The sequence below is a fragment of the Acartia tonsa genome, chromosome 5 (genome assembly GCF_053477335.1).
Source record: "Acartia tonsa isolate MP-2025a chromosome 5, ASM5347733v1, whole genome shotgun sequence".
Classification (NCBI taxonomy): domain Eukaryota; kingdom Metazoa; phylum Arthropoda; class Copepoda; order Calanoida; family Acartiidae; genus Acartia; species Acartia tonsa.
The window spans coordinates 47926479-48214836 of NC_137264.1; the positions used below are offsets into that span (position 1 = coordinate 47926479).

At 32.9% G+C, this 288358-nt stretch overlaps 3 protein-coding genes across 15 annotated transcripts; 2 read left to right on the forward strand and 1 right to left on the reverse strand.

Moving 5' to 3' along the window:
- The first annotated feature begins 29703 nt into the window (after positions 1 to 29703).
- On the forward strand, positions 29704 to 181961 carry LOC145319688 (protein kinase C-binding protein NELL1-like). 4 transcript variants are annotated; one of them, XM_080161974.1, is made up of 21 exons: positions 29704 to 29970; positions 44650 to 45222; positions 95408 to 95611; positions 100444 to 100497; positions 100919 to 100979; positions 101463 to 101561; positions 102005 to 102092; positions 121989 to 122098; positions 124501 to 124597; positions 125292 to 125426; positions 126712 to 126768; positions 128022 to 128111; positions 128467 to 128755; positions 130055 to 130152; positions 143729 to 143768; positions 146290 to 146350; positions 150548 to 150714; positions 168268 to 168836; positions 169762 to 169995; positions 179696 to 179741; positions 180212 to 181961. In XM_080161974.1, the coding sequence occupies exons 2-21, from the start codon at positions 44697 to 44699 to the stop codon at positions 180469 to 180471; spliced, it is 3285 nt and encodes a 1094-aa protein (XP_080018100.1). In that variant the 5' UTR covers positions 29704 to 29970; positions 44650 to 44696; the 3' UTR covers positions 180472 to 181961. The 4 variants fall into 4 exon arrangements, with proteins under 4 accessions (XP_080018100.1, XP_080018101.1, XP_080018102.1 ...); XM_080161975.1 differs by lacking the exon at positions 143729 to 143768 and adding an exon at positions 143816 to 143855; XM_080161976.1 differs by lacking the exon at positions 143729 to 143768 and adding an exon at positions 171140 to 171285 and having other exon boundaries at positions 146250 to 146350.
- A 41139-nt stretch (positions 181962 to 223100) lies between these two features.
- Positions 223101 to 249023, reverse strand: LOC145319689 (semaphorin-2A-like). 2 transcript variants are annotated; one of them, XR_013879991.1, is made up of 23 exons: positions 248955 to 249023; positions 247889 to 248005; positions 247261 to 247323; positions 246869 to 246956; positions 246511 to 246578; positions 245977 to 246149; positions 245340 to 245411; positions 244504 to 244636; positions 240414 to 240490; positions 239627 to 239695; positions 233531 to 233594; positions 232946 to 233048; positions 232213 to 232301; positions 230224 to 230363; positions 229622 to 229746; positions 229306 to 229421; positions 228289 to 228432; positions 227859 to 227967; positions 227113 to 227207; positions 226426 to 226488; positions 225855 to 225956; positions 224619 to 225325; positions 223101 to 224317 (listed from the first exon to the last, which is right to left on the reverse strand). XR_013879991.1 is itself a non-coding variant. In XM_080161978.1 (22 exons), the coding sequence occupies exons 1-22, from the start codon at positions 248960 to 248962 to the stop codon at positions 225253 to 225255; spliced, it is 2091 nt and encodes a 696-aa protein (XP_080018104.1). In that variant the 5' UTR covers positions 248963 to 249023; the 3' UTR covers positions 223101 to 225252. The 2 variants fall into 2 exon arrangements, 1 of the variants encoding a protein (XP_080018104.1); XM_080161978.1 differs by having other exon boundaries at positions 223101 to 225325.
- A 6041-nt stretch (positions 249024 to 255064) lies between these two features.
- Rab30 (RAS oncogene family member Rab30) lies at positions 255065 to 267094 on the forward strand. Of its 9 annotated transcripts, XR_013879997.1 has the most exons (9): positions 255065 to 255216; positions 255746 to 255805; positions 256206 to 256321; positions 257615 to 257747; positions 258296 to 258400; positions 258988 to 259056; positions 262315 to 263896; positions 264170 to 264190; positions 264892 to 267094. XR_013879997.1 is itself a non-coding variant. In XM_080161980.1 (8 exons), the coding sequence occupies exons 1-7, from the start codon at positions 255190 to 255192 to the stop codon at positions 262426 to 262428; spliced, it is 624 nt and encodes a 207-aa protein (XP_080018106.1). In that variant the 5' UTR covers positions 255065 to 255189; the 3' UTR covers positions 262429 to 262477; positions 262622 to 267094. The 9 variants fall into 9 exon arrangements, 3 of the variants coding, with proteins under 3 accessions (XP_080018106.1, XP_080018107.1, XP_080018105.1); XR_013879993.1 differs by having other exon boundaries at positions 262315 to 264190; positions 264866 to 267094; XR_013879994.1 differs by having other exon boundaries at positions 262315 to 264190.
- Positions 267095 to 288358: the final 21264 nt, after the last annotated feature.

Below are 288358 nucleotides of genomic sequence, written 5' to 3' on the forward strand. Positions count from 1 at the left end.
TTGATTTCTACAATGTAGGGAAGCTTCAAATAGGTCCTGGTATGGTTTTAGGCTATTTAGATTCCCCTTCGATACAGAGTCAGGGACAAGTGATTATCAACACCCTACCAAAGGATACAACTTACAAGGTGGAATGTTCCTGTATTTCCATGGAGAAGTGATATTCCATCTGTTCTTGCTGGCGGACATGTCAATTTCCCTCTACCTCCCTGCAAAATAAATAAAGACTTATGCATATTGTAAAAAAACGTTGTCTACAGGAATAGAAATATAAGATTAGAATTATATTCTGAACCCTTTTTTCGTCAAATCTATGAAGGAACATTTCTAGCAGAAAAAAGTATTGTTTACTTTCGACTCAAGTTGATGTGAATTCTTAAAAAATGATAGACTCGCTACTCGATAGTGAGGCAAAATTATTTTTGTGAAAAATCATCCAAAAGCACTTTCAAATCTACAAAAATTAAAATAAATCATATGTTTATAACCCTTTTCAGATTTGGATCATGGAAAGAAAACAAAGTCATTCCTAAATTAGGACAGAAGTCACCTTCCTAGGAAGGACATAAGTAGCCTTCCTTAAGTGAGAATTTGTTAGATGAAGGGCATAACATGCCTCCCTTAACAAAGATTTTGCAAGATTGAGGACATAAGTAGCCTTCCTTCACCTCACAAAACCTAGCTCTTTGATCCTTCACATAGCAAAATCTTGCATAAAATTGGTTTTTTGTCCATCACATAGCAAAATATTGGAAAACTTAGCTTTTCTGTCCTTCACATAGCTAATTCTTGCAAAACATAGCAAATTCTTGCAAAACATAGCAAATTCTTACAAAACATAGCAAATTCTTACAAAACATAGCAAATTCTTAGAAAACTTAGCTTTTCTGTCCTTTACATAGCAAATTCTTGCAAAACATAGCAAATTCTTGCAAAACATAGCAAATTCTTGCAAAACATAGAAAATTCTTGCAAAATATAGCAAATTCTTGCAAAACATAGCAAATTCTTGTAAAACATAGCAAATTCTTGCAAAACATAGCAAATTCTTGCAAAACATAGCAAATTCTTGCAAAACATAGCAAATTCTTGCAAAATATAGCAAATTCTTGCAAAACATAGCAAATTCTTGAAAACTTAAATTTTTTGTCCTTCACATAGCAAATTCTTGCAAAACATAGCAAATTCTTGGAAAACTTAGCTTTTCTGTCCTTCACATAGCTAATTCTTGCAAAACATAGCAAATTCTTACAAAACATAGCAAATTCTTGCAAAACATTGCAAATTCTTACAAAACATAGCAAATTCTTGCAAAACATAGCAAATTTTTGCAAAACATAGCAAATTCTTGCAAAACTTAGCTTTTCCGTCCTTCACATAGCTAATTCTTGCAAAACATAGCAAATTCTTACAAAACATAGCAAATTCTTGCAAAACATTGCAAATTCTTACAAAACATAGCAAATTCGTGCAAGACATAGCAAATTCTTGCAAAACATAGCAAATTCTTGCAAAACTTAGCTTTTCTGTCCTTCACATAGCTAATTCTTGCAAAACATAGCAAATTCTTACAAAACATAGCAAATTCTTGCAAAACATTGCAAATTCTTACAAAACATAGCAAATTCTTGCAAAACATAGCAAATTCTTACAAAACATAGCAAATTCTTGCAAAACATAGCAAATTCTTACAAAACATAGCAAATTCTTGGAAAACTTAGCTTTTCTGTCCTTCACATAGCTAATTCTTGCAAAACATAGCAAATTCTTACAAAACATAGCAAATTCTTGCAAAACATTGCAAATTCTTACAAAACATAGCAAATTCTTGCAAAACATAGCAAATTCTTGCTAACATAGCAAATTCTTGCAAAACATAGCAAATTCTAGCAAAACAAAGCAAATTCTTGCAAAACATAGCAAATTCTTGCAAAACTTAGCTTTTCTGTCCTTCACATAGCTAATTCTTGCAAAACAAAGCATATTCTTACAAAACATAGCAAATTCTTGCAAAACATAGCAAATTCTTGCAAAACATAGCAAATTCTTGCAAAACTTAGCTTTTCTGTCCTTCACATAGCTAATTCTTGCAAAACATAGCAAATTCTTACAAAACATAGCAAATTCTTGCAAAACATAGCAAATTCTTGCAAAACATAGCAAATTATTGGAAAACTTAGCTTTTTTGTCCTTCACATAGCAAATTCAGAGTTTAGTCCCCCCTTGAAGATTGGAATACCCTTAGTTGGATACCTCCAACCAACCACAGTCATTGATATCATCTAAATAAAGATTAATATTTAATATTACATTAACCTAATAAACAGAACTATAGATTGTTTGTTTAAATTATTTTATTTATAGAATTTTTTCAAATGTTAATAAAATACTACATAGCTGTGAATGAAATTTAGCTCATTTTATATTTGACAAATTCAACTCTCTAATCAAAATCTTTAAACCATTTCATATTTAGAATACTCTCCTCAAACCCTTTAATAAGATGATTATTTTTATTTTAATAACCTGTTTATCATCAAAGCTTGAAAATAGCTCAAAGAGTTCCTCTGGAGGACGCAAAAAAACGACATCTGTATCCAAATACAAAATCTAAATAAGTGTTTGTTTTTGGATATAATTAGAGCATTTGATGCACTCAAACTCTAATTTTCTTTTACAGAAGAGAATAGAGAATGCAGAAAGACAACATCTGTATAAGGTACAAAATCTAAATAGCTTCTTTTTTTTGGATAAAATCAAAGCATTTGATAAATCATTCTCTAATGATTGTTTATATAACTAATTTTAAATAGAGAACACAGCAAGACAACATCTATATTCAGGTACAAAACCTTTATTTAATCATCTTTAGATAGAAGGAGAGCATTTGATAGATTCATTTTCTAATTCACTATTTCAAATGTGATTTTTTAAGCTTTGAATATAATATTTGAACATTACGAATTTGAAACAAGACAATAACAATTCAACAAAAGTTACTAAAGTTTTAAGCCAACGAATAACATATTATAAACTGTGGGTAACTATGATTGATATAATTAATACCTTATCAACATCAGGAAGAATGAGAGGTAGGAAAATGAGCTCGGTGGCGCAGGTTCGAAACATAGCCTTGATTTCTTCTCTTTCCTAAATAATCATTTTTTATGGTTAGGATTTGATATTTTTTTATTAATCTAAAATAGTTTTCTTTGAAGAAGTTGTATCAACTTTTTTGCTTTTTATTTAAGATAGCTAGCCGGTCCTTTCAGTAAGTAGTAGATGTAAAATTTTTCATAGAATTCAGATATGCAATCGGTTTTTTTGTAGACCTCTTATTTTTTAAGTAATTTAAGTTTTTAAAAAAAATAATTAAGTCGGTTTTAAGGTACTAAAACGCAACAAAATAAAAGAAGAAAATGGCCAGTATGAACAAAAATAGTAAGATCTTTAATTTGACACCTTACTTTTAAAATTCTGTTGGGTAATTATTGAAAAAATCTATTTTTTTAACCTCGGTTTAATAAAAACTTTAGACCTAAATATTTTCTCAAACAGACATAAAAAACATGGGTTCATATATACCTTTAGAATCAGAAAAATATTACGAATCTATTCTAAGCAAAATTGAAAAAGTTTTATAAAACTATAATAAAAAAAATAAGTTTATTTTAAGAATCATAATTTTCGGCTTTAAAGGGTTAGCTTAAACCAAACCTGAAAAAAACCTAAACAAAAGACAATGCAATGTAGCAGAAATTTTTTAAACACAAGAAACAATAATGTATTTTTAACTGCATTGTTTTGAAGTTTATAAACAGACTGATGCATATTTGTTCATAATTTTTCATTCTTTACATGTTCTTTAATATCACTATATTTATTGTAGTATCTATTGTATATATTGTATGAACGTTCTCCTTTTTTTCTGGCAATTCTATAGGTTAATTTTATAGATTAAGCTTCCCGATTCGTCAATTTTTGTGATTTGTGATTGGCTAGTTTAGTAGTTACAATTCTTAAAATAACTTTTTTATTTTTTCTATTTTTTATTACAATTTTTTAAAACTTTTTCAATTTTGCTTACAATGGATTCATATTATTTTTCTCATTCTAATGGTATATATGAACCCATATTTTTTATGTCTGTATGAGAAAATATTTAGGTTTAATGTTTTGATTAAACCGAGGTTAAAAAAATAGATTTTTTCAACAATTACTCAACAGAATTTTAAAAGTAAGGTGTCAAATTAAAGATCTTACTATTTTTGTTTATACTGGCTATTTTCTTCTTTTATTTTGTTGCGTTTTAGTACCTTAAAACCGACTTAATTATTTTTTTAAAAAACTTAAATTACTTAAAAAATAAGAGGTCTACAAAAAAACCGATCGCATATCTGAATTCTATGAAAAATTTTACATCTACTACTTACTGAAAGGACCGGCTAGCTATCTTAAATAAAAAGCAAAAAAGTTGATACAACTTCTTTACATATTTTGCTTACCTATTTTTTTTTTATTTTTGAAATAATGCCATTAAAAGATAAAATTTTTGCCAGATAATAACGTCAACATAATATACATTAATAGACATTTCAGTATTGCTATTTAGCTATATTCTATCCGGATTTATAGTCTTTTCAGATGTTGTATCAAAAGAACCAAATTTCTTTCCTTCAGGTTTGACAGGTTTGACAGACCCAACAAGAATAAGTTCTAGAGTAGCAACGCAATTAAAAAGATACATACTGGAGGAAACCAAACTTGATGTTTTGTCAGGACAAATTTTTCTCCATAAATTTCATCAACTGTTGTTAGATAATTTGATAATCTAAAAGAAAAATTATTTTCAGAGATTTGAGAGTTTAATGCCTAACACACCCCTGTCCTGATAAAATGTTTATCTAAAAAAAACATGTTCATGCACATTCAGTTTTTTTTTTCATTTCCTGATGTATTTTTCCCACTCAATTCCAAAAATATCTTGGAATGTATAATCTAAGGTGTTTAAGACTCTTTTCACTGTTCACTAAAACATTGTTTTAACAAAATTTCTTATTAATTATCTGAAAAAATATTGGAAAATCAGTGAAAGTAATTTGCATTTTTGGAGATCTTATAGAACAGCCAGGATTTCAGGAAATATTTTTTTGGAATTGAAGGACAAAAATCTTTAAGGATATGAAAAAAATTGAATGTGCATGTTTTTCTTAATAAGCATTTTATACAGGACAGGGGTAAACAGGTGTTTCTTTTTGATTAATGGCATAGGTCATATTCATCACTAATTGGCTATAAATTAAACAGAGTTGAAGCATAGATGCTCTGCAACAAACTACTTACTCGTTGTACATACTGTCATCATCAATTAAGATATGGAAATGAAGCTTCCTCTAAAATAGTGAAATATTATTTGAGAAATACCAGTTGAATTGGCACTAAATTTCAATAAATTATGTACTCTGTAAATCAATGGTTCCATTGTTTTATTGGCACTGTTCAAATCTTCATAGGGTATACAATTAAAACCCAGCCTGCAAGGTTGATAATTTTCTTTTTCTTTTTCTGCCTTTATAGTTTTACAAATTTCTTTAGTTTTACTTCTCTTTTAATATGTATGTTAAATCAATATGAATTATGTCATTTAGACTCAAGAAGTTGCCAAACCAGCTTTTGTTTTCAACAAATCAATATGCTCTCTGTTAAGGTCACTTTTTCATTTCTTTAACTAATTGCTTGGTCGCTCTTCTAACCTTTATATCTGACTAGCTCTAGAGTTTAACATTCTTATTCATTCTTGTAAGTATTAAAGCTGAATTGACTAGAGCTTTTACTTGCTGAAATTGTCGATTGGCTGAGGTAAACATGTTTTCCCCTTCCTTACCCCTAGAATAAAAAAATTATGACAACATTCCTAAAGTCAGAGCTCAATAATTCAGACAGTAATACAAACAAATATTAACAAATGTATTGTAACAAACCATTATGTCTTTTGTAGCATGGTGGACAGACCAACTGGATGCTCTTTGAAAAAAGGGATCTGTACAAAAATGAGCAGTTTATCTAAAGTAGCAGCTGAGAAAATCACATTTCCTCCATAAAGCTATGGAGTGGCAGATAGACAAGGTGAAGTAAAAAGTAGCTTCGCTAATAAAAATAAACTCACAAGGATCCACAAGCAACCAAAACAACATGTAATAATCCATCCTTTGGATCAAACAATTCCTGTAATACTTCCTCTGATAACTAAAACAAGAATTATAAGAACCATAACTACATAGTATAATCTTTCTTAGGCTCTTATACTTTTAAACATTGAAAAATATAGAGTATCAGCACATTGGATATTCAGCATCATAAATATAAAGTTGATAGAGTAGAGATGCTTCGCTAATGATATGGTGCATAATACAAAAATATTTGTTTGTTTTTGGATATAATCAGAGCATTTGATTCAATTATACTCTAATTTTCTATTCCAAAAGAGAATAGAGAATGCAGGAAGACAACATCTATATACAGGTACAAAATCTAAATAGCTGCTCGTTTTTAGATCATTACTAAAAAAAAAGATTAGAGGTTAACTACCTTATATAAAAGCACAGCTCTGTAGTAATGCACTGAGTTACAGTCATAAGGGTTCGAGAGCAAACCCATTTGTAATGCGATCATGTTGTCTCGAATTCTCCTACCAATTCACGCAACCTCTCCCTATTTGTAGTGGATGCCGTGGCACAGCCATTGAAATGGACATATGATCCACGGGTACAAGACCCGCCTTAAACAAAAATTAATAAAATGATAATAAAATTAATTAAAATAAAGTAATGATTATGGAATTGCTACTCTTTCTAAGCTATACCTAACTGTCAAAGGAATCATGATGCCAAATTTAAAGTTTATGGGATAATGTATAAATCAATGATAAGAGCTTTCTTTAGGTATGGACGGGTGTACGGACCTACCATAATCATAGAAATGTTCACTGGAAAAAAATTACCTCATGTTTAGTTGTTGTTTCATCGATCAAATTTGCCTTTTCCATTGGTTCTGTGTCAGTTGGCTTGGATACTTGTTTCTTGAACTACAATATGGTTTACTAGCGGAAACGCCCATAGCATCTAGGTTATTTATATTAAAAGGCAGAGAGGGGCTAGAAAAATAGTTTATAAGCATCTCAAGACTTAAATATAAAATTAAAATTGCTTGAAAACTCTCACCGAACCTATTTGAAGATTACTTAAGATAGAGAATCCAAACGGTTCTTAAGTTATTGAGATCTTAAAGCTTCAGACAAAAGCTCACAATACTCTATATAATAGGATTAGCAAAGCTGCTGTATAATTCGAAACGTCCTTCTGTATTTCGTTGGTCTGTTTGTTGTGCTACATAAAGTATAAATATATTAAATTTTCATTGAACATCTGGTCTTTAAATTAAATATTATGAAAGAGGAAAAGTTGTTGTTAATTTAGGTTTCTAACATGGACATCATATAAAGTATAAATACATAAAAATGTATATGTTTCAAGATTTCTATTTCATATGCATACATATTTAACTTTCATTGAACATCTGGTCTTTAAATACATATGTTATCATTCATGTTAATTAATAAATTTTTTAATAAAGTCTATTTGAAAGTTTAAGTACAGAAAATCAAAAGTCAGGAAAAGAGAAAAGCTAAAATAAAGTTTTTTTTCTTCAATTAGTCAAAAATTAAATATCAGTTTTTTCAATGAATATAGAATAAACGTGGATATTATAAAAGAGGAAAAATTGTCGTTAATTTAGGTTGCTAACATGGACATCACTTATTTGTCAGTTCTTACATCCAGTAGGAGGGGAGGGGATGGTGTAAAGAAGGTGGACCAGGGGGATTGTTATTTCAGCCAGCTACAAGTTTCACTTTATTAGAGTACATTATAATCTGGTGTAAGATCCAAGAAATAATAGATCCATTACCTCAAGTTGATTTTCCATTACTCCGATTAAATTTGCGTTTTCCATGTGTGACATGTGAATTGGCTCCGGTTTCTTCAACTACAATATATATTGTTTACTAGCATATAGGGGTTCTATATATATATATTTGAAGGCACACTGGAACTAGAAAAAGAGCTATAAACCATCGCAAGACTTAAATTAGAGGATCCAATCAGTTCATAAGTTATTGAGATCTTAAGCTTTAGACAAAAGACACCCTGTTTGACCATAGTATTATCTGACCAGATCAAAAAATTTCCTATTTTTTTAACACCCTGTATTTTTTAAAAAATGGAGAAAATTTTTTTTGTATTATTTTTACAACAGTAATGTGAAATCAGTTCTTCTTCATGGAGCTGAATGTTGAAGAACTGTGAAAACTGAAACAAATCAACTTAATGCATTTTACAATAGCTGCCTAAGAAGAATCTGCAAAATATTTTGGCCAAACAAAATATCAAACATTGAACTGTATGCTAAGACCAAGTGCAATAGCATCGAAGCAGAAGTGAAATATAAAAGACTAAGATGGCTAGGACATGTGCTCAGAATGAAACATAACAGGATTCCAAAAAAGTGCTTAAAATGGAACCCCACCTGAAGGCAAAGCACTGAAAAAGACCTCATTAGTTTAAAATTAACATGGGGATAAGCTAAAAAACATGCCAAGGACAGGACATCATGGAGGAATAGGGTGGCCGTATTCTCTGGACTACAGAGTCCAAAAGAGAGACGCGCCTGAACTGATATTTTTTTTATTTTTGAGTGACTAAAAAATATCATATACATCCAGATTTTGAATAATAACAATATAGTATGTGCCTTTTTTTAAACAAAATTTCGCACTTTTGGGACACCCTGTGTATGTTAAAAAAATAGTATTTTAAGTATTTTTTTCGTGGGGGGGGGGGGGGGGAGGAGTCGTTATAGGGCCATGAGACCTGTTCTTCAATATTCTATAACTTTTTTTAAGGCGCATCTTTTTTCATGCATCAACCGCCTCTGGCGAATCGTTTTGCCGTCGTTCACCGCCAAGTAATAATAAATCCATTGTTTTGTCCCACATTACAGACGGACAAACAAAAATATCTACAGAGTAGCTTAGCTTGTAAACCTTACCTGATTACTTGGAAATTGCTGAGATATCTGTATTGCAACATAGGTTTTAATTGCAATACATATTAGTATAATTGAAATTATTACTTTACCCTAAAATCACAAACAAACATAAGATGAATACGTAAATTAATTTAGAATAGCGGTTACGCCCCTAGAAGTCTCGGTTTTCGAAGGGGGCTTAAAAAGACTAAAATCTAAAAATAAGATAGTCTAAAACCACCCTTGGACCTCTCCTAGGTGAACCTTTCCTGAAATGGAGAGCTAAAAAGGTTCAGTAGTTATTGAAATCTTAAGCTTCAGACCAAAAAAAATAAAAAGGACTTTTTCACTAAAGTAAATTTATCAACAAAAAAAAACTTACTACTTTATATATTAGGATAGGATGGCGATATCAATTAAAGCAAAGTCAATATATTTGACGGAAGAATTTGTAATCCTTATAATGAAGTAACAGGATGTGCGTTTGTCTGTCTGTGCGTCTGTACCGAAGGATCTCGCTAACCACTAAACCGATCGGGTTTTCTTTAACAGGGTAGCTTCGCATAGGTCCCGGGTAGGTTTATGACTATTTTGGGGGAGGGTACCACCACCCTCCCAAGAGAGATATAAAACAAATCGAAAAAATTTTAATATTCGTAGAGACTTGAACGCAACATAGAATTCTCACAATTTTTTCAAACTTTTTCTTTTAAAATTGGCCGTTTGGATTTCAACTCCCCTCTTCTCAAGTTCCTCCTAGAGGCCTCTAGGGGCGTAGCCGCATAGTGTTAAAGAAATAAACAAATATTTCAATATCGAAACAACAGCTTTTTTTTACAGAATCCCTAACATTTATGCTTAGCTTACTGCTGTATGCCTACATGCTGCCCAATCTTCATAGTAATCACTATTTAAGTAAACTGTAATATAAATGTCTTACCAATACAAAGAATTTTCCTTAGTTGATAGCGCACAGGTCTCCTTAACAAAACTTTAGATTTTAAAAAATCTCGAAAGAAACGGACAACAGGGCCTTCAAATAGGGTACAGTGGAGGTCAGAATCCATTGTAGATTAAATCTTAGCTGCTCCTTCTTGCCAGATATTGCAATTTGAAGTTTTGTGGTAAAAATGCCTAAAATTACAAGAATTCCAAGGATATATGCATAAGTAAACACCTTAATTCATCAAATAAAAAGGGTGAGTTTAACATTTGAGGAGTTTATATGTCTCTGCATATGTAAACTACACAGTCCCTCCCCATTTAGAAAATTTTGTTTCTTTAAAGAAATTATTTAATGAAAAAGGTACATTGTTCTGTTTACAACTTTAAGCTAGAGGCTGGAACCAGTAAAGAAAACCTCAGTTCTACTTTACATATAGCTAAAGTTAATATTTGAAATACTCTCAACCCCACCCCCCCCCCCTTCATCCCCCTCTTGCAACCCATAAATTTTAGGGGGGAGGGCAAAGTAATAGTATTATGTTTTACTCAAAACTACTTGAAGTATTGAAAGAAAACATTATATGTATGATTCTTAGGCCCAACATTTCTGGAAATATTGTTGACTACAACTCCCCCCCCCCCACCCTTAATAAAATCTAATTGGAAGGGGGTGAAGAGGCAGAAGAGTTCTTTAGATAGCACTAAAGATATATATAAGCTTTAGTACTTAAACTTTAGTAGGCATCAAAATCTCTTGCAAATATTGCTGCAACCAACCCACTCCCTCCTTCTTAGACCACAAATAATTAGGAGGGGGGCAGTGGATATGGAAAATATTCTTGTGTTACTTTGAAATAACTGAATTATATTAAGCAAACTTTGGATTTAAGTTTTTTGGGATATTAGTTACTTTTACAAATATTGCTGAATCCCCCCCCCCCCTCCATCTGTTGGAAGTAGTGGCTAGTGGCATAGGTAAATAATATTGTATATTATTTAGAAATCTCTGGAGATATTCAGGGTTAATATTTTAACTTATGTAGGCTATATTTAATTTTATAAATATCTATTTCAACTACAACCCTCCCAATCTAGTACAATTATTTTGCTATGTAATCTCCTCCAGCCTATTGGACTAATAAAAGAATTATTGTCAACCCATTGTTCCTTCCCCAAACATTGAATAGGCAATACATATAAAGCAATTTGAAATCTAAAAGTTTTATTCCAATGTTTGCTCCTTATTGCTATAGTGGTTTCTGAGTAAAACACAGGTGGTGAGGTTGTATGGAGGATAGCTGGAGAGGGAGGGGGAGGGCAAGCAATATTTTAATATTTTTTTCATGGGGGTGGAGGAAATTGAGCAGCAATATAATTTTTCTGGATGGGGTTGGTTGAGGTTGGGGAAAGGTCAGCAATATTTGTTCAATTATGAAGTAATTATGGATCTACTAAAGTTTAAATCCTAAAGCACTCTATATCTTGAGTAATCTCAAAGTAAATCACAAGGGTATTGCTATACTCCCTTCTATTACTTATTTGGAAGGGGGGGGGGGGAGAGATTGTAAAGCAATAGGGAGGGAAAGGGGGCTTGGAAGGAGGTTTCAGCAAAATTTGTTAAAATTACTTTTGACCTACCAAAGCATATTTGCTTTGCTGCTACAATTCTAGTGGTTTCTTAGTAACACACCATAGTTGTAACCTTTCAACTGCAACCCAACCATTCTCTCTTTACAAAATTTTATGTTTTTGATTTATGAGGGGAGGGGAAGAGGTCAGCAATATATGTAAAAGTGCTTTGGGTCCCACAACAATACAAATCTAAAAGCTTTATATGTATCTCTAATATTTTCTTAAACACATTGGAATGATCTTCTACCACACCCTCCCCCCCTCCAATTATGTCAGGGGGAGGGGGAGGGGGAGAGAAGGTGGTAAACATAATTTCAACAAAATTTTGGCCTAAAAACCTTACATAAAAATTTTCTCCACTATACTTCAATTAGTTCATGCAAAACACATAATAGTATTACTATGCTCCCACCCCCCCCCCCCCTCCACCCTAAAGTTTGTAGGTTGTGAGAGTATGAGGGGGGGTGAAGCAGAATTACTAAAAGTAACTTGGGCCATATGTAAACTTAAACTGAAGTTTTTTCCAGGGTAACAGCCTTTAGGATAAAGTTGTAAATTGGGCAAACCTCTTTAAGCTTATAGTACCTTATTTATTACTCTTATTGAAGTTAAAAACATCACTTATAGTAGTAAAAATTGTTCTAAACGGGGATGAAGTGTGTAGTTTACAAATGAAGAGATATCTAAACTCCTCAAATGTTAAACTTGCCCTTTTATTTTATGAATTAAGGTGTTCACTTATGCATATATCCTTGAAATTCTTGTAATTTTAGGCATTTTTACCACAAAACTTCAAATTGCAATATCTGGCAAGAAGGAGCAGCTAAGATTTAATCTCCAACGGATTCTTACCACCACTGTACCCTATTTGAAGGCCCTGTTGTCCGTTTCATTCGAGATTTTTTTTAATCTAAGGTTTTGCTAAGGAGACCTGTGAGCGGCGACCATTTTAATTTTTCATAAATATCTGAGATAAAATTTATATTAAATATCAAATATTTATTAGAGTTGTCCAATCGATTCAAAACCATGTTTAAAAATTCCTGTAATAGTGAGTTATAATCTAAAAAGTATAAGAACTTTTTACTAGAATATTCTTTAATACAAAAAAATGTTACTAGATAGTCATGAGTAGATTGATATAAAAAGTTATAATCTTATTTTAACAGGTGCTTCATTATTATAATTAAAGATTAGATGATGCCTTCAACATTTTTAGAAGCGAAGCTTTTCTATAATAAGGGTCGGTCCGTCCGACCGTCAGTCCGTCCGTACGTCTGGAACGGATAGTTTTTTCGTTAATTTAGGCATGTTAGAATTGTCCTATCGATTTCAAACTTTGCATGGTGATTCCTGTAGTAGTTACGCATATCAACTCTACATATAATCGTAACCAGAATGTCCGTACGTCCATTTTAAACATATTCATTTTTTAATTTTTAGAAACCTAATTTCTATGTTATAAAATAATCCGATTTATATAACTTTTTTAATACTGATTCCTAGGACATCAAAGTACAATATTATAAGCGAAGTATCTTTGTTATCAAGAACTAAACATGTAAGTATGTCCTTAAACAATATCCTGTATTTAAGCAGTTTTCCTAAATATTTACTTATAATTTTGCTTCGACTGTTATATATTTATATTCTGATTATTCAGTTCTAACACTCTACAAGTGTTAACATTCGCCTGTCCTACCGTTTCAAATCTTCGCTTTTATGGAGAAAAAAGTATGACAATATGCTCAAGTAGCAAAGTTCACAAAATGTAAGGCCTGTATCTTTGGAAGCAGCTGATACAAACAAATATACACACTAGAAATGTCTTTCTAGAGGATTACTAATAGACTATTGAGACACACAGAAAACTGTCCCGAATTTGTATTAATTTTGAGGAACAAGACTCCAGTGACGTCATATTTTTCTTTCCCGAAAAAGGGAAGGGGGGAAGAAAATCTCTTCAAAAGAGATGGGGAAAACCCCCTTTTCTCCAATCTCTTTTTTCTTCCCCCCTTCCCTTTTTTTTCTTTCCCCCTTCCCTTTTTCGGGAAAGAAAAATATGACGTAACTGGAGTCTTGTTCTTCAAAATCAATACAAATTCGGGACAGTTTTCTGTGTGTCGACTATTGATACTGACAGACTTGATAAGTATTTATATTGATGCTCATTGATCAGAGAGATCTTCCCAAAAATAGACGTCTATCTCTGCTAGCAGCAAAGAAAATAAAATTAACCTTTATTGCACACAAAGTTAATATCAGAACAGCTTAGCCGCATTAAGTAAAATATAAAAAAAATTGCAATTGGTTCATCTGTATACTATAAATTTCTTAAAGATTGGTAGAAGATTTAAACATTTAAAGTCAAGGTTCAAATTTTCGAATTCGTAAATTGGAAGAATAAGGGGATCGAGTAAGATTATTAAAGCACACTTTGCTTGTTAATAATATATGCTTTGACTAGGTATATATTTTGTGAAACAGATTTTGTGAATAGAACACAAATGTACAGACTGCCTGAGGCAGGGGAATATTAAAAATTCCTAAAAAAAAGTCGGACTATTTGATTTGAGCATTTAAAAAAAACAAAGACAATAGCAGCAAGTTCAGAATTTAAGCCAATTGGCAAAAAATTAACTATTCCTCAGGTCCCCTCCTGAATATTAGAATTTTTGTTTTTTGGAAGCTAGTAAAAATGGCTGACTCAGATTATGGCGTCATAAAATTAACCAATGAGAGGCCAGTATGCACTGTAATTAATTGACAAATGGTAAAATTTATAGTGGCCTTTCATTGGTTATTTTTTTTTTGACGTCATAATTTGAGTCAGCCATTTTTGCTAGCTTCGTTTTTTGGCTTTTAGTTATTGACTGTACCATTTCCTTAGTACCTAGGGATGTAATTATGTGGTAGTCGGCCAGACGGACAGACCTTTCCTAGAGTATGCTATGCTCCGTGTCTACCGCTAACACCAAGACGTTAATCCCCGGCTTATCACAATTCTAGCCAGCCCATTTTGCCATTGTTTGATCATCAGAGAAAGCGGTCAACTTATCCACCGCTGATAACGGGAGGGAGTTGCCCCTCCCCTCTACATGTTCCAGTAACCTACCCTTTTCCGGGGGACGTCTACCTTACCCCCCTACCGGAGCCTACCCCTCTACTATTCACCTGGCTGGGGCTCCCCCATCTCCTCTACACCCCTTCTCTACCTAACCCATTTGTAATCTGTTTTGTATATAAGCTATTAACTTGTTGTATGTGTATTCAGTTCATATATATCTTTCAAACAGTAACTACTTGTAGTACTTCATTGATAGAATCCTTAAGGCTAGGGCACCGTGTTCCAGAAAAGCCAAGAAATGACAAAAAATCATAGAGAGTGTATATTTTAGAATTTTGATGAAATTTTATTTAAATAGCATTAAGTATCAATATATCTTTCAATATAATGGCGAAATTTTAAATATCTCCATCCTGGCTGGCACAGGATGCCAGCAAACCTGGCAGGGTCATACAGGTAAAGGGCAAAAATATTTTGTTTGCCTTAAACTAAGCATTTTAAGTTACCAAATACTAAAATATCCTATACCAGTACATACCAATATCAAATTTAAATGTTTAAGTCAATTTCAGGGTCCAGGTATGATCCTGCAGGTCCTGATCCCCCAGAAATATTTAAACAGCTCTTGCAATTTTTGACCTATAGACTTCAAATTTTAAACATAAGCTTTTCTAACAAGTATGTATGGACTACTGAAATCATATGAAAATCTCCCGCCGTTTTCCCGCCGACCGCCGCCGCCGAAATTTATATTTTACGATTTCTAATCCAAAGTTGACATACAGATGAGCCTATTTCTTATTTATTTTCTGTGTGTATATGTAGGGAGGGAGGGGACAATGGGCTGTTTATTATAATAGTCCCCAAATTCACCAAATAGCATTTTCTTATTTGTAGGCATAACAATTTGCTGGACTTTTATTGAATTTTGATTGGTTAGTTTATTAGTTGAGTGTCCAAACGTTTTAATCACTAATTGTAATTTATAGAAGAGGCAATTTTGTGTATTAACATTGGGAATGTACATTAGTTTCTCGGCCATTGTCTAATCCCTATAATTCTTTTATATGTAATACTTTTATTTTATTTTCAATTTACTTGAAAGGAAGCATTTTCTATCTTAAACAATACAAATTCTACTTGACTTTTTTTAATAAGTATGAAAGCACCTTTGGAATAAGGTTGTTTAATGAAAGGGTTAAGGGAGTAAATAATGCTAACGAATTAAATAAGAATATATATTTGAATTAGGAAACAACATAAAAAATTTTAAACTTCTAGGTTTAATGGGTTCAGATGTGGATATAAGTGGGGCATTCTTCCCCCCCCCCCCCTCCAATAAAAAGGTAAAATGGTTCAGATAAGAGCCTAGACATTTAGGGATAATCTTTATTTAAAACTTTTCTTTACTTTTAGTTTAAATGAATATGTGTTTTAAATAAGTAGAATATAAATTACTTTTATATCTAAAAAAATTGTTAATTTTTGATAGACCCAGTATTTTTAGGGCTTAAAAAAACAAACTTTGCATACTTTCGCATACACAGGGTAAAGTTCTCTGATATTATACATACATCTAATATCACCATGTAAGAGGATTTGCTTGCGCTCTTTTGCGCTTAAGAGATCTGGAACCAAACGTAAAATTTTCATTAAAGGAAAATTGTCTATTTTACAGAAATCGGGTATGCTAAGAAAACCATCTACAATTACATCAAAAAATGGAGATTTGACTTCTTTTAAAGGCTAAACGTATAAATTATTACATACTGATTCCAAAAATATATAATACTTAATAATAGCTTTAAAAATAAAGGGTCCACACTGATTTGAAATGTAGTTTAGTTGACCTTAAAAATAGTTGTTAACAATGATGAAAAGGAACTTAATTCCATACCTCTGGTATAATTACACATGAAATTCTTATTTTTCATAGTAAAGAGCTAATTCTTTCGGCTTTATTTCCAAAAACTTGTGTATATTACTAAACAATTGTTTAAAAGTGTATTTTCCAAAATGTAAAAAACGATTATTTGTCACTCGCTGGAACATAGTGTAGGGGCTCTTTTGAATCGAACTCGCGTTGTAGGGTTGAAACGCTTCACCCTACCACAATTACACCTTAAATAAATTTTTTTACATTTTTAGGTTTGTCAAAGTTTAAATATGGTTGTATCATTTTAGTTATACCACTCCTAAATTTATACCAAAGTAGTGTTCATTCCCTTTATTTTAATTACATTTAAATGCATTAACTGTTTAATATAACAAGGATGACAACATCCATAAAAGCGAAGCACTGAAACGGTAGGACAAACGGACATTAACACTTGTATAGTCTCAGAACTGAATAATCAGAATATAAATGTATAAGAGTTAGAGCAAAATCGTAAGTAAATATATTGAAAAACTACTTGATACAGGTTAATGTTTATAGACATTTTCAGGAATTAATTATAGAGTTGCATCGCTTATTACATTATACTTTGTTGTCCAAGGAAATAATATTCCAAAAATCAGATCAATCGGATGATTAGAACACATGAAAATTTGTTGTAAAAAAAGTAAAAAAATCGACAGTACTAAACTACTAAAGGAATCACCATGCAAAGTTTAAAATAGATAGGACAATTCTAACATGCCTAAATTAATGAATAAAAGCTATCTATCTCGGACGGACGTACGGATGGACGGACGGACCGACCCTAATTATAGAAAAGCTTCGCTTTTAAAAATTGTGGGTAATATGAAGCAATCACACTCCCCTTGAAATAAATTCAAATCAATTATATTAATTGTAAAATGAAAACCTTTTAACAGGATAGCTTTTTTCGTTAATTTAGGCATGTTAGAATTGTCCTGTCGATTTCAAACTTTGCATGGTGATTCCTTTAGTAGTTAGGTACAATCTAGAAAGCATAGCAACTCTATAATCATTACAAGACCAGAGTTCTCTATCCCAGCTGACTTGGCTGTAGTACTCTGACAAAGTGAAACGTGACAGATTTTAAGATGTTCAAAACGTCAAAAATCTTGAAAATTTCTCTGTTTTCGACTTCAGGGGCCCATATGGATTCTTAAAACTCGTTCTATACTATGGGTTGCGCTGTTAAGCCTAGTTGAATCTTCATAACATTTCCAAAAAGGTGTAAAACGTTGCTCTAGCTTTAACTGAGGCCCAAATGAGAGCCACCTTTGTCAAAGATAGCTTGAAAGATTTGGACCCTGCGGTTACTCATTTTCCTTAGGAAATAAGTCTTCCCAACAGCCCCAAAGGAATATTGGACCTTCAGCTACATTGAATCATGAACCATTAGACGCGCCCATACCAAAAAGACCTCTCATTGCTCCTATCAAGGAGAACTTCTCCTGCTTGGAAGAGACATGGTGGCCAGGGTCTGCAGGCGGTTCAGGGGTTGGGTAGAGGCGGTTAATGAGGCTGGCGGCGATTTTTAAAAATAATTTAATAGTCATATACCTACCTAGTTTGCTTCCCAGTTTTTAAATTTCAATAAAATCTTTAAAATTAACGATTTTATGTTTAATTTTTTAGAAAATAGAAAAAAGTTCGGTTTTATATGGCGCACCCTATATAACATGCTATTAAGATTTTCATATTTGATAATATTTTCTTAATACATTCCTAACATTTGCAAATTAAGGGTATCTAGCAGTTGCATAGAGGCATTTAGGGAGGGAAGGGGGGTTAAATCAACCTATCCACATTCAATTATAGTTTTAGATGAAAGTTTCTTTTTAGTCGATTAAGAAGTATATTTTTCCAGGGGGAAGTATATTTCGCTTGAAAGGGTGGAGTTACCCTCTCCAAAATTAGTTATATTCATTCCCTTGACCATTATAAGTTTTAAGGGAGGTCACATATTCAAATCTTTGACCCATCAACCTTACCAAATTCATTAAAACAAGGACGACAACATCCATAAAAGCGAAGCACTGAAACGGTAGGACAAACGGACGTTAACACTTGTATAGTTTCAGAACTGAATAATCCTAATATAAATGTATAAGAGTCAAAGCAAAATTGTGAGTAAGTTTGTTAAAAAACTGCTTGATACAGGATAATGTTTATGGACATACTTACATTTTTAGGACTTGATTATAGAGTTGCTTCGTTTATTACATTATACTTTGTTGTCCCAAGAATCAATATATAAAAAATCAGATCAATCGGATAATAAGATCACATAAAAATTTGATGTTAAAAAAGTAAAAAAATCATCATGTTTAAAATGGACGTACGGACATTTTGGTAATGATTATAGAGTTGCTACGCTTTCTAAATCGTACCTAACTACTAAAGGAATCGCCATGCAAATTTTGAAATCGATAGGACAATTCTAACATGCCTAAATTAATGAAAAAAGCTATCCGTTACGGACGGACGGACGTACGGACGGACCGACCCTAATTATAGAAAAGCTTCGCTTTTAAAAAGTACTTACTGCTGCTATGTCAGATGTGCAACATTAATGGTAAGTGCAGTGGGAAAAAAATGTGTCTTGGCCCATAAACAGGTTACAAAACATTTTTAAGAAAAAATATTATTTGATTGTCTGAATTGGGCTTAATATTAAGGGATGGCCCCTAGCTGATGTTATCAAAAATTCTGAATATGTATGTATATAATCACAGGCTTAATCAGGAATAAGACAATGGCAGATAAATTGATGTACATTCCCAATGATGTTACACAAAATTTCCTCTTTCCTATATTACAATTTTGGGTTGAAACGTTTGGACAGGCAACTTAATGAATCGAAATTCATTAGATGTTAAGCCAAAGAAAAAGAAAACGTCATTTAAAACTTTGGGGACTAGTGTAATAAACAGCCCATTGTCTCCTTCTTTCCTGGGCTTAAAGCAAGTAGCACAGAATTTGCTGGTTATAAAATATCGTTAATAAATGGCTTGGTGAAGTATAGATTTTTTATTACTTGGATCTTACACCAGATTTTCATATTCTATAGTAAAGTAAACTCTGAATCAGGCTAAAATAACGCTCTCCCCTTTCCCCCTCCTTTACTCCAACCATTCCCTTCTACTGGATTAACGGCCCGACCAATAAATCAAAGGAGAAATTGCAACCTAAATTGACGACAATTTTTCTCTTGTCATAATATCCACGTATATTCTACATCCATTGGGTGTAGAAACTTATCCTAATCCTCTCATTATCACATCTTTTTTCAGGGAATAGGGGATTTGAAATTAGAACAAAGTAAGTTTTCCCTCCACATTTTAAAGCGAAGCTTATTTATAATTATGGTCGGTCTGTCCATCCGTCCATTTGTCCGTAAAGGTTAGCTCTTTTCGTAAATTTATACAGGTTAGAATTGTCCTATCGATTTCAAACTTTGCGTGATGATTCCTATGACAGTTAGGTACGACTTAGAAGGCACAGCAACTCTATAATCGTTACAAAAAAGTCCGTACTTCCATTTAAAACAAGCTGTTTTTTTTACTTTTTTGACAACAAATTAATGTATGTTAATATGTTAGTGTTCGTTTGTCCTTGCACATCAGAGCTTCGCTTTTATGGATGTTGTCATCCTTGTTTTTATATGAAACTATAGAAAATAGAGGCAAATTAATACTGGCTTAAAAGAAAAGGCAGTAGATTATTTTTTTAAAATTCATCCTATATCGCTGTTTTTGCGAGATTAAATTATGCTACAAAAATGCATTTCATAAATCATTATTTTATTGTTTACTGGACGCTTTGCCCCTAGTTGAAAAGAGCAGATTATATGACAATCTGATTTTGGCAGCCAAGGCTACCCTCAGCCATGCGGCTTAAAGAAATTTCACAGATCAGCTGTAAGGCTTATGAAGCGATCCTTATCCAATCGGCTTCTTATAAGCTACATCCGCCGCTTTAAAACACATGGATTGTCGAGCCAACTAATTGCCATGCAGCCACTCTCAGCTTAAGCAACACTTAGCTGCAGCTGATGAAAAAAATTTAGGAATTTGAAAATTAGCCATGGATTGCATCCTTTTTCTTTAATCTTATAACTATTTGATTCTACAGTACATTATGAATTAATTAATAGATAAACAAAAATATAATTAACTTATTTATTGATGAATCCTTAGTGGTATAAATTAGTTTTTGCAAATTTTAATCGGTGAATTGTATACTTCTTTATTCATCTTTGCATTTATTTACATTTGTATTTTTGCCTATTTAAATAAAAATCACTAAACCTCTGAGAAATATAAGGTTAAAGTTCTTGTAGAGTCTCACAATTAAATAATATAAATGTAAATTTTTTTTAAAAAATTGTAATTTAATGTGTTTCAAAACTGCTTAAGTAGAGGATACTGTTTATAGAGATGCTTCGCTTATAACAATTTACCTTGAAATAGGATTCAGTATTCCAAAAATCAGATAAGAAGGAAAATTATATCATAATTCAAAGTTTAAAATCGATAGGACAATTCTAACATGTCTAAAATTACGAAAGAGCTAACCGTTGCAGACGGACGAACCGATCATAATTTTAGAAAAGCTCCGCTTCTAAAAAGTTGGTTCGAGTTAAGGCTTGATGATGGTGTTTTGATAGGGATTCACGTTTTGGAGAAGTATAATTTTTTTTTTTTGGGGGGGGGGTGGGGTCTGGCATTACCTTTGGCAACCCCAAATCCGTTTACACCGCTTTACACCCCCTCCCATTGGACGTTCCTCATCCCCCTCCTTAGATTTTATATATTTAAAAATCATTTAACTTGTGTTTTTTGTCGTAGTAAAACATGAAAATTTTTAAAAACATTATTTGATATTATGAAGTTAAAAACTTTTGCAAAAAATGTAACTTTAGGCCTTTAATATTTTCAAGGTTTTTTACATAGTCTTGGTTACCTGTCCTATAAATTTTCGCATAATTATTTGATTGCATGACCCTTGCATGAACTTCCATAATTGTGCATAGTAATATGTTGAACCTGTTTGTGGTCAAGGCATTACTACTCTTTCTATTAGGTTGCAAATAAGAATATGGATTATAAAAACATCTAGCTGAAAATGTTGTAAGAATATTAAAAAGAAAACTTATAACATGTTCTGTGAATATCATGTTTTTTGCAATCAATCATTTGGATTCATTATTACTTGGAACTTACAACAGATAATCTTATACTCTATTAAAGTGAAACACGGAGCTGGCTAAAATAACGATTTACACCCACCCATACAACCCCTTTGCCCATCCCCTCCCCTCATACTGGATGAGAAACTGACAATAAAATATACCCATGTTAGTAACCTAAATTTAGGATAATGTCATAATATTCTCCTATATTCAACATCCATTCTAACTTTATAGTCTTCAAAATAAGATCTATCTAGCAAAATATTTAGCAGTATTAGATTTATTATTACTTGGATCTTACATCAGATTTGTATGTAATCCAATAAAATGAAACTTGTTTTGGGTTTAAATTAACTTTTACTTTCTATGTTTTAACTTACTAGCGGTTCGGTGACCCTAAAGGCCTCTAAAAGAACTTTGAAGAGAAAGGGAAAGTTGACCAAAAAATTTAAATTTTTAATCATTTTTTCAAAAGCGATTTCTCTTTGGAAATATAAACTTTTATGACACATATAAGATCTCCCAATAAATGAGAACCAGATCGGTCCAGTGGTTGGCGAGATATTCAGGACAGACAAATAGACAAACATCTTGTTACTTAATATAAGGCTAACGTTTTACCTTCAATGTCAAACCCTGAACATAAACACTGGGTTGGGATATTTTATCAATTATTATATTTAAAAAAAAATATTACTTCTTAACTGGGAACTTCGCTAATAGAAGCCTCTAGGGGCACGTAAGGTGATAGGGCGAACCCCTCCCCATTTTTAAGAAAGTCGGCACATTGTCCTCGGGTTGGGGACAAACAGTTATTTAATCCCTTCCCCCTCTATTATATTACTCTAATAAATATCTCTGTCTGTTAAGGCGACGCCAATTTTTTTCTCACGTAGATTTTAGTGATGTTATTTGAAATAGCAAACAAATCTATTAAACAAATTGGGAACTATATGTTTTTTATCAGTTCATCTTAACGACGAATTTCCTTCAAAATAAAAATGAATATATACTCATAAGATTATCAAACATGAATTTTTGTATAGAAGCTGATGGAAAACATAATTAGTAGCGAAGCCACTCTATAATTCAAAATGTCTGAAACGTTTTGGGGCTTCTATAAAAGATAGTTGGGTGAAACTTCTTGTCAACATTCTCATTAATATGGAGCATAATTAAGTCATAGGAATGCTTATTAGAGGATTTTTTCCCCCGGCTTTTTTTTGAAATTCAAGTAACGCAGTTGCAATTATTATGCCTTTTGGTGTAAAAACACTTGTGTAAACATTTTAACCATTTTGGACAAGTATTATGCCCGTTAATTTCACATTGTAATTTTGAGGCCCCCATTATGGGGGTTAAAGAATTATTGCATCAGAACTATGGCTTCATGGTGCTACCCTAATAGGCCTTGATGAGTAGAATCAGGAATTTTTAAAAATTTCAAAATATCTCCTTGCTGAACTTTGAATTTATACCCCCCTCCCCCCCCCCTCCCAAAAAAATGAAAAAGCTTAGACTTCCTTCAGAGGACTGGAAGTTTTTTATTTTTTTTTTATATTTTTCTCCATATCTTTGGTGTTTATAGTTCAATTGTGAAAGAGTTCTTGTAAGAAAATCAATAGTCTAATATACTTGAAAAATTCTTTCTCATTTATCTTTAATTTTTTAGTTTTCTTTTTAAAAGCGAAGCTTTTCTATAATTAGGGTCGGTCGGTCCGTGCGTCCGTACGTCCATCCGTCCGTCCGTCCGAGATAGATAGCTTTTATTCGTTAATTTAGGCATGTTAGAATTGTCCTATTGATTTCAAACTTTGCATGATGATTCCTGTAGTAGTTAGGTACGATTTAGAAAGCGTAGCAACTCTATAATCATTACCAGAATGTCCGTACGTCCATTTTAAACATGTTGATTTTTCTACTTTTTTAACAACAAATTTTTATGTGATCTAATTATCCGTTTGATCTGATTTTTTGTATATTGATTCCTGGAACAACAAAGAACAATATTATAAGCGAAGCAACTCTATAATCAAGTCCTAAAAATGTAAGTATATCCATAAAAATTATCCTGTATCAAGCAGTTTTTCAACAAATTTACTTATAATTTTCCTTCGACTCTTATACTTCTATATTCTGATTATTCAGTTCAGACACTATACAAGCGTTAATGTCCGTTTGTCCTACCGTTTCAGTGCTTCGCTTTTATGGATGTTGTCATCCTTGTTTTAATTGCAAACATTCTTGCAAAAAATTAAAATCACACATAAAATTTTATTTCTATCTAAATGGTGTTTGAGTTTGTTTCTTTACCGGGAGGGAGAGGACATTGGGTAGTTTATTACACTAGTCCCCAAAGTTTTCTTAACAACTTTGGTGACTTTTACTTTTTTTTTAATTGGTTGGTTCATTAAGTTGTGAATCCAAACGTTTCAACCAATAAGTGTAATAAACAGCGGGGGTAATTTTGTGTATCATTTGTGGGGATGTAATCAATTTATCGGTAATTGTCTTATTCCTTTAGATCTCTGGTTTCATTGCTTGAGTGAAAAAAGTATTATAAGTATTGTTATTGACTTATTTTAAAAAGATTCCAGTTCTTTCATCTTTTATAAAAGGTTGTGTGCAAAAAGTTTTTAATTAGTAAATCAAACAGAAGCGTAATAATCTGATTTTCTATAATGTTGGGCTTAACAAGGATGACAACATCCATAAAAGCGAAGCTCTGAAACGGTAGGACAATCGGACATTAACACTTGTATAGTGTCTGTACTGAATAATCAGAATATAGAAGTATAAGAGTCGAAGGAAAATTATAAGTAAATTTGTTGAAAAAATGCTTGATACAGAATACTGTTTATGGACATACTTACATTTTTAGGACTTGATTATAGAGTTGCTTCGCTTGTACTTTGTTGTCCCAGGAATCAGTATATCAAAAATCAGACCAATCGGATAATTAGGTCACATGCAAATTTGTTGTTAAAAATGTAAAAAAATCAACATGTTTAAAATGGACGTACGGACATTCTGGTAATGATTATAGAGTTGCTACGCTTTCTAACTCGTACCTAACTTCTACAGGAATCACCATGCAAAGTTTGAAATCGATAAGTCAATTCTAACATGCCTAAATTAACGAAAAAAGCTATCCGTTACGGACGGACGGACGGACCGACCCTAATTATAGAAAAGCTTCGCTTTTTAAAAAAATCTTTAAAATACTAAAGAATTAGGTTACTGATTGTGTAGTTTTACAGGGATAGATCAATATTAAAAAAATTTCATTTAAAGTTTGATTCCATGTAAATTTTGGAGGGTTGATAAATAAAAGAGAAGAATATTAGGATCATGGAAAGAAAACGAAGTAGCGGATTTCATTGTATTTTCACAGTTGCTTTTGTTAGGTTATTTTAGGTTAGGCAAATGTTAAGGCTTGTCCCCCAGGGTTATGAAATTGACCCCGACGACGAAACCCGTTTTCTTTCCATGATCCGAATATTTTTTTTATTGCTATTATCTCCCTTACTTCCTGGTCAACAACGCTTTGAATTATAAAATTAATAATGAAATTATTCTCTGGTTGTCCATTGATTGACTAGTTAAAGATCAAAAAAAAAATAATTGGCCATTGTTACCCAGGGCATGTCAGCTGCTAATTTTGGATCATGGAAAAAAAACGAAGTAGCGGGTTTTATCGTGTTTTCACAGTAGCCTTTCTCCTATTTTTAGCTTCTGTTGTGGGCTATGACCCTCCGGGGCAATCATTAGTATTTACCTAACCTTAATCTAATCTAAAATAACCTATCAGAAGCTACTGTGAAAATACGTTGACACCCTCTACTTTGTTTTCTTTTCATGATCCCTAATTTTTACTATCTGCAACCGTAGCTGCCCAGCTGTCTTGTTTAAAAAATATGCAGCTGTCTAGTCTTAGAACATTGACAACCTTCTGTCAGTATAGCAACTGTTATGCTTTACAGCCGTTAAAGCTTTTAAATTTCAGCTGTTAGCTGGCAGTCGGTTAATTGACAAAATGGTATCCAAAAAAAAACGATAAATGGTTCCATCTCACCAACTAGCCGCTTTGATTTATAAAAGCAGCTGACTGTCTCATTTGGTTCTGTTCGCACCCGCAATATAATGACTAAACGGCTAAAGTGATTGGACCATAAACGTGCGTAAGAGGCGTGTAGATGGGTCTCAACACCTACCTTAAAATAAAAAAAACGGACGTCCAAGCTTAATAAATGAGGAAAAAGGTTTTGGTGGGGGAAATCTGAACCCCTGACTTCCCCATTTTCTAATACTCCTCAGAAATACCTCCCCATCCTCTGGCAAAACCCTGTGTACGCCACTGTTTTTCTTGGATTGAATTGCTGCGCTACCTATTATTATAGACATAATTGTCTTTTTTTTAAACCTTTCTGGCGCACAAACACAGGGAAGGGGGGGGGATATTGGGCTGTTCATTACACTAGTCCCCAAAGTTTTTAAATATTGTTTCTTATTCCTTTGTTTTACAACTTTGGTGATTAATTTTGATTGGTTTGGTTATTAAGTTTAATATTCAATCGTGTCAACCTCCAAGTGTAATCTACAGAAGGGTAACTTTAAGGATGTGCATCAATTTATTAGCCATTGTCTTATCCCCTTATATCCCTGGAACAAACATGTTTTATTAATGATTATTGATAGACGATCTTGAATTAATCAGTTAGTAATTTGAATACACGGCTATTATTGTACTTTCATAATCAAGTTTATTTTTCAAGGGCCAGTACTGCCCATTATAAAAAGTAACAGAGTGTCTCTCTGTACAACTTGTGTTTTTAAAGATCTCACAACCCGCTATTTCTTTTAGACAGTGGTGGTACTTTTACTAAAACTATAAACCCTTCCTAGATCTATAAGAAGCGTTACTGTAAAGGAGAATCCCACCCGTCTATCGGTTATTACATTTACTGAACATGCCATAAGTTCTTTTCGCTTCTGTTATGTCCTTTACTACAATAAAAAATCACAGCTTATTTATATTCATGTGTGTTCTTTCTGTTCGCATATCTCCACAATGAAAACCATGGACGGATGTTTAAATTTTAAAACAACAGCGTGAAATGAAAATTGGGCCGAAAGACAGTCAAGATTGACTTTAAAGGCCATGTATTAGTTACCCTAATTTTTTCAATGTAAATAAATATATATGTAATATGTAATAATTATTTCTCGCATCGTATTATAAACGGCTTTCCGCGGATATAGAAAGTACAATTATGAGATTAAAACTGTTTTTTTTAGTCCCGAGTTGCCGAAGACACCGGCTAAAAAAACTGGTTTTAATCTTTTGATTGCACATTTCTATATTCGTAGAAAGCCGTTTATAATACGATGTTAAACATAGTTTTTTCGTATGGATGAGAACCGGTTCCTATCCACCGGATTCGAATGAATACGAGAATAGTTATTTCTCGCATCGTATTATAAACGGCTTTCCGCGGATATAGAATGTACAATTATAAGATTAAAACCAGTTTTTTAGCCCCTAGGTGCCGTAGGCACGGGCTAAAAAAAGCTGGTTTTAATCTTATGATTGTACATTTTTATATTTGTAGAAAGCTGGATATAATACGATGCTAGACATAGTTTTTTCGTATGGATGAGAACCGGTTCTTATCCACCGGATTCGAATGAATACGAGAAAATGTATTAAATTATTTGTAAAATTAATCTGTAATTTACTGCTAATAAATCATATCATATCACTTATTTTAGTTACTTTACTCATGTTAAAAAAATATCAATGTCTAACGTTACATGATGATTCTTGAAGCGCCTATTAATCACAAGCTTTATTAACATCCTATAAAATCAGCAACTTCTTGGACGACAAGGTACAATTTTAAAAAATAACCTCTTCTATAGTTCTATAAATGTTAGTATGTTCTTAAAATTAAAAAGCCCTTTATATTTTAACCAATCTAAATGCAACAAATTTAGGTAACAATTTTTATTAAGCTTCGCTTTTTTGCAGAAAATTGTGCAAAATATTGTTATTATGCAACCTGCATATATGAAATTATCAAGCAAAACCTGATTAACATCAACTATTTTGACACCATATACATATACAAATATATTTGTAATTTTTTCTTCGCAACAGGAAAATTAACCCGGGAATAACTTGTCAAAAGACGGTCAAAGAAATCTCAGATTTATCGGAAAGCTGCCTGAAAATAGAGACACCTTTCCCCTTTGAGTTGATGGTCTCAGTTGATCTCCCCCCTCTCCATAGTTGTATTTCCCCACTCCGTCCTCTCTGCTTATGCCTCTGACAAAAGCTGCCAAACTTCTCAGAAATTTCTACCATAGTTTTTAAATTTAATCACTAAAAGTCAAAATACTTTGTATGATTTTCCTCATATATGGATATATTTCATTTTGATTATAAATGGAATGTTTCAGACGCGCAGCTACCTTATATTCTTAATGCAGAATAATACCAAGGGCTTAAACACGAATTTTGTTTGTCTTAACCCTACACCCCCTGCCTATGATGAAGTACGCCCCTTTCGTGACCATTTTTGGGAGTACGATTTGGAGGAGTCGTGGCCTTTATAGTACCCAATCCACCAGGCTGCTAACGGCTCATGTTTGAACCCAGACCAGACTCGAAAATGCCGCAACAGCAACTCGCGGCTAGAACGCATGCGCCTAAGTTTTACTTGTGCAATATTATTTTTGAAATATAGAAAGTGTCATGTGTGACGTCATAAAAATATGTCTAAAGGGAAGGATGAGAGGAGAAATATGATAGGAAACCCCTGAAACAAATGGATAATAGATGTATTTTTATGACGTCACACATGACACTTCACAGCTGCTGCTTACCTTACATAATTGACCTGAAAAGATTATTTGTATGGTTCGATGAACAAGGCCTGATGCTTAGTCTTTAGCAGTCTTTACATAGTTGTTTTTCATTTACCTGGTGATATCGTCTCTAGCATCTATGGGCTCTTTTTCCGAAGGGTTAGGGAGGGGCAGCCTTTTTTCCACTGAAGAACTCTAATTAAGAAAAAAAGCCGGATTATAGAAAGAAAACAAAGTAGCAGGTTTCATTGTATTTTCACAATAGCCTTTCTTCTATTTCTAGTCCCTGCGATGGGCTCTAAACCTGCGGGGCAATCATTAACATTTACGGTAAATGATTTACCTAACCTAAAATAAAATAACCTATCAAAAGCTACTGTGAAAATACGAAACCAGCTAATTCCTTTTCTTTCAACACTCCTACAGCTATGTCAATCTTTATTAAAATTGAGAAGAGTTCAGTAGTAAGCAAAATTGTAATAGACAAATAAAACAACCTTATTACCATACCTCATTCTAGGGGCGATTTCTCTTGGTAGGGTGCAGGTACCCACCCCCAAAATAGTTATACATTTTCCCAGGACCTATGACAAGCTGTAAAGGGGAACATTGTCAATTCAGCGGTAAGCAAGATCCTTTGGTACAAACAGACAGACATCCTGTTACTTTATTGTAAGGATATTATTCTGAAACTTTTACACTTGCTTTATTTTTAAAATCTAACGACAAAAAAAGGTATGTAAAAATCTAGTTTGGTGATTTGTCCTACCACTTTTCTCTCTATGCTACTCTTTTTAACTCTCTTTCAATGTCCTTTTCTCTCTCTCTCTCTCTCTCTCTCTCTCTCTCTCTCTCTCTCTCTCTCTCTCTCTCTCTCTCTCTCTCTCTCTCTCTCTCTCTCTTTCTATCTCTCCTTCTGTCTCTCTCTCTCTCTCTTGCTCTCTCTCCTTCTCCCCTCCTTTTGCAGAATAAGATTAAAGTTTTAGTTGCTTTAAACACTTTCCATTGCAACTATCCCCACCTTACATATAAGGGCGGACTTGAGCAGTTGACAAGGCTTGCAAATATTAATAATATTGTGGTGAAAATACAAAAATGCTGTTATTGTAGTTAGAGAGGTAGAAAGAATATTGATACTAAGACTGGGTGCTGAACCTTTGTCCAGTGGGTGTGCTTATAGGTGCACATGGTCAGAGTGAGCAGTGCCTGCTAGTTGTCTACAAGGCTGTCACCAGGTTCTGGCTATGCCAGGCAAGTCAGGTAAAAAAAATTTTCAGTATGGCTTCGAAATCGATTAATGTCTGGTGTGGAATAGAACCTGTTCTAAGATACAATAAAAAATCATGTATAGCATTGTATTACAAACAATTTTCCACAAATAATAAAAAATGTCATAAAATTAATACCAATTTTGTTTGCCCGGGCTTTCGGCGTCTCGGGCTAACAATTTTTTTTATAAACAATTCCTTGTAATATTTTGGGTACTTTTGTTAAGCCTTGATTGGCTGGTGCAAACTTGCAGTGCCTAAACTTTGCCACCAGTAATTTTAATCAACTTATCATCCATTGTCTTATCCCTTAAGAACATAAATTGAAAAATTTTCTTAAGATAACCAGGGATCTAAATTATATTACAAAACATCACCCATTAAAGTGATTAAAATTACAAGGTTGAAACGTCTGATTCTTCAACTTAATGAAGCAAACAATCAAAATTCACTGAAGTCCCCAAAGTTGTTAGGCTAACGAATAAGAAAACATTATTATAAAACTTTTGGGACTAGTGTAATAAACAACTGATTGTCCCCTCTCTCTGTAAGATAACCTACATTACTTGGATATACCAACCTAGGAATGCATAAGGAAATTTAACCTCAATTTTGTTGTAAGTTGAAACATTTTCTTTTAATATCAACAAACTTCATAAGAGGTGAAAATTTGCAAATACATTTAAAAGGCATTTTATGTATTTCTTAGCTTTTTTATAATTGAAATTGTCATTACGTTCGTCCATCAGTTTGTCACTAAAAGATCGTTAGCTAAAATGACAATGACTATCCATGTTTTAAATTTGAAAGTATTTTTGTATTTATGTTTTAAAATATTTTTAAGAGGTAAAAACTATTTAGATGAAAAAGTTCCCCCCCCCCCCACCCTTTCAATTAAGTAATAAAAAGCATAATGTTTATTTTGATTAAAAATTGATTTCTTTGATGCGCTTTCAATTCCACACATTTTTACACTATTAAACCCACAAAATCGAAGAATACCACAACAGTAAAAAATGCTCCTTCCCCTTTGCTTTATTCTCAGTTTTCAACTTATAATAAAGCCCTAAAATGTAAGTATGTCCTAAAACAAAATCTGTTATTTGTGCAATTTTGCAACAAATTTATATCCAATATTTTTTTAACGTATAATTTCTCACATCGTATTGTAAACAGCTTTCCGCGGATATAGAATGTACAATTATAAGATTAAAACCGGTTTTTTAGCCCCGAGGTGCCGAAGGCGCGGGATAAAATAACTGGTTTTAATCTTATGATTGTACATTTTTAAATTCGTAGAAAGCTGGATATAATACGATGCTAGACATAGTTTTTTTTCGTATGGATGAGAACCGGTTCCTATCCACCGGATTCGGATAAATACGAGAAATAGGTATTCTTCTCATCAAGTTGCGATACTCTACAATGTCCTTTTGTCCTACAGTCTCATTTTAGAACTTCACTTTTTATGGATGTTGTTATTCTTGTTTTGCATATAGTGGATGTTATAACATGCGGAAGTGCATGCACGCCTCTGATTTCTTTACCTCAATGGATTGGACAGTATAATGTAAACAAATTTTTGCCAGGGCTCGACAGCCGCGCGTCAGCCGAGGCTAAATCTCAAATTTAACCCAATTTGGATGCTTTGATTTTTTGTTGTTGAAAAGATGGATTGCCATATTTGGGTCAGGTTTAAACTTCCGGGAGATTTTTAAAATTGTTAGGCTTACATGAGGCTGACGCGCGGCTGCCAAGCCCTGCATTTTTCTGTGCAAAAACATTCACACATTTCAATTATTTTAAGTGAACATTCTTTTATTTTATTCTGTGTGTAAATGAATTCAAAGCTTGCCCATTTTATTTTAATTTAAATATATACTCTGATTAAAGCTCTCTATTTGTATGTTCATTTGATTTTAATTTTTGAAAGGACATATAAGTGACGGAGGAAACATTTAAGAGTAAATTATACTGGTACCCAAAGTTTGCAACCATTTTTCTCTATGCTTTAGCTTAAAAACTTTGGGTACTTTTATTAAATTATTATTATTTTCCTAACTCTTAGAATTAAAACTTTCCAAACATTAGTTTTACATAAGGGGTAATTTTGTTTATCATGATCATTGGGGATATCAATTTATCGTCACTAAAAAATGCAACAAAAATAATATTATAAAATTGAACTAACATACTAACCCTAGTCTTAGATCAGCTTCGCTTTTAATAAATTTATTTTCTGTATGGACTAAAAAGAACATGGCAAAGTAGTAATGTTTCGTATTTGATAGCAATATTTCCTATTTCAACAGAACAATAGAGCCGCGTGTACATGTTTTCCATCAATTCTTACACCCCACCCTTGCCCAGAAAAAAATCAACTAAAGTGTCTAATTGAGTAAAATATAGATATTAATTTTTAACTGTTTTTGGGGGTGTCAAATGCCCCTATACCACCCCCCGCTCCCACACACATTCATTCACGCCCCTGAAACAATAGATTTACTTTTATTCCCCTTTTTATGAGCTAATTTGTGGAGAAACAATACTTTTTATATTTTTATATAAGGAAAATATAACTTTCTAGTCTAGAACATTCCAGTGCTTTTAAACCATATTTTTTCCAATTAAGTACTTTAAGTCAAAGAATAGTTTTTATTTTTTTTTGTGGCAATAATTTAACGTAAGTTAGGTTAAAAACTTTAATTATTTAACTGCTTAAAACTAAATATAGAAAATGAAATAATAACAAAGTCATGGTTAATGATTTATGGACAATATTAGTAAAAAAATATTTCTTGATGTAAAGTGTTACAATATTTTTATTGGATTAGGATTTGTTGGTTCATTTAGTTGAGTGTCCAAATGTTTTAACCCCTAAACGTAATCTACAGAAGAGGGAATTTTGTGTGTCATCATTGGGGATGTACATCAATTCATCGGCCATTGTCTTATCCCTTTAGATCCCTGGCGTTAAGACCTTGACTTGATGTCTAACTGAAGAATAGATAATATTGCAATAAATCTCAGGGAGGGAGAGGACAATGACGATTAAGTAACTTCCCTCATCATTGATCAGAACCATCAAAGACATAATTTCTAACATGTCAAGGTTAATGAAAATTAATTGATTGTCCATAGTTCTATCCCTGAATTGATCTGTAACAATATCCAAAAAGATAAATTATTTTTTCTTGCATTTAAATGCTTTTTAACATAAAGCTATTTTTTATATTTTTAATGATATTTCAATAATCTGTTAAAAGCGAAGCTTTTCTATGATTAGGGTCGGTCAGTCCGTCCGTCAGTCCGTAACGTGTTGTTTTTTTTCGTTAATTTAGGCAGAGTGTCCAAATGTTTTAACCCCTAAACGTAATCTACAGAAGAGGGAATTTTGTGTGTCATCATTGGGGATGTACATCAATTCATCGGCCATTGTCTTATCCCTTTAGATCCCTGGCGTTAAGACCTTGACTTGATGTCTGACTGAAGAATAGATAATATTGCAATAAATCTCAGGGAGGGAGAGGACAATGACGATTAAGTAACTTCCCTCATCATTGATCAGAACCATCAAAGACATAATTTCTAACATGTCAAGGTTAATGAAAATTAATTGATTGTCCATAGTTCTATCCCTGAATTGATCTGTAACAATATCCAAAAAGATAAATTATTTTTTCTTGCATTTAAATGCTTTTTAACATAAAGCTATTTTTTATATTTTTAATGATATTTCAATAATCTGTTAAAAGCGAAGCTTTTCTATGATTAGGGTCGGTCAGTCCGTCCGTCAGTCCGTAACGTGTTGTTTTTTTTCGTTAATTTAGGCAAGTTAGAATTGTCCTATCGATTTCAAACTTCGCATGATGATTCCTGTAGTAGTTAGGTACGATTTAGAAAGCGTAGCAACTCTATGATCGATACCAGAATGTCCGTATGTCCATTTTAAACATGTTGATTTTTTAACATTTTTAACAACAATTCTTTATGTGATAAAATCATCCGATTGATCTGAATTTTCGGATTATTGATTCCTATTACCATAAGGTACAATATTTTGAGCAAAGCATTTCTATAATCAAGTCCTAAAAAAGTCAGTATGTCCTTAAACAGAATTCTGTATTTAAGAAGTTTTGCAACAAATTTATGTATAATTTTGTCAAAACTTACATATTCATATTTTGTATATTCAGTTCTGACACTTTACAAGATTTCATGTTCGGTTGTCATACCGTTTCAGAGCTTCGCTTTTATGGATGTTGACATCCTGTATATTAGTTATTTATCAAGAATATTATAAATCTTCAGTACAGCTGCTATTTAAGGATGTCTGCCCGTCTGTCTTAATCTGAATCGGGTGGCTGGCATCTCTGTCCTTTCTCATATGATTTAATTAACAATAGATTTCAGAATCATGTTTTTTTTACCATTTGCAGGGATCTTAGGGGATAAGACAATGAGCGGTAACTTAATAATAATGTCCAATATTGATACACAAAATTAACCCATCTGAAGATTAAGTTATTGATTTAAAAGTTTGGGACAAACTAAATTATTAAAAAAGTAACCAAAGTTTTTAAGCCAACTTATAAGATAATAAAACTTTGGGTATTAGTTAAATTTACAGTCCAATTTCCCCTCCATCCCTGGCTATTTGATGCACTGGCCAAATAAATGGTAATCTGTCTTATTTTTTTTTTTCTGCACTAATTGATGGGAAAATTTATTGGTCAAAGGAAAACCTCTTAACGGATTAACCCATTAATCTAGAATTCAAATAAATAAAGTCATTAAAGGATTTAAAGCCGTTAAGATTTCTTCGCTTTATGCATGTTAACAGAGAGAGGAAACAATGGGCTATTTATTACAGTAGTCCCCAAAGTATTTTAGTGAAGTTTTCCTATTCGTTGGCTCAACAACTTTGGGGACTTTTAATGAATTTTGGTTGGTTGTTTCATTAAGTTGAGTGTTCAAACGTTCTAACCACTAATTTTAATCTACAGAAGCTAATTTTGTGTATCATCATTAAGAATGTATATTATACATCAATTAATCGGCCATTGTCTTATCCCTTTAAATTCCTGGCTTGTTAACCTTTCAATTTTTAACTGTCTACATACTATTATAAACTAAGGATCTACAGGGGTAAGACAATGGCCGATAAATCAATGTACATCTTTAATGATGATACACAAAATTACCCCTTCTGTAGCTTAAAATTGGTGGTTGAAAAGTTTGAGCACTCAGGTTAAAGAACCAACCCATTAAAATTCACCATTGTCCACAAAGTTGTTAACCCAACGAATAAGAAATCGGTATTATAAAACTTTGGGGACTAGTTTAATAAACAGCTCATTTTCCCTTCTCTCTCTGATAAATTATAGTTTCTAAGTATTATGTCGTGTGAATGGCTCGTTCAAATTTTTTAGAAGCCTAGCCTTTGTGTTAAGCAGGTTTTAGACCTCTTTTTGATAATCATTCAAATTTTTTTTGCAGTCAAATTAATATGAGACAAGCAGATGACTTTTATTTGTTTCTGAAATGACTCTTATTTATCCAAAAATGTAGCTATGCATTAGTATTTACATTTGCACAATGTTTTGGCTGGGTGCTGATAATTATTGCATTTTTACCGCCAATTTTTCTGCCCACTTTACAAGACATGTTCACTCCTCCGTGGAGCGCTAGTTTGAAAACATTGAAAAAACCTGATTAATACTGTTCAGTTCTTGATTCTATTTATAATTTAAGTAATATGAGTTTAAATAATTTTAAGATTATACATCTTCAATGAAAATTATTTGCTGATTTTTGTTTGTTTGAAGAAAAAAAACATTTTAGCCCCCAGATGAGGGCTTTAACCCTACAGTTTCCCGCCTTTACGTAAATTATTTTTAACCTTTTATTAGACTATAGTAACCTAAAAATAGGTTTTTTTCTTCAATAAACCGCCAAAACATACTGTGTAAGTCAGGTTTTTGATATTTTGAAACTCATTTTCCAGTGATAAGTGTTTTGTTGATTGTAACTAAATATTTTTTCATTTCTTTTTACTCTTGTGTAAGCAAAGCTAAAACATATTGCTGAAAATGCATTTTAAACAGGGATGCAGGGATAGGACAATACATTAAAAAACATGCTTTTCCTATTTGTAATAATTCTCAAAAAGAGAGGGGACAATAGGTTGTTTAATACACTAGTACCTAAAGTTTTATAATAATATTTTTTTTTCGTTGTCTTAACATTTTTGAAGAGTTCATTTGGGATGTACATAAATTTTTCGGCCATTGTCTTATCCCTTTAGATCCCTGTATTTTTTTCTTCCTTTGGATAAATCCACAGAAAGAAAGTGGTGTAGATTAATTTATTTATCATTTCTCCTACTTCCCTGAGTTTTAAGCTTTGATATTTCTATTGTTTTTGCAGAATGAACAAAATTCTACAAGAGAGAGATTATTGTTTTATATTTTTGTGGCCTAAAACTGCCTTGTTTTTTTTTCTGGCTTAGAATTTATGTTTTGTAAAAGAAAAATTAATGCTTTTACTTAAAATACAATTATATAATTGTTTGTGCAAATTTTTATCTTATATAAAAGTAACAGAATGTCCGTTTGTCTGAAGATTAAGATATTGCTAACCGCTGGACTGTCATGTACCAGACAAAGCAGCAGTGGGTATTGTTTTAACGTTTTTAGTATGAGAAACTTAACTGAGACACACAGACAAATAAACATCCTGTTATTTTTGAGTATGGAAAAGATACACTTGACATCAGGGATCTAAAGGGATAAGACAATGTCTGATAGATTGATGTACCTCCCCAATAATGAAACACAAATTCACCCCTTCTGTGAACTACAATTAGTGGTTGAAACATTTCGACACTCAACATAATTAACTAACCAATTGAAATTCAATAAAAGAATAAGAAACATCATTGTAAAACTTTGGGGACTAGTGTAATAAACTGCCCAATGTCCCCTCCCTTCCTGACTTAACATTGTAGATTACACAGTAATAGATTATTATGTGTTCCAAGCCAATGTATTTTTCGGTGCAGTGCACATAAATGTACATAAAACAAGGATGACAACAACCATAAAAAGAGAAGCACAATGAAATATGGATGGACATATGGACAATGTGATTTAGAGAGCATATGTAGCGTGGTCATAAATAATATATTTGAAACCTTTCACATATGTTTTCGTAATTTTACTTTTAAGCAAGACTGGCAATCTTATCAAAAAAATTTCAACCGTCTATCTTGCAGAGAAAAGCACTTGCTGACTGACGGACAGACGGACATTTCGAATTGTAGAGTAGCTTCGCTACTAAAAAGCATCTTTGTAGTAATCCTTTACCAGAACTTGACACTTGTAAGACCTACCACAAAAAGAGGCTCAATTTTTCAATGTCAGAAATTTGGGTTAATTTTATTGTCACTCGCACATACACTATTACAAGGCAGAGATCTAAAGGGATAAAACAAAGGCTGATAAATTAATGTACATCCCCAATGATGACACACAAAATTCCCTCTTCTATAGATAATATTTTTTTATTGAAACGTCAATAATGGTTATTTTTATCGTTAATTTAGAAATGTCAAAATTTTCCTTTGGATTTCAAACTTTGCATGATGATTCTTGTAATGTTTGGATATTTCATTTAGACCTTTACACATAAATTTTATAAATGGGAGGTTTAAAGTATAATTTTTATTGATTTTAATGTATACTTCTAACAGTTAACAACTTAACTTACATTTCTTAGTATTTCATCAATTTTCTTTAAAAGAGAAATAAATTTCAAAACTTTTTTCTTTGGCTTGTAAATATAATGTGTCATTATCTAAGGCCGAAAAAAGTGTTTTGCATTTTTGAGTCATATAGATAACCGAACATATAAAAAGTTACAGACTTTAATAATACCTTTCTCTGAATTTTGAAACAATTGGTCTAGCTGTCTACGAGATCTTATTTACATACATTCTAAAACTTTAGTGGGTTACACTGCGCCCATAGCATCCTGTAATTGTGTTTAAATGCAAACACACACACCCACACCCACACACACACATGTACTTTTCTGCAGTTAATAAATTAGTCTCAGCAATGTTTTTTTTAAATGCAGGTGATTAGTTAACCTACAAACAATAGAACTTTGTTTTAGCAGGGATCGGCAGCCGCACGTATTATTTTAAGCCGCAGACAAATTGCCGTTTTAAAATTTGTTTCTCATATTTTAATCCATCAGTTACTTAGACCTTGTTTAGATTTGCGGCAAATGCGCGTTTTGCGCGCGGCTGTCGATCCCTGTTTTTAGACAAACGGTAAATTGTTTTTGACACTAGCAACTTGTTTAAATTCTATATGGACTAAACAATTTATTAGCGAATTGAGCATAGTCGGGAATAATTATGATTTAATATGTGTTTTTACCCCACCGAAATTTTTTTAGGGGTTATTATTACCCCATCTAAATGAGGGAGCATTATACAGTAAATTATTATGGTAAATAAAGTTTTTATATAAATGCTATCTCATTCGCTGGATTAAAATGTTGGATAACTTTATTAAAGATTGGTTCAAAGTAGCGTTGTCCAAACTATTCAGATATTAATTTCTATCTAAAGATTGGGTAATTATGTTTATTATTATTGGGGATAACCATCCATTGGCTTGTACCTTAAGATGCACTGTACAACAAGCAGCTAAGATGCCTGAAATTTCAATTTAATCTTTTCAATTCAATATTTGCACAGAAGAGTTGAAATTGGAATAGAAATTGAAAATGCACCATATACCATCCCCCTCTCCACTCTTTATAGAACTTCATAAATCTACCCCCCCCCCCCCCCCCCCTCCATTTATATAGCCCCCTAAGCCATACTTCATCTGTAACTTTCCTCTTTGAATAATACAATTACTTTTCTCATCAAGGCCTTTTAATCTTTAAATCAATACTTCAAAATTTAATGCTAAAAGAATTAATTAAAAATTCATGTTGTACTTTCAAATAAAATCCTTTTATATTTTAACAAAAATGTTTTTTAGGTCATATGTGGTTTAAATTAAAATTGAAAATTCTTTTATTATGAGAGGGAAAAACGCCGTAGAGAATAGAAGGGGAAATAAAGAAAGAAATATTATAAAAAAGTCCATTTAACAAGGATGACAAAATCAACAAAAGAAAAAAGAAATGATGATCTACACACAAATCTTTTGTTGTTTAAAGGTGGTAAAATAAACATTTAAAAGATTCTTAATGTTAGCATATTTAAACTGTAATCTATTTGATAAAAAAAGATGAAACATAGACTAAATAAATCCTTATTTTCCTAGGACTCCATGCCCTATTGTTTAAGGATTCTTAATGCAAAATTCATGATCATAATCTATAATACAAAGTAGAACGATGTCTGACTGTTTGTTTGTCTGTCTGTCTGTTTGTTTGTAGCGAAGGATCTTGCTAACCGCTGAACCGATCGGGTTCTCCTTTACAGGGTAGCTTCTCATAGGTCTCGGGAAGGTTTATAACTATTTTTTGGGGGGTGGGACACCCCTAACCCCCCCAAAAAATGAAAAATACCCTCCCATCAAAAAAATAAATTTTTAAAAAAATTTTCTTTAAAGTCTAAAACACAAAAAATTAGTTTGATAAAACCTCTTGGGGCAAAGCCCCTAGAGGCTAGGGGCGAAGACGCTAGTATATATTAAAATGCTTAGATAATCGATGAGAGCTGTCTGACATAATACTGACAGAAAAAAAACTTAGATGTAGGAAAGCCTCGATTTAACAAAAAAAATGCAAAAAAATCTTATTCTATTGTACACAGGTATATCACATAAATATGGGATGTGCATTCACTCTCACACAGTTTTTCACATCCACATACAGTTGCATTTTTGGCAATCAAGACACACAAAAAATAAAAACGAGGGTGTTTTTTTTATGAATCCTGTTTAATCTATAAGTTTTCCAGGGAAGCTTCCATAGGTCCACGAATGGTTTTAGGCTTTTTTTGGGAAGGTTTTAGGTTATTTCATTACCCTCCCTTCCCGAAATGTTAATGGTTCAGTTGCTAGTAAGACTAATTTAAGAAGATTGAAGATTTTTTAGTGGATTTGGTGATTTGATATATGTATTTTATGTGCGGACACTTGATTCTAAAACGTTGAGAACATCGTTAAAAAAAGGCTTTTTTTCAAGTTGGCATTACCTCATTGGTAATACACCACATCACCATTAATACCCCACACGACCCTATATGTGGGGGAAGTGTGGGGACACTTACTAAAAGATATATGTGCATTTTGCATATTCAAAAATACATTTTATGTATGCCATAAAATTCTACCTTTGAAACAAAATTAATTGAAATATGAATTATTCTTTTTCTATTGTTTTTTTTAAAAGTTTTTTTTAACAACTAAATGACAATATTTTACTTTTTCGTTTTCGTTTGAAAATATAAAAAATTAGCCACTTTTTAAACTTGCTTGTAATCCCTAAAAGTCATTCAATAAAAACATAATTTTCAAAGATTGCTTCACGAATATAATTTTCTTATCCTATTGTATAAAGCAGTAAGCTTTTACTACCTGTAGTGATGGATCTAGCTAACCACTGATCCACTGATATGGTACTCATATACAATTTAGCTTCTCATAGCTCCTGGGAAGGTTTATAACTATTTTGGAGGAGGTTACCACCAACCCTCCCAAGATAAAAATGATCACATAAAATTGTATTTTTATTTTTACAACAAAAATTTTGTAATAGGGGGTAAATTACCCCCTCCCCCCTTTCCCATCAAGTACCTCTGACGAGCTGTTGAGGCCTAGACGCTAATTTTCTTATAAAAAAATATAAATGAATAATGGTACCCTCTGACCTAGATTTAACCCCATTTAAAGTAGATTCAATATCTATTGAATACACAGCTGTTACAAATGGACAATTATTTGGTACAAATACTTCCTCAAATTGGTTTATTGTAAGCTATCTTCTCTCTCTACACCATTTTGTAATAGGCTTAGCAACAAATTCTAAATTGGAAAAGGTAAAATTTCCGACAATATTGTGTTAATACAGAAGACCAAGAAAGTCGCTCCAAAAAAATCTGACGTCATAAAAATGAGGAATGAGGAGAAAAGGAGTGGGAAAGAAAACCCCTAAAAAAAGAGATGGATAATCCCTCATTTTATGACGTCACATTGTGGGTCTTTCTTCTTCTTCGTTAATACAGTGTTTGTACTTTAATATTGTTCAATTCTAGACATTTGTACAGCAAAGCTACTCTATAATGTACGTCCGTCCATCTAAAACTTTTTTTGTGGAAAATATACTTTCGGCAGGGGCGTCCAAGCTTTTTTATTTAGAGGGAGCAAATTTTTTTAAGGGGGGGGGGGGGCGGGGGGTAAAATGGCGCGTGCCAAAATTTTTACACCGGGGGTAAAATTAGCTTAGAATAATAAGCTTTTGAAATATTATTATTTTGTCCGTCAAATTTTTTATAATTCTATTGGAAGGGATTTTGGCTCAGTAATTTGTGTCATAAATTCACTTGTCATAAATACATTTTTCATAAAACATATGTCATAAAAGTACACTTGTCATAAAAAACATTTGGCATAGATACATATTGTCATAAAGGTACGTTTGTCTTAAAAACATTTGTCATAAAGGTACATTTGTCATATGAATAATGCATTTATGACAAGTGTACCTTTATGACAAATGTATTTATGACAAGTGTATTTATGACAAAAATTTCTGAGCCTGGATTTTGATGGATCAATGGACGACAAATTAATAAACAATAGACAATGAACTAGAAATGTTGTACGTCTCCGCTAATAATAAACAAAATTACACTACCTGTCGTGATTTTAAAACTTTAATAGTACACAAAACAGGTAAATGCAAATAGATCTCTAAAAAGGAAATGTGTATTTTTCAACTGCTATTTCAGATAGACGAATGAGAATTTTGGTCATAACTTATATTCACAGACTGACTAAAAAAAAAATCTCTGCCGCCAATTTTTTATTTAACTATTCTAAAAAAATGCTGAGTGGATGGCAGGGAGGGAGGTGACAATTGACTTGAAATTGACACTGATGACCAAAGTTTTATAACCCCATCATCTACATCGTTACATCAAAACTTTGGATACAGTTATTGAATTGTAATTGGTTGGTTTCAAACTTGTCGACCATTAATATAAATCTACTGAAGACAGAGATATTTTGTTTACCATCAATGGGGATGTACATAAATTCCTTGTTCATTGTCTTATTCCTTAAGATCCTTGGGGTGGATGGTAAAGTTGAGAGGAATCTGCAATCAAGCAGAAAGATAACAAACAAACAAGGATTTAAACATCCAGAAAAGCGAAGCTCAGAAAACTAAGAAAAAATGGAGTTATATAAACAATGATTTTCATTGAACCTATTATGAACATTAAATTTTTTTCATGATTTTTTTTTATGTTTTTAACTGCTTACAACTAGATATTTAATATTGATAATATATGATATACTAGCGGTTGCACCCTTAGCATCTAGGGGCTCTGTATTCGAAAAGGGTAATGAAGAACAAAAAACAGCCTAAAACTAGTATCAAAAAGTAAAAGCGAAACATTTTCAGTACTTATTTGAAGATTTCCTAACATGGAGAACTCAGGTTGTTCAGTAGTTATCGAAATCTTACGGTATAGACAGAAAACCTTACTACTTTTTATAATACTAGCGGCTTCGCCCCTAGCCTCTAGGGGCTTTGCCCCAAAAGGTGATAAAAAAATTAAGGTAGGTGAATTTCGTTGAAGGACCAAGGAAATCTCCTGCAAAAAAAAGGACAAAGGAAATCTTCTGCAATAATAAAAAAAAAAAAATGAGGGGGGGATATTTTTTTTTTTTGGGGGGGGGGTTGGGGGGTCCCACCCCCTAAGAAAATAGCTTAAAACCATCACAGGACCAGTAGGTATAATCCCTGAAAAGTAGAGCCCAATCGGTTCAGCGGTTACTGAGATCTTAAGCTTCAGACGGACAGACATCGTTCTACTTTGTATTATAGATGTTATAAGATTATAAAATAAATTTGATTGTCATATGAATCACCCTTTTCATTATTTTATAAACAGACAAAAGTTTTTTAAACATGAAATTTACAATAAGAGCATCCCCTAACAGGCATGTCAGGCAGACTTGCCAGAAATGTGGAATGCTTTGCCTGCAGCCAACACAAACCCAGGGAGGGAAAGGAGATTGGACTGTGTATCCATTAGAGCGGGTCGATTTGCAATCTTTTTTTGGATTTTCACATTAGTAGACATTGGCAGGGGTTACTGGGCCAATATAAATCCCTGTGAAACTTGAAAGGGTTTTTTTTAATCCAAAAACAACGGGCGCGCAGGGGGTACAAAAGTGCCTGCCCTTTATAAAACCAAAAATTGAAATTCCTTCAAACACAGGCATGTTGCATAACAAAATGACTGCATTGAAATGCTGATTACGAATCTGAAAACCGTTTTGAGAGATATTGCTCCTAGTTCGAAAAAGAGTTCATTAAGTACCTAAAAGCAGCTGATTTAGTCAAAATTGTTTATTTTGGTAGGTTATTTGAAAATCATTTCAGACTGAATCAAGAAAACAGTAAAAGTGTCGAACTATGACGTCAGAAAAAATTTACAATTAACCAATGAGAGGCCGCTATATATTTAACCATAGTGAATACGGGCTTCTCATTGGTTAATTGTTAATTTTTTCTGACGTCATAGTTCGACACTTACTGTTTTCCTGAATCAATATTTTTCAAAACGGTTTTTAGATCTGTAATCAGCATTTCAATGCAGTCATTTTGATATGCAACATGCCTGTGTTTGAAGAAATTTCAATTTTATCTTATTATCATCAGCTCGAAAACTTTTGGAAGTTGTATTGTATTTGATTGTTTTGTTCCTAACCTTTCAACCAATAATTTTAATCTACAAAAGGGATAATTGGGTTTACCATTGAGAATGTAAATCAATTTATCCTTCATTTTCTTATCCCTTACAATTCCTGACAGCCACCAAACTCAAGCTACAAACACTTGAAGTTTGCAACAAAAATATTTTCCACAAACAAGCACACAGAAAAGCATCTATTTGACATTTTGTTACAATTTTATCTCCACATCAAATATTCTTTTTGACCCACAGACTTGCTTTTCATCTTTATACTTCGTAAATTTGTTTGTTTGTATCCTAAAATAATGGACAGTAAAAATGCTTTGTTGTATAAAACCTTAACAAAAAAAGACACTCTGGGAATTCTATTATAAAGGTTTCAATTTATTAACTGCATCTAAGCTCTAATACCTATGGGTGACCTTTATATGCTATGCCCCAACTTTAATTAAAATCATGAACTAGCACATGTGTTGATTGATAAAATTTTAGATTCCCTAAAACATTTTAAAGGCTTTTTGCAGTGCCTATAAAAAATGACGCCATACTGGCCTACCATTGGTAAATTAAAATGTATACTGACCTGCCATTAGTCTGTATATAGGCATATCATTGGTCATTTGTATTGTATGACGTCATTTTTTATAGGCACTGTAAACAGCTTCCTTAATTTGTCTTTTATCAAAAATTATTTATTTTTACAAATTTCAGGTACTTCCATCTCAGTGTTGATGTCCCGAGTCAGCTGACCCCTGACAATGACCACCCAGCACACACAACAACAACAACAACCACCACATACAACAACAACACGCGGCCTTTGTGCACAATCCTCGAAGGAAGGCGACATTCGCCTGTACTCCCGCCATGAGGGCTACCAAGATGGCGGCGGGGGTGGTGGCGGGAAATCGACCAGTAACGGTTATCACACCCCAAAGGCTGATCATTCCAAAACTTGTGATACTAATAGAAACATAACAAATTACGATGCCATACTAGAGGAAGAAAGTGAATATAATTTAAGAACAAAAATAAGAAATGATATTTATGACAAAAGTCGACACCATTGCAAATCCGGGAATACATTATTAGAAAATCTACCAAAACTTTTCTCTTCAAATTTCTCTAGCATTAATACTAGTGTGGACAAGAGTGATAGTTTAGAGCAATCTGCATGTATTAATAGGGGAAGCCCAAATTTTAAAAGGTTTTCCTCTTCCAAGTTTGTTTGGACCAGTTTTTTGTTACTTGGACTTCCAGCAACTGTTCAGCCTTCTTATTCAGGTAAAAAAAAACACAGATTATGGAAACAAAATGAAGTAGCGGATTTTGTGGTATTTTCACAGTAGCTTTTCTCCTATTTCTAGGCCCTGTGGGTGGCAATCATTAACATTCACCTTACCAAAAATAACCTAAATCAAAACCTACTGTGCATATGCGTCCAAACCTACTACTTCGTTTTCTTTCACTAACAAATACTCGTACAATAAATGCAATATATGTATGAAACATTTTTTTAGTCTGTTCGGTTCATTAAACTTAAATCATAATTCGATAGAGGTTTATATTTCATCTTTCTTATAAAATATAAAGAAATAAGTTTTATTTTGTCTGAACCTAAAGGTCTTGGAAAATGCTGATCCGAATTGGTTAAACTTTACTGGTAAGCTTTATAAATGTTTTGAGGTTGTTTTCTGACCTTATCTGCCCTCCAATAGTAGTTTTAAAAGTCTTATCGCCTCATAAGGAGCATTTTTCCTATATCTAGCCCCTGCGTGGGGCTCTAACCCTGCGGGACAATCACCTAACCTAACCTATCAAAAGCAAATGTGAAAATATGACGCAACGCCCCTTAAGAGGCGATATAACGTAATGGACTATACCCAAAGGTTCTTAGATTTTTATTTATTATTAAAACGTAATCAAACATGTTTTAATAAAGATTTATGAGATGCTATACTAAACAAAAAATCCATTCATAAATATAATAATTACAAAGTCATGCTAATATTAAAATAGATTATCCAGCTATATTTGCAAGTTTGTTTAAATGAATAAATTGTATCACTTATTGATTACTGAGTAGGCACATTTTTCTAAGTGTTTTGCCAGGGATCTAAAGGGATAAGACAATGGCTGATAGATCAATGTACATCCCCAATGATGATGAAAATTCTCTTAAGTTCCCAAAGTTGTCAAGGCAACTAATAAGAAAACGAAATTATAGAACTTTGGGAACTAGTGTAATAAACATGCCATTGTCCCCTCTCTCTAGTGTTTAGCACTTGTTTCTTTCTCTGCAAGAGTTCTATTTAGGCTTCATGATGTAACAAGGATGACAACATCCATAAAAGCGAAGCTCTGAAACGGTAGGACAAACGGACATTAAGACTTGTATAATGTCAGAACTGAATAATCAGAATATAAATGTATAAGAATCGGAGCAAAATTGTAAGTAAATTTGTTGAAAAACTGCTTGATACAGAATAATACATATTTATGGACATACTTACATTTTAGGTCTTAATTATAGAGTTGCTTCGCTTATAATATTGTACTTTGTTGTCCCAGGAATCAGTATACCAAAAATCAGACCAATCGGATAATTAGGACACATACAAATTTGTTGTTAAAAATGTTAAAAAAATCAACATGTTTAAAATGAACGTACGGACATTCTGGTAATGATTACAGAGTTGCTACGCTTTCTAAATCGTACCCTACTACTAAAGGAATCACCATGCAAAATTTGAAATCGATAGAACAATTCTAACATGCCTAAATTACCGAAAAAAGCTATCCGTTACGGACGGACGTACGGACCGACCCTAATTATAGAAAAGCTTCGCTTTTAAAAATGATACTTAACAAGAGCGTTTATGTGTATAAGTATCGCAGTAACATCAAGTTTAAGCTATCCTAAAGCAGGTATTGCCAATAAGTCCAATGTCATTTTAAAGACTCTACATTCAAAATATGTTAACTATTTCTATGAATAAGATATGAGTAGCCTTTTTTTAGTTCACAATTGTTTAATTAACTTAGATATAGTGATATAAAACCTAGTTATAGAGAGGCAGTGCTACTTTTGATAATTTCATTAATGAATTTAAAACATTAAATATTAGTATGCAATATTAATTATGATGACCACATACATAGATAAGTAAAATGTACAAACTCTAAACTATTTAAAATGAATTTAGATTATTATAATTTGTTTTAAAAATTAGATGGATTTATCAATACAGTAAATAGCTTAAAACCTGCCCAAGTTATTAAAGGATCAGTCAAGAAATTTTCTAGATCATACTGGACAATCAAAACATACATACATTAACATTTCTAATCCGTTAATTACATTAAACAAAAATGAACATATGAAGAAAAAAACTTTAAAATAACGCAATTTTGTTCTTTCCATGCAATTTTGGGTAAAGTAAATTTTGAAAAGAAAAAAGTTTTTTTTGCATGAAAGTAAAATTTATTTCTAGTTTTTTTTGCAAATATTCCCTTCAATATATAAATGTATATTCTAAGTGTTTGAGAGGTGTTGGTTAAGTATTGCAAGATAGTTTCAGCTTGTTTTCTTTTAAAAATAGTAGGATAGAAAAAGATTTATTTATGAAACTAACAGGATCTATGTCTGTCTGTCTGTCTAGCTGTACCGAAGGACCGCTAAAACAAAATGTTTTTCTATTTTCCATTGAAGCTTTTTATAGGTACTGGGAAGGTTTATGACTTTTTGGGGGGGAGGAGCGGGGGTGGTAGCATCACCCTCCCCAGAGACATCGCCCCGAAATGATAATGACAACTTCAAAAATTTCTTTTTGTTTTAAAATTAAAATTGAAAGGGAGGTCGAATCCCCCCCCCCCCTCGTAATGCTTCTTGGGGCGTAAAAATCTAACTTGTCCTTTGTTATAGATATAAAATTTGCAATAAAAGTAATTTTTCGCAAAATATAAGTTCATTATTAAATATGCTAATAATAATAAACTCTAATAAACGCACACCCATTAGAACTGTAAGAAACCCAAGGCCAGTCTAAATGAAATGAAATTATACAACAATTTTTCTTTTCCCTATCATTCATTTTGCCAGCCAGCAGCATGTTAGTTCTCATAAATAATAATAATCATTATATTTTCCAGTACTTCGAAACCGGTTAATATTCGGTGAACTAGAACCGGTTTTCATCCATACTGAAAGATTATGTATAGTATTGTATTATATATACAGTTTTCTACGAATATAAAATGCACAATCATAAGTTTAAAACCAGTTTTTTAGCCCGTGCCTTCGGCATCTCGGGGTTTTAATTTTATAATTGTACATTTTTATATCCGCTGAAAGCTGTTTATAATAAGATGCGATAAATAACTATTCTGTTTCAGTATTTTAGTTTGAGTGTATGTTTTTTCTTTTATATATGTGTGCCTGTAAGTGTGTGTGTGTGTGTATTCAGGTCTGTGTGTGTGTGTGTGTGTTTATGTCTCTGTGCTTTTTGTGTGTGTTGTTAGGTGAATTTCTATTACTTTTAAAGTTCTTTACTTCCTGCTTGGAAAATATTACAATACTTACTATTTTTATACTAACACTACTACTCTTTATATAACTAGCGGATTTTAGTTTTAAAAAAAAATTGGGGGGGAGGGGGATTTTTCATTTTTTTTGGGGGGTAAAATAGTTATAATCCTTCCCGTGACCTATGAGAAGCTACCCTGTAAAGGAGAACCCGATCAGTTTAGCGGTTACCGAGATTTTTCGGAACAAACAAACAAACAGACAGACATCGTTCTACTTTGTATTATAGATGAATGTCCGTCTTATAAACCGACCAATAAATCACAGTTGAAATTCTGCGCTTCTCGGAACATATTCGTCCATGATTCTATTCATTTAATGTAGTAGTATATAATTCTATATTTTAAGTAGAAAGGTATTTTTTGTCTGAAGCTTGATATTTCAATAACAACTCAGCTGATTTTCTCCTCTCTAGGGAGGCTTTAAATATTTCCTGGGATGGTTTTAGGGTATTTAACTTTTGGACCTAAGTTCTATTAAAAACTATGTGAAGAATATATTGTCAAATGCTACATTAAAGTCAAACTACTCAAAAATACAAAATAGATTTGCAGCTACATAAAAATTATTGCATATATGCGTTCATTATTGTATTTGTTAACTGCAAATATTCATGTTTTTCATTAATTATATTATTGCATTTGATTAATTATAAAAAAAAATATTTGGAAAACCCATGTTGCTTTACACTAATACATATGAAAAAAGAAATGAAAAAAATTCTGTAAAACATATTTAAAGATTTTTAGTATAAATTATAATTAACGATGATAAAAATAATCCGTATTTAGTCGTATTTTCACGGTAGCTTTTGATGATTGCCCCGAATGGTTAGAGCCCCCCCCCCCCCCCCCCACAGGGGCTAGAAATATACTACGTTTTCTTTCCATGATCCAAAATCAATATAAATGAAATATCTATCTTATTATTATGAAAAGTAAATTATTGTAAAGTAAGCGTATAAAAACTAGCAGCCAGGGATCTTAAGTGATAAGACAATAGTGTTCCCAAAACGAAATCACTTCATCTGTAGATCAAAATTATCGGTGGAAAATTTAGAACACTGTTAGATTGAATAAACCAATTGAGATTTGATATATGTACCCAAAGTTTTTATTAAAACAAAAAAAGATAATGTGCAAATAAAACTTTGGGTACCAGTATTATATAAAGTGCCGCCTTGTTAGTTGTTCCTTGCTGTTTTTTTATCTTTATAATTGTCTCTTTGGATGTTATACTGTACAATTAATAAGTTAAGTATGTTTGCCTAATGCAAAAAAAACTCAATGATGACAATTACAATTATTATAAAAACTTCTTAACCTTGGTTTCATTAATTACAGGGAGGGAGGGGACTTTGGGATGTTTTTAACAACAGTCCCCAAAGTTATTCGTTGCCTTAACAACTTTGGGGACTTCAATGGAATTTTTATTGGTTGGTTAATTAAGTTGAACGTCAAAACGATTCAATCACTAATTTCAATCTACAGAAAGGTAATTTTGTGTATCATCATTTGGGATGTACATAAATTTATGGGCCAATGCCTTATCCCTTATCCCTGTATTAATTCTATTCCTATAGCAGATAGTAGAGGGGTGGGGGGGGGCTGTGTTTGTTTTTATTCATTCTTTTTCAATACTTTTATAATAGACATGGATTAGGAATATAAAAATCAATACAGATTTGGGGTATAATCCCTTTCGTGACAACCCCTCTTAAGGGGCATTTCGTCGTATTTTAACAGTAGTTTTCTCTTATTTCTAGCACCTGCGGGGAGCTCTATCATAACTTGACCTTACCTAACCTAAAATAAACTATGAAAGCTACTGTGAAAATATTACGAAACGCCCCTCAGGAGGCGTTTCCACGAAAGGGACTATACCACAATTTTAGATTATTTTTGTTAAGAGAATTTTTAATAAAAATAAAGTATAAGAGTAGCTGCGCTACAAAAAAAGTTCTTCAGAACACTTGTTCCAAACTTTGATGGCAATTGATTTTATAAATACTTTACTGTAAATAAAGTAAAGTCTGGAAAATATTTTTTGTGTGGAAATATTTTAAAGCTGGCTTTTTGCTTATGGTCTTAATTATATGATAAGAAAATAATTAGTGTAGCATTAAAATAAATTGTAATCCTATTATATAAAGTAGTAAGCTTTTTTGTATAAAGTTTAAAATCTCGGAAGTTACTGGTCTGAATTTAATGTACTTTTCATTGATTGGTATTGTTTTAGGCTATTTTTAAAGCCTCCTCACCCTCTCCTAAAGGCTTGGGGCGTATCTACTAATACAGTAATAATACAATTACGACAGAAATTGCTTAAGAAAACCCTTAATTGCTTATTTAAACAACCTTATCTCATAATGATTTCATCTACAAAAGGCATAAAAAAGCAAGTTTGAGAGGAATCAAAAAACGAATTAAAATATTGAAGCTACCTTTCGGAAATAGTATAAAAAAATATGTGTATCTGCATAATCAATAACTAAACGTCACACCCCGTGCTAATGCTATTATTATTATAATAAATACAACTTTTACTTTCTTTTTAAACATTTAACACTGCATTATATTAGTGGCTGCGCCTCTAGTCTATAGAAGATCACCCCAACAATTAAAATAATGGTCAGTTTTGAACATTTTTTGTAAAAACTGAAAAATAATATTTTTATAGGTTGATTTTTTTTACAATTGCTGTCTTTTTGGCCTCTTGAAAGGGTTTACCTACCTAAAAATAGGAATTGCCCATGATTTATATGATGTTGCCTGCAAAGGAATACATAACCGATCCTTTCGACTAGCAAGGTCTCAAGGGACAAACCGACAAATATTAAACTAGTTATTACACAAGATGATTATGTACTCTGATAAAGTGAAACCTACAGCTGACTAAAATTAGGACCATCGCCCCATCTACCCCTTTTCACCCCTCCCCTCCTACTGGATGAAAGAACTGACCAATAAGTAATGTCCATGTTAGCTAACTAAATTGATGACAATTTTTTCCCTGTCATAATATCCACGTATATTCTTTATCCACTTCTCTAGTGGAGAAGGGAAGGTCAACATTACCCCCCCCCCCTTGAATCATGGACGGAATTACCGAAGGACGGTCATCAAGACAAAGTGAATTATAGAGTATCTTTTCTACCAAAAAAAAAACTGGAAAAAAATTGTCCTATTTCCTATCCGTTGCACTTTTAAATCAGGGTTAAGGGATTAGTTAGCAAAAAATATCCAAAACTACAAAACTTTTAATTCTTCGATTTGTCTTAGATTAAACCACTTCATAGCATAACATGTTAAAATGTTTCTTATTGCTGCAATGTCAATATTAAGTAAAATAACATATGGGTAGATTATTATGTTTAAGTTTTGGTTTATTTGACAAAGGTTTTCTAACCAAATTGCTAGATTATTAAGGAATAAGAAGTTACACGGAGAGAATATAATAATTGCATCTAATAGTATAATTATTTTCATATTATTAATTAATTTTCTCGTATTCATTCGAATCCGGTGGATAGGAACCGGTTCTCATCCATACGAAAAAAATATGTCTAGCATCGTATTACATCCAGCTTTCTACGAATATAAAAATGTACAATAATAAGATTAAAATCAGTTCTATTAGCCGGCGCCTTCGGCACCTCGGGGCTAAAAAAACTGGTTTTAATCTTATAATTGTACATTCTATATCCGTGGAAAGCTGTTTATAATACGATGCGAGAAATAACTATTCTTAGTTTCAAATGTCCTTTCAATTCTGTTTCAAATTGATTTCATTGACTAACTGTGCAAGGGATTATAAAATGCAAATTTTGTTTTTATTTATGTTTTTAAAAAACAAGGCTTACAACGTCCATAAAAACGAGGACAATTGTAAAATAAAACATTTAAAATAAACAAGAAATGGGGTACTAATAGATAAGATGTTTAAATTATGTCTAATGTTTATTTCAAATATAACCCAATTTTACCAAGTTAAAATTCTTAGATCATTACATTTTCAAGTCTATAAAACAATTCTATTGTACAATCTTGAATTTGGCTGTCCGTTACGTCATACGGTAGAACGTACGGAAAGTCATAAATGTAGAAAAGCTACGCTTTCAGAAAAAACAAGGGCACTGCATGCACAATGTTTGTATTTCTACAACTTCATTCTACCTACCTTTCAATCTAAAACAAAACTTTTTTTGTTTTTTACACAATTGCATCGATACCAGTTTCCAGTTAAACTTTGGTGTTGTTATTATATCAACATAATAGTAATAATGCCATTATTAGAATAGTGTTACTTTGTATAAATGGTCTATTCTATGACTAATTTATGTCTAATTTTAAAAGAAATGCTTTTTTACAGTTAGTGCAGGTTCATCCTTGACGGATAGCTCCTATAATTGATTTAGGCATGTTAGAATTGTTCCGACAATTTCAAACTTGACATTATAATTCAAGAAATTCATATAAATTGTTAGATTCAATTTAGAAAGATAAGCAAATCTACAATATTAACCATAAAGTTCTAATATACCTTTTAACATAATAACTCATTTTCTTTTTTTGAGGAAAACAACATTACCCTATAATAAAAAGTAGTAAGGTTTTTTGTCTGAAGCTTAGGATTTTTATAATTATTGAACCAATTGAGTTACCATTTTAGGTAAGCTTCACATAGGGCCCGAGATGTTTTTTTTTCTTCAGATTTATGTCTTTTAATGGTTTTAAGCTATTTTTCTAGCCGACCCTTTCTGCCTCTTTGAATATATAGCCCCTAGATGCTAGGGGCGTTGCCGCTAGTATTTTATATTTTATCATTTTTCAAATGGTGGTTCCAAGGACGATTTGGTACAATGTTTACAGCGAAGTATCTTTATAATCAATATTTTTTTTTTTCTAATGTCCAATTTATTTTTGTCTAATCCCATTTTTTCTTCAAAATTGGCATTTTTGTGACCTATAACACGCTGTGAAAAAATATCATGTTTAAACAATTTAAACTAATCTGCTAATGAAAGACGAGGCTCTACAATTTTCAGGGATCTTAAGGGATAAGACAATGAGCGATAAATTATTTTATGACACGAATAGCGAAAGACAAAATAACCCCTTCTGCAGAATAAAACATATGAACACTCAACTTAATGAAACAATCAATCAAAATTAAATCAAAGTTCCCAAAGTTCTAAAGAAAACGTTTGGGAACTAATGTGTTTAACAGTCCAAAGTACCGCACCTCCCCGGCAATTTTGCATTAGGTGCAAGAATTTAACGGCTCCAATTTCGCGACAAATTAATGAAGGCATCAAATAAAGTACTTTATGAAAGAGTTGACATTGTTTAATAAATAAATATTTTTAAAAAATAAATGATTTCTCTAACACAGTATTACTTAAAAGCGGCTACGAACATAGAGTACTTCCCCCCCCCCCCCTTACTTTAAATCTTAGTTTTTAAAATAAATGAAAATATTGTAACGGAGAACCATATCAGATCAGTAGATAGATAGATCTTCCGCAAAACACATAGAGACAGGCCCCCTGTTACTTTTATATAAGGATAATACAGTTTAGTAACATCTTTTTTAAAGAGGTCAAGGACAAACCAAAATATGTACACTTGAAATCAATAAAGTAGGTGCGCTACTAAGAAAATTAGTTTGATTCTGCCCATAGTTACTCTATGTGAGCGTATAATATTTCTTACTTTAGGAATGTACGTCACGTATAAATATTTAGTACCCTCACAAAGTTAGTTTATCCAAGTATACAATTCTTTATGAATTAAAAGTATTGAAACTAAATTATGTAGCATAGAATATATCTATTTAGGGGCAAGAAAATAGCCTAAACCCAACCATAGACTGAATAGAGCTTTCTTGATAAGCAAACCCATTTGGTCTTGCCTTTGCATAATCTTTTTCATAAAAATTGTATGATAGTCTAACCCCACCCAATAAAACTCTTCAAGCCTGTTCAGAAGCTTATAAAGCTTCCCTGAAATCTTTTTATGGTCTCTCAATCCGTTTCAGAGATAATACTGGAAACACACAATAACTGGATTTTGGTATCTTGCAATTTTTGTTTTGATAACTTTGGCATGCAGAAATAGTTGTGAATAGACATAAAGCATGAGCTGCAGGGAGGGAGAGGACACTGGCAGTAAAATTAATCTACACCACTTTTTTCTCTTCCCGTTAGTCATTTAGGAAAATTTCTCATATGAGTAATAAAACTTGCCATATTCCCTAGTTCCTGATGAGCAGAAACATTTCTGCAAATTCCATACAAACTTTGATAATAAAATTATTTCTTTATTTCTGTTTCCTAGCTGCTATATAATATCAGGTATCTAAAGGGATAAGACAATGGCAAATATATTGATGCACATCCCCAATGAAAATACACAAAATTACCTCTTCTGTAGATTAAAATTAGTGGTTGAAACGTTTGAACACTTAACATAATTAACCAACTAATCAAAATTCACTTAAAGTTGTCAAGACAACGAATAAAAAAAACATTATCATTATACTTTGGGGACTAGTGTAATAAACAGCCCATTGTCCCCTCTTCCTCTAATATGATTTGAACCAAAAAAAAATGTTGTTTCTCTTTTGTTGTAAGACAAGAACATTCCAACACCTTTTCATGAAAAAGCAAGACATATTTAAGTTTTTGACAAGCAGAGTCAATTAGAAAATGGGTATTTATAAAAAATATTTTAGAGTACCTGCGCTAATTTAAATAAAAAAGACTTACACGTAAAAAATCTAAACTTTTTATCTTTTTTTTTACATGATCTAATATTTATAAATAGTTTTTAGGTTAAATTGCCGAGAGTTTATTTTTATTTACACTTTTTGCTTTTGGGTGTAAACAACCAGAGGCGATCATGTCTAGTGTCTACGATTTAACAATTTTGAATAACCCCCAGGGAGGTAGAGGAAAATGGGCTGCTTATTACTCTGGTCCCTAAAGTTTTATAATAATGTTTTCATATTCGTTGATATTCGTTGGCCAAACTACCTTGGGGACTTTTATATATTTTGATTGGTTGGTTAATTTAGTTAAGTGTCCAAACATTTCAACCACTAATTGTAATCTAAAGAAGGGGTATTTTTTATATCATCATTGGGGATATTGTACATAAATTTATCGGCAGTTGTCTTATCCCTTTTGATCCCTTAAAAATTCCTCCTATCTACAAATATACATTGGATAACCTCCTTCCCCCTTTTTTTCTAATCGGAGTTATATGGCTCGTCTTGAATTTAGGTAGCCCTAACTAAATGATATCTATAGCTGAAAAAAAGTATTACTTTACTAATACCTAAATATGATCCAAAAACGTTAAAAACAAGAAAAAGCCTAGTTTAAGTTATAAAGGAACAATTTTAGAGAGAGCAGGGTTCTTATAAAAAAGGCTTTCTCCCATGAAAAAAATCTAAAAATATCTAATATATTAGACTATTAGTTATAGGAATAAACTAATGATGATATTTATTTGAAAAGCTTAACTATTTGTTATGAGCTAGAAGTCCGTTTAATCCATTTGTAAATATCCAACTATTAACCCCACAGGGATCTAAAGGGATAAGACAATGTTCAAATTGTTGTGCATACCCAATGATAATACACAAATGTTCCCCCTCTGTAGATTACAATAAGTAGTTGAAATGGTTGGACACTCAACTTAATGAACCAACCAATTACAATTTAACAAAAGTCCCAAACGTTTTTAAGCCAAGAAATAAGAAAACGTTATTATAAGACTTTGGGTACTAGTGTAATAAACAGCCCTTCCTCCCTGATTAAGCCCTCATCCCATTTTATACCCCCCACCCCCCCCCCCTCCATTAGATTTCCATCATATTTTTCCTTCACCTTTTCTCTGATGTGAAGTATGACGCCCTCCGGCTTTAACATGTTTGCCTATGTTTATTTTTGTTCAACTCTGGGAGAATTGAGGCGGCTCTCAGAGCCATTTGTTTAAATCTAATCACAAAATGCTTATATTCAATTTAAGGCCCATAAAGTAATATTATTCTATTAAGCAAAACAACTTTAAAACCCACCTTTTCACTTTATAGGCAGTTTGTAATTTGAGAGTCATGTTTTAGCTTTTGAGAAAAAGAAAACTGGATCCTGGCAATTATGCAATTTACTTAATATTACTAATTCAAATTATGACAAAAGGTCATCACTTCTTTTTATCAATTTCAAACTAAAGGATAGGAAAGCATTAAAATAACTTAGAATTAAATTAAGATCCCAATCAAATTAATAGTAAGCGATATAAAAAAAACTTACTACTTTATAAAATTTTAGATTCAAACATGTTATATTATTTAATAAAATAAAAGTAAGGTTGTTTTAATCACATCTTTGCTTGGGCTTTAGATTTCTTATTATTTAAGTAGTAAATTTTAGTTTCCAAACACTCAAATTACGCTAATAACCAAGGAATTCAACGGACACATTTGCTTACCCTAATGATAGAGTAGCTCCGCTTCTTAAAATAAGATAAATTAGATAAGAATAGTGTTTATACAAACTTAGACACTACTTTAGAATAAAGATACTGATTCAAGTTCTAAAAGTTGATACATAACACCCACATAATTTAACAATGCTCAAACTTCTTTTGCTATTGTGTCTGTTGTGAAACTTATGCGAATGTTATAGAACACTGTAATAAAGATGTATGCAGATCAACTGAAAATGGATTGCCTGTTTCTTCCCTAACTTCCGAAGTTGTACAGCAGATAACCCAACTATTGCAAACGCTATTTTCAGCTACATCTTCAGCAATTTAAAAAAAAATATTAAGACGATTTATTATACATTATACATTCAAAATTTTAATTTATCAAATTTTGGTTTTTTTTTGGAAGTTTGAAGCTTTTTTAGCTAGAAGTAATTATTGAGATAGGATGAGGGTGCTAGGTACACAATCGGAAACTCAAATTAAGCTGACCTGCATGCAATCAAAACTGGTGTGCTTTCAGTTCCGCATATGTATTATGTATCACATTATAAAATTTTCCAGACCGCATATAATTTTTACAGAACTTTGCCCCACTCTCATGGTTAAATACCCTGCTTTATTTTTCAAAAGGAAAGCTTTACTATAATTGTCTACAAGTGTTTATGTTTGTTTGTCCTACTGTTTTAGTGTTTCGCTATTATGGATCTTGTCATCCTTGTTATGCTATTAATCACGATGATTTACAAGAATGCAACACTATAATGCTCATTATCAGAAGTGTATAGCAGGGAGGGGGGACATTGGGCTGTGCCCAAAGCCTTTTAATAACGCTTTCCCTGGCTTTAGTCGGCTTAATATCATTGGGGACTTTAATTGAATTATGATTAGTTCATTAGTTAAGTGTCTAAACGTTTCAACCACTAATTGTAATTTACAGAAGGGGCAATTTTGTGTATCATAATTTGAAATGTGCATTAATTTATTTGTCATTGTCTTATCCTTTTAGATCCCTAAGTGTATGTCCGCCAAGCCAATTATGTTTACTCACCAGACAGATAGCAAACAACAAACCATTTTTATGCTAAATAATTCCTTTATGCTTTCCCTTAAATAGTAAGTCGAGCAATCAACCCCACCCCCTCTTCAAATACCTGTTTTACTTGTAAGCATTGGTAGTATATAAAAACGAGATTATAAGGAAAACAAACATTGGAAAAGATATACAATATACATCTATGACACTGATAACAAAATTAGCTTGGTATTGGCTTTAATCAAATGTCAAGTTAAATATCCGATCAAGTAGGCAAGTAAGTAATATGATAGCCATGAATGCTTTACTTTGCTTTTGTGGATAGAAAAGAAATGAAAATGGCTGTATGTTATTACAAACTACCCAGTATAGACTGAGAATATTATAATATTGTTTATTTATACCATCTTATAAACTGTTTACATTGTAATCTTATCCAGGAATCTAAAGGGATAAGACAATAGCCGATAAATTAATGCTCATTGACAATGATGATTCACAAAATTATCCCTTCTGTAGATTAAAATTAGTGGTTGAAACATTTGGACACTCAACTAAATGAACCAGCTAATTGAAATTTAATAAAAGTCTCGAAGGTTGTTAAGCCAACGAATAGGAAACGTTACTGTGGGTATTAGTGTAATAAACAGCCCAATGTCCAATCCCTCCAATCCCAATGTCTAATCTTGATAACATAAGTATTCTTCAGTTCAACTTTAAAAGGCAAACTTTCTAGAATTTTAGCACCAGAAGTTAAATTTCTACCAAATTTTAGAATTTCTTTTTACTTGAAGTTTGAAGTTGTATGTTGTGTTTATATGTGCTGAGGGGTCACTCTATGCTACATGGCAAAATAATTGCCTCGACCCTAGTCCTCTACGGGAGGGCTTGGGAGTTCAGGAAAATAGCTTAAAACCATCACTTGTTATTTAAAAAGCTTAACGGTACAGCCCTTTAAGACCGGCAGTTTCTAAGGTCTTAAGCTTCAGACAAGAAAAAATCTTGCTATTTTATATTTTAGAATTTATAAAAGTCTACAGTCATAAAATACATTATATATTTTTTTTAAAGACCTCACTGAACTCTGACATGATTGAGTTTTTTTATTTAAGGAAGCTTCACATAGGTCCCTGAATTGTGATTTTTTTCTTTGATTTAAGGTTTCTTGGGATAGTTTTAGGCTATTTTAATGCTCTTCATTCTCTAGAAGCTATGGGCGCAGCTATAAGTGTAATAACTTTTCTGTATATGGGGCTTTTAAGTTAAGGGTGAATATTTTTAAATTACTTTTTTACTTTATATAATAGGATATAAAAATTTTTTCTGTTGCAAGGAAAAAATACTTAAGTTTGATTTCTACGATAAGGGAATTTTCAGATTTTATGGACTATTATATTGAACTATACTTCAAATCATACTGTTGTTTTTTTCTCATTTTTTTCTTACCTTTAACTTTTGTTCCACTCTGGCACATTGTGCGAGTAAAGAATTTGCTGATATTGCAGTGTGTTTTTAAATCACAAAAGAAATGTTTGCATTTTTAACTACTTTTTATTCGGCATCGACTTAATTTACAGCTAAAAAAATATGTATGTAAAGATAGATAGATAGATATGTGTATTAAATAAATAAATAGATAGATAGACAGTAGTGTGTTTTGTCATTAGATGTCAAAGTGTTTTAATACCTAAATTAAAAACTAGGCCGATAAAGTTAAAAACGTGGAATGGTAAAATAAAAGTTAATAGATATGTTAGAATTATTCTATCGATTTCAAACTTTATGATTCCGGTAACACTTAGGTATAATTTTGAAAGCGTAGCAACTCTAAAACCTTTATTAGTATCGCATCGTCTGTAAAATACTAAATATTAAGGAAGGAGTAAACATTGGACTAGAAATTTTACTGTTTCATAACACGTTTTCTAATTCCTTGGTTTAAAACTTTGGATACTGTCAATAAAATTGATGGATTGGTTCAATCATAGAATAGTGACAAAACTATTCAACCAATAAGTTTAATCTTCGTTTAGAAAGGGCGATTTTGTTTATCAAAATTAAGGATATCTCCAACAGTTTATCGTCTATTGTCTTATCTCTCATCAGCATCCCACAAATTACAGGTTGCGCCACATAAAACCGGACTTTTTCTAAATTGTAAACAAATTAACATAAAATCGTCAATTTTAAAGATTTTATTAAATTTTAAAAACTGGGAAGCAAACTAGGTATATGGCTATTAGATCATTGAATAAAATCGCCGCCAGCATCAATCACCGCCTCTACCCGCCTCCTCAACCGCCGGTCAAAATGTACCTGGCCAAGCTGGCAAAGTTCTCCTTGATTGTGGCAATGGAGGGAGGTCTTTGTGGTATGAGCATGTCTATTGGTGCATACTTCAAAGTAGCTCCAGGCCCAAAAGTCCATTGAATTAAGATCGGACTGCTGGGAGGCCACATTTCCTTAGGATTGTGAGTAACTGCAGGATCCAAATTCACCCAACTTTCAAGCTACCCTTTGACACGGAGGCCTTTATTTGGACCAGAGTTGAGCTAGAAAGACGTTCTATACCTTTTTAGAAATTGCATGAAGATTCAGCTAGGGTTGTTAGCGCAATCCATAGTCTAAAATGAGTTTTAAAGTTCAATATGGGTCTTTAACGTCGAGAACCGAGAAATTTTCACTTTTTTACACGATTTTTGACGTTTTTGACATCTCCAAATCTGCCACGTTTCACTTTGCCGGAGTACTACAGCCAAGCCATTTTAGATAGAGAGCTCTAGTCTTTTCTAGTGTCTTACTTATGTATCTAACAGTATCCCCAGCAAGTTCCATAACTCTACCTCATCTACAGATGGGCTGATGTCCGATTTAGTCGGCCCTAGTCGAGAATCCAGATTATATTTCCAGCGCATTTCGAATCTGCCTTGTTGAATATAAGCGCGGCCAGCTCGGAGTACGAGCCCATCTTCGTCCAATGATTTTTTTTGTGCTAAAAGGTCATAACCTAAGCTTTTTATAGTGGGGTCAAACGTCCTGATTGGTCAAGAAGTTTTGTCGCTATGACCGTTTAAAAAAAAGTCCGGTTTTATGTGGTGCACCCTGTATATTCAAAGACTCTCCATTTATGTTTGGTAACAAACATAAAAGTTATGGATCTTATCATCCTTGTTATTTCAACCCATTTTTTTCTATGAAAATATTTTGAGCCGCGGCTTTGCAAGTCAAAATAAGCAAGTTTGTCATCTCTGTTTATGTTTTGGATATTTTATATTATTTTTCTATCAGATCAGACTTCCACTGGCTGCTTAGACATACTTTCAAAATATATGAGAATAAGAGGATAAGTTATTGGATTAAAAATAGTATTTCCATTGTATTTCAAAAGATTTACCTTCGAACCCGCTGGTGAGTGAAGAAAATCGCTCAAAAAAATTATGACGTCATAAAAAGGAGGGATGAGGAGAGGAGGAGGGGGAAAGAAAACCCCTAAAAAAAGAGATGGATATTCCCTCATTTTTATGACGTCACATGCTGATTTTTTGAGCGACTTTCTTCACTCACGATTCGAAGCTTTACTGGAAGAATGATTCTTCTGCAATTTTTTTTTAAGAATCCACCTCTGGTCATTCAAAATTATCAGGGGCCATAGTGGATATGACAATGGACGATAAATTCGAATCACAGCAAACAAAATTAACCCTGATGTAGATTAAATTATTGGTTGAAAAGTTTATTGATACCAATTATTGTTTTAAAAAGTACATAATAAACAGGGAGACACTGCTTTTAAAATTTGGGTACCATTAAAATTTACTTTCCAATGAATATAATTATCATTTATTTTGCATATTTACTTTTCTTTTTATCCAATGAAAAGATACATTTAATAAAAACATTGCCCTTTCACCTTCTCTTTGACCCTTTGTTTTATTTCCCCCACCATCCCCCTCCCTGCAACTTTTATATTGACCGATAGAGTTTAACTTAAAGTCGAGAAGATAAAACATTATGATAACCGGTTCTACCCCATCCCTTATTCGCTTTCCCACTTTCAGATTGTAAGAGTGACGCAAATTTCAGACCCAAGATTTGGCGATTTGAGAAAAATTTATCCTTATATTATAGCGAATTAGATAATCTAGCAAGCATTGCTTTTATCTTATAGAGAAAAATAGTAAATCAAACTGCGAAAACTGAGATCTGAAATTTGCGTCACCCTGCCAATATGAACCTAGACGCATGGCCGCTACGACCGTGGCATTATTTTAAATCCAATCATATTGACCATGTCTGTCTACCAAAGTCTATCACTTTTATAAATATTTTTTCTTTCAGTGTCTTTTCACTGCCGCAATATCAAACTTTATTAATACCGCAGCAATCATCAGCAATCGCCTCACTATATTTAGTTGCGAAGCTCTTTATAATACCAATCAAAAATGACGTCATACAATACAAATGATCAATGATCGGCAGGCCAGTATACATTTTAATTGACCAATGGTAGGCAAGTATGACGTCTTTTTTTAGAGGCACTATAAAAAGCTTCTTAAGTTGCTATTGTTTTTTTTGCAAAAATGAAACATTATGCGGATGTGATAATATGTAGCGGAAGTGAAAACACAACCTTTCTTGCAGAATTATTTTGATAGCCGAGCTCGGAGACAAATTGATTTTTTTCTATTCTTGGCAAAGTAAAGGCATAGAGCAACTCTGGTGTGAATTCAATTCCGCAAAATTTTACATCTTAATAGTGTTTTATATTTGCCAAAAGATATAATAGCAAAGAAATCAGAGGTGTTTTTTTATACTATGGCATTATAATGGGGATGAGACACAGCGAGAGAAGACACTAGTCCCCAAAATTTTATAATAACGTTTCTTATTGGTTGGGTTAACAATTTTGGGGACTTTTAACAAATTTTGATTGGTTGCTTCATTAAGTTGAATGTCCAAACGTTTCATCCACTTATTGTAATCTATAGATGGGTTAATTTTGTGTATTAACATTGGGGATGTACAATGTACATCAGTTTATCGGTCATTGTCTTATCCATGCATTTTATCTATTGTAATAATTTGCGGTTATGGTTATTTGAAAATGCAATACAAGTGGTGAAGTGTTACCACACCAGAGACACCATATTTGCCAGTGGTCCAGCAAATCTTTACACAAAGGTCAAAAATATTTTCTGATTTATTGACTATTGGGAATCAGAGAGAGAGAGAGGTGACAATGAACTGTTTATTCATTGGTCCCCAAAGTTTTATGATAAAGTTTTCTTATTCTTTGGCTTAACAACCTTGGGGTCTTAAGTGAATTTTGATTGGTCCGTTCATTAGGTTGAGTGTTCAAAAGTTTCAACCACTAATTTTAATCTACAGAAGAAATAATTTTATGTATTATCCTTGGGGATGTAAATCAAAAAAACAAGGACTATTATGTTTATACGTAGCTCAGTAGTATAAAAGTAAAACAGTTAAGGAATAAACATGCATAAGGAATAGATATAAAAAATACATTTCCTTTAAGTAATACCACTTGCTGCGCCCCTAGCATCTAGTGGTTCTATATTTAAAGGGGCAGAAAGGTGCTAAGAAATAGCTTGAAACCATCCCAAAAATCTGTAAATTAAACAGCCTAACGCAATCATGGGACCTTTGTGAAGCTTACCTAGAATAGAGAACTCATTGAGTTCATTAGTTATTGAGATCTTAAGCTTCAGACAAGTAACCCTTTCTACTTTATATGATAGGTTATGCTTATTTGAGTTTCTAATAATTTGGCATTTTTCGCATCACGTATTTTACTGTCACTTATATAAAGATTAATAGATTAAGCATTTTCTTTTAAAGAATATTCAAATCTTTTAAAAATTTTCAGAAATTGTAAATTCGTAAATTGACTTAAAAATTAGTATATTTTGTTTATTTGCTGTCATTATTTTTCCAGTAAGGCATATAATTAGAACCGGTTCTCGGCCATACTGAAAAATTATGTATAGCATCTTATTACAGACAATTTTTTACGCAAATAAGAAAAAAAAATATATAATTAATACCATTTTTGATAGCCTGGGTCTTCAGTCGGTCAGGGTTAACAAAACTGGTTTTAACCTTATGATTTTTTATTTTAATATCCGAGAAAAGTTGTCCATAATACTATGAGATAAAAAAGATATTACATTTGACTAAAAAACCCTTTTTTGAAACTTTGAAACACTTTACCCTTAATTTTCATGATCATGTTGTTAGTTAGTTTGAGAACAATTATTATTCATTATTACTATAACTGTTTCTTTGGTAAGTTATTGTATATTTTTCCTTATGTATACATTATTTGGTGTGTTATCATTTCTGCAATCACATTACCAAAGTATCAGAGTCGCAAATTGTTTCAACATCACAAACTCTTCCTTTTCTACTTTTAAAAAGAGAGGGAGTTGACATTATAATGTAAATTATACTAGTATTCAAAGTTTTAAATCGTCCTATACGTTGGCTTAAAAACTTCAGATACTTTTAATTAAACCATGATTGGTTGGTTGGTGTGCAAATTTTCAACCAATAATTTTAATCTACACAATAGATAACGTTGTTTATTATCATTGAGGATGCACATCAACTTATAGTTCATTGTCTTAAGACCTTATGAAAAACACTAAGGTAATTGGGGAAGTGTATGCACCTCCCATTATATCTTAGACAAGCTGTAAAATAAATTGTTTCCAAGATTATTAATTTACTTTATCTCTTTAGGAAAACAGACTATTTCTCTTTTCAATAAAAGGCATGTTTAAAAGTATTCCTTACTTGTTTATTGGTGGATTTAAAAAAATAATGTCTTAAACAGGGAGAGGACAATGAAAGAAAACTTAATCTTCCTCTAAATATAGGATAAATAATATTATTTTGTGTTCTATTGTGCAAATTTCATTGTTTTCAATTTAAAGCCACCAAAAACAGAATCTTGTCTTTACAAAGCTTTTCATAGTGCCTATAAAAAATGACGTCATACTGGCCTTACTTAAGTCAATAAGAATGTATGCTGGCCTGTCATTGGTCATTTAGTCTGTGTATTGGCCTAACATTGTTCATTTGTATTGTATAACATCATTATTTATCGGTACTTTAATGAGCTTATGTTTTTACAGATTCGGTTTCCTCACTTTTTTACTTTACAGACCATATTTTTTAAATTTTTTTCCTATTATTGTTTTTTGCTTCGATTGTTTGTCACTGTTACAATGTGTTTTATATTTATAGATAAATCTTTGAATAGTATATCAATCTAGGCGCCACATTCAGGATACATTCATATATTTTCCAGTATGGCGGCAAAACCGAATAATATCCGTTGGATTAGAACCGGTTCTAAGCCATGCTTAAAAATCGTGTATGTCATCGTATTTCATACAATTTTCTACGAATAATAAAATAAGAACCAGAAAATTATTATCAGTTTTGTTGACCCGAGGGGCCGAAGGCTCGGGATATCTGATAATTTAAGCTGTTTATAATACGATGCGATAAATAAGTATTCTATCAAGACTCAGAATCTGCTTCTAACATTTTTATTTATCTATCCGCGGAAAACTGTCTATAAAATAAAATTAGAACTTAACCTAATATAATACTTTCTTCTCTCATTCATAGTTGGGTAGGATGAAATTGATAAAAAATGTACATGAATAAAATGTCAAAAAATACAAGAATGTCCAAAAACCTTTTATAAAGATACCTTACAATGAACTTGTAAAGTTTTTTTTGTCCTTTCCTTATTTTAATTTTATGCAAAAATTAAGGAAATGTGGGGGGGGGGGTATATCGATCTCAACAACTAAGATAAAGCATAGTAAATTTTAAAAGCTAATATTATGTATTAAGCAATTAATTAAAGCAAAGACCACCAAGTTCATAAATAGCGCAGTAACAATAAGCTGCCAATTTAAATAAAAGAAAGCTCTTTATGATGTCTATAAAAACTTTTGGCCGAAGTATCCCCAATTACATCATATTAGAATAATTTATTAATCTAAAAAGTGACGTTATTCGGGATACCTTGGCCAAAAGTTTAAATTAAATTAAATATATAAATAGCTTTGAAAAAGAGGGAAGCAACTAAGACAATTATTTTAATTAACTTGAGAAAATTTTCAGACAAATATGCAATAGCTATATAGTTGCTGTTCTAACATAATAACATAAGTTAATTGTTGAAACTAATGTAATAGATTTTATTTAGTCAGATGCCAGACGCAGGCAATTAAATAAATTAACATTTAGAAATAGGAAAGAAAACAAAGTCATTCCTAATTAGGACAGAAGTCACTGGAAATTGATCTAATTGATCTAAGGAAGGCTACTTATGTCCTTCATCTAACAAAATCTAACTTAAGGGAGGTGACTTATGTGCTTTGTCTGACAAATTCTTACATTAGGAAGGCTGCTTATGTCCTTCATCTTGCAAAACTTAGCTTTTCTGTCCTTCACATAGCAAAACCTCACAAAACATAGCTTTTCTGTCCTTCACATGGCAAATTCTTGCAAAACATAGCAAATTCTTGCAAAACATAGCAAATTCTAGCAACACATAGCAAATTCTTGCAAAACCTAGCAAATTCTTGCAAAACCTTGCAAATTATTGGAAAACTTAGCTTTTCTGTCCTTCACATAGCAAATTCTTGCAAAATATAGCAAATTCTTACAAAACATAGCAAATTCTTGCAAAACATAGCAAATTCTTACAAAACTTAGCAAATTCTTGCAAAACATAGCAAATTCTTGCAAAACATAGCAAATTCTTGGAAAACTTAGCTTTTCTGTCCTTCAAATAGCTAATTCTTGCAAAACATAGCAAACTCTTACAAAACATAGCAAATTCTTACAAAACATAGCAAATTCTTACAAAACATAGCAATTTCTTGCAAAATATAGCAAATTCTTGCAATAAGGGTCCCAAACTCAAAAACGAAATTTCAGCGCGATCCAACCACCGGTTCTTGAGATACGGTGACCTGGTGTCCTTGGTACTGATGGTAAGATTTGGGAAAGGGTTCAAATCTTTAGTAAATTTGGCTAAGTCCAAAAATATTTTGACACATTTTTTGAAGAAAAAATACCCAGGTGACACCAAGCGTACCTACTGAGAGGACACCAGGTCGAAAATATTCTAAGTGTCAAAAAATTTACTAAGGATTCGAACCATTTCCCAAATCTTACTGTCGGTACCAAGGACACCATGTCACCGTATCTTGAGAACCAGTGGTCAGATCACGCTGAAACTTCGTTTTTGAGTTTGGGACCCTTAATGCAAGAATTTGCTATGTTTTGCAAGAATCTGCTATGTTTTGCAAGAATTTGCTATGTTTTGTAAGAATTTGCTATGTTTTGTAAGAATTTGCTATGTTTTGTAAGAATTTGCTATGTTTTGCAAGAATTAGCTATGTGAAGGACAGAAAAGCTAAGTTTTCCAAGAATTTGCTATGTTTTGTAAGAATTTGCTATGTTTTGCAAGAATTTGCTATGTTTTGTAAGAATTTGCTTTGTTTTGCAAGAATTTGCTATGTTTTGTAAGAATTTGCTATGTTTTGCAAGAATTAGCTATGTGAAGGACAGAAAAGCTATGTTTTGCAAGAATTTGCTATGTTTTGCAAGAATTTGCTATGTTTTGTAAGAATTTGCTATGTTCTGCAAGAATTTGCTATGTTTTGCAAGAATTAGCTATGTGAAGGACAGAAAAGCTAAGTTTTCCAATATTTTGCTATGTGATGGACCAAAAACCAATTTTATGCAAGATTTTGCTATGTGAAGGATCAAAAAGCTAGGTTTTGTGAGGTGAAGGGTGGCTACTTATGTCCTCAATCTTGCAAAATCTTTGTTAAGGGAGGCATGTTATGCCCTTCATCTAACAAATTCTCACATAAGGAAGGCTATTTATGTCCTTCCTAGGAAGGTGACTTCTGTCCTAATTTAGGAATGACTTTGTTTTCTTTCCATGATCCTAGAAATATTATCAATTTGTCTACAAAGGGTTAAAAACAAAATCAAAATATACAAATCTAATTATTAAAAACATCAAGATGATCTTTTCCATCCTATTACATATTATCTTTCTTATTTTCCTTTTCAAATGCAAGATGTATTTTCTAAATTTAACTGTTGATAGAAAGATTCTGGATCATTGACAGAAAACGAAGTTGCCGGTGATTCTTTTGTGCTAGTATGCATAAAATGACTTTAGAAATGTCTTCTGATTTTAGTTGAAAGGTGGATACAATAAGTGAAGGACCTATTTTTATAGTATCTAACAAAAAAAAAGTTTATAATCAGTGATAATGAGAAAAATTGTGTCTATGGTTGTCTTTATATAAACTTTTGTAAAATATTTAATATTGATATAGTGTAAAAAATAATTGTAGTAATATTACCATTCTCCCCTTCAAGGACGTCCAATGTGTTTATTAGGTGGGGGGAAGGGGAAGGATATTTTATTTAGGGGGGATAACAGGATATCTGTTTTTATGTCTCTCTGTACTGAAGGATCTCACTAACTGCTGAACTGATATGGTTCACCATAACAGGGTAGCTTCTCTTAGGTCCTGGGAAGGTTTATAACTAATTTTGGGGAGGGTAACACCACCTTCCCAAGAACTTGAAAATCTAGGAATCAATCTGATTTGACACACAAAAAGTGTAGAAAAGTATGAATAAATATATATGATTGATCACTTGGTACATTCTGAATAAATTTTGACAAATAAAATAAAAATGAGGGACAACAAAACTTATGTAGTACAATAAAAAAATATGGATTTTTTTGGTATAAAAATAATAGTTCGTCATAAAATTTGGTTTTCTTAGATAAAAATATTAATTAGCGCCGCCAACCGCCATTTTACTGCCAAAATTGGCAGTTTCCGTTATTTGTCGTTTTTTGGCGATGGTCAGAAAAGGTATTTTTTTGTTATAAAAAATAATAGTTTGTCGTAAAATTTGGTTTTCTTAGCTTTAAAATTGGCTGCTCTACAGCAGTTTTAATACTTAGCGGCTGGCTGCTAAAAAGCGGATAAGGAGCGGTCTGACCGCTATAACTAGAAAAAGTAATTTTCTCTAAAAATAAACATGAACCACCAGAAAAAAGTATTACGTCATTATCTGTAACAGGAGCCGAGATAGAGGGGGGGGGTTCTGTTAGGGAGTTAAGTAGGGGTACAGAATTTTAACTGCCTATTTTTGCCGGTTTTGGTGCTGGAAGTGCCAATTTTTTTTTAACTGAGAATAATATCTTAATAAATTGTAACTATAAACAGATAAAAATATTATTTAGCGCCGCCAACCGCCATTTTACCGCCAAATTTGGCGGTTTCCGTTATTTGTCGTTTTTCGGCAATGGTCAGAAAAGGTATTTTTTTGTTATAAAAAATAATAGTTCGTCATAAAATTTGGTTTTCTTAACTTTAAAATTGGCTGCTCTACAGCAGTTTTAATATTTAGCGGCTGGCTGCTAAAAAGCGGATAAGGAGCGGTCTGGCCGCTATGACTAGAAAAGTAATTTTCTCTAAAAATACACATAACCACCAGAAAAAAGTTTTACGTCTCTATCTGTAACAGGAGCCGAGATAGAGGGGGGGGTCTGTTAGGGGGTTAAGTAGGGGTACAGAAGTTTAACTGCCTGTTTTTGCCGGTTTTGGTGCTGGAAGCGCCAATTTTTTTTTAACTGAGAATAATATCTTAATAAGTTGTAACTATACACAGTGAAAAAAGGGACAAAAAAAAGATACTTTTTAGGCCTTTTCAAAAGCCAGTTTTGAAATCCCGTTATTTCATAAAAAAATTTAAAATGCATAGAGAATGGCTTGGAAGGTGAATTTAGGTGTTCTGCATATTTCAACTTAAACACATAAGGCCTAAGGTATGATATCCCAAAAATCTTTTGTCAAAGTCTACTCTACACCTAGCGCTGGCGATTTCATTTTTTACAGATATAAAATGCATGATTTTAGAAAACTGACTGGCGCTAGGTGTAGAGTAGACTTTGACAAAAGATTTTTTGGATATAATATCTTTGGCCTTATGTGTTTAAATTGAAATATGCAGAAGAGCTTAAAACCTGCACATTACTGAGATATTGTTAAAACCGCCGTGCTACCGTTATCTGTTGATAATTTACATGCCTGGCGCTAGGTCGCCAGTAGAGATAAAGAGCTGAAATTTTGTACATGTATTTCTAGGCCCCTAAAGTAACTTTTTAGATTAGCAGAAGAATGAAATTCGAGAATGGGTATTTTCATGAAAAGATCTATTAGACATGCTTTCAAAATATATGAGAATAAGAGGATAAGTTATTGGATTAAAAATAGTATTTCCATTGTATTTCAAAAGTTTTACCTTCGAATCCGCTGGAAGAATGATTCTTCTATAATGTATACTGTTCTGGTCATTCAAAAGTATCAGGGGCCATAGTAGATATGACAATGGAAGATAAATTCGAATTACAGCAAACAAAATTAACCCTGATGTAGATTAAATTATTGGTTGAAAAGTTTATTGATACCAATTATTGTTTTAAAAAGTACATAATAAACAGGGAGACACTGCTTTTAAAATTTGGGTACCATTAAAATTTACTTTCCAATGAATATAATTATCATTTATTTTGGATATTTACTTTTCTTTTTATCCAATGAAAAGATACATTTAATAAAAACATTGCCCTTTCACCTTCTCTTTGACCCTTTGTTTTATTTCCCCCACCATCCCCCTCCCTGCAACTTTTATATTGACCGATAGAGTTTAACTTAAAGTCGAGAAGATAAAACATTATGATAACTGGTTCTACCCCATCCCTTATTCGCTTTCCCACTTTCAGATTGTAAGAGTGACGCAAATTTCAGACCCAAGATTTGGCGATTTGAGAAAAATTTATCCTTATATTATAGCGAATTAGATAATCTAGCAAGCATTGCTTTTATCTTATAGAGAAAAATAGTAAATCAAACTGCGAAAACTGAGATCTGAAATTTGCGTCACCCTGCCAATATGAACCTAGACGCATGGCCGCTACGACCGTGGCATTATTTTAAATCCAATCATATTGACCATGTCTGTCTACCAAAGTCTATCACTTTTATAAATATTTTTTCTTTCAGTGTCTTTTCACTACCGCAATATCAAACTTTATTAATACCGCAGCAATCATCAGCAATCGCCTCACTATATTTAGTTGCGAAGCTCTTTATAATACCAATCAAAAATGACGTCATACAATACAAATGATCAATGATAGCAGGCCAGTATACATGTTAATTTACCAATGCTAGGCAAGTATAACGTCTTTTTTATAGGCACTATAAAAAGCTTGCTATTGTTTTATTTTGCGAATATGAAACATTATGCGGATGTGATAATATGTAGCGGAAGTGAAAACACAACCTTTCTTGCAGAATTATTTTGATAGCCGAGCTCGGAGACAAATTGATTTTTTTCTATTCTTGGCAAAGTAAAGGCATAGAGCAACTCTGGTGTGAATTCAATTCCGCATAATTTTACATCTAAATAGTGTTTTATATTTGCCAAATTGCACAATAGCTTAGAAATGTGTTCTTTGATCATGAGAGAGAAACAAAGGGGAATCGCACTGAGAGAGGGGCCAATGAGCTGTTTGATACACTAGTCCCCAAAGTTTTTTAATAACCATTTCTTATTGGTTGGCCTATCAACTTTGGGGACTTTTATGAATTGTAATTGGTTGATTCATTAATTTGAGTGTCCTTATGTTTCAACCAATAATTGTAATCTATAGATGGGTTAATTTTGTGTATTAACATTGGGGATGTACATCAGTTTATCGGTCATTGTCTTATCCATGCATTTTAGCTATTGTAATAATTTGCGGTTATGGTTATTTGAAAATGCAATACAAGTGGTGAAGTGTTACCACACCAGAGACACCATATTTGCCAGTGGTCCAGCAAATCTTTACACAAAGGTCAAAAATATTTTCTGATTTATTGACTATTGGGAATCAGAGAGAGAGAGAGGTGACAATGAACTGTTTATTCATTGGTCCCCAAAGTTTTATGATAAAGTTTTCTTATTCTTTGGCTTAACAACCTTGGGGTCTTAAGTGAATTTTGATTGGTCCGTTCATTAGGTTGAGTGTTCAAAAGTTTCAACCACTAATTTTAATCTACAGAAGAAATAATTTTATGTATTATCCTTGGGGATGTAAATCAAAAAAACAAGGACTATTATGTTTATACGTAGCTCAGTAGTATAAAAGTAAAACAGTTAAGGAATAAACATGCATAAGGAATAGATATAAAAAATACATTTCCTTTAAGTAATACCACTTGCTGCGCCCCTAGCATCTAGTGGTTCTATATTTAAAGGGGCAGAAAGGTGCTAAGAAATAGCTTGAAACCATCCCAAAAATCTGTAAATTAAACAGCCTAACGCAATCATGGGACCTTTGTGAAGCTTACCTAGAATAGAGAACTCATTGAGTTCATTAGTTATTGAGATCTTAAGCTTCAGACAAGTAACCCTTTCTACTTTATATGATAGGTTATGCTTATTTGAGTTTCTAATAATTTGGCATTTTTCGCATCACGTATTTTACTGTCACTTATATAAAGATTAATAGATTAAGCATTTTCTTTTAAAGAATATTCAAATCTTTTAAAAATTTTCAGAAATTGTAAATTCGTAAATTGACTTAAAAATTAGTATATTTTGTTTATTTGCTGTCATTATTTTTCCAGTAAGGCATATAATTAGAACCGGTTCTCGGCCATACTGAAAAATTATGTATAGCATCTTATTACAATTTTTTACGCAAATAAGAATAAAAAAATATATAATTAATACCATTTTTGATAGCCTGGGTCTTCAGTCGGTCAGGGCTAACAAAACTGGTTTTAACCTTATGATTTTTTATTTTAATATCCGAGAAAAGTTGTCCATAATACTATGAGATAAAAAAGATATTACATTTGACTAAAAAACCCTTTTTTGAAACTTTGAAACACTTTACCCTTAATTTTCATGATCATGTTGTTAGTTAGTTTGAGAACAATTATTATTCATTATTACTATAACTGCTTCTTTGGTAAGTTATTGTATATTTTTCCTTATGTATACATTATTTGGTGTGTTATCATTTCTGCAATCACATTACCAAAGTATCAAAGCCGCAAATTGTTTCAACATCACAAACTCTCCCTTTTCTACTTTTAAAAAGGGAGGGAGTTGAAATTATACTGTAAATTATACTAGTATTCAAAGTTTTAAATCGTTCTATACGTTGGCTTAAAAACTTCAGATACTTTTATTTAAATCATGATTGGCTGGTTGGTGTGCAAATTTTTAACAATTAATCTTAATCTACACAAGAGATAACGTTGTTGATTATCATTAAGGATGCACATCAACTTATAGTTTATTGTCTTAGAGCAGGTCACTTATTGTGAATTTAAGAAATCTTTGGCAAGAACCTTTGTAGTCTTTTTTATTATAAGACTGCCTTGCAATTTTGACTTTTCCTCAATTTTGTAAGTCCCCAAATGAGCCCAGTAAGCTGAAACTGGGAACCCACCAACTCCATTAACCTACTCCTGACCAAAATGCTTGCTATCAATCAAACCAATCAACTCTAACAAACTGAAACTTAAACATCAAACCAAATGAAACATTAATATTTTAATTGTGTAGTTAGATTTTTATGTTTTTTTCGTATTTTACTTATTATATTATGTATGATTTTTTTCTGTAAAACGAATAAATCATTTCAACAACAACAAGACCCTTAGTCTATGAAAAACACTTAGGAGATTGGGGAAGTGTATGCACCTCCCATTATATCTTAGACAAGCTGTAAAATAAATTGTTTCCAAGATTATTTACTTTATCTCTTTAGGAAAACAGACTATTTCTCTTTTGAATAAAAGGCATGTTTAAAAGTATTCCTTACTTGTTTATTGGTGGATTTTAAAAATTTATTTCTTAAACAGGGAAAGGACAATGGAAGAAAACTTAATCTTCCACTAAATATAGGATAACTAACATTATTTTTTTGTTCTATTGTTCTAATTTCATTGCATTATTGTCACTTTAAAGCCACCAAAAACAGAATCTATTTTAACAAAGCTTTTTATAGTACCTATAAAAAATGACGTCATACTGGCCTAACTTTGGTCAATAAGAATGTATGCTGGCCTGTCATTGGTCATTTAGTCTGTGTATTGGCCTAACATTGTTAATTTGTACTGTATAACGTCATTTTTTATCGGCACTAGAATGAGCTTATGTTTTTACAGATTCGGTTTCCTCACTCTTTTACTCTACCGACCATAAATGTTTTTCCTATTATTGTGTTTTGCTTCGATTGTTTGTCACTGTTACAATATGTTTTATATTTATAGATAAATCTTTGAATAGCATATCAATCTAGGCGCCACATTCAGGATACATTCATATATTTTCCATTATGGCTGCGGAATACTGTCTATAAAACATAACCTTATATAATATTTTCTTCTCTCATTCATAGTTAGGTAGGATGAAATTGATAAAAATGTACAAAAAAATACAAGAATGTCCAAAAACCTTTTATAAAGATACCTTGCAATGAACTTGTAAAGTTTTTTTTGTCCTTTCCTTTTTTTAATTATATGTTAAAAATTAAGGAAATGTGGGGGAGGGGGGGGGGGGTATATCGATCTCAACAACTAAGAGAAAGCATAGAAGTAAATTTTAAAAGCGAATATTATGTATTAAGCAATTAATTAAAGCAAAGACCATCAAGTTCATAAATAGCGCAGTAACAATAAGCTGCAAATTTAAATAAAGGAAAGCTCTTTATGGTGTCTATAAAAACTTTTGGCCGAAGTATCCCCAATTACATCATATTAGAATAATTTATTAATCTAAAAAGTGACGTCATTCGGGATACCTTGGCCAAAAGTTTAAATTGAATTAAATATATCCCCTTTTTATAGGCACTATAAAGAGCTTTGAAAAAAAGAGGGAAGCAATACAGACAATTAACTTGATAAAAAGAATATGCCATAGCTATGAAGTATCTGTGCTAACATAATGTTAGATTTATGTTTGTAATTAGCATAAAACAAGGTGCCAATTACGTAGATAAGATTAACAATTTTTCTGCATATCAATTACAATTAATTATATAAGATTAGGATACTTTGTTATCGTATATTTTTTATACTACCTAGCCTCCAGGGGCTTTAACTCGACGAAAGTAGAGAGGGTAACACCAAAATTATATTTTTTTTGAAAATTGATTTGAGGTGGCTTAATTTTTTCTTGGGGTCATACTGATTAAGAGATTGACATAAACCCACAAATAGTCTAAATCCTGCCCTAGACCCTTCCTAAACTTCTGCAAAAATTAGGAAATGATCGGTACATCCTTTTATGATACTAGATGGAAATACATACAGACAGAAATCCTGTCACTTTAGTACAATAGAAAATTATTAGCAGTATATATATATATTTCTTCGAATTTTAGGTGTTATAAAAGTCAAAATAATTTCAAAACAAAATTCTGGTTTTGCAAAATACAATAGGTTTTTATTAATGCTTAGGGTCCCCCGCGTTTATTGTTTTCTGATTTCATTAACATAGCCAAGATTTTAGTATCAGGTTTCTAGTTGTAATTTTGTAATTACGAGATAAATTAGCTTATAAAATCATAACTTATATGCAGCCATTTTTATTAAACTACTTGGAATTTAAATAAACATTTATTAATTACTGAGTAGGTTATTTTGTTCATCATAATTAAGAATGCACATAAAATTATCGCCCATTGTCTTATCCCTTAGAATTCCTGTTAATTATTGATATTGATTGTGCTATTATGCAGTTTTCAAGTTTGTAGATAAAGGACACCGCCCTAGTTATTTGAGACTATTTATATGTACTTTGTCTAGCCGTTTCAAAAATAAACACTTTTGTGTGTTTGTTTGTCTGTTTGTTTGTAGCGAAGGATCTCGCTAACCGCTGAACCGATCGGGTTCTCCTTTACAGGGTAGCTTCTTATAGTTCCTGGGAAAGTTTATAAATATTTTCTTGGAGGGGTGGGACATCCCCAACCCCCCAAAAAGTGAAAAATACCCCCCCCAAAAAAAAAAAAAAATAATTCCCCCCCCAATTTTTTTTTCTATTCTTTTTTATTTTGAATCTAAAATACGAAAATTGGTTTGATCAAACCTCTTGGGTCAATGCCCCTAGAGGCTAGGGGCGAAGCCTAGTAAGTACATAAACCAGGGAGGGAGGGGACATTGGGATGTTTATTACACTAGTCCCCAAAGTTTTTTTTTCTAATAATGTTTTCTTATTCGTTAGATCGACAACTTTGGAGACTTTATTTTTAATTTTTAATGGTTGGTTTATATATATATCATATAAAACTAATTTTAAGCAAGTTATTAATCAAAATTTTATAATCTGTCAATGCACAAAGAATATACAGTCATTGCTGTCTAACGTTCTCTAGGTAGAAAAAAAACATACATATACATATATCCTAAATATATGAAAGCCGTGCTACAAAAATAAAATAATTTACTTTTTCCTTTATTCTAATATTCATACTTTATATATAAAGTGGGTGACTCCCATAGTAAAATTTATTTATAAATCTAATTAAAACAAAAATGCATTCAATTTACAATCAACTTTTTTTTACATTTTTCAACACAAAAAAAGGCTGGATAAGATTTTTATGTCGTTTTTACTGCTTCTATACCAGCTAAGAATTGGTCATGGGAGTTTTTGGTTATAATATTAAACAAATATTCAAAAAAGATTGAGAAAAAGAAAATTAATCTTTTAAAATTACATTAACTCACACATAGACCTAGATTTAAAATGTATTATATCTTTCCTTCTAAAACATAATACTATGTACTAAAGTAACAAAATTTCCTTCTGTCAGTATGTGTGCTCTCTAAGATCTCGAAAACGGATAGACCAAATGATGCACAATTTTGTAGAAAGTTTTAATTTTTGATGTATTTTTGACATATAAAAAAATTTAGATGTGAAATTCGCAAAAAATAGATGTATAATTGACAATTTTGGATGTTTAAATGCCTGTGTTAGTTGTATATTTGTCAGGGTACCCACGATATATGGCAAATTACTGTCGAATTTACATCCAGACAAAAAATTTAGATAAAAATACATCCACTGTATTTCTGCCAGTTGCAGGAACGGCAACGTCCAAGGATTCTAGGGGCGAAGTCACTATGTTAATATATTAGTAGCTATTTTTTTTATAATATGATGATTTACCGTTTGCAGCATAAAATGGCTTAAAAATGTAAAAATTTGAATCATAAAGTGCACCTGTTTTTTTTTAAGTGAAGCTCCTCAGTAATTTAGTATGTTTATTGTTTTATTTGTCTGATAGTTACAAAGCACCACAAATATCTTTTGCATAGATACTTTCATTAAAAAACAAAACGGAAATGTCACAATTAGTGATTTATAGGCATTTATTGCTCCGCAACTTGTGGAAACAATTGTCCGTGTTTACCAGGGATAAGACAATCGACAATAAATTGATGTATACCCCCAAAATTATCCTTGCTATAGTTCACAATAAGTAGTTGAAATTTTTGGACACTAAACTTAATGAACCAGCTAATCAAAAAGTTAGAAAACGTTGTTATGAAACTTTGGGGACTAGTGTAATTAGCATCCCATTGTCCCCTCCCTCCCTGATGTTTACACCTGGTCTATAAAATATTGGGGGCTAAGTCATACAATTATTTTATCCCAAGCATCAGTAAGGCATCAGATTTATCATAAGTCAGGAAATTTTGGAAAATCATTAACTTCACAACGGATTAGAATAATCAAACGTTGGTCAAAATTGCGTTAAAAAATTATTCGATTCAACTAAAATGTTTTAAAACATTTATCTTATTATATAAAGTTGTGGCCTTTTTTGTTTTTAGCGAAGGATCTCGCTAACTGCTGAATCGATATGGTCCTTCTTTACAGTGAAGCTTCTTATAGGTCCGAGGATGGTTTTAGGCTATTTAATTTTTATAGTGTATGGTTTTAGGCTGTTTTTCTGCCCTTCTATATCCCTTCGAATAGAGAGCACCGTTTTAGTATTTTAGTTTTCTGACAATTTTAGTAATTAATTTAAAATGCTTTAGCCTTTGGTCCCAAGAGTTAAAGCACTCATAAGGGTTAAAATCAAAACTGAAACAAATAATTTATAAAAATATTTTTTGCACTGTCCCATGACATTGTGTTCCCATGTAAGTTGATGGTTTCCATCATGAAACAATTCTCAATTATATCCAAAAAATATTCTCAAATATCATATTTTACAACAGGCCGACGACACGTCGGAATTTTGAGTACTTTTAAAGGGCCTTTTTTACACCTTGTTATCTCACAAGTGACAGCTCTTTAAGACAGGGGGGGGGGAGGACATTGGGCTGTTTATTACACTAGTCCCCAAAGTTTTATAATAATGTTATCTTATTCGTAGATTTAACAACTTTGGGGGCTACTATTAAATTTTATTGGTTGCTTTGCTTAATTAGTCTAAGTGTCTACCCATTTCAACCACGTAAGAGGGAATTTTGTGTACAATCATTGGGGATGTAGATCAAAATTTATCGGCCATTGTCTTATCCCTTTATATCCCTGAATGTCAAACGCATTACAAGGAACTAAAAGAAGCTGCTTTTAATGTCTTGAGTTATGTTACAGTTTTGGCCAAAGTTCAAACACATCACCTTCTAGTCTACTAGCAAAATTACTTTTTAAAGTCTAAATAATGATTACCTATTTTGGTTTTGGTTTTCTTGTCATAAAAAAATTACAAAAAAAAATTATGCAATAATCAATTTTCTTATTTTGGATGTTATTAATGTTTGCTGCCAGGTATAGAAAGGGATAAGACAATGGCCTATAAACTGATCTACATCCAAAATGATGATACACAAAATTATTTCTCATGTAGATTACAATTATTGGTTGAAACGTTTGAACCTCAACTTAATGAATTAACCAATTAAAATTCAATAAAATCCACCAAGGTTGTTAGACCAAAGAATAAGAAAACGATATTATAAAACTTTGGGGACTAGAGTAAAAAACAGCCTAATTTCCCCTCCCTAACTGGTTTGTTGCACTGACAGAAAACCAAGGATAATGGGATAGGACATCAGGCGATAAAATTATCTTTCCCTCTTATTTAGAGGTAATATTATATTTATACTAAAGTAACATGATGTCTGTGTGTTTGTCTGTGTGTTTGTACCGAAGGATCTCGCTTACCGCTGAACCGATCGAGTTCTCCTTAACAGGGTAGCTTCTCATAATGTTTATAACTATGTTGGGGGAGGGTACCACCACCCTCTCAGGAGAAATCGCCCCTAGAAAAAGAGACTTGAACGAAACATAAACCAATTATTTCTGTAATTAGATATTTTAAATAAAAAAAATTCAAAGTGCCACTAGAGGCCTCTAGTTTATTATGTAGCATTTATTATTATTGGGAAATAAAGAGTAAAATTTTTTATCCCGTATGTGCCCCCCTTCCTGAATAAAATCTTGATTTATGAAACACTTTAAATAATCATTATCACCTGTTTAAGTAGGATTTATAATTCTCCTGTTTTTAGTTGCTAAGCTTCTCTATAAAAAGTAACAAGGGCAATCTTTTTAACCCTTACAGATCGGGCCATAATTTCCACCTTAATCGATCGGCTCCTGTTACAGATATAAAAAAATTTCTGATGGTTCATTACTAAACTTAAAAAGTCATGATGTCACAACACTCAACCTACAAAAAAATGACATTGAAAAAACTAGAGGGGGGGGCGGGTCAATATGACCCCCCCCCCCCCCGATCTGTAAGGGTAGGATTTACTTTAACTTCACTAACATCTAATTATATTCAATATTATTTGGTGATTTGTTTACAAAAGTTTACTATTAATAATTTTTAACTCTTTTTTTTCCTGCTCCTTAGTGCTGCTCTATATGACGTACAGACATTCCTAATTACAGAGAGGCTGCGCTAAAAAGAAAAAGGTTAATGAAAAAGCATGTAAAGAAGACAGGACAAATAAAAGAAAAATAATCATAGTAAGAGAAATTTTATCTAAAAAACGCCTATTTCGTTTCCATTTTTCTTACAAGTAAAAATTGAATTCTATGTATGAAGTCATCTATGTATATTTTAAAGTCTTAGTTCTTATCTTTAAATATGTAGAAGTTACTGCAAAATAGTTATTCTTAATATTGGATATCCATAGAAAAGTTGATGTGGTCATGACCAAATTGTCCCACTTAATCTTGTCCTGAGTTAATATACCAGGGATCTAAAGGGATAAGACAATGGGTTGAAAATTGATATACATCCCCATTGATTATAAACAAAACTATCCCTTCTGTAAATTAAAATCCTTGCTAGAAAAGGTTGAACACTGCTAGTTTGAACTAACTAATCAAAATTTAATAAAACTACCCAAAGTCAGAAATATCCAAGCCTTTTATTTTTGTGAGGTAAAAGTTGCTTTATCCCCCCCCCCCCCGTTTTGCGTCTATGCCCAAAGTTATAACGAATAACACATTTGGATACCAGTTTAAATTACATTGTATTCCCCTTCCTTCCTGGTTAATACCAATGGAATGGTCTACTGGTGACATATACATATGATGTTTATCAATAGAGACAAGGAAGATTATATCCAATAACTCTTTTAAGGACATAGCGCAAATATGTACAGAAAATATTTGATATGCAGAATTGTACACAAATCTTTTGGGATGAAGATTGATTCTTATTGTAAAATAGTGGCAAGATGTGAAGCTTCAGTAACAGAAAGTTTTTTTTCTCGTATTCATTCAAACCCGATTAATATCCAGTGGATTACAACCGGTTCTCATTCATACGAAATAATTATGTCTAGCATCGTATTATATTCAGTTTTCTATGAATATAAAAACTTGTTTTAATTTTATAATTGTACATTTTTATAGCCGCGGAAAGCTGTTTATAATACAATGCGAAAAATAACTATTATCTATCCCTCCCCCCACCCTTTTCTTAAAATTCTATGAAAACATTATAATAAAATAATTTCCAAGAAAATTGTTTGAATATTTTACCAGATTAGTAAGGATTCACAAATTTCCCTTTTAACCTTGTTAATAAACAGGGAGGGAGGGGACATTGGTCTGTTTAATACAATAGTCCCCAAAGTTTTAAAATACCATTTTTCTTATTCGTTGGCTTAACAACTTTGGGTATAATATTGTATTTCGATTAGTTGGTTCATTAGGTTAAGTATCCAAACATTCCAACCACTAAATGTAATATTACAGAAGGGGATCACAGTGCCTTTGAAGGTGCTTTGACTTTAGTGTCAGAACCTAAATTGGGACATAGTGCATTTCATTACCCTAGGTTAGGTAACTTCATTTCACTTTTCAATAAAATCTAAAATGCAGCGGTTTTTGAGAAAATTAGATTTAAAAATTTAAAGTTCAATTTTCACCCACTAGAAGTTACCGCATAATTATGACAAGAAAAGCAAAGATTATTTATTTAAAATTTTGAACAACTTTGCTTTTATAAAGTCAGTCATAAAACCTCTCTCTATATGATTTATTTAAGGCTGAATTTCCGTGACCTTAGCAAAGCAATTGATAAAAATGGCCATTAATTATCTCACTTCAGGAGTGGTTTTATGAAGAACTTTATAAAAGCAAAGTTGTTCAAAATTTTAAATAAATAATCTTTGCTTTTCTTGTCATGATTATGCGGTAACTCCTAGTGGGTGAAAATTGAACTTGAAATTTTCAAATTTAATTTTCTCAAAAACCGCTGCATTTTAGATTTTATTGAAAAGTGAAATAAAGTTACCTAACCTAGGGTAATGAAATACACTATGTCTCAATTTAGGTTCTGACACTAAAGTCAAAGCACCTTCGAAGGCACTGTGGGATTATCATTTGGGGATGTAGACCAATTTATGGGCCATTGTCTTATCCCGTTAGATTCCTGGTTAATAAACTATGCTAAAGTAACACAGCAATTCTATAAGTTAGTTACGCTATGATTGACGGAATTAATATGTCATATTCAGTGATTTATTAACAATACCTCCAATATACCTAAAACTGTTTATAACATTTTTCTACTCATAAATTAAATTTAAAAATGTTATCCTGTTCTTTTGGTTTAAATGAATTTTATTATTTATATAAATTAAACTATTTAAGGATGAAAAAATCTAAACTTAGTCTTAGACCAAATGTTTTCATAGCATACAAAGAGAAAACGTAAATTTAAACAGCAAATAAAAACAAGAAAAAAATCATCCGAAAGTAAAAGCTTTTTGATCAACTTAACTTAAACAAAGCCTTCTTATACATTAGATTTAAGACGGGAAAAAAACATTTTCATATTACAAATAAACACATTGACAAAAGTTATAACTTTTTTAGACTTACTGACAGAAAGACAGATAGACCAATAATTAAGACTTTTAAAGCAGCTATGCTTATGAATAAAGAAAACTATTTGAGAAGGTTTTAAGTTTAATCTGATTAGCATAGTAATGTTCTCTTGTTATCCTTACTCTAGGGCTCGGCAGCTGATTGGCATAGTAATGTTCTCTTGTTATCCTTACTCCCAGGGCTCGGCAGCTGATTAGCATAGTAATGTTCTCTTGTTATCCTTACTCCCAGGGCTCGGCAGCTGATTAGCATAGTAATGTTCTCTTGTTGTCCTTGCTCCCAGGGCTCGGCAGCTGATTAGCATAGTAATGTTCTCTTGTTATCCTTACTCCCAGGGCTCGGCAGCTGATTAGCATAGTAATGTTCTCTTGTTATCCTTACTTCCAGGGCTCAGCAACTGATTAGCAAAGTAAAGTTCTCTTGTTATCCTTACTCCAAGGGCTCGGCAGCTCAACATTTATATGAAAAACAGCTTTTTGTGGCTGTATCTGATTATCCAAAAATAAGCAGACTGACTGGCGGTTCATATTTAAGACAAATGGCTGCAGCTAATCAAAAGTTCTAAAAAATCAATGCAGGCGGTAGTTTATACGATTGCGGTTTAATGACTAATTACAGCTGATGTAAAACTTTCAGTATGGTGCCGACAAAAAATAGGACATACAGTTAGCGGCTACGACTAAATTTGCTTTAATAAACATCTGCGGCTGCCAATACCTGCTAAAATTTGCATATCTTAAACTAGGAACACAAAAAGACAAAACAATTTAGACATTTTAACATCTGACTCTGTAGCACATTTACAAGGAAAATTAGTTTCTGAAACACTTTCCTATTTTACATTTTAGGTTGAAAAGTTTAGAATAAACAAAAATAACTTAAATTAAAAAGTGTAGTTTTTTGTTTATCACATCTATTACATGTTTTCAAAATATGGGAAAGACATAACACATATTCTCGTTTTCATTCAAATCCGGTGGATAGGAACCGGTTCTCATCCATACGAAAGAACTATGTCTAGCACCGAATTATATCTATTTTATTACTAGTTACATGTTATATAAATTAATATTAGAATAGTTATTTCTCGCATCGTATTATAATCGTACCAATATAAAAATGTACAATCATAAGATTAAAACCAGTTTTTTTGGCCGGTGCCTTCGGCACCTCGGGGCTAAAAAAACTAGTTTTAATCTTATAATTGTACATTCTATATCCGCGGAAAGCCGTTTATAGTACGATGCGAGAAATAACTATTCTTATATTAATTTCTATAACATGTAACTAGTAATAAAATAAATAACAGTCCCTTTTATATAAAGTAGTAATGATTTTTCTATGAGTTTAAGATCTTAATAAACCAATAAAATTCTTTTTTTAGGAAAGCTTTACATAGCTCCTGTAATGGTTTTAGTCCATTCTATATTTAGATTTTAGTGGGTGGTTTTAAGCTTTTTTCCAGCCCTTCCTACATCTCTAAATTTCAGAGCCTCTAGAGGGTAGGGGCACTAGTAAAAAATGAAAATGAATAATATTTATGTACCCCGTGTAAAGTATAATGTTCATTATAAATAAAATTAGAAAAATCATGGATAAATCATATAAAAAATCAGCCAAAAAAAATTTAACAAGGACATTTATGTCTATAAATAGTGATGCGGATGCTGTGAGTATTGATGCAAAAAATATGACGTAACAAAAAAAAGTAGCCAATGAGAGGCCGCTATAAATTTTACCATTGGTCAATAACGGTCTCTCATTGGCTAATTTTTTTGTTACGTCATATTTTTTGCACCAATACTCACAGCATCAGTGATGCGATAAAAAAAATAAGAACATTTCTTCTATAAAAAAAATACTTTTTTGTTTTATAGTTTATTTTTAAAACCAATTTATGATATAAATTGAAAAAAAATCAAATTCAGAAACAAGATAACATTGTAAATCAAATTTTTTAGATAATCTAGTTATAGAGTAACTGCGCAGCAAAACAGAGGTATAACCTCACTATTCATTATCAGTGTATGCCTTGTTCTGCTAGACAATTTTTCAACAATGCATTTGTGTAATTACTCTGTGCCTAACTGGGTGATACAACCCAATCATTATATAAAAGTAACAGGTTGTCTGTTTGTCTTTATCTAAGGATCTTTCTAACCGCTGAACCGATAAGGTTCTCTATTACAATGTAGCTCCTCATAGGTCCTGGGACCCCCACCTCAAAAATATTTTTTAAGCTCTTTCTTTTGAAAACCAGAATTGAAGATAAGAAAAAACTCTCCCCCCTCCCCTTAACTCAAGTTCCCCTAGAAGAACAGAAGGAACATTGATTTAGCGTCCATGGTCTATACCTAACCATGATGTCCAGACAGAAGTAAGACCTAGCCACTCATTAAGGAAAATAGTGTACTATGATTTCCACATATTATTGCATCCGCAGGAATGAATATTTTGTGAGATTTTCTCGCATACCCTGATAAAATGTTTCTCCTAGCTGGCTAATATAACGATACCCCCCCCCCTCTTATGACTTTACCCAACCCCCTCTTCTGATCATAAATAACGTATTGACCAGTACCTGAACACACTATTAGCAACCTAAATTAACGACATAAATTTCCCTCTTCACAATATCCACAAATTCTATATTCATTTTCTCTGGAGTTTTATATTTTTGTAACAGTCGCAATAGCCATTAATAGTTATTTAGCGCATCATATTATAGGCAGTTTTCCGCAGATAGTAAAATAAAAAATTAATTTTAAACCAGTTTTGATAGCCCGAAAGCCTAAGTTCTGGGCTTATTAATATCATGATTTTTATTTTAGTAATCGTGGAAAATTGTCTGTAATAAGATGCTATACAGTATTTTTCAGTATGGATAAGAACCGGTATTGGAAATAAAAAAGACTTGTAAATTATTAGGGTTTAAGTATTTTGTGCAGTTTTAGCTGTTTAATAATGTGATAATAATGTGGAAGTAATTGAACACCAAGGAAAATTACATACCATATACCTACACCATTTAAATAAGTAATTTTTAGGGATACATACACAGGACAATGGACAATAATACTTATTTATGCGTATAATTCTGCCTTTGGTAGGTTGAAAGAATCCAATATATATCTGTAATGATCTTAGCAAAATATTCCCCACAATTCATTTTATGTCAAATTATATTTTTGGATTGTTATATATAGTTAAATATATGCAACATATATTACTATTCTAATAATTATCTTCCCAGAGAGAGAGAGGGGACAATGTGCTGTTTATTACAAAGGTCCCCAAAGTTTTATAATAACGTTTTCTTATGCGTTAACTTAACAACTTTGGGGACTTTAGTGAATTCTGATTGGTTTGTTTATTAAGTAGAGAAGTAGAGTGTTCAAACGTTTCAACCACTAATTTTTATCTACAGAAGGGGAAATTTTGTGTATCATCATAGATGGTTGCATTAACTCCTAGCATATTGTCTGGATCTACTGCAGTTCACGGTAAAATATTGCTGGTAACGAATATTGCCAAAAATCTATGAATTTTAAAGGCTGCTAGCTGCCAAATGGCTGAACGTACAGATCATGCCTGCACACTGTTTTAAGCGGCATAAGAAGGCCTACCAATAATCTGGAATAGCCATAAATCAATAATGCAGAATTATCTCGCAGTGCAGAGAAATGCGCGAAAAGATTTTCCTGTGCATCATTGGATCTTGGCTATTCCAGATTATTTGTAGGCCATCTTATACCGCTAAAAATGGTGTGCGGGTATGATCTGTACGTTCAGCCGTTCGGCAGCTAGCAGCCTTTAAAATTCATAGATTTTTAGCAATATTCGTTACCAGCAATATTTTACCGTGAACTGCAGTAGATCCTATTGTCTTATCCCTTAAAATCCCTGTTCCCTTTCAAATTATTTCTTATGTTGATATGATAACAGCATAAAACTATGGTGTCCCCATCCTCCCTGATGACTGCATAACAAAATTGTTATTCCTACTAATTAGAAATTTTTTTTAAAAATGAAGTATTTTTACGTCACTGATGATAGCATTTTTAATTACATTATCAACCATTCACCAAATTAGGCTTTTACAAAAATGAAAAAAATATTAAAACCTGAGGAGGCTGTGAGCAATTGTTTGTAAATTACACTGGTACCCAAAGTTTTAAAAAATGGTTCCTACTGCTACTAAGTCAGATGCGCGACGTAAATAATCAAAGTGGGGGGAATGCATTGGCCCAAAAACAGGAGCAACTCGTTACCAAGCTTAGTTGGGACTTCTCAGACAAAGGTCGTGCATCTCAGAGAGTTGGTTGTCTGATGGGCGAATGGACGCTTTACACCGCAATCATAAGCGGAGTATGTTTCAAGGTGCGTGGAGATAGGTCTAACAACTTTTAGGTTCTTTTATTAAATCTTGACTGAGCTGTACAGTGTACAAATCTCCAGTGTCAAATTTGAGTTTTTTTTAGACTAAATATCACTTTATTTCATGGAAGTCCCAATTAATCTAATATCTAAATAATAAGAAGTAGGTTCAAAGTTAATCACATTAGGACAGACGGACAGACAGACAAAGTGAGTTTTAGAGTAGCTTCGCTTGTAAAGAAAACTAAGGATTGGACTGTTTATTACACTATTCCTTACATTCTTATAATAGCGTTTTCTTTTTTGTTGACTTTTATATATATTGCTTGGTAAGTTAAGTGTCCAAGCGTTTCAACCACTAACTATAATCTAAAGAAGGAGTAATTTTGTGTTTTATCATTGGGGATGTACATTGTACATCAATTTATCGGTCATTGTCTTATCCCTTTAGTTCCCTGGGATTACGTCATTGATGATGGTATAGTTGAACACATATGGGAATTACTGAATAAATATTTGTATGTCTTTCTTTTATTTTATAAATTACACCTTTTACAGTTAGGGAGTTGAATCCATTTTTATAGAAGCAGAAACATAATCTATGATTATGGTTTGGACCCTCTAAAACTGTAATCTACCTTTCTACATTCCCCTCTCTTGGTGAAGATATCTTCAACGTCAATACGATTTTTGAAATGTTAGATTCTACTTTCCCTTCTCTTGGTGAAGATATCTTCAACGCCGATACGATTTTTGAAATGTAAGATTCCACTTTCCCCTCTCTTGGTGAAGATATCTTCAACTCCGATACGATTTTTGAAATTTAAGATTCCACTTTCCCCTCTCTTGGTGAAGATATCTTCAACTCCGATACGATTTTTGAAATTTAAGATTCCACTTTCCCCTCTCTTGGTGAAGATATCTTCAACAAGAGAGACAAAAGTGGAATCTTATATTTCAAAAATCGTATCGGCGTTGAAGATATCTTCACCAAGAGAGGGGAAAGTGGAAGGGTAGATTACAGTTTTAGAGGGTCCAAACCATAATCATAGATTATATTTCTGCTTCTATAAAAATGGATTCAACTCCCTAACTGTTTTAGATATATTATACACACAGTTCTTGCACTTTTTTTTCTAGAATCAAAGCTACTGTATAATTCACTTTGTCTGTCCTTCAGTACTTTAGTCCGTAAAGCTATGGGAGAGATGGGATGTTATCAGCTGCTATTTAAGATGTACTGCTGATTTTCTTTTGTGAAGATACCCATTAAAAAACTGCGTCCAGTATACAACTTTGTCCGTCGGTCTGTCGGTCACTCTACACAAAAGGTATTGCTAATTTACATGTAAAGGGTTTTGTGATTTTCACATAACAACTGTTCTATAACTCTCTTTGTCCATTTGCCCATCCATGAGTTTTTTTTTACTTTTTTCTACTAATTACTGTTGTCATCCTTGTTTTACATGCAGAGCTATTTTATATATTTTAGAAGCCTCTAGGGGCACTTAAGGTAGGAGGGGGAAAAGTCGACCTCATCCCATTTTAAATTTGAATGTTATAGGGTGGAAGACACCCTCCCCAAAAATAGTTTAAAACCTTCCCAGGACCTATAAGAAGCTTCACTGTAAAGGAGAACAATATCGGTTCAGCGGTTAGCGAGATCCTTCGGGACAGATAAAAAACGCTTACTACTTTATATAATAGGATTTATTGTAGACTGTTTGTAAGATATACTATCTACCTGAACCTTCCTTTTTGAATGCCCGTAGCTTATTGTAAAAGGGACGGTCAGACGGACATACATAGTTATAAAGTAAATGCACTACAACAATACTATTAATAGTTGAAAGTAATCTGAAAAGTATTTTTCCATTATCCCCAGGGAGGGAGGGGACATTGGGATGTTTATTATACTAGTCCCAGATGTTTTATGATAACGTTTCCTCAATCGTTGGCCGAACACTTTTATTGAAATTTGATTGTTGGATTTATTTAGCTGATTGTCCAACCACTAATTGTAATCTACAGAATGGGGTAATTTTTTGTATCATCATTGGGGGTGTACAACAATTTATCGGCCATTGTCTTATCCCTGTAGGTCCCTGATTATCCCCATATCTGAATCAACCAGGTGCGTGCACAAGATTTTATCAGGGGGAGTGTAAAAAGCAGAGTTAGGGGGAAGGGGGTTAGGGCGTGTATTGTAGATTAAAAGGTGGTTTTGGTTAAGAGAATTTTCCCAGGGAGTAAGGGAGGGGACAATGGTCAATTAATTCAATTTAAGAGTATTTGCTGAAAGACCTTGAAATCAAGATTAATCCAGAAAATATGGAGGAAATTGTAAAGGGAGAGTTAATACAATACAGAAAACTCTAAAATAAGAAGAAAGTTCCAAGAAAAAAGCATTCATTTGAAAATTATATTATTAGCACATCAGACTGACGTAACCATTCTGAAATTAATAACTAGAAAAGTCTCCCTGGAACCCATTCAACCCATAGCTCCATAACCCAAAATTTAATTGGATTCTTAGATTGTTTATTAAACAAATATCACAATAAGGTTTTATCTATGAAATGATATTTTCTGGAGAGAAAAAAATTGTTAAAACCAGCAACATCATAACAAATTCAGTTTATTGATACTTGTCTACAATATTCAAAACTAACAAACGAGTTAGCGGCATTTTGTGCGCTAATACCCAAAGTCAGTCAGAAACTGCTAAATTCTTGCACATTCCCTTTAAGCCAGTACCCAAAGTCTGATACTCCTAAAAATTGAATATTCGATCCATTGTCTCCTCCCTTACTCCCTGGAACTTTCCTGTAGGGTAATGAAAAAACAAGGGTATAAAAAAACATTCGCACGTCCCTGCAGTGAACTATAAGAGGATATAATTTGCTGGGTCTAGCAAAACTTTTTTCTCTCTTTTCTTTAGCGATAATTGGTCAACTTTGTGTAGAAAATGAGTTAATTTAGACTTCTTTAATCCAAGGATGTAATAGGATAAGACAATGGCCGATAAATTGATATACACTCCCAATGATAGTATACAAAATTGCCCCTTCTGTATATTAAAACTAGTGGTCGAAACGTTTGAACACTTGAATTCGTGAATCAACCAATCAAAATTCACTCAAGTCCCCAAAGTTGTTACCTGAACGAATAAGAAAAAGTTATTTTAATACTTTGGGGACTACTAATACTTTGTGATAAAGCCCATACTAAAAAATCATGTATCTATTATATCATGGAAAATTTGAGTCTATGCTATGCATGTCTTTTAGATTTATCATTGTCAATACTACAAAACTTTTTTTCAGAAAGTTCAGCTTTCTATAACTAGGGTCGGTTCGTACGTCCGTCCTTCCGGAACGGATAGCTTTTTACGTTAATTTAGGCATATTATAATTGATTTCAAATTTTGCTTGGTGATTTCTATAGGAGTTAGGTACGAATTAGAAAGCGTAGCGGCTCTATAATTGTTACCAGAATGTCCCTACGTCCATTAATAATATGATGATTTTTAACTTTTTGGCCCTTTTGAAATTATCATTCTTTGATTTTAATTTGATTTAATATAGTGTCAAAGACTACTTTAGATTATAAGTGTTGTAAATAAAAAAATTATAAAATAAATTAGGTTAGGCTTTTTCACTTATTTTTTTTTGTACTAATATAGTTACAAAACTATGTTAATAATTATATTAAAAATTTGAATTATTTCTTTATAAATGTAAATCGAATATGCAGAAGTTGAATAACAAGCACAAATTTATCCAAGAATAGCGCAGATAATACAAATGAACATTTTTATATTATAGTACATTTAAAAGGAGAGGAAAATAGCAAATAGTATTTTTAAATTGTTCAGAGTCGAAAAACAAGTATTAATTGCTATAAGGCAATTATAATTTATCATTCTACTTTTTATTAAATCTGTCAATTTATAAGAAAGATAAAATCATGCTGCTTGACGTGTTGAGGAGGAATAACGGACATACATTATTTGAAAAGAGTAGCTGCGCTGCTAAAATGTAAATGGTTAAAAGAAATGTGTACAACAGAATTCACATGACATTAAATATTTAGCACAATAAGGCTTCTCAATATTAGAGTTAGGAATAATAATTTGTAGAGTAATCCTTGACATCATATCATTTTCTAAATCTCTTTTGCTTTTTTCCTCCAAATTCAGTTCTCGACAGGAACTTTTAGAGAAAGGAAAAAAGCATTTTAGTTAGCTAAATAATTTCAAGGAAAATCCTAAAACTGTTCAATATATGCTTCTTTAAAAACTAGACATTCCTAAGTTTAAATCCAGTGGAAATGATTCAGATTTAGAGACATACTGGATAATGCTTACTATATTAATTGTGTGTGAATTCATTCTATCAATTATAACTCTAATAGCTCCAATATATTTCTTGTCCTAGTACTTAAGTGAATAACGTTTTACTTATGAAATACAATTGTAATAATTACTATGGCTATTAAGAACCTGGATTTTTATAATTACAAGCTGGTTTTATATAATTTTGTTGTATGGGCATCATTTTTTTACCATGTGGTATAGTTATTTATCGCATGGTATTATAGTCATCTTTCTGTAGATTTTAAATGAAAAATTTTAAGATTTAAACAAAACTAGTATTGATTCTATGATTTTTATTTTAACATTCTTGGAAAATTGTCCATATATAATACTATGATTTTTCAGTATGGTCGAAAACCGGTTCTGAGCCCCACTGAAAAATCATGTATTGTATCATATTATAGAAAATTTTCATAAAAAGTAAAATTCAAATTGTACGATTACTCCCTGTAAAACAGGGGCCACGAAAACTTTAATCCATCTTATTATTTGAATTTTACTATCAGCGTAAAACTGTCTAATATATAATGCGATAAATAATTATTCTTCTTAATTCTTGTCATACGATAAAGTTCACATTATCGGTCTACAATCTACATACAAAAAATTTGCATATTTGCATTTAAGTAAATGATTATAATTATTATGTGTGCATATGACTAATTCAATTTATTATTATTTAATGTATTTGTTTAATAGAATCAAAAAAAATGCGGGGAAATGCTGTCGGACAGCTTAATAATGGCGGCTATTACATGGTTTTCTTTAAATAGCATTTTTATCTAAATATTATTTTTTCATCAATAACTATTTTTAGATGAAGTTTTTAAAAAGATTTTTTGGAATTTTTCTGGGAATTTTTGAGCTTAGCTCCCCAATAACAGATTAAAACCTGTAAAGCAGGGGGGGGGGGGGGGCATTAGACTGTAATATAATTAGAGGTGATTTCTCTTGGGATGGTTGTGGTATCCTCCCCCAAAGAAATTAAAAACCGTCCCTTTACCTATAAGAAGCTTCAGGAAAACCATATCAGTTCAGTAGTTATTGAGATCCTTTGCTACAGACAAAAAAGCTTACTACTTTATATAATTGGATATATGCATAAGAAATTTAAAGAAAGAGAGTAATAATTAAGTCGTTTGAAGGTGGTCGTCCATTTGATGGTTGTAGAGAAAAACTAGACCCACTGTCAACATTATTTGATGGTTGTTGAGAAAAACTAGACCCCACTGTCAACATTATTTGATGGTTGTTGAGAAAAACTAGACCAACTGTCAACATTATTTGATGGTTGTTGTGAAAAACTAGACCCCACTGTCAACATTATTTGATGGTTGTTGAGAAAAACTAGACCCACTTTCAACATTATTTGATGGTTGTTGAGAAAAACTAGACCCAATGTCAACATTATTTGATGGTTGTTGAGAAACACTAGACCTACTGTCAACATTATTTATGGACAAGTGTTTACAGATTGTGTGTGTGTGTGTGTGTGTGTGTGTAGGTGTGTGTGTTTAAACAAGGAAGTAATTTTCATATTTAGCTCAGCATTAGAACCGTTTGACAGTTTTCCTAATAATGCATCATAGTCAAGCCCACCTCCCTCTCCACCTTGGATTAAAAATATTGAAATAGATAGGGAAGGATGGCGGGTTATTTTTGTGTGAGTAAATTGCTAGGATATAGGCAACGCGGGATTAGGGCCTCCGGAGGGGTTAGGCAAAAAGAAAAATGTCACCCTGCTACCACTTTTTTCGATTTATCTTAAAAGGAATAAATGACATGAAGTTCTTTAAAGTGTAATGAAAAGTTACCTCAGAAACAAAAAAACTGTAGAGCTTCGTTTATTTTTTAAAATCTGTGTTTCTGTGTGTGTGTGAGTGGTGATAACATGAATGATTGAGTGTGTTTATGATTTTGTGTATGTTTGTGTGTGTGTGTGTGTTTGTGTGTGTTTGTGTGTGTGTGTGTGTGTTAGTGTGTGTATGTGTGTGTGTGTGTTTGTGTGTGATAGGGGTTGACAAGACATGGCTATTTAAATATAAATTGGCATTTACACATCGATAATATTCTACATACAATAGACATACAAAATTAAACCACAAGATTAGTGCTTTTAAAAAAGTCATTTAAAGTCAGTTAGCCGAGGATCTTTAGTGATCAGTGACCCTCAGTTATGATAAACACAACTAACCCTTATGATTATTAGTTGAAAAATTTGTATAACACAATCGAGATTTATTAAAGTCCCCAAAGTTATAATTCAAAGAATAAAATGATTTGTTCTTAAAACTTTGGAGTCCAGAGGTGAATTCTTATTTGCCTTACTAAAATCAGTTTGCCTCACTAAAATCAGTGAGGCTAACTGAAAATTTAGAGGGGATAATTTAGGAGGGGGTATTTACCCCTCCCCCCCCAAAAAAAAAAATTTGGGGGGTAAATACCCCCCCAAAATTTACCTCACTAAAATTTTAGTGAGCCAAACTGATTTTAGTGAGGCAAAAGTTTTTTTAAGAATTCACCTCAGTATAATTCAAAGGCTAGCTTTTTATTTCAAATGCATAAGTTTTCATAAATATTGATCTTGTTAATTAATTGATTGAAAAATGATTTAAAATTGTTGAATTCTAGTATATCTATTTAAGATGTTAGAAAAAGTCTCTTAACTTGTTTTAACAACTTTTTTCCATCTCTAATCACAAGGTTTTGTCTTTGGTGTACCTTGCCTGACGCATATTATCAATTTACAAGGGTCGTAATTTTAATTAATTATTTAATTTGGGTGTTTAATATTGTAACTGAAGCAAATAGGGAAAAGAGTGTGTTAAAATAGGAAAATAGCCTAAAACTATCCCCGGACATATGGTTGAACTTCAGTTTCAAGTGAGTTTGTATGGGACAAAAAAAAAACCTACTACTTTATATAAAGGGTGTGCAAAAAAAATGTTACGCATACCGTTAGAACCGCTATGAACTCTATTTTTTTGGAAATATAAGAACGGTTCCTGTGCTACAAATAATCTAGGAGCCAGATAGTAAAATGTCCCAAAATTTACTCGCAAGTCAAGTTTTAAGTCAATTGGGACATTTTAACACATAGCTCCTAAACTATGCGTAGCACAGGAATCGTTTTTTTATATTTCCTAAAAATATACTATAAGCGGTTCTAACGGTATTCGTATTCTTTTTCTACTATTAACACAAGCCGCGCAATTTCAATTTAAAAAATGACCGCATTTTTTTTTGCACACCCTTTAATATGCGATTTTAATAATTTGATAGTATGATACTCGTGTGGATGTGAATACACACCTTTGACTTTTTGGTACGTGTGGCTACTTTTTTACTGGGCATGGACACAAATTCTGTATAATTTTTATGTTGTTATTCTATCAACAATGCATTTATGTCATTTTGCTAAATGTTTGTAGTAATGTCCACTCTAATATCTGGAAAAATGCAGGGAGAGAGGGGACATTAGGATGTTTATTACACAAGTCCCCAAGGTTTTATAATAACGTTTTCTTTTTTAATGAATTTTGATTGGTTGGTACATTAAGTTGATGTTTAAACCACTACTTGTAATCTACAGAAGGGGTAATTTTGTATATCGTCATTGAAGATTTATCAGCTATTGTCTTTCACCTTTAGATCCCTGGAAAAAATTATAATAGCTTAGTAATAATATGACATCCAGATCCATATGATTATGTTTTTAGTTTTACAATGAAAATCAAACATGACAATACATATATGTTCGGATTGCAGTACGTATTTAAATAATTTCTTTGCTATTAAAAGGACTCTCCACAGAAAGGCTAGTTTCCAACTAGTGGCTGTCTGTATATAAACTTCAATTAAATTATAATAATGTCTGTTTTGTGAATTTTTAATAATGATACCTATCCATAATTCGTTAGGCTTTAAAGACACACGTTGTACTATTATATTTCTAATTACTTAGATCCATAACTTGAAAAATATTATAATTTATAAACATTTTATGTTATAGTTTTTATTTACAGTATTGTTCTTATGAATTGATTTTCATATGTTTTTTTTTTCAGATTACACCCTTTCTCCTTCAACCTCAAATATTGTTGATGAAACCTCCTCCAAACCTTCCTGGAGGTCGCAGCAGGACCAGGGTTCCCACCAGCCGCCTCAAGTTCCTAGCTCCGACGCCTGGAGGACCCACCAGGATCCATCAGCCTCCAGAATTCAGCTGGATCTTGTTAGTTCTTTAAATCTTCATAATACTTCTTTTTCTGGTAAGTTCTAGTTTTTAGAATTATGAAATTTTTTGAGTATTTGTATTCGGGAAGAAGCTTATAGTGTCTATAAAAAAGATGTCATACAATACAAATGACCAATAATAGGCCAGTATACATTTTACCAATGGTCAGTGGTGGGTTTATTGATTGTCCAATTTACACAGTGTACATTTGTATATATGGGTTTTTCTCGAGTTTTTATATATATATCTAAAAAATAATTCTTTATAAAAAAAAGAGAAACCAAATAATTTCTTGAAACAAAATGTTATTTAAACTTTTTGAAGCAGTATTTACAAAATACATTACTTAGATAAGATTACTTGAGGACGAAGGACGTGCAATAAACGCACTTTCAAAACAATTTTTAAAATAAATAAAAAGTACTTTGTAGCGTATTTTATTACATAGGGAAATGAATTTGTTATTGTATTGAAATTTTTTTTTAATTGCTATGTGCAACAGTGCACTAATTAATTAAAAAATGAAATCAATATGAATGCAAAAATATAATATGCATATTTTTCTAAGTTTAAATAATACAGGGCGATTCAAAAATCTTATTAACAAAAACAAAGAGTTTCAAAGACATCCAATGGTAGGGTAGAGTAGGGTAAGGAAGGGGGGCTAATATAAAGAAAGATCCCCCTCTCCTGATAAGAAAATATGGTCTACTATTCTACACCCTGTATTTGTATAGTTCATATTATATTATTATAATATGGTCTACTATTCTACACCCTGTATTTGTACTGTTTATATTTTATTATTATAATATGGTCTACTATTCTACACCCTGTATTTGTACAGTTCATATTATATTATTATAATATGGTCTACTATTCTACACCCTGTATTTGTACTGTTTATATTTTATTATTATAATATGGTCTACTATTCTACACCCTGTATTTGTACAGTTTATTTTATATTATTATAATATGGTCTACTATTCTACACCCTGTATTTGTACTGTTTATATTTTATTATTATAATATGGTCTACTATTCTACACCCTGTATTTGTACTGTTTATATTATATTATTATAATATGGTCTACTATTCTACACCCTGTATTTGTACTGTTTATATTTTATTATTATAATATGGTCTACTATTCTACACCCTGTATTTGTACAGTTTATTTTATATTATTATAATATGGTCTACTATTCTACACCCTGTATTTGTACTGTTTATATTTTATTATTATAATATGGTCTACTATTCTACACCCTGTATTTGTACAGTTTATATTTTATTATTATAATATGGTCTACTATTCTACACCCTGTATTTGTACAGTTTATATTTTATTATTATAATATGGTCTACTATTCTACACCCTGTATTTGTACTGTTTATATTTTATTATTATAATATGGTCTACTATTCTACACCCTGTATTTGTACAGTTTATATTTTATTATTATAATATGGTCTACTATTCTACACCCTGTATTTGTACTGTTTATATTTTATTATTATAATATGGTCTACTATTCTACACCCTGTATTTGTACAGTTTATATTTTATTATTATAATATGGTCTACTATTCTACACCCTGTATTTGTACAGTTTATATTTTATTATTATAATATGGTCTACTATTCTACACCCTGTATTTGTACTGTTTATATTTTATTATTATAATATGGTCTACTATTCTGCACCCTGTATTTTTACTGTTTATATTTTATTATTATAAAATGGTCTACTATTCTACACCCTGTATTTGTACTGTTCATATTTTATTATTATAATATGGACTACTATTCTACACCCTGTATTTGTACAGTTTATATTTTATTATTATAATATGGTCTACTATTCTACACCCTGTATTTGTACTGTTTATATTTTATTATTTTAATATGGTCTACTATTCTACACCCTGTATTTGTATAGTCTATATTATATTATTATAATATGGTCTACTATTCTACACCCTGTATTTGTACAGTTTATATTGTATTATTATAATATGGACTACTATTCTACACCCTGTATTTGTACTGTTTATATTTTATTATTATAATATGGTCTACTATTCTACACCCTGTATTTGTACTGTTTATATTTTATTATTATAATATGGTCTACTATTCTATACCCTGTATTTGTACAGTTCATATTATATTATTATAATATGGTCTACTATTCTACACCCTGTATTTGTACTGTTTATATTTTATTATTATAATATGGTCTACTATTCTACACCCTGTATTTGTACAGTTTATTTTATATTATTATAATATGGTCTACTATTCTACACCCTGTATTTGTACTGTTTATATTTTATTATTATAATATGGTCTACTATTCTACACCCTGTATTTGTACAGTTTATATTTTATTATTATAATATGGTCTACTATTCTACACCCTGTATTTGTACAGTTTATATTTTATTATTATAATATGGTCTACTATTCTACACCCTGTATTTGTACTGTTTATATTTTATTATTATAATATGGTCTACTATTCTACACCCTGTATTTGTACAGTTTATATTTTATTATTATAATATGGTCTACTATTCTACACCCTGTATTTGTACTGTTTATATTTTATTATTATAAAATGGTCTACTATTCTACACCCTGTATTTGTACTGTTCATATTTTATTATTATAATATGGACTACTATTCTACACCCTGTATTTGTACTGTTTATATTTTATTATTATAATATGGACTACTATTCTATACCCTGTATTTGTACTGTTTATTTTATATTATTATAATATGGACTACTATTCTACACCCTGTATTTGTACTGTTTATTTTATATTATTATAATATGGACTACTATTCTACACCCTGTATTTGTACTGTTTATATTTTATTATTATAATATGGACTACTATTCTACACCCTGTATTTGTACTGTTTATATTTTATTATTTTAATATGGTCTACTATTCTACACCCTGTATTTGTATAGTCTATATTATATTATTATAATATGGTCTACTATTCTACACCCTGTATTTGTACAGTTTATATTGTATTATTATAATATGGACTACTATTCTACACCCTGATTTGTACTGTTTATATTATATTATTATAATGTGGTCTACTATTCTACACCCTGTATTTGTACAGTTTATATTTCATTATTACAATATGGACTACTATTCTATACCCTGTATTTGTACTGTTTATTTTATATTATTATAATATGGACTACTATTCTACACCCTGTATTTGTACTGTTTATATTTTATTATTATAATATGGACTACTATTCTACACCCTGTATTTGTACTGTTTATATTTTATTATTATAATATGGACACTATTCTACACCCTGTATTTGTACAGTTTATATTGTATTATTATAATATGGACTACTATTCTACACCCTGATTTGTACTGTTTATATTATATTATTATAATGTGGTCTACTATTCTACACCCTGTATTTGTACTGTTTATATTTTATTATTATAATATGGACACTATTCTATACCCTGTATTTGTACTGTTTATTTTATATTATTATAATATGGACTACTATTCTACACCCTGTATTTGTACTGTTTATATTTTATTATTATAATATGGACTACTATTCTATACCCTGTATTTGTACTGTTTATTTTATATTATTATAATATGGTCTACTATTCTACACCCTGTATTTGTACAGTTTATATTTTATTATTATAATATGGTCTACTATTCTACACCCTGTATTTGTACTGTTTATATTTTATTATTATAATATGGTCTACTATTCTACACCCTGTATTTGTACAGTTTATATTTTATTATTATAATATGGTCTACTATTCTACACCCTGTATTTGTACAGTTTATATTTTATTATTATAATATGGTCTACTATTCTACACCCTGTATTTGTACTGTTTATATTTTATTATTATAATATGGTCTACTATTCTACACCCTGTATTTTTACTGTTTATATTTTATTATTATAAAATGGTCTACTATTCTACACCCTGTATTTGTACTGTTCATATTTTATTATTATAATATGGACTACTATTCTACACCCTGTATTTGTACAGTTTATATTTTATTATTATAATATGGTCTACTATTCTACACCCTGCATTTGTACTGTTTATATTTTATTATTTTAATATGGTCTACTATTCTACACCCTGTATTTGTATAGTCTATATTATATTATTATAATATGGTCTACTATTCTACACCCTGTATTTGTACAGTTTATATTGTATTATTATAATATGGACTACTATTCTACACCCTGATTTGTACTGTTTATATTATATTATTATAATGTGGTCTACTATTCTACACCCTGTATTTGTACAGTTTATATTTCATTATTACAATATGGACTACTATTCTATACCCTGTATTTGTACTGTTTATTTTATATTATTATAATATGGACTACTATTCTACACCCTGTATTTGTACTGTTTATATTTTATTATTATAATATGGACACTATTCTACACCCTGTATTTGTACAGTTTATATTGTATTATTATAATATGGACTACTATTCTACACCCTGATTTGTACTGTTTATATTATATTATTATAATGTGGTCTACTATTCTACACCCTGTATTTGTACTGTTTATATTTTATTATTATAATATGGACACTATTCTATACCCTGTATTTGTACTGTTTATTTTATATTATTATAATATGGACTACTATTCTACACCCTGTATTTGTACTGTTTATATTTTATTATTATAATATGGACTACTATTCTATACCCTGTATTTGTACTGTTTATTTTATATTATTATAATATGGACTACTATTCTACACCCTGTATTTGTACTGTTTATATTTCAGGTTTGGAATATATGGCCGGGCCTCACTATTCCACTCCAGCTTTGCATTTTATAGGTATAATAATATTTTTAGATGTAAACCTCATCTTTAGGTCATTGTTTCGATATGAATTTTGTGACTTTTGTGAAGTTACCCTCAATCTAAAAAATTAATTTTTCTTTGAAATGAAGAGTCTTCACATAACTCTAAAAAGTAACAGGATGTCAGTGCTGAAGTGAACCGCTAAAGCGATATGGTTTTCCTTTACAGTGAAGCTTCTTATGGGTTCTGGAAAGATTTATAAATATTTTGGAGAGTGTATCACCACCTTAAACGGAGAATTTACCCCCTCCCAAAAAATCTTTTTTCAAGTGACCTTAGAGGCCTCTAGCGGGCGTGTCTAAATAATAAAAGATTCAAAAATTCAATTTAATTTTTCACTACCACTTAGTATATTGTATTTACCCTTATGTAAAAATATTAATCTATGTTTTAGGAAACAATCGTAGTATTTATTTTGATTCTCAAACCAGAGACAGTTTTTTATCTATAGTCAGGTAAAAAAAATAAATCTATTGTATAAAGTAGTAAGTTTTTTTCTGTAGATTAAGATTTCGATAAATTCTGAACCGATTGAGTTCTCCATTTTATTGAAGCTTTTTATAAGTCCTTAAGTGGTTTTATTTCATCACCTTTAAAATCTTTCAAATCGGGTAACGGAAGGGTTTAAAGAGTCCCGCAGGGTTATTTTTTTTCTTTGGTTAGTTTTATTTTGGAACATATGTACTTAACCTATAAAAAAGTTATTCAAAATAGAAAAAGAGTTAGTCAATAGATTGTTAATTAGATAAATGAGTAATATAACCTTTTTGAAACATTTTTAAAAGCGAATCTTTACTTTTTTTTTAAAAATGCGCGGTATAGATCTATTCTACAAGTACACAACAAGAACAAACTTCTTTGAAGTAACTTATTTCTTTAAAATCATAAGAAATTGAGAAAATACATTTTTAGAAATTAATTGTTATGTTTAATTTCAGAAATACCAAAGAGTTTACTTTAACGGTGTCTATTCGTCAGTTGAAGCACAATACTGGCTCCATTATAGCTTTAACCTTTGGAAAGCTCAGTGCTTATAGGTAAATATTTTCAAGTATTGCTTCGAATCCGATTAATATCCGTTGGATTAGAACCGGTTCAAAACGATACTGATAAAACAATAAAACAAGGAAAATTATGTCCATTGTAGCAAAGCTTTCCGAAAAATTACAACAGCCCAAGAAATATCGTAAAGAAATACTTCATTTAACCCTTTATTGTATTTCCTTTTAAGACAGCTATTAGATAGCTGGTTAGGTTAAGCAAAGTTATTTTTTAGCTAGGTTGATTGATCAATTGCAGAGGTTAGGCTCCTGCAAGGATAGCTTTCCAAATTTGAAGAATAAGTTTATATATTTTATTAAAATTTTTCAATTTTTTTTCTATTATTCCTATGTTCTGACATAAAGTGAAAAACCAATGGACTATAAACTAATAATATTCATTTCCAATAAAAATAATTTCAAAAATGTTCAATTTTTAGGTATTTAGAGATCCAGTCAAGTGGACGAAGAAATGAATTACGCTTACTCTATTGGCCAAAATATGCAGTGTCGCATTTAGATGTTCAGGTAAACCTATTATGATTAGCCTAGTAGCTTACTCTATTGGCTAAAATATGCAGTGTCGCATTTAAATGTTCAGGTAGTTTACTCTATTAGCCAAAATATGCAGTGTCGCATTTAGATGTTCAGGTAAGCCTATTATGATTAGTCTAGTAGCTTACTCTATTGGCAAAAAAAGATTTACAAATTATTTAACAATGGTATATTTTGTTATTGCAGAAAAAGATTATAAATAGTACTTTTTATCTCGCATTCATTCTGAACATTTTCCAGCCAATAATTGAAAAATTCCTATTGTTTTCTTTTTCTAATTTTTCACCATGACCATAAGAATATAGTTTTTAGGATGCAATAGAAATGAAATACTCCCTTTTTGTTTCTCTATCACGCATAAATAAGTTATGTAGGATCTTATGATTAATTTCATTATTCAAACTAATAGAATTATTAGATTTTTAAAAAATCTTTTGTATATTAGAATATATATATATACAAAATAACTTTGATAACTAAAAACTGCCAAAAAATGCGGCTGCTGAGCTCTTTTAATTATAATATATAGTAGAAAAAAAGGGGATATTGGGATGTTTTTTATTACACTAGTCTTCAAAGTTTTATAATAATTTTTTTTTATGGTGGGCTTAACAGCTTTGGGGACTTTTAATGGATGTGTCTACACTAATTGTAATCTACAGAAGGGGTGATGTTGTGTATCATCATTGGGGTCGTACATCAATTTATCGGCCATCGCCTTATTCCTTTAGATCCCAGACCAGAGAGTCAGACCTTCTTTTCTTTTTATGCAATCTTTCCATTGATCTCCATTCATTACATGGCCAGAGTGTCTCATCAATTCCGCAATGTCGAGCATATTTGGAACTAGACACACAATCCATAAAACAAAAGTAACAGGATGTCCGTATGTGTGTGTGTGTGTGTGTGTGTATATGTCTGTCTGAACCAAAGTATCCCGCAAAACGCTGTACCGATATGGTTCTCATTGGTTTTACTTTACAAATAATATTGAAAATGGGGGGAGGGTTGAACTCCTCTCCTTCCCCCCCCCAAAAAAAAAACTCAAGTTCATATAGAGTTATATAGCACTAGTCGCCGGAAGGAAAAAGCAGTTTTTTGAAAGGGGCTATCTGAGATTATTACAGATTCTGATATAAACATATATAGACTAATGAAAAATGCAAAAAACGAAATTAAAAGCGTTCCTTCTTGGGAGAAAATCCGGGAAAAAGATTTTAGCTATTTTTAACCTAAAATTCACATTGACAAGCCTGCAAAAAATATACAGACATTTTTAAAATGACATTGCTCAGCACCTAGAAGTTGTAGAAAAATGCTACGCATACCATTGGAAAGCTTATAACCTCTAGTTTTCATAATAGTATATAACATTTTTGTACTATTATTAGTTTTTGAGTTTTCCTCTGAAGTATACACAAGTTTTAAAAATGCAGTTTTTTCTTGAGAATTTTTAGTTTGATACTTGTTACACAAACCTTTTTAAATTATATTACTTAACACCTTGGAGTTATAATTATTTTTAGTTATATAATTATTTTATATAGGTAAAATTTTATATTTTGGGTACTTTCAAGTTTAGCTTAATCAAAAATTGTCTTTGAAATATGTATAGTTTGTAGTAAAAACCAAGGAGGGAGGGGGGGGGGGAGTTTATACACTTATAGGAAATGAAATTCAGTATAAATTTTTGCCTTGGATGTTTTTGGGCTTGTTGTTAAAGTTATTAACCTTTTTGTAAAATCTCTAATATGATTAAATCTACCAGTAAAACTTTAAAAATTGAATTTTGGCACTTATCTTCTAGGGGCTAGTGGGTTAAAACAGCCCCCAAAACACTAAAATCTAAGGTCTGAGCTTATTTTTAGAGAATCATTTGATAACTATAACAACAAGTCCAAACAGCCAGGGCAAAATATGATAATGAGATATAATTTTAATGTTTAAGGGGTTGTTTTACCCCACTAGCCCAAGAAGAAAAGTGCCAAAATACAATCTTTAGTGGCTACTTATCTCAATTAGGAGAATAAATTTTAAATCTAAAAAAAAAATCTTGATATCTCTAAAAATAAGCTCAAGCCTTAAATTTTAGTGTTTTGGGGGGTGTTATATCCCACTGACTCGAAGAAGGAAAGTGACAAAATGAAATCTTTAGTGACTTTTTAGCTTAATTATGTAAAAAAAAGGTTACATTAACCCTTACAGATTGGGGGGGGGGGGGTCATATTGAACCCCCCTCTATTTTTTTAATGTCATTTTTTTTGTAGGTATGATAGAGAGTTGTGACTGCATGACTTTTTAAGTTTAGTAATTATACGTTGGCAAGAGTTGATTTTATTAGGATATCTGGTCTGTGTCGGTCGTGGTGTCCGGTCAAAGTCGGTTGGGTAGCACCAAAATTTAAAAAAAATTCTAAATAAATCTTAATTTCTACATTATGACTTTGTATATAAGGTAGAAACCTAAAATTTTTTTGGTGAATACTGAGATAACAATGACCTTATGAGAAAAGTGGTGTTATGACCGTTTGACCGCACCCTGACCGACTTTATGACCGATTTTTGTCCGGCTTTTACTACAGACATATATCATGAATATCGTGGCTTCTATTACAGCTAGAGACCTATAAATTTTTTTGGTAAATCCTTGAGCAATAACAAACAGATAAAAATATTAATTGGCACCACCAACCGCCGTTTTACCGCCGTAACCGCCGAAAATGGCGGTTTCCATTATTTGCTGTTTTTTGGCGATGATCAGAAAAAGTATTTTTTTTTGTTATGAAAAATAAAAGTTTGTCCTAAAATTTGGTCATCCTAGCTGCAAAATTGGCTGCTCTACAGCTGTTTTAAAATTTAGCGGCTGGCCGCTAAAAAGCGGCTAAGGAGCGGCCTGACCGCTATGACTAGAAAAAGTAATTTTCTCTAAAAATACACATAAACCACCAGAAAAAATTTTTACGTCTTTTTCTGTAACAGAAGCTGAGATAGAAGAGGGGGGTCAATATGACCCCCCCCCCCCCCCCCAATCTATTAAGGTGGGAATAGGGGCCCGATCTGTAAGGGTTAAAAGAATTGGCTTGATATCTCAAAAAATAAGCTCAGACTTAGATTTTAGTGTTTTGGGGGTTGTTTTAACCCACTAGCCCCTAGAAGATAAGTGCCAAAATTCAATTTTTAAAGTTTTCCTGGTAGATTTAATCATATAAGAGATTTTACAAAAAGGTTAATAAATTTAACAACAAGCCCAAAAACATCCAAGGCAAAAATTTATACTGAATTTCATTTCCTATAAGTGTATAAACTCCCCCCCCCCTCCCTCCTTGGTTCTTACTACAAACTATACACATTTCAAAGACAATTTTTGAGTAAGCTAAAATTGAAAGTACCCAAAATATAAAATTTTACCTATATAAAATAATTATATAACTAATAATAATTATAACTCCTGGGTGCTAAGTAATATAATCTAAAAAGGGTTTGTGTAACAAGTATCAAACTTAAAATTCTCAAAAAAAAACTGCATTTTTAAAACTTGTGTATACTTCAGAGGATAGCTTAAATACTAATGATAGTACAAAAACGTTATATACCAATATGAAAACTAGAGGTTATAAGCTTTCCAATGGTATGTGTAGCATTTTTCTACCCTTTATAGGTGCTAAGCAATGACATGTTTAAAATGTGTATATATTTTTTATACAGGCTTGCCAATGTGAATTTTAGGTTAAAAATAGCTAAGATCTTTTTCCCGGATTTTCTCCCAAGAAGGAACGCTTTTGATTTCGTTTTTTGCATTTTTAATTAGTCTATATATGTATATATCAGAATCTGTAATAATCTCAGATAGCCCCTTTCAAAAAACTGTTTTTTCCTTCCGGCGACTAGTGATAGGGGCGTAGCCGCCAGAAGCAATCATCAAATCAGGCAAGGTTTTTATCATGAAATTGAAGCAAAGAGGAGGGTTAGCTTTTTGTTGTTATGATAGGCGGTTTTGATGGTATGATAATTAGATACTTTAAGCGGCAGAGATTACACATTCACAGCTTCTTTTTTTAGGCTAATAGACATTTTTTGTAGCAAAGCATCTCTATAAGAAGTTTTTTAGATCTGTCGGCGTTGTGCATATGTTTATACATATACTTTTTTCCACATTAGCTCCTTTTTTCTCTTTTTCTAAAAATATTGCTGTGTTAAAGTTTACTATTATTTTTAAAGAAAAATATTTTTAGATTGTTTCTTTGGTTTAATAATATTATATAAATATTTACAAGCTTTTTATTTTTTTCATAATTATTCCTAAGCCTGGTATAAATTGTAGGGATCTAAAGGGATAGGACTATGGCCAATAAATTGACGTGCATCCTCATCAATGTTGATACACAAAATTACCCCTTATGTAGATTACAATTATAGTGGTTGAAACGATTGTACACCAACCATTTAAAATTCAATAAAAGTCCCCAAAGTTGTTGAGCTAACGAAAAAGAAAGCATTACTATACTTCTTTTGGGGACTAGTGTAATAAACAGCCCAATGCCCCCTCCCTCCCTGTATAAATTGTATGCTTCCTTAAGTAAGACAATAAATATTACAAGTATAACAAGAGACGGTTCTTCAAAAATACCAATAATAAAGATTTACAGCTGGATAAGTGGCTAAGCTTTGCTTTAATACTTGTGTTATTATAAAGCTATGAATAACTACAGAAATCATGGAAAAGCTAAGAGAGTAATCTGGACAATACCTTATTTGGTAGCTGTCACGGATAAATGGATGGGTAGATTAATAATCAATATTTAGTAAGTTATATCTTTGTCTATGGTTAATTTATTCACAGGCAAATATGAGTACATTCTTTGGGAAATAGTTTTTCAATAAACCTACAATGTTAGTTTGTTATAGACCAAAACCTAAAAAATTACGACAAAGCCCAAATTGTGTTAAAATTGTGTCAAAAATGATCCATGTGACGTAATAAAAATGAGGGATTATTAATCTATTTTTTAATGGATTTCTTTCCCACTTCTCCTCTCATCTCCCTTATTTTATTACGTCACTTGGATCATTTTTTAAACAATTTTAACAAAATTTGGGCTTTGTCTAAAATGACTAGCCTAGTAGTTAATAATAAGGTTAAGCTTAGGCAGACTTAATTCTGAGGTTATCCTAAAAAATTTTATTAGCATAATGTGTTGTATTTATGTTTTTGATAAAACAAATTTTCAAAATAGTTCTTACAGATATCTCTAAACACTGAACTAATTAAGGGAAGCTTCACATAGTTCATTGGTTGGTTTTAGGCTACTTTACCTTTAAGTTCAAGACTTTGATAGATTAAGGCTATTTACTGCTCTACCTTCCCTATTTTCTGAGGGTGCAGTCGCTCTTTAATTCATATTTGTGTATACAAAGTTATTGATATATACAATAGGATATATAAGTTGGAAGGAATTTTAATGTTAGGGGGAGATTTGAAAACTGCATCAAATTTTAAGGATTTTTTTTTATAAAATTCTTTTTTGTATAATTCTTTATCTAAAAGCGAAAATAAAATTTAAGTTAATTGTGATTGATGGATTCAAAACTATCTGCGCTCTGATTGGAGAAGCTTAAGTGTCGTACATCATTCACCCAATTAGAGCGCAGGTAGTTTCTAATCCACCTATTCTATTGGTCAAAATAAATTAGCTTAAATTGCATTTCCGCTTTTAGATAAAGAATTATACAAAAACGAATTTTATTAAAAAAAATCCTTAAAATTTGATGCAGATTTCAAATCTCCCCCTAATATTAAAATTCCTTCCAACTTATATGTATATCCTAATATACAATCATTTACTCCTTTATTTTTTCCATGCATTATTTTATTTACTGCTAGCTTTAAATGTCAGGGAACTAAAGGGATTGGACAATGGCCGATAAATTGATGTACATTCCCAATGAGTATACAGACAATTATCCCTCACGTGGAATACAATTAGTGGTGGAAACGTTTTGACACCCAAATTTAATTAAAGTCCCCAAAGTAGTTGAGCGAACGAATAGGAAATAGTTATTATAAAACTTTGGGGACTAGTGTAATAAATGACCTCTCCCTCCCTGTTTAAATGTACCAGTAAAGGTTGCTAAATAAAGATAGGCAAAAATAATTTGTCTGTGCTTTTAACACTAAGTCTTTAAATAGAATTTATAAGTACAAAAAGATTTATTTCAAATTTATACCTAATATCATTATACAAACAGTTGATAAACTGCCAAGCAGAAAAAAAGATAAACGAACATCTTACTACTTTATGTATTTGAACGTCAATTGGCGAATTAGAAAAATAGCATTGTCTTTTTTTGAATGAATAGATCATATGATAACATTTATAAGGAAAGAGCTAATAAATCTAAACAAACCAGGCAATTCATTTGAAAATAGAATCTATGAATGTGCTGGTATATAATCAATATAAAACTATAGTTATAATGGCATTAATAGAATTTGTTCTAAGATTATAATTGTATCATTAAATGAAAGGTGATAGAGTCAGCTATGGTCACTTAAATTTAAATCATATTATCGAGTTAAACAATTTTAGGTATTTACATTTTAAAATTTAGTTTTAAAGAAATAATTCTAATATATTATTAACACGTTGCAAATCAAATAAAGAAAATTAATTATTTCATGACTGCACTTAAACGAGAATGAAAACATCCAAAAATCAGAAAAGATAATTAAATCGCATAAGAATTTATTCATGAACAAAAAAAATCAACATGTTTAAAATGGACGTACCGATATTCTTGTAATGATTATAGTTTTGCTACGCTTTCTAAATCGTAGCTAACTACTACAGGAATCACCATGCAAAGTTTGAAATCGATACTACAATTATAACCTGTATAAATTATCGAAAACAGCTATCTGTAGGTGATGTACGGACGGACGGAACGACCCTAACTATAGAAAAGCTTTGCTTTTAAAAATGAGTCACTTACTTGCAGGCTACATACTTGAAATAGTACATTAAGGTTTTTCTTTCATTTAATATGTTGGAAAACAATATTTTGCAAACTAGTACATCTAGTAGCTTCGACCATAGCCGTTATTGACTTCGCTTTAGTATATAAAATTATTCAAATGCATGCATGTAGCTTCAAGAATCCGAACTTGAATAAGGGACTGGCGTGGCGGCTACGCCCCTACAAGCCTTTAGGGTCACCTGAGAGATGGGAAGGAAGGTGGTAAGTCGACCATCCACTTTTTATTTTAGTATTGCAAAGAAGATTAAAGTAAAGTTTTTTTTATGGGGGGGGGGGGGGTTAGTGGCGATATTTCTTAGAAGGTTGGAGATATCCAAACAAGTTATAAAGTTTCACTGTTATGGAGAACCATATCGGTCGAGCGGTTATCGAGATCTTAATCTAAAATTACATAGACATCATATTACTTTATATAAGAACAAGTAGTAATGCCTGCTTCTAAAACCATTTTACCAACGTATTTCATGAATGTATTTTAACTTTAAGAATGCTATTTTTTAAAACTTGGTTCACGTATTTGATTTATTAGCTTGGCCCCCAGTGCAATATGCAAAATTAAACATGGATAGAATATACAATAATAAGTTGATATTATTGTTTAGATATTCTAACTTGAACAAGAACATATTCTTTGAAACATTATAACTTATATCCTTATAATAAAGTAATAGAATGTTTCTCTGTCTGTCTGTTTGTCTGTTTTTCTGTCTTATTTTCTGTTGGTCTGTCTGTTGGTCTGTCTGTTGATCTGTCTGTTTGTCTGTCTGTTTGTTTGTAGGCCCTGGGAAGGTTAACTATTTTGGGGGAGCCCTCCCAAGAGAAATTACCCCAAAATTTACTGGTACCCAAAGTTTTTTACATGATTTATAGTAAGTTGGTTTAAATACTTATTTAATTAATATTGATTCAGACTGGTATGATAATATACAGAACAATTTAATTTTATCATCATTCGAGAAGTACATGAAATTATCTTTGATTGTCTTATCCCTTAAGATCCCTGACTGAATGGTAACTAGGCAAAGTATATGAAACCGTGCTGTGTGCATTAACTTCCGCACATTACAGAGATCTAAAGGGATAAGACAATGGCCGACTAATTTATGTATCCTCCCAATGTTAATAGGCAAAAGTACCCCTTCTGTAAATTACCTTTAGTGGTTGAAACCTATGGACACTCAATTAAATAAACCAACCAATCAAAATTCATTAAAAGTCCCAACAGATGTTGAGCCAACTAATAAGAAAATATCATTATAAAACTTTGAGGACTAGTTTAGGGTACAGCCCAATGTCCTCTCCCTCTCTGTCCCCAAACCAACCATATCTAACCTGTCCTAAAGTATTAAACAAACAACCTTATTTTCAGTTTATTCAATTATATAAAGTAGAAAGGTTTTTTGTTTGTAGCTTAAGATTTCGACAACTACTACACAGAAAGAGTTTTTCAGTTTAAGGAAGCTTAACATTTTAGGCTAATTTAATTTTTATATTCAAGTCTTCGGATGGTTTTTGGCTATTGTTCTGTCCTTCCTACCTCTTCGAATACATAGCCCTTAGAGGCTAGGGGCGTTGCTGCTAGTTTGAAAATAAGGCGGGAGGGGATCCTTGAGAAACTATCTCATTATTTTTTACTATTGTGTATTAAAAGAATTTATGCGGAATTGGTTGGACACCATAGAGCCATGCATTTTCATTCATTAGCACTATGCACCAGGCCAGGGGGTTAAGTTTAAGTTCAATACCAATTTCTTAAAACTCTAAACAAAAACGTCATTATTTTTTTCAGAAGCACAGATCCTTTATTAATAGAGTTTGTCTGTCAGTTTGTATGTCCGGGTAACTTACATAAAATGACTCTGTATATGTTGTGTATATTTTAAAGGTTGAACTAAAGAAAATGTCATATTCAGTGATTAATTGACAAAATATAAATATTATAAATTTCATATTTATGAATTTTACAATCACTTTTTAATATTTAGGCTATTTTTATCAAGGGGGGGGGGAGAGGGCATTGGACTGTTTATACACTAGTCTCAAATTCTTATGATGACGTTATTTGTTGTCTTTACTACCTTTTATTGGTTGGTTCATTTAGTTGAGTATCCAGTTCAAGCATTTCCACCACTATTTGTAATCTACAGAAGGGGTAATTCTGTGTATCATCATTTGGGATGTAAATCATTTTATCAACCATTGTCTTATCCCTTTAGATCTCTGATTATTTATACCATTGTCTTATCATCTTTGGACAGAATCATTCTTGTTGTAATTAAGAGTACGCTTTCTTGTTTTGTTGTTGTGTTTTCTTTATAATCGATTGGTTTTATGCTATTTTGCATCTATGAAGTACTTGTAAGTTTATTGCATCAAGAGACATAAAATCTATACAGAACAAGGCAAACTATATCCATAAGTAGCGCAAAAAAATAATATTAAAAAAGGGAAGTAAATTATAAGAAAGAATAGATACAGTTAACAGTTAACATTTCAAAGGATTAAGCTTCTTTGATATTCAGGTTATCTTTTAACTCAAATCAATTGTTTGCATCATCAAATTATACTTCCAAAATTCTCAAATAAGTCAACATTTTATACCATGTAGTTTTCATTTCATGTTTCATCAAAAAAATGTACACATTTTTTCACTTTTTTGGTTAATTCAAAAGAACACCAATTCTTCCTCCATCCTTAAACCTAAACAAAGCAGGATATCATAAAGATTAAAATTTTTCCCATCTCAGGAATAACTCCACCCATTTTTTCAACAGATTTCAAAATCCAAATCTCCACCCAAACAACCAAGGACAAAGATAAATCCACAACCTTTTCATAACCCCCCCACTCCTCCCACTTTTTTGTCTCCTCCCAGTTTTTTTCTGTCTCCGCCTTCAACCAAACTCACCATCCAAAACTCCGCCTATTTCCTAACCATCAAAAAAATTCCTTCAATAAAAACTATGCCCCGCCCCATAACTCAAACAAGGCCAAGAATTATTCCCTACTCCTCCTTTTTAAAAAACTAATGTTTTAATCTTTTATTTCAAACTTTTTCAGTAGTCATCTGTATTCTATGGTGATACCTAAGATTCAAAATAATTTGTGACATTGTTCTATATAAATGTATGTTTAATATCTTTGATCATATTTGCTGTTATCTAATGTCTCATGCCTATATTTTTTTAGACAAAATGAATTGAAAATGATTGCTAAAATCGAAATATATCTTCATGTCTTAGAATAGTGTAATTTTTTAAAAATAGGTTGAAAAACATACTAACTTTAAAATAGAATAGATACAAAATAACCGGGGAGAAAGTGGACAATGGGTTGTTTATTACGCTAGTCCCCAAAACTTTTAATAACCTTTTCTTTGGGGACCTATGATGAATTTTAATTCGTTGATTCATTTAGTTTAGTGTCCAAAAGTTTTAACCAGTAATTGAAATATACATAAGATGGAATTTTGTGTATCATGATTGGGGATGTACATCAATGACTTATCCCTTTAGATCCCTGAAAAATAGCAGTAACAAGTAATAAAGAAATTCAACTCAGATAATCGTATGAAATATTCATTAAATATTAGTTTATAAAGAAAAGGGTGATATACATTGTAAACAAAGCCAACTTAATGTACTCAGACTTAGTGACGCTTTGACGTACGGCCGAACCCTAGTTATAGAGTATCTCTGCTACTTATAAAAAATATTATTTGCATGCATATTTGTTACTATAGTGACACTTGAAATTTACATAAGTAAAAAAGGTACTTTACAAATATTTATTTAAAAAATAAACAAATTTGTATTGTGGATAATTGCAAATCAAATATTAATCAAGTTTCTAAGCTGTTCAAAAAAAACTTCGGGTATAGTACCTTTCTTAACATCGCACCTTATGGGGCGATTCTTCGTATTTTTCACAGTAGCTTTTCTCCTATTTCTAGCCTCTGCGGGGGGATATAACCCTGCGGGGCCAATTACCTAACCCTGTAGGGCAATCACCTAACCTATAAAAAGCCATTTTAAAAATACGACGAATCGTCCCTTATGGGGCGATGTTCCAAAAAAAACTTCATGTACCTTGAAAAGATATAAGGTTGGTTGATTTTTGTAGTGTCCAATCTTTTTAACCAATAATATTAATCTACAGTAGGGGTAGTTTTGTCTGTCATCATTGGGGATTTATAAAGTATATCAATTGATCGTTATTTGTCTTATAATCTCTGGCTGAAGCTAAATAGTAATTTCGGGCGGAATCCCATTTTGATGCAAATTTAATGGAATCATGCAAATAACAACATAAAAAGTAAGGATTTTATTAGTAAGATTAGGAAAAATTATTTATAACAGGAATTTAAGGGGATAAGTAATCATTTAGTGAGGGGAGGAATGAATTTTACAAACCCCTAATTAAAACATCTGTCTGTTTTAAATTGTTTTATAAATACCAACATTAAACATTTTAATGATTACATTAACCCAGAGAACTTTTTTTACACCGTCTCTGTCTGGACTTACTACAGGGCTTTAGGGATTGGATAAGAATAGTCGATGATAGATTAACATTTACCCCTTATTATGGTCAGCAAAACTTCTTATTTAGCAAAATAAGATGGTTAGAAAATTGGCTTTAGAATAATATGATGTTTAATATAATAATTTTCAATACTACAAAAGGTAGAAACTAATTTAAATTTTTGGTGAAGATTCATTTAACGTCTATTGCCCCCTCCCCCTAATATTGAATTTAAAAATAACACTAACCCTTAACATAATTTCAAATTTAGTTCAATACCCCTTGAAATTAATCCATAGAAATAACTTGTTTTTAAATTGTAGCTTTTGTACTAAAAAACAGTAACAAGGCTAAAATGTCCCCATTTAAAAGTTACATTATTGTAAAGAAAAAGAAAAATTCCTTTTTTGATTTGTGGAAAATTTATATTTTCTTCAATCCCTGTATTCGTGTGCAGGTGTGTAAAAAGTAAAAGTATTATTAAAATCATAACTTTTTGGATAATATAAAACTTTATTGATTTTACAAAAATTTAAATAGACCAAATTGTTCATTAGTAGCGCAGAAATGAATAAATATAGTAAAAAACTAAAACCATTATCTGATAAAAAGTGTGTGTGTCTTTCTGTGTGTGTGTACCGAAGGAAAGGCTAATCGCTAAACCGATATGATTCTTCTTTACATTGTAGCTTCTCATAGATCCTGAGAAGATTGACAACCAATTGGAGGGGAGAATCAACAACCCCCATCGCTTTAGGCCTCTAGAGGCGTATACTCTAAGAGTAATAAAAGTAAAAATTCGAGTTCTAAAGAAATTGGCAAAACGGAAGACAGACGTACAGAGGATTCTAATTGTAGAATAGCGTTGTTATTACTAATATTGAATCTAAAAATGTGAATGCAGCTGCTTTTATTGTCCTGGATTTTGCATGTTTCCGCTTTTTATTAAGAGCGAAGCTCTTTCTACATTTAAATCCGTCCGTCCGTAAGTATTGAATAGATTTTGAATATGATGAATCCTAGGAGGATTTGGTAGACTGTAAAGACATCCGTTTAAGCCTTTTTGCAACATGTATTTTAAACAATAGATAAATAATGTATATTGAACAGTTTGTTTGTTCGTTCATTCCTTTATTCGTTCAATGTCTGTTTTTAAGCATGGGTCAAAAGGAATAAGACAATGGCCGACAAAATGATGTACATCCCCAATGATGTTACACAAAAGTACCCCTTCTGTAAATTACATTAGTGGTTGAAACGCTGGGACACTCAAATTTATGAACAATCCAATCAAAATTCACTAAAGTCCCCAAAGTTGTTGAGCTAACGAATAAGAAAACTTTATTAAACAACTTTAGGGACTAAATAAAAATAATAAAAAGCTCATTGTCCCCACTCTCTCTGGTTTTTATGATAGTTTCCATCCTTGTTTATTCATGCATTTATTTCAATTAAAAATGAAATTTCATGTACTTTATTTTTGAATTTTTTTCTTATGGTTATTTTGCATATTAGGTTTTTATTAACTGTTGGACATTGAAAATCAATGTATATTTTTGTCGTTTTTCAGAATTTTTTAAAGTTCCTTTGGGCAAATTTTTATATAAAACCATGAGAGACTTATTTGTGTTATTTGAATTATCTCGAAAATTACCAAATACATTATAATAAAAATTATTAGGGGCGTACACTCCCCCCTGAGTCTATGAAAAAGTGAGGGGGTTACCTTCCCCTATCACCTTCATGACGATCTCTGTGCACGTACTTGCTAAGGGCAATAACCCCTTCTTGAAAAGTATCTCTTTTTTATTGTCAAATCATAAAATTCAAAACTTTGTCCTAATTTTCTTATTACTACCTGTAAGTATAAATTGGAACAATTGTTCTAGAAAATAATCCGCTAACTAAAGAAATTATAATTAGGAATATATATTATATTTGAAAATAAATTTGTAAATAGTAAATAGCTTTGATAGCAGAACTTTTTTCGACTTCAGTTTGAATTACTTAAATGCTTACTAAAGCTAAAAAAATATCTAGGATTGTTTTTAGAAATCTAAAAGCATTTTAAGAAAATTTTGATTTATTTAATAAGTTTTACAGTTTATATATTTTTTATAATGATTATCATTGTTTTTAAACGTTGATAGAAAAATATTACAATAATTTACGCCGACATAACTTGCTTAATGATAGGCCTTAACAATATTAAATTTGGTTGTTACCCAGGGATCTTTGGGGATAAGACTATAGCCGATTAATTGATGTACATCCCAATGGTGATACAGAAAATTACTCATACTGTAGAATACAATTGGTGGTTGAAACATTTGGACACTCAACTTGTTGATCCAACCAATTAAAATTCATTAAAAGTACCCAAGGTTGTTGAGCCAAAGAAAAGACTTTGGGGACTAGTGTAATAAACATCCCAATGTCCCCTCCCTACCTGGTTGTTACCACTCAACAAACATAAAGATAAGAATATTGTCACGCACCTTACATAGCAGAGAACAAAAGTTTATATAAATTCAATTTCAATATTAAAGATATTTGTGTAAAATGTAATTTTGTTAAGATTGATCTACTACAAAACAGGAAGGGTGGGGGACATTGGGCTGTTGTCCCCAAAGTTTTATAATAAGAATTTCTTATTCGTTTACTTAACAACTTTAAGGACTTTTAATAAACTTTGATTTGTTGATTCATTAGGTTGAGTGACCAAACGCTTTAACCACTAATTGTAATCTACAGACGGGATAATTTCGTGTATTATCATTGGGAATGTAAATAATTTTTTCGGCCATTGTCTTATCCCTTTAGATCCCTGACTACAAATAGTTTGTTTGGTAAAATCTTCCAAGTAAAACTTTTCAAGGAGATTTTAAACTAAGTTGAATTAATGCTTTGAAATTGTAACTTTTATTCTTAAAAATTAGGACAAGAAAAGGGGGGTAATTTTGTTGATCATTATTGTTCATTTACATAAATTTTTTTCCATTTCCTTTCTTAAGGTCCCTAGAGAAAAGCCAAACTATCAGTGTGTTTTTAGCAAAACCAAGTATTAAATTAATAGTATGGAGGAGGGAGGGGGGGGGGGGGGTTGATAAATATTTCTTAATCCATTCCGAGAATTTAATTGTTTTATTCTAGATTCACAGATTTAATGAATTTTATCCGCCTTTTAATTTGAAGCTTTTAATCTCTAAAACTTTGCTGCTTTATCCAGGAAGGGAGAAGACAATAACAGTTTATTTAATTTACAACCCTTTCTTTTTTCCGTTGAGATGGTGTTGTCAACAATAAGCAGGGATCTCAAGGGATAAGACAATGCACGATAAATTAATGTTTATAAAACTTTGGGTACCAGCATGATATTCCAGGGATATAAAGGGATAATACTAAATTGATAGACGTCCCCCAACGAATTTACACAAAATTACTCCTACTTTAGATCAAAACCAGGGGTTGAAAAATTTGGACACTCAACTTAATGAACCCACCAAACAAATTTTATTAAAAGTCCCCAAAATTTTTAAGGCAACGAATAAGAAAACGATATTACAAAACTTTGGGGACAAGTGTAGTAAACAGCTCAATGTCATTGTCCACTCCCTCCCTGGTGATTTATTTATTGTCCAATGGCACGCTCCTTTAATCAATTATAAATTCATATTGTTATAATACAATTTGAGAGGATTTCCACAATTTTAACCAACGCTCAAAGGGCAGAATCTTACACATTCGATTTGTTAGAAGGTTCATTTATTTTCCATTGTCTGTTCCCTGTATATTACTTGGCTTATCTAAACAAATTCTACATTTAATTTCAAAATTGATTTCTATCTAATTGCTGAGAAGGACAACATTGGCCTTTTAAAAGTTTTAGTAGCGCAGCTACAGTAAAATTATACAATGTCCGTACGTCACTGCGTTTTTTGATGGTCTTTCTACATAGATTCTCTCTACGAAATGTCATATAAATAAAGCGGTTAATAAATGTGTTACAATATTAAATGCTAGCGGATGCGGCTCTAGATGCTTCTAGGGGCTCTTTAGGGAAGGAAGGGTAGAGTCTATTTTCAATTTTATCTTAAGTTTAAAAGGAAAAGAAATGGGGATTTCCGGCCGTGATTTTACTTAAAAGGGCGATGGTACCCTCCCCCAAAATAGTTATAAACCTTTTTAGGACCTTTGAAAAGCTTAACTGTAAAGGAGAACCATATCAGTCCAGCTGATAGCGAGATCCACACAGATTAGACATCCTTCAATTTTATATTTTGTCCTTTTTTCTGCTCTTTTTAATATGGAAAAAAACTGTCCTCATTTTGATTATTTAACAAATTGTAATGCTATTTAGGCCTTTTTTCCATTGTTTATCTTTAAAAAACATTTTAGTTTTCATTTTAAAATGGAAATAAGATTTTCATGCATTGAATGTCAACCAAAGTGGTGACACAGTTTAAATAAATGTAATCTTATTTGACTAGCCGAAACCTTCATGGCATGAAACTAAATTTAATTTGTAGGGGAAAATTTGGCATTTAAACTAAGTACATTTCGCACATGATGTTAAGATTACAAAACATTAAAATCTTGTTAAGTCAAAACAAATTCTCTGGATTATTTTGTTTCTTTTTCAACCCCATCAAATTTGCCAAGATAAGCTGTGCAAAATTTGCATATCGTATGTGTGTGTTTTTGTGTGTGTGTGTGTGTGTGTATGTATGCAATGCACAAACCCTTGGCAAAATTAAACCTTTTTCTGATAACCCCCGCCTGGCAATGCCATTCCAAACCAATCTGGATAAATGGCAAATTGCCCAGAGAGAGAGAGAGAGAGAGGGAACAATTTGCTGTTTATTACACTGGTCCCCAAAATTTTATAATAATGTTTTCTTATTCTTTAGTGACTTTTACTGAATTATCATTTATTAATTGGTTTATTAAGTTTCAACCACTATTTTTAATCTACAGATGGGTTAATTAAGTGTATAATCATTGTGGATGTACATAAATTTATCGGTCATTGTCTTATCCCTTCAGTTCATGTGATTTTGCCGGCTGTTGGTGGTAGCACTTAATATTTTCTGATGAGCCTAAAACATTTTTAAAGTTGCGAATGTACTCTATAGTTCGAAATGAAGTCTGTCCGCCACGCTTAAAGGGAAACGTTATTTTCTAAGCTGCTATTCAAGACAGATGGATTTTTCTGAATATTCCCAATTCTGATGAGCAAAATCATCCAATATATTATTTATTTATTTAGTCCGTCAGTCTGTCGGTAATGCCCTGTTGGTTATTTAATTTATATTGGAAAAATTTTATATTCTTGAATGCTATTAAAGATAGCCTGCTATTTTTAGAGTAAAGATTTTGGTGACCGTCATTTTATATGTTCATCAATTTATCTCCATTGTACTTGACTTGAATAAAAATTTAATTATAAATTATAATATACCATACAAAAATATAAATATTACTTAAATGAACATAATTTATCCTTCTTAAATATTTTTCGGTGTTGTCTATTTGAATTTGTAGACTAGACATGGACCATGCGAAATATGAATATTATACAACATTTGAATTTTGCACAGGGATATTATTTTTCAGGGAATGTGGGTATAGGTCAATTAGTAGAAAGATAGTTGGTTTACCCCAAAAAGATTATTCTTAACAAAGTGCATGATAGTTTAACCAAACACTTAGTTACAACTTAATCTTTGATTGTGCGGCCTTTGTCTAGAATCCTTAAGCTGCATTATCATGGATCGTGCCTGTTTACTATCTAATGAATTATTCCTTTTATCGCTTTAACGCTTGTCAAAGCAGTAGTAGGATCATTCTAGTTATGACACGATTTAGACCAAGACTCGAACCAATGACCTCTCGGACAATAAATGAAAAAAACCTTTTAGTTTTCCACCAGTTAAAAGTTTTATGAAAATAAAAAATATTTTCTCGTATTCATTTGAATCCGGTGGATAGGAACCGGTTCTCATCCATACGAAAAAACTAGGTCTAGCATCGTATTATATCCAGCTTTCTACGAATATAAAAATGTACAATCATAAGGTTAAAACCAGTTTTTTTAGACCGTGCCTTTGGCACCCCGGGGCTAAAAAACTGGTTTTAATCTTATAATTGTACATTCTATATCCGCGGAAAGCTGTTTATAATACGATGCGAGAAATAACTATTACCTTATTTGAGGATGTATGACAAAATATATATCTGTCTGGTAAATACAAAGTATGATAAATTGAATAGGAAAGTAATTCTGTAATGTTTACTATGTGTATACTATAGCAGGAAACTCAAAGGATCAGACAATGAACGATAAATTAATGTTCATTTCCATTGATAAAAAACATAATCATAATTATACTTTCTTTAGATTGAAATTGTGTAAAATAGACGGTAGATAAAACACAATAATGCATCCAATTTGAAAAAAAAATATCTAACAGATGCAGATTTTTGTTTATATTTTTTACATGATTCAGTCAAATATTAATACGAGCAAGGAAACTTTTGGATGATATGAATTCGGCATTCGCCAAGCAAAGCTTTATTCCAAGTAATTCAACTGCATGTTCCTACACTCTCTAAACAATAATGTGGTCGGATTGATCCTGCAATGTTTTTCTATTGGTCCAATTAAGTGATTAAGGATCTAGATATTCTATGTTTATTATGAAATAGCACACAAAAAGGTGAGCTCTGCTAAGTGCTTTTAAAATATATAGCCCAATTAAAAGTAAAGTTCCTTAAGAATTATGGTCTTGTTTGTGAAAATCATTGTTTGCAAGATTAGAGGCTCAAGTTTTTATACTAAATCTTACATACATGTTTTGTCTTAATAAAGTTAGTTTCTTTGAAAGAGTCTCATTAAGGGCTAGTTTCTTCATTTATGATAAGTAGTAAGATATTTTTGTTAGTGCGGTAAGATCTCGCTAACTGCTACACCGATTAAGTTCTCCATTTTAAGGAAAGCTTCACATAGGTCCCGGGATGGTTTTAGGCTATCTTATTTTTTTATTCCTCATTTTCCTTAGAATACAGGGCTCCTAGATGCTAGGGGCGTAGCTGCTAGTATCTCATAAAGGAGTAGGTTATTTTCTCTAATAAAGTAGTAAGCGTTTTTTGTCTAAACCTATTGTTCTTCTTTACAATGAAGCTTCTTAAAGGTCCTGGGAAGGTTTTAAACTATTTTTGAATTTTTGAAACTCAAATTTAAAATGGGATGAGGTCGACTTTTCCCGCTCCTACCCTAAGTGCCCCTAGAGGCTTCTAGGTGCGTAGCCGCTAGTAAGTAATAATAAGATATTTTTGTTATTACAGTAAGTTCTCGCTAACCGCAACACCGATTAAATTCTCCATTCAAAGAAAGCTTCACATAGGTCCCGGGAAGGTTTTAGAAGATTTTTTTTTCAAATGGTTAAATGGTTTAATGCCATTTTGTTGGAAATCGATAGGACGGGTCATTTAAGATAGGAGCTAAAAGTTGGAATAAACATGCATCTCTTTATTTTTTGAAATAATTTTAAAAATGTTCTAAAATTTATTAGGTATTTAATTGGTGCATGGAAATTAATTAGAACTATAACATTACAAGAAGCACACTCTAAAAAAGCAGGGATCGGAAGGCGATTCCTTAGCCAACCCGGCCGGCTTTTTTCCTTAAATTACCCTAAGCTGCCTGAAGCTTTATGGCGTCCAATTTTTTGAGAAGAGCTGGTAGAAGGTGTAAAATGGAGCGCCAAGCAAGACAAAAATACCCCTGCTAAATTTTTTTACATGAGGGTAACATTTGCATTGTTGGGGTAATTACCACTTGCCACCCCCCCCCCCGGCCCCCTTATGTTTTTAGGTTTGGGGGATAAAAAAAATCTTGATTTGTTAAAACTGTTATTCAGGGCATTCAGTTTTTTTTTAAAGTAGCCGAGCATTGAGTAAAGTTTAAGATTTTGAGTATTTTTTTACAGTATATTATAGAATTACTATGATCGTGCTCTTTCAGTACTCTCACGAATTGCGGACAAACATCCCAAAAAATAATTTTTTTAAATATCTAAATGGGTTTTTTAAAAATCCACTAATGATATTTAAAGATATTTTTAAATGCTTATTTTCACAAAAAGCTTATAAGAAGCTTTAGCAATTAGCGAGATCCTAATTTACAGGCAGCCACACAGACATTCTGCTACTTTTATATACTATGATATATTCATGTTACTAATCTACAGGCAAAAAAAAGACAGACGAACAAACATCTTGTATAATTGCATATTTATTTATATTTTAGGTTGAAACCTTTCCAGTTCGGGTTGCTGACGATAGATGGCACAAGTTGGCCATCACAGTGTCCGGAAACCAAGTAGATATCTATCTGGACTGTGTCAAATTACATTCAAGGTAAGTTTATTTTGATTATACAGTTGCTACGCTTCTACGCAGAGAGGGAGAGGACCTTGGACTGTTTATTACACTAGTCCCCAAAGTTTTATTATAATGTTTTTTTTCTTAATTGGCTTTCAGGATTTTTGTTGCATTTTGTTTGGTTAATCAACTAAGTTCAGTGTTCAAACGTTTCAACCACTAATTGTAATCTACAGAAGGGATAAATTGTGTATCATCATTTGGATTTATTTCAATTCGCAGAGAAAGATGGGGGTTGATGATATTTAACTGTAAATTATACTGGTACCCAAAGTTTTTAACCAGTTATCTTTTACGTTGGCTTAAAAGCTTTGGGTACTTCTAGTGAATTTTGCTTTATTGGTACAAACTAATATTGTTTATCAATTTATCGTCCATTGTCTTATCCCTTAAGATCCCAACTATAGATTTAACTTCAAATTAGTATTTTTGTAAAATAAAATACTCTTTTTTAAATACACATACATTTTCCTCTATCCTTTCTATAGACTAAAAAAATGCTATTGAACTTCTAAATTAACAAGAATGATTACATCCATAAACCAAGGCTTAAACGATATAATTAAATCTTATTAAATCTACCTGCAAAGTTTTAAATCTGATGGAAGGATTCTAACATGACCAGGGAGTGAGGGGACATTGGGCTGTTTTGTATACTAGTCCCCAAAGTTTTATAATAATGCTTTCTTGTTCGTTAGCTCAACAACTTTGGGGACATTTATTGAATTTTGATCGGTTGGTACATTAAGTGTCCAAAAGTTTCAACCCCTAATCTTAATCTATAGAAGGGGTAAATTTGTGTATCATCATTGGAGATGTACATCAATTTATCGGCCATTGTCTTATCCCTTTATAATTCATACATGATTAAATTAAAGACTATAACTCTCCATTCAGAACAAACGGAAACATAAAAATGACGAAGAAAAGTTTTGCTGTAAAAAAGTTAAATCAAAAGTGAGACATAAATTTACCTACAGACTAAAACAATTTAAATTTATGTACATTTCAAATTCAGCTTCCTTATTAGAATGTTGAATAAGAATAAAACAAGCACAATTACGTTCATTAGTTGCGCAGCAATAACAAGCTATTCATTTTAGAGTAATAGAACAATAAGCAGTAATACAGAAATAATTTAGCATTAAAGGATTAAATGGAGACAATAACCATTTAAAAGACAATGGGATAGAATTTGTACTCCCCAATAATGATGAACAAATTTATCCCTTTTATAGTTAAAATTTCATAATTAACTATTACTATTCTAAAATCACTTAAGGTCCTGACATACAGAATTAAAATAGTTATAGAGTAGCTTCCCTATGAAAACTATTCCATGGATTTTAATCCAAATATACGATAAACTTAGGATTGCCTTTGAATAATAAATAATGTGTGTTTATAGTCTTTCAGATTTCAAATCAAACTTTAGACAAATATCTTATATTTGAATTCTCTATTTAAATGGTATTGGCTGTTTACTTTTGAGCAGCGAAGCCGTTCTATAACTCACTTTAAAAGGTCGTAATACTATTGTGATTTTCTCGGCTGTTACATGAGATATTCGTCTGAAATTTCTACAAAGACTCCTCTATAATTAACAGAAGTACATATAAACCTTATTAATCTCTTTATGATATTAATCTATGTTTTATTGGATAACTTATTATTAAGAGAACTGGATGTCTACCTGCCTTACTCACTTTATAATATTAATCTATGTTTAGGGTATTATTAAGAGAACTAGATATATACCTTCCTTACTATCTTTATAATATTAATCTATGTTTAGAGTATTATTAAGAGAACTAGATGTCTACCTACCTTACTCTCTTTATAATATTAATCTATGTTTAGGGTATTATTAAGAGAACTAGATGTCTACCTGCCTTACTCTCTTTATGATATTAATCTATGTTTAGGGAATTATTAAGAGAACTAGAAATCTACCTTCCTTACTCTCTTTATAATATTAATCTATGTTTAGGGTATTATTAGGAAAACTAGATGTCTACATTCCTTACTCTCTTTATGATATTAATCTATGTTTAGGGTATTATTAAGAGAACTAGAAATCTACCTTCCTTACTCTCTTTATAATATTAATCTATGTTTAGGGTATTATGAGAGAACTAGATGTCTACCTACCTTACTCTCTTTACAATAGTAATCTATGTTTAGGGTATTATGAGAGAACTAGATGTCTACCTTCCTTACTCTCTTTATTATACTAATCTATGTTTAGGGTATTATTAAGAGAACTAGATGTCTACCTTCCTTAATCTCTTTATAATATTATTCTATGTTTAGAGTATTATTAAGAGAACTAGATGTCTACCTACCTTACTCTCTTTATAATATTAATCTATGTTTAGGGTATTATTAAGAGAACTAGATGTCTACCTTCCTTCGTCTCTTGAAGATCTTACTCTGTGGCTAGGCCAAAGAAATCCGCAGGAGTTTATTTTTAAGGTAAATATATTAAATATGATTTTAAATATTTCAATGAATGGCAACAAAATTAGTTAATTTTGCAATTTTTTTGTTGAAACAATGCATTTACTAAATCATTTAAATTCCAAAGGAAAATAAAATTATATACATTTTAAATATTTACTTGATATATATATGTACAATATAAACAAGGATGACAACATCCATAAATAGCGAAGCTCATAATTTATGGATGGACATCGGGAAAAAAAATAACTATAGAGCAGTGTCATAAAAAGCATAAATCAACAATAAATAAAAATAACTTGAAAATCTAGGAATCAATTTAGTACCCCAAATAGTGTTCAAATCTTGATGAAACTTGGTTGAAATATGTGAATGTGAACTTATTTCATCCCTGTCTATCTTGAATAGGAGGAGAGAAAATCACGTTTCCCTGATGCTGTGAGTATTGGTTTAAAAAATATGACGTAACAAAAAAAATTAGCCAATGAGAGGCCGTTATTGACCAATGGCGGCATGCGTAGTGGACTCTCATTGGCTAATTTTTTTTGTTACGTCATATTTTTTAAACCAATACTCACAGCATCCGTTTCCCTCATTGCGTTACGGTCTGAAGGACGGACAGACAAAGTGAATTTTAGAGTAGCTTCGCTACTAAATAAAGAAATAACACAATTAATTATATTGCAACAACAATCTATGTTTCTAGGGGTTCCTGCATGGTTTAAAATTAATTGGAGGCAGACATGGGTTTCTCACTCAGTGTCCTGACATGTCACATTCCTGTCCTACCTGTGGACAATTCACTAGGCTACAGGATACCATACACCAGCTAGTTACACAGGTATATCTATCTATCTATAATTCACTAGGCTACAGGATACCATACACCAGCTAGTTACACAGGTATATCTATCTATCTATAATTCACTAGGCTACAGGATACCATACACCAGCTAGTTACACAGGTATATCTATCTATCTATAATTCACTAGGCTACAGGATACCATACACCAGCTAGTTACACAGGTATATCTATCTATCTATCTATAATTCACTAGGCTACAGAATACCATACACCAGCTAGTTACACAGATATATCTATCTATCTATCTATAATTCACTAGGCTACAGAATACCATACACCAGCTAGTTACACAGGTATATCTATCTATCTATCTATAATTCACTAGGCTACAGGATACCATACACCAGCTAGTTACACAGATATATCTATCTATCTATCTATAATTCACTAGGCTACAGGATACCATACACCAGCTAGTTACACAGGTATATCTATCTATCTATAATTCACTAGGCTACAGGATACCATACACCAGCTAGTTACACAGGTATATCTATCTATCTATAATTCACTAGGCTACAGAATACCATACACCAGCTAGTTACACAGGTATATCTATCTATCTATCTATAATTCACTAGGCTACAGGATACCATACACCAGCTAGTTACACAGATATATCTATCTATCTATCTATAATTCACTAGGCTACAGGATACCATACACCAGCTAGTTACACAGGTATATCTATCTATCTATCTATAATTCACTAGGCTACAGAATACCATACACCAGCTAGTTACACAGATATATCTATCTATCTATCTATAATTCACTAGGCTACAGGATACCATACACCAGCTAGTTACACAGGTATATCTATCTATCTATAATTCACTAGGCTACAGGATACCATACACCAGCTAGTTACACAGGTATATCTATCTATCTATAATTCACTAGGCTACAGGATACCATACACCAGCTAGTTACACAGGTATATCTATCTATCTAACTCAGTATCTACTTAAAAGTAAAACAACATTTTATCTTTAATTTTTATTTTCTTTTACTCAGAGTTTCATGCTTCTGCAATCATCAGAAAGATACAGCGATACAGTATCTATATATTCTATAAATCTATCTATCTATCTATCTAACTACTTAATGTCTGCATGTTCCTTTTTTCTTTTATTTACAGATTAGATATTCCTTTAATTAAGTAATGAGAAATTTTCTTTGCATGGCAGCTATCTATCTATTTATATATCTATCTATCTATCCATATATATATGCGTATCTAACTATCTCCTTATCTAGGTAGAGATGTTGACCACAATGTTAGCAGATACCCAGCAGAGGGTGAAACATTTAGAGGTATTTATCTGAACATATCATAAAAAGTAGAAGGTTTTCAGGATGACTGCCTGTCTGTCCTTCTGAGGCTTAAGATCACGGTAACCACTGAACCCTACCCCTTATGGAGCAAACCTGTAGGATCTTAGATGGTTTTATACTCTTTGGAAAAAAATACCCGCAAAATTTTTTTTATAAAAAATTAAAAATGGTGGGTAATTCTTATGACTAGGGATAGTTTTAGGCTATTTTGATTTTATATTTACATCTTGAGCAGGTTTTACACTATCTTTCTACTCCCAGAGCAAATGACACAATAAATAAGTTTACAAATAATGATAGTGAATTTTAAAGGAAGGAGATACATGTTAATGGGGTAGTGAATACACCTTAATATGAGCTTATGAAAGTTTATCTAAACATGATAGATTCACCTTTTAACTCATCTCAAACATCATGTTATGAACTAACTTATCAACAGTAAATAGGAAAATTATTTCATAAAACAAAAATAGGGCAGATAAGAAGTTTATTGTATGCCCAATAAAATCTAGGAAACTGCATATCCAATCATAAATTTTTAAGTTGTCACTTAACTTGATTTTAGACATTGCTATTCCAAGAACGACGAGGCAAGATGTTTTAAGCTTCTAGAATTTAAGCATCACCCTGTGCTAAAAAAATATGTTTCTTTTATCAATAACAAAAGCGCTTCTACTCGATATTTGATTGTGCTCAATTATCATATTAGACTCTGTTTGTTTTTTTATAATTATTGTCCATTTTTAAACTTAGGCAAATTTCCTCGCTTTGTTTATCTGAGATTTTATTTTCATTGCATGATTATAATATTTATCCAAAGCAATATTAAAGGATAAATTTCAAGGTGAAATTATTATAAATATCTTGGAAGCTGTGAGCATTACAATTTAAAAAGCATCTCTTTCATTTTTCTTCTTTCTCAATGCCTAAAAAACAGTTTATATCAAAAACGAAAATAATTCGAAAAAAATAAAGAAAAATTAAACGTGATTGGGGGTCAACACATCATAAATTGACGACCTTTACATCTGCCCCCATATATTATTTTATATTTACTTCGCTTATTGGTAAATTGATTAATTAATACCTAATACCCTCAGATTTTCTTAAGAATAAATTTTAGTTTATATTGTTTGGAAATCGTGGAACTAATTTGAAGCTACCTTAAAAATCACAACCCAGCAAGCATATAAACGTTTAAGAGATATTTAACTTCGAAAATTGTTTTTAAGGAGTGCCATGTTCGCTGCCAGCTTCCAGATGGTGGCTCAGTTCAGGATGGAGAGTCCTGGAGAAAAGACTGTGATATTTGTACCTGTAAGGTCAGTAAATTACCGCCATAATTCCTCCCCTCTCAACCAGGGATCTAAAGAGATAAGACAATGGCCGATAAATTATTAGATTCCCTTTGATGATACACAAAATTTTCCCTCCTGAAGATTTGAATTCGTGGTTGAAACAGTTAAACACTTAACTTAATGATTCAACAAATCAAGCCAACGATTAAGAAAACGTTATTTAAAAACTTTGGAGACTAGTGTAATAAACAGCCCATTGTCCCCTCTCTCTCTGTCTCTCCCCACATTCAGTGGATTATTCAATTTTAGATATATTTTGATTGAATGAAGAAAGTAGCTTTTTAAAAAATACTTTTGTTAATATCTTTATTATTCTTAGGCTGGAGTTATAAGTTGCGCGAAAGCGCAATGCCCCGTACTAGACTGTGACGTCATTCTCCCGCCAAAATCTGGTTCATGTTGTCAGACATGCGGCGACAGTGTTGCCAACTGTACATTCAGCAAAGATCACTCGCTGGCCCACGGAGAGGTGTACTATCCGGAGCCGTGTAGGGAGTGCACGTGTTCCAATGGAGATGGCAAATGTGTTGACATAGTGTGCCCCACCCTGGCGTGTCCCAAGAATGAAAGTATTTTGGAGGATGGAAAATGTTGTAGAGTTTGTAAAGGTAGACAATTTTTTAAGTATTGGCCTTTGATCTTGAGGGATAAGAAAACAGACGATAAATTGATGCGCATATTATAATAAACAACATTACCGAATACTTGTTCTTTAAAATGTTTAAGGGCAAAGAAATGGATTTTTTTGAATATAAGATCAAAATCTTTTTATGTCCCATTAAATTTTAATAAAAATTGTATTATGCAATTATGCAAAAATAAACTAAACCAAAAAGTACAAGTTTTTAATATATTCTAGTAAGAACTAGAATTTATTGACTATAAGTCTCTTTTGGTTGAAAAGTTTATGATGTCATATTTAAAAGGGGACTCACAAATTTTATCATACAGAACTAAGACCAAATAATACTTAAACTAAAGTATTTTTACCCTCTAAAAAGCTTTAATCCTCTCGAAAATCAGTTGAGACAAACACCCATAACTTGGAGGTAAAATATATATTAGAGGAAGGGGATGGGGACAGACAGAATCAAAGATGTTTGAATATTTTTTAGGGGGATATTCACTCCTTGTCCCTCGATCCCTAACACTAACGCAGGGAAATATTTTGGCCTCTCTAAAACATTATGATTAGTTAATTGAACAATTTAGCATCTATCAAATGCTATGGTGAGGTCTAAATAGTTGTTTTTAACGGGGTAATTTGCAAAATAAACTAGGACGAATAAATCAGTATGTAGCAAAACAACTAAATACATTATTTAATAAAAAGGATTTACTTTCACACATTACGATATTTTCATGATCTAATCTTATCTTTTTTTTATTTATACAATTAGCTGACATACGTACCGAATTTGCCGTAAGGTATCTTTGCTACCAACAAGTGTTTTTCTATAATTAATTGCAATTTAAGTTCTTATTTAATTTAAAGCCGTACAAAAAGCTGTCTAGTCATTTATATAAATTATATAACTAAACTAAATATTGTCATAAAATATATATTTATGTTCATTACTGTAATGTAAAGACACTACAACAAACTATGCTTCAAAAAAATCGGACAATTCTTTCTTTAGATACAGACTGGTGCAGCCTAGGAGACTATTGTCACCCAGATGCAGACTGTTACAACCATCCTTACACATATTATTATTATTATTATAGATACAGACTGGTGCAGCCTAGGAGACTATTGTCACCCAGATGCAGACTGTTATAACTATCCCTACACATATTATTATTATTATTATTATAGATACAGACTGGTGCAGCCTAGGAGACTATTGTCACCCAGATGCAGACTGTTATAACTATCCCTACACATATTATTATTATTATTATAGATACAGACTGGTGCAGCCTAGGAGACTATTGTAACCCAGATGCAGACTGTTATAACCATCCCTACACACACTACTGCAAATGTAAACCTGGGTTTCAGGTAAAAACTATTTTATTACTTTGTTTCTGTGGACATTTTTTAAAACCATGATAGAAAAGTTAAGGTTTGTTATTTCGTATTATTGGTCATGCTGGAATTGGTATTTCAAATATTCTGTCAATGATTGATTACATGAAGAACTTGAAATTTCTTCCTCCTTTGTTAAAAATGTTTCTAATTTAGAGTGTGGTATATCGTGAATATGACTTAAATTTGTAGTATTTTATATTAATAACACTGTAATTGATATATTATTCTTATAAACACAATAAAAAAAATTATAATGTAGTTTTAGAATGTAAAGTTTAACTAGGGTTCTAACAATAGAATGGTAAAAAGATGGAAAATTTTATATCCACATGAATAGAATTTAAAATTATTTTTTTTTATTAAGTATTGTTTGCCAAATGATTTATAGAAAAAAAATTCTGTTTTAAATGACAGTACTTTTAGATACTTGATTTAGATAAAATTGTCAACAGGTTTATGATTTATGGTAGTACAAATACAATGTATTATTTTATGCTTCTATTTAATTTGTCTCATATTTTTATTCTATGATAACTACCAATTTATAAAATAAGAAAAGAACATCCTTACATAAAAGTATAGGATGCCTTTGTGTACTGAAGGATCTCACTAACCACCAAACCGATATGTTTCTCCTTTCACAGCTTCTCAGAGCTCCTTGGAAGGTTTAAAACTATTTTGTGGGATAGTAGCACCACCCTCCCATAAGAAATCGATGGAACCCCCTATTTTTCTATTGAAAAAAAAAACTGAAATTGAAGGGTGGGGGTTCGACTTCCCCCTCCCCCAACCTCAAGGGCCTCTGGGGACCTCCAAGGTAGTAGCCGCTCGTAAATCAATAAGGTAGGAAAGAGCTGTAGCTTCGTTGCTAAAAAATGAATCACTTGAAATGTGGCTTCTATCTAAAAATATATGTTTGAGTATTTTCTAATTATTTCAGTAAAGTTTTGAAGATTTTCTACTTAAAAGATATCTTAACCTTTAATGGATAGATAGGAGGAAATGCAAGTGCACTAGAGGGTTTAAATAATCCTGGAATTTTTATATACTACCTTATTCTAAAAAGATTTAACCCTAATTATAAAATAGATTTATCTTATTCTTCAATATAATGAAAAAATGTTATCGTTTTTTTGATGGGGGGGGGGGGGGGGTGGAAAATAAGATGTTAAATTTTGCTTTTTTTTAAAAAGAATATTTTTCCTATTGTTTTAAGGTCTTTATAAAATATTAATTGATTTGCCACTAGACTCTAAAGGTGGAGGGGGGGGGGGGAGATAAAAAACCACCACAAGACATTTATAAAGCTTCATTAAAATGCTTCATTTTAGGACCAACATTTCCGAGATCTTTAGCTTCAGATTTAAAAACTTACATTACATTACCAACTGTAAATCCTCTAAATTAATGTGCATAGTATGCAACCCTCTATTATGCACTTGTAAGTTAAGGAAACCTATGCCATCCATCCATCCTATCTCTCCATCCATCCATCCTATCTCTCCATCCATCTATCCTGTCTCTCCATCCATCCATCCTATCTCTCCATCCATCCATCCTATCTCTCCATCCATCCATCCTATCTCTCTATCCATCCATCCTATCTCTCCATCCATCCATCCTATCTCTCCATCCATCCATCCTATCTCTCCATCCATCCATCCTATCTTTCCATCCATCCATCCTATCTCTCTATCCATCCATCCTATCTCTCCATCCATCCTATCTCTCCATCCATCCATCCTATTTCTCCATCCATCCATCCTATCTCTCCATCCATCCATCCTATCTTTCCATCCATCCATCTTATCTCTATTCATCCATCCATCCTATCTCTCCATCCATCCATCCTAACTCTCCATCCATCCATCCTATCTCTCCATCCATCCATCCTATCTCTCCAAGATTAATTTAATCCACAAGCATAGTTATGTCCATATGTAGCGCAGATGCAATAAGCTGTCACTACCTTTTTTACTAAAAAATGTAAGAAACTGTAATTCTCTATAAAAAAAATTCGGAATTAATTTCAGATGTTGAAAAACCAATTTGCAATCCTATAATCCTATAATATAAAGTACTAAGCTTTTTTTGTTTGTAGCGAAGGATCTTGCTCACCACTGAACCGATATGATTCTCCTTTAGAGGGAAGCTTCTTATATGCCCTAAGATGGTTTCAGGCTATTCTATATTTATAAATAAGCCTAGGTATGGTTTTAAGCTATTTTTCTGCCTTTCCATATCCCTTCGAATATAGAGCCCCTAGATGCTAGGGGCGCAGACGCTAGTAATGTAAAAAGTGTTACATATGATGCAAGATTTGTTCATATATTTTTACATTTTATAAAGACAGACATATCCTAGTAATAGAAAATCTGCGCTCTTTACAATACATAGAATGGTTTTCCTTTCGTATCCAAGGTATTAGGTTCAAGTTTCCGTGTCCTGTGAACTTTGTTCCATTAACAAGAATGATCATGTTCAGTTGTGTCGCAGATATTGTTTGTAATAGGTGTGTTTGTGTCTTGCCAGTTGTTTATATAATTTAGTTTTGTCTGTTTGTCCGACTGTCCCACTGTCTGTCTGTCCGTCTGTCTGGCCCTCTGTTTGTCTGTCTGTCTGTCTGTCCGTCTACCTGTCTGTCTGTATGTCCGAGAGTCCCTCTGTTTGTTTGTCCGACTGTCATTCAGTCTGTCCGTCCGATTGTCCCTCTGTATGTCCTTTTGTCTGTCCGTCTGTCTGTCTGTTTGTCCGACTGTCATTCTGTCTGTCCGTCTGATTGTCCCTCTGTATGTTCTTCTGTCAGTCCGTCTGTCTCTCCGTCTGTCTGTCCGTCCGACTGTCCCTATGTCTGTTCGTCTGTATGCTATGGGAGATACGTGATTTTTTCTAAGAGCATCCAGTATACATTGTTCGTAATCAGACGTTTTGTCGTTAATGATACAAAATACTTTTATTCCTATTGTACTTTCCCCTCCCTGTATTTTTACATTTCATCTTTCAATCAAGATTTGCATTAACATGATTGAAGCTTTTCTACATTTTTTATACGTTTGAACATAACAGATAGTATTAGTAGCAAAGCTAGTATAAAAATAGGTGATGTGTGTATGTTCGTCCATTTATCATTTAATAAGATAACAAATATCGACTGTATTTTTCTTGTTTAGGGATAGTTTTAAAATCAAATAATCTCTAAGTTAAAGTCTCATATCAAGTGATATATTTTCAGTTATTTTTTTTTACAATTTCATTAAATTGTTATTGCTACAATATGGATAAAAAATTGTTCTTGTTGTAAAACTGCAAAAACACAGGTTTTAGGTGCACATCGTTATATCTGAACCAAGGACCGATAATTGTAATAAACAAGTATCCTACAAATAGAATTAAAAAGGAATATAAAGGATAAAAAAAAGTAACCATCACCCCCCCCCTCCCCATCTCCTCCTCCTTTTTCTCCTGTTGGCCTAGGATTTAAATTCATCCTTTGTCAGTGTTTCTGTAGCAATGTGGCTTTTTATGGATATGGGATAGGGTTGTCAGCCCTAAGCCCTATGATTGCGGTGTAAAGCGTCCATATGCCCATCAGACAACCAACCCTTTGATTGCACGACCTTTGTCTGAGAAGTCCTAACTGTGCATAGTAGTGAGTTGCGCCTATTTTGGACCAAGGCATTCCCCCCACTCTAACTATTTATGTCGCGCACCTGACATAGCAGCAGTAGGAACCATTTTTAACGTCTTTAGTTATGACGCGGTGTCGGACCGAGATTCTAACCTATCACCTTCCCGACGACGAGCGGATGCGCTACGTGTTGAGCCACGGTCGCAGGAAGAGGGTGTAGTATGAGTGTGTATATGTAAGGAGGGATGTTAAAGGTTAGGCATCTAAGGGGGTGTTTTCACCCCACTTAATTTTGCCTCGGGAGTTGATATATCATGTTTTGTAGTAAATTTTTCCAAAATACCAAACTAGGTCTATTGTTTAAATTTATGTGGCCAATTAACAGTGCGCTTCAAACTAGAATTTAAAACATGGATAAAAAGATTTTGGAACAAAATATTCTTATAACGATTGCAGTAAATTCCATGTTTAAACTTTAGAAAAAGTTCATTATTGTGTACTATAGACCAGGGAAGAAGGGGACATTGGGATATATATCACACTAGTCCCCAAAGATTTATAATAGCGTTTTCTTATTCATCGACTGGACAACTTTGGAGACTTTGATCAATTTCAACTGGTTGGTTCATTAAGTTGAGTGTCTAAATTTTTCATTGACTAATTGTAGTCTACAGAAGGGGTATTTTGTGTATCATCATTGGGGATGTACATCAATTTAGCTGCCATTGTCTTATCCCTTTAAATACCTGACTACAGACTGCAACGAGACTGTATCTAAACTTCTGTTTACTTATTTACTAAAAATTAAAAGCAATCTTAAACATGAAATCAACATTTTTATATATTTTGACTATTCCTCTATCCTTTGTTAGTTAACGAGATTATTTTTTATGTTCTTCTTTAGGATAATCATTAAGACACTATCAATATGCATTTCTAGTAGCGCAACTTCTATGTTTATATAAAAATGCATGCGTATGTTCGTCTGTCTGACGGTTTGTGGGCAAGATCTTTCTGTATAGCTCTTATACACTCAACTCCAAATAGTAAGATATCATTTTTGTTTTTACTGCGCTACTGCAGGGATCTAAAGGGATAAGCATTGGTCGATAAATTGATGTACATTCTCAATGATGATACACAAATTACCCCTTCTGTAGCTCAAAATTAGTAGTTGCAACGTTTGAACACTCAATTTGATGAACTGATCAATCAAAATTCACTAAGGTCTCTAAAGCCAACAAATAAAAAACGGTTATCATAAAACTTTAGGGACTAGTGTAGTAAACAGTCCATTGTCCCTCTCTCTCTTTCCTTCTGGATCTACTTAATATATGACATACAAATTAAAGTTTGGTTTTGTACAGTATATATTCTGTACACTTTTAGACATTGAAACAATTTAAAAAGGTTTACTAACTAGAAATTACAGAAGAACGAGATTTTTAAAACCATATAATAATTAAATTTTTATCAGTATTTTTGTGATCATTTGCAATTGTACTGTTTTAATTTGCATTCATTCTTTGGCATCTGGATATCTGTCACCAAAAATAACTTGTTTCATGTTTAAGGGCATTTTTTTCTGGTTTACCACCGGTTATTTTTGTGTACTATCATAAATGTTTTTTAGATTAAGGACAATTTGATTATAAGTATCGCAACAATAACCAGAAAACAAGAATAACATTTTTCAAGAAGAATTGGACATTGAAATACAAACTTTACTAGTGCCCATTGGTAAATTAAATTATCTTATTTGTTGGCTTAAACACTCTGAGTACTTTTTATTTTTATTTAATCTACAGAAGGGATTATAACCAGTAGGAAAAATATGGATCAATTTATCGTCATTTGTCTTATCCCTTAGATCCCTGAACAGTGAACAGTTCATTAATCTATAATACAAAGTAGAATGATGTCTGTCCGTCTGTCTGTCCGTCTGTCCCTTAAGATCTCAGTAACCACTAAACCGATCGGATTCTACTCTTTAGGGAATATACCTACTGGTCCTGTGGTGGTTTTAGGCTATTTTCTTGGGGGGTGGGACACCCCCAACCCCCCAAAAAACAAAAAATCCCCCACCAATTTTTAAAAGAAATTATTTTAAATAGTGGTGGAGTGGGGGCATCTCCAGGTAATAAAAGATGTAATTACACCTCTTGGGGCTGTGCCCCAAGAGGCTAGGGGCGAAACCGCTAGTGTTTCTAATAAATCAATACATTGATTTTGATTTATTTTTTCTTTGATTAAAATCAGGAATCTAAAGGGATAAGACAATGGCCGATACATTGATGTATATCGCCAATGATGATGCACAAAATTACCCACTTATTTAGATTAAAAATTAGTCGTTGAAACGTTTGAACATTCAACTTAATGAATCAACTTATCAAATTCACTAAAGTCCCTAAAGTTGTTAAGCCAACGAATAAGAAAACGTTGTTATAAAACTTTGGGGACTAGTGTAATAAACAGCCCATTGTCCCCCCCGCCTCTCTCTCTCTCTTTCTCTTTTTTTCTCTCTCTCTCTCTCTCTTTCTCTTTCTCTCTCTCTCTCTCTCTCTCTCTCTCTCTCTCTCTCTCTCTCTCTCTCTCTCTCTCTCTCTCTCTCTCTCTCTCTCTCTCTTTTCTTTTTTGTAATAAAATGATTTTAAAAATAATAAGAAGTATTTTCTGTCAATTATACTTTGTCAAAATTATCTGATGATTGCATTTTAAGTATTAAAGCGAAGCTAATCTATAATTAGGTAAGTACGTCTTTCTGTAGTTAAATGATAAAAACGAATGAGACACATTAAGTGATTTATTGACATTACCTGACATTATAAATCGAACAACATTTGTCAAACTTGATATTACATTAACAATTCTAGTTGAAGGTCTGTATTCGAAGGTGGAGGGAGGGGGAAAAAATTGTACAAAACCACCCATATTCAAAAATGAAAAAGTCTAAAACCACCCCTAAGGTTCATATGGGAAGCGTCCCTCAGATGGAAAATTCAATTAGCTAAGTAGTAAGCGAGATCTTAACGGACAAACAAAAAACTCTTACCATTGTAAATAATAGGATATGGGTTAAATGTTATTTCCTAAGTTTCGTTGATTGATTGATTAGCCATAGTTTCTTAGTGTTTGGACCTAAGTAGTCATGGATTAGGCTGAGACACCGTAATGAATGACGCTCACCGCAGATGAATTTGGGATAAGGGTAGTGCTGATATTATGTACGTGACTATTGAGCCTCCAAACTTACTCAATAATCTCCTTCTTACACAACCAGGGGAAGTTGTGTGATCATTATTGCGAATGAGAAATTCGAGTCAACACATGGAGAATTGAACTCGAACTCTCTCCACCGTAGCTCAGTGTGCTACCACTGAGCTATGACGTCCCTAAGTTTTATTGCTTATTATTGCTTATAAACATAATTGTCCTTGTACCGAATAAAATCAAAGAACAAATTAGAATAAAAATGAAAGCAAGATTATAAATGTTTTACAAATTTAAAACATGTTTGGGTTATTTTTATGAAATTAGATATTTTGTAAACATAGACGCTTGGCCTTTTACATTAATTGAAGGTTGGCTCTAAAATCATGCATATAAAAATAATATAATTACTTTCATTTTTTGTAGCGTAGCAACTCTATGACTATAAAGTATGTTTTATCATAAAAAATCTAACAACTAACAGAAAAACAGAACCCTATAACTACACGACCATTGATTTGGCCCAATCTTACTATTTAATAACATAGGCCGTACTAAGGAACATTGGGTAACATTTTAAAGGTCTCTAGTATAATGTGGTCTAAATTATTTTGAACAAGGATTTTTAAACCACTCCGCTTCTTATAAACATAATTGTCCTTGTTATTTTTCAACCATCCCTAAACACTCCACTGTTAAAAAGAATCAACAAATTTATTTTTGTGATAGACAGTGTTTACTATGAAAAAAAAGCCAAATGGAAAATGGGAACTTTCAGTCGGGGACATTAGTAGGTTTTATCAAAAGCTTGAAGCTTCTTCTTATATGTCCCAGGATGGTTTATGACTTACCTATGAGCGGGTACCACCAACCTTTCAAGATAAATTGAAAAGATCAATATTGTTCACTTTTCCCTGTTCAATGCAGTAATTGGATGTCCATCTGCCAAAGTAGTAGGATATAAGTGCGTCTGTCTGTATAAAATTTTGGCTGTTTTAAATTAGTATTCCAACTTTTTTTTGTTTTTTTTATCCAAAAATTAGTTTCTAGACGTTTTATGAGATTTGTATGCCTGTAAAAAAGGACAGTAATTTTTGTTTAGTTTGAAAAGGCATAAGTTTTTTTTGAAATAATACTACCAAATAATTTATAGACCATTCAAAAATGAATTTTTCATTTATAAATATTGTTATAGTTCCCAACTGAATTATGGCTTTTTAAAGGGGGGCTATACATTGTTTGATAAAGAGGGCAGGGTGGGGAATACTATGGCTCTGGTTAGGGTAGGGCAGAGCAGCTAGGGAATCTTTACTTTTTTCCTTACCAAGAACTTTCAATGAATACAAGGGGAAAAGTTTAACAAGGGTAAACATGTTAATAATCAGCGCAGCTAAACAAAATAAAATGTAAAAGAAAAGATGTAAGGATATAATTATATAAGCAAGTGCATAGGGAAGGTGTAGAACGATTTGATAAAAAGGGATGAAACAGAAAAGAATTATGTTGTTAGATCGCAATTTATAAGTAGAAAATATATTTATAGAGCGAAGCGCTTTATAGTGCCTATAAAGAAATGACGTCATACAATACAAATGATCAATGATAGGCCAATAAATAAACTAAATTACAGGCCAGTATACATTTTAATTGACCTATGGTAGGAAAGTATGGCGTCACTTCTTATAGGCACTATAAAAAGGTTCTTACAGAGCTTCAGTTTGGACGTACATATGCATATTCGTACGAATAAATCCTTATTATAGAGTAGCTGCGCTACTAAGAAATAGGTAGAAGCAGACGGTAAATAGTGCAAATCATCAAATATTGGAACCAACACAAAAATAGTAAATACAAGAAATTATATTGAAAAAAAAAATTGAGAGTTAATGCAATTACAACCATAAATTAATTTCATTAACAAAAATACAATTAAGAAATAGTTAAATTATAAAGCTACAGGTAGGGGATATTGGGCTCTTTATTACACTAGTTTCCAAAGTTTTATAATATTTTTTTCTTCTTCGCTAGCTTTACAACTATGGGAACTTTTAATGAATTGTTATTGGTTGGTTTATTTAGTTAAGTGTTCAAGCGTTTCAACCACTAATTTTCATCTAAAGAGGGGGTAATTTTGTGTATCACCATTGGGAATGTACATCAAATTATAGGCCATTGTCTTATCCCTTTCGATCCTTGTTATAAACCCCTGTGTAGGTACCATTTTTTAAGCCTGTAAACATAAAAACCTGCTTTTAAGCATTGATTTTTTAATAAATTATGACATAGATTCAAGTCGAATGGGAAATTAAGGGAAAAATTATTTTATTATCTTTCATTATATTTTAATGTTTATAAATTACTAATGTCCGTCTGTCCGTCAGAGACGTTTTTATTTGCTAAACTTGTCGTACATCATTAAGTATTTGTCTGTCCGTTTGTCAATAAAGAATCTTTTTAAAATTTTACTCTATGGTACTACATGTATAATTAGTGTTTACGCCCCTAGAGGCTTCTAGGGGGCCATTGAGGGCCACTTTCAATTGAAGTTTTAAAAGAAAAAGTAAAAAAATTTGGAGGGGGGATACCAAAATAATTATAAACCAACCCAGGACCTATCAGAATCTACCCTATAAAGGAGAACCATATCAGTTCAGTGGTTAGCGAGATCTTTCGGTACACACAGACAGATACATATCCTTTTACTTTATTATTAGGATGATTCATAATATGTATAAAAATTATAAAATAATAAAAATCTACTTTATATTAACCATAATGTCTTTTCGTGTTACTTAATCCAAATAAACACTTACTCATAGGTTCCATTTATAGAAAGTCTATCTTAATAATGGAATATTTTATAAAATAAATTAATGTTAAATGTAATATTTCCTAACCAGATTTACGAATAAAGTAATAGATAAATAAATAAATAAAAATATTTGTTGGTAATCAAGTATCATTTCGTCGGGCGGGCTTCTCCTTCGATTTTTAAGAGATCATCTAGAGAGTCCAGAGCATCATCCGCGTGTAATGGGATGAGATATTCTTACACCCAAGGATAATAGGTTAAGTAACATCCAGCAGACAACCAACCCTTTGATTGTACGACCTTTGCCTGAGAATTACTAACTGTGAATGGTAATGAGTTGTGCCTGTTTATGGGCCAAGGCATTCCCCTTTCTCTTACTATTTATGTCGCGCACCTGACATAGCAGCAGTAGGATCCATCTTTAATGTATCTACATCAATAAGTATCAAGACACAAATATCATGAATGAACGGACAAAGGGATTTTTAGAGCAGAAGTTCTGTGATCATAAAAAAGAGAGAGACAGAAGAATATATATGAAATCATGAAATCTTTATGCAAATTAATACATGATGTCTTTCAGAAAGGGCATCTACACAAAAAATCATCATTTAAGTATTAGACGTTAAAATAACTTTAGCGTTATAGACTGAAGTACAGACTGACAGACAGTTTACCTTTCCCTAAATTTATGTATGACATTACATGCATGATTGCAAAGTAACCTTTTAATCTTTCAATCCTATTGTGGTGTGCACTCATTCCCGCATAGTATATATTTTCATAAAGCGAAGGATTTAAAAATTGCATAGAATATAAATATAGTAAATCTATATAGTCGAAATGGCCCAATAGTCCGTCAAACTTACAAAGTTAATTCTAGCAGACAAACACCTTTGTTTGATTTTTATATTATATATAATCTTTTCCAATAACATGAGCAAGGAATTTTACCACGAAATAATTTTCTGAAAGCTAACTCTATGCTAAGAAATTCCACTATTTATAGCTGACTTATTAATTAGGTTTTTTCATATGCTTCACATTGTATGTGGAAGAAATTTTAAAATGATATTTTAAAATATAACTGCCTTCTCGAGACAAAATCAGTACGTTTTCTAACCAATAATATGACTGGATTTGAACTCCACTGTTTTCCTATTGGCTGAATTTGAGCTCTACTGTTTTCCTATTGGCTGAATTTGAGCTCTACTGTTTTCCTATTGGCTGAATTTGAGCTCTACTGTTTTCCTATTGGCTGAATTTGAGATCATTACTCCTCTATTTTCCTATTGACTGAATTTCAGATTGTTTCTCCTCTGTTTTCCTATTGGTTGAATTTGAGATTGTTACTCCTCTGTTTTTCTATTAGCTGAATGTGAGATTGATACTCCTCTATTTTCCTATTGGCTGAATTTGAGATCATTACTCATTTGTTTTCCTAGTGGCTGAATTTGAGATTGTTACTCCTCTGTTTTCCTATTGGCTGAATTTGAAATTGTTACTCCTCTGTTTTCCTATTGGCTGAATTTGATATTGTTACTCCTTTGTTTTCCTATTGGCTGAATTTAAGATTGTTACTCCTCTGTTTTCCTATTGGCCGAATGTAAGATTGTCACTCCACTTTTTTCTTATTGGCTGAATTTGAGATTGTTATTCCAGTGTTATCTTATTGGCTGAATTTGAGATTGTTACTCTTCTGTTTTCCTATTGGCTGAATTTGAAATTGTTAATCCTCTGCTTTCCTATTGGCTGAATTTGAAATTGTTACTCCTTTGTTTTCCTATTGGCTGAATTTAAGATTGTTACTCCTCTGTTTTCCTATTGGCTGAATGTGATATTGTTACTCCACTTTTTTCTTATTGGCTGAACTTGAGATGGCTCTTCTGTTTTCTTATTGGCTGATTTTGAGAGTATGTATCTAGATTATATCTAGACAAAATTTTGGGAGAGAGAGTTTCTAATAATAATTAATTTAAGTAAAGCAAATGGAAAGCGGTATTTTGTACTGTTGTAATAATATGGTTTCTAATAATTTTATTAGATTTGCGGAAAGGAATGCACACTCTTATTTCTCGTATTGTATTAAGCCTTTAATCAGATTTTATGCTCTAGTGTGTTCAATGTAACTATTTAGGGTAGATAGAGGTAAGTTCGGATAATGTAGGAGGTAAATTCAGGAATCTTAATGGATAAGACAATTAAGGATTAATTTGTGTACATTACCAATAATGATAAGCAAAATTAACCCTTTTTTAGGTCAAAACTATTGATTTAAAACTACCAAAAATAAATCTCTAACAATGTGTTTATTAAAGGTAAATTATCCTGAGTTGCCCAAACTTACCCCTTACCCTTAAAAAGATGGTTTTTACAACTGAATCATGGCTATTATTATTGATTTAATTTTTTATAGCACATCTTTTTTTTGTATAACTATGATTTTCCATCCGCCTGTCTGTCCGCCTTATTTACTTGTTTTTACCTGTTTTAAACGCAAACTAGTTACTTAAAAGCAAAGATGTCCAAGGGGGGGGGGGGGGTAAAGTGGAGATTACCCCCCCCCCCCCTCCCAAACAAATTTGCGCTTCGCACGCATTTTTAATACTAAATATTTAATAAAATTTAAATTACCCACCCCCCCCCCCTCATTAGAAAAATTGTACCCCTCCCCCCTCCAAAGAAAAAAAGCTTGGACGCCCCTGCTTAAAAGATTAGGTTTAAAATTATTAAAAACATCTCGATATAAATATTTTTTTCATGCTTTTAATAACCTCACTCGATTATTTTGATTAGGTCAAGAATGCATAATAAAGTAGAAAATTCTATATTAGAAAAAATATCATCATAATTGCATAATTATAACGTCACAAAATGACAATTTAAATTATTTTAGTATTTTTTGTATTTTTGCTATAATGGCTTCTTATTTCCTCAACCGGTTCTAATCACGGGCTGAAAAAAAAACATACCTAAAATATACATATTATTGTTTATCCTTATAATAAAGTAGCAGGGTCTGTGTCTTTTTTTACCGAAAGATCTCGCTAACCGCTGAACCGATATTGTCTCAAGGTGCGAAGCCGCTAGTTATTTTATACAGCAAAATTTAATTATCTTATTTATTGTTGTCTATTTGATGAGGTTCAGGTTCCTCACCTGTATGTACAGTACCTGACATAATATTTATATTTCAGGGTAATGGTACACATTGTGTTGACATAAATGAGTGTTCAGGTTCCTCACCTGTATGTACAGAACCTGACATAATATTTATATTTCAGGGTAATGGTACACATTGTGTTGACATAGATGAGTGTTCAGGTTCCTCACCTGTATGTACAGAACCTGACATAATATTTATATTTCAGGGTAATGGTACTCATTGTGTTGACATAGATGAGTGTTCAGGTTCCTCACCTGTATGTACAGAACCTGACATAATATTTATATTTCAGGGTAATGGTACACATTGTGTTGACATAAATGAGTGTTCAGGTTCCTCACCTGTATGTACAGAACCTGACATAATATTTATATTTCAGGGTAATGGTACACATTGTGTTGACATAGATGAGTGTTCAGGTTCCTCACCTGTATGTACAGAACCTGACATAATATTTATATTTCAGGGTAATGGTACTCATTGTGTTGACATAGATGAGTGTTCAGGTTCCTCACCTGTATGTACAGAACCTGACATAATATTTATATTTCAGGGTAATGGTACTCATTGTGTTGACATAGATGAGTGTTCAGGTTCCTCCCCTGTATGTACAGAATCTGACATAATATTTATATTTCAGGGTAATGGAACTCATTGTGTTGACATAGATGAGTGTTCAGGTTCCTCACCTGTATGTACAGAATCTGACATAATATTTATATTTCAGGGTAATGGTACTCATTGTGTTGACATAGATGAGTGTTCAGGTTCCTCCCCTGTATGTACAGAACCTGACATAATATTTATATTTCAGGGTAATGGTACTCATTGTGTTGACATAGATGAGTGTTCAGGTTCCTCACCTGTATGTACAGAACCTGACATAATATTTATATTTCAGGGTAATGGTACACATTGTGTTGACATAGATGAGTGTTCAGGTTCCTCCCCTGTATGTACAGAACCTGACATAATATTTATATTTCAGGGTAATGGTACTCATTGTGTTGACATAGATGAGTGTTCAGGTTCCTCACCTGTATGTACAGAACCTGACATAATATTTATATTTCAGGGTAATGGTACTCATTGTGTTGACATAGATGAGGTTCAGGTTCCTCACCTATATGTACAGAACCTGACATAATATTTATATTTCAGGGTAATGGTACTCATTGTGTTGACATAGATGAGTGTTCAGGTTCCTCCCCTGTATGTACAGAATCTGACATAATATTTATATTTCAGGGTAATGGTACACATTGTGTTGACATAGATGAGTGTTCAGGTTCCTCACCTGTATGTACAGAACCTGACATAATATTTATATTTCAGGGTAATGGTACTCATTGTGTTGACATAGATGAGTGTTCAGGTTCCTCCCCTGTATGTACAGAATCTGACATAATATTTATATTTCAGGGTAATGGAACTCATTGTGTTGACATAGATGAGTGTTCAGGTTCCTCACCTGTATGTACAGAACCTGACATAATATTTATATTTCAGGGTAATGGTACACATTGTGTTGACATAAATGAGTGTTCAGGTTCCTCACCTGTATGTACAGAACCTGACATAATATTTATATTTCAGGGTAATGGTACACATTGTGTTGACATAGATGAGTGTTCAGGTTCCTCACCTGTATGTACAGAACCTGACATAATATTTATATTTCAGGGTAATGGTACTCATTGTGTTGACATAGATGAGTGTTCAGGTTCCTCACCTGTATGTACAGAACCTGACATAATATTTATATTTCAGGGTAATGGTACTCATTGTGTTGACATAGATGAGTGTTCAGGTTCCTCCCCTGTATGTACAGAATCTGACATAATATTTATATTTCAGGGTAATGGAACTCATTGTGTTGACATAGATGAGTGTTCAGGTTCCTCACCTGTATGTACAGAATCTGACATAATATTTATATTTCAGGGTAATGGTACTCATTGTGTTGACATAGATGAGTGTTCAGGTTCCTCCCCTGTATGTACAGAACCTGACATAATATTTATATTTCAGGGTAATGGTACTCATTGTGTTGACATAGATGAGTGTTCAGGTTCCTCACCTGTATGTACAGAACCTGACATAATATTTATATTTCAGGGTAATGGTACACATTGTGTTGACATAGATGAGTGTTCAGGTTCCTCCCCTGTATGTACAGAACCTGACATAATATTTATATTTCAGGGTAATGGTACTCATTGTGTTGACATAGATGAGTGTTCAGGTTCCTCACCTGTATGTACAGAACCTGACATAATATTTATATTTCAGGGTAATGGTACTCATTGTGTTGACATAGATGAGGTTCAGGTTCCTCACCTATATGTACAGAACCTGACATAATATTTATATTTCAGGGTAATGGTACTCATTGTGTTGACATAGATGAGTGTTCAGGTTCCTCCCCTGTATGTACAGAATCTGACATAATATTTATATTTCAGGGTAATGGTACACATTGTGTTGACATAGATGAGTGTTCAGGTTCCTCACCTGTATGTACAGAACCTGACATAATATTTATATTTCAGGGTAATGGTACTCATTGTGTTGACATAGATGAGTGTTCAGGTTCCTCCCCTGTATGTACAGAATCTGACATAATATTTATATTTCAGGGTAATGGAACTCATTGTGTTGACATAGATGAGTGTTCAGGTTCCTCACCTGTATGTACAGAATCTGACATAATATTTATATTTCAGGGTAATGGTACTCATTGTGTTGACATAGATGAGTGTTCAGGTTCCTCCCCTGTATGTACAGAACCTGACATAATATTTATATTTCAGGGTAATGGTACTCATTGTGTTGACATAGATGAGTGTTCAGGTTCCTCACCTGTATGTACAGAACCTGACATAATATTTATATTTCAGGGTAATGGTACACATTGTGTTGACATAGATGAGTGTTCAGGTTCCTCCCCTGTATGTACAGAACCTGACATAATATTTATATTTCAGGGTAATGGTACTCATTGTGTTGACATAGATGAGTGTTCAGGTTCCTCACCTGTATGTACAGAACCTGACATAATATTTATATTTCAGGGTAATGGTACTCATTGTGTTGACATAGATGAGTGTTCAGGTTCCTCCCCTGTATGTACAGAACCTGACATAATATTTATATTTCAGGGTAATGGTACACATTGTGTTGACATAGATGAGTGTTCAGGTTCCTCACCTGTATGTACAGTACCTGACATAATATTTATATTTCAGGGTAATGGTACACATTGTGTTGACATAGATGAGTGTTCAGGTTCCTCACCTGTATGTACAGAACCTCACAAAATATGCGTCAACACTCATGGAAGCAAAAGGTAAGATTTAATGACAATACCTACCATTAAGTTTACTTAAATCTCCTGAATGTAAAATTTAGGATATTAAATTTAGCCTCAACAGACAACAGAGCAAACGATTGATGCTGTGAGTATTGGTGCAAAAAATATGACAAAAAAAATTAGCCAATGAGAGGCCACTATAAATTTTACCATTGGTCAATAACGGCCTCTTATTGGCTAATTTTTTTTGTTACGTCATATTTTTTGCACCAATACTCACAGCATCCAAACGATTTTAAAAAAATAAAATGTACATATTTGCGTTTATATTTCATCCGTTTAAATGTCAAAGCATTCCTCATTATTTGACTTTTAATGTCGAACATAGCATACTTATTGGCAAAAAAGTTTAGACATTGAAAGATTGAAAAATCAAATAAAAGTCCCCAAAGTTTTTTATGCTCACAAGGAACAGAACGCGTTTATAAAACACATACCTATCCTATTAAACAAAGTTGTAAAGGTTACTGTCTGACGCTTAAGATCTCCATAACCACAAAAAATACTTGTTTCACTATTTCAGCTAAGTTTTGTGTTGGTTTTAATCTATTTTATTTCCAGATTTAAGTCTTGAAATGGTTTTAAGCTATTTTCTAGCCCCTAGATGATAGCCGCTAGTCTTAATATAATTTAATATAAGTATTAAAAAACTGCTTTCTATTAAAAACAAAAAACAATGTAGTACAAAGTTCTTTGACATGTATTTCTGTTGAATAATTTATAACATATCTTTAGTTTTACGTAATATTTAACAAGGAAAATACTGTGTCCATAAGTAGCTAGTCAAAATACATTGTAACATAACAAACTGCTGAAAAGCACCTATTATGCCGACTGAAGGCTAATTTTGAATAATGCTTCGTTAGCCAAAAATCGGACACTTATCTAAGATAGCAGCTGAGAAAGCTCATAATATTACAGATGTACTTATGGACGTACATAATTTCTCACCCAATTTTTTATAGTAGCTGTGCTACTAATAGCTTGAAAAGTCTATCATTATTTTGATAAATAGGTTTAGACATAATAAATACATAATACATTCATAGGCGTGCGGAAGAGGAGTTGTGGGTGGGTGTCAAGGTGTCAACACCCTCCTTGTAATTCAAATTGGGAAGGCCTGTTATTAAGCTCTAAACCTGCGGGGTTCTCATAAACCTTAGTTAAACTAGCCCAAAACAATATTATAGTATTTTTTTTCTTTGTTTTTTTATTGATAAAATCAATGAGAGTTTTAAAGTAATAATAAAATATTAATATTATTACTATACTTTAAACTAGCGGCTACGCCCCTAGAGGCCTCTAGGGGCACTTGAGGAGGAGAGAGTCAAATTTAATAAACAAATTTCTTATTTAAAATTTTGAAAGAAAAAGTAAAAAAAAATTTTAGGGGGGGGGCGAAAAAAAAAATCTTTATTTTTTTTTTTTTGGGGGGGGGTGCCCCCTCCTCATTTTTAATTTTAGTTAAAAAAAATAAAAATAAAAAAATTTTTGTTGGGGGGGGGGGATTTTTCATTTTTTTGGGGGGGGGTGGGGGTGTCCCACCCCCCAAAAAATAGTTATAAACCTTTCCGGGACCTATGAGAAGCTACCCTGTTAAGGAGAACCCGATCGGTTCAGCGGTTAGCGAGATCCTTCGGTACAGACACACAGACAAACAGATACACAGATACACAGACACACAGACATCCTGTTACTTTAGTATAATGATGGTATAAAATCTAGAAGAGTTATAAAATACAAAATCTAAACTAATCCTACGTAAAAGTACAATTGCCTTAAACAGATATAAAGATTCCAAAAACATATGGAAGGATAAAACAGAATTACTCAAGTTAAAATGAACACATTCTCCGATTCGATTGTATCTTCTCACATACCCTGTCAAGTTTTATAACTATTTTGGAGGGAGGGTACCACCACCCTCTCACGAGAAATTGTCCCTAGAATAAAATTACCTCCTTCCACAACTTTTAAAACTAAAATCGAAAATGGGAGGAGGTCGACTTCACCCCCATCAACCTTAATTTTTGCCAGAGGCCTCTAGGGGCGTAGCCGCTAGTATACATATTATATTTTATAATATTCATTTGACTCCTGGATTATGATATGGTATACAAAATGGAGAGAGAGGGGCCAATGTACTGTTTATTATAGTAGTCCCCAAACTTTTATATAACGTTTTCTTATTCGTTGGCCTAACAACTTTGGGGACTTTTCATCGATTTGATTATTCAATTTTAGTTTTCAAATGTTTCAACCGCTAATTTTAATATACAGAAGGGCTAATTTTGTGTATCATATTGGTCTGTCTTATCCCTTTAGATCCCTGTATACATCATATAAGACACATTAATTAGGGATGAATAATGGGTTCCTTGTCAAAACAAGAAATGTATGTTCATAGCAAGTGCAGCAATAAAAAACTAAAACCACAGGGATCTAAAGGAATAAGACAATGACCGATAAATTGATATACACCCCCAATGATAATAAACAAATTTACAACTTCTGTAGACTATAAAGAGTGGTTGAAACATTAGTACACTTAACTCAATGAGCCAATCAAAATTTAATGAAAGTCCCTAATAACGATCGTAGTTATTGTGGCCATTGAAGCACGTATTGACCAATAATTGAGAACTATATTAGCAAACTAAATTAATGACAATAATTCCCCTGTCACAATATTCACGTATCCGTTAACAAAGTTAAAATTTGGAGCTAAAAATTTGATTTAATTCAGTTTTCAAAATGTTACTTTTTGTTGCATAGTTGATATCAATCCATTCTTTAAAAAAAGATTAAACACGCCAATAAACAAGGAAGATAATGTACATATTTAGACAAAATGACGTACTTAGATTAAAGAGTAGCAGTGCTCCGTAAAAAAAACATAGAAACCACATTAGCCAAGGAAAAATTGTTTTAGGAAAATAGAAGGTTATGATACAAAAACATAATATTTATATACATTTAGTAGCACAGCTACTAGAGAGAGAGAGAGGGGGACAATGGGCTGTTTATTACACTAGTCCCAAAAGTTTTATAATAACGTTTTCTTATTCGTTGGCTTAACAACTTTGGGGATTTTAGTGAACTTTTATTGGTTGGCTCATTAAGTTGAGTGTTGAAACTTTTCAAACAATAATTTAAATCTACAGAAGGGGTAATTTTGTGAATCATCGTAGGAGATGTACATCTATCTATCGGTCATTGTCTTATCCCTTTAGATCCCTGCATAGCTACTCTGTAACTGGAGTATGTCCGTACGTCCGACCCGTCATTAACCTGTAAATCAAATTGTAAAGTTACTTTTTTGTCGTGTAAACGAATGATTTTTCTGATTATACATATTTAAGATTAAAAGCTCCAGATTATAATTGAGAATCCAGTATATATATTACTTATTCCGTCGGACTGTTGGTCTTGCTTATTTTTTTTATAGGTTTAGTGATTTTCTATGTTTAATTCGAACATTATCTCTTATGACAACTGAATATCTATTCTTTAACTCACTTCGTTTTTTTTTTGTTCATACGTGATTTCACTTCGATATGTGTATATTTTGTGTCACCTACTTGTTTAAGCCTTTTAAGACTATGTTATTATTTTACTCACGTCATTCTGAATAAAAGGTTAAGTTTTCATAATTTTTAGTAAAATAAACCTTTGTATTTTTAGGTTTTAGCACGCAATTCTGGTTCCACGCAGTTTAGTTTTAAATGCGCGAGCATCTCTATAAATTTTCTAACTTACTGACTCAACATTCTTTTTAAAAAGTTGTTCGCCGAATTAGAATATACGGTTGTGTTGATAATCTAGCGGATACGCCCCTAGAGGCCTCTAGGAGCACTTGAGTTGTGGAATGGTGAATAGAAAATATGAAGTCAACCAACCCCCATTTTCAATTTTAATTTAAAGAGAAAAAGGGAAAAGACAAAAAATTTGGGGCGTGGTCATTTGTTTCCAACGCCCAAAGAAAATAGCCTAAAACCACCACAGGACCAGTATATTACTTGTAAAGTAGAATCCAATCTGTTCAGTGGTTACCGAGATCTTAAGGGACAGACAGACTGACTGACGGACAGACGGACGGACGAACATACATCATTCTACTTTGTGCTATAGATAATAAGATAACAAAATGCTAACATAGATACTGTAATTTAGATGTGACTGTGAGCCCGGGTATGAGATGCGCCAGGCCACGTGCTACAAGATTAATCCATGTGATAAACCGGTTTGTGGGGAGTATGGTGTGTGCACAGATGCGGGCGGTGGTCAGCATACCTGCACCTGTATAGACGGCTACCAGCTGGTTAATGGAAAGTGCCAAGGTGGGTTATTTTTTATTAATAAAGCTACTTAATTAATGATCTTGTCTCTCTCTCTCTCTCTCTCTCTCTCTCTCTCTCTCTCTCTCTCTCTCTCTCTCTCTCTCTCTCTCTCTCTCTCTCTCTCTCTCTCTCTCTCTCTCTCTCTCTCTCTCTCTCTCTCTCTCTCTCTCTCTCTCTCTCTCTCTCTCTCTCTCTCTCTCTCTCTCTCTCTCTCTCTCGCTCTCTCGCTCTCTCTCGCTCTATCTATATATCTATCTATCTATATATCTATCTATCTATCTATCTATTTATCTATCTATCTATCTATCTATCTATCTATCTATCTATCCATCTATCTTACCATCTATCTATCTATCTATCTATCTATCTATCGATCTATCTATCCATCTATCTATCCATCTATATATCCATCTATCTATCCATCTATCTATCTATCTATCTATCTATCTATCTATCTATCTATCTATCTATCTATCTATCTATCTATCTATCTATCTATCTATCTATCTATCTATCTATCTATATATCTATCTATCTATCACTTAATGTTTGCCCTTGCTTATTGTTTATAAACAATACATTTAAAAATTATAGCTTTACATAAAGAGATTTGTGGGAAGCTTAAAGTATTGCCTGTTGACCTATTCCTGTATCTTACACATCAAAATAAATCCATTACCCCATATTTAGACACTACCAATGTTGGTTTATCTAGCCATCAATAATTATATTCAGGGGTCTAAAGGGATAAGACCATGGTCGATAAATTGATCTACATCCAAAATGATGATACACAATTAGTAATTAAAACGTAAGGACATTCAACTTAATGAACAAACTAATCAAATTCAATAAAAATCCCCAGTTGTCAAAGAAAATGTTATTATAAAACTTGGGTTACTAGCACAATGTCCCCTTCCTCCCTGAATTATCTAGCCATCAATAATTATATTGCATAGTAATTCATTTTTAAAAGCGAAGCTTTTCTATAATTAGGGTAGATCCGTCCGAACGTCCGTCCGAGATAGATAGCTTTTATTCGTCAATTTAGGCCTGTTAGAATTGTCCTATCGATTTCAAACTTTGCATGATGATTCCTGTAGTAGTTAGGTACGATTTAGAAAGCGTAGCAACTCTATAATCATTACCAAAATGTCCGTACGTCCATTTTAAACATGTTGATTTTTCTACTTTTTTAACAACAAATTTTTATGTGATCTAATTATCCGTTTGATCTGATTTCTGGTATATTGATTCCTGGAACAACAAAGAACAATATTATAAGCAAAGCAACTCTATAATCAAGTCCTAAAAATGTAAGTATGTCCATAAACATTATCCTGTATCAAGCAGTTTTTCAACAAATTTACTTACAATTTTGCTTCGACTCTATATTCTGATTATTCAGTTCAAACACTATACAAGTGTTAATGTCCGTTTGTCGTACCGTTTCAGTGCTTCGCTTTTATGGATGTTGTCATCCTTGTAAATAGTGCAAACAATGGTAAACAAATGATAATATACATGAATAGAGCAGCAATAATAAGCGTACAATAATATAGAATTCACAATGTGGCAACTCGAATTTCTCAGTTGAATACATTCACGCAACTTCCCCTGGTTGTGTAAGAAGGGGATTATTGAGTAAGTTTGGATACTTAATAGTCACGTACATAATATCAGCACTACCCTCATCCCAAGCTCCTCTGCGGAGAGCGTCATTCATTACGGTGACTTAATTTGGGACACCTGTCATACTCGGCGAGGGTGAGGTAACAATGAGTAGCTCTCATGAGATAGCGGGTCAAGTCATAATGTGCTTGAACGTGGAGCTTAGTAGCACTAGTGGCTATACAAAAGTGTCTCAGCCTACTCCATGACTACTTAGGTCCAAACCCTAAGAGACTATGGCTAATCAATCAATCAATCAATAGAATTCACAAAACTTTACATATATTTAGTAAATGTCATGTATATTTGATTCTCAATAAAAAACAAAATATGAAAATGTAATTATATATCTCATTTTAATATTTTTCATTTTTTAAAATCCATCAATAAATCAGAATGTAACTTAACTGTAATTAATATGTTATCCGGCCGGATATCCGGTCATTTTCAATACCGGCCGGATAACGGATATTAAAACTATCCGGTTACATGATATTCGGCTGATTTTTGACGCCGGATATCCAGTGTATTGCCGGATATCGAACGTTGGCCAGATATCCGGCCAGAGCCGGATATCAGACATTATAAATCTGCCGGATATCCGGTATCCAGCCAAAAAAGTATCCGGCCCAACCCTAGTTTTAATATTTTTCATTTTTTTTAAATCCATCAATAAATCAGAATGTTACTATACTGTAACTTATAAGTAACTTACAATGAACAAGTTACTGACAATAAAACTTAAAACAATAAATTTTCTTTAAAAATAAATCCATCTTTGGTGTAATTTTTTCTGCAAAATTGGCCTTGATGGTTTTCTTCTGCTTATGCAGTAAAGAAAAAAAAACAAGGACACTTAGGTCTAAAATAATTTATTTAAAACTCAAAATGCATATGATAAAATATAAATAATTTTCCAGTATAGCTTCAAAACTGATTAATATCCACTGAATTAGAACCGGTTTTCAGTCATAGTCATACTGAAAATTTATCTATAGCATCGTAGTAAAGACAATTTCAACGAATATTAAAATAAAATTCATAAAATTAATCTCAGTTTTAACTTTTACTCTTATAATTTTTAATTTTAATATCCGCTGAAAGCTATCAATTATTCGATGTCATAAATAACTATTTTTCACACATGCTAAAATTTTCTGCCAAACGACTGAAGTGTCAATACATACTTATAGAGTAGCTGCACTACTTATATCCATTATAAATTGCAGACCGCTCACTGTCAGGTCTGATTAGATTGGCAAGGAGAGTGCGGCCGTAAAACAGCTAAAAAGAAAATTATATATATATGCATACTATTGGATCTCCATTCCACCGGACTTTTAGCCAATAAAAATTTTATACAAGTCAGCTTTTAGGCTATTTTCGAAAAAATTAAAATTAAGCATGTGGAGGTGCCTATTTTGATTGATTTAAAGGTCTCTTTTTGCTGTTTCTTGCATATTTATAGACAGTTTTTTAGTTGTTTTATAAGTGAACCAATGAGGTAAAAATGTCTAAAAGTGCAAAAGAAATAACTATTAGAACTAACTGATAATTACTTCACGGAATATTTTCTTTTTTTTTGTTTATCAAAAATAAGCTAACTTTTAGAATAAAATATTAAACAATAAACAACATTTCTGAAGATCTTATAAATTAAAAAGTAATGGAATGTCTAACTGTTTATGTATCTGTAGTTTACATAATTCTCCTTCTCAGTGAAGCTTTCTATAGCTCCATAGAAAGTTTATAATTTGGGGAGGGTACTTCCACCCTCCCAAAAGAAAAATTCCTTAAGTTTCATAGCCGCTAGTATAGTTAGAAAAAAATAAAATATGTATGTACGTACTAACATACTCAATTATAGAGTAGTTGCTACACGTATATTCTTAATAAAACTGTTAAAAAATCATCTTAAATTTTCCACCCTAAACTTAATAATTAATGTCAATAATCTGTCAAATTACATTATTGGTGATATTGTGTTTTATGCCAGGGATCTAAGGGATAAGACAATGGCCGATAAAATGATGTACATCCCCAATGGTGATACAAAAAGTTACCCCTTCTGTAGATTGAAATAGTGGTTAAAACGTTTAAACGATCAACCCAATAAAGCAGCTAATAAAAATTCAATAAAAGTTTTCCAAAGTTGTTAAGCCAACGAATAAGAAAACGTTATTATAAAACTTTGGGGACTAGTGTAATAAACAGCCCATTGTCCCCTCTCTCTCTCTGTTTTAATGGTATAGGGACAACTTATATTAAAAAAAATATAAAAAATAAAATGTCTTCTGATTTTGTAATAATTTTAACTACCAAAGTTATCCTTTTTCAGAAAGTTTCATATTAATCCTGTATTTATAAAAGTCTATTTGTATTTACCAAGGGTTAAGATAATGGACGATAAATTGATATCCTACCCTAAAGATAAATATAAAATTAAATCTTCTGTCAATTCAAATTAATATTTTAAAAGTTTGGACACTGCTAGTATAGAAGGAATGCAACGAATAAAATAAAGTTGATATAAAACTTTGGGTGCGAATGTAAATTTCTGTCTAATGTCCTCTCCCTCGCTGATTAAAACCACTATAAGATGACAATGACGGTTTTAAGCAGCGTTGCGGAGCCGTTTGATTTTGGTGCGGCTCCGGCTCCGACCTAAAATCAAGAAAAAACTCGACATATTGTTTTCCCACGTCTATTTTTGACTTTTGAAGGTTTTAAAAGTTCAATTTTGCATTTGGACATGACAAAACAGAGTTACCAAATTATAATTTATAAAAAATGTCTTTACTTATCTAGTCCGGAGCCGGAGCCGTTTTTTAACGAAAATTACGGCCCCGGCTCCAGCAAAATATGGCAGCTCCACGGTTCCCGGCTCCAGCTCTGCAACAATGGTTTAAAGAATCTACAACCTTTTCTTCCCCCTACAAGAGATTGAGGGAGGATTAATTTGATATCTATTATCCTATCCCCACCATGGAAGTATTGAAGCTGTGGGCAAACCTGGGGAGGGAGGGGACTTTAGAATGTTTATTACACTAGTCACCAAAGTATAATAATAATGTTTTCTTATTCGTTGGCCTAACAACCTTGGAAACTTTATCCAATTTTGATTGATTGGTTCATTAAGTTCAGAGTCCAAAAGTTTCAACAACTAATAGTAATCTACAGAAGGGGTAATTTTTGTGTATCATCATTCAGGATTTTTATCAATTTATTGGTAATTGTCTTATCCCTTTAGATCCCTGGGACAAACCAATCTAGTTTATGCCTACCCAAATCATAGAAAAAATATAAAGATCCAAAAAAACAGCTGTTTTCAACAATCGATGAATTTTTGTTGCAATTTTTAAACCATATCCAAATGGCTACAAAAAGATTTAATATTTTAAACTTTTTCACCAATTTAAAGTCTTTAAAAAGCTTCCTCGTCTGTATGTGTGTAATACATTTGAAATTTTGCTTAACTTGGCAAATTTTTATCGAATATTATTTTTTTTTTTTGGCTAAGAGCATAAGCAATAATTTCATGTCATTTTGACTAGTAATTGAATATATTCCCTATCTTATTTAGACATAAAGTATCAGAAAATATTGTTCAAGACAATAAATTTATCTTCAAGGAAATGGCGCCTTTTTTTTCTTTTTTAATGGGCATAAGTTTTCGCAAAAATTAATCTTGTTTCAAGCTCTTTTTTTTCACTGAACAAATAACAATTAATACCTGGTTAACAATCTCTCGACCTTTATCTATGTTTCTCAGGACAAAAGCAAAAGTTTGTGATAAGAGGTTTAGACAAGTATCAATTTTACCAAGGATAAAATCTTCACAGTAACAAACTAGGGATAGAGGGATAGGAAAATTTACGGTAAATAAAATCCCCTCAACCCAAATATTCAATAAAATTATTCCTTTTTTTAAAATAGTTTGTTTAAAAGTTTGGACTCTGATACTTTGTACACTCTAATCATAATCACTGATGGAGGGGACATTGGGCTGGTTTTTTTTTACACTAGTCCCCAAAGTTATGTAATAACGTTTTCTTATTCGTTGGCTTAACAACTTTGGGTGAATATTGATTGATTGGTTAAATAAGTTAAGTGTCCAAACGTTTCAACCAATAATTTTAATTTACAGAAGGCGGAATGAATCATCATTGGGGAAGTACATCAGTTTATCGGCCATTGTCTTATCTTTTTATATACCTGAACCATAATAAAACCCAACCTCAAAATTAAGCTGTCAAATGACAGATAATAGTTATTTATCGCATGCTTTACATGATTTTTCCGTATGGCTTAGTACCGGTTATAATCCAGCGGATATTAATCGGTTCTCGACGCCATACTGGAAATTTACTCCCTACTATAGCCCTGATAGAATTGTCCTGTCCAGTTAAATCTAGCTTAACTTCTTTATCAAGATAATTGTCCAATGAAAAAATAAATTTGCATAGCACGTGATTTTAGACGTAAGCAGGGAGGAAGGGAGAGGACAATGGCTGGGAAATTTATCTTCTCGTCATATGTTGTTGCTATCAAATACAGAGTTTCCCACGTTGTGGAGTGTTTGAATAACAAATTATCTTTTCTATCCCCATCTCTGTATAATACTGGTATGGTATTAGTCAGAGAGAGAGAGGGGACAATGGGCTTTTTATTGCCCTAGTCCCCAAAGTTTTATATAAGATTTTCTATTCGTTGGCAAAGTAACTTTGGGTACTTAGGTAGATTTTGAATACTTTATTCATTCAGTTGAGTGTTCAGACGTTTCAACCACTAATTTTAACATAATTTTTGCGTTTCGTCATTATGTATGTACATCAATTTATCGGCCATTGTCTTTCCCTTTAGATCCCTGAGTATAATATTAGTAAAACTGCCGCTATATAATTTACAAAACATAATCTAAAATTATGGCCCAGGCCTTTAGCGTAAAAGGAAACGCAATTTGTCAAAAAGTTTAAAATTGTTTTATGGTTTTAAAGGGCTTATGCTACTGCTATGACAGTCGTATGACAACATATTGGGGAGAATGCCTTTGCTTATATACAGGCAAACTAATTTAAATGCTCAATAAGAACTTATTTTTTTGTGCTGTATAATGGTTTTAGATAAATCACTATAGCATGTCCACCCCCCTAAATTTTTAAGTTGAATAAGGAGAAAAAATATGTCTAACTATTCTAGGGGATATTACTCTGCGGGGCCTAAGCCGAAGGGGTTCTCTTAACCCTTACTTAACCTAACCTAGACTAAAATACGCATAAAACCTACATGCTTATAGACATAATTATCTTATCAGTTGCAGTTCACCACTAAGAAATATATTTGGGAATAGTCCCTTCCGTAACATCGCCCCATAAGGGGCTATTCGTCGTATTTTTAAAATGGCTTTTTGTAGGTTATTTTAGGTTAGGTTAGGTTATATTGGGTTAGGTGATTGCCCCATAGGGTTAGGTAATTGGTCCCGCAGGGTTAGAGCCCCCCGCAGGGGCTAGAAATAGGAGAAAAGCTACTGTGAAAAATACGAAGAATCGCCCCATAAGGTGCGATGTTACGATGTCATCCTATTATATAAAGTAGTTTTTTGTCTGAAGCTTAAGATCTCGCTAACCGCTGAACTGATATGGCTGACCTTTTCAGGAAAGCTTTTTTTAAATTCAGAGAAGATTTATAACTATTATGCTGAAATGTATCTTCGCGCTCCCTAGAGAAATAAATCTAGAAAAAATCCCCCCCCCCAAAAAAAAACTTTTCTTTTCAAAACTAAAATTGAAAGCGACTTCCCCCACCGCATATTGCTTAACTGCCACTAGAGACCTGTAGGGGCGCACACTCTATAAATAATGAAAAAATACCTCACAAGCTTGTTTGCAATTCTAATAAAATCTATGATAAATGTTAAAAAAATACCTCACACGCTTGTTTACAATTTTGATTATGATCTTTGATAAAGAGCACAAAATTAAAATTAATTTGGTGTAATTTGTTGGTTAGCTCTGCTAATCAGAGTACCCACTAGGCTTCCAAAGCCAGAGGAATAGATAATAAAGAGGCCTGCAGGGATATTACCCCACAAGGATTGGGCTCCGCAGGGGATACAAGTTATTCTTTTTAATTTAAAGATGGGGGGGTCGGTATTCTTTAGTGACAAAAAGTTTTCTTAATTCACAGACTATTTTAAATTTATTAAATTAAATTAGATAACATTTCAAAAATGAGCCTTATTTGTTGGTTCAAAGTGTCAAAACTTTTTAACCAATTACAACAATCTACAAAAGTTATAATTTTGTTTATAATCACTAAGGATGTACATCAATTTATCGGCCATTGGCTTATCCCTTAAGATCACTGCAACTTATCATCTCATGGCCGCTATTTTGGATGTCCGCCATTTTGGACACCCCTGAAATTTGGCGCCATAGTTATATAGAGATAGTTATCATGTGAAAAAATGCATAATTATCGGATTAACCCATGACAGCCACTGGGGACATGGACAAGCATTATAAAATCATGAACGATTATACCAAATCAGGAAGGGAGGGAAAATTGGGCTGTTTATTACACTAGTCCCCAAAGTTTAAAATAACGTTTTCCTATTCGTTGGCTTTTATTGAAATTTTAATGGTTGTTAAATTATACTGAGTGTATCATCTTTTGGGATGGCCGATAAAATTGATGTACATCCCCAATGATGACACACAAAATTACCACTACTGTATATCAAAATTAATGGTTGAAAGATTTGAACACTAAAGTTAATAATCAACCAATAAAAATACAATAAAAGTTCCCAAAGTTGTTAATCCAACAAATAAGAAATTTTTATTATAAAACTTTGGGGACTCTTTGACAAAATTGGCCTATCGTTGAATATTTGTCCCTAGCCAAGGAAAGTAAAGTGCAAGTCACAAAGCTACTGAAAAAGTACTAACATTAGATAAAGATAGAGCTTTGAATAGCCCCAATCAAAACCATACAAAAATAACCCTAATTGCTCTGATGGACACTTAAACCATAACAGAGAGGGGGCAATAACCTGTTTATTACACAAGTTCCCAAAGTTTTATAATAACGTTTTTTCATGCGTTAGCTTAACAACTTTGGGTATTTTTAATGAATTTTGATTGGTTGGTTCATTTGGTTGAGTATCCAAATGTTTAAACCACTATACTAATTGTAATCAACAGAAGGGGTAAATATGTGTTTTAATATTGGAATGTACATCAATTAGTCAGCCATTGTCTTATCCCTTTATATCCCTGTTTAAACCACTCCAAGTTATAAACGAATGTAACTTAAAAACCCTCATATGTAGGTCCAGCCATTTTGGGGATAGTTTTAAAAGCGAAGCTTTTCTATAATTAGGGTCGGTCCGTCCGTACGTACGTCCGTAACTAATAGCTTTTTTCGTTAATTTAGGCATGTTAGAATTGTCCTATCGATTTCAAATTTTGCATGGTGATTCCTTTAGTAGTTAGGTACGATTTAGAAAGCGTAGCAACTCTATAATTATTACCAAAATGTCCGTTTTAAGCATGTTAATTTTTTACTTTTTTAACAAAAAATTTTTATGTGATCTTATCATGGTATTGATCTGATTTTTGGTATATTGATTCCTGGGACAACAAAGTATAATGTAATAAGTGATGCAACTCTATAATCAAGTCCTGAAAATGTAAGTATGTTCATAAACATTATCCTGTATCAAGCAGTTTTTCAACAAATTTTCTTACAATTTTGCTTTGACTCTTATACATTTATAATATATTAAGATTATTCCGTTCTGACACTATACAAGTGTTTATGTCCGTTTGTCCTTCCGTTTCAGTGCTTCGCTTTTATGGATGTTGTCATCCTTGTTCTCTAAGCTATTTATATAGTATTTTCGCCCCTAAAGGATATGGATAAAACTACACCTCTAGCATCTAGAAGGGGGCAGTAAAATAGCATTAAGTCATCCTGTGACCCTTCTTTCTTTATCAGAAAACTATCGGATCAGCAATTATATGGTTTGTTGACAGGGAAGGAGGGGAAATTTGCCTGTTTATTACACTAGTCCCCAAAGTTTTATAATAACGTTTTCTTATTCCTTTGTTAAACAACCTTGGATACTTTAATTGAATTTTGTTTATGTTCATGAAGTTGAGTTTCCAATCGTTTTCACCACTAGTTGTAATCTAAAGAAGGGAAATTTTGTGTATCATCATTGGGGATGTTAGTCAATTTATCGGCCATTGTCTTATTCCTTTAGATCCCTGGTTTGTTGACCCTTTTTATATTGAGGGGCAGAACTATTGATCATTCTTTCTATGCAAGACTTAAGATTAATCCATGCAAAGATGCTCAAGCAAAATCAAAATTAAAATGCGCTTTAAGTTCATGTCTTATGACCAATTAAGCACACTAGAATAGCATTTTTAAACTCCGGAGACTAAAACGTAAAAGTGGCTGTAGATTATTTAAAATGGCGGATTTTACGCGGCTGCAAATCGCTGAATTATTTTAAGCTGCTTAGTGTCCGAAAATGGCGGCTGCAGCTTAGATTTTTCAAAGAGTAACAGATTTTCACCAAATAAAAAAAGTATTATTCATAAATTTAATTATTAGCTATAATTAAGATTGAATTTTTTAGCATTTCTAAATGAAGAAAGGCGTTACCAGCCTGGCTGTCATGCTGTATAAGATTATGCTAACTAAGCAAACAGACAGTACAGACTGACAGACGGACAGACAGACATATCATTTAAGTACATGTCGTTATAAGTAGAGACACTCAATATAAAGGATTTATAAATCTATTGAACAATGATCAACGGTGTTTCAAACAAAAGTTTTATGAAACTAACAACAGACGAATTGCAATAGCTTAACAAATTATAAAAAAATCCATATGGAAATTATAAAAAATTTCTGGTAGTTTTCCTTAAAGCGCCAAGCCGAAAACAGAAACCCCTTTCCCCTTATTATGAAATGAATTGAGATTAAGGAGGTATTATTTTTTGTTCATTAATTACTTTAGAGAATGTTTTGTTATGTTATATTTGGTAAAGAGTAACCTCAGGCATATGCCATTAAGGGTTAGGCCTCTCTTGAAATTTTTGTTTTGTTTAATAAGAGCCAGTTTCAGTGCTCGAAAGGCAGTGTGAGAAAAAGTAACCAATTGTTTACTTGAAATTTTTAAAGAATGAATAGCGCAGCGACAACAAACTTACTTTGGAGTTACATATATATATTGTTAACGTATAGACGGACATATTAAACTTATAGAGTAGCTGCGCTACTAATAAGATATGGAGGAAAACACAAAATGTAAATAAAAAGACATTTATCCTTCAAGCTAATATGTTCGGGTGTGCCAATATTTTTACAAAATGCATAACATTATCAAATCATAAGAAAAACAAATTAATACAACAGCACAATTTTCTCCTAACCCTTTGGCTTTATTCTCATCATAAACAGAGATCTTAAGGGATAGGACAATGGCCGATAAATTGATGTAATTCCCAAATGATAATATACAAAAATACCCCTTCTGTAAATTAAAATTAGTTGTTGAAACGTTGTTGGACACTCAATTTAATGAACCGATTTAAAATTCAATGAAATTCAAATTTGTTAAGCTAATAAATAAGAAGACGTTATTTTGAAACTTTGGGGACTAGTGTAATAAATAGCTCAATTTCCTCTCCCCCCCCCCTGCATCAGTAAACACCCTCTTTAATTTATTTGATATTGTATCTTTTTGCGAATATTACAATATGCGTAAGTGATGACACCCCATAGCTAAGATATCCCAGAGAGAGAGAGAGAGAGAGAGGGGACAATGAGCTGTTTATTACACTAGTCCTCAAAGTTTTATACTAACGTTTTCTTATTCGTTGACCTAACAACTTTAGTTTGAGTGTTCAAATGTTTCAACCACTTTTTAAAATCTACAGTAGGGGTAATTTTGTGTATAATCACTGGAAATGTTCATCACCAAATCTGCCATTGTCTTATCCCTGTAGATTCCTGAAGATATCCATTATATCTATATCTATTAAATTATAAATAAATCCACAATCATTTCTATTCCCTCCCCTAGCTACCAACATCAAAACTAGATAAGAATTCCTATCCGCATTTAATAATATCAGCTGCAAAATGGTTTAAAAGCGAAGCTTTTCTATAACTAGGGTAGGTCTGTCCCTAACGGATTGCTCTTATCATTTATTTAGGCATGTTAGAATTGTCCAATCGATTTTAAACTTGGCATTGTGATTCCTGTAGTATTTTAGCATGATTTAAAAGGTATATCAACTCTGTTATCGTTACCAGAATTTCTGTACGTTTCTTCATAATTATACACTTTTTACATTTATATTATGCTTATTCAATTCTGACACTCTACAAGTGATAATATTCGTTTATCTTACCTTTTCAGAGCTTCGCTTTTATGGATGTTGTCATTCTTATTTCATTTTCGCAAAAGAAACAAAATAGAAAAGAAATATGAAAAGATTTTTGATGAGATAGGTAAAGAAAAGGGGTAATTCGTGCTGTTTTAATAATTTTCGGTTCTAATAATGTGGAAGTGAATACACACCCCGAAATTGTAATGGTTTATGTAATACTTTTAGGGTGACATACAATTTAATAACCAGCAAGCCAGCTAATGTATAACCTTATACAACCAGAGAGAGAGGAATATGGGCTGGTAATCACACAAGAAGTCCACAAAGTTTTATAATAACGTTTTCTTATTCGTTTGGTTAACAACTTTTGAGACTTTTAATGAATTTGATTGGTTTGTTTATTAAATTGAGTGTCTATACGTCTCAACCAATAATTGTAATCTAAAGAAGGGTTATTTTGTGGATTAATTTTGTGGATTAATTTTGTGGATGTACATAAATTAGTCGGCAATTGTCTTATCCCTTAAGATCCATGAAAATCAATGGTCTGCATTTGAAATGGAGTAGAAATATTATTATTTCATTATTATTTTTTGAAGATATGCAAATAAGTCTTAAAGTTATGAAGCACCCTAGAGCATATTGTCCACCCTCCTAGCTCAATTTTATGACAATAATTCAATTTGATCCTTTTTATATTATCTTGATGCACAATAAATAAAATGTTAAATAGAAAGCAAGAATTGCTGCGTTCATCTTAAACATGTTGAATTTTAACTTTTTAACGACAATTTTTATGTGATATAATTGTCCAATTGATCTGATTTTTGGAATACTGATTTCTAGGACAGCAAAGTACAATGTTATAAAATAAGCATCTCAATGTTAGTGTGTCCTTAAAGATTATCCTGTATTTGAGCAGTTTTGCAACAAATTTACCAACAATTTTGTTTCGATTTTTACACATTTATAATCTGATTATTTAGTTATGACACTCTACAAGTGTTAGTATACGTTTGTCCTACCGTTTCAGAGCTGCGCTTTTATGTTGTCATCCTTCTAATCTAATTCCCTGCATGATAAAAGCATGAAGGAATTTTCTCGTATTCATTCGAATCCGGTGGATAGGAACCGGTTCTTATCCATACGAAAAAACTATGTCTAGCATCGTATTATATCCAGCTTTCTACGAATATAAAAATGTACAATCATAAGATTAAAACTAGTTTTTTTAGCCCCCCGTGCCTTCGGCACCTTGGGGCTTAAAAACTGGTTTTAATCTTATAATTGTACATTCTATATCCGCGGAAAGCCGTTTATAATACTATGCGAGAAATAACTATTTTCATCTATGGAATTTCATCTTCTTCATTTATAGCTTTTGGGGGTAAAAATTGCATTTATTTGATGTTACTTTTGCTCCGCCACTTATGGACATAGTTTTCTAGTTATACCTTTCATTTTATTCGCCTCGAATTTATAATTATTCTTAATTGGTTTCTTGTGAAAATTATCGGCTTTGTATTTAATCCATCTTGGGGGGAACTATTATACAAGAATTACAATATCCATAGTAATTTAATCAGACATCTTTTACACCAAATTCAGCTGGAAAAATAGCCTAAAACCATATGAAGATGCTTTTAAGGGCAGAATCCATTCGACCATTTGATTACCGAAATATTTTGCTGCAATCGAATAGACAAACACACATACAATTTCATTTAAATAAGGACTAGCAGCTACGGACATAGCATCTAGGGAAGGGAGTTCAGCAATATAGCCTAAATCCATCTCAGGACCTATGTAAAGCATCCATTGGTTGGCAAGAACTAAGATATGATTTTTAAAAGAAGAAAAATTATTTTTCTTGATTCCTAAGAATGGTATTATAGTCAGGGAGGGAGGGGACATTGGGCTGGTTATTACACTAGTCCCCAAAATTTCATAAATACGTTTTCTTATTCGTTGACTTGAGGGACTTTTATGTAATTTTGATTGGTTGGTTCATGATGTAAAGTGTCCAAACGGCTAAACCACTAATTGTAATTAACAGAATGGGTAATTTTGTGTATGATCATTGGGGATGTACATCAATTTAACGGCCATTGTCTTGTCCCTTGAGATCCCTGAAATACAATAATGGCCAGTGAAAGAAATATTGTTTGAGTATAACAATTATTGCAGAGTTCATTTAATGTGTTGAACCATTTAAAAATCAAATATAGCTAAACCAAGGACCTATGGTAAATGTAAATAATTTAAAGAATTATATGAGGGGGCTGAAAATTTACTTGCACTTTATTGTCCAATCAAATGCTTAGATTTGTTTAGATTTGTATAAATATTGATAAGTTTTAGCTTTCTAACCACTGTTCAGAAGTTGAAGCAGCTTATAGTGATTTATTCAAAATTGTCGTCATAAAATACAAATGACCAATAATAAGCCAATATACATTTTACCATTGATCAATTACAATGAGTACTGGCCTATTATTGGTCATTTGTATTGTATGACGTCATTTTTTATTAGGCACCATAAGCTGCTTCAAATTTTGATTGCTGTTTAGTTTGATAACTTTTATTGGAAGGCAAAGTGGAATATATTTTGGCGATTGGAATTGCATCACTCTAGCCTTGCTTGGACGGGAACTTTTTTCTGATTACAGACAGACGTACGGACGTACTCGAATTGTAAAGTAGCTACTGTATTATAGGCAGCTTCCCGCGGATATTAAAATAAAGAAATTAAAAAAATTAAGACCAGTTTTGTTAGCCATCGAGGGGCCGAAGTCCCGGGCTATCAAACCTTAATTTTATTAATTGTATTTAATATTCGTGGATAAATGTCTGTTATACGATGATTTACATGAATATTCAGCAGAGCGGATAATCGGTTCTAATCCAGCGGATATTAATCAGTTTCGAAGCCATACTAAAAAAAAAAATTTACAGACAAAGTTTATCAGACAATGCTAGAATCAGGAAACTAAAACCATTATAACGCAATTCTAATAACAAGGATTCCTATTACGCAATTTGGAGCTTTTTCATAAAAATTATCAAAATTCTATGTAAAAAATAAAAACCTGAGTTCCATCTTTTTCAATTAGAGCTGGAAAGCCTTACAGCTAGTATATGCAAATTTGGTCAACACACTAAAACTTTCATTTTATGTACGCTAATACAGTGATCTAAAGGGATAAGCCAATGGCCGATAAATCAATGCACATCACCAATGATGAAACACAAAATTTTCCTTCTGTTGTTTTACAATTAGTGGTTGAAACAATTGGACACTCAACTTGATAAATCAACCAATTGAATAAAAGTGCCTAACGTTGTGCAGCTAACGAATAAGAAAACCTCAATATAAAGCTTTTGTGACTAGTGTAATAAACAGCCCATTGTACACTTAGCTTACAAAAACTACTTTTTCCATTAGCAGCTATGCAATAAAAGATATTACAAATAAAGCAAATTATCAATGAAACATTTTATATTCAAATTTATGCATTAGAATTTCAACAATAACAAAAATTATTTTTTCACTAGCCCTTTATGACGTATCTATTGGACAGTTTAGCGTTACATAGCTATAGAGCAGTTTTGCTACTGAAATAGTTACATTGGAAATTTCAAATTATATGGGGGGGGGGGGGGCACGTAGCAAGAAAGAAGAGGACAATGGGCTGTATATTGGTCCCCAAAGTTTTCTTATTCGTTAGCTTAACAATTTGGGGACTTTATTAATAAATAAATTAATATTAATAAATTTTGATTGCTTGATTCAAAAATTGAGTGTTAAAACGTTTCAACCAATAATTGTGACCTAAAGAAAAGGGAATTTTGTGTGTAATCATTGGGGATGTACACCAATTTATCACCCATTTTCCTATCCCTTTAGATCCATGGGTACGTAGTGATAACTTCTCGATTTTATGAAGTATATGTGTTCATATCTGAATTAATAGGTATTTCTTCTCGTTTTAAAGCTACCGTATAATTTTATATTTTTAAAATGTCAGAGCTTATTATATTTTGAAGGTGTAAAATTATGATATTTGAAAGCCTCTAATTTATTCTTATATTTTTCTGATTTTTAAAATGATAAGAAATAATTGATTAAAGGCTTTAACATTTTACTCTCAAACATTTTTTGGAGGACTTTTGGATTAGAATGGTATACCCATATAAACCTTTTCTGAAATTTTATCTTTATCCACAGTTAACCCATTAGTGCCGAGCGCCACTTTTATGGACCGATCGAGCTGAAAATCTCAGGGAAGCTTTATAATGGTAAAAACGGAATTCCAATTTTTTTGTTTTGCTCTAGTGGCGTGCACAGGAAAGTTGCAATAAAACCCGGTTCGGCGCGAGTAAAAAAACCTTGCGGCATTAATAACCGTTTTTGGCGTTTTTTGGTGCTTTCCCCCGGCATTAAAGCCCGTTTGCGACCTAAATACCCGGTTATTTGGCCCAAAAAATTAAAAATGTAATTTTTGAACGCCCAAAGTGAGATGAACACTTTTTAAAACTACGATACGATCCGTAATTGAAAACTACATAACCTCATGTAATTGATAGAGCTACAACTAACATACAAAACAATTTATATCACATTTAAGATTTTGGCTATAGGTACCACCCCTTTTTGGTTAATAAACCCGGTTTTTGTTGTTGTTGTAAAAAAGATCTATTAGTAAAACCGGGTAATGAAAATTTCAGACTTTCCCCCCATATGCCGAGCCGGGTCTATATAGAACGTAAAAAAACGATAAAAAAATCATATAAAAAATAATAATTTGAATAAAACGAATTCACAAATGAATGTAAATGCCAATAAACTTTAAATTTCACGAAAAAAATCACTAACTTTACTTCATAAACAAAAAAGTTAGGAGGGGTATTTTAAAATCACCTTGTTTTTCTTGGTTTTCAAATTTTGTTGAGCTATACCGGCAAACGGAAGTAAGCAAATCTGCCTGCTCCAGGGGGAAATGAAAACCAGGGTAGTAGAGGGGGGATTCATACTGAGAATGATGCAATCCTAAAACTGAGAACCGGTTTTTTTCGGCATTTTCTGGAACCGGGCGTTAAAAGCCGATTCGTCACTAATGGGTTAATTAGTAAAATTCTGTCATTTGTAGCTTGTAATTATTTACCAAGGAGTTTAAAATAATTAGGTTTTTACGGTTTCTAGAAATTTCTATAAACCAATACTAAAAAAGAAAAGAAAATGAAGTAGCGGGATTCGTCGTATTTTCACAGTAGCTTTTGATAGGTTATCTTAAGTTATGTTAGGTTAGATAAATGTTAATGATTGCCCCGCAGTGTAAGGATATTGGGCCCGCAGAGTTAGAGCCCTCCGTAAGGGCTAGAAAAAGGAGAAAAGCTTCTGTGAAAGTACGAAGAAACCGCTTCCTTCTTTCCTTCAATAATCCACAAACTAAGATTTAAAATTTAGGTGTGTGTAAGTATGAGTGTGGAAACGGCGGCAGCTGCGTGGGTCCAGACCAGTGCGCGTGTCCTCCCGGCTTTACCGGCGACTACTGCGAGCTAGACGTGGACGAATGTGCCACCTCCACCTCCCCGTGCTCCGCAGAGTCCGTGTGCATCAACATGGTCGGGTGGTACATGTGTAGCTGCCCCCAGGGCTATGCCAGCCATCATAACTCTCAGGATGCCACACACAAGTGCGTTGATGTTGATGAGTGCACACTAGGAACAGCCAACTGCCCGACTGGATCAGTTTGTATCAACACAGCTGGCGGCTATGACTGCCAGTGCATACCTGGCATGGAGTGTACTGAAACGGATGATGATGACCACCTAATGTATGAATCTCGCTGCAAAGAGCTCCTGTCAGCTGGTAAATTACTGCTGGAGGACGCTACCTGGATGGAAGGATGCGAAGAGTGTCGGTGTCTGCAGGATGGTAGTGTAGAATGCAAAGAGTTGTCCTGTGACTGCACGCTGTCTCCAAGTCCTGCCTGCTGTCCAAGCTGTTACGGCAACTCTACCTGTAAACATCAGGTAAAAAAAGGTGTATTCAAAACAACCTAGCGTTGTAGAGCAGGAATTATTGGTCATTCGACACTTGTCACGCTTGTATTTACCGAGGTAATATGCATTGTTATTATCAATTATTTATAGAGTTTAATTTATTAGACAAAGAGAAAAACAAATATTCCCAAACAGGGGCGTCCAAGCTTTTTATTTTGGGTGGGGTAAAAAATTTTTAAGGGGGGGTAATTCGGTTTTGGGGGGGGTAAAATGGCGCGCGAAGCGCGCCGCAAATTTTTTTTACCCCCCCCAAAATTTTTACCCAGGGGGTAAAATTTGCTTGGGGGGGGGGGTAATTACCCCCCTGAAATCTGTTGGCAGGGGTAAAATTTGTTTACCCACCCCCAAAATTTACCCCCGGGGTAAAATTTTTGGGGGGGGTAATTTAAATTTTATTAAAAATTTAGTATTAAAAATGCGCGCGAAGCGCGCAAAAATTTCTTTTGTTACAGATTTTTTATTTTGGGGGGGGTATTTACCCCCCCAAATAAAATCATTAAATAAAGACAGACCGATGTAGGGATTATTATGAGTAGATACTTAATTGTAATCAGCCGTCTATCTCAAAAAGCAGCCGAGTAATTCTTCTTAATGACAGACGGATGGTAAGACAAAGTAAGTTATAGCAGGGACCTAAAGGGATAAGACAATTGCTGATTAATTGATGTTCATCCCCAATGATGATAAACAAAATTACCCCTTCTGTAGATTAAAATTGGTGGATGAAACGATTGAACACTCAACTTTTTGAATCAATCAATTAAATTTCACTAAGTCCCCAAAGTTGTTAAGCCAACGAATAAGAAAACATGGGGACTAGAGTGATGTACAGCCCAATGTCCCATCCCTCTCTGAAGTTTTAGAGTACTTTGTATTCTAAAAAGCGTGTTTTTAGGGTTCTGACAAAGTATTTTTATCTGGTGAGAAATGGATCTACAACTGTATGGAATGTGAATGCCTTAACGGAGAAATTGACTGTTGGCGGTCCAGGTGTCCTGCGACTGGCGGCGGCCTCTGCAGCTCTGCTGGCCGCTATCCTACCAGCTGCTGCGGAACTGCGGGACTGCCAGAGAGCTATAGCTGCTATAATATATCTAATACTCAATCCTGTGATTCCTGTGCTCCTCAGGTAAGATAAATACATTTCTAGTATGACTTCTAAACCGATTAATAAACCGTGGATTAGAACCGGTTCTAGGCGATACTGAAAAATTATGAATAGCATCGTATTATATCCAGTTTTCTACGAATAATAAAATGTACAAACAATTTATATTCTTAATAGGCAAATTATATCTGCATTAGTTTTATTTCGTTTGGGCATAATAGAATTGTAAATATTTCTATAATACCTTAAAACTTTTAAACATTACTATAAAATCTCAAAATGTGCCAATCATAAAACGGTTTGCTGATTTTGAGATTTTTCTTTTGTATTATTTTGTAAAAAAGTACAATCTTGGAAGCGAAGCTGCTTTATAGTTTAGGTGAGTTTGTCTGTATATTTAATACAATATAAACAATACATTTTCATTGTGAAAATTTTTTTTTGTTTTTTTTTCATTTGCTGTGCCGCTTATGACATATTTGTAAAAAATTTTAGCTTACCCGGAAATCTTGGATTCATGGAAAGGAAACAAAGTGGCGGGTTTCATAGGTTTTTCCCAGTAGCTTTTTTCCTATTTCTAGCCCCTAGCCTAAAATAAAAAAATTCAAAAGCTTCAAGTTCCAAATCTTGTAGTAACTAACAAATGTAAAAAAATCTTCAAAATATTATTGTAAAAAAAGACATGCATAGAATTTAGTCATTATTATATGCTTTAAAACAGGGACAAGGGATAATGCATTTAAGATAAACTATTATACGTCTTATATCAGCAAACAAAATTGTCTACCTGGCGAATAGTTGACTTTTAGCTACCGGTTCATTATCCGTTGCCACTAAATTCTCTATGTGTCTTTAATAATAATATGTCAGCATTTAAATCCGGGAGGAAGGGACAATGGACTGTTTATTACACAACGTTTTCTTATTTGTTGGCTTATGGCTTAACAACTTTGGGGATTTATTTTGAATTTTGATTTGTTGGTTCATTTTATAAAGTGTCCAAACGTTCCAACTACTAATTGTAATTTACAGAAAGGGTTATTTAGTGTCTCATTATTTGGGATGTAAATCAATTTATCAGCCATTGTCTTATCCCTTAAGATCCCTGCATGTAAATACCTTGTTAATAATAATAATAATGGGATATTTTCTACCTTGTATATAGGAGGCGGAGCCTATCCTTGGTGCTAGACGCATGCGCACACCCACTTTAGCCCACTTCCGGTCAGCTGTTGCAGCTGTTGTGGCTGACAGCACTTCCGGTTCTTCTTCACGTGGCGTCGGCGGTGGCGGACATATTAACTTTACCGGGTAATTAATGCATATATATCGAAGCTTTTTATAGTGCCTTTAATAAATGACGTCATAATGGTCTACCACTGGTCAATTAGAATGTATACCGGCCTGTCATTGGTCAATTAATATTTATACTGTCCTGCCATTGGTAATTTAGTCAATGTATTGGCCTATTATTGGTCATTTGTTTGGTATAACGTCATTTTTTGGGAACTACAAAGGGCTTCATTTATATCCGGGACAGGGGAAATGTTAACTGAAGACACAAATCAGAGCTTAGCAGCCACTGTAAGCCGTTAAATTTTTTTAAAAAATGACTGCAGCTGCCAGCTGTCCACCTTAAATTACTTGATTTTCATTTGCTATTTCCCTGACCCTTAATATGTAAATTAACTTAGTGTATAGTAAGTTATTAAAAATGTAGAAAGAATGTTCTTCTAGATCTTATGCTTAATATTATTTTAATATGTACTATAATTACAGTATATTGTGTAAAATATATAAATCTAAATGTACATTTTTGTTCAGTAAAATTCTATTTAGGAAAACCTATTGATAAGATATATGCAACTGAAAAAGTTAAAATATAGGGTATACCATTTAAGAGCAGCTAGGTATATTATAGATATGCAAAATTGTAAAAATACATTTTGATCTTTGTTAACCAACCTAAAGATTCATTGTCAAGCCTTTGGATAGTTTTAGGCTATTTTATGTTTTCTCTCCTCAAACTTTGTCACAAGCGAAGCTCTTTTTATGTATTTTAATCATAATAATGTAAATATTAATTATTTCATCCATGAATTAATTTGATGCAATATATTTCAACCTAAAGATTTATTGTCAAGTCTTTTGATAGTTTTAGGCTCTTTTCTGTTCTATTCTCCCCTAAATTCGTTATATACATTTTCAATCAGGATAATGTATCATTATTTCATCCATGAGCTAATTTAATGCAAGATATTTCATGTCAAATTCTTTATTCTTCAAAGGGAGTCAGACATCATACTCTGTCAAACTTAGAAACTATTAGTTGACATCAAAAGTTTACGTTTTTTTGTCGACTATGGTAACTTGACAAAGGGTCTCAAAATCAGCCATGTGACATCATAAAAATGAGGGATTATCCATCTCTTTTTTAGGGGTTTTCTTTCCCACTTCTCCTCTCATCTCCCTCATTTTTATGACGTTACAAGTTTCTCGACTATGTGGCATTTAATAAAAGTGGTCATAGCTACTTGATTCTTTATCTACAATTAGTGGATGCGCCACTAGCATCTACGGACCTTAGATATAAAAGTAAAATAGCTTAAAACCATCCTTTGTCCTATGTGGAGGTTTCTTAAAAGGAGAACCTATTAGTTCTGTAATTTGTAGGGGGAGAATTTGCACTCAAAAATAAGAACAGTGTCGTCTTAAAAATGAGGGAGATGGGATTATGTGGAACAGAAAACCCTTTAAAAAGAGATGGATAATCCCTCATTTTTATGACGTCATGTAGCTGATTTTTAAATGACTTTGTCCCCGTTCCTGTAATTATTGAAATCTTAAGTTTCAGACAAAAAACAATAATTTATATAATTGGACGGAACTCTATGAAAAACATTAGGAATACAGTCATATGTTGATACACTGACAGCCCAATAATTTAACAGGGTAGCAAGGCTTACAAGGCTTAATCCTGCGAAGAAATAGGATTAATTTAATATTTGGAACTTCTGAGAGAAATTCTCTTCATTCAACGACCTTTAACATTATTCATGCTTATACTGTTGTACAGGGTTACAGGAGTATCCTTACAATAAAGTAACAGGATGTGTGTTTGTCTGTGTGTCTGTACCGAAGGATCTCACTAACCGCTGAACCGATCGGGTTCTCCTTTACAGGGTAGCTTCTCATAGGTCTCGGGAAAGTTTATAACTATTCTTGGGGAGGGTAACACAACCCTCCTAAAATAAATCGCCCCTAGAAAAAAAATAACCCGCCCTAAAAAAAAAAAAATATCTAAAAAAAAAACTAAATTAAAAAATGGGGTCGGGTGGCGGGACCCCCCCCCCCCCACTCTAATAAAAAAAAAATTTACTTTTTAAAAAGAATCTAAATTAAAAAATATGTTTTGAGATTCAACTTCCCCCTCCTCAAATGCCCCTAGAGGCCTCTAGGGGCGTAGCCGCTAGTGTATATATAAACTATTTAATACATAAAAGTAAGTGAATGTATGACTGCCTTTAGATTCCGGTAGCTGCTTTACTTCTACAAGTCTTTTTTATCCTTCCAAGAGAAATCATCTTAGAAAAAAATTAGATGAGCTGAAAATGGATTGCCTATTTCTTCTTTAATTTCCAAAGTTGTACAGCAGATAACCCAATTATTGCACACGCTATTTTCAGCTACTCCGGTAAAGGGAAAAGCGATATAATGTATAAACGATTTATACATTATACATTCAAAAAAAAAATTTTTTAATTTAGATATTTTGGAAGTTTGAAGCTTTTTTAGCTAGTAGTAAATATTAAGATAGGACGCGGATGCTAGGTACACTTTCAGAAACTAGAATTCAGTACATCAAAAATTATATTCTCCAAAAATAAAATAGAATTTTAAGACTTAACCCCTTCACCTTTCTCGCATCTTCTTTTTTAAGTTTCTCATCAATGTACAAATTAAAGGGAAGGTTAATTTCTCACCCAATGGCCTATCCCTGTTAATTCCTGTAGATACTGCATTTAATTTATTTAATTCTTGCAAATTTGTTTGTGTTAATCTAACACAGGAGCTTAAGACAATTTCTTTTCATTGAAAATTGGACCACATAGAAATATGTAATAGTTATTTATCGCATGGTATCATAAACAGTTTTCCGCGGAAATAAAAATGTACAATTATATAAAGATTATGACCAGTTTTTTAGCCCCGAGATACCGAAGGCACGGAAAAAGAAACTGGTTTTAATCTTTTGATTGTACATTTTTATATTTGTAGAAAACTGGATATAATTTTTCCGTATAGCTGAGAAACGGTTCTAATCCACAGGATATTAACCGGTTTCAAAGCGATATTGATTTACATCAGGTTTGGTTAAGGAAGTGTAAGAAGAGCCCCAAACGGATAGGCCCTTATCATTAATACTACAGAGGGGAAGGGGGGGTACTCAGATCCAATATTCAAATATAGGAATTATGCTGAATTAAAGCTATGCAAAGATGAATATAGTTTATTAAATTAATATGCATAGACATAATATTTTAAATATACTTTTTTATACTTCTTGACAAAATAATCTTTAAATAGATGTATTATTATTTTAAAACATAAAAATTCAAATTTGCTCTGAAAGAAAACAGCTGAAAGCCATTTTTTTGTAATAATACTTTTAAAGATTTGCTTGTACTGTCTTTCTACACTACCTTTACATTAAGTCTATATACTATTTTCAGAGTTAATTGATTATTTAGGTTTTTATTGTTAACAAAATATTATAAGAAACTAAATCTTCTTAAATTATTTACTTGGGAACCTTAAAATATAAATAATATAGTTTTATTAATTTTTAAAATTATTTAATGTCATTTAGACATTAACAAAAACCTTTGATATACCATAAAATTTAAATTTTAAGAATAAGGAATAGCTTTTTTCTTAACTTTTATTCTGTGCCCCTATCATCTAGGGGTTTCGAGTAAGAAATAGCTTTAAACCATCCCAAGACTTAATCCAAAAATAAAGTAGCCTTAAACCATCCTGGGACCTATGTAAAGCTTTTCTAATATGGAGAATTCAATCGGTTAAGTATGTATTGAAATCTTAAGATTCAGAAAAAAAACCTTACTACTTTATGTAAAAGGATAATAAGTTATTTGAAAATATCTTTTATTTCCAAAATTGGAATTGTTCAGTGAAGGTTTCAGGCTATTTTTGTAATTCTCGGACACAGCTCCTAGTAGTAAAAATAGAACAGAATAAACTTTTTTTATCTAAGTAAAATATTCCATAAGTATCATATCTTTATAATTCTTGTTTCCTTAGGGAAATGTGGAAAGAACAGTCCTGCTAATGCCTTCCTAAATATAGCATAAACATTTAAAGACCTAAGGTTTGGGTCATGTTATAGTTAGAAACCTGAACATAAGATATAAGGCTAATGTTAGTGCATTTCGGTTTTATTCATAATTTAAAATACTTAATTCAGAGAGAGAGGGGACAATGGGCTGTTTATTACACTAGTTCCCAAAGTTTTTTTTAATAATGTTTTCTTATTCGTTAACTTAATAACTTTGAGGACTTAAGTGACTTTTGATTGGTTCATTAATTAAGTTGAGTGTTGAAACGTTTCAACCACTATTTTCATGAACAGAAGGGCTAATTTTGTGTATCTTTAATAAAGTGGATGTAAACCAATTTATCGGCCATCGTCTTATCGCTTTAGATCCCATACTTAATTTCAAAGTTAAAATATAAGAGAATTACTAATTATTTTACGTTCAGGTATCTTTACTCCAACATGACCCAATCCCTGGGTCCTTTTGAAACATTTTTACTAGACACAAGCAATGCAATGCAAATTCTTTTCCAGACTTTTTCATTCTAAATATAACATGTTTTTTTTAAATATAAACATTTCAGCTGAGAATTTGACATGATTTTAATTAATACACATGGGCATTTAATCCTAACAAAACAAAGACAAAATATGAATATCTTTCAAAGGACTTAAGTTTAGCACAATGATTAATAAGTTTGATTTTACTAGTGGCTAAGTTTCTAGAGGCCTAGAGGGGATAAATCAACTCCCTTCTTCCAATTTTTCTTTTAAAACAGAAAAAAAAATATTTTTTTCTAGGGAGGGTTTCTCCTGTGAGGGTGTGTGGGGGATAAAGCCAATATTGTCATGTTGTGACGTCATAAATTTCGGGATAAGAGAAGGGTAGGGAGGAAGAAAATCATTTCAAAGGAGTTGGGATAAATGGGGTTCTTTCTCCTTTCCATTTCCCGATATTTATGACGTCACAACAGGATAATATGGGCTTTGTCGGGTGCGGGTACTTTCCCAGCAAAAAAATATTTATAAAACTTTGCTAAACCTTTATGAAGCTTCTCTGTAAAGGAGAACCATATAGGTCCAGCAATTAGTGAGATTATAAGCTACAGATAGGCATCATGTTCTAAAAAAGTAAGCTTTATTCTAACAAAATGGATAAAATCATTAATTTTGCCAATTTCTTTAGATTAATAAGTCTGATCTAACTTTTATTTTGATGACAAACGGCAATTGCCTCATCTTTTCCATAAAATAGAAAGTAACAAGGATGACAACATCCATAAGTAGCGAAGAACAAAAAATAAAATCATGGATGGTAATACGTACAAGTATATTTAAAGTGTATTTATTAATTGATTTATTGGAGATAATAAACACAAAACCCTGTTTTATTTTGTATAATGATGACAATCAAAGTAAATAACATAAAAGATGCTCATAACAATGGGAAAAATTATTTTGATACTGACCTCCCAAAAAAGTTTTAAAATTGGACCAAAAACACCAAAGATATGAGGAAATATGTAAAACATAAAAAAAATAGCAAAAACCTGCTAAAAAGCAGTCTGACCGCCATGCTTGTTTTCTTAAAACGACAGGAAATTTAATTTTTAAATCCTTAACTTAAAAAAATTTGGAAAATTGGACTATATACATCAAAGATATGGAAAAATTTAAAAATAGCCAAAACCCTGCAAAAAGGAAGCCTGACCGTCATGATTGTTTTCTTTAAACAACAGGAAATTTAATTTTAATATGTGTAACTGAAAAATTTTTGGAAATCGTACCATAAACACCAAAGATATGGAGAAAAATGTGAAAAATAAAAAAAATAGCCTAAAACCTGCTGAAAGACAGTCTGACCGTCATAGTTGTTTTCTTAAAAGGACAGGAAATTTAATTTTGATATCTATAACTAAAAAAATTTTGGAAATCAGACCATAAACACCAAAGATATGGAGAAAAATGTGAAAAATACAAAAAATAGCCTAAAACCTGCTTAAAGGCAGTCTGACCGTCATAGTTGTTTTCTTAAAAGGACTGAAAACTTAATTTAGATATCTATAACTGAAAAAATTTTGAAAATCGCACCATAAACACAGAAGATATTGAGAAAAATGTGAAAAATACAAAAATAGCCTAAAACCTGCTAAAAAGCGGTCCTACTGCCATCGATGTTTTATACTTAATTGTGCTCCTTATTGATGGGAACGTTGTCAAAAAATTTCAGCATTCTATCTTTTATAAGAGCTAAGTAAATCCCATTTCCCCCATAGCGTTACGGACTGACGGACGGACTGACGGACGGACTGACGGACTGACGGACGGACGGACAAAGTGAATTATAGAGTAGCTTCGCTACTAAAAAATAAAAATATTTGGCAGTAATAAGATTATCGAAAAAATGAGAACATCATTGGAAAGAAAAGCATTGAAATTGACAGTTTTATTTCTTTAAATTGCATTAACCTTTTGTCAAAAATTGACTTTGTAATTGCAGTTTCATTTTAGATTTTATTTTATATTAGGAAATATGTTATTTATTTGTATATATTCCTTGTTAACTTTAACTTTTATGAATCAATCAGTGCAACCTAAGAATTGGTTTTGGGCAATTTTGAAAAATATTTAAAAACACTTAGGAGAAAAAAAATGAAATAAGCATTAACCTAAAAGGCATTCTACAACAAGAAGCATTCTAAAGTTCTAAATTAATGCATCTTGGAGTAAGATAAGAAAATATATATTCTTAACAAATCATTAAAACTTTGTAAGAGTATCATTTTTGTGCTAAAAGTTTGTGAGGTAAATTGTAACCTTACGAAGAATGGGGGAAAGGGCCGGTAAGGGGTACGGGGTGAGAGGATGCATATAGTTAAATGCCAGGAATTGAGAAAGGGGATATTGGGCTGTTTATTATGCTAGTCCCCAAAGTCTTATAATAACGATTTTTTATTCGATGGATTAACAACCCTGGGGACTTTATTGAATTTGATTAGTTGGTTTATAAAGTTGAGTGTCCAAACGTTTTAACCACTAATTTTGTGTATTATCATTGGGGATGTACATCAATTTATCGGCCATTGCCTTATCCTTGTAGATCCATGGTTAAATGCAGTTTTATGGAACACAACCATTTTCCTTTCACATTTTTTACACAATTTTCTTGTCCAGTCCTCATTCTCTATCACTCTCCTTGGTCCACTTGTGTCCGAAGCATTGCAAACCGGCAAATTGATTTGAGTTTGAATTTGTGTGGCAGCTGGTGCAGGCAGGCAGTTCCAGGTTGGCACAGGACCTTCCAGAAGGTCAGTCAAGTACATAACTTCTTGGACATGGATAAATATCCTCCATAACTAAATAAGAACAGAATATCAAAATTAACAACAATAAAGTGCATTCGAGAAATTAATTAAAATATAGGGAGTGTTAGCAAATAGCCCCAAAGATATTTACAAAGCTTTCTTGAAAAGCACTACTTAAAGGTTTAGCAGTTTTTCTTTAAAATGCTGAAAATAAATATGGCCTTATTACTTTGTCAAGACTATTAAATTTTTAATAAAAGTACATGTCAATTCTTATATAAAAGTAAATTTTTAATAAAAGTACATGTCAATTCTCATATAAAAGTAACAGCATGTGTGTCTGCACTAAAGAATCGAGCTAACCGCTGTACCAATATGGTTTACCATTACAAAGTAGCTTCTCTTAGGTCCTGAATAGTTTTATAACTAATTTTGGGAGGGTACCACCACCATCCGAAGAAAAATCACCACTATAAAAAAAAAAGAATCCCACCCTCAAAAAATGTTAAATTAAATGTTAAAATAGAAAATAGGGTGTGTCGAATTTTCTCTCAGCTCTAGGGGGTGAAACCGCTAGTTCCTTATTTCTACCATGAATTCCACTAAATGTATGTACAACGAACAAACCTTTCTAACCCTGTTCTCTCTCTCTCTCTCTTTACTCTTTCATACACGTTTTATACACAACCAACTTATAATGTACATCCAGAAGAATAGAAAGTGACCAGGCTTGGTTCTGGGCAAGGCATGGCAAGAAAACAATGAATAAAGTGCAAAGAGATTAATTAAAATTATTGCAATTATACATACAAAGAGTTCGTTAGTTGCAGGTTTTAATTAAAGAAGAAAGTACATCAATATATTTTCATACTCAAACATATATGTTAATAAAAACTTACTTATTTGTACATACATATATGAATATTAGATATTATATATTTAGATATTCAATTATATTCATAATAACTTATTAACATCCTATGAATTAACAACAGAACTGTAAATATATAAATACCTGTAAAATTGTTTTAATTTTAATGAAATTTGTTATCTTTTTAAAAATGATGTAATAATTTTTTAGATTGGTGTGCCTTCTGGTAATATTGAAGATATCAACAACATGAAAGGTATTAAACTATTATTTAAAACCCGCGACCGTGGCTTAAAACATAGCGCATTAGCTCGTCGACTGGAAGGTTATTGGTTAGCATCCCGGACAAACACCGCGGCATAACTAAAGACTTTGAAAATAATTTCTTCAAATGTGTGACATATATAGTTAGAGTAGGGGAAATGCCTTGGCCCATAAACAGGCGCATCTCCTTACATGTACTTCTCAGACAAAGTTTGTATAATCAAAGGGTTGGTTATCTGTTGGATGTTACTTAACCTAATATCCTTGGGTGTAGGAGTATTGTATCCCATTACACGCTGATGATGCTCTGGATTCTCTAGATGATCACTTTAAAATCGAAGGATAATCCTGTCTTTTGTTTGCCTTCTTTGTATTGGATATTCAATGTCAGCAAAAACAATGCGAGAGTTTAAATAATTTTATATTTTTATTTTCTAGATTTTATCTCTTTTTCTATTTTAGATGAGAAAGATGAAAGATCATCAGAGACAGTAACAGAGAAGGTTCCATCCCTCAACTTGAAGCGAAAGACGACATTCAAACAAAATGGCGCTACTCACTTTGTTGAGCGGATAGACATGCCTGGCAACGGTTATGACGCTATATCTCCTGGTCCTACAGACGCCAGATCAGCTACTACGGGTATCCAACACAAACACAACAGAAAGCGCCAACAACCTTTAAGCAAATTTATTGGTCCCATTCTGCATGCCATGCCATAATTTATACATAAACAAATTTAACCAAACTAAGGAAAATCAATCAAAATTTTGGTCTTTAAAATTTGAAAACAATCCAAAATCAATGAATTTTGAAAAAATGTGAGCTTTTATGATCAAACTGTGCAAAAATAAACATATTTAACTACACTTTCTCCTTTGAGGAAAATTTACTGAAAAAAAATGGTATTAAAAATATATATACATAAATTATTATTTGGAAAAAGTTAAATAAATACAAAACATACCTAAACTATGCATTTGAATGAAATTGAAATAATATATCTGCTGCATAAAAAAATGCAACCGGAACCATGTGCGGCCTCCTCTAATTTGTTGCAGATTTGATAGTTTATAATGCTCTCCCCTCTCTGCAGATATATACCTTGTATATTTATTATTATGGAAACTATTTGTATGCAGCCTCATGTCAGGTTTAAAGGAAACCTGCAAGAAATACACAGCTCTAACTGCTGAAACACTGCCACAAGTAGACCAAATACCCAAAATTTGAAGCCTCCAGCTTGTATAACAAAAATGTTACAGGCATTTTAAAATGACATTTTAACTATATGAAAATTTTCACATTTTCACATGTTATGATCGAAATCTTTTTGTCATTGAGGCTGGAGGTGTGGGTTAAATTCTACTTGTGGCAGTCTTTCAGCAGTTAGAGCGGTGTATTTCTTGCAGGCTTCCGTTAACCTCCTTGTCTTTATGCGTCCTTAAAATTAAACAAAATAATATTTTAATTTATATTTTAAAATACCTTTTAGAAAAACTTCTTCCAAATATATGCAGGGACAAAACAATGGAAGATAAAATAATTAGAAAGAAACTGCGCTATTAGGCTGTATTAGGGATTTTTCATTATGGTTTCGAAACCGATTAATATCCGCTGGATTAAAACCGGTTCTCAGCCCAACTGAAAATCCATGTATAACATTGTATTAAAGACAGTTTTCCACGATGATTAAAATCTTAAAAATAAAACCAGTTTTGTTAGACCTGGGGCTAATACGAGCTTTTGATTTGTTAATCCGCCATTGTCCTATCTCTTCTTGAGTTTTTATTATGCAATAAATATGATTTAAATGACTTTAATACAGAGATTATTTAAGTTAAGAAAGAATTTCGTAAATTTAATCTTCTTAAGAAAAAATAGGAACATTATCCTGTACACACGCTGAGACGAGTCAGGAATCTAAAGGGTTAAGATAATGGCCGATAAATTGATGTACGTCCCCAATGGTGATACCAAAATTACCAATTCTGTAGATTACAATTAAAGGTTGAAACGTTCTGGCACTCAACAGAATGAATTCAATGAAGGTCCCCAAGGTTGTTAAGCCAGTGAATAAGAAAACGTTATTATAAGACTTTGGGGACTTGTGTAATAAACAGCCGGATGTCCCCTCCCGCCGACATTAGATTGCATATTGTACTAGTACCCTAAGTATACATATAATGATGTTATTTTGTTCGTTTGGTTATTGATTCGTTTATTGATTTTTGTTTAATTGCTTTTAATTAAAATTAAAAGTATTCAAATTTTTCGAATAATAATTTTATTTTACCAAAGGATAGTTTTGTTTATCATAATTGGGGATGTATAAAAATTTATTCATATTTATGGGAAAATCAATCTTAAATTTTGATGAAATAGTCACATAAGTAGACAGTAATGAAATCATATTCCACACCACAGTGTATTGTCTATAATGTCAAAGTTATGCAAAAATATTATTGTGTACTGTAATCAGATGTTGGAAAAAAATAAGGGTTTTTTAATAAAACTTGATTGGGTTTTACTAAACTTTCTAAAATCGTTTTAATTCTTAATAAAGAAACCAACCAAAATTCATTGAAAGTCCCCAAAGTTGTTAAGCCAACGAATAAAAAACGTTAATTTATGACTTAAGGGATTAGTAATAAACAGCCCATGGTTCCCCCCCCCCTTTCTCTCTCTCTCTCTCTCTCTCTCTCTCTCTCTCTCTCTCTCTCTCTCTCTCTCTCTCTCTCTCTCTCTCTCTCTCTTTCTCGCTCTCGCTCTCTCGCTCTCTCTCTCTCTCTCTCTCTCTCTCTCTCTCTCTGCTTAAGATTCATGGTTAAACTACGAATTTTCTACAAAATTTATCTTTTTTTTAAATCGAAATATTTCTAGAGATGCCGAATTGCCCTAATTTACCCACTTTTAATTTATTTGAAATATGTCATTTGATCCATCTTTAAGTATTATATAATTTTGTATACAAATTATATCATTTTTTTAAAAAAGTTTTGTAAATTATAATTTTTCTTTGTTTAAAAAAAATAATTTATCTCCCCCCCCTCTTCCGTTGGGGCGAAGATTAATTAGGCGCTATGGTTCTCTCCCTCCCTGTTTTTAATGCAATAAAATGATAAGCTTGAATCGGCTAATGCATTCGAATTATCTGAATTTCCATTTAATTAATCGGCAACATCCTTCTGTCATTTAGTGGACAAACGTTAATACAATCCTTTCAGAGAACATCTTTTGTAAAGAGTAAGAGCCAGAGATAGAGAGAGAGAGGGGACAATGGGCTGTTTATTACACTAGTCCCCAAAGTTTTACAACGTTTTCTTATTCGTTGGCTTAACAACTTTGGGACTATTACTGAATTTTGATTGGTTGGTTCATTAAGTCGAGTGTTCAAACTATTTTTTATCCATAGAAGGGGTAATTAATTTTGTGAGTCATAACTGGGGATGTATTTATATAAATTTATCGGCCATTGTCTTATCCCTTAGATCCCTGAGTTAATCCAATAAATACATATTTGTTTATCAATCATTCGCTGCCCTAATTTCAAAGGCTTCATTATTTTTAAAAGCAAAGCTTTTCTATAATTAGGATCCGTCCGTACGTCAGTCCGTAACGGATAGCTTTTTTCGTTAATTTAGGCATGTTAGAATTGTCCTATCGATTTCAAATTTTGCATGGTGATTCCTTTAGTAGTTAGGTACGATTTAGAAAGCGTAGCAACTCTATAATCATTACCAAAATTTCCGTACGTCCATTTTAAACATGTTGATTTTTTTACTTTTTTAACAACAAATTATTATGTGATCTAATCATCCGATTGATCTGATTTTTTTTAATATTGATTCCTGGGACAACAAAGCATAATGTTATAAGCAAAGCAACTCTATAATCAAGTCCTAAATATATAAGTATGTCCATAAACAGTATCCTGTATAAAGCAGTTTTTCGACAAATTTACTTACAATTTTGCTTCGACTCTTATACATTTGTATTCTGATTATTCAGTCCTGACACTATATAAGTGTTCATGTCCGTTTGTCCTACCATTTCAGTGCTGCGCTTTTATGGATGTTGCCATTCTTGTTCTTATCATAAAGTCTCCTGGAGGGAGGGAACATTGGACTGCAAATTACACTGGTACCCAAAGTTCTATAACCATGTTTTCGTAGTATTGGCTCAAAAACTTTAGTTACTTTAATTTAGTTTTGATAAGTTAGTAATATAATAGTTATTTCTCGCATCGTATTATAAACAGCCTTCCGCGGATATAGAATGTACAATCATAAGCCCGTGCCTTCGGAACCTCGGGGATAAACATACTGGTTTTAATTTTATGATTGTACATTTGTATATTCGTAGAAAGCTGGATATAATACGATGCTAGACATAGATACGAGAAAACTTTTCAACCAATTTTTTTTCTACAGTATGGGTAATTTTGCTATACCTTATTAGGGTAAAATTCAATTTATTGGCAATTATCTTACCCCTTAAAGTCCCTGGATAAAACAGAGTTTGTTTTTATTTTTCTTAGGGATAAAGTAATAGGTCAATAGACTTTGAACAATATTTTCTCTGTTTTGAAAAAACAAGGATGACAACATCCATAAAAGCAAAGCTCTAAAACGATAAACGAACATTATCACTTGTAGAGTGTCAGAACTGAATAATCAAAATATAAATGAATAAGAGTCAAAGCAAAATTGTGAGTAAATTTGTTGAAAAACTTTTTGATACAGGATAATGTTTATGGACATACTTACGCTATTAGGAATTGATTATATAATTGCTTTGATTATATTATTGTACTTTGTTGTCCCAGGAATCAGTATACCAAAAATCAGAACAATTAGATCACATAAAATTTTGTTGTTAAAAAAGTAAAAAATCAAAATGGTTGCTATGCTTTCTAAATGGTACCTAACTAATACAGGAATCACCATGTAAAGTTTAAAATCGATAGGACAATTCTGACAAGCCTAAATTAACGAAAAAAGCTATCCGTCTGGGACGAACGGACAGACGTACGGACCGACCGTCCCTAATTATAGAAAATCTTCGCTTTTAAAAATCATCTTTGGATAATGTAAATATATTATTAATTTTTCTCCCCTTAAAACAATTTTAAGCTACCAAAGTAGTTAAATGGAAAATTCATTTGTTGCCCATTGTGCCACTTCTTTCTCGTAATTTTCTGCATTTAAAAGTTAATTTGACATTTCTTAAATTGTAAATGATTGTTATATATTATTTATTATTATTTTTTTAAATAAAAAACTTTGTTCAGAGTTACTTATTAACATTTTTAATGACATATAAAGACAATTTTTTTCGCCGTATTTCCGAAAAATTAGATGTAGGTTGGAGTCAAATGCTCTTTTTAAATCGAACTGTTCTTTATTATGGGCCATTTCATATACATACATTGGTTATAATTAAGAACACTTTGACTTAATATGAGCATTTGACTACAACCCGGCATCCAACTTTATGGAATTATGCGATAAAATGACCCTCTTTGTTGAAGATGATTAAAGTCCCTCCATAGATTATGACGTCATACGATAGAATAGCCAATGAGAGGTCAGTATACATTTAATTGACCAATGGTAAAATTCATGCTGGCCTCTCATTGGCTATTCTATCGTATGACGTCATGATCTGTTGAGGGACTTTAATAATTTTTCTCTTTGTTGAATTGTGCATAATAATGTGATTGCATCTTGTTTCCATAGTTTGTTAATTGTTATAATATTATCACTCTCTACTGTTTTTATCCAAAAATATAAAATCAATATCAAATATACACTTTTATTCAAAGTGGAGCTATTTTATAATTAGAGACTGTCCTTACGTCCATCTGTCAGTGCGGAACGGTTAGCTATTTTAATTTATTTAGACATGTTAGAATTGTCCTATAGGTTTCAAACTTTGCATGATGATTTTCTATAATCGTTACCAGAAATTCCGTATGTCAATTAAAAACATAATAATTTTTATTTACTTTTTGACAACTGCAAGTTTATGTATCATACAGTTATCCTATTTATCTGATTTTTGGAATATTTACTCCTGGGACAACAAAGTACAATATTGTATCATCAATAAAATCAAAAATGAAAGTATGTCCTTTTGATGTGTCCTGAACAAATGCAATTTTGCCACAAATATATGTAAATTTACTTTCAAAAAAATGTTCTGCTTATGAAGTTCTGACACTACTAGATTTGTTGTTCATTTGACCTTTCTTCTAATTATAAAACTTCGTTTTTATCCATGTTGTCATTGTTGTTTATATTTTATCTTACAAGTAAAGCTTTTCTTTATATCTTGTTTGTACGTTTACAAAATGTATATTATTCTTGATGTCTATACCGAAGTATCCAGCTAACCGCTGAACCGATGCGATTCTCTTTTACAGTAGCTTCTGATAGGTCCTAGGAAATGTTGTAACCAATTCATTTTATTTTTCTCTTTACTAAAATTCAAAGTAAGGGGGGTTGGCCACTCCACCCCTCCCCCATAAGTGGCGGGAATGAGAATACTTTTTTTAACATGAGCTATGCCTCATTTTGTCCGACGACTGTCAGTCCTAAATTGATTTACTCAGGGATAAGGGATGGGAAACCTGACCAAAAATTAGGTCTCATTCTCCTTTTTAAAGCGAAGGAGCAACTCATTGGCGCCCGCTTCTATTGGCTGTAGGCCAATATCCAATAGCCTGAAAATTGCTTTTAGCATTAACCAATTAACACTGCCTCCAGTTTCTTATTGGCTGAATTAATTAAAGCAAAAATAAATTTCTGCTATTAGAATGACAACAATGGAAATTTTCTGCTATCAGAATGACAACAATGTATATGACGTTCAATCACATCAACTTATTATTAAATCTATACATTAATAAAAGTCCATATAGCAAAACATAAACAGAGAGATCGTTTTTTGAAGACTGAGTAGGATTCAACTTTTTATACTTAAGAACAATGTGAAAAACTCTTGTCTTTAGACAATTTAAAAGTAATATTTCATGTGGAATTGATTACAAATACAAAACTAGTTCAATATGTAAATAAAAGTGTACTGTGTTTTGTTAAAATTTTTTTCATTAATTTTGCTAAAAATTATTGCACACTTAATTGAACTTTTCTGTTTATTTTTAACTTAAAATTAAGTTTTTAAAAATTTCCTAATTTATATGTATGCTTGGAACAATTAGTTCATAGAATGATAGAATGTTACCCATGTACTTATTCAATTCTACTTAATTTATTTATTAAAGCTGGGGGGCTAAAGTGGTGTTTATTTCCATATACGAATTTTGGGGTGAAGTAGACCCCCTTAAAATGTTTGAAAATAAATCAGATTTAACCATCTCAAAAAAAACCTTTTTTTCAAATGGGGGGAGGGCAAGGGGAGGGTGGCGAAGTAATAATGTTAGTTGTTTTCATTTTATTTTCAGAACTGAAATGAATCCGATTGAGTTTTCCAGTTTAGGAAAGCCCTACATAGGTCATTGGATAATTATAGGCTATTTTTCTAAATTTAAGTCGTGCTAATGTCTAATGCTAAATTAAATGAATGTCTTAAATTATAATTAGTAAGATGTACTTTTAGTTCAGCCTATTTATTACCAAAGGCATTCTCCTTACTACTAATTTCACGTATCAGACAAAGCAGCAGTAGGTTTCTTGAGATTGGTGAAATATGGTCTAAACTCGAACCCGACCATCACGACAGCAAGAGTGAACGTTTGATTATAGGGATGCAGTCGACATTGGACTGTAAATTATAATGGTTTCCAAAGTTTAAAAACTCGATAACCCATTTGTTGGCCTAAAAACTTTGAGGCTTGTATTAAACCATCATTGGTTTGTAAACTTTAGTGTCCTAACATATCCACCATTCATCTTAATTTACAGAATGGGTTAACATTATTTGAATTTGTGGTGTACATGAATTTATCGTCCATTGTCTTATTCCTGAAATCCCTGGGTTTACCTCGTGTGTCATTCACAAAGAGAGAGGGGACAATAGGCTCTTTATTACACTAGTCCCCAAAAGCATATAATAACGTTTTCTTATTAGAGGGTTTAACAACTTTGGGGAATTTTGATTGGTTTGTTAAGTTGAGTGTTGAAACGTTCTAACCACTAATTTTAATCTACAGAAAGGGGTATTTTTGTATATCATCATTGGGGATGTACATGACTTTATCGTCCATTGTCTTATCCCTTTAGATCCCTGTGATCTACATTTAAACTGTGTGCAACAATTGAAGGAGGAATGAGAAACTGTCCCAATTTTGTATAACTTTAGCGGAACAAGTTCCAATTACGTCATATTTTTCTTTCCCGAAAAAGGGAGGGGGGGAAGAAATCTCTTCAAAAGAGATGGGGAAAACCCCTTTTCTCCCATCTCTTTTTTCTTCCCCCCTTCCCTTTTTTTTCTTTCCCCCTTCTCTTTTTCGGGAAAGAAAAATATGACGTAATTGGAACTTGTTCCGCTAAAGTTATACAAAATTGGGACAGTTTCTCATTCCTCCAATTGAAGCTGACTTACTCAACCACTAAAAAGTGAAATAATTTTCCAAAAATATGTTTTCTTCTGTCATTTACTCGTAAAGTAAAATCATTGAGCTATTTCATTTCCTAGTAATCACAATTTCAGGGATAAATATCTCATAAAATAAAATAAAAAGGATCTGTGTCTGTGTACTGAAGGAGCTTCACACAGGCCCTAGAAAGGTCAGTAACGTGTTAGGGGGGAGGTAACTTTAACTATTTTCTCTTTAAAACTAATAGTAAAGTGGTGTTATTTTTTTTGGAGGGGGGGAGGGGGGTTAACTTTTAACCCTATCCCAATCAAGTGCACTAAAGCATCTAAAGGCATGACCTATTGTAGAAATGTTTATATAAAAACTTTATCCAATCCACCATCAAAAGTAAATTAAAATGTTTCCAATGCTATATCGAGAATAGTTATTTCTCGCATCGTATTATAAACAACTTTCTGCGGATATAGAATGTACAATTATAAGATTAAACCCAGTTTTTTTTAGCCCCCAGGAGCCAAAGGCACAAGCTAAAAAAAGTTGGTACATTTTTATATTAGTAGAAAGCTGGATATAATACGATGCTAGACATAGTTTTTTCGTATGGATGAGAACCGGTTCCCCTCTACCGGATTCAAATGAATTTGAGAAAATGGTTTCCTGTCTGGTCTATACTGCAACAAACTAAAGATATTCATAATGGTCTGCTATACCTTGTTAATGAAATCAATAGTAATGGGTCCCTTAGAATAAACATTTCAAAACTTACATATAAAGGTGGTTGTTAGTATCATATTACCTAATACCTGGGGTTTCAGAGTGCTGATAAAACCATAAAATTTTTTACGCATTTGAATTTCAAACTCAGAGGACATTGAGCCTTTATCCCCAGGGATATCAATATATTTTAAAGCCTTGCCCCTGCTTCCTGTCATTAATTAAGGTAGTTTTCATTATTATTACTTATTTGTAATTGTTATTTACTTACCTCTACAACCACAAGCATGGTGCATTCTGAAAAGCAATAATATTTCCACGTTTTATAACAACTATTAATCAACATTGAACAAAAAACAATCCAATTTCCAGGCCTTAGTCATACTACAGCCACCAGGACGGCGCAAATATTAAAACTTTTTCAACAATTTTTGCAAGAGTAAAAAATTCTGTCAGCAGTCAAATAGGTAGAATTTTTAGTAGTGCTGCTACTCTAGAACTTATGTCTGTCAGAATGTTTACGTCCTTAAAATATTAATGTCCACTTTGTACACAAATAGACATATTTGGGGCCAAATGCTCTATAATCAAAGCATGAATCAAAGTATTATAATTTTGTATATCGTAACTGTATTAAAGTCAATAGCTACTTTTTAGGTAAATTAAATTTTATGATTATTGTTGTTTGGGTACATAAATAAGAATTGTCCTTGTTTCAACAATTTTTTACAAGTCCATGGAAAAATAATAGTTGCAAAGTTATATTACTCTCGTCTGAGCTTTGCAATTTACAATTCCATTTGCAGCAATTTGGACATTTATAGTTGAAATAAGTTTAGATATTCTCCCAGGTATAAAGTGGAGGAAGAGTTTAAGTGGGTTTTAAATAACTCCCTATAAAAATTGTGATTTCATACCATTTAATTATTTATCTTTCATTTTTCAAATGTTCAATTGATCTTTATTCAAACTTTTACCTGAATTCAAAACGCTCCAAAAAAAAATTTGGGGGATATTTGGGGATAAGTTAACCCATTAGTGCCGAGCGCCACTTTTATGGGCCGATCGAGCTGTAAGTTTCAGGGAAGCTTTATAATGGTCAAAACGGAATTCGTATTTTTTTGTTTTGCTCTAGTGGCGTGCACAGGAAAGTTGCAAAAAAACCCGGTTCGGCTTGGCCATAAATACCAACCAGGCATTAACACCCGTTTTTGGTGCTTTCCCCCAGTTTTAAAACCCGGTTGACCTGTATAAACCCGGTTATTTTGACCAAAAATCGAAAAATGTAATTTTTGAACGCCAAAAGTGAGATGAACACTTTTTAGAACTTTGATACAATCCGTAATTGAAAACTACACAACCTCATGTAATCTAAAGAGCTACAAGTATAATATGAAGCAATTTATTTCAAATTTCGTGTTTAGCCGGCGATTTCGGGTAAAAAAACCCTGTTTTGTTGTTGTTGTCAAAAAAGATCTATTAGTGAAACTGGGTAATAAAAATTTCAGACTCAAAATGGAAATGCCGAACCGGGCCTATATAGGGCGTAAAAAAACGATAAAAAAATCATATAAAAAATAATAATTTAAATAAAACGAATTCACAAATAGATGTACTTGTCAATAAACTTTAGATTTAACGAAAAAAATCAGCGACTTTACTATAAAAACAAAAAAGTTAGATGGGGTATTTTGAATTGTCATGATTTTCAAACTTTGTTGATCTATACCGGCAAACGGAAGTAAGCAAAACTGCCTGCTCCAGGGGGAAATGAAAGCCAGGGTAGTAGAGGGGGGATTCATACTGTGAATGATGCAATTATGAAGCCGGAAACCGGTTTTTTTACATTTTCTGGCACCGGGTTTTAAAACCCGGTTCGGCACTAATGGGTTAAACAAAAAGATGTAGACTTATGTGGAGGAAGGGTTTAGGGGGGTTAAAACTTCCTCGATTTTTTTGTGTCCATATTACCCCATTACATCTTCCCTTTAGGATAAAACGAGTGTGAATAATAAATAAGCAAAAAGTCAAATGTTGCACTATTAAGTTTCTATGACATCCTAATATTTGCAGGTTAAGCATAGTTATTTCTTTCATCGTATTATAAACGGCTTTCTGCGGATATAGAATGTACAATTATAAAATTAAAACCAGTTTTTTTAGCCCCAAAGTGCCAAAGGCACAGGCTAAAAAAACTTGTTTTAATCTTATGATTGTACATTTTTATATTCGTAGAAAGCTGGATATAATACGATGCTAGACATAGTTTTTTCGTATGAATGAGAACCGGTTCCTATCCACCGGATTCGAATGAATACGAGAAAAGTATTTAATATTTATCCCTGTTTCTGCTAAAGCGGGGTTTAATTAAATGTGTGTAAGGCAAGATTTTTGGGGAAGGGTGGTGAGGGCCGGGGGATAAAGTGGTTGTCGTAGATTGAAGTCATTCAAACTAATGCAAGTAGCATCACGGTTAAAGGATAATCTATAATACAAAGTAGAACGATGTCTGTTTGTCCGTCTGTCTGTCCGTCTGAAGCTTAAGATCTCAGTAACCACTGAACCGATTGGGCTCTACTCTTCAGGGAATATACCTACTGGTCCTGTGATGGTTTTAAGCTATTTTCTTGGGGGGTGGGACACCCCCAACCCCCCCCCAAAAAATGAAAAATACCCCCCCCCCGAAAAAAATTTTTTTTTTACTTTTTCTTTTTATATCTAAAATACGAAAAATTAGGTTGATCAAACCTCTTGGGGTAAGCCCCTAGAAGCTAGGGGCGAAGCCGCTAGTAAAGACATAAAATAGGAAGTAAATTTGTCTGCTTATGCCTTAAGATCTCACTAATTACAGAATAAAAAAGGTTTTTATTTTCTGTGAAATAAAATAGCCAAAATCCCGTATTCTAAAGTTTGCTACCCTGTCAGATGCGCAATTTTAATAGAGAAGCGCGCGGGAATGCTCTGACCCAAATGGTGTCAAATACTTTGGGTCTAAAGCATTGTTTAATTAATTTAATCTACAATCTCATTAAAATAGAATTATTTGCCTTAAACTTGAGATTTAAACAATCACAGAACATTGCTACATGAAACCTGTAGCTATACATATTGTTTAATAAAATTTCTTAATAATCTTATCCTTTTAGTTTTGAGTAAGTTGTCATTCAGGATTAGATCACCCCTCCTCTGGACTTAACAATTCCAGGTTTACATAAATTCTCTACAACAAGGATGACAACATCCATAAAAGCGAAGCTCTAAAACGATATGACAGACGAACATTAACTTTTGTTTAGCGTCAGAACTGAATATACAAAATAAGAAATATAAGGTTTGACAAAATTAAACGTAAATTTGTTGCAAAACTTCATAAATACAGAATTCTGTTTAAGGACATACTGACATTTTTAATACTTGATTATAGAGATGCTTCGCTCATAATATTGTACCTTATTGTAATAGAAATCAGTAATCAAAAAATCAGATCAATCGGATGATTTTATCACATAAAAAATTGTTATTAAAAAAGTAAAAAAATCAACATGTTAAAAATGGACGTACGGACATTCTGGTAAGATTATAGAGTTGCTACGCTTTCTAAATCGTACCTAACTACTACAGGAATCACCATGCAAAGTTTATAATCGATAGGACAATTCTAACATGCCTAAATTAACGAATAAAAGCTAACTATCTCGGACGGACGGACGGACCGACCCTAATTATAGAAAAGCTTCGCTTTTAAAAATTGCTATCATCCCCCCTTCCACTCACCTTGTTTTCAAACTCTCATCATTCCCAGGGTGGGAGGGAACATTGGGCTGTTTATTACACTAGTCCCCAAAGTTTTGAAATAACGTTTTCTTATTCGTTGGCTTAACAACTTTGGGGACATTTATTGAATTTTGATTGATTGGTTCATGAAGTTCATTTTCCAAACTTTTCAACTACTGATTTTAATCTACAAGAAGGGGTATTTTTGTGTATCCTCATTGGGGATGTATATCAATTTAGTGGCCATTGTCTTATCCCCTTAGACCCCTGCCTCATTCCTTTATGGAAAAGTATCAAGGATAAGGAAGTATAAGTGAAAACAAAAACTATTATTTAGGGAGGTAGGGCACAGCTTACGACTTTTAAAATTTTCAAATAATAGTCAAAAACCCTTCTGGGACCTATATATTTATCTCTAATATAGTAAACTCAATCTGTATAATACTTTGTGGAATGGTAATGGACAAACAAACAAACAATCCTTACTACTTTATATGCTAGGATAGGGGAGAGAGATGTCAACCTCCATTTTATATTTTAGTTTGAAGTAAAAGTTAAATATTTTTGGCAAGGGGTAATTTTTCATTGAGACAATACTAATATTCAGCATTTCACAATTTCTGATATACTAATCAATTTCTTTTTTAGAATCTTTTTAATTTTCTTAATACCCAAAACGCTGGATTACCTAAAAGCAGAGACTAGGGAATGTGATTCAGACAAACAACTCTAAGTGAAAATTTCTCCACAACCTTCTCTTCCTCCTTACCCACTTCCCTTCAACCAGATCAAAAAGTTTTACGCCAACTCTACGCCAACAAAATATTTAATTTTCAGCGATTTCAAATGGAATTTATTTGATCACAAGAAAATATTTAAATATTCCCTCAAAAACAAAGTTTACAAAGATTTATTTTATTTGAAAATCTTTATCCCTCATCCATATTTTTCACCCCAAAAAAAACAATCAAGGGAAATAAAATAAAGTAAAAAGAGAAATAGTTTGGCATCATTCTCACAGGTGAGATCATCCAGCTACATCCTGGAATGCCAGCCACAGTCAGCCAATATTAAATATCCGGATGGGACAGATTGTTTAGGTTTAGGTAATAGTAACTTTTCTATGTGATGAACTATCAAAGTTGAAATCATTCTTGTAAAGCTCCATTTGTGTACAAATCTTTGTCAAGGTTGGACAGGTTTTTGGCTTTTTAGAAAGAATCTTTAATACATTTATTAGTTAATTTCATCTCTATGAACAGAATATGTTTAGAAAAGTGGTTTTTAAAATTTAAAATTTAGTAATTATTTACGAATCTTGATTTTTATATATTGATACAATACGTTTAATTATAGGATAACAAGGATGACAACTTCCATAAAAGCGAAGCTCTGAAACGGTAGGACTAAGGAAAATAAACACTTGTAGAGTGACAGAACAGAATAAGCAGAATATAAATGTGTATGTCTAAACAAAACTGTAGGTAAAGTTTTTGCTAATCTGCTACAAATTGCGTTTTTAAAAAAAATACTTATTCATATATCAGTATTCCAAATATCACATAATTCACTTTCTAAATCGTACCTAACTGTTAGAGGAATCAAATGCAAAGTTTGAAATCGATTTGACATTTCTCACATTTATAAATTTACGACAAAAACTAACCGTTACGCAAGGACGGACGGACCGAACCTAATTATAAAAAAGCTTCGCTTTTAACAAAAGATACTGCTAACCACAGAGCTAATTATGTTCAACTTTTCAGTGAAGGTAAACTTGGCATTTTTTGTATTTTGGTATTGTATTGCGTAATTTTTATTTTGAATTATGATTAAAATATTATTTATGAAGAAATGAAATGATTTTGATAAAAAAACAGGAATAAAAAAGCTTCCAAGGCATTTCAAAATTAAAATTTAAAAAAACAATATTTGAAACATGGGAAAGGAAGCCTATAAAAAACGACATTATACAATACAAATTACCAATGAAATACACATATTAAAATACCAATGGCAGGCCACTATTCATTTTAAATGACTAATTGTAGAGACACTATAAAAAGCTTTATGGGAAAGTGAATAAAATGGAGTAAAACTCTTGATATAAAAGAAAATATTAATATTAAAGCCATTACTCAAATTAAAATCCTTTGACGAGACGAGTAAGCATGTTTTATAATATGACTTATAGAGCAGCTACGCATAGAAAATTGATCTGTTGACGCCTTGATTACACGGCTGGCGTGCGCAAGCGCTGCCTCCCCCCAGGCAAAATATCAGGAATCTAAAGGGATAAGACAATAAATTGATGTACATCCCCAATGCTGATACAAAAATTACCCCTTTTGTAGATTAAAATCAGTTGTTAAAAATGTTTCGGCACTCAACTAAATGAACCAATCAATCAAAAATCAATAAAAGTCTCCAAGGTTGTTAAGCCAGCGAATAAGAAAACGTTATTATAAGACTTTAGGGACTAAAATAATAAACAGCCCAATGTTCCCTCCCTCCTGCAAAATATACACCTCAAATTATCACATTCAAATAGAACAAAATTGGGCGCCAATTTTCACAGGTTGCATGCAAAATTGCAATGCGCTCAAAATCCCCCCCTCCCCAAATATCTGCCCTATATTGGCCCCTTTTTGGAAGCGCTGCTTTTCTATTATAAGCTGTTCAACGGTTTCTTAGTAATCTATAGGGTTAAGAAAATTTTACATGATCTGTCTTGTTCAATATTAGATTGTACATTTCAGGGACGTCCAAAGGGAGGGGTAAAAGGTCCTCAAACCATTAAACTCAAACATTTTTTGGAAATATAATAGATGCACCCCCTTACGATAAACCAATGGGCGTTAGGGTGCCACCTTTAAACCTATAGAGCCCCACAAGGGAAGGATTCTCTGAGGGGGCTTTCATACGAAAGAATGATATATAGTCCCCCTCCCCCTTGCTTTCAAACATAATGGTTGTGGGGGTTCTCTGCGCAACAGGCATTTTGAGGGAAAGCGACAATTTAATTCTTTTTTATGAGCCTTTATAGCTCTTTTTTCCATGAAATATTTTTTTTCCATGAGCTATTATTTATGTATTACTATTGCACTTGCTTATCCTTGTTTGGAATCATTTTGCGTCGCATCTTTGGCTAAATTATTTTTTTGAGGCATTGATTATCCAATCTTAATTTTAACTTGCCAGAAGACAAAACAAGAAAAGTAACGTACATTAGTAGCAAAGTGTTTTTCCAAAGGTGCCTTGTTGTTGGGTGCAGAACCTTCGCTTTCTTTAAATAAATTGAAAATATGTGGTGAGGATAGTTTTTCGTTGGTTTGTTAATGTCTTCAAAACAAATTAGGTTAGGTTACCGCAGGCATAGGTCACGCAAGATTTGGGACATCTTCAGGGCTTGAGCTTTTGAAAAAGAAAGTTAGGGCGAATAAAGGGAAAAAAGAAAAAAATTGTGTCTGTTTTGGACATAAAATCAAGATCCTATAATTTAATTATTTTATTTTAGTATGGCTAAGAACAGGTTCTAATCCACCGGATATTAATCGGTTTTAAAGCGATTCGGGAAAATGAATTATCTATCCTTATAATAGCTCTAGCCATTCCGACAGACAGACATAGACAAGTACTTATAGTGTTGCTTTGCTACTAAAAAAACAATCTAAATAAAGCGAAAAATTTGCAGGGATAAAAAGTAATGGTGTATAGCAAAAAAATCATATGGTTTGTGTTTTGGAATTTAATAGATGTTTTAGAAAAAAAAATGTCTTTGCTTTTCATTGTAAGAGGCGGTAAAAAGATAATAAACCAACCATCAAAATCCAGTAAAGGTACTTATGGTTTTAAGACAACAAATAAAAAAATGTTGTAATAAAACTTTGGGTACTGGACACCAGTGTAATGCAGTTAGGGAGTTGAATCCATTTTTATAGAAGCAGAAATATAATCTATGATTATGGTTTGGACCCTTTAAAACTGTAATCTACCTTTCCACTTTCCCCTCTCTTGGTAAAGATATCTTCAACGCCGATACGATTTTTGAAATGTAAGATTCTACTTTCCCTTCTCTTGGTGAAGATATCTTCAACGCCGATACGATTTTTGAAATGTAAGATTCCACTTTCCCCTCTCTTGGTGAAGATATCTTCACCAAGAGAGGGGAAAGTGGAAAGGTAGATTACAGTTTTAGAGGGTCCAAACCATAATCATAGATTATATTTCTGCTTCTATAAAAATGGATTTAACTCCCTAACTGTAATGGATAATCCAAACACTTTGGGTACCAGTATAATTTAAGGTCCAATATCCGTTCCCTCCATGAGTCTAAGCAGCCATCTTTCAAAATATGATAATAAATGTCAGTTTTTCAACTTAATGGAATTTTTAAAAAAAGAACAAGACCATTTTCGTCCATTTTCGACCAATGAGCAAATTTTTTTTTAGGGGGGTTAATATTTTTCTAGGGGTTATTTCTCTTAGGATGGTTGAAGTACCCTAACCCAAAATAGTTATACACCTGCCCTGGACCTATGAGAATCTATATTGTAAAGGAGAACCATATCAGTTCAGTGGTCAGCGGTCATTTGTACAGACAGACAATCAGATAGAAAGGCATTCTTATCTTATTTGCTCAATGGTCAAGATTTGTTGTGCTTCTCTGTTTATGGATGTTGTCATCCTTGTTAGATTACTCATTCTTGTAGGATAATGTTTAGATACTTAGATTGGTTAGTATTTACTTCCGCACATTATCAAATCAAAATAATATAATTTTGTTTAGGTAACTGTTGGCTTATGACCAATGTTTGACCGCGGGCCAAAACAATGAACACAGTAATAGTGTCTGACTGATTATGACGTAACAAAAAAAATAGCCAATGAGAGGCCACTATAAATTTTACCATTGGTCAATAACGGCCTCTCATTGGCTAATTTTTTTTTGTTACGTCATAATCAGTCAGACACTATTACTGTGTTCCAAAACAATGCGCACATGCCGCGCTGATCAGTGACCGGAGGGTAAAGGAAATTGTCGTCTTTTCTGCATTGGGATAAGGAATAGACGTCCTAGGGGATTTCACACAGAGCACAACAAGAAACTCAAGGACACAGCCTTGACAGCAATACAACCAATATAATATTATTGGTTGGCTCAAAAACTCTCGGTTTGGTATTGACTTTTGATTGGCCGATTAAAATGTAGTAGTATCCAAACTTTACAACCAATATTATTTTTAATCTGCAGAAGGGGTGGTTTTGTTTATTTTTATTGTGAATCTATATCAATTTAACGTCCATTGTCTTATCCCTTATGATTCCTGATATTACAACTACATAAACTTCCTCTGAACACCTCTGAAATGATATAGACAGACAAATGATAGGATGTACACTTATTTGTTAATATATGATAATGTGAATATATTCACAGTGGGGCTTATGAGTGGATTAAAGTGTATTTGTTTATGTATGTGTATCTTTTTACACAGTGAGGCTTATGAGTGGAATATGGTATAATTATTATGTTTATATCTACACAGTGTGGCTTATTAGTGGATTATGGTATATTTGTTATGTTTATATTTACACAGTGAGGTTTATGAGTGGTTTATGGTATATTTGTTATGTTTATATTTACACAGTGAGGTTTATGAGTGGATTATGGTATATTTGTAAGGTTTATATTTCCAGAGTGTGGATTATGAGTGAATTACGGTGTACTTGTTGTGTATTTGTTTAGTTACATAGTTTGATTTTAAAAAGTGTGATAGGTAGACAAACAAACACACACACACAGTCATTTTTGAGACCATTTATTTAGAGGTCCTAGTGGTCATACAAATGACAAGAAAGCATAAAAAACCGAAAGTTAATTGCCTTAATCAAATATTAGAATTAGCGCTAAAGTGGAGAATAATCAAATCAAATCCCCCACTGTTTATATAAGTGCATATGTCAAGATTGTAAAACTATCAATATTATTAAATACTAGTAAAAATAACTTCGCCCCTAGCCTATAAAGGCTTTGCCTAAAAATGGGGTAAGCAAACCACCTGTCCTACAATATATAGTAGGAAGGTTTTTTTTGTCTGACGCTTAAGATCTAACAAATTGCTAGTCCGAATTGTTTTTACTTTTCAGAGAACTGACTTGGGATGGTTTTAGGCTATTTTGATGAACTCCCCTGTTCTAAAGGCTAGGGGTGAGAGGCTACTAGTTTGTTACAAAAAGTATTTGTTCATAACTGAAAAACTTGATTTTTGCTATAAATGCACTCTTAGAGTTTTTGGATGGATTTTTTTACTCCCATTAAAATAACCTAAAACCATGCATTATATGACCAGTAGATATTCCCTAAAATGAACATCCAATCAGTCATTCTTCTTATGGATATTACCATCCTTGTTTCTCAATCATTTATTGGACAGTAAGGCTATACAAAAGAAGAAACAAAAATAACATTTGAAGAATTTTGACAGGAGACGAGACAAGTATGCTTAAAAACGTGTTCTATTTAAGCTTATTTCGACAAAATAAGTGGTCATAATCGACATTCTGATATTAAAACCCGATCCTTTGTATAAACTACCATCCCCATATCTTTGGAAGTTCTCTAAAATGGACAATTAATCGGTTCAGTGGTTAGCGAGATCTTTATGGACAAATAGTAGATTTTTATACAAGTTTTTAGCTCACTAATAAAACGTAACCATGTTTTGTGTTTTACCTGATATAACAACTATAGCAGCCACGCCCCTATCATCTGAAGGCTCAGTATACGAAGTGGAAGCGATAGAAGGAAAATAGCATAAATCCATACTAAGACCTAAATCTAAATAAGAAATAGCCTTAAACCATTCAAGGAACTATGAAAGCTTCCAATAAAATGGAGAACTCAATCGGTTAAATAGTTATTGACATATTGAGCTTCAGACAAAATAAAACCTTACTACTTTTTAAAAGCAAAGCTTTTCTATAATTTTATAATAGGATTTCATAAAAATCTGTTTAAACATTGTTTTTCATAAGATTTATCCTCTTGTCAATGAATTTGAAGGGTTAAAGTCTGGCGGATAAAAAGTGTTGTTTTTATTGCCTGCTAGAGCCAGCAAGGTTTCCCCGGGCACAATCACACGGAGTAGTATCCTTATATAAAAATAACAGGGGGTGTGCTCTGTGTCTGTGTGTAGCGAAAGATCTCTAGATCGATAGCCCACAGGAAAGAAAATTTTCTCCCACCCAAATTATATTTATTTCTGAAACTAAAATAGAAATTGGAGGGTCGACTTATACCCCCCTCCCCCCCCCCCACCCCTCTTTTCTAAAATTCCCATAGAGTCTGCTAGGGACGTTTTTGTTCTTATATCAGGTATGTGTCGGTGTGTAGTGAAAGTTCTTGCTAACCACTGGACCGAAATGGTTTTTCATTACAGTGAAGCTTCTTATAGGCTAAGGGAGGAGAAATAGTCCTAGGAAAACAAGGATTCCAACATCCATAAAACCAAAGCACTGAAACGGTAGGACAAACGGACATGAACACTTGTTTAGTGTCATAACTAAATAATCAGAATATAAATGTATAAGAGTCGAAGCAAAATTGTAAGTAAATTTGTTGAAAAACTGCTTTATACAGGATAATGTTTATGAACATACTTACATATTTAGGACTTGATTATAGAGTTGCTTCGCTTATAACATTATACTTTGTAGTCCCAGGAATCAATATACCAAAAATCAGTTTAATCGGATTATTAGATCACAATAAAATTTGTTGTTAAAAAAGTAAAAAAAATCAACATGTTTAAAATGGACGTACGGAAAATTAACGAAAAAAGCTATCCGTTACGGACGGACGGACGGACGTACGGACGGACGGACCGACCCTAATTATAGAAAAGCCTCGCTTTTAAAAATTATCTTCAGCTCCTATTATATTTCTTTTGAAAACTAAAATAGAAATTGGAGGGTCGACTACCCTACCCCCACTTTTTACTCAAATGCCACTAGAGACTGCTAGGGGCTTTACCGCTTGTCTTTATATAAAAGTATCAGGTTGTATGTGTCTTTGTGTAGCGAAGAATTTATATGGTTCTCCATCACAGTGAAGCTTCTTATATGTCAAGAGAAAGTTTTTAAATCGATGCTGTAATAAAATAACCCCCACCTTTCATTTTCATGTCGACTGGTCGAGTGGTCGTGGATGACATTTCATCGACATATAAATTTGAATTTATTCATTAAAGAGAAAAGTCATTTCTCGCATCGTATTATAAACAGCTTTCCGCGGATATAGAATGTATAGAATAAGATTAAAATCAGTTTTTTTTAGCCCCGAGGTGCCGAAGGCACGGGCTTAAAAAAACTGGTTTTAATCTTATGATTGTACATTTTTATATTCGTAGAAAGCTGGATATAATACGATGCTAGACATAGTTTTTTCGCATGGATGAGAAACCGGTTCCTATCCACCGGATGCGAATGAATACGAGAAAGCATATTCCTGTCCTCTAACCTCAGGGAGGGAGAGGACAATGGACTGTAAATTATATTAATCCCTAAAGTCCCTCAAAAACAATTCTGACGTCATTCAAAAGAGGGATGAGGAGAGGAGGAGTGGGAAAGAACACCCCTATGACGTCACAATGAGCGACTATCTTCGTCTTCTCCTATAGACACGTTTTTCATTCGTTGGCTTAAAAACTTTTAAAGCTTTATTGGTGGGTTCATTCTATCAGTGTTATTTCTATATATTATATTTTCATCATTTATTTGGTGTTTGCATCCATTAATCATCCATTGTCTTATCCCTCGAAACTCCTGTCTCGCCTGCAATTGATCAAACTGTTGATGCCAAAATTGAAAGTAAACTTTAACAAGTGTTGTTCAAAAATAATACACTTTTTAGAGTAAAGCTTCTCGTAACTTATAATTACTTTTGCTATGGCTATGTATTTTTTGTACTTATTTTAGAATAAAGATTAAAGAGTCCGTAAGGTTTGAACAGAAATGATTATTAATAATTAAACAAGGATGACAACATCCATAAAAGCAAATTTAAAGACAAACGAACATTGGCATATTTATGCATAAGACTTTACATAATTGTAACTAAATTTGTTGAAAAACTGCTTAAATAATTATACTGTTTAAGGACATACTTACATTTTTAGGACTTGATTATAGAGATGCTTCGCTTATAACATTGTACCTTTTTTAATAGGAATTAGTAATACAAAAATCAGATGAATAGGATAATTTTAACATTAAAAAAATTTCTTGTCAAAAAAGTTTTTAAAAATCTGCATATTTTAAATGGACGTTTGGACTTTCTGGTAACGATTATAGAGTTGCTGTAGTTTCTAAGTCATACCTAACTGTTATAAGAATCATGGATTAAATGGACGTTTGGACTTTCTGGTAACGATTATAGAGTTGCTGTAGTTTCTAAGTCATACCTAACTGTTATAAGAATCATGGATTCTTCGCTTTTAAAAAGAGGGTAGCTAAACTTTAGTACAAATATTATATTTTATAAAAGTGCCCACAGTTTTCAGCCAACGAATTGAAAAAAAATCTTTACAAAACTTTGGGTACCAGTATTATGTTAAATGTCTCCCTTCCTGGAGATACGCCAGTTGTATATTCACAGGTCTCCTTAGCAAAACCTTAGATTAAAAAAAATCTCGAAAGAAACGGACAACAGGGCCTTCAAATAGGGTACAGTGGTGGTCAGAATCCGTTGGAGATTAAATCTTAGCTGCTCCTTCTTGCCAGATATTGCAATTTGAAGTTTTGTGGTAAAAATGCCTAAAATTACAAGAATTCCAAGGATATATGCATAAGTGAACACCTTAATTCATCAAATAAAAAGGGCGAGTCTAACATTTGAGGAGTTTAGATATCTCTTCATTTGTAAACTACACACTTCATCCCCATTTAGAACAATTTTTACTACTATAAGTGATGTTTTAACTTTAAAGAGGTTTGCCCAATTTACAACTTTATCCTAAAGGCTGTTTCCTTGGAAAAAACTTCAGTTTAAGTTTACATATGGCCCAATTTACTTTTAGTTATTTTGCTTCCCCCCCCCCCCCTCATACTCTCACAACCTACAAACTTTAGGGTGGAGGGGGGGGGGGAGCATAGTAATACTATTATGTGTTTCTCAAAAACTAATTGAAGTATAGTGGGAAAAAATTATTATGTAAGGTTTTAGGCCAAAATTTTGTAGAAATTATGTTGACCCCCTTCTCTCCCCCTCCCTCTCGTCCTGACATAATTGGGAGGGGGGGGGTGGCAGAAGATCATTCCAATGTGTTTTAAGAAAATATTTGAGATACATATAAAGCTTATGGATTTGTATTGTTGTGGGACCCAAAGCACTTTTACATATACTGCTGACCTCTTCCCCTCCCCTCATAAATCAAAAACATAAAATTTTGTAAAGAGAGAATGGTTGGGTTGCAGTTGAAAGGTTACTACTATGTTGTGTCAAAAGTAATTTTAACAAATTTTGCTGAAACCTCCTTCCAAGCCCTTTTCCCCTCCCTATTGCTTTACAATCTCTCCCCAACCCCCCTCCCTCCAAATAAGTAATAGAAGGGAGTATAGCAATACCCTTCTGATTTACTTTGAGATCACTCAAGATATAGAGTACTTTTGGATTTAAACTTTAGTAGGTCCATAATTACTTCATAATTGAACAAATATTGCTGACCTTTCCCCAAACTCAACCAACCCCATCCAGAAAAATGATATTGCTGCGCAATTTCCTCCACCCCCATAAAAAAAATATTAAAATATTGCTTGCCCTCCCTCTCCAGCTACTACCTCACCACCTGTGTTTTACTCAGAAACCAATATAGCAATAAGGAGCAAACATTGGAATAAAACTTTTAGATTTCAAATTGCTATATATGTATTACCTATTCAATGTTGACAATAATTTTTTTTTAGTCCAATAGGCTGGAGGAGATTATATAGCAAAATAATTGTACTAGATTAGGAGGGTTGTAGTTGAAATAGATATTTATAAAATTAAATATAGCCTACATAAGTTAAAATATTAACCCTGAATATCTCCAGAGGTTTTTAAATAATATACAATATTATTTACCTATGCCACTAGCCACTACTTCCAACAGATGGTGAGGGGGGGGGGGGGAATTCAGCAATATTTGTAAAAGTAACTAATATCCCAAAAAAGCTTAAATCCAAAGTTTGCTTAATATAATTCAGTGATTTCAAAGTAAAACAAGAATATTTTCCATATCCACTGCCCCCCTCCTAATAATTTGTGGTCTAAGAAGGAGGGAGTGGGTTGGTTGCAGCAATATTTGCAAGAGATTTTATTAGGGGTGGGGGGGGGGGAGGTGTAGTCAACAATATTTCCAGAAACTTTGGGCCTAAGCATCTTACATATATAATGTTTACTTTCAATACTTCAGGTAGGTTGAGTAAAACATAATACTATTACTTTGACCTCCCCCTTAAAATTTATTGGTTGCAAGAGGGGGTTGAAGGGGGGGGGGGGAGGTTGAGAATATTTTAAATATTAACTTTAGCTATATGTAAACTAGAACTGAGGTTTTCTTTACTGGTTCCAGGGTAACAGCCTCTAGATTAAAGTTGTAAACAGAACAATGTACCTTTTTCATTAAATAATTTCTTTAAAGAAACAAATTTTTCTAAATGGGGAGGGACTGTGTAGTTTACATATGCAGAGACATATAAACTCCTCAAATGTTAAACTCACCCTTTTTATTTGATGAATTAAGGTGTTTACTTATGCAAATATCCTTGGAATTCTTGTAATTGTAGGCATTTTTACCACAAAACTTCAAATTGCAATATCTGGCAAGAAGGAGCAGCTAAGATTTAATCTCCAACGGATTCTGACCACCACTGTACCCTATTTGAAGGCCCTGTTGTCCGTTTCTTTCGAGATTTTTTTAAATCTAAGGTTTTGTTAAGGAGACCTGTGTATTAGCTGCGTTGATAATAACTTAATTTTCAAAATTTAGCTAAAGCTTAGTTTTAAGAAAAAAGCAAAATTATATAATATGTTAATCCATCCAACAAGGATGACAACATCAATAAAAGCGAAGCTCTAAATTAGTACGATAGGACAAGTTAATATTATCACAAATAGAGTGTTAGAACTTAATAAGCAGAATATGAATTTACAAGTCTAATTAAAATTTATGTATATTTTAAACAAATTGCTTAAATACAGGATGCTGTTCAAGGGTATACAAACATTTTAAGGACTTGATTATACTAATACTTAATAATTATAACATTGTAATTTGTTGTCCTTGGAATAATTTTTCAAAAAATAGGTAAATAGGATATTTTTATTATGTAAACCTTTGTTGTAAAAATTAACATGCCCAACTAAAGAGCTATCCGTTATGAACTTGTGGACCGACCCTAATTATATGAAAGCGCCGCTTTTAAAATCTGAACCCTTTTACTCTTATAATCTTGCAGCTAGGGGTGTACAATCACTTCTGCACATGTATCACAATATCAAATCATTAGAACCCCTCATTATTACAAACAAAACTACCCCTTTTTTCTGCTTTTTCTCAATATTAGCTGTTACGACCCTAGATAATTCTGGGGGCACTCGAGTTAGGGGGGGGGGGGGGCGGTATTTGGAAGTAAACTTAACGGTATCCCATCCTATTTTAGTTTTAAAAAAAGAAAAACAATTTTGAGGGGGGTTTTATTTTTAGCGGCGATATCTCTTCCCCAAAATAGTTATAAACCTTGCCAGGACCAATGAGAAGCTACATTGTAAAGGAGAATTTGAAATTTTTAAAAAAGAGAGGGGACATATTAGTAATTTAGTATATTCTATCAACCTAAGTTTTATGAACTCAAAGACTATGAAATTTGTTCCCTCATTTGTTTGCTTAAACATTGAGTAATTTTAATAAGTTTGGTTAAAACTAGTAGTTTCCAAGCTTTTCAATAATAATGTAAATCTACAGAAGGGGTAATTTTGTTTCTCGTATTCATTCGAATCCGTTGGATAGGAACCGGTTCTCATACATACGAAAAACTATGTCTTGCATCGTATTATATCCAGCTTTCTGCAAATATAAAAATGTACAATCATAAGATTAAAACCAGTTTTTTTAGCCTGTGCCTTCGCTCCTCGGGCTAAAAAAAATGGTTTTAATCTTATAATTGTATATTCTATATCCGCGGAAAGCCGTTTATAATACGATGGAAGAAATAACTATTATCGTTAATGGGGATGTACTTCAATTGATAGTTTATTGTCTTATTACTTAAGATACCTCGTATTTTTAATTTTGCAAATATGCGGATTTGATGATATACACTGCTCCTCATATCATTTTCCAATTTAGTCAATTTTATAACTTGATATGTCAGAATATTTTTACCCTTATTTTAGGGGCGTAGATAGATCATTTATAAAAGGTGATATTGGTGATTTTAGACAGATATTAATATTCATGGAAAACTGTCTGTAATACGATGCTATACATGATTTTTCAGTATGACATCCAATTATCGGCCATTGCCTTATCCCTTTATATCCCTGTTGGGGCGCAGCCTTTTTTTGTTTGCAGACCATGTCCATGTCTAACTACGCCACTACTAAAATAACACGAGCAAAAATTCTTTTTAAAGGCCGCAAAATGACCGTAATTTCAAATTTAACTGTCCATTATCAAGTTGTTTCGTGTTAACAAAACAAGAAAGATAAAATCCATAAAAGCAAAGCTCAACAAATCAAACCAACAAACGTGAAAAAACGTTTATTTGATAGTCTAAATATAACTTTATGTAAATATGTTAAAGTCTAATAAATCAAATACAGGATATTTAAATTTTTTATATTATATACTTGATTATACTCACATACGGACAATGACATACAGACATGTCCTAATTATAAAAAAAGAGCTTTGAAGAAATAACAGTTATGACTAAGAATAGTTATTTCTTGCATCGTATTAAAAACAGATTTCTGCGGATATACAATGTACAATTATAAGATTAAAACAAGTTTTTTTAGCCCCGAGGTGCCGAAGGCACGGGATAAAAAACTGGTTTTAATCTTATGATTGTACATTTTTATATTCGTAGAAAGCTGGATATAATACGATGCTAGGAACACAGTAATAGTGTCTGAATGATTATGACGTAACAAAAAAAAATAACCAATGAGAGTCCGTTATTGACCAATGGTAAAATTTATAGTGGCCTCTCATTGGCTAATTTTTTTGTTACGTCATAATCAGTCAGACACTATTACTGTGTTCCGATGCTAGACATAGTTTTGCGTATGGATGAGAACCGTTCACATTTTTGCTTCAAAAGTGATCATTGAGACATTTAAAAACAAGGATGACAACATCCATAAAAGCGAAGCTCTGAAACGTTTGGACAAACAAACATTAACACCTGTAAAGTGTCAGAACTAAATAGACTGAGCATTAATGTATATGTCTATACAAAATTGTAAGTAAATTTGATAAAATACATGTAACTGTTTAAGGACATACTGACGTTTTTAAGACTTGATTATAGAGATCTTCGCTTATGAGATTGTACTTTGTTGTCCTAGGAATCAGTATTCCAAAAAATCAGACCAATCGGATAATTTTATCACATAAAAATTTATCGTTAAAAAAATTTAAAATCAACATGTTTAAAACGGACATTCTGGTAACGATTATAGAGTTGCTACGCTTTCTAAATCCTACCTAACAATTACAGGAAACACCATTCAAAGTTTGAAATCGATAGGACAATTCTAATATGCCTAAATTAACGAAAAGAGCTAACCGTGACGGACTGACTGACGGACGGACCGAGAGGACCGACCCTAATTATAGAAAAGCTTCGCTTTTCAAAAAGAAGGTAGTAGAATGGATATATGATATATGTGGATATTGTGACAGGAGAAAATTCTTCCTCCATTGAGCTTGCTTATATGGACCTCATTTATTAACCAGTTCGTTTATCCAGTAGGAGGAGAGGGGATAGGGTAAATGTGGTGTATCGTTATTTTATCCAGCTGCTAGTATTACTTTATCAAAGCACATGAAAATCTGGTGCAACATCTAATTAATTATCAATTGGATGTGGAAACAAATTAAAATGCACAAGTAATGTTGATTATTTTTCATTAGTGCCAAACAATTATTTGTATATTTGGCTGTGTTTTGGACTTAAAACTTCAAAATCTATCTGACTGGAATATCTAAAAGATTTTCTCGTATTCATTCGAATCCGGTGGATAGGAACCGGTTCTCATCCATATGAAAAAACTATGTCTAGCATCGTATTATATCCAGCTTTCTACGAATATAGAAATGTACAATCATAAGATTAAAACCAGTTTTTTAGCCGGTGCCTTCGGCACCTCGGGGCTAAAAAAACTAGTTTTAATCTTATAATTGTACATTCTATATCCGCGGAAAGCCGTTTATAATACGATGCGAGAAATAACTATTCCTTAACAAAGCTAAGGAGATAGTGGCACATACACATTCATGATGCATATTTACCTGGTTTCCCTCTAAGCGCAAAGTCGAGCAACCGGGAACCCAGGCATCCCCATTTATTTTGAAAAAACTAATACAAGATAATATAATATAGATTTTTGTTTGTTTGTTTATTACTTTAGGTCAGGTTAGGTTGATTTGTATTCAGTAAAGGGTAGTCCCGTAGGGTTAGGGCACCACAGGTATAAGCTAAGATGCATAGAACACATTAAGGTAATCTAAAAATTTCCACCAACTTTTTTTATATAAAAATAGGAATTATTTGCTTTTATGTACATATGATTTAAAAACATGAAAAATTGTTTAGAATTATTTCTAAATGTGATTATTAGGAGTTTCTAATCATTAAAATAATTGCATATATATTTTAACATAGTAATCTATTTTTTCAAAATTATATACCTACAAGTTTAAAATTAACAGAGTGTCTGTCCGTTTGTCCATACCACCAAGAAAATATATTTTTTTATACTTTTTCCATTTAAAACTTCTTGTTAAAGGTCGACTTCCTATATATTAATTTAAAATATGGACGAATGGTAACTATTTCTTTAAGCATGTGTTTTAAATTATTTGCATTCTATCATTTTGCAATTTCAAAGATTTTTCTCGACTATATGTCTATAATAAAATGTTTGTTACTGACCTAATATCTACATGCTTTTTAGAGGACAATAAATTGTAATATTTACTTCGACTATTATATGGCTTTAAATTATGTGGTCTGGTTTGACATAATGTTTATAGTCTAAATACATTGTAACTACATACTTATGTTGATATAATAAAGACACACTTTACGAGGGTTAGAGGTTGCAAGATTCCCATATTGTAGCTTCTACGACCAAAGTGACTTCTATAGGCATCTAAGGGATAGGGGTCGACCCTTTACTTTCATTTCAATTTTCAAATAAAAAAAATTAGGGATGGAGTTATTTTTTAACAGAGTCTATCTCACTTGGAAGGTCAAAGGTGTCCTCCCCAAAATAGTTATAAATCTTTTCTGGACCTATAACAAGCTTCACTGTTAAGGATAACCATATCGGCCCAGCGGTTAGCAAGAACCTTTGGTGCAAACACACAGACATCCTGTTACTTTTATATAAGCAATATTCGATATTCTTGACAAGACAAGAGAATTTAATGCATTAATTTCCAAACCTTAATGTATAACTATTTGTAAGCAAAGGTCAATAATGAATTATGAATGTTAACGGAAATGAAGTCATGATGTCAATCCTAATATAAAGTAACATGATGTCTGTCTGTCTGTTTGTACTAAAGGAACTCACTGAACGTTAAACCGATATAATTCTTCTTTACTTTGTAGCTGTTCATGGGTCCTGAGAAGGTTCAAAACTATTTTGGGGGACGTTAACACAAACTTCCCAAGAGAAATCGCCCATATAAAAAATTTCCAACCCCCCCCCCCCCCCAAATTTGATGGCTCAAAAACTTTGGGAATTTTTATTTATATTTGAATGGTTGATTCCAAAGTTTTAGTGTAAAATTTTAACCACACAATCAGAAACATTAATTGTCTTATGCTTTTTTTTAAAAACCTATATTTTGACCACATAAACACCCCCTCCCTTATTTAGACTCCTCCTCTCCTCCTTTTTAACTTTGTCTTTGTTAATATTTGTTTGTTGAGCTTTATCTTAATGGATATTGTCATCCTTGTTTGTATCTGTAGCACAGACAGTATGGAACATAATCATCCTTGTTTGTATCTGTAGCACAGACAGTATGGAACATGTTCATCCTTGTTTGTATCTGTAGCACAGACAGTATAGAACATGATTATCCTTGTTTGTATCTGTAGCACAGACAGTATGGAACATGATCATCCTTGTTTGTATCTGTAGCACAGACAGTATGGAACATGATCATCCTTGTTTGTATCTGTAGCACAGAAAGTATGGAACATGATCATCCTTGTTTGTATCTGTAGCACAGACAGTATGGAACATGTTTATCCTTGTTTGTATCTGTAGCACAGACAGTATAGAACATGATTATCCTTGTTTGTATCTGTAGCACAGACAGTATGGAACATGATCATTCTTGTTTGTATCTGTAGCACAGACTGTATGGAACATGATCATTCTTGTTTGTATCTGTAGCACAGACAGTATGGAACATGATCATTCTTGTTTGTATCTGTAGCACAGACAGTATGAAACATGTTTATCCTGTTTGTATCTGTAGCCCAGACAGTATGGAACATAAATATCCTTGTTTGTATCTGTAGCCCAGACAGTATGGAACATGATTATCCTTGTTTGTATCTGTAGCACAGACAGTATGGAACATGATCATTCTTGTTTGTATCTTTAGCACAGACAGTATGAAACATGTTTATCCTGTTTGTATCTGTAGCCCAGACAGTATGGAACATAAATATCCTTGTTTGTATCTGTAGCCCAGACAGTATGGAACATGATTATCCTTGTTTGTATCTGTAGCACAGACAGTATGGAACATGATCATTCTTGTTTGTATCTGTAGCACAGACAGTATGGGACATGATTATCCTTGTTTGTATCTGTAGCACAGACAGTATGGAATATGATTATCCTTGTTTGTATCTGTAGCACAGACAGTATGGAACATGAACATTCTTGTTTGTATCTGTAGCACAGACAGTATGGAACATGATCATCCTTGTTTGTATCTGTAGCACAGACACTATGGAACATGAATATTCTTGTTTGTATCTGTAGCACAGACAGTATGGAACATGATTATCCTTGTTTGTATCTGTAGCACAGAGAGTATGGGACATGATCATTCTTGTTTGTATCTGTAGCACAGACAGTATGGAACATGATCATCCTTGTTTGTATCTGTAGCACAGACACTATGGAACATGAATATTCTTGTTTGTATCTGTAGCACAGACAGTATGGAACATGATTATCCTTGTTTGTATCTGTAGCACAGACAGTATGGAACATGATTATCCTTGTTTGTATCTGTAGCACAGACACTATGGGATATGAACATTCTTGTTTGTATCTGTAGCACAGACAGTATGGAACATGATCATTCTTGTTTGTATCTGTAGCACAGACACTATGGAACATGAATATTCTTGTTTGTATCTGTAGCACAGACAGTATGGAACATGATTATCCTTGTTTGTATCTGTAGCACAGACAGTATGGAACATGATTATCCTTGTTTGTATCTGTAGCACAGACACTATGGGACATGAACATTCTTGTTTGTATCTGTAGCACAGACAGTATGGAACATGCATTGATCATCCTTGTTTGTATCTGTAGCACAGACACTATGGAACATGAATATTCTTGTTTGTATCTGTAGCACAGACAGTATGGAACATGATTATCCTTGTTTGTATCTGTAGGTCGGACAGTATGGGACATGATCATTCTTGTTTGTATCTGTAGCACAGACAGTATGGAACATGATCATCCTTGTTTGTATCTGTAACACAGACAGTATGGAACATGTTTGTTTGTATCTTTAGCACAGACAGTATGGAACATGAATATCCTTGTTTGTATCTGTAGCACAGACAGTATGGAATATGATTAACCTTGTTTGTATCTGTAGCACAGACAGTATGGAACATGATCATTCTTATTTGTATCTGTAACACAGACAGCATGGAACATGATCATCCTTGTTTGTATCTGTAGCACAGACAGTATGGAACATGATTATCCTTGTTTGTATCTGTAGCACAGACAGTATGGAACATGATCATCCTTGTTTGTATCTGTAGCACAGACAGTATGGAACATGATTATCCTTGTTTTTATCTGTAGCACAGACAGTATGGAACATGATTATCCTTGTTTGTATCTGTAGCACAGACAGTGTGGAACATGCTAACCTGGCACTTTATATAAAACTTGTCAAGTTAACAGAAATTTGATACCAATATTTATTAGTGCAATTAACATTAGCATTTTGTATATTCATCACATTTCTAAGTGTAATTTAAAGTTTAAATTATACATTTATATTTCTAAAAGCTGATATTCTCCCCTAAGAAAATTCTGAAGAAAAAATTTATATGTTTACTAAAAATACTGAAAAGGAAAGTTTATAATTTATTTCAAAATAAAAACATGTAAAACTTGTGTTTTTTTAAAGTGCAAGCTGACAAATCTAAACAGATATATAATATGTTAGCTGGCTAACATGGACATCATTTATTGAACAATTCGTTCATCCATTAAAAGTGGATGGTATAAAGGGGTGGACGGGAGAGATAGTTATTTTAGCCAACTACAAGTTCTACTTCATATTAGTACATGATAATATGGTGTAAGATCCAAGTAATGAAAAATTCATTCATAACTAAGAACTGAGCTTGCATTATTGGGTCAAATATTGATTTGGCTGCATTGGCCTCCACTATTCTTTAACTTTATTTTTTGCTCTAAAAGTTTTTAAGAATGGTTATCAACTATCAAATTAAATTAAATTTCGGGGGGGACAATGGCGGTGCCAAATCATTCCTTTGAACAATATTCACCATCTACCAAGGGTAGAATTTCTCATACAAATATTTGAGTAGAGAATATTTATTTTTGGCCATTTCCATCCCTGCCTCCCTGGATTTCCTAAGCTTCAATACAAGGTAAGGGACAGGCTCATTAAACAGAGCACCTTATTTTGTATCAGGATTTATAAATTAGGATTGTCGTCTTACTTTTAAATTGAATTTTAAGATATTATATTATCCTTGTTCAAAAGTAATGAGATAGCTGTCTGTCTATCTGTCTCTGTGTATACTGAAGGATCTTGCTAACATCTTAAAGCCAACCAACTCCTTTGATTGCATGATCCTTATCTTGAAGTGCTAACTGTGCACGGTAATTAGTTGCGCCCCCTTCTTACTATCAATATCATGCGCCTGACGTAGCAGAACTAGGCACCCATTAAAAGGTACAAAAGATCGGTAATTGGTAATTTAAGCTTATTAGAATAGTCCTATCGATTTTAAACTTGACATAATACTTCAGTTAGGTACAATTCTATATACAAAAAACATTTAAAGCTTATTCTCTTCAAACCCGTATCGTGCAGCCGGAAGGGGGGGTGTATCCACCCCACTGACGAATAAGATTTGCATCCATTATGTGTCTACTCTTCTCTACACCCCCTAAAACAGCCAAGGGTAGTGTTAAAAATTGTAATCATACCTTTAAATTAAGGGGGGGGGGCACAGTGGGTTTTTTGGCTTTTTTTTTTAACTTTAACATTCACAAATACCAATAAAAGCTTATTTTATATAAAAATAAAGTTAAAACCTTTCACATAAGGTTATGGGTTATTTAATATAACATATTATATACATATTATTGTGATTTTAGATAAGAAAAATGTCCCTAGAACTACTCTACTCACATGGTAAAAAATTCAAAATTTCCGATAAAAAATATTTTGGAAAAAAATGATTTTTAAGCACAGACTTGGAACTTAAGACCCAATTAACACTTTTGGGAAAGTTTTTAATGTGTATTATAGTATTATATATAAAAGATTATTCAAAAGCGATATAACTTAATTCTTTGTTGACTGATTTTAAACAATCAAAAAATAGTTTTGTTCTGTTTGAGGTTTATTTAAGTTTAAAGTTTTGTTTTAGTAAAATTTCAACAATTGATTGAAATATTTTTTAGTAGCAAAGCTACTCTATAATTGACTTTGTCTGTCTGTCAGTTAGTCCGTGACCCTATGGGGGAAACACGATTTTCTTGGCTCCTATTAAAGATAGACAGCTGAAATTTTTAGTAAGATTTGTATAACATATGCCTATCTAATTTATACACTGTTTTGTCCATCTGTTTGTTATTTGCGATGCTAGATCGATTCCTTGATTTTCAAGTTTTCGTGATTTTCTCAACTCCTTTTCAAATAGAGGCTGAAATTCTCAGGGATCAATAAATTTTCAATTTTTTACTTTTTGTAACATGACTCAAAACCCCTCCACCCTCTTTGTACCATAAAGGTTTAAATCTACATATTATGAACAAAAAATCTCCTGTACTTGGTATAGCTGTTTTAAAGATCTTATATTATATAATTTCTTATAAAATGTACCTTGTTCTTCTAGGAATCATTGTTTTAAAAATTCGGATCAATGATAGACTCACGTTTATAATATGAAATAAAATTTACAAAAATATTTTTTGATAGGTATAATTTTTTTTATTTTAGTAGTTGAATGTTTTTAAGGGTTCCACGACAAACGTAGGAGTGGAAAAACATCGGAGTGGACAAACGCAGGAGTCCCAAACGTCGAAGTGGGACAAACGCAGGAGCGGGACAAACGTCGGAGTGGACAAACGCAGGATTTTTGGAACAAACGTCGGAGTGGACAAACGCAGGAGTCCCCAAAATTTGTTTTCAATTTTGAATTTTTCTTTAATTTTGGATTTTTTTTCAATTTTGAATTTTTTTTTCAATTTTGAATTTTTTTATCCACCCTCCCCCCCCCCCCCTTTATTCGGTCCCCTTATTTTTTTTAGTTAGGTTAGGTTAGGTTATAGGCCAGGGGGCCGAGCGCTGCGGCTAGGCAGGCTAGGGGGCCGAGCGCTGCGGCCATAACCATTATTTTGTAGACAGTGCAGTGGTATAAAAAAACTTTCAAAATTGTCATATTATTAAAATAGCGGACACTCCTGCGTTTTACTTAAGCAATGTCCACTCCTATGTTTGTCCACTCCGACGTTTGGGACTCCTGCGTTTGAGAGAAAGAAAATAAAAAAAATAGATAGAGATATTATAGAGGGAAAGGGTAAGAAAAGGCGGGAAGAGAGAGAGAGAGAGATAAAAGAAAGATAGATAAAGAGGGAATGAGAGAGAGAGAGATAAGAAAGAAAGATAGAGAGAAATAGAAGATAGTCAAATTTATCAATGATAGCTAGCGAAATATCACAGGCAAAAATTCAAGTTACAGAAATACAAACAGACACACTCACATAAAAACAAGGATGACAACATCCATAAATACTAAGCTTTGAGATGGTAGGACAAACGAACAATAATATTTGTAGAGTGTCAGAACTGAATAAGCAGAATATTAATGCCCAAGACTAAACAAATTTGTTAGTAATTTGTTGAAAAAGTATTGAAATACATGATACTGCTTAAGGACATACTTACATATTAAAATTGATTATACAGATGCTTTGATTATAAGATTGTGCCATGTTGTAATAGACATCAGAATTTTAAACATCAGATGAATCGAATAATTTTAACATACAAATATTTAATGTCAAAAAAGTAAAAAATCAGCACGTACGAACTTTCTGGTGACGATTATAGAGTTGCTACGCTTTCTAAGTAGTACCTAACTGTTGTAGGAAACATCATGCAAAGTCGATAGTACAATTCTAACCTGTTTAAATTCCCGAAAAGAGCTAGCCGTAATGGAAGGACGGATGGACCAACCCTAATTATAGAAGCGCTTTGATTTTAAAAACTTTATTCCAAATTTCCCCCTCAGAGTCGTGTGGTTAAATTATTATGTACTGGTCATTTCCTCAGGGATCTAAAGGGATAAGCCAATAGACCATAAATTGCTGTACAACCTCAAAATTACCCCTTTTGTATTGGTTGAAACGTTGTTAAGCCAACGAATAAACAAAGATATTATAAAACTTTGAAGATTAATTGTAATCTACAGAATACATGGCAATTACCATTGGAGATGTAGACCAATAATTAATCATTGTCTTTTCCCTTAAATTCGTTTACAGTGCACATTGGGGCAAATCAACCAAAAAGGGGATTTAATTATTTAGTACCCTTAAAATTCATCTCACAAAAATTTCATTTTATACTTTTTTGTAGGTAATTTAACAACAAACAAATTAGCTTTTATGTTTTTTTCTGTCATTTGAAAGGAACATGGAGATAAAGGTCATTTTATGAAGGTAGATAGAAAATTACCAGATTATCCCCTCCCGAAAATAGCCCCCCCTTACCCTTTCTATCTATCCATCGATCTATACATCTATCTATCCATATATCTATCCATCTATCTATCCATCTATCAATCCATCTATCTATCCATCTATCTATCCATCTATCTATCCATCTATCTATCCATCTATCTATCCATCTATCTATCCATCTATCTAACCATCTGTCTATCCATCTATATATCGATCCATCTATCTATTCATCAACTATTCATCTCTTTATCCATTAACTATCAATTTATCCATCCATCAATCTATCCCTCTATCTATCCATCCATCTATCCATCTGATCATCCATTTACTTGTCCATCTATCTATCCATATATCTAATCATCTATCTATTCATCTAAATATCTATCCATCTATCTATCCATCAACTATCTTGAATTTCGTGTTTAAAATGTCTAATTAGAGGTTTTGGTTATCAGAGCAATATGAGAATTTTTTAGTAGCGCAGCTACCCTATCACTAGCTTTTTGGGCCCTTTAAAGTGTAACTATGTCAATTGTAGTCCGATTTTAGTGTTTAAAGTGTCAAATTTGGGGTCATGGAATTCATTTCAGTAGGAGGGGAGGGGATGGTGTAAATGGAGGTGGATGGGGATCCTTATTTTAGCAAGCTACAAGTTTCACTTTATTTTTATGTTTAATAAATCCATTATAAATGTGGGCATGATTAACATAAATTTTTATTAACTAATATCTATATTTATAATGATATTATGATTCTTGTTTACTGTTTATATGTATACTAGCGGCTTCGCCCCTAGCCTCTAGGGGATTTGCCCCAAGAGGTAATTAAACAAGGATGACAACATCCATGAAAGAAGCGAAGCTCTGAAATGGAAGGACAAACGAACATTAACACTTGTGAAGTGTCAGAACTGAATATTAATGCATGTCTATACAAAATTGTAATTAAAACTGATTAAATACATGTTACTGTTTGAGGACATACTGAAGTTTAAATTATAGAGATGCTTCGCTTATAACATTACACCTTATTGAAAAAGGAATCAGTATTCAAAAAATCAGATGAATAGGATATTTTTAACATTCAAAACCATTATTTGTTGTCAAAAAAGTAAAAATCAGCTTGTTATAAATGGATGTACGGACTTTCTGGTAACGATTATAGAGTTGCTGTGCTTTCTAAGTCGTACCCAACTGTTGTAGAAATCAGCATGAAAAGTTTGAGATCGATAGGACAATTCTAGCCTGTTTAAGTTAAGTAAAAGATCTAACTGTACTAGACGTACGGACGGACCGACCCTAATTATAGAAATATAAAAAAAAATTGGGGTTTTTTATTTTTGAAAAAGAGCTTTAAACAACTACAGGACCAGTAGATATATTCCCTGAAGAGTAGAATTCAATCGATTTAGTGGTTAGCGAGATCTTAACGGATGGGCGGACAGACAAACAGACATCAAGCTACTTTGTATTATATATTAACACCTAGGGATCTAAGGAACAAAACAATAACCGATTAATATGTACATCCCCAATATTGATACATATTTAATAAATACATATTTAATTAATTATATTACAAAATTATTTGTCTGTAGATGAGAATTAGTGGTTGAAAAGTTTTGACACTCATCTTAATGAACCAACCAATAAAAAATCAATTAAATTTCCTGAAGTTCTTATGCTAACGAATATAAAAACGTTATTATAAAACTTTGAAGTTTGGGGACTAGTGTAATTAACAGTCCCCTCCCTTTCTAAATAAAACTGCTGATGTTAAACATGAATACCATGTAACTACATAATTTAAAATCAAAGCATTACCAATAGACAGACAGATAGACTACTTGCTAATTCCAATTTAGAATGATTATAAGAACCTCACGTTATTTGCATATTAACTTTACGTTTCCGCAGTGAGGTAGGGGTCATTGGGCTGTTTATAACACTAGTCCCCAAAGTTTTACAGTTGTGTATTCAAACGTTTTAACTACTAACTTTAATCTACACAAGGGGTAATTTTGTGTATTATCATTGGGGATGTACAACAATTTATTGGCCTTTGTCTTATCCCTTTAGATCCCTGATATTTGTAATAATCTATAGAAACGATTATTCAGTTACATTAAAACATCAAACATAAAAAGGTTTAGATTTAGGTTTAGCCTTCCCCCCCTTCCTCCCGTCTCCATCATTTAATGCAATAGAACTTGAAAATATTCATTATCAACTTTAATTCAAAGTCTAATCAAATAAATATTTCTTATAACTATGTTTTTGCGTCTTTTATCTATATGTATTACATCTTTCATTTTGACTTTAAAAGCGCATTTAAAAGATTTTCCTAACAAAGTTTTCGTGCACCCAGCCTCAGAAAACGCGCTAAAAACACCTACGGGGGCGCGGGGGGGTAAAAGAAACCAGTACTGGCGATTAAAATATGTCTTTGGGTAATCAAATATCGTTTTTTTAGCCGGCGACACCCGGCGAAAACATGTTTCCTCTTACTGTCTTCTAAAATGTTGATTAAAAAACAAACAAAAATAAACTAAAATCTTGACTTCAACTATAATTATTTAGGACTAATTTCTTCAATTTGTGTTTTTTTCTTTTATACTGTCAAAATATATGTAATGCATGACTCATCAGAAGTTATTTTGTCTAATTACGTTAATTCTAAGAGATTTTATAATACTTTTAAAATTGTTGGTGAAACACAAAAAGTATGCCTTTTTCTGTAAGAAAATTTTTGCATTTCTTGACTTCCATGCATTAGAATATTTACTTAAAAAGCGTATTTTTACGATTCCTTTGAAATCTGATGTACATTGGGTATGCTAATACTCATAGAATGTTTGAAACTTGATTTGGGGGTGGTGAATTGTTGCCCCTTGTTGCCCCTATGTGCAGTGCAGAAGTTCAGAGGTTATAATTCATGACCTCTCACGTATTTTAATATTGATATTTTTATAGCATAACATTTGTCATAACTTATACATTTTACATATTTATGGATGATGTCATCCTTGTTCAAATATAATCAATTGGCTGTCAAACCATTAACGATAGACTGAAGGACTTAGTAAATATTAATCTGGATGCTTATTAGTATGACAATAAAGTCTCTTTAATAGCAGCCAAGAAAGTCACGTTTTCCCTAGAACTGTTTCTAACCGACAGACAGACATATCGTTTATGGAATAGCTTTGCTATTAAAAACGGAAAGTAACCTCTTATAATCATTTCAATTTTTGTAGTTTGACTTCATAAAAGCATTTAATTTATATTAATAAAGCCTTCTACCGTCTGTTTTCGATCAAAGCTGAATTTCTAATCCGTGTTATTTTATTTAGTCACTTGAACTCAACAGAACCTTTGATGATATTGCGCCGAAATTTAATTAACATTAAATATTTTTTTGATATAAAACCATGGGGAAAGTTATTTTTTAGTCGAAATAACCATATTAAACAAAAAGCTAGTATATTCACAAAAAATACTAAGTTTCAATACAGAAAGGTGCTCAAAATCACTGAAATCTTGTTTGTGTATAGTCCCCTTTAGGCGTCATTATATCCTATCCTGTATATAAAGTAATAAGCCCTTATTTGACTGTAGCGAAGGGTCTCGCTTACCGATATGGTTCTCCTTTACAGTAAAGCTTCTTGTAGGTCCAGGTAAGGTTCTTATTATTTTGGGACGCATCGTAACTCTACCAATAAAAGATTAACCCCCCTTCTAATTTTTTCATTTATTTTTAAAACTCAAATTGAAGAGGGCATCAACCTTTCGCCATCCACCTTAAATGCTAATAGTCTTCTAGGGGCATAGCTGCTAATATATATGTATATTCAGGGCGACCACTCCAAAACAAAAAAAATATAGTATTTTTATAGTATATTTTTTAAATCCATATAGTATATATAGTATATTTTTTAAAACTCATATAGTATGATATAGTATCGGACTTAGAATTATTAAGTAATACATAGTTTATACATCATCAATAATAACTCAAAGCATAGCTGTTATCAAAGCAATTTCACATATAAGGGGCTTACTCTGTGATTATTAGGCTAGGTATTAATGTGAGACTATAGGTTATTTATGATAAAAGTTTACTTTTGGTTAGTATTTCACATATATTTAATCACTTTTTGGATAGGTCTTAGGTTCAGGTGCTGCAGGTTATCTGGAAGGTGGTTTCTGGACAAGTAAAAAAATTTAAATTTCTGTTTGAAGAGTTAGAGATCAACTTATAAAACAAAATATGCATCTTTTTGGATGTTATTAACATAAATGAAGAAAAAATTAAATAGGCCTCCAAGTTCTGGTCTTGCAGGCCTCCAGGTCCACTCTGGACAGGTTATAGATATTTTTTTATTTGAAGAGTTAGAGGCCAACTAATAAAACAGAATATGCATCTTTTTGAATGCTATTAACATATCTGAAGAAAAAATTTAAATTGGCCTCCAAGTTCTGGTCCTGCAGGTCTCCATGTCCAATCTGGACAAGTAAAAAATTCAAATTTCTTTTTTGAATAGTTAGAGGTCAACTTATAAAAAAGAATATGCATCTTTTTGGATTAACATAACATAACTGAAGAAAAAAATTAAAATCGATCTCTAAGTTCTAGTCCTGCAGACTCTGGACAGGTAAAAATCAAACTTCCCTCAATTGAACAGTTAATTATATATTTAGCTTGTAGGCTTATATTTGGATGTTCTTTAAATATTTGAAGGAAAAAATAAAATTGGCCTTCAGGTTTAGGAGCTGCAGGCCTCCAGGTGGACTCTGTACACAAATAAAATAAAAATTTTAAATAAGGAGGTTTATTAAACAACATAAGCATCCATATAGATGCTATTTATATGTTTAAAGAAAAAATGACAACTGACCTCTAGGTTTTGATGCCGCAGGCCTCCAGGTGGACTCTGGACAGGTAAAAATCAAAATTTCTTATTTATGTAGTTAGAGGTAAGTTTATAAAACACCATATAAGCATCTTTTTAGATGTTATTTACATATATAAAGAAAAAATACCATTGACCTCCAGGTCCAGGTGCTGCAGGCTTCCATGTAGACTCTGTCCAGAGAAAACCTGGAGCCCTGAACTTGAACTCCTCAAATAAGAAATTTGAGTCTTTTACCTGTCCTGAATAAACCTAAACTTGGATCCCTATATGTTAATATTATCCAAGTAAATGCATATTCTGTTATATAAATATACCTCTAACTCTTCATATAAGAAAGGCCTGCAGGACCTGAACTTGGAGGCCGATTTATATATTTTCTTCAGATATGTTAAAAAGATCCAAAAAAATACATATTCTGTTTTATAAGTTGACCTCTAACTCTTAAAATAAGATATTTGATTTTTTACCTGACCAGAGTGGACCTGGAGGCCTGCAGAGCTTGACCTTGGGGGCTAATTTTCAATTTTTTTTCAGATATGTTAATAACATCCAAAAAGATGCATATTCTGTTTTATAGGTTGACCTCTAACTCTGCAAACAAAAATTGAATTTTTACCAGTCCAGAGTGGACCTGGTGGCCTGCAGGACCAGAACTTGCAGGCCAATTTTAATTTTTTTCTTCAGATTTGTTAATAACATCCTAAAAGATGCATATTCTGTTCAATAAGTTGATCTATAAATTTTACAATTTTTTTACCTGTCCAGAAACCATCTTTTAGCCTGCTGCACCTGAACCTGGAAACTTATCCAAAAAAGTTATTAAATATAAGTGAACTACTACCCAAAAGTAAACTTTTATCCCAAATAACCTATATTCTCACATTAATACCTAGCCTAATAAAACTTCCCCCTCACCCTTAAGTTAATTCTATGAAAAATAACTAATATTTAAATCATAATCACAAACATATATTTTAAAGGATTTTCTTCATCTCTTTTTTCTGTACCTAGAGCTTTTTGCATTTTAGTCGTATCACAGTATCTTTTGAGCCCCCCGCAGGGGCTAGAAATAGGAGAAGAACTAATGTGAAAATAAGACAAAACGCTCCTAAAGAGGCGTTGTCACAAAACTGACAATATTAGTTTTTTGTTATATAATTGTAATATTATATAGTATATATAGTAAATTTTTGTCAAGTAAAGGTAATAATATATAGTATATATAATAAATTTTGGTCATATAGTATGATATAGTATCCAAATTCATCCTATATAGTATAAATAGTATATATAGTATGCAGTGGTCGCCCTGTATATTAGTGTCCCGGATTAGATTTTTTTTTAGAAATTTTGGTCCCCAACCAAAATATGGTTGATATATACAAAAAAAATAACCATGCAAAATATTTTTTCTGTAATGCAAAAATTGCGACGGTACAAGCACTTTGAAATTTTGAGGCCCACCTTATGGAGGTCAAAAATTCGTTGCATCAGAACTATGGCTTAATGGTGCTCCCAGGAAAGGCCTTGGGGAGAAGAATCAGGAACTGTTGTCCGTTTCAAAATATCTCGTTACTAGCCTGAGAAAATCTCAAAATAATTGGACAATTCTCAATAAACTCTAAAAAAGGTATTTTTTAATCATTTCTAATGCTAGTAACGAGATATTTTGAAACGGACAATAAAACAAAATTTTTGTAATGCGGGACACTGTAATGTATATTTTTCCAATGTGTTTTATGACTTTTATGCACTTGATTAATGTATAAATAATGAATTAATTAATAAATTATAAAGAACACAAATTAAATTTATTCCAAATCAACTAAACACGCCATAACTATAGAATAACCGCGCTATAAAAAAAAACAATATATTTAACTAAAAATTTATTGTATGTATATGTTACAAGATAATTAATATACAGAGAAAAATGTACAAATTACAATAAATTACGGTACGGGGTAGTTCATAATGATCACGCTAGGCTTCCAGACTAAGAAAGTTACACCTCACAAAATTTTGGTTTTGAAATCATTAGTCTACTGAAACGATATTCATCATCTTAATCGTAGACTTTGATCTTTACAAGGAGGGAGGGGACATTAGACTTAGAATTATACTGATAACCAAAGTTTTACAAACAAATTATCTTATTGGTTTGCACCTTTGGGAACTTTTATCAACTCTTAATTGGTTAGTTTAAAACTAGTAATGTTCACACTTTTCCACCAACGATTGTAGATGTTTATCAATTTATAGTTCTTTGTCTTATCCCTAAATATACCTGGGATATACAAATAATAAGTAATAGGGTGTTTGTAAATTTCTTTGTCAAGGAGCTCAGCGTGATAAATAGAGTCAAATCGTTGCTTAGTAACTAATCTTAATGGTAATAGTCAAATATTTTAACATGGTTTAAGTTTTTTTTTGTTTAGTAATGGCCAAAAATTTATATTTTATAGAAGAATCGTACAAATATTAAGTATCTATCAGTGGCGTGCACAGGAATTAAAAACCCCGACAACACGCCCATAGAAATCATACCTATCTTTATGTGAATCCAGCTATATTTACTATATCGACCGAAAAAAGTTAACAGTTACAAGGCCATAAAAACGCTAAATGCATACAATAATTTTTTTCTCAATATGGCCTCGAACCGATTAATATCTGCTAGATTAGAACCGGTTCTCAGCCATACTAAAAACTCATATATAGCAATGTATTACAGACAATTTTCTACGAATATTAAAATAAATCATAAAATTAGTACCAGTTTTGTAAGCCTTCGGTATCTCGGAGCTAAAGAAAACTGGGTTTAAACTTTTAATTCTACATTTTTATGTCCGCGGAAAGCTGTCCAAAATACGATTCGATAAATAACTTTTAATAATCGGTATAAAAATGGCACAACAAATTAGGGGTTAATAACTTAGTTATAGTAGAGATCATTTTAGTATTAATTAGGCTAAAAAATATAGAATGTAAATAAAAAGAAAATTTGCAAGAGATTCCCGTAAAATACTGTTAATTAAAAAAATATCTTATTTTGGACCTATAATTTTATTAACAAAAAGGGGTAAAATTCGCCTTAATTTCGATTGGTTTACAATAGCATTTATGGGTCGAGTACTCGAACTGAGAGGTTAAGTTTAAGATAGAAAGATGGCTAAAAACTAATCCAATAGCTATGTGAAGCTCTCCTGAAATAAAGAATCTGATCGGTCCAGTGATCTTAAAGGACCTTTATGGGATTTTTATTATAATAAGCCTTAAAGTGTAATTGTTTTATTTGGTACATTAACAAAAAAAAGCTTCAAAACCCCGCATTTTAAAAAATAGGAAAGGGAAGCCTAAAATAAAAAATGTTGCCTTAAAAACTAAAATAAACCAATCAAAATGGCGACTAAATAATTTTGAGCATGATTGTTCAATAGCAAAGTAAGGTTAAAAACAGAAATAAAAACCTTACTAGAATTACATATTTGGGGTACCACAAAACTATTTAGGTTTGGCCGTACAAATTACAGGGGTACATCTACACAAGATTATTAAATTGTTGCTGTCCATAATTTAGGGTTGGGCCGGATACATGATATCCGGGTAATTTCTAATGCCAGATATCCGGCATCCGGTCGGATATCAGGCAAACATTTGATATCTGGCAAATTACCGGACATCCAGCATAATAAATCAGCCGGATATCCGGTACCCGAATAGTTTCAATATCTAATATCTGGCCGGATGTTGAAAATGACCGGATATCCGGCCTAACCCTTGTCCATATTAGTTGTAAAAATATTAAGTTATGATGTACATATAGGATAATAATAATCTGTCTTCTAGAAAGCACTTAAATATTGGAATCACTAAAAATAATATTATTGGTTACTTTCCATAAGATAATTATAGTATTGTTAATATAAGTAATGAAGCCACTTATATTTTAAAATATCCTAGATCAGGATTTCTAACTTGGGATTGTTTGTATAAACTAAAGCTTTTCAGTTCTTTTTTTACAGGACTTAGAAAAATCTTGAAGTGTCAAATATTTGGTTTGAGCTGAGTTCCGCTGGTTTCGGGGAACACTGTCCTTGTCTAAAACAAAAATATAACAAAATTAGATTTTAACCAAAAAATTTTATAGTACAATACAGATTTACAAACCCCTTCAAACGTCTATTATGCAGTATAGCTTCGAAACCGACTGATATCCGTTGGATTAGAACCGGTTTCGGGCCATTCATCTAAAAAATTAATCTTAACAGTATTTTTTATTATCTATCCGCGTAAAGATATCAATAATACAATGCGATAAATATCCATTCCGGTATGGCTCCGAATCCGATTTATTCAATAGTTTGTTTAATGAGCTAACATTAAGGATTAATTTGAGAAATATTAAAAGAAAGGACGGGGAAATGCACTGCCATTTATACTTGTACCCAAAGCTTTCTATCGTTCTCTCAGTGCAGTGGTTTAAAAAATTTGAGTGGATTGCACAAACTTTCAAAGTTATACAAAATAGTATTAATTTGGTTGTACACTGTACGTACAATGTATATTAAATTATCGTCCATTATCACATCCCTAAAAATCCCTGAAAAAAAAACATGGCCGACGTTACCTTTTCTCCCAGGTCTTGAGCGCCATCTTGTATTTTTCAAATTGGTTGCACCAGTCGGAGTAAATCTTCTGGTAATCAGCTGTTTTGTTGGGAGCATTGCACCTGAAATAACAGATATTTAAATATGTTGAAATGAACAGAAATTAATCTAGTTTACTTTAAACTTTAATATGCAATTCTAATCTTTGATACAAAGTAGAACAATGTCTGTTTGTCCGTCCATCCGGTTAAAATTTAAGATCTTGATATTCGCCGGACCGATTGAACTTTTGCTTTTAGGGAATACTTTTCATGCCAAGGGTTAAAGGCCATGTTACAAACCAAAAAAAATATTTTTTCTTAACTTCTTTTCTCTATATATGCTTTTTTCTAAAGTTTTACTGAAGTAAGTATACTATCATTATGGGGCTCACTCTTGTCAAGAAAGCTTGTCTGTGAGTTATAAGGGTGAAACCTACAAAGCCGATGGTCATTTTAGAATGTGGTAAATCAAAATGCATATCTCCCTAAAGGCTGTGGGCAAAGCTATCAAAATACAAAATTTTAAATGAAATAGGATATGAAAACTAACCTGTGAGCATCTACAGCTATATGATAACTGGTGACCAGCTCTCCGTTATAAACACAGTCATACCTACATTTACATACATTATAAGTTTATCAATAATCAATAATGGCATACATCTATATATCCTTATATAAAAGAAAAAGGCTGTCCGTCTGTCTCTCCGAGGGATCGCTAAAGGCTGAACCGATATAGTCTTGGGAAGGTTTATAACTAATATGGGGAGTGTACCACCACCCTTCCAAGAGAAATCGCCCATAAAAAAATCGAAACCAGCTCCCCGTTATAAACACAGTCATACCTAGTAATATAATATACATTTAACAATAAATAATCGGCAAAGGGCAAACATAAATATATCCATACATAGGTAGATAATGTAAGAAAAGATGAAAAAGTGTTACTTTTATGCAATAAAATTACTATGATTGTTGAAAAGCTGCACTTCAAATATTTCAACGAAAATAAAATATTTAACCAAAATACCTTTGAAATCAGACTTTCCAAAGTCAATAAAAAAATAAAACAAGGATGACACCATCCATAAAAGCGAAGCACAACGGCAACAACAGAATTTATAGATAGAACGATGCTAACATGCCTAAATCAACGTTTAGAACTATCCGTTATGATTGCATTGACGGGCTGACCATAACAGTAGAAATGGCGGGCATATTTCAAACTATTACTAACCTTCCGCCATCGAGATCGCTGACGTTGATGACAACCAACCCGTTGTCGTTGGTTAGAATATGCTTCTCTGCCTTGAACTCAACAACATATCTTCCCTAAAATAAGTTGTAAAGTTTATATAATTGCTACGCTTCCTAAATCGTCCTAGATCATATGCTAGGGGTCCAGCCGATAGTTGTCAACAAAACAACAACTTGTGTTTTCCTTTAGGGATCTAAAGGGATAAGACAATAGCGATAAATTGATGTACAGTACATCCCCAATAATATTACATGAAATTACCGCTTCTGTAAATTGAAATTAGTGGTTGAAACGTTTGAACACTTAACTTTAAATTTAATAAAGTCCCACAAGTTGTAAGCCATCGAATAAGAAAACGTTATTATAAAACTTTGGGAACTAGTGTAATAAATAGCCAATTGTCCCATCTCTCTTTGGTTTACCTTAGTTTTGCTGTAGTGATACCATTTAATATGATGATCAGCTGTTAGAGCACTCTTACCTAAGTTTTGATGTAGTGATGCAACTCAATACGATGATAAGCTGTTAGAGCACTCTTAGTCTCTTACCTTAGTTTTGCTGTAGTGATGCCATTCAATAATATGATCAGCTGTTAGAGCACTCTTACCTTAGTTTTACTGTAGTGATGCCATTCAATACTATGATCAGCTGTTACAGAACTCTTACCTTAGTTTTACTGTAGTGATGCCATGCAATACTATGATCAGCTGTTACAGAACTCTTACCTTAGTTTTGCTGTAGTGATGCCATTCAATACGATGATCCGCAGTCAGAGCACTCTTACCAACAGCACAGGGTAGATGGATGCTTTGACCAAAGTTGGCGATTAATTTCCTAAAAATATTTTATTATTTGCTGTCAAAAATATATAAGGGAATAGTTTCGAGTTTGAGGGCTTAAAATCAAAAATTCTACCACCCCAAAAGAAAATGACGCTAAAAAAGTAACCCCACAAAAAGAAATACATTAGGTATTCTTTCTTAAGTCTAAAATTTAAAGTTGGGGTTAACCTCCCCCAATCTAGGTGTAGCCAGTAGCTAAAAAAACTTATTTAAAAGATTTGGGAGATTTAGTTAGATAGAAAAATCTACCAGTTACTTCATGTCGAAAAATACAAACGCCATGGTACTACTGGAATAATAAAGTGCAGCATACCTTTTAAAGATGGAAGAATCACAAATGCCCTCCTTGCGTTGGGTTGGGTTAGACAGAAGATTTTTGTTGTACTGTGTGCACACCCCTTCCTCTCTGTTCCAGCCACACTCTGGGTCCTTGCTACACTGTAGACAGTTCTCATACCTATACACAATATTAATATTATTTGTTGTACTTTGTGCACACCCCTTCCTCTCTGTTCCAGCCACACTCTGGGTCCTTGCTACACTGTAGACAGTTCTCATACCTATACACAATATTAATATTATTTGTTGTACTGTGTGCACACTCCTTCCTCTCTGTTCCAGGGGTCCTTGCTACACTGTAGACTGTTCTCATACCTATACACAATATTAATATTATTTGTTGTACTATGTGCACACTCCTTCCTCTCTGTTCCAGCCACACTCTGGATCCTTGCTGCACTGTAGACAGTTCACATACTTTTTACGTGGTACTTCATCAAGTACAACAACTGGCGAGTGAGCCTCCAGCATCTAGGGGGTTTCTGTTTTTTAAGAGCTAGGTAGGTGACACAAAAATAGCCTAAAACAATCCCAATGATTATATCAAAAATTAAAATAGTCTAAAAACATCCAATAGCGTAAGTAAAGCTCTCTATAAAGGGGAGCTCTATCAGTTTAGTAGTTATTGAAATCTTTAGCTTCAATAAAAAAAAAGCCGGCGTTATCCTTTTAGAATTTCAGTTATGAAAATTTTGGTCTAAAATGTAGGACATAAAAATTGTAGCCTTTTTATACCCAGGGATCTAAAGGGATAGGACAATGACTGATAATTTGATGTACATTCCCGATGAAAATACACAAAATTACCGCTTCTATAGATAAAAATTACTGGTTAAACCGTTTGGACGCTCATAAAACGAACCAATCAATCAAAGTTCAATTAAGGTCCTTAAAGTTGTTGGGCCAACAAAAATGAAAACGTTAATATAAACTTTGGGGACTAGTGCAATAAACAGCCCAGTGTACTGTCCCCTCTCACCCTGTGTTATACCTGTATTGACACATTCTGAGGTTAATCTGTCTGATACCAGTGTCCGAGCTGATATACAACATCTTCCTAGAGCTGGAGATCTCCATACCACGGATATGCTCCTCCTCTACTGTTCCCTAAATTAATACATTAAATTTTTAGTAGCGCAGAAACTCTATAAGTAAGGTAAGTCCGTGCATTAGTTTCTTACGACGCCCAAGTTTATTACAATGTGGACTCAGAAAATTAAAAATCCTAGAGATCTTAGGGGATAAGAAAACAGACAGATATCCTGTTACTTTATTAAAAGGTCTAGCCTTCTAGCTATAATTTGTACCTGGAAGACATCAAGAAGCTGAGACTTGATACTATCACCCTCTTGCCATTGTGATATCTTATACACCTGCCCAGTAGATGTTCCAACATAAAATATGGTAAACACTTTCTCACTTCCATATTCACCTTAATTATATTAGTATCCTATCAGTTGAAAGCAGTGATCTAAAGGGATAGGACAATGGCTGATAAATTGATGTACAAGCCCAATGTTGATACACAAAATTAACCTTTCTATAGATCACAATTAGTGATTGAAACGCTGGGACACTCAACTTCATGAACCACCCAATTAGTCTCAAAGTTGCTAAGCCAACGAATAGGAAAACGTTATTATAAGACTAGTGTAATAAACAGCGTATTTTAGAAGAAAATAATGCCTATCATGTTCTTGAGAAAAAAATAAATTACAACTTCCGATTGATCTATGTAGAGCTACCCAAAAAAGTAGAACATAATGCTAACATGCTAAAGGGGCAACATAATTTTCTCAGCTGCTTTAGACGTGGTGAAGATAGAGATTATTTTAGATATCTCGGCTACTGTTGAAGATAAACGGCTAAAATGTGTGGAGAGGTTATCTCTCTTTAAGAATATTTGTACCTGTGTTGACCCTATCCACAACAATATGGGTGAAGAGTACATCCCTCTTGAAAAATACAGGTTCACTGCCATCCTGGTTGACCTGCTCGTTCATCAGAGGGTGGGACCTCATGAAGTTCAACACACGGTCGGGCAACTCCCTACAGAAAAAATTATGTTGAGTTTAAGGACGTCAAAGCAAATTGTGTGGTGTGGGGAGGTGAGACACCAACCTAAAATGTTTTGGAGGTACCAAATGTGGGTTAAAATCTAAAATATTGCTATAAATTATAAGGGTGCCCATGGAACCCTAATTTAGATTTTTTGGTTGAGGGGGAGAGTTTACACCCGCCCGCCCTCTTGCACTGCACATCCTTATTATGTCTTCTAGCATACTAACGGTCGGATTGCAGGAACTGAAGATACTGGATATTATCTCATCTTACTATAACATTATGCATCAGATAGAGGGAGAGAAATGTATTAAACTTTTCCAGTGTGGCTTTGAAACCGATTGATATCCGCTGCATGGATTAGAACTAGTACTCAACCATGCTGAAAAATCAAATTATATCCAGTTTACTGGAATCTCGGGGATAACAAAACTGGTTTTAATCGTATAACTCATCATTTTCATGTTCCTGAAAAGCTGTTTATAATACGGTGCGAAAAATAACTAGGGTAAGGCGGGGGAAGTTTCGGTAAGGGGCTATTTTCGGTAATTTCGACCTACCTTCATTAAATGACCTTTTTCTCCATGTTCCTTTCAAATGACAGAAAAAAACATAAAAGCAAATTTGTTCCTTATTTAATTGCCTACAAAAAAGTATAAAATGAATTTTTTGTGAGATGAATAGACTTATTGGGTCTCAAAGTCGGACGAAAAATTTTTTTTTTTCAAAATTTTTTTAGTAGGTGTGTAAAGATCGACGTACACAAAAATTTGTAAGACCTAGAGCTGATCCGTAAAAACCTTTTGAACTAAGAATTGCCCGCTCTTTCCAAATCTGTTGAGAGCTTTAAAATCGGGGTAATATTTTTTTCAAAAATGACCAAAGTTGGCGCCGGGGGAAATTTCGGTAATTTCAAAAGAAATTAAAATTCAACTTTTAAGGTCATGTTTTCATGTTTTCTTTTGTCAAATCTATTATTCCATATGGACTTTTTAAGAATTAGGCCTAAAAATGAATAGAACAGATAAAAAACAAAAAAAAAATAATTTTATTTTTTGAAGCAAATTTTTGCGAGGAAAAAATCAAAATTTCTGGTCCTTTGAAAAAAAATATTTTTGACATAGGAGGAATAGTCCGATCTTTATGAATTTTTTTGTGGTTAATCCCAATAACCTATACTAATCATGATTTATTACGCTTGTTTGGTCGTTTGGCCTTTTTTCATCGATTTTTTTAAGGTTAAAATGTAGTCAAGATTTTTTGCAAAGATGTCACTTTTGCTTCAAATTCGATTATTGAGGTAAATTTTTTAAAACAATTTTCATGTTTTTTGGTCTAAATCTATAGTTCAATGTGAGCTTTTTTAGGATCAGGCCTAAAAAGTAATAAAATACGTTTTTTTCTTATATTAATTTTAAGTTTTTTTAAAAAAAATTTCGAGAAAAAAAATCGAAAATTCGCGTCTTACAAAAAAATTCATTTTTAACATAGAAGGAATAGTCCGATCATTATGAAATTTTTTGTGGATAATCCCTATAACCTATACTAATTATGATTATTTATGTTCGACTGGCCGTTTGGCCGTTTTTCATCGATTTTTTTTGGGTTGAAAAAAATTACCGAAAATTCCCCCGCTGGTGGGGAATTTTCGGTAATTTTTTTGCGGTCAATTTCGGCAAACTTCTAAAAGTCCTAGGATAACGTCCTTTTAGGACCTGATAGTCCTTTCCATAAGCTTGGTTTCATTTGAAAATATTAATATTTACCCCATTTTTTTTTCAAAAAAACCGAAAAAATACCGAAATTCCCCCCCCCCCCTTACCCTATTATAGTTTACCTGGTATCCTTAACACAAGATCCAGGTCTAGGTTCTGGCACCTTGCTGCTGGCAACAGGCAACCAGGCAGATGTACTTGTAGCTTGCTCCTGAATTAAATTTTTGTTTATCAACTTATGCATTCATACTTACCTACATACCTACAAATTTGATTTCTTATAAAAGTGGCCTTCTAAATGAGTTTTTAAATTGCATATATCACAAAAAGACGATTTTCAAGTCTTGATATTTTAAAAACTACGTGGTAGAAAATTGTAATTCTTTCAAATATACCTATGCCATATAAATATAGTTTAACCCATTAACTAGCAAAAAATATGCGGTTCACTAAATTAAGTTCAAATGCATTTCGTGAAACTACCCTTTTGAGTGCTATATTATTGGATCTTAAACTAGTTTATCATATTATAGGTACTCTATTAAAGTTAAACTTGTAACTGGCTAAAATAACGATCCCCCCATTTACCCAACCGCTCCTTTTCTACTGGATGGACGAACTGGCCAATATGTGATGTCCTTGTAAGCAACCTATATTGACAACTACTTTAATAGCCATGTTGTATATTATATTTTAATTACTATTTTAAGGCTTAACATTCTGATATGAAAAAGTCACGAAGTAACAAAATGTTCATTTCTTAGGAGGGCTTATTTTCCACTTCTATTCCCTGTAAGATGGACAATGCAGTTGATCATTCAAGAGAAAGTACTTTTCATGGTGAATTTTAGATACCTTAAACTTTCCATTGAAAGCAGACTCCATAGAATTGATGTCGAATGTGCAAACAGCTGAGCCGGTCAGGCCGTTCTGGTTGGTTGTAAATACAGCGTAGAACCTAAAATGGCATATAGTAAACAGCTGATTAATGAATATCACCTTATTAGGTATCTAATCGTCCTAGGCAGATTCTTTTTGGCCAGAGTAGATATAGGATAAAGTTTTTAAAGAAAAAAGTCTAGCCATAAAAGCTTAACTTTACAATTTAAATCAGATATAACCAAGCTCATCTCCAAACCCACTCCCCACTATCCTTGAAGCAAGTATTAAAAAGTTTTTGTTATAAATTCTAAGATATAAAATGACTAAGCTAATATTGCTTTAATCACTTCTACTAGAGATGCGATTGTTGATGAAGATTTTTTCTTTGAAATATATTTCGTTAGTAGTCACTCATTTAAAAGTTGATAAAAGATAGATATTGAAATGTTAAAAGATATAAAGATATTAATTATAATTCTATCAATGAATGTAGTCCAACAAAAAATTATTTTGGTAGGTACTCTTCAACTCCCCCCCCCCCTCGAAAAAAAAACTTACTTTGTATCATCATCAGGAACTTTGTAAACGTTCTGAATTTCGTTGAAATAGAACGGGAATTCGCCTAAATTAAATAACAGATTTAGGTACAATGATAGGAACAAATGACAACAATCGATTATCTTAGCATAATAAGGAAGTATTTTTTTGATAAATCAATTTTGCCTCAAATATAATGATTTTAAGAGAAGCAGCGTTTCGGAGCCGTTTGATTTTGGTGCGGCTCCGGCTCCGACCTAAAAACAAGAAAATCTCGACATATTCAGGGTGGCCACAGACTTTTTTTCAAAATAGCATAAAATAGTATGCAAAAAAAAGTAAATAGTATGCAATAGTATGTAAAATTTTTAAAAATAGTATGCAAATTTTTTAAAAATAGTATGAAATAGTATGCATTTTAAACAAAATAGTATGAAATAGCAAGCATTTAAAACACTATAGGGCCTTAAAATGTTGGTTAGCTATCAGTAATTTGAAAGGTCCGTCTGTCTGTATGTCTTAGTTTGGGGGAAACGTGATTTTCTCCGCTCCTATAAAAGATAAAAGGCTGAAATTTTTAGACAACATTCCCATTATTAAGAAGCACAATTAACTATAAAACATCAATGGTGGTAGGACCGCTTTTTAGCAGGTTTTAGGCTATTTTTGTATTTTTCACATTTTTCTCCATATCTTTGGTGTTTATGGTCCGATTTCCAAAAATTTTTCAGTTATAGTATCAAAATTAAATTTACTGTCGTTTCAAGAAAACAACTATGACGGTCAGACTGCCTTTAAGCAGGTTTTAGACTATTTTTGTATTTTTTTACATTTTTCTCCATACCTTTGGTGTTTATGTCCCGATTTCCGAAGTTTTTCAGATATATATATCAAAATTAAATTTCCTGTCGTTTCAAGAAAACATCAATAGCGGTCAGACTGCCTTTTTGCAGGTTTTAGACTATTTTTGTATTATTCACATTTTTCTCCATACCTTTGGTGTTTATGGCCCGATTTCCGAAGTTTTTCAGTTATATATATCAAAATTAAATTTCCTGTCGTTTCAAGAAAACATCAATAGCGGTCAGACTGCCTTTTTGCTGGTTTTTGGCTATTTTTATATTTTTCTCATTTTTTTCTCCTATCTTTGGTGTTTATGGTCCGTTTTTAAAAATTTTTGTAGTTAAATATATCAAAATTAAATTTCCCGTTGGTTTAAGCATCCAGTGTGTAATTTACTTTGACCGTCAGTCTGTTAGTCATAGAACTGAAATATAAATATTAAGAAATTAAAACAAATGTTGAAAAGGTTTCGTGATTTTTTCCTAATATACATGCTTTAAACAACTAATATCTAAATACCAACAGACTGGTCTAAAGGTATAATCATAAAACTTCCTAAGAAGGGAGATTTGAACAATTGTGATAATTGGAGAGGAATCATGCTGCTTTCTATCCCAAGCAAGGTCCTATGTAAAATTATTTTAAACAGAATTGATGAGAAAATTGACAATAAACTAAGAGAAGAACAAGCTGGATTCCGTGCTGGAAGGGGCTGTGTTGACCAAATTTTCACCCTTAGGACGGTTATTGAACAATGTGTTGAATTTAACAAGCCACTCCATGTAAATTTTGTTGATTTCTCTAAGGCCTTTGACTCCATACACAGACAAACACTCTGGAAAATACTAAGAAGTTATGGTATACCTGAAAAGATGATAATTATGAATTGATAACTAAATTCTATGACAACTTCCAAGCCTGTGTTTCAGTTGGAAACAATAAGACATCTGATTTCTTTAGAATAAGCACTGGAGTTAGACAGGGATGCATTTTATCACCTATTCTATTTATATTGGTCATTGACTGGGTGATGAAGAAAACCACAGAGGACAAAAAACGTGGTCTCCAGCTGGACATACTAGGACACCTAGAGGATCTGGACTTTGCTGATGACCTGGCACTGATTTCAGAAACAATCAAACATCTACAAGCTAAAACAGATAGACTAGTCAAATATGCAGGACAAGTCGGGCTCTTTGTTAATGTCAAGAAGACCGAAATTATGAATATACCTACAAACCCTGATCAAAATATAACAATAAATGGTGAACAATTGAAACAAAGCAACAAATTCACCTATCTGGGGAGAGTTATCAGCAGCGAAAATGGCTCAAAAGCTGATATTAAGACCAGGATTGATAAGGCTAGGGTTGCTTTCAACAGTCTACACAACGTTTGGAATTCAAAGAAACTTGCTCTGAAAACAAAAATCAGACTTTACAACAGTAATGTGAAATCAGTTCTTCTTTATGGAGCTGAATGCTGGAGAACTGTGAAAACTGAAACAAATCAACTTAATGCATTTCACAATAGCTGCCTAAGAAGAATTTGCAAAATATTCTGGCCAAACAAAATATCAAACATTGAGCTGTATGCTAAGACCAAGTGCAATAGTATTGAAGCAGAAGTGAAATATAAAAGACTAAGGTGGCTAGGACATGTGCTCAGAATGGAACAAAATAGGTTTCCAAAAAAGTGCTTAAAATGGAACCCCATCACTGGTAAACGTAAACGGGGTCAACCAAAAATGACCTGGAGGCGGAGCACTGAAAAGGACCTCTTTAATTTGGAATTAACATGGGGAGAAGCTGAAGCACTTGCCAAAAAAAGGAATTCATGGAGGAACAAGGTGTCCGTATTCTCTTAACTTAACAGTCAAAAAGAGAGATGCGCCTGATGATGATGATCTAAATTCTTATTTATTTGTATGTGCTTCGCTACTTATGGATGTTGTCATCCTTGTTGTTCATATATAGGACAATCCGGTCCAAAAGTATGTAGCGCAGCGATAACACTAAATACTGAAATAAAACTGATATACTAGATATGGCATATTTATTTAAAGTAGATCGACACATTCCAATAGTATACAATTGATTCTTAATTCTTAAAACCAGCCTATCTATGATTAGAAAGTACGTAGCATTTTTAACATTTTTCATATAGACAGTAGCTGCGCTATTTCAAGTTGTGTATGTTCAATTTATACTTTTTACGTCAATATATTGTCGCGACAGGTTATGTTCAGTGTCAGTATATTGTTTACCTTTACTACAGCTGGGAGTTTTTTTAAGTGCTGCTTTTCTATAAATAGGTTCTCATGTATGTCCGTCTGTACGTAACGAATAGCTCTTGACTATAATTTAGGTATGTTAAAGTTGTTCTAATGTTTTCAAACTGCATTATATGATGTCCGAAACAGTTAGATACTTTATAATTATTGTCAGTATGATTTAATTATGATTCAAAGGAAGATTAGCCACAATTTTATGAACGATTATTTTTAGTTTAATTTTTATCCTATAATATAAGTAGAAGGTAAGTTTGTTTTTCTAAAGCCAAAAGTATGTTGGTCCTAATCGGTTATACTTTTCAGCTAAGCTCATAAAAAACTTGGTTGGTTTTAAGCTATTTTCCTGAGGCGAGGGGCGAAGCAACAAGTGTTATGTAATTGATAAATCAACCCTATCATCTAATTGCAAAAGGGGGGGGGGGGGGGGAGAAATGTGGTGACTCGTCACACGTGACACAACATACCAGCAATTTTATTTTGGGTGCTACTCCCTTAGTTTTAGAGATAATTGGGTGAAATCTTTTTGGTTGTGTCACTAATTACCCCAAGTTTTGGTATCTTTCAAAAAAAAATCTTTACATTGAATGTAGAAATACCAATAACTTTCAATAAAGGTACAACAATCTGAACTGAAAGACTACTTTCTTCTGGAAACATTTCTAAAAAAAATTGAAAACAAAGTAGGGTAAGGGGGGGGGAAATTTCGGTTTTTTTTCGGTTTTTTTGAAAAAAAAATGGGGTAAATATTAATATTTTCAAATGAAACCAAGACCAGTAGAAAGCTTACGGAAAGGACTATCAGGTCCTAAAAGGACATTATCCTAGGACTTTTAGAAGTTGGCCGAAATTGACCGCAAAAAAGTTACCGATATTTCCCCACCACCGGGGGAAATATCGGTAATTTTTTTCAACCTAAAAAAAATCGATGAAAAACGGCCAAACGGCCAGTCGAACATAAATAATCATAATTAGTATAGGTTATAGGGATTATCCACAAAAAGTTTCATAATGATCGGACTATTCCTTCTATGTTAAAAATGAATTTTTTTGAAAGACGCGAATTTTCGATTTTTTTTTTCGAAAATTTTTTTTTAAAAAACTTAAAATTAATATAAGAAAAAAACGTATTTTATTACTTTTTAGGCCTGATCCTTAAAAAGCTCACATTGAACTATAAATTTAGCCCAAAAAACATGAAAATTGATTAAAAATTGACCTCAAGAATTGAATTTGAAGCAAAAGTGTCATCTTTGCAAAAAATCTTGACTACATTTTAACCTTAAAAAAATCGATGAAAAAAGGCCAAACGACCAAACAAGCATAATAAATCATAATTAGTATAGGTGATTGGGATTAACCACAAAAAAATTCATAAAGATCGGACTATTCCTCCTATGTCAAAAATATTTTTTTTTCAAAGGACCAGAAATTTTGATTTTTTCCTCGCAAAATTTTGATTCAAAAAATAAAATTGATTTTTTGTTTTGTTTTTTATCTGTTCTATTCATTTTTAGGCCTAATTCTTAAAAAGTCCATATGGAATAATAGATTTGACAAAAGAAAACATGAAAACATGACCTTAAAAGTTGAATTTTAATTTCTTTTGAAATTACTGATTTTTCCCCCGGCGCCAACTTTGGTCATTTTTGAAAAAAATATTAACCCGATTTTAAAGCTCTCAACGGATTTGGAAAAAGCGGGCAATTTCTAGTTCAAAAAGTTTTTCAGATTAGCTCTAGGTCTTACCAATTTTTGTGTAGGTCGATCTTTACACACCTACTAAAAAATTTTTGGAAAAAAAAAATTTTTCGTCCGACTTTGAGACCCAATAAGTACCCTTAATATTCATCTCACAAAAAATTTTATACTTTTTTGTAGGCAATTTAATAAGGAACAAATTTGCTTTTATGTTTTTTTCTGTCATTTGAAAGAAACATGGAGAAAAAGGTCATTTAATGAAGGTAGGTCGAAATTACCGAGAATAGCCCCTTACCGAAACTTCCCCCCCCTTACCCTAGCGATTTTGCCGTATTTTCACAGTAGCATTTGATAGGTTATTTTAGGTTAGGTAAGTGTTAATGATTGCCCCGCAGGGTTAGAGCCCCCCGCAGGGACAAGAAATAGGAGAAAAGATACTGTGAAAATGCGATGAAACCTGCTACTTGGCTTTCTTTTCATGATCAAAAAAATCAGTTTGTTTTAGTTACCTAAAAATTGAAGATATATCTGAAATCCAAAGAAATAGTGGAAATAGTATGCAATTTTGGACAATAGTGGAAATAGCATATTTTTTTGGAATAGTTTGCATAGTATGCAAAAATAGTGGAAATAGTGGAAATAGTATGTTTGTGGCCAGCCTGCATATTTTTTCTCTCCCAAGTTTATTTTTTACTTTTGAAGGTTTTAAAAGTTCAATTTTTGATAAAAATGAACTTGAAAAACTTAAAAGGGGCATTTGCACATGAAAAGACAGAGTTACCAAATTAAAATTTATAAAAAATCTCTTTATTTATCTAGTCCGGAGCCGGAGCCGTTTTTTAACGAAAATACGGCTCCGGCAAAATATGGCGGCTCCACGGCTCCCGGCTCCGGAACACTGAAGAGAAGACATACATATTGTTTTCCCCCGCAGGTTTTGTTCAATTTCTGACTGAAGTTAAAGTTTGAGGGCAATAAAGTTTTCTTTAGATGAATGACTCATGAATTTTCATGGAAGATCTTAAGGTATTAGACAATTTACAAAATATCCCAATCATGATGAACTAAACTACCCTTTTTGTAGATTAAAATTATTGGTTAAAATGTTTTAATAATACTAGTTTGGAACCATCCAATTAAAATTTAACAAAAGTACCTACCCTAAGTTACAAAACTGTGGGTACAAGTGTGATCTACAATCTAATGTTTCCTCCCCCTCTTTTAATTTTACAAGTCTAGCATAACAGTCGGAACTATCGTTCAATCAAAGATAAAATAGTCACCTGGAATGGAGCAGTTTAGCTTGGCTTTCAGATATGTGGCCCAGTTTTGTGTCAGGATGCTTCTTCCTCCTAATTGAAAAATGATAATTAAAAAATAGAATCATGTTACTTGTAGGTTTAGCAATATCCCCCCTCCAATCCTTATAGAGATACTAATATAATTATAAATAGAAACAATTAAGATTAATTCGTTAGCTAAACAGTAAACATTTATTAGTAATGGTATTGAATAAATGCAAAAATATTAGTAAATAATTACACATGATATTGAATAGCAATCTGGTTGCACAAATTGTAAAATGCATTATCATTATAGCGATCTCTAAATAATATTCTAATCTCTAATATTCATCCAAATAACTTGTCGGATTTGTGAAAATTTCTCGGGAGAAAAAGAGTGGGAGGAGTTTTCCTAGTTTAATTTGGTTCAAGATAAAGGAAGTTGTTTAGGGTTTTGAAGTTCTTTAGAAATGACAAAAAAGCTTATTTTCAATAAAAGTATAACTAACATTGTCTGCCTATCTCCGTTTTTTATATCTTCCTTTAACATGTTACTTGTAGGTTAAGCAAAGTTAAACATGTTACTTGTAGGTTTAGCGCTAAACCTACAAGTAACATGATCCAAAAAATATAAGAAGACAAGGTATTTTTTATTTTGACGATTTGAGGGGGGTATTCTCCAACACAATAATTTTGAACCTGGACTGGACCTGTAAGAAGATCCTTTGCTACACACAGACAGACATACTGTTAGTCTGTTACCTTTATATAAAGAGTGTTACTGTACCTGTGTCACGTTTGCAAACTCTGGCAACTCTAGAGAACACGGCCTTACCACAGTTCATGTACTCAACTGCTATTTCCCTAAAAATTTAAGAAATATTCCGTAAAAATAGGCATATCATAACATAAGGGGGGGGGGGGAAGTTTGTACAGTTATAGGAAATGAAATTCAGTATAAAAGTTTGGGAGGGCCGTGTGGGCTTGTTTTTATAGTTATCAACCTAATTCTTTTTGTAAAGTCTCTTATATGACTGGATGTACACATAAAACTTTGAAAATTGAATTTCGGCACTTTCCTTCTTGGGGCTTGTGGAGCACAAAAACCCCCCAAACGCTAAAAATATGAGTTCTGAGCTTATTTTTGAAGATATCAACCTGATTTTTTTTAAATAATACTTTTTTAACATAACTGAACCAACGAACCATTACAGATTTCATTTTGGGACTTTCCTTCTAGGAGCTTGTGGAGCAAAAGACCCCCAAAAACTAAAAATATGCGTTCTGAGCTTATTTTTAAAGATATCAACCTGATTTTTTTTAAATAATACTTTTTTAACATAACTGAATCAACGAACCATCACAGATTTCATTTTGGGACTTTCCTTCTTAGGGCTTGTGGAGCACAAAAACCCCCCAAACACTAAAAATATGAGTTCTGAGCTTATTTTTAAAGATACCAAACTGATTTTTTTTTTAAATAATACTTTTTTAACATAACTGAATCAACAAACCATTATAGATTTCATTTTGGGACTTTCCTTCTAGGGGCTTGTGGAGCAAAATACCCCCAAAAACACTAAAAAAATGAGTTCTGAGCTTATTTTTAAAGATATCAACCTGGTTTTTTTAAGGAATCTTTTTGAACATAACCAAACTAGGGAACCATTTCAGATTTCATTTTGGGACTTTCCTTCTTAGGGCTTGTGGAGCACAAAAACCCCCCAAACACTAAAAATATGAGTTCTGATCTTATTTTTAAAGATATCAACCTGATTTTTTTATGGAAACTTTTTAACATAACCGAACTAGGGAACCATTACAGATTTAATTTTAGGACTTTCCTTCTAAGGGCTTGTGAAGCAAAAGACCCCCAAAAACACTAAAAATATGAGTTCTGAGCTTATTTTTAAAGATATTAACCTGATTTTTTTAAGGAATGTTTTTGAACATAACCAAACTAGAGAACCATTACAGATTTCATTTTGGGACTTTCCTTCTAGGGGATTTTGGAGCAAAAGAACCACAAAACACTAAAAATAGTTCTGAGCTTATTTTTAAAGACATCAACCTGATTTTTTAAAATAATACTTCTTTAACATAACCAAACTAAGAAACCATTACAGATTTCATTTTCGGACTTTCCTTCTAGGGTCTACTGGAGCAAAAGACCCCCAAGGGCCAAAACACTAAAAATGGGACTTTCCTTCTAGGGGCTTCTGGAGGAAAAGAACCACAAAACACTAAAATTATTAGTTCTGACCTTATTTTTAAAGATATCAACCTGATTTTTTTTAAGAACACTTTTTTAACATAACCGAACTTGGTAACTTTTACAGATTTCATTTAGGGACTATCCTTCTAGAAGCTAGTGGGGCAAAAGACCCCCATAAAGTATTATTTTTAAAAAATCAGGTTGATATATTTAAAAATAAGCTCAGAACTCATACTTTTAGTGTTTTGGGGGGTCTTTTGCTCCACAAATCACAAGAATGAAAGTCCCAAAATGAAATCTGTAATGGTTCGTTGATTCGGTTATGTTAAAAAAGCATTATTTTAAAAAAATCAGGTTGATATCTTTAAAAATAAGCTCAGAACTCATATTTTTAGTGTTTTCGGGAGTCTTTTGCTCCTCTAGTCCCTAAAAGGAAAGTCCAAAATGAAATCTGTAATGGTTCCTTAATTAAGTTAAGTTAAGAAAGTTTTCTTTAAAAAAATTAGGTTGACATCTTTAAAATAAGCTCAAAACTCATATTTTTAGTGGTTTTGGGATCTTTTGCTCCACAAGCCCCTAGAAGGAAAGTCCCAAAATGAAATCTGTAATGGTTCGTTGATTAGGTTATGTTAAAAAAGTATTATTTAAAAAAATCAGGTTGATATATTTTAAAATAAGCTTAGAACTCATATTTTTAGTTTTTTGGGGGGATCTTTTGCTCCACAAGCCTCTAGAAGGAAAGTCCCAATATGAATCTGTAATGGTTCGTTGATTCGGTTATGTTAAAAAAGTATTATTTTAAAAAAATCTGGTTGATATCTTTAAAAATAAGCTCAGAACTCATATTTTTAGTGTTTGGGGGGTTTTTGTGCTCCACAAGACCCAAGAAGGAAAGTCCCAAAATACAATCTGTGATGGTTCGTTGATTCAGTTATGTTAAAAAAGTATTATTTAAAAAAAATCAGGTTGGTATCTTTAAAAATAAACTCAGAAATCATATTTTTAGTGTTTGGGGTTTTTTGTGCTCCACAAGCCCCAAGAAGGAAAGTCCCAAAATGAAATCTGTAATGGTTCGTTGATTCAGTTATGTTAAAAGAGTATTATTTTTAAAAAATCAGGTTGATATCTTTAAAAATAAGCTCAGAACTTATATTTCTAGCGTTTGGGGGGTTTTTGTGCTCCACAAGCCCCAAGAAGGAAAGTGCCGAAATTCAATTTTCAAAGTTTTATGTGTACATCCAGACATATAAGAGACTTTACAAAAAGAATTAGGTTGATAACTATAAAAACAAGCCCACACGGCCCTCCCAAACTTTTATACTGAATTTCATTTCCTATAACTGTACAAACTTCCCCCCCCCCCTTAAAAATTATTAACATGAAGGATGTAAAAAATGGACATACTTGCATTTTTTAGACTTGATTAAAACAATCGATTTGCTTTTAACAGTATACCAAATGGTCCTTTATTTCACAATCTAAATCCTATTATATGAAGTAGTAGGTTTTTGGTCTGTAGCCTATTATTTTACAAGACCTAAACTTATAAGAAAAAATTTTTATTATCATAATTATGTATTAACATTTACTTCTTTAAAAATCTTTAGAGTACTATAATAGATATAGTAAATGATAGCTTACTCCCACATATAAAAAAGTTTTTTCAAAATAACCTAAAATGTATAAAAGCTTGACTTCTAAATACTAATTTTATTCTACAGTATCTATGCAGCATAACCTAATTCTAAATTCTTCATCTATAAAAGTAAGCTTTAATTTTGAATGATAATTTAATAAAAAAAAGAAAATAGTTTTTTTCATATAAAAATGGCAAATATTAAAATTTATGTATATCAATGTATTTTAAACACCCCCCCCCCCCTGCTGATATTGTCTCTTGCTAAAAAAATCCCATCCAGTTTACTTTTAACATCCAACTAAACTCAAGGTTGATCATATTATTTTCTTCTTTTTTTTTAGCAACATTTTCTGCCTTTATAGATCTACAAATTTCTTTATTTTTACCTATCTTTTAATATGTAAATTAAATTAATATGATTTATGTCATTTAGACTGATGAGGGTGCAATGTTTACCGAAATATATTTCAATAAATAGCTGGGAAGTATCAAGACTTTTTCACTTAGTGAATTTATCATATACTTATACCAAGTCGAGGTTTTATAATTGTGATGTTATAAAGTGTAGCCTCCTTCCTAGTTATAATTGTGAAGTTTTATCACTGTGATTTTTCCTTGCCTATTGGAAAAACATTCCCACATGAACAAATTTAGTTCCCCAAATTAGGAAAGCTTCATAAGGGTCCCGGGAAGGTTTTAGGCCATTTATTTTTATAAGAGTGAGAATGGTTTCAAAATATTTTCTGCTTTTCCCTATTACTTAGAATATTACAGAGCTCCTAAATTTTAGTGGCACAGCTACTAGTATTATAGGTATAAAATATTGTTCAAAAAGCCAGAATGGACATACTGACTACCAGGTAAAGATTATTGAGTTGCTAGGCTTTCTAAATTGTACCTAAATGTTACATGAATCATCATTCCAAGTTGAAACTAATAGAACAATCCTAACATGCCAAAATTAACGACTGTAAAATAGTAAAGCTTCGCTTTTTAAAAAATCTTCTAAAAATGAAAACCTACCTAAGGAAGAAGTATACATATTCTCCAATCTCGTATGAGCCAACAAAATCAGGTTTATCCAACATATGGGAATCATACTTGATAGTTCTCTTATAGTTGTACTCGCGGGCTCCGGTGGTAGGATTCAGCAGGTCTACAATATAATTCAATTGATCAAAACCTTTATATTTTTTGTACATAAAAGAATGAAGATAATTGAAATAAAAATTAACTTTTATCAGGCGGTTTTTGGGTTAGGTCCAAAAATGTCTTATTTGTGTAGGTAAATCACGATTTCAAGACTTTTTTTTAACTACGTGGCAGAAACTTTAAATCCTTTCAAATATATGCCATTTAAAATTAAATGTAGTTTAATTTAAACCAGGGTTTCGGATCCGCATTGATTTTATGCGGATCCGGATCCGGATCCTCAAAATTTGGTCAGTGCGGATCCGGATCCGGATCCGGATCCTACTGGATCCGGATCCGGATCTTTGACAATAAAAATAAAATCACCAAATTTTTCAAAAAAATTTATTCTTCAATTCGAAGTCAAAAATACTTTTAATTTTCAAGTCTGAACCTAAACCTTAAAGATTGGCTCTCATCAAGAGAATGTCTGAGATTTTATATAAATTTAGGTAGATTTTTCCATTTTTTCCGCATTTTTTGGAGTCTAAGGATCCGGATCCGGATCCTTGGACTCAAAATATGCGGATCCTTGCGGATCCGGATCCGAAACCCTGATTTAAACCATTGAATAGGAAAAAATATATGGTTCACTAAATTCAAGTTCTAAGACATATAATTCACGTTTCACCATCCCCAAACCCGCAAAAAGAAGTTATATAGAATACCTGTACGGAAAATGACAGAATCAGCCTTGGTAAACTCAGCGTTGGTTCCAGAATACAGGGCGGGCAAATCTCCTAAAATAGATTTAGAATATTTTTGTTTAAACAAAAAAACATAAATCCTTTTGTAAATTGTAGATTATGATCTAAAAAAACAAAACATGGCTTAACCAAAGAAGTTGTAAATGTTTATTATGAGTTTTGGTAAGAGCAGGGAAATGCCTTAGATAAGAAAAGAGGCAAAAATAAGAATAAAAGAGACATTCTATACGAAAGGATTGAAAAAAAAATCACTTTCCCTTACAATAGTTTTAATGTTGGTCCAGTATATTAAGCAACAGTCTCGCCAATTAAACGTAAATTAATTCTTATGTAAGTAGGTATATTATGCATGCAGGGAACTAAACTATTAAGAGAATGGCCGATAAATTGACATACATAACAAATGATGATAAACAAAATTACCATTTCTATAACGTAAAATTAATGGTTGAAACTTTTAAACACTCAACTTAATAAACCAACCAATCAAAATTCACCAAAGTCCTCAAACTTGTTAAGCCAACGAATAAGAAAATGTTATCCTAAAACTTTGGTGACTAGTGTAATTATCAGCCTATTGTCACCTATGAAAGTGTACCTGGATTGCCCTGTTCCACCCAAACAGCAGTGCTATTATCTTCAGGATCGAAGGGGCACTTGGCAATACCGTTGCCAATCCCGGGAACCATCTCGTGGCGGCCCAGGCCGGTCAGGTTGGCGTAGATCAACATGTCCATGGGCTGGTGGGCGTTGGTACCACAAACATACAGTCTAAAGCAGAATTATTTTTTTTAAATTTACTTTCTCATTTCTTAATTAGGTACCTACCTACTGTGAGATCTCAGCAATAAAGAGAAGATAATTGCGTTCAACTCAAGGATCTTAAGGAATAAACAAAATGACCACTTCTGTAGATTAAACATATTGGTTGAATAGTAGCCAATATTTTGGAGCCAAAGAATAAAACTTTGGGTACTAGTGTAATATCTTCCCCAGTTTAAACTTATAAAAATCTCTTTATCCCCCTTAATATTCTCAAGCTACAAAAGACAGACATTCACACATAAGAATTGTCCATTGTCCTAGCTCAGTGTATTAAATATAAAGATATAAATCATAATTTTAATTTTACCTGTCACCGTTACCAATAGATTGGATGACTCGAATATGGTTTCTGCAGTCGTAGTGTTCCGATTTTCCCTAGATAATTCACGAATTTATATTTGTTGAAATTTCTAGCTCATCATTTTCAAGCAATGCAAAGAATTAGTTTTATAATAAGAACAGCATTAGAAGAATTATAAGAAAAATACGTTTTCTTTATGTTTTATACTCAAATTTTATCTAAAATAATTTTATTCCTAACTTAATTAGTTAATACATACCTAGTTTTTAAAATATAATGTCCTGCTTAAGTTTTGTTTCTATTATGTATTGTAAAGTGTTCTTTATTAATTGTTTATTAAAATCTTCGAAACAGTGAATATTACCTTTGAAACACAGCTGCCAACATTTGATGGTTCAACAATCATTGTGTCATAATCACAACTTGTGGCAGATATATTATTCAAGTTAACCCTGTCAAATAAAATAAAGATCATAACACATAAATTCTAATCTTTTAATAGTTCGCAATGTGATTATATAAGTAGTTAATGAAAAGCAATTTGATAACAGTATGCCGAGATTAGTTTAATTTTGCTTTTAACTGAAACATTTTAGTCAATTTTAAAAAGTTAAGAGACCATAGGTATATTAATGAAAATTTTAAAAATTACAGTTTTTCCAGAAAAATAAAAAAAAGCTTTGCCTTTTTTTCACGATAAAAAGTTAACAAAGTATTAGAAGCGATGCTAATCAAAAATAATAACGAAAGACTTACTTAATAATTCTGTCCATAGCTCCGACATACAGAGCATCTCTCTTCTCATCCTTGTAGAGTGTTCTAAATTATAAACAGGGATTAAGAACAACTCCAATATGAATACTGTTTTAAGGGCGTCGTTGATCTAAATGCATTTGAACTAAAATTCTTCACTTAGTATTTTTTTTCTATTTCATGATATCGTATCCTATTATATAGTCAGATTTTTTTGTCTTTAGCGAAGGATCTCGCTAACCACTGAACCGATATGGTTTTCCTTAACAATAAAGATTCATATAGATCCACGGAATGTTTTTAACTATACTGGGGTAGTATATAATATCATCACTCCCAAAAAAAGATGACCCCCCCCAAAAAAAAAAAATCTGCTTTTTTACAACTCAAAATTGAAATTCAAAGACAAAGGTACAATTAATAAAACAAATCCCTTGCAAGCCTTAACTTTGATGTTAAAAAAAGAGAATAGTAATTGCGGATTAATTCGAAACAGGTTTAGATTCCAGCTAAATATAAAATAAAAATCTTAATTTCCACAGACTACGGGTTAAGATTCGGATTTTCTGTCGAAACAATCGAAGATTTGGATGTGGATTGTTAACCTAAAATCACTTTGTATACCTATTACCTGTAGAAATATTTGCCACAAGAGAAGTAGTTGGCAATGTTGGGTTGTAAAATATCATTGGCATCGATGGCGCTGACAACACCCAGCAGGACAACCTGCCCAACCAGTAACATCATTCTAAATATCAATATCCTTTTAATAAAGTAACCAAATGTCTGTTTGTCTGTGTGTTTGTAACTATGTGTTTGTGTTTTGCAATTAGCTAGAGGCCACTAGGGGTGTAACCGCTAGTTATTCATAATTGAATAAATTATAAAAGACAAGGATGACAACATCCATAAGTAGTGAAGCATAAAAAAAAGATATCACCACAGAAACATTAAGAGTAAATTCTTAGGAATTTTTGTTAGAAGAGGGGGAGGAGTTTTGACACATTTGCGTAATTAAACAGTGAGTATAGGCTTTATGTTTGGACTGAGAGGATAGGTTATAACTTATAAGAGAAAAAATCATTCAAATATGATGAATTTTCTCAAGTTTTAAGGTTTTTTATATAGGTCTTCGGGTTCAGGAGCTGCAGGCCTCCAGGTACAAGAGCTACAGGCCTCCAGTTGGTCTCTGGACAGGTAAAAAAAAAATTAGATTTCGTTTCATGAGATAGAGGTCAACTTATTAACAAAATATGCATCTTTTTTCTTCATATATGTAAATAACATTTAAAAATATGCATATTTTGTTATATAAAATGACCTCTAACTTTTCAACAACAAAAAAATTTATATTGATTCCTGCCTGTCCAGAGATACCACCTGGAGGCCTGCGGCTCCTGAACCTGAAGGTCTATACAAAAAACTTAAAACTTAGGAAAATTTATCATATTAGAATGATTTTATCTACCCTATCCTCTCATGCAGTTCAAAGATAAAGCATATACTCACTGTTTACGCAAATGTGTCAAAACTTTCTCCCCTCTTAGGTAGGTACCAAAACAAAATCCTGAAAATTTGTACCAAACCACCAAAGAAACATAACGTCTAAACATAATAGAATAGCTAGCTACACGCTAATCTAATCACTGAAAAACCCTTCAAAAAACTGAAAACCTTAATGTAAATGCATGACCTACCTATTCATTTTTATTTATTTTTCAGTAAAACCTTTCGTCAAATATTTATAACATCATATTCTTATCTGAAACACATCAATTTTATTATACAATTTATCACACATTTTTAATCTTAAATAATGTTAAACAGATCGAGAAAAAAAAGAAAGGTATTAAGTTCAAAATATAACCAAATTTGAAAGTATTGAGAATTTTTATAACAAAAATATATTTCTTTCTGAAATTATATATTTATAACTAATCGATAACAAACGAAGTTAAAGAACTATAAACAATAAAAAACCCCTCAGGCGTTAAAATTCTCACTAATCACTTAATTGGAACAAGCCAGAGGAGGGGGGGGGGGGGGGGGGGGGGGGGAGATTTGGATTGATTGAAAAGAAGGGCTTGAGTTGAGAGATAAATGCATAATTGAGATGTTTTAATGTTTAGTTTTTGTATTGGACAGGTAGATGGCTGTCTATTTATGTTTTACAAATTGAATTTTTTTCATAGTGTAATTAAAAGCTTGCTTTACATTTTATAAATTTTTAACACATGTTTTACTTCAAAAGCTATAAAAGTATTGGCACCATCCCAGTTGAGGAGTGAGATTCTACCCCATACGAAAAAATAAACCCCCCCCCCCCCGCCATCTGTCAAAATAAACCCCCCCCCCCCGGCATCATTTGATTTTGTACCCCATCTTAAATTTTGGTCCCTGTAATTTTCAATGTTTAAAACAAAGCTTGGTGGTAATAAACTATGAGTTATAGGGGTAAAATATTACATATGGGGTAAGTATATAAAATATGGGGAACAAAAATCACACATGGAGGTCCAAAAATTAATATGGGGTCATTTTTTCATGATGGGGTAGCTTCAAGTGCTTATATCTTGAGAACCGTAAGAGATAGAGGCCTAGTTGCTTGACTGTGGTAACTCAGATTTACATAAGAAAGCCATTTATGCACATGGGGTGTCAAAATTTGAGATGGGGTATTTTTTTCATGATGGGGTGTCAAAATTTGATATGGGGTATTTTTTTCATGATGGGGTAGGTTTGAGTGCTTATATCTGGTGAACCGTAAGAGATAGAGGCCTAGTTGCTTGACTGTGGTAACTCAGATTTACACAAGGAAGCCATTTATGCACATGGGGGACCAAAACATGATATGGGGTATTTTTTTCATGATGGGGGTAGTTTCAAGTGCTTATATCTTGAGAACCGTAAGAGATAGAGGCCTAGTTGCTTGACTGTGGTAACTCAGATTTACATAAGGAAGCCATTTGTGCACATGGGGGACCAAAACATGATATGGGGTATTTTTTTCATGATGGGGGTAGTTTCAAGTGCTTATATCTGGAGAACCGTAAGAGATAGAGGCCTAGTTGCTTGACTGTGGTAACTCAGATTTACATAAAAAAGCCATTTATGCACATGGGGGACCAAAATATGATATGGGGTATTTTTTTCATGATGGGGGTAGTTTCAAGTGCTTATATCTGGAGAACTGTTAGAGATAGAGGCCTAGTTGCTTGACTGTGGTAACTCAGATTTACATAAGGAAGCCATTTATTCACATGGGGGACCAAAATATGATATGGGGTATTTTTTTCATGATGGGGGTAGTTTCAAGTGCTTATATCTTGAGAACCGTAAGAGATAGAGGCCTAGTTGCTTGACTGTGGTAACTCAGATTTACATAAGAAAGCCATTTATGCACATGGGGTGTCAAAATTTGAGATGGGGTATTTTTTTCATGATGGGGTGTCAAAATTTGATATGGGGTATTTTTTTCATGATGGGGTAGGTTTGAGTGCTTATATCTGGTGAACCGTAAGAGATAGAGGCCTAGTTGCTTGACTGTGGTAACTCAGATTTACACAAGGAAGCCATTTATGCACATGGGGGACCAAAACATGATATGGGGTATTTTTTTCATGATGGGGGTAGTTTCAAGTGCTTATATCTTGAGAACCGTAAGAGATAGAGGCCTAGTTGCTTGACTGTGGTAACTCAGATTTACATAAGGAAGCCATTTGTGCACATGGGGGACCAAAACATGATATGGGGTATTTTTTTCATGATGGGGGTAGTTTCAAGTGCTTATATCTGGAGAACCATAAGAGATAGAGGCCTAGTTGCTTGACTGTGGTAACTCAGATTTACATAAAAAAGCCATTTATGCACATGGGGGACCAAAATATGATATGGGGTATTTTTTTCATGATGGGGGTAGTTTCAAGTGCTTATATCTGGAGAACTGTAAGAGATAGAGGCCTAGTTGCTTGACTGTGGTAACTCAGATTTACATAAGGAAGCCATTTATTCACATGGGGGACCAAAATATGATATGGGGTATTTTTTTCATGATGGGGGTAGTTTCAAGTGCTTATATCTGGAGAACCGTAAGAGATAGAGGCCTAGTTGCTTGACTGTGGTAACTCAGATTTACATAAGGAAGCCATTTATGCACATGGGTGACCAAAATTTGATATGGGGTATTTTTTTCATGATGGGGGTACTTACAAGTGCTTATATCTGGAGAACCGTAAGAGATAGAGGCCTAGTTGCTTGACTGTGGTAACTCAGATTAAAATAAGGAAGCCATTTATGCACATGGGGGTACATAAATTAATATGGGGGTCATTTTTCTATGATGGTGGGTAAAAATTGAATATAGGGGCCAATTTTTTATGATGGGGTTGGGGGTTGAAATTAGGTTAGGTTAGGTGAAGTTAGGTTAGGTTAGGTTAAAATGGGTTAGGTTAGGTTAATATGGGTTAGGTTAGGTTAAGATGGGTTAGGTTAGGTTAAAATGGGTTAGGTTAGGTTAAGTTTGTTAGGTTAGGTTAAGATGGGTTAGGTTAGATTAAAATGGGTTAGATTAGGTTTAGTTGGTTCATGATAGTTTAAAATTGGTTAAGTTAGGTTAGTTTAAGATTGAGTAGCCCTGCAGAGTTAGGGTCTCCTGCACAGGTTAGGTAATATTGAGGAGCCCTGCAAGGTTAGGGCCCCCAGGGGGGCCTAACCTTGCAGGGCTCCTCAATATTACCTAACCTAACTTAACCTAATTCCCTCTCCACCATAACAAATGGCCCCTATATTCAATTTTTACCCACCATCATGAAAAAAAACAACCCTATCAAATTTTGGTACCCTATGTTCATGAAGGGATTAGGAAATATTGAGTAGCCTTGCAGAGTTAGGGTCTCCTGCACAGGTTAGGTAATATTGAGGAGCCCTGCAAGGTTAGGGCCCCCGGGGGGCCTAACCTTGCAGGGCTCCTCAATATTACCTAACCTAACTTAACCTAATTCCCTCTCCACCATAACAAATGGCCCCTATTTTCAATTTTTACCCACCATCATGAAAAAAGAAACCCCCAACAAATTTTAGTACCCTATGTTCATTAATGGCTTCCTTATGTAAATCTGAGTTACCACAGTCAAGCAACTAGGCCTCTATCTCTTACCGTTCTCCAGATATAAGCACTTGAAACTACACCCATCATGAAAAAATACCCCATATCAAATTTTGGTCCCCCATGTATATAAATGGCTTCCTTATGTAAATCTGAGTTACCACAGTCAAGCAACTAGGCCTCTATCTCTTACGGTTCTCCAGATATAAGCACTTGAAATTACCCCCATCATGAAAAAAATACCCCATATGATATTTTGGTCCCACATGTTCATAAATGGCTTCCTTATGTAAATCTGAGTTACCACAGTCAAGCAACTAGGCCTCTATCTCTTACGGTTCTCAAGATATAAGCACTTGAAACTACCCCCATCATGAAAAAAATACCCCATATCATATTTTGGTCCCCCATGTGCACAAATGGTTTCCTTATGTAAATCTGAGTTACCACAGTCAAGCAACTAGGCCTCTATCTCTTACGGTTCTCCAGATATAAGCACTTGAAACTACCCCCATCATGAAAAAAATACCCCATATCATATTTTGGTCCCCCATGTGCATAAATGGCTTCCTTATGTAAATCTGAGTTACCACAGTCAAGCAACTAGGCCTCTATCTCTTACGGTTCTCCAGATATAAGCACTTGAAACTACCCCCATCATGAAAAAAATACCCCATATCATATTTTGGTCCCCCATGTGCATAAATGGCTTCCTTATGTAAATCTGAGTTACCACAGTCAAGCAACTAGGCCTCTATCTCTTACGGTTCTCCAGATATAAGCACTTGAAACTACCCCCATCATGAAAAAAATACCCCATATCATGTTTTGGTCCCCCATGTGCATAAATGGCTTCCTTATGTAAATCTGAGTTACCACAGTCAAGCAACTAGGCCTCTATCTCTTACGGTTCTCCAGATATAAGCACTTGAAACTACCCCCATCATGAAAAAATCACCCCATATTAATTTTTTGATCACCATGTGTGAGTTTTAACCCCTTGCTTCAATTTTAATATCATAGCATTGGTTGCTACCCCATCTGTATTTTTCAACCAATCATCATGTTTGTTGACATCCAGAAAAATGTATATTATGTAGTTCAATAATCTGCCACTAGATGTTCCTATTTCAAACAAGCTATTGTTTTTTTTCTTCAATGGAGCCAAATTTTTATCTTAAAATATTAGGTAAAGTAAAGTATTAGAATATGTTGGTGATTTAGTATAAAAAAAGTCTTAAAAGAGAAATAAAAAAAATAAATAGAGGCATTTTCAAATTTTATTCAAAATATAGGAAAATATAGAAGAGTGAAAGGCATAGCTTCACTACAGTGGAGTATGGTAGCTTATGCTACCCTAATATAAATTCTTTCGCGCGAGGCTCACCTCGCAAACCCCTCCAGACTCTCCCCTCCCCCCTACCCAGATATTATTTCCCCTTCTGCCAATCATTCCCCCATCTGTCAAATCAGACCCCACCTTACAATCCTGGCCCCATGTTCCTATTTAGACCCCATCCTTCATTTTTGTCCCCTGTTCAATAATTTATCCCTTCTCTGACATTATTTTGTTTCTCTTGGAGAGGTACAAAATATGAAGATGGGGATAAATTAACATGATGGGGACAAAATCATAAGATGGGGTAAAAATTTCATGATGCCGGGGGGGGGGGGTTTAATTTGATAGATGGCGGGGGGGGGGGGTTTATTTTTTCAGATGGGGTAGAATCTCACTCCTCAACTGGGAACTTGCCAAAAGTATTTAAAAATGTAAATTCGAAAATTATTTAGTTTAAAGCTAGCTTTAACATGAATGAAAAAACTAGAAAATTATGGATTAAACCTTTCCCTAACACCCCTCGGCTCCTTTCCTTTTTCTAGCCTTTGCAAACTTTCCCTTTTTGTTTAAATCTTGCCTTGTACCTCCATTTTGGAGACATTCCCCCCTCCCCATTCATTTCCTTTTCGGCCCTTTGACTCATTCCTTTGTCCCCAATTTTCTTTCCCCCATAAACCAAAAAACAAGGGCATAACGAAACTAATTAATCAAAACATTAAAATCTATATTTAATTTCAATTTGGAGGATTATTCTAATTTCAGCCGCAATTTTTATTTGGAAGATTTTTTAAAGAAAACAACTCGTTGAAATAATTTCCCCTTTTTTTAGTGACCAATTTTCTCTAGATATTTTTTCTCCACTTTATTATAGAGTGTTTAGTTTTTTGCTTACTTTGCATAAAATGATAAATTTGAAAACTTGATAAAATATACCATTTAAAAACTCCTAAAAGTAATAATGATTTTTTTGTTATATACACTGAAACGATTCATTTCAGAGAAGCCTCTCTTAGCTCCTAGCGGATGATTTTCGGCTTATTTCATTCAAATTTCAGTCTTTGAGTGGTTTAAGGCTATTTTATTACAATCCCTCGCCTTTTCACCAGGATCACAGTCGCAGTTACGTATTCTCTTTAAAAATTAGGGGATTATTTGTCAAATAGAATTTGTCCCAAATTATGCCAAGCCAAACTTTGTTTATATTGAACAGCTGAGCAGACTTTTGTTGACTCAATAACTTGGATTGACAGATGAAATAAACACAATGAAAATTGCTCATTGCAATAATGATTGCAGCTAAAAAGCTCCAACGTTTAACATGATGAAATTTTTTTAATTTCGATATAAAAGATCAAAAAGTTTCTTTTATTTAGTAGTTTATATTTAAAAAGCAACGAAAGTTTTAAAAAAATTGAGATATGAATTCTTTAGATTTAATATAAAAAACGTTCATATGACTTAATGTAAGATTAGATTAAATATTAGAATTATGGAAGATTACAAATATCTATTCAAGGTTTGCTTTACTTTAATATTTTCTTATTTATAGTTTATTTATTCTCATAACAAATTAAATTTAAATAATAATCTTTTACAGTGTAGTATCCGAATCTTAGATTCACGTACGTAAGTGAGTCCTAAAATTCAGGGATCTAAAGGGCCGAATATGACAATTGCCGATAAATTAATGTACATTCCTACCGTAGATTACAAGTATTGGTTGAAACGTTTTAAGACTCAAAACTTACTAAATCAACCAACCAAATTTTTATAATGTCCCCAAAATTGTGAAGCCAACGAATAAGAAAACGATATTATTAAACTTTATGAACTAGTGTTATAAACAGCCCATTGTCTCCTCTCTCTCTCTCTCTCTCTGAGTTACTGAACCTTAAATACATGTACGTGCGTTAGTCCTATATTTACCAATAAAGAAAAATATGAAAATCATAAAAACAATAATATTCTGTAAAATTCATTTTAACATAAGAACAAAACATCTATTTCTATGAAGAAATAATTAAAAATTTGAATCATCTATTTAGGTTGTGTTGGTTGGCAACGCAGGTGTTGGTAAAACATGTTTGGTCCGTAGGTTCACACAGGTATATTCAACACTTGATCTGTAATTTAGATAAAAAATCATATTTATAAAGAACTAAGGATGGTTTTAGGCTACTTTCCTGCCCTCCCCTAGAGTTTAGGTACTACAAAACTACTATATAGAATATGAGAATGTCTAGTTAAGGAAGAAAGAAAAATTTTCTAGAATGGGTTAGATAACATATTAACTCATTTTACTCTAGGGGCAACTTTTTTAAACCTTCCCAGGAAGTATGAGAAGCTACATTGTAATAAAGAACTATATCGGTACAGTTGTTAACGAGATCCTTCGGTACAAACAGAGAAGAGCAAAGACAGACATCCTGTTATTTTTTTAAAAAGGATTATTAAACTAAATATTAGAAGGTTTTTTTAAACTCCTACATTTTTTTCTCTTTTCAGGGTCTTTTTCCTCCCGGCCAAGGAGCAACCATAGGCGTAGATTTTATGATTAAAACTGTAGAAATTGAAGGTGAAAAAATCAAATTACAAATCTGGGATACTGCTGGACAGGAAAGGTGAGCACAATTTTCAGTAATTTTCCGTGAGGGAGGGGACATTGAGCTGTTTATTACACCAGTCCTCAAAGTTTTATAATAATGTTTTCTTATTCGTTGGCTCAAAAAGATTAAGGATCCATTAATTGAATTTCCATTGGTTGGTTCATTAAGATGAATGTCCAAACTATTTATTGTAATCTACAGAACGGTTAATTTTGTGTATCATCATTTCGTTTGGCCATCGTCTTATTCCTTTAGATCCCTGATAATTTTCATTTAACTGAAATTGGAACACAGGATACATTTTGTAAACGTATTTTTGATGCTTCGTTTGAATTATGTTGATTTGAATAGGTATATGGTTAAAATAGCCACAAGGATAGGGCGCCCAGGGATCTAAAGGGATAAGACAATGACCAATAAATTGATGTACATCCCCAATAATGATACACAAAATAAACCCTTCTGTAAATTAAATTAGTAGTTGAAACGTTTGAACACTTAACTTAATAACCCAACCAATAAAAATTCATAAAATCAAACTAATAGTTGAAACGTTTGAACACTTAACTTAATAAAACAACCAATCAAAATTCATTAAGTCCCCAAGTTGTTATGCCAACGAATAAGAATACGTTATTATAAAACTTTGGGAAATAGTGCAATAAACAGTCTATTGTCCACTCTTTCTCTGTTAAAATAGCGATCCACAGAGTTAGGACCTCTTTTTTAAAAGTTAAACTAGTGATGTTTTACCAAATACAAAAATAAAAGTAAACATTCACAACATATTAAGATATATTTCCTTGTAAACTATGGAATAATTTCTGCTTTAAAAAATATCCCTTTTATATATCATAGTGGGCTACTTTAGCATTCTGTTGTCCTTGTTCAATTAATTTTGTTGTAAATATTTTAAGTCTGACGCAAAACATTCATGTAACTTACTAGAAATCTATCAACCATGTTGGCTTTTTATAAAAATTTAGTGCAATAAAATGAAATTCAAATATTAAATGTAATAAAGATTTAATAAAGTCAAAACCTCTCAAAGACTTATGTAAATCTTTCCGAGAAATTATAACAAATTCATTCATATATAAAAGAGGAAGTATGAACAATATCTCTAACCACTCTGGACAATATTAGCTTTCCTCTACAGTGGTTCTGCATTCAGGCCCCTGGAAGATTGTCCCTCAAAAAAATGACATTAACTAAAATTCAGTGCATTGGGCAGCGCATTCCCCCTTTAAATTACCCTTAGAGGCCTATAGGCCTTAGCCTCAAGTTATAACGATATTTTAATTTCAGATTTCGAAGCATAACTCAATCATATTATCGGTCAGCCCACAGTTTGATATTAGTGTATGATGTATCAAATCAGCCAACCTTTGACTGTCTGCCCGACTGGCTCAGAGAAATAGAAGAATATGCCTCACCCAAGGTAAACATTAAAAATAACTCGGGTTCTTTTTCTTTATTTGCATGTCGATCACAGAATCCCCCCCCCCCCCTCAATTACTTTGAAATAGATGTCTTTTTTCTTTATGCCTAACCCCTAAACTCTGTGTACAACACTAACTACTACCTAAAGATTAACTCCCTTCTTAATCGACCTTTAAGAAAGTAAATAGTAATATACCAATAAAGAATAATCAATAAGTATATAATATTCCACTAATGTCATTTTATAAAGAATACAATTCATTTTAAGCTGATAAATGCCTAATACCTTTTTCATATGAAGACTCTTCTTAACTTACATATGTTCATAGAGTAGCTGGGCTCCAATTACCAATAAAATTACACAGGTACTCGAGTTTTTAACCATGTTATCCTATTAGATATCTCATTTTTTTACTTTAAAAACTTGAGTACTTTTGTTAAATCTTAATTGACTGGTAGTGGCCAAAATTTTCAACCAATTATTATAATCTACAATGGGGTAATTATGTTTATTATCATTGAGGTTGTACTTTTTTGTACTCTCAGGTGTTACGGGTTTTGGTTGGTAATAAAATAGACAGAGACGATCCAGAAATACCACCAGAGGTTGGGGAACAGTTTGCAGCCAGGCATAACATGTATTTCTTACAGGTAATAACATACCTATACGTACAGACATACCATCACATCTATAATACAAAGTAGAACGATTTCTGTATGATCGCCCGTCTGTCTGTCTGGAAGCTTAAGATCTCAGTAACCTCTGAACCGATTGGACTCTACTTTTTAGAGCATACACCTACAAGTCCTGTGATGGTTTTTATTGGGGTGTTTGACTAACCCCAACCCTCAAAATTAGTTTTCCTTTCTTTTACTCTAAAATACAATAAAATACCTAAGTTGTTTAAATCAACTCCCATCAAATGGTTCTAGAGGTCTCTAGAGGCGTATCCGCTAGATCTATTTAAAGATTAGCTACGCTTCAAAACAAAGTAGTATAGTTAACTTCCAATAGCTCTGCGGGCGTTCAATGTTCCCCTTATCCCTATCTAACCTACCATATCACGAATACATTTGGTTTCGAATTAAAAATTTATATGTCCTAGGTACTATTTTTAACCAAAATGTGTAGGTATGCTTTCTACCCAATAATGAGGTTTGATTGTTTCTACACTGTATTCTTTTTGATTAATCAGTGATTGTGGGTCAATCTTAATTAATTAAATTTGTTTGTTTAGACATCAGCAAAGAATTGCGACAATGTAGATAGACTGTTTACAGACATTGCCCACGAGCTTCTACAGCAGGTATTGTCATTAAATCAAAAATATCAACCTCTAAAACATAAATTCTGTATGAAAATAAGAAGTTTTTGTCGGATTTTAAGTGCCTTTTGTACATTGATGCATTGATTACGTGTCGGTCCCTACCACCCCCCCCCCCCCCCCCATTCTTAAATAAATCCTAGTAAGTAAGATAAGTATACTCTCAAAAGATTATTTAGTTTTGAATTTATTGGTTATATATGAATTATAATTATATTAATAGCGTCTTCGCTCATAGCATCTAGGGAACTGGCTTAAAGAGGTAACATAAAAAAAAAATTTCAGTGAAGTGACAGATTACGTCTTACAAATCAGTACATACAATTATACACCAGAGGTGAATTTAAAAAAACCTTTGCCTCATTAATTTTATTGAGTCAAAGAACTTTTAGTACACTAAGATAAGGACTTTCAATTTCGTTTTGATTTGCTCAGTTTAATTTATCTGCAAAACAATGATTTACAAATGATTTACAAAACTATAATTTACTTGTCAAAAATATGGATCTACTTAGAATAAGTCATAATTACTTTTATATATATTAACCGTGAGCAATTATTTTATTGTTGATTAGTTTATTGCATGATTTAAAAATTAACTTTACTGATTGTATACTGTCACCTTCATTCTTAATATACTTGATCACTCTTCCATCTAAATGCCAACATTTATAGAACTTTTCACTTTTGATTAGTTTTTGCATAACATCATATCTCATCTTGGTTAGGTCAGCACTGATTGAGTATTTCTTCACACTATTTTTTACGTCAATTTCTCTAACACCAGTGGCGGCTACGCTTCTAGAGGCCTCTAGGGGAACTTTTGAAGAGAGAGTTAAATTCCAACGGCCAATTTTAAAATAAAAAGTTTTTTTTTAAACTGGTGCAATTTCTATGTTGCGTTCAAGTCTTTACGAATATTTTATTTTTTTTCGATTTTTTTGTGATTTCTCTTGGGAGGGTGGTGGTACCCTCCCCCAAAATAGTTATAAATATTCCCGGGACCTATGGGAAGCTACCCTGTTAAGGAGAACCCGATCGGTTCAGCGGTTAGCGAGATCCTTCGGTACAAACACACAGACAGACAAACACACATCCTGTTACTTTATTTTAAGGATTGATATTCTTTTTGTAAGAGAGAATGAAGTCCTTCATTCGACGGCTTTAGAATCTAACAATAATTGGCGGAACTTTGTAAGATCTATCCTTGGCTTGTTTTGGTATAGGCAGAATATGGGCATTTTTGATTAATTGCCCTGGTTCTGTTGGCATTTTAAGACTTTTATTTGTTCGCCTCTAGTAGAGGTTTGAAAACCTCTTTAATTGCTTTGATAGCTGCTTGGTTTTGACCAAGGATCTTCTTCAGATCTTTATCAACTTGTACACCATTGATTTGTACACACTCATTTCTGCTGTGTTGTTCTCTATCATCCAGCTTAATTTTTAACAATTTTTTTCAGATTTGTAGCACTCCATATCTTTTTTGTTAACTCTGCTTTCTCCTGTTTTATTGTTTTACTTGAAATATATTTCTGAATGATGAAGTTGACTTTTTCCTTTTAAATTGTGTTGAGAAAGATTTCTATTTGGTTTTTTATTGCTTTAACATCCTTCTAGGGAGGGGTAAAATAGCCCAAAACCATCCTAAGACCTTAATCAATTAGTTAAATATTATTAAATCATTATAAGACTTACTCTAACATTAATATCTTTTAACCATTAAATGCAGAACTCAAAAGTTTTAATAGTTATCAAAATCGTAATATTTTAGGATAATATCTGAACATTTGTAAGACTTATAATTGATGTTTTCTATTAAGGGAGAAATAGTTTGTGCTTGTATTGCGTAAAATCCGTGAGTTAGCTTCAGTCAAAAGCGATTAGGTATTAAGTCTAATTGTTATTGAATATGCGTTTTGTTAATATTAAGAATAGTTAGACTTAATAATTGCTTTGGACTAAAGCAGGGCTGTGCAAAACCCGGGGTTTTTTAAAAATACCCCGGGGTCATGGAAAATAGGGGTTTTACCCGGGTTTTAGGGGTTTCTTGGGGTTTTTGGGGTATTTTGGGTTTTTATAGTTTTTATACTGTAAAAGCTTGAATAATATATTAAATATAATATATAATAGACGATTCTTTCTATGGCGCAGCGAGTTTCATAGTATTTTCACTAGTGATGGGAATCCGGATCCGGAATCCGAATCCGGAATCCGGAATCCGCCCAATTTTCGGCCAATTTTGGAATCCGAATCCGGATCCGGAATCCGTTTTTTATAGCGGATTCCGGATTCTAAATTGGTAGGCTAAAATTACCATCTTTTTTCTTACAACTCCCTCTGTTTGAAGGCAAAGATAAAAAAAAAATTCTACATAACAAATTTTAATAATTACTAATGTGATGTAAATGTTTTAGTTATGCTGGAAGTCAACACTTTAAACAAATCAAGGCTTCAACCAAGTAACATAGTGATAAATTAACAAAAAAGCTATCCCTGTGACGGACGGCCTTTTAAAATACTGCTAGAATCCGGAATCCGAATCCGGAATCCGCCAAAAATAAGAATCCAGAATCCGCAAGAATCCGTCACTTTTTTTGACGGATTCCTTCAGAATCCGGAATCCGAATCCGGCCCAAAAATTCGACGGATTCCCATCCCTAATTTTCACAGTAGCTTTTCTCTTATTTCTACCCCTGCGGGGCAATCATTACCCCTTAACTAACCTAACCTAAAATAACCTATTAATAGTTACTATAAAAGTACAAAGAAAACCACTGTGCCATGAACCAATTAGGTCCATTCTTTTAATATTTAGAAACAGGCTAGGACATAAGAAAGATGAAAAGTTGGCTGCTATATACAGGAAAAACAGAAAAAATGCAAAAATCTAAAGATCCTAAAATTGTTTTCTTGCTTGTATATTTCTTCCTTAGCCCATGACAATGGCAAAATCAGGCACAAGTAGTAATAGCAGCAGTCTATTCCTTTGTTAAATACAGGGGTCAATGAAAAACATTTTTTTTTTCATAAACAATGAAAAATAAACTTATTTTTGAAACAATTTTACTTTTTTTTAATAAAACCCCCAAAACCCAAAACCCCATGGTTTTTTTAAGGTGGGTTAAAGGGCAAAAAACCCGGGTGGGTTTTGGGGTGGGTTTTTTGTCTGCCAACCCTGGACTAAAGGTGACTCACAGAATTTACGCAATACAAGCACAAACTACTTCTGCTTTTATTTAGGCTAAAACTCGCGACCTGCCCAGTGAGTCCCACAGTGTGCAGAGTATCTCTGAACTGTCCGGAGCTACCAGCGCCGTCAAGAGTAATAGTGGCTGCTGCTCCAAACTGTACTAAACAACACCCAATTGTCCATTACTAACTGACTCTGTTGTCAATGTTGATGGTTACTACTAGGGTTGGGCCGGATATCCGGACATTTTCAATATCCGGCCGGATACCGTATATTGAACATATCCGGATACCCGATATCCGGCTGATTTAAAATACTGGATATCTGGAAATTTGCTGGATATCTGGCGTTGGCCAGTTATCCTATCGGATACCGGATATCCGGCACAACTCTAGTTACTACATATATAATTTGTTTTGTATTTTGACTGGTACTCAAATATTTGTTAATAAACATATATCTGGTAATCTAAATAAATCAAGGGATATTTTATCTAAGAAAAAAGGCCAAAAAATCATAACTCAGTTTTTTCTTCTTATTATTTTTGTAATTCTTGTATACCTACAATAAACAGGAAATAAAATAACTTTTTTGCTATTGTTGAAAAGTAATAGACAATTTTTTTTATCTTAGATGAAATATCACTTCTCATTTTACAATATTAATTTTTAAATGATGTGTCATAACCAGCATTTATATTTTATCCTTGTTAAATTATGCAAAATTAGTCAATAATTTGAAACCAAAGATAACTAATCAGATATTTTCCAGTATGGATCAGAAACCGATTAATATCCGCTGGATTAAAACCGGTTCTGGGCCATACTAAAAAATCATGTATTTTATCATATTATATTTATAATTTTCCACGAATACTAAAACTCCTATAATTTTTAATTTTACTTTTCGCGGAAAGTTGTAAACATATCCATTTTTGTTTTTTATATTCAAAGATAAAGAGCTGCATTAGTACATAATACACATATGTATATTTTATAGTATGGTTTTATAAACAGTTGACCACAGATTAGCACTGAAAATTATTTAGGGACAGGTGACTCAACAAAAACGGATTTATTTACGTTTCCATGGGCAATTTTTATGAAACCATACCTACTGTATAAATCACGGTACAGAGTGCGGGCTATGGACTATTTAGTAAAAGTACTTAAAAAGGTTTTTAGGAACACTAAATCCTTCCAAATTTCAGTGTGGAATATTTATCTTTGAGTATCTTTTGTTAAATGAATGAAAAAAATAATAAACAACAGTGTTAACAAGTACAATTAGAATCATATCACAAAAGTTTTAGACAATAACCACAGAACTAGAAAGTAACAGTATATGAATTTAAATAAAAAAAATATGTACCTACCTATAGTTAAAAATAAATCTTATGTTATTTTTAAGAAAATCATTTACAAAAAAATTTTGATTTTCAATTTCATTTTAGAAAATTTTCTTTAAATATTTAAATCCTAACTAAAAGAAATAAGGCCCTAAGTTTAAAAGTCAAAGGAAGACTTGAATCTTGAATATATGTGGTTGTTTAGAAATTTTTTCAACAGTATTAATACCTATAGTCATAAAAACATTCCAGTATTGTTTAGTTTTGTTGTACAATATATTAGGGTTGGGCCGGATACTTTTTTGGCCGGATACCGGATATCCGGATGATTTCTAATGCCGGATATCCGGTTCCGGCCGTATATCTGGCCAACGTTCGATATCCGGCAAATTACCGGATATCCGGCCGGATAACCGGATATCCGGCGTCGAAAATAAGCCGGATATCCTGTAACCGGATAGTTTTAATATCCGGTATCTGGCAGGATATTGAAAATGGCCGGATATCCGGCAAAATCGGATATCTGGCCCAAACATACAATATATTATTTAAAATAGGTGTGAAGGAGACATTGGATTGTAAATTATGCTGGTCCCCAAAGTTTTATAATCTTATCCGTTTCCTTGAAAACTTTGGAGACTTTTATTTCATCTTGATTAGGATTTAAATCAGCAGTGAAGTGATCAAACTTTTTCACCATTAATGTTTATCTACAGAAGAAATAATTTGTTTATTGACATTGGGGATGTACAACATCAATGTATCGTCCATTGTATAATCACTTAAGATTCCTGGATAAACTGGAACAAAAAAGGGATAGTCTAGTCTTTTTTAATATTTTTTTTTATTAAGGTTATTAGGGTTTATTAGGTTATTTTGGATAAAATCATTCTTATATGATAAATCCACCTGTAGGCCTGCAGCCCCTGAACCTGGAGGCCTGCAGCTCCTGAAACTGGAGGCCTATCCAAAAAATCTTAAAACTAAAAATTTATCATATAAGAATGATTTTATCCCTAATAACCTATCCTCTCAGTCCAAAGATAAAGCCTATACACACTGTTTCCGCTAATGTGTCAAAACTTCCCCCCCTCTTGATTCCAATCATAACAAACATAGTTACCCATTCTATTGATTAGAATTGTTGGTGAAAAAGCTTGGACACTTCTAGTTGAGAATCAACCAATCCATAGTTTCCATAGTTTTTGAGACAACGAATAAGAAAACTTTGTTGTTTAAACTTTGGGTTCCAGTCCAATTACCCTCCATCGCATATAAGAAATTTGTTGATTTCTTTATTTTTTAAACTACATAAACTCGTATGCAATTTTATTTAACAAAACCGGCAAATACTCAATTTCGAGCTTAGTAATAATAATTGACAGCTTATTGACTTTTCATGTAAATATGAACATTTGATTGTTTTGTGCAGGGCTCGGCAGACGTGCTTAAGCCTTAGTTAAATCGTGAATTTTAACGTTAAAATTCATCTGGATTTTTAAACCTCTGTCTAAAAAGACAATCCATCTTTTCAAAATTCCTTTTTTTGCATGCAAAAGGGTAACTCTTTGAGGCTTATGCGCGGCTGCCGCGTCTTAGTTTTATTTAACCTTGCCTAGCCTAGTCTTGTAATGTTATGTTTGTAATGTTTATTATAGTTTCACAAGGGAAACAGTCCTGAGAAGTAAATTTTGAAATTGTGTGCTTTGATTTCCCACAAGTCACTATTTGAGTAATGATAACACCCCCCTTTCCACCTTATTTAAAAAAAATCTAAAATAAAGAGGGTGTTTATTTTTTCCCTTGCTGATGGCTCAAACCCTCCTAGTTTCCCTAAACCTACTGGGCTACCCACTACCCAATAGTACTTCATCTAAAGAAATTTTTAATTTACAAACAAGTAAAAAACTACCCCACCCTCTTAATTTTAAATTTATTTCAATAAAAGAGGATTAGGTCACCAGTGCTTAACCCTTATAGATCGGGGAGGGGGGGGGGGGTTCTCTAAGAGCCCCCCCCCCCCTCTTGTTTTTTTAATGTCATTTTTTTGTAGGTAAGATAGAGAGCTGTGACTTCATAAGTTTAGTAATTATATGTCGGCAAGAGTTGATTTTATAAGGATATCTGGTCTGTGTCGGTCGTGGTGTCCGGTCAAAGTCGGTTAGGTAGCACCAAAATTAGAAAAAATTCTAAATAAATCTTAATTTCTACATTATGACTTTTGTGTATAAGGTAGAGACCTAAATTTTTTTTGGTGAATACTTAGATATCAACAAACATCTGAGAAAAGTGGTGTTATGACCTAATGACCGTTTGACCGCTCCCTGACCGATTTTCTGTCCGGCTTGTACTAAATTATATGCATATATCTTGATTATCATGGCTTCTATTACAGCTAGAGGCCTAAAAAAAATTGGGTAAATCCTTGAGCAATAATAAACTTCCGTGAATAGAAAAGTCATGACCGTTTGACCACTCCTTGACCGATTTTGACCGATTTTCTATTTTCTACCTGTAGTTTTGACGTTTTTAAGCTGACAGCCGAATTTTAAAACAGCTCTAGACGAGCCAATTTTTGGTCTTTTATCGTGATCATAAACAGATAAAAATATTAATTGGCGCCGCCAACCGCCGTTTTACCGCCGAAAATGGCGGTTTCTGTTATTTGACGTTTTTCGGCGATGGTCAGAAAAAGTAATTTTTTTGTTATGAAAAATAAAAGTTTGTCCTAAAATTTGATTATCCTAGCTTTAAAATTGGCCGCTCTACAGCTGTTTAAATATTTAGTGGCTGGCCGCTATAAAGCGGCTAAGGAGTGATCTGACCGCTATGACTAGAAAAAGTAATTTTCTCTAAAAAATACACAAGAACCACCAGAAATAAAAATTTTCGACTCTATCTGTAACAGGAGCCGAGATAGAGGGGGGGCTCTTAGAGCTCTTCCCTCCCCCCTATCTTGTAAGGTGGTAATTGGGGCCCGATCTGTAAGGGTTAAGAGGTTTTTTCTGTATGATAGCGCCCAAATTATTTTAATTTGAATTTAATTACCTACCTACACAAAATTCAAAAAGTGTTCTATAAGATGATTTATTTTCCAGAATTGTTTCTCATGTCTTAGCATATTTGTAGATATTTCATCTTTTAACTTAAATATTTTTTTATTAAGTTTCTAAGGATATGTAATATTTAATTTAATCTAATCTTCATATCTGATTAAGTAACCTAAATTTCTAATATTAAATTCTTTTAATAATCGAGCTTTTAATTCTCTTAATCATCTAAAATATTAATTTTCAGTCTAAAGTTATTTGATTTAAATAAATAAAACTCAAGGTCCTAGGGCTAGATTTACACATGTATGTAATATAATGTAATAAGTAAAAAATGTATGATAATATTTAATTAATTGATTGATAACATTGTAGTCACTTTTAAAATTTTACATGATAATTATTATTAGAATATATCATTTTTAGTTCAAATACTTTTTCTTAAATCAAGGCTTTTCTATAATTACAACTACTTAGTGTTTGTCGGTCTATCTAACACAGAAAGATCAGAGATCAAAAGGGGTAAGACAATAGCTGATAAATGGGTATACATCCCCAATGATGATACACAAAATTTCCCTTTCTGTAGATTAGAATAAGTGGTTGAAACGTTTGAACAAGGGATGGCAATCCGTCAAATTTTTGGACCGGATTCGGATTCTTACAAGAATCCGTCCAAAAAATGGCGGATTCCGGATTCTAGCAATATTTTAAAAGGCTTTTTTATAAATTAAAAATTAAGTGCTACATATGTCCTAAAAATTAATGTTCTTGGTGTTCTCTATAAATCACTTCCGAGAGTCGAACCAGATTTTAAATGATATTATATATAAAAAGGGGGAGTTGAAAGAAAAAACTCAAGACGCTAATTTTAGCCTACAAGTACAAGTTAAGAATCCGAATCCGCTATTAAAAAACGGATTCCGGATTCGGATTCCAAAATTGGGCGGATTCGGATACGGATTGCCAACCCTAGTTTGAACAGTCAATTTATATGAAGATTCATACAAATAAACAAAGCAGTAAATTTAAATTGGTTTGTAAGAATTATGCCGAAAAAACTATTAAAAAAGCACCAATTATGTTATCACGCAACCAAAAATTTTGACAAAAACTGACTAATCCAAACCCTAAATTTTTAAAACGCACGTAAGGATGTTAAAAATATAACTTAGGAATGAATTGCCCATTGTCCTATCCCTTAAAAGGTGTCTAAATATGACCAGTAAGATCACAGAATGGTTGAACTAATAGTTCCTAGGAAATCTCAACAAAAAAAAATTGAATCTTATTTTAGCTTTTTATTTATTCTTTAAAAAACTTGTAGTGATGCTGCGCAAAAAATACAATTAAAGTACAATAAATATGATTAATTTTCTCTGGTAGAAAAAACTGTTCGGTCCTACTTTCAATATTTCATCCCCCTGGGTTACAATCAGTCAGGTACACAGGGATGGAAAAATGAATCGCAACTCCCCTGTTAAATTATAAAATATTTTTAGTAAAATTGTAATTTTCACTATATTGGGCATGTCCAAATCTATGTCTATATTATTTTATATTTATTTTGCTTGTTGGTTATACCTTATTCCTGCTAACAATGTATTATATTTTATCACATTTAATGTGAGAATGTTGCTATTATCATATTCAAAATAAATGCTGTAATAAGCTTTAAAATATTTAAACACTAGTCTCTCATTGGACACAAAATGACGTCCAATAAGAAAAAAGAAAAAAAATATTGGAAAGAAAATTATTTTATTTCAAAATTAATTCTTGGCATTTTGGAATAAAAAATATAGGGGAAAGAAAATTATTTATTTCAAATTTATTTCTGGTCTTGAAATAATATTCACTATTTTATTTTAATTAGAGTGTCAACCAATAAGAAATAGGCATGCTGTTTTAAAAGTTTGGAATAAAAATTATTATTTTTTGTCAAATCCTTTTTTCAGAGTATAAAATGAGAATAAATTTTCCAACATCATTATTGATTTCTAATTTAACATTTCATACAGTGGGTAATATTTATTTCAACATTTTTTGTCATTCAAAATCAAGTGTCACAAAAATAATAATATTTAACATAAAAAGAAATTTTTAAAATAATTTTGTTTTCTTTATTTGTTGAAGATTTAAGCCCAAGCTTTTTCTGAGGGGGGAGACCCCCCTCGACCCCCCCCCTGACGCTCTCTTCTTTAAATCTTTCATTATTTCTGTAATTTATTCTAACTATCTTATAAATTTCAAAACATGAGATAAAAAGGAAATAATTTGCTGTACATTATTAAAAAATTTAAAAATTGTAAAAAAAATTCCAACATGATTTTTAATTTTAAATACAAGAATATTTTTTCCTATATGATATGTTAAATTTAAATACAGGAATAATTTTGTACTGTGGAATTGAAGAAATAAATGCTGTACATTAGAGTGGCTTGATTTTCAATGATTTTCTAATTTTAAATGTGCTACATACACTTTCTGTCTGAACATCATATAAGAGACCAAAAAATGAAAAGAAAATATTTTGAATAATGGGGAGGCTCGCTGATGCATGTAAACTTTTAAAAAAGACACTTGTGGGGAGAATTTTTTTTTTTTTTGGGGGGGGGGGCAATTATTTTTCTTTCAAAGTATAGCTTTATGCACCTTCCCAATTTTGTCTTGAAGAGTAGAATAAGAATAAAAAATCTGTTTTTAAAACTATTGATCCTAGCAAGAAAAATCCATATATAAATTTAAAAACCAAGAGATTTTACATTTAATTTAAGATTTTTCATGCTTGGATGAATATTTTTTAAAACCAATTTGATATTCTTATATTAATCAACAAGACAAATTCAAAAAGATGCATAAAGCAATACTTTGAAAGAAAAAAAGTTGCACCTCCAGAATAAACTTCTAAAATTTTTAATGCATGGAAACACCTTCCCCCCATTTCCCCTGAAGGACAAAATCAATTTTTTATATTTAGGTTTCTTATATGACGTTTAAAATGTAGATGTTGATTACAAATTCAATGTCCAAAATTGATCCACTCTACTGTACATTGTTATAATTTAATATTTGATGTGGGTATAAACATTAGACATAGATGGTCAATCTGACCCCATTTTTTTCTTAAAAAGAAACCTTTGTTCACTTTTTGTTGTATATGAAATACAGCCCTATAGGCAACATTATTTGCAACTATATTTTGCAATGATATAATTTTTAGAAAGATAACTTTATTATAAGAAATTAAATTATTTATAACTAACTTATTATATGTTGTGTCATATGCTTCACATTATATGATGGAAGAAATATTTTCTTCAAATATTTCACCCAAGGAAAGCTTTAACCTAAGATATTCAACAATTTATAGCTGATACATAATGTAAACAAAATTCCCTTGTGCTGTCTCTAGGTTATCTCTATTGTATAAATGAACATACAAAAGAGAAGGAGAGAGAGAAGGAAATAGACAGAAAAGTGAGGGAGGGGGGAGGGGGAAGAAATATAGAGAAAAATAGACAGAGATATTTATTGTTCACCCTTAGATGATGTAAATTTTTTGATAGACTTTTTTGAATTTAAGAAAAAGATAGAGAATGAGACAAAACCAAGTATCCTATTTTATTAATATTGCTTATACAAGAAAGGTCATTCAAAATTATTTCACCAATATTAAGGTCAAGTGACAAAAATTTAAATTTTCACCTACTTCGCCCCCAGAGGGGGCAATAGTAGAAGGAAAATTCAAATTTTGATCACATGACCAAAATTGTTGAAATAATTTTAATATCCTTTCTAGCATTCACAATATTACGAAAATATGATAAATAACTATTCTATTGACATAAATGACACGAGACAGATTTATATCCTATACGAGAAAATCAATTTAACCCATAAAATAAATTCCATCCCGAGGTACAAAATAGATGGAAACAAGGATGACAACATCCATATAAAAGGGAAGCTCTAAAGTCAAAGGAAGGATTAACGAATATAAAAACTTTTTGAGTATCAGAATCGAATAAGCAGAGCTGGATCTTTAAATCATTTTAGTGGTGAGCCAACTTTCCACCAATGCAATGAGAGCACAGCATTTTATGAAATGCCGCGCTGTGATTGGCTGAAATTCGGCTCACCCCGATCTGGCTCACCACTAAAATGATTTAAAGATCCAGCTCAGAATTAAAAATGTATTAGTGAAACAAAAAAAAGGGGGGGGGGTTAATGCAACCATCTCGTGATCAATGTCTAATGTAGATATATCAGCTACGAGGAATCTTCTACCTTAATTCTATTCTATACTTTTATTTTTCTTTGCACTTTATCAGCTATATTATCATAGTTGATAATTTTCAAAACTAACGACTGCACGATAAATTTGTTAACATTCTTAATATTTTCACCAAGTTTTATTAACCCATTAATGACAATAGGGTCTTAAACGACGCACAAATTCAAACCTATACTGTCACTCTATTTTTTTATGCTGTCCTTTTTAAATGTTTGTAAATAACTAAATAGAGCTTTAAGTTTTGTCCTCTACATTGCTTGGGCTCCCACTTCATTCGATGACCAGATGAAATCATATTTTCATGGCAGAAGTGGAAAAAAATAGGAAAAAATTTCCACACCAGGCCTAACTTTTTCTTTTAAAGAATTAAAACATACTTATTTATAATTAATTATAGCATTTATAATATATTTTTAGTTTCTGCTAAGTTTCCTTTAATAATAAAGGTACTAAGAAAGAGAGGGAATGTCTGATTGAGCCAATAGGAGAATCGCATCGGAATTTACATTGGATCTCATTGGTTGAAATTATGTACACATTTTCCTACGAAGGCATGTTTTTTTCATTTCATACATACATAAAAGTCAGCTGTTAAAAGTATATTTTCTTAGTAGAAAGCTTTGCGGAATCAGAATTAATTGCCCAAAAATTTCGTTTACAATTTGAAAGCTTGAAACAAAGTTGGATTCTTAAAAAAAAAGTTAGGCTGGCAACTCGCTGGTGAGGCAAAATTATTTTTGTGAAAAATCCTCCAAAATCGAATAAAAAAATTTACAAAAATGAAATAAAATCTTAAGAGGGTTATTAACATATGATTTTGTTTAATTTTTGTAGATTTTTAATGTGCTTTTGGATGATTTTTCACAAAAATAATTTTGCCTCACTATCGAATAGCGAGTCTATCATTTTTTAAGAATCCACATCAGCTTGAGTCGAAAGTAAACAATACTTTTGTCTGCTAGGAATGTTCTCTCTTAGATTTGACGAAAAAAGGGTTCAGAATATTCTTCTACTCTTCTATTTCTATTCCTTTAATTTTAGTTAGTTTACATACTTTGTTTTGATAAATTGTTGTGCGTCGTATTCGACGCATTCGGACTAATCATTTTAGCCATTGCGTCCTTTTTGACCTTATAGGACTAATCATTTTAGAACTTTACTGTATAATCTCCTATAATCTGCTAGTTGCTTCGCCCCTAACCTCTAGGGTGGGTGGGGGATGTCAGGAAAATAGCATAAAACCATCCCAAGGTGTTTATAAAGCTTCCCTGATAAGTAAAACCAATTCAGACCCGCAATTTCTGTAATCTTTGGCTTGAGACAAAAAACCTTACTACTTTATAGTATGGAATACAATACAAGCAGCGGCTACGCCCCTAGAGGCATCTAGGGGCCCTTAGGTTGCGGGGGGAGTCAAATCCCCTCTTTCAATTACAATTTTTTTTTTAAAGTTTTTTTTTAAATTTTGGGTTTTTTATTTTCTAGGGGTGATTTCTCTCAGGATGGTGGTGGTACCCTCCTTCAAAATAGCTATAAACCTTACCAGGACCTAGTAGAAGCTACCATGTAACGGAGCACCATATAGGTTCAGTGGTTAGCAAGGTCCTTTGGTACACACACAAAGACATACAATAACCTGTTACTTTATTTTAAGGATTTAAAAATAGTAGCGCAGATAATCTACAACTAGGGTCTGTCTGTACGTCCACCTGTCTGTATTTCCATAATTGCATCCAAATAAATAATAGCTTCCTTACAACTAGGGAATGTATGTATGTCTGTCTATATATCAAAATTACAGCCAATTAAAGACTCTAAATATGTTTATACTTCTGTAATTTTTATTGCAGCCTAGCTGTTAAGGGATTCATAAAAATAGCGCAGATACTCTACAATTATGGTCTGTCTGTATATACGTCCGTCTGTATATATACAATTGCATCCAAATAATTAACAACTACTCTACAACTAAGAAATGTATTTGTTAGGGATCTAAAGTAATAAGTCAATGGCCGATAAATTGATGTACTTACTCAGGGCTATTATACCATAAAATCTTTCTGTAGATTACATTAAGTGGTTGAAACATTTGGACACTTAACTTAATAAACAAACCAATCAAAATACAAATACAATTCCCCAAAGTTGGCAAGACAACAAATAAGAAAAAGTTATTATAAAACTTTGGGGACTAACAGGGGCTAGGGGGGGGGCAGGGGTTTTTCATGTATTGGGTTGTTCAATATAATTGTCGACAAAATCATATTTCTTAGCTAAAGCATTGTAATAGAGTGAAAGGATATCTTGTGGTAATACGACACCCAGACGGACAGGCCGTTTACAGAGTTGCTTCGCTGTGACTTATGATAACAAACCCCCCGCACTAATCCTATTATATCACTATCCATCTCATGACCGCTGTTAACCCCGCACCCAGCGGTCAAACTAGCCTGCCTAAATGTGGGGAGGGGACTTGAACATGCAACTATCACGAGTCCCTCATGCGCTTATATAATCGGGAGGCACTGCCTCCCCTTTTACCACCGTTGCCCCCACAGCCTGTCTACCGTCGGGCGCTAAGCCCTAGCGCCCCACACCCCCTTCAAACCTAACCATTGTTATATTTTGTTGTATATATATAGTAAACATAACTTGTAAATATTATTCAGTTTAAAATATATAATTTCTGTATGATTGAATCCTGCTTGTTTGTTTGGTAGAATACTTAAAGGCTAGGGCTCGTTGAATCCGAACTCGTTACCCCGTGGGCCGAGAACGCTCGGCTTACCAGAACTTGGTGTCAGCTGTGAGATCGAGCCTTACAGAAACTAGCCTATTCTACCTCTGATTGGACCCTTTGGCAAGTAAGGGGACAATCAGCCGCCAACTGACCCGTGAGACGGCCTTTTTAGGTCGAATTTCCATCATTTTGAACGCAATATGTGGGCCCCTGGCCTACAGCAAGCAGATTTAGCCTGCTAAAAGCACCAGTTAAGACGCTTTTTCCGTGTCGTGTAGGAGTAGCGCTAGGTGCGCAGCCACGACAATCGGATAATTTAGCTCAGACGGCTACAGAACTGAGTCTAAATTGGCAAGTGTAGCTGGGACAAGCCCCAGGACACCCAGGCCAAACCTACGAGACAGACAGCTGTGTGCTGGTCTCCCTAAGAAGGCAATGTGTGGCTGCGAAGCTTCAGCACACAAGTAAGCCCTACCACTGCGACGGATAGCAGATTTTGAGCCACAGGCACGGCAGGACGGGACATTCCCTGCCGCTGCCTCCCAGGATTCGAACCCGAGGCGCTGCAGGACGGGCCATTCCCTGCCGCCATTTGTCGGGATTCGAACCAGCGGCGCTGTAGGACGGGTCATTCCCTACCGCCGTCACCCCTCTGAACCTTGCAGGACGGACATTCCCTGCTGCCAGTGCTTCCAGAATCACACCTAGAGCTCCTAGTGATAACAACACATCAGTGTGTATAAATGTCAACCAAGTGATAAAAATAAATATAAAATTGTTGACCAAGTGATAATTAATAAGCTCTAGTGATTCGAAGCTACAGTCTAAGCCACCATGGTAAGCGATACCACCATAGCTGCGGTGCGGCCACCACCAAAGTTTCTGCCAACCCCAGCCGAACGAGAGGCCCCCTTGTCTCAAGGGCAGGACCTCCACTTCCCCTGCCATGTCAGGGTGAGGTTTCCTACTCCTGACCCTGCCCAGCATGTACAGGTTGATGCCATGATTGATTCTGGCAACCGTGTACCAGGGTCTGCTGTAATTTCTGAGCATCTCATGCACGCGATGGGCGTGCAACGCATGTTGATTCCGGACAACACCCAGATCCTGACTGCTAATGAGGAAGGCCAGCCCCTCCAGGTAATCGGAAAATTAAAAGATTGAGTTATAGAGCCGTCGGACTCCGCCTGGAGCAGCCCCCTGGTGCCCATCAAGAAGAAGGACGGGAGCACCCGCTGGGCCGTCGACTACAGAGCCCTCAACAAGTTCTGGAGCTGGACAGCTACCCCCTGCCTAGGATCCAGCAGTTGGTGGAACGAGCGGGCGGGCACCGTGTCTACAGTGCTTTAGACGCGGTGGCCGCATACTACACCATCCGTGTGTCTGAGGATAGCCGGCCCTGCACCGCCTTCACCACCCCCAGGGGCCTGTATCAATGGAAAAGGATGCCCTTTGGCCTGGCGACGGCACCGTCTGTCTATTCCAGGTTTATTGCAGGGGTCCTAAATCCACTAGGCACAGCCAACCTCCAGTCATACCTTGACGACGTCCTGACCTTCCATCAGGATACCTGGGCCCACCTGGCCCGGCTCCGAGAGGTCTTGGAAGCCCACCGTAGGGGAGGGATCCGCCTCAAGCCAGCCAAGACCAAGTTGTTCCGATCCAAGGTGGATTATCTGGGACACACCCTCAGCCGTGAGGGGATAGCCATGCAAGAGGACTATATTGACCGCATCTTGGACTGGCCAGCCCCTAGCACCCCCAAGGATTTGCTGGCGTTGCTGGGCTTCTTTGGATACTACCGCCTGTTCATCCCAGAGTATGCAGACCTCACCTACGAGATGAATCGGCAGAAGACGGCCAAGGCCCTAACCTGGACGCCTGAGATGGAAGCCCAGCTGCTGCAACTCAAGGACAAGTTCCGCCAGGCCCCCATCCGAGCGCCGCCCAGGTTTGATTTACCAGCAGTGTTCCAGCTCACCACAGATTTCAGCAGCCGCGCCATCTCTGCCATACTGAGTCAATGCCAGGAGGGCAAGGAGAGGCTGATTGCCGCCGTGGGGCGCAAGACAACCGACCCTGAGACGCGCTACCCGTCCTGGAAGGGAGAGATGGCCGCCATTATCTATGGGATCCGAAAATTCCACGGCATCTTGTCCTACCGCAGCTTCCAGATCAACACTGATTCCTCTGCCCTGCTACAGATGAAATCACTGAACACATCCACAGGGATGGTGGCCCGCTGGCAGGAGGAGCTAGCGGCCTTAGACTTTACCGTCTGCCACAGGCCTGGCACCCAGAATACCAACGCCGACGCCCTCAGCCGCCGGGAAGATGCCAACATGCCAACGGCTAGCGCCGAAGAATTAGCAGAGCAGGCTGAGTATATCCACAACCTTGGCCAGCTAGGGGAGGCCGCAGCTAGCCGGCCTCCTGCCGCCCGACTGGATTCAGCTAGAGTATTGGAAGCCCAGACACAGGACCCCCTCCTGCTCCGTGTCCGCCAATGGGTGGCTGATGGCAAGGCCCCAACCAAGGCTGAGCTGCGTGGCAAGGAACGAGACGAGCAGCAGTACGCCAGCCGCTTCCCAGCCCTGGGGCTTGACGAGCACGGCTGCCTCACCACCACTGACCAGACTCTGACAGGAGAGAGGACAAGATACCTGCTGCCTTCGGCCCTCCAGCAGGACGCGTTCTTTCTAGCCCATGGGACCCCCATGGCTGGGCACTTTGGGATGGACGCAACTATCGCCCGCGTTGCCATGCACTTCTGGTGGCCCAACCTGGCCCGTGACGTCCGCCTGATGGTACAAACCTGCCCTGAGTGTGTCCAGAAAGTTACCAAGGAGAGGCTGAAGCAGGGGATCCACGTGCCCTCCCGCCAGGGGTATCCACAGCAAGTCCTATTCATCGACCTGGTGGGGCCACTGCCAGAGACCCCAGCGGGGAACCGCTACATCCTCACCTGCCAAGATGGATTCAGCCGGTTTGTCAGCCTCTACGCCATCCCCAACAAGCGCACCCTCACGGTGGCTGAAGCCCTGTTGCACCGCCACCTGGCCACGTTCGGATGCCCCCTGAAGATCCATTCCGACAATGGAATGGAATTTACCGGCCAGGTATTCCAGGAACTGGCCTCCCGGCTCGAGATTGGCCTGACACATCCACCACCCTACAACCCGCAGTCCAACCGAGTGGAGAGGTTTCATAGGACGCTCAACACAGGCATGCGCCTGTTCCTAGACAGAGACGATAACAACTGGGAGCCACACCTGCCTGCCATCGCCTTTGCCTACAACACCAAGGCCTGCAGATCCACTGGTGTGACCCCGTTCCTGGCCTTCTTTGGGAGAGAGGCCAAACTTCCGGTGGACATGGTGCTACGGCTGCCAGAGACCGAATATGCTTCAGTTCCAGCCAACGTCCAAGCTCTGTTGCAGCGCTACTATGCAGTTTATGATGCCATCCAGCAGAAGGAGGAGGGAGCCATCAGGAGGAGCGCGGCAGCTTACGAAGGCACGGCCAAGTATGAGGTTGGAGACTTGGTCTGGTACCTGGCCCCCCGCCTGGTGCCAGGGAAGGCAGCCAAGATTACCAAGAGATGGACTGGCCCCTGGAAAGTAGTGAGGAAAGCTACAGAAGTCCATTATGTCATTAAACCTGCCTCTCCAGTAGCCAGGATCTCAGAAGTTACCGCGCATGTAGGCCGACTGCGCAAATACACTGGAGATGTGACTGCCCACCAGATCCCAGAAGACATCCAAGTTGACGTGGACGGCGACGAGGATGCCACCGAGCTGCCAGTTGGAGCGGCGGCGCCCGCAGCTAGCAACCCAGGAGAGTTCCCAGCGCACCAGCCAGCCGCAGCCGCCCCACAGCCTAGCGGCCAAGATCGTGACCCAGTGGAGGAAAACCTGCAGGAGCAGCCCAACGAACCACCGCCGCCGCCGCCCGCTCCAGAGCCACTCAGAGATGCCATCTGGAACCCTGACGCAGACATGGAGAACCTGCCAGCCAGCAGCGAGCCTGTAGGAGAAGAGCCAGCCACTGCGATGGAAGAGGCCGCCCCAGAAGAAGAAGAAGAAGCCATGTGCCCCCTGCTGATGACAGCCATCCCCATCCGGGTAGGAGCTAGGAGGCCAAGCAACCTGAATCAAGCAGGCGCCCCCATGGAATTCTATGCGCCCTTTGCCATCACCATTCCACCCTTAGGAACCACCAGAGTCTGCCTAGGCCTCCGTGTCCAGCTACCAGCCGCGACAGAACTGATCCTGCAGACGAGACAAAATTTCCAGCGGCGAGGCCTGGCCGTTGCCAACCCACGCCTAGAAGCCAACCAGGAGCTGACAATGCTGATCACCAACCACAGTCAGACCGAGCAACGAGTGTCCCAGGGAGCCTGTGTAGCCCGAGCTGTCCTCCATCGAGCGGTGCCCCAAGAACTGCCTGTCCGGCGCATGAGCCGGCTGTCGTATCCCCAGGTTCAAGGCCTGGTGGCTCAGGAGCCACGCAACCCTTGAAGGGGAGGTTGTGGTAATACGACACCCAGACGGACAGGCCGTTTACAGAGTTGCTTCGCTGTGACTTATGATAACAAACCCCCCGCACTAATCCTATTATATCACTATCCATCTCATGACCGCTGTTAACCCCGCACCCAGCGGTCAAACTAGCCTGCCTAAATGTGGGGAGGGGACTTGAACATGCAACTATCACGAGTCCCTCATGCGCTTATATAATCGGGAGGCACTGCCTCCCCTTTTACCACCGTTGCCCCCACAGCCTGTCTACCGTCGGGCGCTAAGCCCTAGCGCCCCACACCCCCTTCAAACCTAACCATTGTTATATTTTGTTGTATATATATAGTAAACATAACTTGTAAATATTATTCAGTTTAAAATATATAATTTCTGTATGATTGAATCCTGCTTGTTTGTTTGGTAGAATACTTAAAGGCTAGGGCTCGTTGAATCCGAACTCGTTACCCCGTGGGCCGAGAACGCTCGGCTTACCAGAATCTCTCTGTGTATCTGCTTAACTGATATGCTTCTTTTTTTACTTTGTAGCTTCTCATAGGTCCTGGTTAGGTTTATAACTATTTTTGGGGAGGTTACCTCCACCCTCTAAAGAGAAATAGCCCCTTAAAAAAGACCCCCCAACACAAGAAAAAATAGAATAAACTAAATGAAATTAATTCTTTTTAAATCTAAAATAAAAAAACATTGTTGTTGAATTCAATGACCTCTCCCCATCTCAAGTGCCCCTAAAGGCCTCTAGGGGCATAGCCACTGGTACCAAATAATTATATTTTGAATTGTTTTATACAGAAGAATGGACGTACAGACAGATACTGATTGTAGAGTATCTGTGTGATGTATCCTTATAATAAAGTAACAGGATTTATGTACATTCTATATATATGTATGTGTCTGTGTGTACTAAGGGATATCACTAACCACTGAACCGATATGGCTCTCCTTTACATGGGAGCTTTTCATAGAACCTGGTAAGGTTTATAATTATTTTGGGGGAGAGTACCACCACCCTCCAAAGAGAAATCGCCCCTTAAAAAAGACCCCCCAAAGAGAAATCGCCAACACAAGAAAAAATAGAATTAACTTAATTAAATTAATTCTCTTTAGATCTAAAATAAAAATATTGTTGTTGAATTCAATGACCTCTCCCCATCTCAAGTGACCCTAAAGGCCTCTAGGGGCATAGCCACTGGTACCAAATAATTATATTCTGAATTGTTTTATACAGACGAATGGACGTACAGACAGACACTGATTGTAGAGTATCTGTGTTATGCATCCTTATAATAAAGTAACAGGATATACATTCTATATATATGTATGTGTCTGTGTGTACTAAGGGATCTCAGTAACCACTGAACCGATATGGTTCTCCTTTACATGGTAGCTTCTCATAGGACCTGGTAAGGTTTATAATTATTTTGGGGGAGAGTACCACCACCCTCCAAAGAGAAATCGCCCCTTAAAAAAGACCCCCCAAAGAGAAATCGCCAACACATGAAAAAATAGAATTAACTTAATTAAATTAATTCTCTTTAAATCTAAAATAAAAATGTTGTTGTTGAATTCAATGACCTCTCCCCATCTCAAGTGCCCTTAAAGGCCTCTAGGGGCGTAGCTACTAGTACCAAATAATTATATTCTGAATTGTTTTATACAGACGAATGGACGTACAGACAGACACTGATTGTAAAGTATCTGTGTTATGTACATCCTTATAATAAAGTAACAGGATATACATTCTATATATATGTGTCTGTGTGTACTAAGGGATCTCACTATCCACTGAACCGTTATTGTTCTCCTTTACATGGTAGCTTCTCATAGGAAGGTTTATAACTATTTTGGGGGAGAGTACCACAACCGCCCTAGGAGAAATCACCCCTAGAAAATAATAAACCCCTCTCAAAATTTTTTATTAATTTTTCTCTAAAAACTGTAATTAAAAGAGGGTATTTGACTCCCCCCCAACCCAATAGTCCCTTAATGCCTCTAGGGGCGTAACCGCTGCTAGTATAGTGTTCCATACTATAAAGTAGTAAGGTTTTTGTCTGAAGCTAAAGATTATAGAAATTTCGGGTCTGAATTGGTTTTACTTATCAGCTTTATAAATATCTTGGGATGGCTTTATGCTATTTTTCTGACATTCCCCACCCACCCTAGAGGTTAGGGGCGAAGCAACTAATAGATTATACAGTAAAAGCCTAAGATGATTAGTCCGATATGGTACATAATAGACGCATGGGAAAAATGATTAGTCCGAATGCGTCGGAAACGACGCAAAAAAAAACTTTTTTGGTATGCCACAAATCAAAAAATCTAAAAATACAAATGTCTTACAATCCCTTAAGGAAGCTGTGTTTAAAATTTGAAGCGATTCTGACGACAGGGGGGAAGTTCGGCACTAATGGGTATTCGTCAATTGGTTGAGGTGCTAGATCGAATCCTACATTTTAAATTTTGATGATTTTCTTAACTCCCATTCAATATAGACGGCTGAAATTTTCAGGGATAGAAAACTTTCATATTCTGCATACTTTTATTAAGTTTTATCAAGATTTGCTTATTGGTTGGGGTGCTAGTTCGAATCCTAGATTTTTACTCCTATTCAAGACAGACATCTGATATTTATAGGGATTATATAAGATAAATTTACATATCCCCACAAAGTTTAATTAAGATTTGCTTATTGGTTGAGGTGCTAGATCGATTCTTAGATTTTCAAGTTATAAATCTTACTAGGTTTCGTGATTTTTTAGTTTAATAATTTTTTTTGAAACTACAACATAGTTCATTTTCGCCGGATATCCATCCATAATTTTTGTGCTTCGCTACTTATGGATGTTGTCATCCTTGTTTCAATATTAGTGTAGAAATGTTACATAGAACAAGGTTTCATGTTATAGAATAAATGATAATGGAGGCTTTCCCACACAGTGCCTGTCGATCACTGATTCCGTCTTCCTTTTTTCCTACGTGAATCCTTAGCCCTGTGGGGCTACTCCGTACCCAATATCAATGAACCTAATCTGACCTTATGTAATAAACGAAGAAAAAAAATAACAAGGCAGTTTTAGGTTTAACTATTACAAGCCTACGCAGTCATTACATGAATAAAGAATGAACACTATACCTATAAATTGTCTGCCATGGTTTTTGGTATATCACCCCTCCCCCCCCCCACAAACACAAGGTGATTAGTTAACAAGTTACAAATTATGCTTATAATAAAGTAACAGGATATCTATCTGTTTGTTTGTATATACAGAAGGATCTCGCTATACTAATCTATAATGCGTTTACTAATTTTGTTTTGGCCCTTAACTCTTGAAACTAAGAATGCTAACCATAAAAGCGAACCTCTAAAACGGTAGGACAAACGTACACTAACCCTTGTAGTGACAGAACTGAAAAAGCAGAATATAAATATAAAAGTCTGAACAAAATTGAAAGTAAATTTGATGCAAAAGTGTTTAAATACAGGATACTGTTTAAGGTTGTTTAAAGGTGTACTTTCAGTTTTACTTACATTACCTATAAATTGTCTGCCATGGTTTTTAAAAGCGAATCTTTTCTATAATTAGGGTCGGTCCGTGCGTCACAGACAGTTAGCAATTTTCGTTAATTTAAACAGGTTAGAATTGTCCTATCGATTCCAAACTTTGCATGGTGATTCCTGTAGTAGTTAGGTATGATTTAGAAAGCGTAGCAACTCTATAATTGTTTCAAGAATGTCCGTACGTCCATTTTAAACTTGTTGATTTTTACTTTTTTAACAAAATTTTTTTTGTGATAAAGTCATCCGACTGATCTGATTTTTGGAATACTAATTCCTAGGACAACAAAGTACAATGTTAGAAGAGAAGCATCTCTATAATCAAGTCCTAAAAATGTAAGTATGTCCTTAAACAAAATCCTGTATTTAATCAGTTTTTCAACAAATTAACTTACAATTTGTTTCGATTTTATACATCTATATTCTGATTATTCAGTTCTGATACCCTACAAGTGTTAATGTTCGTTTGTCCTACCGTTTCAGAGCTTCATATTTATGGACGTTGTCATCCTTGTTGGTGTACAATTACTAATTTAATTTTGCCCTTAATCTTGGAAAATATACTAATACCAAGGTGTGTCAGTTTAAACATTCCCTGTAATCCAGAGGCTCAATGGTCCAATGATTACATTTATATAACAAAAGCCTAAAAAAAAAAAAATTAAATAAGTTCAGATTTAGTGGCCGCAAAATCAAATTGGAAGTAGTCTAGCGGCTGGCGAATTGTTAGAAATTGTTTTTGTCATAAACTTTAGATAAAGATTATTATGGAATACGGCCAAAGTTTTAGTAAACTTCTGGCAAAACTTTAGTCATTAGTGGCATACAAAAGATTAAATTTTATGCTTAAGTTTAGAGATTTCATTTTATCTATTTACTTAACACAAAGCATTTGCTTTGTAAAACCTCCTGTTGGCTACACCCTTAACCTTAAGATCTAGCTATGTGTTAGGACGTATAAATAAAAAACTCTTAAAAGCAAAGAAATTACGTAATGCAAAAATTTATTGTTAAAACTCTCATAAAATGTTAGAATATTCGGGTATAGTCCCTTTCGTGGCAACTTAAAGGGCGATTCTTCGTATTTTCAGAGTTGTTTTTCTCCTATTTCTAAATTTTAAAAATATAGCAGGTCTTGTAAATTATATTTTATTATCTAAAAGAATCTATAAAGTGTGTTACTTTATTTTATGGTTTATTATTAATTGGCCACAACTTGATCAAAAATGCTCACAAATCAGACCTTTTTTGACCAAAGATGCTCAAATAGTTCCTTTACAAGCCCAATCAATCAGTTTTAAGATATCTTTATATTTCAAGGAAAAATGATGAAAATACTAAAAAACGGCAAATTTGGGTGTTACCTTTTATATGCACAGATACCATAAAATCAACAGAAAAAATACTTATTTTTACTTTTCTCTCATTTATAAAGTTTGATTCTGTTAAATTGGCTATTCTTGAAGGGATTTATGCATTGATTATACTGAAACATAATATTGGACAGAAATTAATGTATTTCAAAGATAGAAATTTTGGAAAATAAGAAATTCGACCTCTATCACTTCAGAGGACAGCTGCCAACCTCCAGTTGACAGGATGTAGTTAAATACTTATTAGCAATAATAATTAGCCCAAAAAGTAAAACAAAAATTTTTTTAATATGGTAAAAAAATGATAATCTAAATCTTAATTTTGGGGATGATGATCTTAAAGACGCTCTTGCTGTTGGTGATGATGACCCAGATGGTATCCAAATACATGAGCATTATGACAACTTATCTATTAAACTATGGTCCGATTTTTGTATTTGTAGCATTCTCCAATCAAGAGAAATCCAAAAACATACAATCATGGTTTTTAAATTCTCCAATTCATAAGGTAAATATAGTAGTTTTTAAAAGATGGTTATATTTCTTGTTACAACTTTTAATTGGAGGCTGCTACAAATACAAAAATTGGACCATAGTTCAATAGATGAGTTGTCATAATGCTCATGTACTTGGATACGATAAGGGTCATCATCACCACCAGTAAGAGCGTCCTCTGAAGTGATAGAGGTCGAATTTCTTATTTTTAAAATTTTCTTTCTTTGAAATACATTAACATAGCCAATTTAACAGAATAAAACTTTTAAAATGACAAAAAAGTAAAAATAAGTATTATTTCTGTTGAATTTATGGTATCTGTGCATATAAAAGGTAACACCCAAATTTGCTGTTTTTTAGTATTTTCAAAAATTTTTCTTGAAATATAAAGATATCTTAAAACTGATTGATTGGGCTTGTAAAGGAACCATTTGAGTATCTATGGTAGAAAAAGGTCTGATTTGTGAGCAACCAAGTTGTGGCCAAATAATAATAAAACATAAAATAAAGTAACACACTTTAAACTTGAAATCTGCCAACTGCCCAATTGTAGAACGTATAGATTATGCTGGCACAAAAGTTTTACTGACAAAAGATGGCCTATTATTAATCTGGAATATTCATTGCTCATTAATACACAGTTTTATCGCAGTGCACATAAATGCGTGAATAAGACTTATTTTTTTTACTTCAATGAAGCTTTCCCTGTTCATTCTTGGATCTTAACTATTCCAGATTATTTATAGGCTTTCTAAAGCTCTAAAACACAGTGTGCGGGCTTGACATTTAAGTTCAGCCGTTTGGCAGCTAGCAGCTTTTAAAGTCTAAATCCGCAAAAACAAAGATCAACAAATACAACATTTAAAAAAAAATTTGAAATGACAACTAAAACTAAAATACAGTGGCAAAATTTAAGTCTTGGGATGGTTTCAGACTATTTGTATCTCCTCCTGTTCTAGATGGTATGGGTGTAGCCGCTAAAATAAGGTAAAATTCTCGGCAAAAAAATTAAATGTTTGAAATGCCTCCAATTAAAAGTTTACAATTTAAGAGCGTAGAAACCTGAAAGTTTTGATTATGTAGAAGACAGAAATTTTGACGGAAGAGCTCATGGGTGTCAGATATCTGGAATTTGAAATTATAATTCAGAATTAAACTCTTCCTCTAATTCAGCGACGTCCAAGCTTTTTATTTCTGGGGGGGGGAGAAGTAACCTGATTTTAAAATTTTGTGGGGGGTAATGTGAGGTTTCAATGTTTTACCACAAACTTGGACGCCTATGACCTAAATCATTTTCTTTTGTTGTTTTTAGCGAATATGAATATACTGTATGTCAATCTGGTAACATGCATATAAAAAATTTTCATTTGTTATATTCAGTTAGGGAGGGGACATTGGACTGTATATAAAAGTGGTTCTCAAAATTTTTTAAACACGAGATTGCATTGGTTGACTTTTAATTGGTACAATTATTAAGCTTGAAAACAGTCCAAACTTTTAAATCCAAAATTGTAAATATACAGAAAGGGTAATTTTATTCTTTTTATCGTTGGGGATATACATTAATTTATTGTCCATTGTCTCATGCCTAAAGATCCCTCAGAGCTGGATCTTTAAATGTGTAGCCGTTGCCGTTGTCGCTGCCAGAGGTACAGCCACTAACGAAATAGCGATCTTTAAATCAAATTGGCTACGCGTGGCCACTGCTTTAAATCTTTTAATCACAACAACTACAATTATGTATTTGAATTTTCAGTAAAAATATGAAGAAAATAATAATAATAATTCGTAAAATCTTTAAAAATTTGAAAATCCATGTTTTATTGGCAGCACATTTAAAGATCCAGCTCTTATAATTTAGCGTTGGTATAGCGTATCCATTTATTACGTCACAATAGTCAAAAGTTGGTGGGGCCTATCTTAAACTTTTTAAATAATCTTTTCATATTCTTTCATACATACATAGTAAATATTTATATTTTAAAATAAAATAGGAATATCAACCATGCTTAAATATATACAAGCGGCTTTACCCTTTAGTTGATAAACAAGGATGACAACACCTAGAAGTAACGAAGTAGAGTTTTATATTACAAAGTAAGGGGGGGGGGGAAGTTTGTACAGTTATAGGAAATGAAATTTCAGTATCAAATTTTTTTGCCCCACTAGCCCCTAGAGGGAAAGTCCCAAAATTCAATTTTCAAAATGTTATAGGTAGATCCAATCATATAAGAGAGCTTACAAAAAGAATTAGGTTGATAACTATAAAAACAAGCCCACACGGCCAGGGCAAAATTTGATACTAAATTTTCATTTCCTATAACTGTACAAACTTCCCCCCCCCCCTTAATTTAGGTATGTTTGTCAAAAACAAAGACAAAACATTTTCCGGATCATCGTGCAAATACTTCCATAAGGAGGGAGAAGGGGGGGTAATACTTTACCGTGGGTGATCTATCCTGGGTAGGCTACGTAACCCGTCCCCCCACACAAAAAAATCCTTCTTTGGACGTATAAAAAGATTCTCAGTAGAGGAAAGCAAATTCTTTCGGTACAAACAGTCAGACATCCTGTTACTTTGATATAAGGATTTGTAAATTCTAAAAATTAAATATGAAAAATTGAATGTGTGTGTGTGAAATTAAGGGATTCCAATATTCCTTATGTGTTAGAAATTTAGAATTTATCAGACACATTTGACAGATATCAAATAAAACTTTCCAAGCTTTGAAATATAATCTCCTTTAAGCTTCAAGATATAGACTAGAGATAGGTTTAATGAATTGGCCAAGTTTAAGATGATTTAAATTAGACTTAGACAAGATAAAATAGAAATAGTATTGCTTTTTTAGCATTAAAGCTACTCTTTAAATGTTTGTTTGTCTTTCTTTAATGCTATGATTGTCAGGCCTCTCAAGCTCAAAGCTTCACTTTCTGTAAATGTGTATGTAATGGTATATGACCAGCCAAATAAGGTAGGGGAAATAAGTAAGTAACCCCTTCCATAAATGGCCTTGCGTCGATCTCTGCTTTTTCCTTTATCTTCTAAATATCAATTTTCGACCTTATATTTAGCACATCATTTTAAATAGCTTCACTAACTGTGTGTAATTGTTCTTGCTTGGCTGCATATGGTTTTCCAGTTTTTACAACCAAAAAATCCCATAAAGAAACAAACTAATAAAAAATGGCAACTTTTAAGTTCTAAAGTCACAACATGTTTGCTATAAATAATTCTTTAAAACAAGGAAAATGTAAGTCAAAATATAACAAAAAGATGTTTTTTTTGAATGATAGAATATAAAGTTTGCAATTGCAGTTATTACGACTTAAAAATGTTGAGGATTGATTAAATTGAAAGAAGCTTATATCTACAACATATCTGTGTGTGTGTTTGGTATAAAACCCTTCATCTGCTTAAAAATGTGTTTATGAAAAAGCAAAAAAAAAATTAATGACTAATGCCCAATAATGCCTGCTCTATTGTCCTAAAGTATATTGGAGTTTAGGTGCTCCCCCCCCCTAAATAAAAATATTACATAAATAGGTATCTACTAAAGCGTTTTATTGTTCCTATAAAAATGAAAACATACTGGCCTACCATTGGTCAATCAAAATGTTTACTGGCCTACTATTGGTCAATTAAAATTTATACTTGGGTAATTTACTTCTTACGAATCTTATCATTCTTGTTTTCGACATTTATTATTCTATTTTTAAAAGCGAAGCTTTTCTATAATTAGGGTCGGTCTGTCCGTAACGGATAGCTTTTTTCGTTAATTTAGGCATGTTAGAATTGTCCTATTGATTTCAAACTTTCCATGGTGATATTTGTAGTAGTTAGGTACGATTTAGAAAGCGTAGCAACTCTATAATCATTACCAGAATGTATGTACGTACATTTTAAACATGTTGATTTATTTACTTTTTAACAACAAATTTTTATATGATCTAATAATCCGATTGATCTGATTTTTGGTATACTGATTCCTTGGACAACAAAGTACAATATTATAAGCGAAGCAACTCTATAATTAAGTCCTAAAAATGTAAGTATGTCCATAAACATTATTCTGTATCAAGCAGTTTTTCAACAAATTTACTTACAATTTTGCATTGACTCTTATACATTTGGTGCATTATTTGCCAAATGTACCACTTTTCTGCACTACCTCTCCGATTTTGTTAATACTCTATATTTTGGTCCGTTGGGTCATTCAAGGATGCTGGATGGCCAAAAAAAAGTTTCAGAGTCCCTGGATGTCTAGATATCTAGCTATCTATGAAGGTAGGTAACAAAAATGTAAAAAACACCCATTTTTTCACAATTTTAAAAATTAATTTTTTCATCAATCTTACATCCAATCTATACATTTTATACACCAAAATGATCGTTTATTCATGTAAAAAGCGCACATAATGCTATTTTGGCCAAAACTCTAATATTACAGGGTGTCCAACAAAAAGTGTATTTTAGATATCTAGCGTAATACCCAAAATACCTGTCCAAAAAAAATCATTTTTTTTGGCTTAAATCCTGTGTTTTATCTGTGTGCATATGTGGTATATAACGGTTCGGACCACCAGGGACTATAAGGTTGTCAAATTTCACTTTGGGACACCCTGTAAATGTGATTTTTGCATCTGTAGAGCTAAAACTTGGTCCAAATTGGCTATTTTTTCAAATTACTCTAATATGT

Excerpts from the sequence above, each read along its gene's own strand:
- LOC145319688 (XM_080161974.1), top strand. The coding sequence starts at position 44,697 with ATGACCACCCAGCACACACAACAACAACAACAACCACCACATACAACA. Across the intron at positions 150,715-168,267 it reads GGTTAATGGAAAGTGCCAAG|GTGTGTGTAAGTATGAGTGT; the intron begins GTGGGTTATTTT and ends TTTAAAATTTAG. Across the intron at positions 168,837-169,761 it reads ACTCTACCTGTAAACATCAG|GGTTCTGACAAAGTATTTTT; the intron begins GTAAAAAAAGGT and ends GCGTGTTTTTAG.
- LOC145319689 (XM_080161978.1), bottom strand. Across the intron at positions 233,049-233,530 it reads GTTCCTGATGATGATACAAA|GTTCTACGCTGTATTTACAA; the intron begins GTAAGTTTTTTT and ends ATGCCATTTTAG. Across the intron at positions 225,326-225,854 it reads CTCAAGACCTGGGAGAAAAG|ACAAGGACAGTGTTCCCCGA; the intron begins GTAACGTCGGCC and ends TTTTTGTTTTAG.
- Rab30 (XM_080161979.1), top strand. The coding sequence starts at position 255,190 with ATGGAAGATTACAAATATCTATTCAAG. Across the intron at positions 255,217-255,745 it reads ATTACAAATATCTATTCAAG|GTTGTGTTGGTTGGCAACGC; the intron begins GTTTGCTTTACT and ends TCATCTATTTAG. Across the intron at positions 258,401-258,987 it reads ATAACATGTATTTCTTACAG|ACATCAGCAAAGAATTGCGA; the intron begins GTAATAACATAC and ends TTGTTTGTTTAG.